This window comes from Anguilla anguilla, chromosome 2 (genome assembly GCF_013347855.1).
Source record: "Anguilla anguilla isolate fAngAng1 chromosome 2, fAngAng1.pri, whole genome shotgun sequence".
NCBI lineage: Eukaryota > Metazoa > Chordata > Actinopteri > Anguilliformes > Anguillidae > Anguilla > Anguilla anguilla.
This window is the reverse complement of record NC_049202.1, coordinates 40,096,885-40,371,061: the sequence shown is the minus strand read 5'-3', so window position 1 is coordinate 40,371,061 and position 274,177 is coordinate 40,096,885. Positions and strand designations below refer to the sequence as shown.

Here is a 274,177-nt window from a genome sequence, read left to right as displayed (position 1 = left end):
GACTCACGTTTTACAAATCTGCCGTGGGAAGAAAAAACCTACCTTTACAGTTTAGAAGCAAACATGCTGAGAAACAAAGTCACCACTGGCACCTCTCCAATGAATGACTGAATGGGAAATGGAATATTCCCTATTCATACACACATTGGCGTTTTGACTAAAGTTGATCCCGCTTTGACGTTGAATTTAATTTTTTATTAGGAGGTGAAATATGGAAGGTTTGGTAACACAAGAATCCATTCATCTCTATAAAGCATACCTGAATTAGTCAGAGAGGGGACAGAGAGAGAGGGAGGAGGACGGCAAAAGCAGGGCACGTTCGCTAGCTAACTGGACAGAGGCTTTAACGTTAAGCGACGATTAGATTTTCCCCCACAGAAAAAAAACCCGTTTTTCATATACAGATTACAACGGAATAGAACAAATAATCCAAATGTTTTATAGGTGAAACATTTGCTAACATGGCTAGCTATGTTAAATAGTCTAGCTAGCTAATCTCATACAGCAAGCTAGGTTGCTGGCTGCTAGCCCATCAATCGATAACGCGGAATTACAGCTAGCTAACGTTAGTTATCTAGCACACAGGCAGGCAAGCAAGCATGCAAGCGGCATAGGCAATTGGCTGGCAGCAAACACACGTAGTCTAGCAGTCAACTGAAAGGTGACCGCTTACCATGCAAATTAAACCTAAGGCCAAGCATTAGAAAGCATTTGCGAGCTTAGTAAAAGACTGAATTCTGACGACGAGAGACCGGTGTGCACGTAAGAAAGCGCAGAGAGGAAACACACATTTTGTTGCCTCATGCGCCTCCTAGGTTTTCTTCGTTTTGTCTAGCCAGCTATTGAAAATACAAAACAAAAACCATGTGGACCACCTTAGCGGATACCGCCCGGACCCTGCAAATCGCCTTCCCTGGGGTACGAGTTTCTTCGGGCCGCTGACCGGACGCCACGGAACCCCGACGTAAATTTCTCCTTCTAACTGTCTCACTTGTAAACCCCTCTTCCCTATGGGCAACCCACCTTCCCCGTCATCCTTTCATCCTCTGTCCCATTTTGTGCTTCTATGTGTTTTTGAAAGGTAACTAGCATTTTGCTGACAAATTTCACACTACTAATATTGACAGGGCAGCGAGGGGCCTGATTTCACCACTTGGTTAGCAGTGATATCATAGTTGTTCAGCTATTTTGGCTTGTTAGTTGTGTATGTTGCATTGTCTGACCCATGGTATGCATGTATTAACTAGCGTTCATGGTAACAGTTTAAGTAACGCTATAACGTTATCATTATTATTAGCTTGCTGGTTATGGTAGTTCCCCCAGATGTGTTGGTTCGCTAACTAGCTAACAAATTATAGCGTCCTTTAGTTCACGAATTCAAATTGCATCAGTAAGACAATATGAGCCAGCTATGATATAATTATTTTTTTAAACCCCAAACATTTTGCTTGCTTACTAGTAGATGGTTAGTTTACTGTCGCTGTGTAGGCAATTCTATATTTGCCAATGATTTCGTATTGTAAGCAAATTTCGTAGCTTAAATATATTCATGCTTAGTATTAGCGAACAGACAAAATGCAGGTCCAGCGGTATAATTGTTGCCTATTAGCTTACGGCTAACGTTACGTTGCATGGTTGCCTTATAAGAGCGCGCCGTTATTTCATTCTACAAACAGTATCCATCTAGCGGTATTAGCGCATTGCGCATTTCACCAATACAGCACTTACTGAGTGGCTTGTTTGGGGCCCATAAATTGATCAGTTATTGTTTCCTAAATATGTCTATGGTAGTGCCGTTTTGCATGTGCTAGGTTTTAATTTGTGCTTTAAACTGGCACGTATGTGCCGTCCGACCTATTGTATCAGTTTTGTTTTGTTAGTCATATCATAAATATCAGTCGGCAGCACAGCACAGGCCCAGTGATTTAATTAGACCGTCTTGGGACAACAAAACTATTCTGCTGCTTGTCTCTTTTGTAACTATTTCTCTCGTCAGGCCCTTGTTCTCTGTCCTCGGTATTCATTTCTCCATGCATGTAATCATTCTCTCTCTGTCTCCCTCTCTCCCTCTCATTCCCTGTAATCTTTCTAAATCTCCTGCTCTCTAATCCGTGCCAAATCTATTTTGGTTTAACATTTCCCCTTCCCCCCTCTCCTCTCACTTCTTTCCCTTTCTCTCACTCCTGTTGTGTTTGATGGAAAAGAGAGGAGTGGGAAACTTTAGTTTTCACTTCTTGACATTCTCTTTGTTGTGTGTTTTTGGAATTCATTCACTTTGCTTATACATATTATGAGTCTTGTTTAAAGTGGATTTCTAATAATATTCAGCTGTTTAGGGTTTAGAGCATTTCAAGTATATCCTGACAATATTTGTCTAATTAATTTTCTTTCCTCTCCATTCTTTGTTCTGTCCCTCCTTCCTCTGTCTCTTGCTCTGTAGGTTGAACAAAACAGTAGTTGGCTTTAATAAGGATTCATTATCAGGTTAATAGTGGAGAGGGAGGGCCTGTGAAGTAAGCATATTCAGGAAAGAAAGCAGAAAATATTATGGCTTTCTTAATCCATTATAAAAGCATTAATGACCTCCCCCAAACAAATTAATTTTAGAGAGATCACATTTTATCTAATTTATCACATTTCCCGAGTTTCTAAGACAAAATGGAAAATGTAATTTTCCCATTCATTAGTACGCATTTATATCAATTAGGCCTATATGTTATGTTTTTTATTACCATATAATGCTCTCATCCCTAAATAAACTCTACTTGATAAGGATCCAATTTGTGAACATAAAAGGATAAAACGATAAGATGGTTTCTTTAACCTCTTGGAAACATGTTTGTAACTGTTGTTTTTTTTAAAATAGAGTGCAGTTTAGTTGAGTTTAGGATTTTTGAAGACATAGTGCCACTGTTTTCAGAGGGAACAGCACGACCTAGTCTGGCACCGGTGGACTGTTGCGGATCTTCCCTATCAAGAGCAAATCCGTGGGACCATGTTGAGTATTTTAGCCGCGGGATCCATCTTTTTCCCAGGACTATTCCTGCTGTCGAAGCGTTGTCTTAAACACATCCCAGGACTAAGATGGAATGAAGGGGATGCTGTTATTGTTTCTGCCAGGTATGAATAGAGGACATGGTCCTAAAGAATTTACTGAATTTACAGTGCAGTGAAAAAGTATTTGCCCCTTCCTGATTTTCTCTATTATTACATATTTCTCGTGCTGAATGGTATCGGATCTTTAAACAAAATGTCATATTAGATAAAGGGAACAACGTAGAAAATATTTTTTAAATTATTTCATTTATTTAATTAAATAAGTTATCTAACACCCATGTAAAAAAGTAATTGCCCCTTTAAACTTAACTGGTTGCACTACTTTTAGCAGCAATAACTGCAACCAAATTCTTCCTGTAATTTGATATCAGTCTTTCACATCGGTCGGTTTTCGAGCATAAACTGCTCATTTCAGGTCCTTCCACACCATCTATATTGGGTTCTAGTCAGGACTTCGACTAGGCCACTCCAAAACTTTAATTTTTTCAGCCATTCAGTTGTGAACTTGCTTTTGTGTTTTTGATCATTGTCTTGCTGCTTTACCCAGTTACGCTTCAGCCTTCAGCTTCAGCTCATGGACAGATGACCGGAATTTTCTGGTACAGAGCAGAATTCATGATTTCTCCAATAATGGCAAGTCGTCCAGGTCCCGAGGCTGCAAAGCATCCCCACACCATTACACTGCCACCACTATGATTGACTGTTGGTATGATGTTCTTACTGTGAACTTCTGTATTTGCTTTATGCCAGACAAAATGGGACCTGTGTCATTAAAAAAGTTACTCTTTTGACTCGCCTGTCCATAGAACATTATCCCAAAAGGCTTGGGGACCTTAGTTGAGGTTAGAGAGGCCTGCCGTTCTTTGTTCTATGGGATCTTTTGTGACTTCCTAGAAGAGATGTCACTGCACCCTTAGAGAAATTTTGGCTGGCCAGCCACTCCTGGGAAAATTCACCACTGTTCCAAGTGTTCTGAATTTGGAGATAATGGATCTCACTGTGGTTCGGTGGAGTCTCAGATCCTTATAGGGCTTTGTAACCCTTTTCAGCCTGATGATATATTTCAACAACTTTTTTTTCTTCCTCATCTCTTCTGGAATTCTCTTTGATCGTAGTGTGCTTGTAGAAACTTTGTGGTGACTACCTCACTTGATGGTAACGTTCAGTATGAGTGAGGTTATAGTTCTTCTGTGCTGGCTGCATTCAATCAGCTGAATATAATTATAAATTAAATTTGGTTAATTGAGTAACTAAGGGGGAAATTACTTTTTCACATGGGTGATATGGGTGTTTGATTTTCCTTTTTCATTAAATAAATGAAACCGTAATTTAAAAAAACGCACTCTGTTTCCCTTTGTCTATTTCAGCATTTTGTCTAAAGATCTGAAACCGTTAAGTGTGACAAATATGCAACCATTAAGGAAATTAGGATGGGGCTAATACTTTTCGACGCCACTGTTATTTTTGTATTTAGTTGGATATCAAAATGAGTTGTGTGTTGACCAGAAATGCTGTGCATTTTACACATCTTAAAGGACTTTAAGCTGACTGAAGCCTTTCTTAGATCAGACTGCTAGGTGTTTCATTTCCAAGAAACCTTAATCTATTGCTTAATAACTTGAGAGGGAGTGTGGCAGCTTTTTTGCCTCTGAGCATTACCGTTTCTGCCTACTACAGAATTTTTTATTTTAAATGTAGCATGCATTTCTATGTTAAGTGCATTCTTTACTTAACAGAATATTTAATTAATAATGCCTTTTCCATTAGAAAATGTGTCCTATGTGTAACATTAATTCCAGCTCCTTCTGTAGCAGTGCTATAGTTGTGCTATGTTTAGAAACTATTCTGACTTGTAGATGGTATATTAATGTGACAATATAACCTATTTAAACCCTTCAGTTGTGTTTTCATTTCAGATTGGTCTCTTCCATTCAGGCAGTCATGGCTTCTTCAGCAGGTTACATCATTGCAACTTCCTGTGATGACATCATCGAGGACCAGTAAGAACACTGTCATCATTCATTATTATTGCTTGGTTTTTTGACATTGGATATCATGTCCTGATTTTGGTTGTTGGATTTAAAAGGGTGCCAATGAGGGTGTCCATGAATTGTAGCAGTATTTGCCTGGTAGTTCATTTTGTCTGTCGGCATTTTGCAAAAGAGGGTGAATGAGAGATGCCGTAAAAGGGAGCTCAGTGGAGACTGTTCTGACTCAGTACAAACAAGACAGGCTGACTCAAGCCCATGTTTCCTCTAAAGCAGTGGTAACCAATTCTGTTCCTGGAGATCTACCATCTTGTAGCTTTTCACTGTAACCTTAACAAAGCACACCTCATTCAACAGCTAGAGATCTTTGTTGAACTGCTAATTAGTAATCAGGTGTGCCAGATTAGGGTTTAAATGAGAACCTACAGGATGGCAGATGTCCAGAAACATTGTTGGTTACCACTGGTCTAAAGCAAGCTCCAATTTACCCCACTGACATCTCCACTGTGCCGTTACTTGCACGGGTATACAGTGTTTGTAGCACTAAAATGTTATTTAGGAGGCATTTAAATAAATTAATGAAGTTGCAGGCACATTGAGTAGCCATAAACAAGACTACATTACTTCAGCTCAAAATTGAAGTCTACTTTTTTTCTCTGGACCCACTAACATGTGTTTTGATAAGTTACTGTTGCTGTTCATTTACAAACCACTCTTGGCGAAATTAATTGTCTGTTGGTGTACCTGAAAATGGCATAGTAAAGCTATATTTAAATGCATTGCTACACTGTATAGTTTCTGCGTATTCTTCCTTCAAACAAGTTTTAACATTGACTACAAATTTCCATGGGAATAAGAATTATCAGTGTTAAATTTGGATATTCATTTGCATCCCTATTTTGAAACCACGTGTCTCCAGTTACCACAGGTAATGTCTGTCTGAGGTGACTGGGGTCAAGAAACGTAAACTAGCTAATTACACAAACCAATGAAATGAGAGGGTTTTTTCAGTTAACAGTGCATATACGTGAATGTTGGGTTCTAATCACCACTTCACGCCGGAGGCAAAAATGAGACATTGTTTGCATGTGAATTTCATTTCTACTAAAGCGGTAACGTTGGGTGATATACTAGTACTTTCCGTTTTTTTTTTACATCTGAATATCTGAGAAAATCTGTGAACATATGGTAATGGTGAAAGGGTATTTATTGTGCGACTTGAGTTTTTTTTTTTTTTTTCTTTTTGTACATTGTAGATATAGCCTTTTTAATGTAAATCTTGGGAGACAAGTAAGGAAGAAAATGTATCCCTGCAAATAGGATTAGGCTAACTGAATACGTGTACCCTCAACCCTTAACTTCACCCTGCCATCTCCTATGCAGAATTAAAAAGTAAAGTAAATTAACTTTGACTTTGTTTGCTTTGCCTTATTTTCTTGATTGTCATCGAAGTATTTTGAGCAGTGTTTCACCCTTGATTATGTGCAGTGAAACAAATATTGTAGTAAACTCAACTGTATTTTCTATATAATATGTTTGTGAACATAACTATGTTTTTATATATTCACGTTCTTGATCTGTTTCTCTTCCAGACACTGGCTAACAAGCACCTACATCCTATTCGCAGTGCCCTACTTCGTCTATGACATCTATGCCATGTTTATGTGCTATTGGCACAAACTGCAGGTCAAAGGTCATGAAGATGACCATGGCCCCAAGCCTATTGGTGCAGCCCTGATCAGCTATCTACGAAGAGAATTCCTCATGGTCCTACATCATGTTGTCATGGTCACTGTCTGCTTCCCTGTCTCTGTGGTAATTATCAACATGGAATTTCTAAAATAATCTTTATTAGGCTTGGTGTGTGTGTGTGTGTGTGTGTGTGTGTGTTTTTGTATACATTTATATTGTATGGCTTTCTGCCTTTTTATTCACTATTTAAAGAACAGCAAACAGAAGATAATAGTAACATGAACAAAATGGTTCTGGCTACAGCAAGAGAAGGTCTAGAGGGACAGAGCAGCAAGCTCAGACAGTTGTAGGAAAAAAGGTCTCTGTGTGCCTGAGCCCTAGGCCTTTTATAGAGCCTAATAATTAGGCTACTGGTGTTAGCTTCCCTGATTGGCAATTTGGCACAGCTGCTGCCATGCCTGTGACTGCGTAGGACTGATGTTATTTAAGGTCCTATAGCTCTCCCAGGTCACTAAAACAGCAAGGGACCGTGCACTAAATACATGAGCAGGTGTGTGTGTGTGTGTGTGTGTGTGCGTGTGTGTCAAGAGATTGACTGGAACCAAATCCAGAATATACAGCAGTGCTCCTTGACCAGGGTGGGGAACCCCTGATCTATATATCTTAAACACCCTTGATATTTTGAGTTTTTGCAATCATTATTTGATAAAATTTCTGTTTTTCTAATTGCCTGATATAATTACGTTAATATTTACACCCCATGTGTGTATATGAGAATGCAGTGATAAGGAATGTAGTGCGAAGCAAAGATTGCATATGGAGAAGATGAGGTAAATGGCAGATATGTTGTCCAATGTAAGTGCATGCAGTGAGTCCTATTTATTAGAGATGCAGACTGCAGAGTCTGCATGACATAGCCATAGTCTGCTCCCCTTGGTGAACCATAATGGTCGCCATCTGCTTCCCTGTGTCCGTGGTAACTGTTGCTGTTAGTGGCTGCATAGCAACCAAGTATCAGCATGACTTTAATGTGTAATGTGTTTTCAATAGATAGGGAAAAGAGTGAGATAATGAGAGGGTGTGAGAATTGATGAATAAGGTTAATGAGCAAAAAGAAAAGGTGTGTGTGTGCGTGCGTGCGTGCGTGCATGATGTCAGAAAATACACCCTGTATGGTTTTACAGATTTTTCTGTAATTATTTATTCAAACAAAAATAAGCCAGCATGCAGAAAGCTGAAACGATAAGTGCACCCCATGATTTAGTTGCTTGCAGTAACCTGAAGTAATCTTTCTCTGTTAGTTTATCAGACAGTTTATCATAAGTTTATTCTGGCCCACACCTTGTTACAAAACTGCTTCAGCTCAATCGTATTTGATGGTATTCATTTATGCACATCTCAGTGATATAGAGATGAATTCATGGTGGACTTGATTGTGCGGTGTGCAGGTCCTTTGGCTGCAAAATAGTAGCAAATCATCGCACCATCACCACCATACTTGACGGTTGGCATGAGGTTCTTGAGGTGGCAGGCGGTATTGGGTACTGTGCATTGTAGCCAAACGATTCCAGTTTGGTCTCATCTGTCTAGATGATGGTGATCCAGAAGTCTTGTGGTTCATTCAGTTGCTGTTTTGTAAACTTGCTGGAATTGTCTTTTTGAAGAGAATGGGTTTTCTCCTGGCCACTCTTTCATGAGTGTCATACAGTCTGATCTTGGGGTCATTTTGGATACATATGACTGCCACAGATACTGGCCAACTAGGGCTGGCCCCTACTATTCAAATATTCGATCATTAGGTAGACATACAGATTTTAATTCAGGATTTGAATGGGCCTCAGACGTCTGATGTAATTCTGAGCAAAACCTGTACCCATATATGGATTTCCAGATCAAAGCATAATTTCTCTGTGGAGAAAATGAATGGGAGTTTCCCATACCTATGGCTGTCACAGTTTGTAATTTAAACTAGCGTTTAAATCCTGGACGTTTTTATCCAGACACATTTCTCTTGAATGGCACTGGATCCACTGACCTCTGATGCTGCTTTCCAACTGATATAATTAGTTTGCTAACAGCAAGCTGACACTGCTGGGAACGTTATTTGTGTCACAGCTGGCCTGCTGGCTTGTCAAACTGGTCAAAGCTACCGTTTGCCAGCATAAAATTTTTAAAAAATACTCAAATGACTAATAAATTACTAGTGAGAACAGCAGCGATAGCAACAACAAAGATATTTACAGACATATATACAACTGTACAAAACAAATGTATGATTTATTACGCTAACAGGCAAGGGCAAACCGCTAACTTGTGTGAATGGTAGCTGGAAATATAGCCCTCTGTGTGATGTTGTAATTGTTCGACGGGTTGCTAACCACTTAGCCGTTTGCTATTTGCCTTTTAAATTTTGAAATGGTAAAAAGCATTCTTTTGTCATATACAAACAAATGTCCAAATGTCATAAATTATTTTGAAGGAATTGGGAAAACACCATTCATTTCTCCCATAGGCAGTCTGTTTTTTCTTTTTGATCCTGTAGTCCTGGAAATGGTTATGAAATTGAAGGGAATAGCGACACAACATTGGACAGCGCTTCATCCTACAGCAATAAAATAATCCCAAACATACTGTTAAGGCAAAAAGAGGAGTTCCAGAAACTGGGAAATTATTTACTGGCCAAGATCTTCACCCAATCAATCCAACTGGACATGCATTTCATATTCTGAAGAGAAAACGTAAGGCAACTAGCCCCCAAAACAAACAGAAGGCTTGAGATGGCTGAAGTACTGGCCTGACAGTGCATCAATAGAGAAGATACTCAGCATCTGGTGATTTTTATGGGTCACAGATTTCAAGCAGTCATTGCATGCAAAAGATATGCGACAAAGCACTAAACATGACTACTTTCATTTGCATAACATTAATATGTCCAAAATATTGTCCTAACAGCCCTGTCTGTCTCCTTTCAGTTCTGGCGCCAGGGAAAGGGAGATTATTTTCAGGGTGTCATGTTCCTGGCTGAACTCAGCACACCATCTGTTTGTTTGGGAAAAATTCTTATTCAGGTACAGAAGACTTCTTTCTCTTTTGCATCATATCTCCTGTATGTATAATATACACACGTACATAGTCTGTGTCAGGGCTGACCAACCCTATTCCTGGAGATCTACCATCCTGTAAGTTTTTATTTCACCCTAATTTGACACACCTAATTCTACTCATTTGCAGTTCAGTGAGATGTCTGGCTGTTGTATGAGGTGTTATTTGCTAGTGTTAAACTGAAAACTTACTAGATGGTAGATCTCCAGGAACAGGGTTGGGTAGCCATGTGTTTTTCAACAATACAAAGCAAGATCACACTTACCCTGAGATTACACTTAGAGGGGAACTAATATGACCAATAAATGTCAATATTTAACCATACTTGTTTTTAGATATTTGTCTCCACATATTAAAGAATTTGCCTGAGTAATGCATTTTACTAGCAGCAACGTCCACTCAGGAGCTGGTAATTCCCAAAAAGCACTGAACTTTTCTTAGACCATGTAAGGCAGAGCTCCTCCCTCCTGCTCCAGGGAAAGTGATCATGTGCTCGTATAGACAACTTTCCCACCATTTCCTGTGAAACGTGTAGTAATGTATGATTTCAGTGAGAACATTTTGAGCCTGAGTACCCTGCGCCGATGGAGAACTAAAAGAGTATGCAAGGCAAGAGGAAATCCCAGCTAACTAGCAACACAGTGAAGTGTTCAGTGTTAAATCCACTCTTACAGCGTACATATGGTCCCCGTTGGACTCGTATGTGCTCTGTTAGAGTTGAATTAACACTGGACATTGTCCTGTGTAGCAGTTAAGTGAGTCAATGACTGAAGGATGGAAAGACAGCAATGAATTTCAAATGAGCCATCACCTAACCTGCTTTTCCATCAAAGAACTGTTTTGTTATGAAAAAGCCTGCTGGGCTTGGCTATAGAACTGTGGATACGAGCTATCTCCTCAGTTTGTTCAGTTTTAAGTTTTAACTGCGTGAAATCTCAAGAAATCTCAAAAAATCAGTCACACGTTGTGATCACTCCTCAATATTTTGGGTTCTTTTAATTGCTTTGGTTTATATTTATGTTTTATAATGTTTTCATGAATTTTGCTTCATAGCTATTACTCTTTGACCATTTGTACTGAGATTCACTGTTAAGATTTTTACAGTTAAACATCCAACTGGGATTCATTTATTTATTTATTTATTTTTATACAACCAGTCTCTTAATCAGTTTGTAGAAAATGTATTTACGGTCTGCTATAATGTATTCCTGCTTATTTTTAGCCCTGCAGCAATGTAGGTTTGGCAAGTTGCCACTTACACTAATCAAATTTTCCACAAAGCACAAACAGTTAATGGTTGTCCGTTACTGTTTTTGCTTCAGTGAACAGGTATGCGCACTTCCAGCAGTTGAAATCCAACTGATTTTACTGTCTGTCTATAGTTTATCCAGTGAAACCACATGTCCTCTTCCTAAAGTAACCATTTTTCATGTAGCACATTGTAGAAAATGAACACAGTTGAAGTGATAAATGAGAAGTCCTGGGATGTGAATTGCGGACATTTATTATTGATGACATGCAAAGCTATTTCTGACATAATATAGCCTTAAGAGAGTACATCCTCCTTTAGTGGACATTAAAAGTGCCTATGAACAATTAACAGCTCTTTCGGTTTTGTCAGGTGCAATTATGACTGGAATGATAACTAGCCGTGGGTCCCCAGGACCAAGTTTGGAAACAGGCACATTTTTCCATTTCTGATTCCTTGTGTTATATGATATGTTTCTTACTCGTAATTACACTTGGCAATAGAGTGTTACAGTTCGTAGTCCTAAAACACAGAAGTGAGTTCGCATTTTTGAGCCATGGCTTCCCTCGGCAGATTTCCTGTGCTTTTTTCCCGTAGGGATTTTGTTCTCTGCGGAAAGTAAGGTCTGTGGTTAACGTAAGCCTAACAGAGTTTCACGTTTTGTTCTTTGAGATAAATTGCACCCATTAATATCTCAACCGTGAATTTCGAAGCTGTTATGTGCTTTAAAAAAGTAAGTTGCTAACAAGCTGCTACACTGAAACTACAACATCGCTCACATTCTAGCAACCGCCACTCAAGTTTCCATACTAGTCTGCCTGCACTTGACAACCATTGTAGTTTCAATATAGCAACTTGTTTGCAACAAAATGTGAAACCTTCTTAGGCTTATGTTAACCGCAGACCTTATTTTCTGCTGACAACAAAATCCCTATGGGAAAAAAGCATTGGAAATCTGCAGAGGGAACCCATGGTGGAAGAAACTTCCAAGTTGGCCTACAGAAAGACAACATCACTGTAACACTCTATTGACCATTAGCAAAATCTCCACAAGACCTGCCCTCCTTAGAGACTGTTGCTATGTACGACAAAGGAAGCAGATGGAGTCAGCTGGCAGCATTTGCTTGAATGAATTGCCGCAAGAAATTACAGATGGTTTTTGAAAGAATAATCCAGTATCTTTGTAAAGTAGTTTGGCTTGATACAATTGTAAATAATGTATAAATAGGAAATGCGTTAATCTGTGTAAATACTGAAAAATGAAGACGTTGTTTGGTCTTTCATTGATGAAGTTCTACAGAAGGTTATCTGCCATTTAGCCTAGCTTTCTAACATTACTGAATAGTTGGTTGGAATAGCAATACTATGGCAAGATTTGCAAAAAAAAAGCTCAACAAGTGCCTATTAATGTTAGCTTAGAGCTGTTTGACCAAGCGTGAGTAACTTTCAGTATTTGTAGGGCTGACGTATACCCCATTTACTCTACACTGTTTTTGAAGATTGCACCGACATAGCCTAACATTAATCACATGCAATATCTAGCCTGCCTACTGGGAGTTCTCTTCATACTTCCTTTTTTATCTATCTTGTCTTTTGTTATTTTCATTTATTATTTCTCTTCTTGTTTCAACACTGTTTTCTCTTTGCGTAGCTACACATCAGTGCTCGCAGGCTAACTTTAAGCATTTCATTGCCAGCTAACAACGACCTGTCTGCTGTATTGTTAACGGTGCATTTGACAAATAAACACTTATTTGATTTGATCACTCCGCTAACTTCAGTCAATAGACTAGACGTGTTATTTAATGTTATTTAATAGGCAGAATGCAGTTAACCTAGGAGCAAAAGTAGCGAGTAGTGTGTGTCAACACCATTGACTGCAAGTGTCAAAAAGTTTTATCCGCATCGGACAATTTACCAAGTTTGTCTTCGGCTTGGAGAATAGGTGTATGCTATTGAGATCTTTAACATATGTGTCCCACCAACAAATGTATATAAAAGCAAAAATTGTTACAATTTTGATTTAAATGACTTTAGTTTTAAGGGTACAATACAAATAAAAAATGTAACTTTGTGTCTTATGACACCTGCTGTGCAACCACTGATTAGTCCACCTGCCTCATGTAGCATTTGTGACTCAGCATGTAATTTGTGAAACTATTCAGATAAGAAGACCATACTGAATTGAATATTATCTATTTCTCCGCATAGGGTAGCATGTCCTTTACCCACTTACTATACTAACCCTTTCCCACTTTCTCTTTTAATTTGGCAATTAGCACTGTATTAATGCTCTATCTCTTTCTCTCGCATACAATCCTGCTCGTCCTTTCTCAGTACAAGCAGCAGCACACTCTCCTGCATAAAGTGAATGGAGGTCTTATGCTGGTCACTTTTTTCATCTGTCGAGTTCTTCTCTTCCCCTACCTCTACTACGCCTATGGCAGGTATGTTCCTTCTTATCTCTTCCTGTCCATCTTACCTGGCTCTCTTTCACTAATCTGTGTGTCTCTGCGTTTTTCTCTGTGAAAATGCGCATCAGCTACACTGCCATCCTGAACCACGGGCACCTATGATGAGTACAGTTTTGAGATGTGCTGTACTTTATGGAGTTGAAACTGCTCAGCAGAGCTGTAATCTAGACTGCCTCAAGCAAGTTTGATTCATGTTCGACTGGTGCAATTTGAGTGATATGAAATGGAATGTAATTGTGTGTTTTTCAAGACTGCAACCATAATGCCCAAAGTATGACTTGCAGTATTTCTATATGCATATTTCAGTATGGTGGCTACATCCTAACATTTGAGGACAAATAAGTGTGTCTTCAAGGAAAAACAATGTCTTGCAGTTTACACTGTGGCATGGGAATCCTTCTTGAGTAGAAGTTGTACGTTAAAAAGGTATACAATATGTATATTTGACTCAGATCAGATCGATTGCGTTGCCCAGGGTATTCAAGGGTTCAGTCAGTTTGGGGTCCATGTTTTATCACTATATAGTTCCCCCTCACTGGTCAACTGGGCACCCATAGACTGCATGCTGAAACCACATATGAAAGGTGTTCCTCTGACTCCACTTTGTACGAATTAGCTGTGGTCTGCAGTGTGAAAAGAACCATGGTTGTCTAATCTCTCCCAAATCGACAGTGGGGTTTGTGCATGAATGCTGCTGAGGTTGCAGAAAGTTGGCCATTCCAAATCAGGGCGGTAATTGGACATGCTTAGCACCACGTTGGGTGCCAAATTTATAAAAGAAAAAAATAATATGTATATTTACCTTTAAATATATATTGATAGGGCCAGACACTGCAACACCACCAAACAACATATTTGTCTAGTACCATTTAATACAGTATAATGTATCCTTGGCATTTTACGACATTTTTATGTAGCTTGAACACATTACGTGCATTTGTAGTATTTTGAGTGTTGAGCTGGGAAACTGACGGATTGATATGGACTTGCAATTAGCCTTCAAGTACAAATGCAGAAGCATGTAAAAATATGGTATCCCTGGCAATGATAATGACAATGTTACACATTACCTTATATTAGTAATGCATGAACCATGGTTTTGAAGGAGGTGAGTGTTGCTGTTACTCATTCTGTAAACTGTCTTGCTATATCCAGGTATGACAACTTTGCTAACTCGCTCGATTATTTAAACATACATTTAAAGCTAGCAAGATATTCAGTTTTGTAAAATCTTTAGCATATTATTGAATAAAGAATATTGCAAGTGTGTGTTATTTTTTTATTTATCTACCTTTTTAAATGTATCTCTCCATCACCATTGAATGTTACCAGCCTACTATTTTCAGTGTTCATCATTAGACACATTAGAAAATTAACTAGTAATGTTGACAAAACCATTAGACCAGTTTTGAGACAGATGTGACATTCTGCTGAGTAAAAACTACCTGTTTGTTATAAGTGTTGTTATGGAATATACAGTACATGTGTTGTTGGGTACATTCGCACAGTCTACCTGTTTGGTCCAGCTCCAATGTCGTTTGTGTTGTGTGAGCACTAGTTTTTGTGTGTTTTGTGACTGTAGGCGCAATGGACTATGGTCATTGTAGTCATTTCCAAGCTTTTTTCTGCGCAAACTGTGTCGTAGCTGGGAAAAACAATGCTTATTCACAAATTAAGGCAATTCAAATAATCAAACTGACATTGATTATTTAAACACTGAAAAAACACAGTCATGTCAGTTATTTGCTCAGCACTAGTCTCCAAATATACTTGGGTGGCCGTTAATTTACTTGGGCAACCCGTCCAAGTAAAACTTATGTATGGGAAACACTGTAGTATATGGTCTCAAAATTACTACTATTCATCTATAACTACAAAGAATATGAATCTGAGATCGATTCAAGACTTGGTCTGGAGTACTACAATTCTGCTGCTCAAATTGCATAGCTTTGTGAAGCACACAACTCTTTCAGTGTCCAGCCATTCGTGCAAGCCACATTTGAGCAGTGATTCAACAGCCTATAAACCCAGGCTTACACAATTTTGAGTTTGCTCCAGCTATTGTTATCCAGCTGAATGTTATCTATGACCTCACTTACAAGGCTAACTGTCAGGAACCAAAGAAAGGAAAGCTCCATGTAGAATTTTAGTGACATCTCTGCCGAGGGAAGACACTCATGATGGTTTAGCAAAATCTTCTGTTTGATTGCTTTTCACTACAAAACTGAATGGTTCTTTTCTCTGCAAGTACTTGTGCATGCATAGTTGTATACTTATAGCCACTCAATTCCACAGGCTGCTTTATGGAATTTTACTTTCAGAGACCAGTCTTTTTCCCCCGCACTGTTTCTCTCTTTTCTACCGTTGTCTTCGTGAGTTACAGCACTAATGAGCTAACAGTAATGCTTAAAGGACATGCTTTATCATTTATTTTTAACTCATCAGTAAAACTCATCAGCTGGACTTAAAAATACACTTTAAAGAATACAGGCACAACAACATTATAAATGTACTATTTGTACAGGTATTATATGGAGCAGATTTTTTATGTCAGTATCCTTTTCTTTATAAACAATTGTGATGTAATATACATTTTTGGGTTGCTGTGAATGTGAATTTGTACAAGACTGAAAATAAAAAGCAATTTAGATTTTTAGTGCTATGATTAACTTATGATTAACAGTGTTGATCAGGATAAGATTGGAGATTTTTGTGACTTATTTAAATGATCATTTCTTGTGTACTCTCACATTAACAAATCAATTGCATGGGATCAACCATGAATTTTCCCACTCATAATTGTGTGTAATATTCACAAATTTACATAAGAATGTTTTCCGTATCCAAGTGAGTTAATGTGTGCAGTAAACGATTGCAGAACATTTTCTCTGCAAACCACTAATGAATATGCATTTGTGAAAGCACATAAACATCTTGCACAGACGAAATGTCCCGACATCGTATAAATGCTAATTGACTGTAGAGTCTTGAGTGTATTTTGCTCTCTGGAGTGTTCACTTTAACTGCAGGTTTGTACCCCATACAACAGGCTTCTCTTTGCTTTGTTCCAGGTACGCCTCAATCCCATTTTACATGGTCCCTTTCTCAGTGCCCTGGCAGTGTAACCTAGGAGCCGCTCTTCTGATGGCCCCCCAAGTCTACTGGTTCTCCCTGATCTGCCGGGGGGCCTTTCGCCTCTTCACCGGCTCTTCTCGGTCACGCCGCCACCCCCCTACGGCCAAGGCCGATTGGGATGGTAATGCCCTGCCCCCTCCAGCCAACGGCTACAGCACCCGGGAGGCGGAGCAGGAGGCAGACACACACTGAGACCGGGGGAGGCAGGGGGTGAAAGGAGAGAGATGGGCAGGAAGGGAGGTGTGGAAGTGGGATAAAGCAAAGGACTGTGGGGGCTGGAGAGGAGGGACGAATGGGGTGAATGGGTTGTACTGTATTTTGGGTTTTGGAACTGCAGCTTGTATCCATACAGGTGAAGCAAAGCTGGTCATAGCACTAATAGAAGTAAGGAGAAGAAATGAATGGTAGAGAAGTAGAAGCAGAAAATGTTTTCTCTCACTCTTCTTTCTTCTTAGCAATCACTGTTAGACTAGATTCAGAGAGGTGGTAAAGCACTACTGATGATATAGTGATGCTCATCATGCAACTGAAAGTAAGAAAATTTGGGTTAGCAGAACAAAATGGCCTAATTGTTAAATGCTATGCTGAGCCTGCCAACTGGGAGGTTTATGGTAGTCAGTTGCAGGGTCTAATGGGGTGATAAAGTACAAGAGTGCTTACATTGAGGAAAATGATTGAAAGGCAAGTGAGTCGATGAGTATGATAGATGGTCTAAGGAACACTAGAATAGCCAACAGATTGTATTCTTTTAAAAGATAAAATCCTGTTAGGGGATGTAAGGGGTTTCAGGATTTAGGAATGTATTATATTGTATATGATAGTAAATTATTGTAGATGACCAATTCAGCTTAATTAACAAAGAAGAAAACAAACAGTATTTCATCATTTTAGTGTTTATTTCCGATGTAATCACCATCATTCATAATGTCAGTCGCTGTCAAGATTATTGTTCTCTGCAGGAAAAAGATAATCTCAAATGATTCCATATTATGCTGCCTTATCCCTCCTTATATTTTCCTCACCCTTTCTTTCTCTGTTTTAGTCTGGCTGTTACATTGTTTCATTTGCAGAAGGGGGCTGAAGTGTACTATTCTGGGCATGTGACAAGTGTACATAGCATTTGTTAGGGCGGGCGTACATTATACGATTTTCTCACGGGTTACGATATCAGGAGATCGGATGCCCTCTCGCACTTAACGAGGTTCAGATTGTGGCAACAGGTCGGATGATAGCCATAGACTATACAAGCTCCCGACCAGATCAGATGACGTTACAGTCGGCAAAGCACGGCGGGCGGAACATCATACACGGTGCCACCTCCTGATTGGTCGACGGGAATTAAAACTCAGAATCGGCTCACATGACCTCTCACACCTGACGAATTCAAGCCGATTGTGCCTGAATTTTTTGTGACATGTCAAAAAACAATAAGGAGCCCGTAGGCCAGTTGACATAATGTTTTTCTTACGATTTGGTCCCGATCAGGGAAAAAAACCGATCAGGAGACCGCAACTCGTATAATGTATGCCCACTTTTATTGTACAGTTATTGTTTGTGTCCCTTGCTTTTATTCGTTTTATTAATGTAAAAGCTTTATGTGATGTTTGATCGATACTCATTATTTATTTATTTTTTATTTTTTTATGGATTCAAAGGATTTTAGTACGGGTAGTCATTTACGTACACAAGGCTTATCCATGCCCCTGCTCCCAGTTACTTTAATACACGGTAGGGACAAAGAGGGAAGGGAACCCATTCAGTGGGAGGAATAAGGCAAAATGATGAACAGTTTCAACTGGACTCTAGCTTAGAGGCCATGGATTATTTGCAGCTTTTCCACAGAAAAACTGTACTAAATTATGGGGTTATAATGGGCTCCCTCAGGAAAAGCTATAACTAATCTGGGGCAAAGACAATGATTAAACTTCTGATACAGTGGATGTCATTGTAACATAATGCAATGTTATGTAGCAAATGAGATTAAATGAGTTGCTGCAGTAAATACAGTTCACAAGCTATGTTTAGTGGACTGCAGTGTGCTGAAAAAGATCAGAAACTGTACTCGATGACTGTAATGTCCAAAAGCTTTGTTCCAGCTTGGTACATACAAACCACCTGATTCAACTGAGCATTCGTAATTAAAACAAAAACTACATTTCCCAAAGTCAGGTATTGTTTGAAGAGCTATAAAATTATGTTGTATTCCACTTACCCAATAACTGGATAATCGAAACATTACTTTGTATTTACCGGTACATAAATCATGCAACACTTGGAGCATTGAAAAGTCACAGAACTACTCACAATTTGACTTACACTGCGAGTCAAAATAGTGTTTTCTTACATTTAAACAAAATGTTGTTTGAATACTAAAACTGTGCTGTGCAAGCTGCCCAGTATGTGGATTTTTTCATTATCTTGATGATGGAGCCAAAGCTATTGATTGATTTGTTCTGCCCTCAAGACATAATGCACATCTGAATCATTTTCCATCAGGTGCATACTATTATAGCCAAGGTACCGACCGTTGTCGATGTGATTAAGAATACACTGCAGCCCTCTGAGAAACAAGGGAACCCTCCATTTTAAAGCTAACTGAATAATAATAACCTACTGTACAATACTGCCCATTATTGCTTTGCACTCTGCAATTTGCACGATGACATTGAGACTGCTCTACCTGTATTTCTCTGGAGAAAAAAAAAATCCCCTCATTTTGCCAAGTTACCATGATAATTGGTGCTTGTCATGAAAAGTGTTAAAACGCATATACTGTATCTTCCATAATCTATTTATGTATTTATTTGTTTTGGAAGGTTCTGAATGTACATATTTATACATATTTATTGAATATACTGTATCTGCTTCTGTTCCTTGATTGCTACCTAAAGGCTGTACTGTACCTCTTATTCTCTTGGCAAAAATATACTCTGATGTCCTCCCTTTGGCTGTGAACTCATTTTTTGTGTGGAGGGTGTTGCACAGGTGGTCCAAATTGCTGACTGATGACATGTGTGATTGAAACTAACTGACAGACCGTGACTGACCACTGAAGAAATTACTAGTTAATACATATTTATTTACAAAAAAAATGATTGGGTTCACGTTAGATTGGTTCTTGGTTCAACATCCCCTGACACCTTTTTCCTCTATATATCCATAGGCTTGCAGTTATTGTCTGTTCTCTTCAATTCTGGGTTTTTCATAAGGGTTAAGTCCAGAGACTGAGATAGCCACTGCAACTCTAACTGCACAGAATGCTGACACTGAAGGACTCCCTGACTCACACACTGCACTTTGCTGCACTAATTTAGATTTGGTGGTTGTCCGACACATTAAAGGATCAATGATGGGCTTCCTGGTACTGACGGACAGGCAAATGTACTAACTACACTGAATGTTTATGTATTATAAATAATCTTCTATTTATCTTTTTGTCCAGGTGATATAAGCAATATACCACAACTACAACACTACAAAAATATGCCACTGCCACATGTCTGGTACTGTAAGAATCCCCTCAGGTATACCCAACAGCAGTATAGTATCTGTGCATCAAAGGAATTCTTGTAGTCTTACGACTGGAACGGGATTAATTTAAAGATATCTTGGTTATCTGACTCCAAAATAATGAACCTTTTCTTTCTGCTAACAGGTTTACATAGAAGGAGACTGGAAATGATCCAGCAATAGTGTGGCTCTATACAGATCGCTATCTATTTTGGAAGACACAGATCAAGCCTCTGGCTTTTGTAGCCTGCATTGATATAATTGTGTACCTTGCAACACTAGTGCATAGGCTAGTGACTATGGGGAGCAGATATCCTGAGTTCTATGTGTATGTTAGGACCTTAACACTGCTAGGTCTGCAGTGGTAAGTGTCAAAGGAATGCCAGGTTAAAGTGAATGCAGTTTATTGCACAGTGTGTTCAATAATGCCATATACAATGGTGCAAAATGTGTGTGTAGTGGGAGGACTATACACAAATGGTGCGCAGGAGATCGTGTTGACGATTCTGCTCGAACCATTCCACTGTTCCCCTGATTTACCCAAGGGTGAAATAAAAACCCCATGTCATCAAAAGAGATACAATCTTAACAAAACAACATAAATGATCCTGCTTGCGCTAACCTTTGTTATCTGGCTCGACGCTGACCCATGGGTATCAATATCTTTAGTCAGCGCCCACTATACCACACCACCAAAGACATTAGCTTGTTCCTCATAACATCGGCTTTCCAACAATACCAAACATGATTACGCTATATTATGGAGAACCTAAGGTTTACATAATGCTGATCCTGTACAAATGTTCTGTGACTGTGCACTGTCTCTTTATCAAAACCTGCTGACTCCCTGTCAGCACTGTAAACACAGTCTGCCTTCCTTTGGGGGTCTGATAAGGAGTACACTTTGTCCTACAGTTCTAATCACCAAACTGAATGCAGCATGTGTCAGCATGGGAACATTGCTGTCAATCATTTTTAAGAGGCAATTGATTTATCAACATGGATGACTGCGGTGTAATGTGGTAATTATCACCTGTGATCAAAAAAGGCTCTACCGACCTCCTCTGCTGATCTCTGTGGAGATGTAATGTGATCCAAATGTACACCTGTGATCAAGGCACTGACCTCATGCTGAAGGATGACTGAAATGCAGGTGAGAAAACCGCTTTGCGGAAAAATGGTAAACCTGGTCATTAGGAGAAGGAAATATGTGCAAAATTTCAAATCTATATACCTAAGAGAATGTGGTCTGCCAATCATTACTAGCCTGAAAAGTTTCATGAGTTTTCATGGTACTGTCTTGAAGTTACAGTAGTTAAAATGGAAAAAAAGAAAAAAAAAATCCCCCCAAGGTGAATATTGTGTAATAACAACATTGAGAGACAATCACTTGTGGAACACGTTTTTTTTTTTTTTTTTTTTTGCGAGCACTGTGTGTAGGTGAGTCATACCACAATGAAGCAGCCATTGAAAGTCGCAGTTGCAGGTTACTGTGATCACAACCATGCCTGGAAAATGTAGGCTTTATGCGATATGTCAGCCATTTTAATCCTCATCAGAGTGATGGACATTCCACAAAGCCTAACTCTGATTCAGGTTCAGTGTTCGGATGTGTTAACTGGCCAAACAATAACATTTGATTTAGGAGGTAGACAAGGAAACGGGAACAAAACCTAACTCCTGGGAAGAGTGCAACACTGTCGACACAAACTTTCAGAATAGTAAAGAAGGCATGAACATATCTAAATTATTTTATCCATCCTCGGGTGCACACAGCAAGGCAATTAGGAAGCCAACTTGTAAACGTAGTAAGATATGTAGCTATAGTTTGTAGTTAGGCTGGATGAGCAGTTTTAATTAGTTTAATGTTAGCCTTTTCAAGTCCAGTATTCCAAAAGTTTGATTCAGGGGTCATCTGGGCATATTTATATAATGTTACTATATATGAGTAGCTAAGGTTCTTTATTTCTGTGGAAAATGTTTTCCAGTCTGTATTGTTTTGATATGATAGGGGACTGTTTACTTGTGGAGTTTCTCAATGAATGTAAAGATCATAGATATCATGTACATTATGTGCTACCACATGTAATTACATTTAAGAGGGAACCTCAACATAAGTCAATCTTATTGTTTTTTATGGATTTTTCTTGAATTTGTAAAAAGTCACGACTACGTTCAGAATTCAGGCTTTAATCCTCCGTTTAGATTGGTTTTCAGATCAGATTGTTTTGCTTTTGATATTTATTTTTGAAAGTGACCTAACAATACTGCCACTGCGCTTAATTATGAATACATTAAGCTGTTGCTGCTGTACCTCTGGCTGGGCAGGGCATGTACTAATTGTGTCTTTGATTGAGAGCATACCCCACACAACTGGCAATCTAAATGCACACATGGTTTGAATAATTCTGATTTGAGTCGCAAATCCCTTGCAAATTGCATTGCTAGATGTGGCACAGATCAGAAGTGAAGATGCAATTCCATGTCATTTTTAGGTGTTCACACTAAATCATTTGAGCTATGTTGCAAGAGGGAAAAAACTGAACTGGACTTGCTGAAGTCTGAACAGAGTTGTGGTTGTCTAGATATCCAACTTGTGGGGTCCTGCATCTGACGCATTGGCACTACATTGCCCACAATTCTTTCTGCTCTTTTTAGTTTCATTAAGGATGGATTGAACTTGCATGTGTGATGCATGTGAGACTTCATGGATGTGTCAATAAATGACCTTTTCACCATAAGAATAATGGATGCCACTTTGACCTTTCCTGATCATTGCACTCATTTAATGAATAGACTTTTTTGCAGACCTGAACAGTACAATACAAGATGCCTCTGTGTGCTATTTAGGATTGTATCATTAAAGAGATTTAATGATTGACTCTAATCCATATAGGCAAAGAGCTGGCTACTGAAGACAAATCATTTCAAAATGTAGCTTTAATGATAAACTGGCAACTGGCTAGACTACCGTCTAGGTTTTTAAACATGATTTAAATTCAGTTTGGCATGGAAAAACAGCTTCCATGTGATCAACTAAAACACATAACATGATCATATGGAAGCTGTATGACCTTGTTTCTGAATAGCTGTCATATCAATGCCCAATAGATAGTGGGGGATGTTTTTCCTGAAAGCATTTCACATGGCCTCTGAAGTTTAGAGGTTTACTCCTGTATCAGGAAAATAAATATTCCATAATTATCATTATGGTTTATCAACGAGCCCTATGAGAAAGGCATGTACAGCACCATCGAAAGCATTCACCACTACCATTTTATAACATGCACAAACCCCTCTTTCTTTTTAGAACTCCAACTCAATAGGCTGGTTATCAGCAGTGTCGACATCCAATCTGAGGAGCCAGTGGACCAGAGAACCTGGTATGCCCTGCAGAAGACTGACTAGCTGGCCATCGAGATCACCACCAACTCACAGGAGACTGCTGCCTGGTCTGTGCCCATTTTGCTTTCTTTCTCTGCACCTGCTGCTCACACTGCCTTTCCATTACTATCACTCTCTCTTTTACAATCATAATAATATTGTTCCCCTCTCCTCCAGCCATGAGGCAGTGCATTTGAAACCAAGGGCCATCTGGAGAGTCAGAAGATCACTGATCAGGCCGAGGCTGAGAGGGCCCGGAAAGAGTTGCTGGAGCTGGAGGCTCTCAGGGATAACTGCAGCACTTGCTGCTCCGTTACAACCCAGAAATAATTCACCCCTGCTGCTAAGAGGGTACCAGGGAGAAATGTGAGATCTAATGCTACTCACACACTAGATTTTCTGAGCATCCTCAGCATATCTTGCTCTGTATTACAGTGTTAACATTGTGTCAGAGCAATGTATCTCTCGCTCTCTCAGCACTGCAGTGGAAAGAGCTGCAGAGCTGAGGTGGACCTTTTTCAGGGAGAGGCAGCTGTGAATGAGGCCAAGCTGAAGGCTGAGGCTCCAGATGATTGAGGCTGTGAGTCACAACACTTCATTTGACCCTGGAAAACTGCTATAAATGAGTGGTATTTACAGTATACTTCTCTGTTCATGGAGCATGGTGGGAATATATGCATAAATACTATAATCTGTGTGTGTATGCATGTGTTAAAACACCATGCTCCAATAGTTTTATAATGTCTTTAGTGTTTGTTGGATTCTCTTTCAGTAACATTGCATTTGTTAGTGGTCAGTCCCATCAGCCAATGTCTGCATATGCTTTTACCATTTTCTCCTCTTCCTAGGACGCAGAGCTGGGTCACCTTCAAGGGCAAGGGAACAGGACCTGTCATACGAGGAGAAAATGAATACGCTGGAGATGGAGTGGCAGGAGAAACGGACAGAAACTTAAATTGGTCACCTCAAGGAAATTGTGGCTAGTCTGTGCAGTGATGCACTTAAGGAAGTGGCCAGAGCTAGACCTGAGCCGCAGGTAATGCGACACTCCAATGCCCAACCAAATTCAAACCCTCTCTTTTGGGAGGGATATGTATTAACAGCATTTGTCCACTCCTAACATTACCACCTAGAGTTTTGCCTTGTTTTTTTTTGGTGCTGTCGACCTTTACAAAGACGTCCAACCTCATACATCATAATACTTAGCTGCAAGGTGGCCTAACATGACTCGCCCTCAGTGCAGTATGTGAATACTTTTCAGCTGCTGCTGATGGAAATTGGTTTGGGCCCATGGCTAAATGTGGCTGTAAATGTATCTGCTGAGAAATTCTGGGGAAGAGAAAGCATGCTTTCTTTTTAGAGTCAATGTACCAGTTAGAATTTCGGCACTTGGAGTAAATAAGCACCTGAGAGTTGAGGAATTCCCATCACCAAGGTTTATTTTCAAGATGTGTGCTGACTCAGCTCATAAGCATAATATTCACGGTGCAACAAAACAATATACTTCACAAAAAAAGAAAACATAAATTTCAGTGCATGGAAGCTACACCCTTATTATGGGTCCTCTAGCTTTCACTGGTTGAGTTAGAATGCTCATTCCAGGACTACACTGTCAAAAGATACCTCTGGGATTCTATAGTCATTGAAAAAAATGGAATACAAACAAGCAAGGTAAGTGCTAACTTCGCCTGTTACACAATGTGTAAAAATAACACAACACAAAACACAACTTTTTCACACACATGGCATATTTATATTTATACAATCCCGCATTGATGATGTATTTTTAATGATGCATGTTTAATTACATGCAGGTAAATTTACTGGTAGGCCTCCCATGGCATCTCAGTCTAGGCAGGTTAGGTTCGATTCACAGAACTGTCATACCATTGCTATAGGCATTATTAGTCTGTTTTCGCGTCCACCTCTCTGCTAATCACTGACCTCCGGACAATATTACGCACGTATCCACAGACATTTCAGACGTTTCCTACATGATTTATCTGCTGCCATTTAAAATGAAATGTACAACTCCTATGAATGTCATTAATATTCTCCCTCCAGTCATCAGTCTGGCTTTCAGTTTGTGAAAGTGCCTATATTCATCTTTCACTGTTAATAATGATGTGCTTTGGCAGTGTGTGCTACATGGCATTCCCCTCCTCTCTGGCTTTCTCAGGTGAATCTGCTGCAATCCACTAAATCTCTTCAGTACTGCTAATGGCCTGCTGGGGGGGGGGGGGGCTCTGGAGTGAGGGTGGAGAAAAGAGAGGGACAGCAGGGTGAAAAAACACATGAAGGGAAAGGAGGAAATGGGGATAGGGTGAGATACAAACAGTGAAAATGAAGATGGGAAGACCAAACTTCCCTGAACCAAATATGTACTCCTTTAAGCCTTAATTTATAATAGCCAGTACACATGAAAGTGGTTTGACTGATTTGGTATATAGAAAAGGGAGAGAGAAAGTGGGATCTCTATCAGTATGCTTGCATCTTCATGTCACATAATACAAACATGGGTAATGAATTGTTATAATAAATGCCAAATCATGTTAATGCAATCAGATGGGAAGGAACTAACCATATATGCAAGTTACGCTCATTTTTTAGACTGCTTTGAGAGCTATAGCTGTTGGTGTAACATTGGAGGGAAAAAACAATACATGCCTTCTCTAAATACATATCCTTGTTCCACTGAAACACAAAATAAAAACATTTTGGCTGATCAATCATGGCAGTTATTTTTTATACATAAACTTGAATGTAAGTTGCATTTAAATTACAATTGTTCATTCAAGAATGACCATTTTCGAATGTAAAGCATCACAGACTCAAGCACATTGTGACAGATAAGAGACAAGATAACCAATTTCAGTAAAAGGTTTATTTTAACTATCAATAATTAAAACATTATTTACAAGTACAAACCTCCGGTTTGGCAAGTAAGACCTGAGGACTCCCTCAGTTTGTCTCTCAGCCTCAATAACGCCTCTGTCTGGGTGAAAAGATCGTACTGGGGTCACTGTCTCTCTCCCTTTCCTTTTCCCTTTCTCTCTGGGAGTTGGGAGAGAGGGCCTGCCTCTCCCCTCCTCCGGCTGCCCTCCCGTTCTCGCTTTTGAAGAGGTCACGGCCTGTCCTGAGGATGTGCTCCTCGATCTTTCGGTGCCTCTTCATGTCAGACAGCACCTTGTCCAGCCTGGCCTCCCTTCGCACCGCGGAACGAGCGGAGGACCCTGCGGTGGAGAAACGAGGTCATCAGCATCCATAGCCAGCGTGCACTCGGGACACCGCAGCACATTCACTAACTTACGCGTTCAGTACTGGGAAACAGACCCTGTCAGCCACAATAGCATCTTTCTGGGTGAGAATACAGGAACACAAACGTATGTGACATCTTTGGACACCTGATGTTGATGAGGCAGAAATGGAAACTCCTGCCGTGCACAGAGGGACTCGTGACCCGACTGACAAATAGAGCTCATCACCTCGTTTTGTGCGGCAATGGATGTAGCTGGTTTTGGGTGTCACAGAAGCTTGGTCATCATCAAAATCAAACTCAGTGGGGGAAGGAGCTCTGAGAGAAGAGGAAAAAACATTGTGATGAATGCATTAAAAAGAAGAGGTTGTGTTCATGTAATTTGTCTACTAGCCTTCTATATTTTAACTATGTACAAGTGCAGTATTGTCATATCTGCAGAGTAGGGTGTCTCGCAAAACAAGCTTTGAGATATGAAAGAGAGCAAAATGACATTTAATCACATACATATAGGGAAGTGGTTCCCAAACTCAGTCCCCCCACCCCCTCCTCCCAATGTTAGTTTTTGTTCCGACCACAATCACAATCCCATAGTTTTAACAAGCTTCTAATTTTTCTTAATTTGGTGCTTTTCCTGTTTAGGGGGATTATTTGCCCTCTTAAGCCATATTATGTCTGAAATAGTTTTGCTCCACAAAGGATAAAATTCCTATGTTATTGCACTACATTGCAAACAATCACATCAAAAGAGGTAACTTTTTTGAGCAAAAAAAAAAAAAAAGAAAGACAGAGGGAAATCAACAGGCTCCTAATTAGGTTGTCACACACGTGTTTAATTTCTTTCTTGTTTTTTCTTTAAACATATGTGCAGGTTTCACTCATAATCATTTGCTTTGTCTCTGACTTCATGTCCACACATTCAGCAGTTAGGAGCCTACTGATTCTTTAATTTGAAGTTTTGCCTCTTTTTATGCAATTGTTTGCAATATAACGCAATAAGCACAATATGTACATGGGAATTTTATTCTTTGGCATGCATAGCTATTTCTGACATAATTTGGCTTAAGAGGGTAAATAATCCCTCTGAATGAGAAAAGTACCCAGTTAAGAAAAAAATAACAGCTTGTTAATATTCTGGGATTGCGATTTAACCAGAACGAAAACCAGCATACACAAGGGGCCCCAGGACCAAGTTTAGGAACCCCTGATGTAAGCAAATTCATCACATATTGCAAAGAAGTAAAAAAAACCTCTAGTCTATTACTCACTTGCGTGCTCTCTCCTCCCTTTCTCTCTCTCTCTCCTCCTCAGAATCATCATCTCTCTCTGGGGAGGGGGTTTGCTGTGGGGTAGGGGGTCGTCGGGGGAGAGGAATCCAGTTCAGTTCCAGCATTTCCCCTTTGGCCAAAATTTCATACAGTCGCTTAATTTCAGCAGGTGGTGGTGTCCAGTTTTTAGGGTTTTCGATCTCTTCATCACTACAAGGAATCTCCCAATCCTCCTCTTCCTGTTCGGTATCTCTCTCCACCTCTGTCCCATCTTCCTCTTTTCTTTCTTCATGCTCTTCTTCCTCCATGGCATCTTCATCATTGTCACCATCTAACAGAAAAAAGGTTAGAGGGTGAGAAAGTGGGGAATTTAGTTTTGCAGATACAAAAAACCATCGATCTAAAACCATCAATATAAAACCATACCTTTCTCTTTATCTTCAGCTCTGTCCTCATTTGTTCCAGCTGTTGCATCCATCCCTTCTTTTCCCTTAGTATCATCTTCATCCTGTCTCATAACCGCAGCCTTATCTTCCTCCTTAACTCCCAGAGACTCCATTCCATCTCTCAGGGAAGAGTCTGCTGCTTCTGCACTCTGGCACTGCATCAACTTAAAATAAATATCAAGAGTTCATGCAAAATAGAGTAAAAACTACAAGCGACCAATTTAAGTATTATAATAGTGATTACGCGACATTGCTGTACCATAAATGACACAGACCAAATTAAGCTTTGACGCGTTAGGTTGCTTTTAAATTTTTACGAACTATCTTAAAAATTAAGAGTAGCGACCAAAACGCATTCGTATGTAACATTAGCGAATCCCATTCCCCGTGATTTAGGTTATTAGCTAGACAGTTACGTGTTAGCAGTTTTCAACTAGCTAATTACTCGTGTGTACTTTCACTACAAACACACAAACTTGTGTCTTGCTTACATGGCGAGTTTGTTCAGTAACTGACGTTGTAATCCATGTTAAAATTGGCTAACGTTAACTTTGCCGTGACTGGTTTGCTAGTAGTAGAGCTTCATTCGGTTTACTGTAACATTCGCCTTTTAAAATAATCTTAAAAACTGACCTCGTTTTAAACGTTAGGAGTACAGTCCTTTTGCTTTCGCAGTTTGTGTATGTAGCTAGAAGTCACTTATACTGTCTACGTACAATTTTTTTTATTCGTTAGCTAGCTAGCACCAGAATGTCTGTCCGAACAAATGTAAACATGGCGCCATTTTATATACGTGAAGTTGGCCTTCCTTGCTATGCTCTGTGATATTTGTGTGATTTTGACTAACTGTGATAATTTGTTTGCGTTATTTTAAACCATATAATTTGCGGACATGTGTAATTATTCTATTACAATTGTATATGAACATTTCAATTATTTAATGCCATTTACATTAGAATTTAAGATATGTAGGCGGAAGTGTACGTCCTGACGTATTCTGTCGTGGGAGTCTATTGGTTAGTTTAGCGTTCGACGCTTGACGCTCCAACATTTGAAAAATATTTGATGGGAGGCCCTCGCGCAACAACGGTGGATATAAATGATTAGGGTTTGTTCCTTGCACGATAGCCAAGTTTGTTATTTTACATCGACAGAAATTAAAACCCCTGAAGTTATCAGCTGTTCAGACAAACTTTAAGGTAAGCGTCTTCCTTATATGCGCTAGGCTGGCTGTTCAAATAAATGGCGGAGTAACAAACGTAGGTTAGACTAATTTAACCCTTTTAAGTACCTGGTTGTTCGTTGGATAAAATGCAATGTGTTTACACTTGCACTGGAGAGACGCTAGTTTACTATAACACGTTAGATTACACGCGTATACGAACAATTTGAGTTGTAACCATACTGTATAAAAATAGGTTGTAACGTTACGGGCATGTTGGAAATGTTCGATAACTTGCACTAGTCGTCTACTGAATTGTTTGAATGACTACCCAGTTTACGATCGCAGCACTGTCACGGCACGAGCTATCTTTCCTATCAGTATAACTAACTCGCTAACGACGTTCTGATAAAGGTCGGACACTGGCCCATCAAAGACCAAAGCACCGTAAGCCGGGAAAAACTGTTATGGAAACTAATTGTCGTGACGGAAATCTAATGGTTCACAGAGCAAGCTATATAAGCAAAACGCATCAAAAGTGGGTTAGCTAGAGCGCTTGAGTGAAACCACTCTTCGGCGTGGCTAACGCTATGGCGTTGACATTACATTACATTACATTGCATAGCAAGTTGACTTGCTAACTAGTTAGCTAAATATAGTTTTTTAAAATACAGTTTCACCCAAAAGTTATACACACTTCACCTAGGACTGGGCGATATATCTAATATTATTCTAAAATTTAGGGTATACAAAATGAAGTTACGTTGATACTATCGCGTTGCACTTATCCACATAAAAAACGCACAGTATATGTGGACAAATTGGTTTCTTGAAGACTTGGCCCGTTGACTGCGAACCGCAGTCGTAGCACGTAGTAGCTGTATCTGTTTGGCAGACTTGGAGGACTGGAGCAATGAGGTAGTCTTCTGGAGTCCCATCAGAACCGGAGCGTACGAGTAGCGCCACCGAAGTGCCAGGATGTCAAGTAACCCCAAAAGCGTTCCTCTATGCGCAGTCCACCAGCGGATTCTTCTGGGCTGCTCAGGAACTTGCTTAACAATCCAGGCATATTGTTTTTAATGAAATTTGTGTTAACATCACAATTGGTTGCATTTTTCAAGTCGTGTTAATTTGTATTGTTAACACTGCATGCGATGTTAGCATTTTTAAACCGTTTACAGTACTTTTACTAAGTCTCTTTAATGAACAAAACAATTTATCTTTCTTATTTTGCTTTTTTGTATGTGCTTTGTGCTCATTCAGTGTGCATAATTTCTGTCTGTGCATCCCACAGACCCCACTCAATATTTTGTATCTATTGGAAAAAAATGTGGACAGCGGTGAATTTATGCTATGTCAATGCTGTAACTGCACTTAGGGATGCACCTAGTACAAGGGTTAATTCTGTCATTATTTTTTAGCAACAGCTAGCTAAGTTAGTTGAGTACTGGGTAGTGCTTTTATATGTTGTTTATTCAGTGCTTAACGTTATATAGTTGAAGTGCCTTTTTTACCCCTCCGGTGGGGAGGTGATTATAATTTCATTTTGCTTAGCAATATGTATCAGATTCCCCCCTGCCTTCCTTTCTTCCCAGCCATGGCACAGCGTGTGGCTGTGAGTGATGTTGCTGGAGGCTCAAAGCGGACGTCCAGGGTGAGGGTAGCGGTTCGACTAAGGCCCTACATGGAAAAGCAGGACGAGAAGGCTGAAGGGGCCTGTGTCAGGGGCCTGGGGCCACAGAGTCTGGAGATAATTAACTGGAGAAATTCCACAGAGACCTTGCAATACCAGTAAGTGTCTTTTGTCCTTGTTGTATTGCCTAAGTATGCAGCTGTTGCATTTCCTTTCATTAGCCGCGTTTCCACCGCAGGAACTATACCCCGGAACTAGGAACCTTTTGAGGAACTCAGTGCGTTTCCACCGCAGGAACTAGGGTCTAAATTTAGTTCTGGGGGCTTTGTTTTACCCCCCAAAACGTTCCTGCTCGGGAGGTAGTACTTTCCGAAAGTACAGGAACCTTTTGGGTGGAGCTTGCAGCGCTGAACATTTCTGATTGGTCGAGTACTCGTAGCATTTGTGTTGTATTTATTTTCCGCCATTACCCGCCATGTTTGAAAATATGCACCGGCAAACCAATTTATTTTCATAATAACTTCAAATCAAACTTGTATGTTATGCGGCGCAGTAGCCTACTTCTTGGTTATAACGTCTTGGAATTATAACGTGTGCTCTTCTGTTCTTTTCTTGCTTTAGTATTCGTTTTATAAAATGCTAAGCATTCGTGCTGGGACAGCATATTACGTAGGCTACCAAAACATTCAAACGGATTAATTCGGTTGCTGAATATTTTCTTCCGGATTTTCTTTGTTAGCCCGTTGTAATTGACTCAAAACGTTTGATACAGTTATGTGAGGTATGCGGTAGTTCTGCATAATTAACATTGGTGATACAGTACAAGCAAACTGGAAATCACCTTCCGCACTTTTTATCCGGGTAAAATAACAGGTTAATTCTAGTCATCTTCCCTTTAGCTTTTTCAGACTGCCGTAATTTTACTGCCATTTTTCAATTCCACGAAAAGACCAGGAAGACTATGGACTCATTTATGGTGCATGGTTCGCATCTGGAGGGCACACTTCGCTGCTCGGCTAGCAGTAACTTCGAAGGAAAGCAAACGGTGGCTGTACCACTACTAATTTACATTTTCACGCAAGTCCGAGTTTTCGTTCTATTCTTGTCATTTTGCGATTAGCCTATATGGAATTGACGACGAGAAAGTAATAAAACAGCAAATTGTTAACAACGTGTGCATGTTTTCTGCTGTTAATGAATGTGTTTGAGAGGATATATGAAAATCAATAAATACAAAAGTAACCATATATAGTCATTGTTGGTAACCCGTTGTATATAAGTGGAATAAACCCCTCCGGGCTGTCCCGGTTATTAGAAAATAATGTAGGCTACCTCGGTGGTAGTATGGGGTTACAGAAGAAATAATATGACAGATGGACCGACGACAACGTCAGTGGGCTAATTTGCCTAATCTTCGCGGTACTTTAGACCCCGGTGGAAACGCAGACAACCATTGGCTGAAGGAACATTTTAGTTCCTGGTAAAGTAGTTCCTGGGACTGAAAGTTCCGGGTAATTTTGGTGGAAACGCGGCTATTGCTGTCCTGTAGTGTCAGTCTTGGTCTGTGTAACTGCCAGTAAATTTTCCTTTGGCAATGGGAGACTGTAAAAACGGGAGATGAACTGTTATGATTTCTAATTTGATGTAAAAGTTGGGAAGAACATTGAATTTGTAACCTTCACCCCTGTCAACTTGTTTGCATGATTCAACACTAGTGATAATAATTCATTATAAGTCTGTTCATTCGTGGTAAATTTGATAGGAGGCCTACTGCCATTTGTTCACAAAAGTTCATAGATGGCAATAGTTGATGTATACTTGTGCTAGCTTTCGTTTGTCATAACTTTATTAGCAATACATAGCGTTTAATCTTGTAGTCTAACGCCTCATACACACTATCACTAAAACCTGAATGTGTCTGAATATTGCTGTTTGAATTTTGCAATTGAGTGAATGTATCTACTACATATTAGCAGCAAGAAGAGGCCACATGACACTTTAAATCCTGATCATGTTAAATCCTTGTTAAAGGGGAAAAAAAAAAAAAGTGTACAAAAAAATTAACCGGATTTGAAAAGGAGATTAAAAAGTGAGCCAATGTCTTTTAGATTTGATGTGTTCTATGGGGAGCAGACAACCCAGCAGGAGGTGTTTCTGACCTCGGTGAAGCCCATCCTACCTCACATCCTGAATGGGCAGAACGCCAGTGTCTTCGCCTATGGACCCACTGGAGCTGGTACTGCTTTCCAATCTTATGTGCTCATGTGCTTATTTTTGAACTTTTGTTCCCGTTTGCCCTAGTGTGTCCCTGCCCATTCTCTTGTCTCACTATGAAGAGGCACTGTAATGTCCTGTCAGTTCTAGGGTACTGAATCCAAATGCATTGGTTATCAAATCCCCTCTCTTGAGTTACCACTGTGCACCAACATAAATTTGTGTTTATAATTAACCAATGAGGTGTCATGAATTAACATGTGATACTCTTGAATTTGGACTATTCGTTTGGTAAGGAACTGGGCTTGTAACCGAAAGGTCGCAGGTTCGATTCCTGGGTAGGACACTGCCGTTGTACCCTTGAGCAAGGTACTTAACCGAAATTGCTTCAGTATATATCCAGCTGTATAAATGGATACAATGTAAAAAAATGTCATGTAAACGTTGTGTAAGTCGCTCTGGATAAGAGCGTCTGCTAAATGCCTGTAATGTAAATGTAAATGTTTCCAGTCAGTTGTCACTTGTCTTGTGCATTGTGCTCAACCTAGATATATAGCAAGCGTGACAAAGCATGCCTTTGATTCAAACTGACAGGAAATGGGATGAATAATATACCAGCACCCTCTCTGTGTCTGCCCCAATTTTCAATCTACATATACTGTTCTTATCTTGCCTCCACTGTCGTGTCCCAGGTAAGACCCACACTATGCTGGGCACTCAGGAGCAGCCAGGGGTTATTCCACGAGCTGTGAGGGAGGTGTTCCAGCTTGTGAGAGCGCAGGAGAAAGCAGGAGATGACTGGGACTACACAATTGGCATGTCCTACCTTGAGATCTACAACGAGAAGGTGCTTATTCTCTGATGGCATTGTTGGCTTGTATTACGAACATGAGCACCCTTTAAGCCCAGCAATAAAGAAAAGAAAAAAAAACATTGATATAAGTTTCACAATTAACATTCTTCCAGGTGCTGGACCTGCTATCGCCAAGCACACAGGACCTGCCTATCCGTGAGGACAAGGACAGGAATATCTTCATCCCCGGCTTGACCCACACGACACTCTCTTCCTTCTCGGATTTCCACACTCACTTCATCCCTGCCAGCCTAAATCGCACGACTGCCTCCACCAAGCTCAATCACCGGTCAAGCCGCAGTCACGCCATCCTCCTCATCAAGGTGTCTGCCCCCTTTGCCCCTGGCTCACCATTCTGTCTCGGTGCTCAGCAGTGTTCACCTTCTGTTAGTGCTAATGGATAACTTGTATTAATTGAACATGGTGTATAATCTGTGATGGTTCTATAACTGAAGACCCAGTCAGATGGGTGGTGAGCTTCAGAACCAAATCCAAACCCACATTCTTATTAAAAAAATGTCCAACTAGTGTGTTGGATGTACATGTGGAATACGGGCTTGGTGTCCAGTAAGGCCAAATTGTACTCTTAAAACCAGTTTCTGGTTTTTTCTTTTTGTATTTCACTTTTATTGTATGTTGATTGTCCCAGACAGTTCTTATGTGCAACTAATTATATTTTGGCTGTATAGACTCCAAAGCAGCCAGTACTGCAACATTATTCCTCCAGATGATGTACATGTGTACATTACCAGTTTTCTCTTCAAAAAAAAGTTGTTTAATCTTATTTTTGTTTAGAAGTATTTCCAATGACCTTCACACCAGCTACTACGAGCCAACAGATCATCTTAAACCTATGTAATTATCGAAATACCCATCAAATTGCACAAACACTCTCAGGGCCAATCAATTAACCGTACAGTAGGACCTCAGAGATACATATTGTTCTCACCGTGTTGTGCAAATCCTATGTTAAACTTTGTCAGAGAGAAACAACTCTTGATGAAATGTTCCATTTTCCCTTCTCAAGGTGGAGAAGTCCCAGCGTGTTCCCCCTCACCGACAGCAGACAGGGAAACTGTACCTGGTGGACTTGGCCGGCTCCGAGGACAACCGTCGCACCGGCAACCAGGGTCTGCGGCTGAAGGAGAGCGGAGCCATTAACCTGTCCCTCTTCACCCTCAGCAAAGTGGTGGACTCTCTCAACTTGGGCGTTGGCCGTGTGCCTTATAGGGACAGCAAACTGACCCGCCTGCTGCAGGACTCCCTGGGGGGCTCCGCCCACTCCATCATGATCACCAACATTGCCCCTGAGCAGAAGTACTACTTCGACACCTTCAGTGCCCTCAACTTCGCTGCCAAGTCCAAGCTCATTGTCAACAAGCCGTTTGTGAGAGAGACTGTGTCCAGCAATGGTGAGGTTCACAGAATGCACACAGGAGCATGTTTGTACTGTTATGAGGTGGGATTTAGTAAGGCTGTGGAGTTCTGTCATTTGTTCCTTGAGTGCATGCGGCTTATTCTTACCACACAGTTTTGACTTGTGTGGGTAATTAACACATGCTTAGCTAGTGTTGCAGTTCCATGTTGCAGTATAAGGCTGGAAGCATACCCTATGTATACGCAAACGCAGACTCTTCAGGCTACGCAGCTAAGTTGGTTTCACACGTAGTTGCGTTCTTAAATGTGTCACCTGAAATTCTTAATGCAACGCCAGTGAGACCTGCAGTTTCACGCATCGCAGGGAGGGGCATTATAGCAGATAACATCAGGATGAAGCTGTCTTCCGCTCAGTTGTTGGGTTTATTACCTCCACATGAACATAACGCAAGTTGAGTATGCACAACCAGGACATGCATTTGTGGTGTGCTGGCCTGGGGTTGTCATTTGCGTTCACGTACTTGCATATGGGTATGTTTCCGGCCTAAATTGAGTCAATATTTAAGCTTGGAATGAGGTCTGTTTAAGGCCAAGTTTGAATATTGTTTGAACTGGCATCCAGACAACACAAATCAAATACAGTAAACATCCCAAACTCATTTTTTTCACTCAAGTGCTGCCCAAGGCCATAATAAAAGCATATTAGTTAACCTCTTACATGCTGTGTTGTGTCTTAGAATCTGGGAAGAGGGCCAGGCAGGAACCGGCTTCCGAAGCAGCGACTGAGCCACAGAAGAAGAGGTTTAAGGAGAGGCAGCACGAAGAACAAGAGGAAAACCCTGTGCCATCACAGCCACCCAGGTATAACGGTCCATCTCTGGAATTCCCCACGCTATTTTATGCCTAGTACTTCATTTTCACTGGAAAGGTCCATTCTGCAGCCTTTCTGAGCTGGACACTGTACATGTCACATTAGTCTTCCTCCTCCTCTGTCTCTACTAGCCGATGCTGTGGCCTTCGCACGAGTAGCTTCTGCTGGCAGTAAGCAATGTCTCTGCTCCCCAGTGCTGGCTCACAGTGGTTCTAGATCCAAAACTGAGGGTGGAGGGACGGACGCCCATCTGTCATTTTCTTAGTTTGTCTTGGTACTGTTTTGAGCACTGCTTTTTTGTGTGTGTACATGCAGTGTTGTGCAGTTGATTGACGTGTCTGCTCTGTGCTAACCACTCCCCCTCCTCGTCTCAGCCCTACAGGCTCCTCTGTGTTGAGCAGGCTGCTAGCACTGGAGAAGCTGATGATGGGATCCCCAGAGAGGGAGAGACTCAACCTGCTAAAGACTGTTGCCCAGTCCCGCAAAGAGATCCAGGTACAGAAATGACTGCATACGTAGGCTGTGGGAACAAAACTGGGAGCTTGGACTGTCTTATTTCTGTAACTTCTCTTTAAAAATTTGAGTGGTGGTACCATTCTTTTTTTTCACAGTGGTAACATTCAAGCAATTGTAAGGCAATCTACTACAAGCCGAAGTATAACGTGTCTCCAGTCATTTGATAGATGTTCTCGTCACTCTCAAAATGCTGATGACTAAAACTTGGCACTTTCCCTACATGCAGAAACTGAAAGAGAAACAGAAGGAGCTGGAGAAAAAGGCGCAAGGTTTCAAAGCAATTCCAGCGGATCAAAAGGAGCAAGACCAAGACGGGCTGGTGCACCCTAAGAAGGGGGTGGAGCCCATGAAGGACACAGGACTGTTCAGGACCAATCTGCCTCCGCTGCACAGGAAGCAGTCCACTGCAGCCAAGCCCAAAAGACAGCAGGCAGTGGTGACTCCTCTACAGGGTGAGTAACCCAACGTGGTTATTCTCTACAGTGCTTTACCGCTGAATGGAACTGCATTTTGTATGCCTGTAGTGATCTTCCTGCCAATACTAACATGTTTGTCTGATCTGAAAAGAATAGTTTGGTGATAAGAGGTTGTTGTTAGAATTCGCCAGCTAACAGGACCATTTATTTATTTGTGTTTATGATCAGTAAAGCCACAGCAGAGTTGAAAACGGTTAATTGTAATTAATCGGTTCTTGTAAACTCTGGATATCACAAGAACTAAAACTGCCTTACCTCCATACATTGTACATCTGCCTTTGAAGACAACCCCACTAACTCGTTTACATTTAGCAAATTACACTATTGTTTCTCCATGCTCTGGGTTGTTTGTTGCATGGTAAATGGTAAATGGACTGCATTTATATAGCGCTTTTATCCAAAGCGCTTTACAATTGATGCCTCTCATTCGCCAGAGCAGTTAGGGGTCTTGCTCAAGGACACTTCGACATGCCCAGGGCGGGGTTTGAACCGGCAACCCTCCGACTGCCAGACAATCGGTCTTACCTCCTGAGCTATGTCGCCCCTTATGGATGGTATAATGTTGCATATCAGAAGAACTGATGGAACAAGGATGCAGGCACAATATTTAGAAATATCTGAAAAATGTTTTTACAATAAAGCATTAAAACTGCACCATCTGCTCATAGGTGTAGTTCTTCATTTTTTTAATACATGCATTTTTAATTCTGTTAACGTGTGCCTAATGTTTCCGATACTGCATGTCTCCCTCTCTTCCTGTCTCTCTCAGTGTCCGAAGTTCAGCCGATTCAGCAGTGTGCTGTGGTGTTTAAACCATCCCTCTGTCCCAGCCTGAAGCATAAGCAAAACGCTAAGGTCAGGCCTTGCTTTGGGTCACTTTAAATGCAGTTTGCCTTCATGTTCTGTTGTAGTTGAGGCCTTGCTAATTGAAAAGCAGAATCTGTACTGAATGGGCCTCATTCCCAAAACATCACATTCAAGAAACATGCAGAGTCCTTCAGTTTTGTGCATATCGCAGGTATATCAGATGATGAATGCTGAATGTTTATAAATTGCACGTTCCTGTTCATGTTGATTTAGCGTAAGGAAATGCCCTAGCAATCCCAGAAAAGGCATGCTGACTTCAGCATTGGCTGCAAACATAATTTCCATTCATTGCCCTCTGGCACCATGTCTGTGCAGTCCCTAAAGACGTGCCATCTCCCCAGTGCACGATTAGCCTGGTAATCCAAAAGCAGAAAATACCCCACTGGGTTTGGCTGCGCACTTGTGGGTCTTTATATTATCATCAATGCTTGTCATTAGTTGCTTTTATTAATAACCTCTTCCTACTAAATGTCCCCTAACAGTAACGTGGGCAATACGGAAGTTTAATTATCTCTTGCATTAATTTAATATGTAATAAACTGACCAGATAAATATTTTTGTTGAATATCCTTGAGACATACGTTCTTTTCTTTTTAGAAAGGTGAAGTTATAACTTTGTAAATGCCGGTTGAAACTCTTACCGAACATTTATTGCAGTTTTCTGTCATGCATTAACAAGTTGCTGATTAAACATTACTCTTGAATGTATTTCACAAAACTGTGATTTGGAAAATAATTAGGCTATACCTTTAGGCTTTAAGAAAATTCACTTGTTAACTTTCAGTATGACTGTATGTGGTTTTTTTTAAGTTACTAGACAAACTTGTGCTTTTCAGCATTTGTTGTAAATATTTTGGCTTTGTTGGGTTTGGCATTGTGTAAATCAGCCAGTTGATGACATAGCAACCCCTTGGTTTAGTATGTTTTGGGCCACAGGGTTTTGCTGATTGCAGTGTTTATGCAAAACTGTTGTCAATTTGGGTGTCTTTCTTTGAATGATGGCACAAGAGTCCTATCGGAAGTGGCGATCAAAGGCTGGGGTCTGCTTCCAGATTCAGGCCTGGTTTGCTCCCAATGTTGTTTTAAATATGTCTGTTAATTTAATAAGACAATAGCCAAGACACATTATTATTTCATGTATTTAATTAAAAAAGTTATGAAACATCCATTTCACCCATGGGAACAAGTAGTTGCCCCCTTAGTTACTCGATCAACTAAATTTAATCGATAATTAAATTGAACACAGCCAGGCTTGATTGCGGTCTGCACTATTGAATCTGAACCTCACTCACATTGAACCTTACAGTCAGAGTGAAGTGGTCATCACAGAGTTTCTACAAGCGCACTGTCATGATGAAAAAAATTCCAGAACAGATGAGGGGAAAAGTATTGGAGAGATTTGTCTGGAAAGGGTTACAAAGTCTCAGCCAGCACACTCAGGCACACTATCAACGTTGACACCACCCCAGAATGCTTGCGTGCTTTGGTTGAAACTTGGTGTAGACTTCATGTAGATATAGACAGTTGACGTACTTCGTAGAATGCTTTTCGATGAAACAGTGCTTGAATTGCGCTCTGTGGATGTTCGTCTGTAATCATAGCATTATATTTGAAAAGAGATTGACGTGAGTTTTTAGAATTAAAATTTTTGGCGCTTTGAGGCCACAAAATCTAGGGATCTTTTGAGCGCCGTTATATCGGGGTGAGCTGGTGCGGATATATAAAACGTGTCAAATCTCAGAAAAACTTGACAGATACTACTCTGGGTAAATGGAAACCTGCCTTAATTTCACTTTTGGGTGAACTGCCCCTGTAAGGGAAATGGACTGTACTCTTATCTGGTGTGTACTTGAATGACCACTGTTGGTGTACTGTGATGTTCTTAACCTGGCTCTTGCTTTCTCACTCATAGGTTGTGGATGGCAAAGAGAACATGGGTAAAGAATTTTCTGTCTCTGACACCGATTGGGAATCCCATCTGGACACATCTGTACTGGAAAAGTCTAGAGAGAAAATCCTGCAAATTCTCAACTCTGGCACCCTGAAGGACGTGAAATCATTGCAACTCATTGGAGACAAGAAGGCCAAGCTTATTATGGGCTGGAGAGAGGTCCACGGCCAGTTTGCACAGGTACACTACTGCTGTGTCTTCACACTGTCTGATTAGCTAAAGTACGGTCATTGGACAGCCTTGTTCAAAGTCTTCTCTCTGCCAGGTGGAGGACTTGCAGAAGATTGAAGGAATCACAGCCAAACGCTTTTCCTCCTTTATCAAGGTAAGATTAAGAGGTCAAGGTTTTGGTTGCTTTGTTTTAAATTAAGACTGGCCGATCTGTACGAGCAAAAAATATAGTTCTTATTGAAATCAATTAATTTTGATTTTTTTTTTTTCCACCTCCTCTCCACAGGCAAACATTCTCAGTACAATTGTGAAATGAGTGTGTGAGTGCATATGAGTGAGTGTGTGTGTGTGTGTAGCTGTGCAGGCTGGCTTGTGTGTGAGAACATTGAGCCTTTTGGTGTACCCATGGAATTCTGTTAACCAGTCCGCCCTGCAATAGTTGACTGGGGCCCATTGTTTGACTGTGACTGGTGTCTGCTGTGTTTTACTACAGTATTTTACCATTTATCTTGCTTTTAACATTTTAAAATAAACCCTTTTTGTACAAATTGGGTCTGTGTTTTTTATTCTCTACCTGTATGCTGTCACCATGGTTTTAAACTTGATGCAACCTGTAACCAATAGCCAGTGAAATGAGATCAGGAGGGGTGTGGGACATTAACTGGTACATAATTCTGCTCAAATTAGTGAGAGCACTCTCGGGTATTACCCTTGAATCATGTGTTGATCCCGGTAATTTAGACGGAAGGTCCAGTGTCCTATACTGGCCATTGAACACGAAGTGCACGTTGATACTGTGGTACCTTTTCCAGTTGACATATCTCCTCATTCTCTCAAGGAGGCTTTGGCAAGCATGTGTGTGCCATCAATAACTCCAGCAACCCTGCAATCCTCCTAAAAAGCAGCTTTGTTCTGACCGATGGTTCTGATTGGTAGGGAAATCAGTGAACTGCCTGACAATGTTGCTGCTGTCAGAGCCCTGATAGCAGCATCTATGGCTCCACTAATTGCTGGCTGTGATAGGACTGAGTCATCACTTGCAGGCCCGCGATGCATCTTGCTCGTGCGCAGGACAAGATGATCTCAAAAGCCCCATAACCCCCCCCCCCCCCCCTCAGAGTCCTATACAGGGTTCGTACGGTCATGAAAAACCTGGAAAAGTCATTGAAATTTAAAATGCAATTTCCAGGCCCTGGAAAAGTTATGGAAAATAATATTTTTTGAAAAGTAATGGAAATATAGCTAAAGTTGCATCAAATATAATTACTAATCCAAGCATAAAAATAGTATGTATAGTAATAAAACGTAAATTGGCACGGTATTTTGGTGGTGTGAGAAGTTAATTCGGTCTGGCTCAGTCTGTTTACAGGCACGCCCAACAGGCACGCTTCTGCTAATGTAGCAGTTAGTAAACGTAGGCCCTACTGTGCCAACAATATGCCAGGGAAGTGCAGCTTCAATAATATATCAGGGCTCGAAATTAACTTTTTTACTTGGTAGCACTGGTGCTCCCAACTTCAAAAAGTTAGGAGCACCAACAATATATGCAATAGATTTTTTATTGATAAACGACAATATAACAGTACGGTTTACAAGTAACAGTTAAACTGTCACGCCTAAAATGTGTCGACTCTTCAAGGAATTGCGTGTTATGCAATCAAACTACAAAGCGTTTCTCGTCACATTAATACCGCTAATTAAATCACGAGACATTCAATAGCAGTAAACTGCATCGGAGAAATTAGCTGTTTCAACCGGGTCGCTACACAAAACATTACGTTAACGTTTCAAAAAAAAAAAAATGCCGCAGCCTAATCGTTCGCTTCAACTTTTCAGCTTTCGATAACGCTAATAAATTGAACATAAACTTTTGTCTTCCGGTAACATTAGTTAACGCGTTGGATCTCTGTGTCGCGTGACAGTGGAGTGCAGCGAAAGGGGGTGATTGAAGGCTAATATTAACCAATTTAAAATCAGCATTAAAGGTAAGAATGTCAAGCTCACGATTGGTTAGAAGGGTCACCGTCAGCTCACAAGGCACATACTGAGTGTACTAGCTAGCGAATGTACAGCGAAAGAGACGTTCGACTGGAAAAAGAAACAAAAAAAAAAAGGTCGCACCAGGCCAATTATTTGCACTCGCACAAATGCTCCAAATTATATTTCGAGGTCGAACAGATTAAATTTCGGGAACATATGCGACCAAAATGGTCGCAATTTCGAGCCCTGTTTGAGACATTGACAAAAATGTTAAACTATTCGAATTAAAATATGAGAGAATGTATCTAAGTGTGTCTGTCTGGTGTTTATTTGTTTTAGAGAGGCACCATATGTTTCAGATGCAGACCTAATTTTACTTAGTGTTACAATACATAATTTTAAATCGTCCCGCTGAGATAGTCATTTGTTTTGGTCATGAAAATTCAGTTAAAGGTTGTGGAGAAGTCATGGTAAAGTCATTCAAAATCATTGGTGAAAAAGTGTATGAACCCTGCCTATAACAAGCTTTTATGTGACTCACAAATACTATATAAAGTTTTCACTAATAGGTATTTTTGACAAATTATTACAGCAGATTATTTAAAGGTTAGAGGGCCCTTTTGCCCACCCCCTTGACCCAGGGCCCGGACAACTGACCCGGTGTCCCCCCCCCCCCCCCCCCCCCCCCCGTGTCGGCGGCCCTGATCATTTGTGCATTGTTGCAGCTTTCCAGTCGCCAAGAACCATTGTGTCATAGCTGTAATCTCTGCTGTGAGATTTGGTGCAGTTGAAGATATAGCATCTGTTCCAAGATCTGTGACAAACTGAATACCCTGACAGTCAAGCAAATGCTTTGTTACCAAACATTTCCAACATGTCCGTTCTAGGTTGAAAGGTGCGTGGTCTCCGCCTCTGTGCACACACTGCTGCCATCTGCTGGCAATTCTTATAACCAAGTTAAGACACCTCCCGAGCTCCCTTAAATAATTTAGGTGCCAAGACTATTTTTAACACAAGAATTTGTATAGATTATTCCTGTAGTTAATGTGAAGTCCTACAATCCCAAGAACGTATTTTAAAAAGGAGCAGATAATTAAAAAGCTTACAGAATACACATTTTTAGGGTGTTTCTGCAGTGAAGATGGTCAGTCTATAGCCATAAACAGAGAACTACAGGCTCTTAAAAAGGCAAAAGGATATTGTCCAGAGATATTGTCCAGAGTCTTAAGGAAAGAAAAAGCTAATTTTCTAGAGTCCAGAGTCATAAGGATACTGTGCGACTATCAGTCCAAGGTGGACAAGCACATGCAATGGCTTCCTGTTCAACTGCATCCTCATTATAAACCATCTTGTCAAAAAGCAGACGACAAGCTTTGCAGATGGTCCCTTGAATGTTCAGGTGAATTTAAATTTTGTAAAAATAAATAGGTGCTTTCAGTTATCTGAATGAATAACCACAAATGACTAAATAGTATCAGTCTGTAAAATAAAGGAATCCCAAAGCACAATATATATTATTTTTTAGGACAAATCTTGAAAAAGCTCAAAAAGGAAATTGTGGGATTGCATCTATCAAAGGAAAAGGAGAATGTGTCTCAAGCCGTTGGGCATGTCAAAGATTTCATCAGCTTCATGTGGGGGATAAGCATGAGCTGGCTCCTTGAAACTTGACATTTTTATGTCCATATGAGATCAAAAAGTATTTAGTGATGGATTTAGCATTAAACCATTACATTTTAGTAGGAATAAAGTAAACGAATTGTAAATATGTTGTTTCTCAGCTAAATGGGTCAGGAATGTCAGGGTGAACTACGTTGTCATGCAATATATTCTGGGTGTTAGGAAGTTTGGTTTGGATGCCTATGCCATAACAAAACTAATGACAAAAGAGTCAAAAATGTTGGACAGATATAGTTCAACACCTGACAACTCGTTGCACAACCACCTGTCCACCAGATCCCATCCCATTAGCAGTCCGCTAGTCTATATCCAGTGACCTCCTTCCTTATCTGCCCTTCATCATTAACAGCTCTTTTGCCTGTGACTCTGTTCCCTCTGACATTAAGAAGGTTTGTGTTACCCCGTTCCTTAAGAATCCTACCTTAGACCCCTCTGATGTCAGGAACTATTGACTTGTATCTTGTTTTAGCTTTTCTGTCCAACACACTTGAACAAGCAGTGCTTAACCAATTATTATCTTTTCTCTATCAGAAGAACTTACTTGACCCTCACTGGTCCAGCTTCCGAAAAGGGCATTCAACGGAGACTGGTGTCTTAGCTGTGATGGAGGCCCATGCAACTGCAAGAGCTTCATTCCTCTCCTGTGCCCTGATCCTCCTAGAGCTGTCAGCAACATTTGACACGGTCAACCGCAAACTACTGATCTCCGCACTAACTGAGATGGGCATTTCTGGGACTGCCCTCTCTTTGTTATCTTCCTATCTAGCCGATAGCTCCTCTCAGGTCAACTGGATGGGGTTTGTCTCTGCACCTCATCCAGGATTACAGGATTCCTGAAGGGATCTTTACTGGGGTCTCTCTTGTTCTCTCTTTACACTGAGTCTCTTGGCTCAGTCATTATTTCACAACTTCTCTAATCACCGCTATACTGATGATACATGACTCTCTCTCTTTCTTTCCCTCTGTCGTACAGGTTTATGAGAGAATATCTGCCTGGCTGCCTGTTTGACATCTCAACATAGTTGACTGGGCATCACCGGAAGCTCAACCTCGACAAGACGGAGCTGTTCTTCACCCCTCACAGGTCCTCCGCTACTGAGAGATCACCATCAATGTCAATGGTACTACCGGTGGCTGCCTTTCCCTCTGTGAAGTAACTAAGGGTGGTCCTAGATAACTAGCTGTACTTCAAGGAGCACATCACTGCAACATCACGGTCTTGCAGATTCCTCCTGTACAACATCAGGAGGATTCAACCATACATGACCACATACTCCACCCAACTACTCATCCAGGCCATGGTCATTTCCCATTAAGATGCAACTCCTTTCTCGCAAGCCTACCAGCCTGTGCCATACTGGCATTGTAACTCATTCAGAACGTGGCTGCCTGGCTTGTCTTCAATCTTCCAAAGTTCTCGCATGTTTCTCCCCCGCTGAGGTCAATCCATTGGCTGCCGGTGGCTGCTAAGGTTGGGTTCAAAGTCCTGACTCTGGCCTTCGCTGCAGCCAACAGTACAGCCCCTTCCTACCTACAGGACATAATACTGCCCTATATGCCCCTTCGACCATTCTGCTCTGCTGAAGCAGGCTGACTTGCACTTCCTGCCATTCGTGTGAATAGTTCTCACCCATCTCGACCACAGAGCTTCTCCACCCTGGCTCCCCATTGGTGGAGCCAGGGTTCCCCTATGATCCACTCAGTCACTCAGTATTATTTTTATAAGCATACACATTTTCACAATATGTCCAAATGCTGGAAGAAATGAAGTGCAACATTGTATACAGATTCTGAAATGCGCTCTGCTCAAGATTCCCATCCTGGTCAGAAGTTGCAGTCAGATGTTTGACGCCTTCCCCCAATACAGTAACATTCAGTGACAAGGGGTGATCCATTAAAGACCGAACCTAGCAATGTAGGCTACAACATGTTATACCAAAACAAACTTTAATGAGATAAAAAAGGACACACGCGGACCGTGTTTTATTTTAGCATGCAATTTCTAACAACGTTCTGTTAAATTTAAAGCAAAAAGCTCGCATTTTCTTTCTGTGATGGACCGAATTAAGTGAGTAAATGCATCAGCCTATCAATGTATTTCACTTGTAGGCTTTTCTATAGCAGGCAGCAATTGCCCGTTGATTTTTTTTTTTTGTTGAAATTTCAAACACTTGTTACTGTTGCTACCGTTGCGTATGTTATTTCACGTGTTTTCCCACAGGTGCACATGGGATCTATTGATTAATTAAAATAATAAACATTTCTAAACATCAGTTTTCCGTGATTTTCAGCAACTTCGCAGTGACTTCTTGACATAAGCCAATATATGCCTCAAAAAAAAAAACACTCAGGGTGCGTCCCAATACTCGAAAAATGCATCCTCCTTTCCACCACTACCACCTCGTCTCCTCTATACCCAAGAAACCAATCTTTGTTGTTTTCTCTTCCTCTAATGTCCCAAAATCAGAGAAGACAAGTGATGTGGCTTCTAATGCCTTGCCTCCTCGAAAGGGTACATAGTGTATCCTACCACGGTAGCGTATATATAATTCATCAATTTGTTGTTATTTGTGGGGATGATCTCAAGCGATCTGGTGAAACGGAGCAACGTGTACGAGTCCAGGCCGTGGAGTAATTACATATCCACTACGCCCAGAAAGATCAAATGCATTATTTGAAGTTTTAAAAAATTATATTGTGTTCTTCATGTTATTTTTGTTACTGTCGAAATGCAACACCCAACTCGAAGCCCGTAAATATAACGCCCAACACAAAACTTGAAGTAGCCTGCAACTTTCTGTCATCGCCTGTTTTGTTGTCCTGTGTAGTGACAGTTTCTGTCCACATGGGGGCGTTGAATTATGGATGTGTAACCTTTGTGTTAATATCACAAAGAAAATAGTAATACCGTATAAAAAAACCCTGCCCGGGTGTGGGGCCACTTGTACACTAAGCCTAATTCCAATTGATAGGATAAGCTATGTGAGTGATATTCCAATGGACAGACCACAAGCGTGTGACTGTTTGCCTACCTGTATGGAGAACAGCAGTTTAAATGGCAGAGAAATCCACGCATGAATTCGAAAGTCTGAGCGCTCACCCAAATGCTTCGTTGAAAGAAAACGGAATGTTTTATCCCTTAAACATTTGTGGGTTAGATGTGCAGACGAAGGAACGCCATGGTTGAACAAAACGTTTAGGCTACGGTTATTTATTTATTTGTTTGTTTGTTTGTTTGTTTATTGTTTGTGAACGGGAGCATGCATGCAGTGCGTGGCATGAAAAGTGGGGAGGCGTAGCAATTTCGATGGCAACAAAACTCGCGGCGGCACTGAGAAGCGAAGCAGAAGCATGTCCCTGCTGTATCAGCAAAAGAAACACCCTGTCGGTAGCCCCCCAGTAGCCACTACCTCACCTACCCCGTCCCCGCATCAAATTAATTTAGCATCACACTCCTTTCATTCTTTCGTGTTCACCCTCCCTTTCCACTCACGCCCTTCCCACAGCAAAGCAGTGGCAGAGAAAGGGAAAGCGCTATATTATGCTTCATGTGGATCGGCTACGAACAAAGAGAAGGCTGCTCTTAACGTAGTATCTGGGGACGTCCGAATAACGAGTCTATTTCGCGTATTTTATATTGCGATTTTTAAAGAAGTTTTTGAACAAATTCGTTTTGGTTTCGTTCACTTTCCGTTTACCGCCTTTTGAGGTGATTTCAATTACGACTGTCTGGCGTATCATTTTTCAGATGTTTTTAGGATTGGCATAAGTAGAAGGTGGGTTGTGTTGGATCTTTGGATGTTTTATTTAAACATTTCTTTTGTCCTGAAAGTTAAAACGCGTGTATCAAATGTGGGTGTGTCACTGCCTGTGCGTATGTTATTCTTCTTTAGAATGGTCTAATTGTGTAGCTTAACGTCTGCATGTATTTGTGTAAATGACAGGGTCAGTCTTCCTCTCCCATACAGCTCTTTTGAATGGGTGTTTATTTTACACGTTGGCTGAACATAGCATGGTTACAGGAAAATTATTTTCTTAAGCTATTTTCACCGCAATTCAGCGCGCGCGCGCACACACGCACACACACACACAGACACACACATTTCCACTTTAGCATCTCTCTCGCTCTCCATATGTCTGCTCTTCCCTGTGGCTTTGTCTCTCTCTCCCTCTCTCATGCATTTCTTGTTCAATATCAGAGTGCATGTGGAGTTATTACTGTATACTCTTTGAATACAATAAAATGCTCTTTTTGTACACTGCACCTTATGCATGGTCATGCACCTTGCCTTCTCTCTGTAAAAATACAGCCAATATTGAATAGCCACAATGAATAGTAGACCACCACAATTGCAACCAGAATGGCATGGGTCTGTAGCCCAGGTGGAGCTTTGTTGTAATGGTGCTGTGTTGGACTATATGGGTATAAATATAAATTTAATGGGCCTATCTATTTTTTTGTTTATCACCCAAAAATAAACAATACAATAAATAAATGCTTAATGTTAAACTTCATTTTTTTGTGATTATGTATTTGTTTGATATGTGCCCCTCTTCGACCACAGACGTAACAGAACCAGTTGCAGAGGAAAAGCCACGGTTGTTGCTTCCACCATGTCTTTGAACAACAAAAGCATGCAACCCACCCTTGATCCCAACACTGTCTCCGCTGGACTGAGGGAGGGACAAGGACCACAAGACCAAGAGGGAAAGGGACAACACGAGGAAGCATGCAGCCCCAGCTCTGTCACCTCTCACCCAGGGACAGAGGAGCACCAGATTCTTCTTCCTGCCAAAGAGTCGGCCCCTGACCGTGCCCCTCATGGAGAGGTCCCGCCCAAAGGGAAAGTGGTTGTTGTCGATGAGAAGATGGAGAACAGTAAATACGGTTTCAGTTAATCACATAATTTGTTAATGAATGCTTGTACTTCTGGTGCTATTATGAATCTTTTGTTTAGAGTTTCCTAAAATACAATATTTTTGCATCTTGCAGTCCCTTCAAGATTTCAAGTTCGTATTATTTTATGCATTTTTACTAGGAAGTTCTGCACTTGTGGAAAACATATTTGTCAGGTAGAGCATTTACTATTTCCATTCTTATTCTCTTTCTCAGGCAATGGGATTTGCCCTGCCCCTGCAAATATTACTTCACCCTCCTCTGTCCCCTCCCCTGCTCGGCACCCGCATGCCAAATCCTATTCTCACAAGGGAAGGGTTAGGGCTGGCAGTCGGTCTGGCTTACTTGGTCATGTGACTGCATCGCCACGCCCTTCCCTGTCTCATCATCCCAGCATTGCTTCTAGCAGCCCTGGAGATAGGGCCAAGCCCAGGGACTACCTGGTCTTGGCCATCCTGGCCTGCTTCTGCCCTGCATGGCCTATCAACATAGTGGGATTTGCTTACTCTGTCATGGTGAGTGGAGGCGCTCTGTCCCTGTATGTTTGCATAGTGAGGTCATTTGTGTTTTGTGCTGGAAGGGGACTGTAACCTCACTTCCTCTCTCAGTCCAGGAACAGTCTGCAGCAGGGTAATGTGGACGGGGCGCGACGTCTGGGCCGGGTGGCCAAGCTGCTTTCTGTGGCCTCTCTGGTGGGAGGAGTCGTCATTATTGCCTGCATGGTCACCTGGGGAAGTGAGTATCTATCCATGATGGTTTTCTGTATTATTCTGAAATGCATCTTGTTTCATGGTTTTGCTTTCTATATGAACTATGCATTAAAAAAACATTAAGTACAGCTTTCCCCTCTGTTTCAGTTCAATTGAAATCCTGATCACCTCCCTCAGCACAGACCAGGATTTAAGGAAGCACTGATTATAATATTCCAATAATCACCCTTCTCTCAGAATTCACATTTCTCTCTACCATGTTTGGTTGTGGTTTGATCACGGCCACCAAATGCAGAGAACAGCAGCCTGTAACTCTAAACAGCCTTTTTTGGTGGGTGGGCAGGAGGGGAGGGGAGGGGGTGCTAATGAGAACCTACAGTTTACACTAATGTAGATCAAGGCATCTGTTCAATCAGCATGACTGAAGAGCCTCTATGACACCAAGCTGTGTTGTACTCAGTCCAGGATTAGAAGCTTCACATATGACCCCATGCCTAAAACTGTGCCATGATGGAAAATTGAGCAGAACAAGGAACTGAGGACAAGCAAATACCTGCATTATAGAGCTATAAAGATGTTTGTATCACCTCACTATCCTGGAGACACCATCAAGTATCAACCTTGAGTCAAAATGGAAGTGTGTAAACAGCAGATTTGTACTAATCTAAACAAGACTTTCTTCATCATTTACTACTTTTATTTTGCAAGATGGATATGGACATACTGTACGGTAAGACTGGTTTGGTATTTTTTCTTTCCATTTTACTACATTCTACAATTTTAATGAAACTATAGAGAATCTAAGCCTCACACAGAAAGCATGACAAGAACTCACTGTGATATGATGAAAAGTATACACACAAATAATATTTCAAGGTTTGGACTTGGCAAATTGCAGAGAGCTGTGAAAGTGTGCTTAAAACACAGCATATACACACCAACATGCACCAAGAGCAACAGACCCCATAATGGATGTAAAGGAGTTATGGTTGGATTAGAGTGAAACTACAGGTCTTTGGCAAAGCAAAAATGTAAGGAAAGACTGGGATATGCTATACAAATTGGTATAAAATGTTTTTATTTAAACCACAAAGAATGTGAGTACATGGGGAAAAATAGATGTAAATAATAATATTTCACACTTGTATAGTCACATCAGCTGTTTCCATGTCAAAATCATGACAACATGTCACTTCAAGATTTTATTCCATATTTTATCCATTAACAATGATCTGTGATATTAAGCAGGCTTCTTTTGTAGCCCTATTTACTTTTAAAGAGTGTGGTTTCCTAAGTTGTATTAGACTTCACACACAGCTTTAAGGTTAAAGCCTACAGCTTTTCCTAGTTTTAAAACTAGAATACTATCGAAAGTGTTAATATTGAGCTTGTGTAAGTGACTGTTAACTTTCATTTAGTTAATTAAAATATCTCTCCAGGTTTAGGTAAAAAAAAAGGCTGTGGCTAATCTCCATCAGGACCCTTAATGTACAGTGTGTGTATAATTTTAAAGTTGTGTTTGAGAGTGCATTGCTTTATTGTTGAGCCTATTTGAAAAGATGAATTGGCAGACATGCTGCAGTGTTACAGTGCTACACAGACAGCCGACACGACGGTGCATTTACAAAATGTATGTCTACACCTCAGACGTCAACGGACTGGTGGGTACAAGTATGGCCAAGTCCTCTGAACATTGTTCTTGTTTATGTCTTAAGGGCACTGTGAGGGTGGCATATGTGTTTAGTTATTTTTGCAAGTAATTTAGGTTATATGAAGAGTCAGGTTACAGTCCTTTTCTCAGTTAATGTAGCACAAATACATGAGGTGGAGATGAGTGCCTTCTTCACCCTGACCCACAGAAGAAACTGCTGCATGCAAAGAATAAACAGTTTTTACTTTTTTAAAGGCAATGTACAGTAGAAGTACTGATCTGTATAACCAACCTTCTCTGATATACTGCTGGAAAAAATATATAACTTTTTTGTATGTGTATCACTTTAATGTCTCAATTACAATTGTGAATCTGACTGTTAACACACACACACACTTTGTGGAAATGTTGGAGAAGGTTCAAAAATTTTGTGTAGTGTGTGTATGGGAATGCTTTATTATGTTATAAGCTCAATACCTCCAGTTTTACAATTTTCTTAATTGTTTTTGTTTTGTAATTTATTTGTGTAAAATGACAAAACTGTGCATAGTCAGCATCCAACCAATGAAAATGACACACTATTATAATACGTTTGGAATTCAGACATATTGTAGTAAAGAAATTGTGAGTTTCTATTTAAATTGGGTAATTTTTATTGTCACGGATTCTGTGTTGATACTTTGCATATGTTTACATTCCCAGCAGGGGCACGGTAAGGAACTAGGGAGTTGTCCACTTGTTAGCTAGGCAGTTTTATGTCTTTTCCCATTTATTTGTTAGCTATTTTGTAAAATGAAAATAGTATGGCCTGTCAATAGAGTCCATCTTGGAACTTTCCTCAGTTTGTTGTGGTGGAACAAGTTGAAATTGGAGTTAATTTGTTAGCTTATGTTTAAACTGGTTTATGAAAGACAGGCAAACTCTGTAGTATTTCTTATGCAAGTCTATTTGTTACGTGATGACTTATTACTCAATAATTAAAACATTACACAAGTTTTGTATAACCTGCCAGCATTGCAATGGCTGGAAATGGTCTTCACTGGCATGCATTCCCACTTAAATCATATTTGTATTTAAATCATATTTCTGTAATAAAACAGCCATGCTAAAGCATATCTATGATATGGACATCTCTGTCTTTATGCACTTGTATTTGTCATTTTAAAATGTGTTTTGGATGTTTCTGGGTCTAGAACTCTTTTCTGTGTGGGGAGGGGTGGGTGTGGCTACAGAGTCTGTGGTTTGGGATCAGATTTCAATAGAGTGTTTGTTGCTATAGCTCGCTGACAGGGCTTGTTGAAAAACTATAGTTACTATAGCCTTGGGGATGAAAAGCCAAGGGGATGAAAAGCAATGCAGAGCTGGCTTGTTTTTTGTTGGACCTGTAAGTAACGTTACCTCTAGCTATACAGCTAGGGTTGGCAGATGTCCAATTTTTAACCGGAATGTCCGGTTTTAAAATAATTTGTACATGTCAGGTTCGTGGCCTAATGTACAGTCCAAGTAACTGTTGGGAGAAATGGTTCCTAATGAATTTGCTTGTGACACATCTGGATATGCAGGGGTTAGTGGGCAGAGGAGACTGAGGAGGAGACTTCTTTGATGGTAAACACAGGCAAAAAAATCCTGCATAGTATGCCTTAAAAGTGATGAAAAGTTTGCTTTCTGGGGTTTTTGATATTTATTTGGTTTAGTGTATACTTTTGATTGGCCCAGACAATGCGTGCAATTTATGTGTGCAATGAAGGATTTTATATATTTACAGATGTTTCTCATGATCAGCCAGCTTTACAATGGCTATACAGAGGATTTGAGAATTTGTGAGACTAACAAATTCGACAAAGATCTCCTGGTTTGACAAATCTTGATTTCGCCGTGACATGCAAATGATAGGGTCTGAATTTGCCGTAAACCACAAATTCTGAAATTCTGAAATCTTTTTCTGTGTCTAATCCATGGATCTATCCTGTTTTGTGTCACCCGCACAGGCTGCTGGTGGTGTAATAGAGTGGAGAATGTTCTCTTGACACATATTAGGTTCCTTAAAGGCATATTAAGTAGGATTTTTAACTGGAAATTATAAAAAAATAACCATGTTCAGTCATCAGGGCTGGCCCGTGGCATAAACGCTCCATGCAGTTGTTTAGGGCCACAACCGCTAGGGGGGGCCACACGATCCAATGTTTATCTAAGGTAAATAACGTTATTTTCGTAATTATATTATTCATCCCCTTTCGCGGAACTAGCGGTATAAATTTTAAATGGAATGGCAACCGAACATTTCATAACAATGTAATGTAAGACAGATTTTACCAAGAAGGATTTTTACCAGCACGGCCCCTCCCCCCGCTCGATAGAATCCAACAGCAGCAGTCCCCGCCCCACCCCCCGCCCCCCCCCCCCCCCCCCCGCTCCACAGAATCCAACAGCACCCCCCGCCTCACCCGCTTGAACAGATTTGTTTAGGGCCACCAAAATCTCAGGGCCGGCATAACTATGATGCGCTACGGCTGTCAAATGATGTTTTGATATTTGAATTGTAAAAAAAAGATTACCATTAAGATGTGAAAGAAAAAAATGTAGCATGTCTTTATTGCAGCTGTATTCCTTTAAACTTGGGTTATGTCAAATGAAAAATAAAACTTGCAGTTTAGTATGACTAGTTCTTAAAGTCATAGAACTCCTATTGTAGTCAGAAAAAGTATCAAAACAATTCAGAAACATAGGCCTCAAATTGAATACTTGTGTACTAGTTAAGTAAGTATAGAAGCTAACAGCCATGTGATCAACTGCATCCTGAACTCAAGTATGCAACCAGGCAAGTACACATAGAATTCACTGTTCTCTTGACGTATTTGGCACGACCGAAAAATGAAGGCTGCTTGAAAACACATACTATACGTACTTGGCGTACTAACTGTGATGTAAAATGAGTATGTAGTGTGTTTCTGGTGTATAGTAGGCACATGTTCATTTCGAGTACGAAAAAAGTGCCTGGAAGTATACGACGGTTGCATTAGAAACTACATACCATCTGTACTTGGCATACTAACTGGCAAGTATGTACACTATATTAGCCAACATTTCTGAGTATGTAACTAAGCTGACTCAACGGACAAGAGACACCCAATAATTCATAGCGGCTGCATGTTCATCATCTGAGCAACCAATTATATGGTGTGATTGCAAGGAATAACTTGCAAAAAGAAACAACCACCTAGCACCACCTAGCTTTTAAAGGGATGGTTAGGATTTTGGGATATCCACTTTATCCAGCCTGATTTTCAACTCTGTTCACCTGATGTTGTTGATATGAGTACAGCATTTACATCATACTGGATATGGAGCTCCTGCTAGTGAACCGCAAGTTATAATAGGAGTGAATGGGGGGCAGCCTTCATGCAGCACCAAAACCACTTAAAGATACTCCACAGTGCACATTCAGCGAATAGAATCAGGCCAGCCCTAATGAAGTCAAATTACTGCTAAATATGTTAATGTATAATTTTCTATGGCAGTTGCAGTGTGCAGCACAAGTGATAGGGCTACTTGGCAACAAAACGCACACGCAACACAAAATGAAATGAGGATTCCAATTTGTAAAGATTGTAGAGCTCCTCTGCTGCATTTGTGCACACACACACTAACACTAGGTAGCTAGTGCGGTAATCTAATGTTAGTTAGGTACCTTTGAAAACCATGGGACTGCACCTTAGACTGTGATTTGCACTAAACTCTGATACTTGCAGTGGGGTTGCTACTTGAACATGATTGGAAGACAATTGAGCATTCCAAGTTAGGAGTGGGAATTGGACATACACAGCCCGAGTTTGGCTCCAAATTATTATTTAAAAAAAATAAAAATTCCGAGCTAGCTCATGACTGCAATACTGCCTAATAGCTGAAGCTGTTAACCTGGTTTGAAACCTATTAATTAACAGGGTTTACAAGCTACGCCCTGTCAGCTATGTATGTGATTAGGTTACTTGTGACAGAGTGAGCAAATGTCACTATGTTTTGTAGGCTTAAAATTATTCATTCTGGGTAGTAGTCTGTGATCGCACTTCCTCCACCTCCCTTCCCTCCTGGTTTCACATAGCTGGGATCACAGATGTAAAACCCATTTTATATTATAGCCATTCACCAAAAGACTAAGACTAAATGTAGCCTATATTTTTACAATATCAATATTTGAATGTATTGTGGCCATGGAATTTATTGTGGCCTGTGTGTGCACCTGAACATACTTTCCGTTCCCTGTAGTCATTGCATTTTCCAAGCCGAAAGCAAATAATTGGAATTTCAAATTCAGTCACAAAAATGGAGGGCACAAGACATGATGAGTGGAAATATACAGCATTTTGGATTTTTATAGAGTAGTGTAATTAGTCAATATTTTTCACAATTATTCATGTTTAGATCTACAGTCTAACCTGCACCAGATGTGTTTCTTGCTAAGGTCAGAAGAGTCATAAAGTTATAGTACAATCCAAATGAACTGATTTGCATTCTTGCATTCTAAATAATATATATGTTCACATGGAAGTACATGCATATAAGTACAAGTGTGTTTCAAATATGCAATATATAAATATTCAATTTGAGACATGACCATTCTGTTGCTTTGGTCAGCTTAATTCACCATTACAAAGAACCTGGCATTTATACTTTCTGCTGAAACTATTTTCTAGTGATAACTATTTTTAAGTGATAACGGTTGTTTTTTTCAATACGTGGGTAGTAGTATCAGCACCAAAATATGGAAAATAGCCTGCATCTATGGGGTGACATTTATAAAAGGTTGCACATTTTGTAAGCCTGCTAAATTCTTCCAAATTTAGCATTGTCAAGTGTATAACAAAAAATGCACTACCATTTTCAAATATCCCTTTAGAGAGATACTTTTCTAAAACATTACATTGCTTTTCCAAGAGTAATCATATGCATTAAAGCAAGATTGACAAATTGTATAAATAACTATAATATAGATGTTCAATGCACATGTAAATGTTACGGATAAATGTAAATGATAAATGTAAATGTAAAAATTTTGAAATAAATGTTTGGAACATACACTAATTGGTGACATTCCTTATGTGTAACATCATTTTTTGTATGGAGGTGGGTGGTCTCAGCCACACCCACACAAACACCTTAGCAGCAGCTGTATCAGCTCTCTCAAAATGGCCATTAGCCTGTTATTGACATTATTGAAAGAGGATCTGCAGCTGGTGTAAGACCCTCAGACAAGTATAAAATAAAGCAAACTTTAATGTCATGTTTGTCTGTGTCTTTACATGATAGTTTGGTAGAAAACTGAAGTTCATAATTTCTTGTAGCCTAATGACAGTGGAGGGATAACCTACTGAGAGTGAAGGTATATGGTATATGACTGATTATTTTAAAACGGATCTTCAAATGCGAAATGTTACACAAGCAATCATGAACATTTCAGTGTATGCCAATAATCCAGCTAAAATTCTGCAATGTCATAAAAATATTTTTTTCATCTAAACATACAAATACACATATTTACATGAGCCCAAGTACCACAAAAGTAAAGCTAACATTACATTTGATTACATATTTATGTAACAAAAATTTAAACCATAAAAATAAAGAGACACAAAATAAAAATTTAAAAACAGAGGTGGGTGTGGTTGAGGAGAGAGGAGGAGACATCTTTGACAGTAAACACAGGACCACAAAAAATTTAAAAATCCTCCACAGTATTCCTTTAATATAGCAGTTGTGCATCATTTGAATTCCACAGCATACCTAAGAATTGTTGCTCTCCATGTGCATCCCTTTATGGCCACAGTCTACCCTTTTTCAAATGGATGCTTCCAGCAGCATAATGCACCATATTACAAAGCAAGCTGGTTTCCCAAACTGCCTGCACAGTCCCCAGATCTCAGTCCAGTAGAGCACCTTTGGGATGAGGTGGAACGGGAGGTTTGCAGCATGAAAAATCTTCAGCAACTGTGTGATGCTATTGAGTTCCAAAATCCCTAAAGAATGTTTCCAACACCTTTTTGAACTTGTGCCGTATAAAATCAAGCTGTTCTGGAGGCAAAAGGGAGTCCTAGATGCTAGATAGGTGTACCTACTATTGTGGCCACTGAGTGTATGTGTGTGCATCTCCAATGTATTGGTTGCTAAGGGAACAGTTGGCAGGGAGAGAGGCATAGTAACAGAAATAGAGAAGGCTGACTGCTTGGTGTAAGGAGATGTAAGGAGAGAAATGGTTTCATTTGAATTTTTAAAGGATATGAATTATTGAAATATTCTTTTCTTTTAGGAAGGGAGGAGGAAGAGGCCACAGAGATGGGAAAGGATGTGGAGAATGTAAGGGAGGGAGGAAGGAATGAGTGGGTTGTGGGTAGATATTTTTGTACCTCCGCTCTGGACAGTAATATGATTGCTACCGTCTGCTAAATGTCAGTAAATGTATATTTGTTGCATTCAGACACAGGCTTCAGACCAAACAGTAGGACATCTTTCAGCTCAGACTGAGAAAATAACCATGGACTGTAGGCTCAAGATCTGGGGATAGAAAACAAGGGAGGGAGAAATTTTTTGTCATAATGCAGTAGAGAGTGAAGAGACAGGGAGGAGCAAGGAACTTTCAAAGGAGATAGACTTTAGCCAAAAAAGAGAGACTTCATAATAGCAATATTTTCTCCAATCCTACAAGCCCAGTGATAGAGATCCTTACCTCATTTTACCTGCCTACGCAATCCCCGTAGAATGTACTTGACAACACAACCAAATGGAGGATAATATGTATGAAATTGCATTCTTGCATGCCAGAGCACATCACTGATTAATTAATGCACTCAAGCTGTACTGGATTAAATCAGAGGAGGCAAGTGCCTGCTTTCTTTGATAGCCATAAGAGCAGAAAGAGAAAATCCAGCGTACCAGGGTAAAGGTGGAATGCTGGTCTCATGTCGTATTTCCAAACCCAAATCAAAAGCATTTGGGGGCAGGGCCAGACACAGCTATTGTACCGTGGAGCAGCACAGCACTGTACCAGCACAGTAATGTACCAGCATCCTTTTAGCTTCAGACCTGAGAACTGCAGCATGCCACTATAAAGTGCATGAGTGCAAACATGATCAATTGGAATGGGAAAGAATGGCCGGTGTGTGTGCTTGAACCAATCTGCAAAGCCATCTGTAAATAGGTTTAGGGTGTGTCCTGTGTGGAGGGGACTGAGAGCACAGAGAAAGGGACACAGAACAAAAATCAGAGTAGTCTTGCAAAAAATAAAAAATAATAAAATAAATAGAATAAGCTTCTGAAAGAGTCAACACTTAAGTTTCAAGTTTTGTAGGGCTCAGAGAGGACTGTCTGGGCGCTCCATGTGGGTCCGTAGGTCTGCCCCGGTGCCTTGGATTTGTTGCCAAGGGATTCATTTCTAATTTGTGCACTCAGACAACTCCCGTCATTGAGGTTGGAGGTTACACAGCTCCTGGACAGTTGTTCGCTGTTGATAACTGAAGGCAACCTGATGGGAGCTGTCGGAGCACCCTGTGGCTCACCTGCCATCCTGCCACCCCCATTCTATACTGAATTACTTCTGGGCATTCAAGTACTATTCTGTTTCAGTACAATGCATTATACAGTACAGATAAAACAGATATAGGATAACCACAAAAAAAATTACAATTAGGTTTTGTCACCCAGAAAGGCTAAGAATGTGTTCACATGTCAGCTAACCTTAATCAGCTATTCCATTAAGAGGTTTCATTAAAGTTAAATGAAACATGTTTCACAAAGTAGAAACTCAATACAATACTATACAATACAATAAGCTCTTATATAACTCAGTCCATTTGATGCCCCTTTCATTGAAGTTTTTAGTGTTTTTGCTGCTGAAGACCTTTTTGTGTCCCAATACTCGAAAAATGTATCCTCCTTTCCTTCACTACGACCCTATCTCCTCCTTGCACCAGAAACTGATCTTTGTGTCCTTCAGTGTCCCAATATTGGAGATGAGCAAAGTAGCTTCAAACTCGACTCCTCGTCTCCTCCCGGCGAAGGATACATCAATGTACAGTATGCTACCACGGAAGTCTTTTCACATTTTTGGGTGACATCATCGTGCTCATGCCCACTGATTGAAAGACCGTCCCACAGGATCTAACATTGTCCAAACTTTAGAAAGTAAGCTTAAAGGTAGACTATACAGGATTTTTTTATTAGAAAATAATATAAGATAAACATTCTACAGCATATCTACCCTGCACTGGCAATCTATGTCTTTATTTAGTTTTGCTGAATTCATGCACCTTTTACCTGTATTTATTATTCTAAAATGTGGGCGTGGCACTATTTTCTGTGTGGGGAGGAGTGGGCGTGGCTACAGAGCCTGTGATTTGGGATCAGATTCCAATGAAGAGGTTGTTTCTAGTTTCCTGAAATGGCAGATGCTAAAAAGACTAGATACAGCAAAGAAAAAAGAGAAGCCAACAGGGCTCATTCAAAAACTAGTCAACCTTGGAATTACTTTTCTTTGGTGGCATCAGCTGAAGTTCGCCAAGGGGATGAAAAGTGACTTGGAGTAGGCCTTTCTTCTGTTGGACCTGTAAGTAACGTTACTTTTAGCTAGACCTAGTTACCTTACGCAGCTAGATACTGAGGTTGGGTAGCTTTTGTATCTAATTCTGCTCTCCTATCAAGATTTCTTTCCACCCCCCCAAGGGAACTGCTGTTAATATTTATAGCCGCAACTTACTTAGCTTGGTAATCCACCTGCATTTATTTCAATCTGGGGAAATGAATTCTATACAGTACGCATACTCTCGCATACTCGCATACTTCTCTTTCAGGTAGCAGGATCACTGAGTTAGCTAGATAACTACACCGAGTAACAGCCAGAACAGCTCTTTTTCTGTCCATCTTCCACATTTGGGAGGGTTCCGAGTTTTACTCAGTGCTGTTATTCAGCTAACTCAATAATCCTGCTTCATGAAATGGGCTAAGCAAAATATAATGATTGTGATAGGAGAAGTAGATAAGTTGTCCTAATTTTCTTCACGCCTCCTCATTCACTGCTTTTCTCCACTCCTCTCCTCCCCTTTTTCTAAAACGAACAAGAAGTATTTAAAAATGTGTAGCGGGCCTCTGTGCTTTTATTTTGAATTTGTTTCTCCTGGGCGAAACCGGGTATTAATTTCTTTCACACGGAAGAGTACAGTATTTATTGCTTAACGCGATGGCTATTTGGTGGTGTGCGGTATAGCACCACTATACCACTACTACGTGAGGAATAAAACGTGGAGACAATTCGCTTTTAGGAAAAAATGCGAAGGCTAGGCTGCTACTGTGAACAGGACGACTGCTAGTATGTTTGCTAGATACATTATATACACGTGAATTTCGCAAGCTAGCGAATTTACGACCGGAATTATATGCGTTTCAGCTCACGATGTGGGAAGTTGTCTAATTTACCTAGCCTGTCTATATTTGGAAAAAATGACAAAATTACAACTTTTAAATGCATTTATGACCGAACGCTTAATGGTGGCTGTCCAGGAGATACTGGAGGTGGTCGGAAACACTGTGTCTGAGTACCAGCAGGAAACTACCCGAATAAAGAGAGAGAACGAGAGTCTGAGATGGAAGCTCCGTGAAGTCGGACTTGAAGCTGAAACAACTTGGGGGAGTGAGTGTACTGTAGTCTTGTTTGCTCATACCCTCCGCGTTTACAGTAGCCTATTGCTTAATTGTTTTCATAGCTGTGGTTTTCTATTTTACAGCTAACTCGCTAAGTCCCCCTCCTTACACAGTTTTCGTGTTTCACTTGATACACCAATTTAAAAAAAAAAATCTTATTTTTACTTATGCTGCCAAAACCTTCATGACTTAGGAGACCCATCATTTATGAATGTTTAAAATTCATGTCCAAAGTAAAATAAGAAGGAAGACTAAGCTGTATTTGTTTTAAGAATTGTTCTCTCGGGTGGGAAATTATCATCCATCCTGAAAATGGCTTTTATACAAAAGCTGCTCCTTGCTACCTGAAGTAGTACTGTTTAACCTGACAATTTAAACAATGCTATCAATGCATGCAGTGTTATTGATTCATTAAACAATAAAAAGGTATATCAGGTTTGAGCTTAGACTACTGAAAATGAATTCACAACTGAGGAAATTGCTGAAATGGAAAATGGAAAAATGCAGAAATTGTATTTATTTTTCAAACCGAAAGGCATGATTTATATGACTAAATTAACTGTCATTGAGTTTTAGGTGTGTTTATAACAGTGGTGTTAGTGACAGCTCCAGTGGTATGCAACCCAATGCAGATAGTGTTGTGAAAAAGTATTTGCCTCTTCCTGATTCCCTCTGTTATTGCATATTTTTCAGATTTTTCAGTTCTTTAAACAGAATGTAATATTGGACAAATGGACCCTGAATCAACACAAAAAAGTTATCCAACACCCATATCACCCATATGAAAATAATATTTAATGACTGATTGCACCACCTTTAGCAGCAATAACTGCAACCAAATGTTTCCTATAATGTGCTATCAGACTTTCACATTGCTGTGCAAGGATTTCAGCCCACTCTTCTTTTGGGAACTGCTTTAATTCAGACAAATTGGTATATTTTTCAGCATAAACTGATAATTTCAGGTCTTACCACAGAATAGTGGGTTCAAGTCAGGACTTTGACTAGGCCTGGTACAGAGCAGAATTCATGCATCCTTTGATAATGGCAGGTTGTCCAGGTCCCAAGGCAGCATCACCACATTATCCCACTACCACCACTATTTTTGACTGTTGCTATGATGTTCTTACTTTGAAATGCCGTATTTGCTCTATCCCAGACACAGTGGGACACCCGTGTTGTCCAAAAAGTTCCACGTTTGACTCATGGGCTTGGGGATCATCCAGGTGCTTTTTTGCAAATGATGCTTCACTTGGTTAGCAGTGGTCTCTGCCTTGCTACTTTCCCATGAATCCCATATTTGCCCAGTCTCTTTCTTCACCACTTTTCCAAGTGTTGTCCATTTGGATATAAGGGTTCTCACTGTGGTTTGGTCCCAGAAATTGAATTTTCAATTATATTTCAATAGCATTTATCTAATCTCATCCGGAATTTCCTTTGATTGTGGCATAGTGTACTTGTAGAACCTTGGTGGTGACTATTTCACTCTGACGATAAGGTTCAATATGAATGAGGTTTAGACTCAACAAGGCTGGCAGCAATCAAGCCTGGTTATGTACAATCAAATGAATATAATTATCAATTAAATTTGTTTAATTGGTTGAGTAACTAAGGGGGCAATTATTCATGTGGTGTGGGTATTTGATAACTTTAGAATAATTCAGTATGACAAATATGCAATAATAGAGGTAATCAAGAAGGGGGAAAATACTTTTTCAACGTACTTTGTGTTCAAACCAAGCGGCCAAAACCAGACTTGGTTTTTGAAGCTCATTTTCTGGTCTTGTTGTTCCTGGTTGCTCACTAGCGCCACTACGGTTGGCTCCAGTATAGGTGTTTTCATATCCGGTTTCCATGTAAGTCTACGGTACAAATGCGGTCAAAATACAAAGTCAATAATTTTTTCTCATGAGAACAAATAGTCACAGTATGTGTATTTTATTCGTCTTATGACTGTCCATGGGTCGATTTCATGATTTATTGTGTCATTTGGGCACTGTTATAATATTTGTTGGACCAATGAGGTACAGTTTGCGTCACTTCCTGATTACTGCCGAGGACTAAGCTACAGTAGGGGCTACAGTCTATGGTCACTGGGGTGGGCGGTGGCGCCTGTTGGCCTTGACATTGCGACTCCGACTCATCGTCCACCTGTGCGAAGCCAGGAAATGCAGGCATCCCATTTCGTAGTGATTTCATTATGGCGTGTGCTATTTACACCTGCACTAGACGACCATAAAATAATCCTCCTCTGAAGATTTTCGGTAGCCGAGTCATTTTTACTATTTCCTTTAGCCTACTTAACCAAATAATTAGTTGGCAGAAAGCGTAATCAGCTTGCTATATTTGGTAGTCCAGTAGCCTATGCTAAAACAGTTCGCAACTTCGGCTACCAAGCCATTTGACTAGCTAGCTAACCCTAACCGGCAAATATTCAATCTGTCAAACGTGTTTGACGGCTTGTCAGTCGTGCAGCCTACATTCCGTAAATGTCTACCTGGGCCATGCTTCACGCATGTGACAAAGCTACTATAATCCCAATTTTGGGATAAACACTGCAAAATTTTCAAGTTTCACGAAGCGAATTACGAGTCTTAAGGTTTATTTGCTGGATAACATACAACACACGATGAAATCTCACACACAGAATTTAACGAAATTAACCATCTTTGTAAGACTGGCATTTAGAAAGTTTTTTAGCATTTAAGAGACCGACAAGAGCATTTAAGACAGTGGTTCTCAGAATCGGTCCTGGGGGCTAGCGTCACCCAGCAAGTGAACACCACAAACGGCGATGGAGTAGTAGCAGTTACTGGCTCATTAACTGACTGCGGCGAAAACCTACAACGATAACTTATTCAGTCAACAGCAGGTCTACCAGACAGTTATATGAAAATTAGCCTAGTCAAATCACCAGTAGCCTACACATCACTGATTGAATGACCATCAGTGTAGTCGAAGTTCTTCCCCTGTGGTTCATATTGCTAATGCGTGAGCTAACCACGGATAGTCTACCTAGCTCACTGGCAAGCTGCAGTGATATGCTAGCATATTCGTTTTGCTGAGAAACATAAATTGAAGATAACTGAACATAATTGTATTATTAATGTCATACATATAACGTGATTACATGACACAGTACAGTCACGGATGGAAATTAAACTCCGTAAACATTTGATAATATATTTTAAAAACATAACGGCAGACAGTCAGCTAGCCTCAAGTTCGTTCTGCAATCGTTCGTTCAGATTGATGGGCTTTTCCGCGCCGGACTGTCAATCACATCGTAAAAATCACAGAACCGCTTAACTCTATGGTTTTGGCTCCAATCGACAACATGGCCGCGCCCGCCATTGAGCTTCAAAACGTGTTTTAGAGACCCACGGAGAGTCAATGGGTGACGTCACAGTAGCTTTGTCCATATTTTTTACAGTCTCTGGTTCAAACCTTTCCAACGAGTGTCTATTCAGGAGTGTAATAAATATTAATATAATTTGTATGCAAACCAAAAAAAAGTTTCATGTACTTATGAGTCTGTCATTAATGAATTATCTATCAAAATTAAATTATATCTACTAATCTCTCCCTCCAGCAGGTGCACAGCCTGCTGCTCTTCCTGTCTCTAGAGGAAAGTCTCACGTAGAGCAGCAGCTCGGTGAACAGGAGTGGAGCTCCAGTCTAAGGCAGGACACAGAGCTCACACTGACTGAAGAGAAACAGGAGATCACAGAGGAGCACAGAATCAGACAAAGAGAAGAGGACCTAGTGTGTAGTCAGATAACAAAGTCAAGAGATTGCTCTACATCTTGTACACCAGAACTAAACACACAAGCACATGAAACTTGCACAGCTCCCAGTGTGAAGAATGACTGTGATCGAGATTCCATCAACCCTTCCCGTTTGTTCAAGATTCAGGTTGTTAACACAGAAGAAGTGGACTCATTACCTAATATGGTATCTAGCCAGATTAAAGCAGAGCCGAATGGAGTGGATTACCGTGTGACAGAAAAGCTCACTGAGTCCTTCAGTGAATTAAATTCAGACAGTGTGAACAATGCAAATGGCAGTGGTGTACAAGGCTGGTCTGCATCACAATCTGAAGCACAGGAGGCTGAAGAAACACAGGAAACAGATGATGGACAAAGATCATACTGCTGTCCTGAATGTGGGAAGTCTTTCAGTCATGCTTGCCACCTGAAACTGCATAGGCGGATTCACACAGGAGAGAAACCATATTGTTGCACAGAGTGTGGGAAATGTTTTAATCATGCTGGACATTTTAAAGTGCATCAGAGAATTCACACAGGAGAAAAACCGTACAGTTGTCTTCAGTGTGGGAAATGTTTCAAACAAATAGGACATCTAAATGTACATGTTCGAATTCACACTGGAGAAAAACCTTACGTCTGTAATATTTGTGGGAAAGGATTCATTGAATCAGGCACCCTCAAGATTCACTGTAGAACTCACACAGGAGAGAGACCATATTGTTGCTCCTTGTGTGGGAAGACTTACAATAGGAGGACCCACCTAAATCACCACTTGCGTACCCACTCGCGTCTTAAAAATCTGCAGTCATAATAATTATAATTAATGTATTGTCATTTTTCGAATGTTTATTAAAAAATGTTTTTCCTCATTAAAGAAAGACAGATGCTCAAATATGCTTAATGTAGCTTGATTCCATGGGACTTTCACTTCCATGTGCTTTTCTCATGTTTCTTTCAGTAATTGTCATATCCTTAATGCTCACTTATTGTTCTGTTCATTTTTGTTGGTTTGTCATAAACATTTCCTTTAACTCTGCTGAAACTTTACAAACTTTAAAGCTATACATGCCTAATCAATTGAATAAAATGGCCAGTTTTTTTCTCTGTCTACAATCAGTAGTACTTCTCTGTTGGAAAAGTAAGCAACATATTTATCTTATTGCAGACAAGAGTGGAATGAGTCGTGTTCTACACATTCAGTCCATGTAAGATATGTGAGTGTGTATATCTGGATACAGGCTTTGGGTTAAACAATGCAACGGCCTTCAAATGATCTTTTTCCATGTTACTGTCTGCTTGAAACAATTCTTATATCACTGGTCACATTAATGCAGGATTCTGTGTTTTTAACACAGAAAAAAATCCAAAATGCTGGAAAAAAATACATTGCCTCCTATAAACCCAAATGTTTCAATGTTTTATTTTATGTAATGTGCAATTACCCAGATTTACCACAACAAAATAATTACTCCTGTTTCTTTGAGCCAATTGGCTTTCAGTGTCTGACATTTGTGTCATTTATTGATCTTAGTCTTTACACAGCTGTTGGTACTGGCACTGAAAGAAGCAGAAGTGAAGCATAATTTGAATGAGAAGTCAAGAATGAGATGTCACACCTTAGCTAGCTTGCTGAACATGAGTAAGTTAAAACAGAAACCAATCCTAGTGTTTTAATATTATTAGGCTGCGTGGCAAAAATTTGTTTTCATCAAAATGTCAAACATATTTGTGGCTTTTTTCATTTTGCTAATCCTGCTATTTCATCCAGCTTCTGTTATAAGTGTCATAATAAAATTCTAAACGGCATATATTTATTGTGTTGTTATTGTGAGTCAACACATGGCAAAAGGCTATTTTCATCATAATGCAAGTAAATTAGTGTAAATTGCTGATTTTGAAATGTCCTGGGTTCCAAAGACACAGCATTCCATGGGCTAGCGCAACCGGTGTTATATCTTCTCCATTAAAGCCTCATACTGTCTGATGCATATTTAGTGATACACATCTCTGACTCAATCATTGCATTTTTGTGGGAACTTTTTTGACATCTGAATAATTAGCTTCTCTGTCAGTTCAGGAGAGCACAGACAAGCACGGATAAACTGAGACAAGATAAGACTGTTGGTTATTGTGAGTGGATTACATCCCTGAGCAGTGCCAGTTTGTACCGTAAAGCAAATACATACTGTTACTAAGTTTAGGAGTCACAGGAATTCATAAAGAAATATTGTCAATAAGAAAAAGTATGAATTATGAAATTAAATAACATTTAAAATTATTGTGTTATATGTTGTCATTATAAACAGATGATTTGTTGAAAAGTAAAAACTGTACATTTTGTTTTCTGAACTATACAAAGAATAATTCCCCAGTTTTTCATAGCCTACCCTTGTTTGTACACACTTTAATAAAGTGCATCCGATTGAGCTGTAAAGTGACAGATCAACAGACTTCAGTCTTGACCCCAGCCACTCTCAAGAGCAATTGACTATTTTATCCAGATGGCACTGTTGTATATGCTGATATGCACAATTTTACTGAATTTGAAACATGTTAACCAGATGCTGAGAAGCTCTAAATCTGTGGCACTCATCAATAATGAAGAAGAAGGCAAGCGCAGTACGTGAAGGTCAATATCTTTTATTGTGAAATTTTACCGCTCTGGTGGTTACCGGAAGTTATTTTCTTTATTGAGTCCAGTTTTAACTCCTAAGAGCGGGGGATGCAATATTGTTTAACTGACGTATTACGATATGTTCTATAGTGCATGCGGCAACCTGCAGATATCTGAGGTGATTTGTTTGTGCGGAGGTGGGCTGTAGCCTAATACATAAGTACGTTGTTTAACTGACAAGCAGTTATTGTTGTAAAGTTTTCTGTGACCTGCATTAATTATTTATGTGTTAGGGATAAATACATAATGAAGCACGTTTGTGCGTAAAAAAAACATGAATTGTAAGACATGAAAAGAGTGAGAGGCGTGGTGGCTTGCAACAGCGAGATTTAGTTTTGTTATCTAGCTAACAAGCCCATATGAATTCCAATACGACAAAGTGGCCTTCTATTTGCGACATCTGAGCGAACATGACTAAATTAGAGCTATTACGCGCTTTTTTGACCGAACGTTTGATGGTGGCTGTCCAAGAGATACTGGAGGTGGTAAGAGATACGGTGTCTGAGTACCAGGACGAAACTGCTCAAACAAAGCGAGAGAATGAACGTCTGCAGTGGAAGCTCCGTGAAGTTGGACTCGAGCCTGAAAGAATTTGGCACAGTAAGTATTGTTTACCCATGACCTCCCGATTTATTCACCTGAGCCAGTCTACTTTTAATCCAATCCAAAATGTCCCTTGTTCAATAGGCCTGCATTGGTTTACATGAAGTTTGGAGTATTTAAATAAAAACGCTACGACTATATTACACCAGATAACCTACAGTAACCTACATCTGGACCTGTTTTGTCATAAATGAGTGTCAAAAGTTTGAGACATTTTATTTTCCTGGAGAATTTCAAACGGGTATCTTTTTTCAATATGCCTGTATAAACACAGAATATTTGGAGTGGGATCACTACTGTTTGATTGGTAGTAAAATGTAACCAAAATTGGGTCAGAGGTATTTGACGACCTGGTCTGTTTTAGCCAAGTGTGAAAAGTTAGAGAATTCAATTTAAAAGTGAGACTTCAGTTCAAAATGTACACTTTTTTAGTAGGCCTATATTTCACTCAAATTCGGTCAAACATTTTGCAGGAATTGGTCTGTCATAAACAAGCATCAAAACTGAAATTTTTTTATTTTGATGAGAAAATTGAGTCCAAAATTCCTACTTTTAAATAGGGCTACATTACTGTATTGCCTTACACGAAGGGTTTGGAGTGGGATTGTGTCAAAACACAGCAGTAACATTTCTTCTAAATCATTAGCCTACGTAAATACCTGGTCTCTCATTCACAAATGACTGTTGAGAAAAGTCAATATTAGGGAGAGAAAAATTGCATGTGATGCTTGGATGTATTTGATTTTCATTATAGCCTTAAAAATACACCTGAAGTTAATGTTGGTATAAAAAATATTTTGTTGCATTCCCAGCATTGTTCCATTTCTCCTTTGAGCTGTAGGTCAGTTCACTGGCATACCACATACATCCTTTCCTCCTGTCTTGCTACTTGTCTATATGCTACTAGTAGCCTAAATGGTTGCTTTGCTGCCTCTGGTTGGAATAATTACGTTAATGACATTTAAGTGCCTCTTGCTGACTTTCATTGGTGGTCATTGTTGCCACCCACTGCCCGTGATGCTTTGAGAATATGGAAAAGTGAAACTACAGCTAACCAAATTTGAGTATTATTCTTATCGCCAAGGAGCAATCTCACTGTGCTGTGTAATGGGTGCATCGCCCTTAATTTGTCATCATGTTTGACAACTACAACTACCAGATGGTAGTTTCTCTCAATGCTGTTCAGAGTGTCTCTCAGCTGCTGCATTACCATTGGATCCTTCCAATGAATGCATTTCACCTGCAGTGCTTCTTGTGTGCAGTGGCAGGACATGAGATTCCAAACTGTACAGAAAAAAGGAAAATAAACATTATCAGGCCATCCTGCTGTTAAGCTGGACATGCTACCCATCTAGTTTTGTTTATTTTGACTTCTGCCTTATTTACAGTGCATTCACTCTTATGTCATTCTTAAGATTGTAGTCAACATTTTGGAAACAATTATGGGAATGTACTTCAATGCTTATTAACACTAGTTTGTGCATGAGAAAACTATGGCTTATTTTTCTTTTTCCAAGAGTGTGATTATTAAAAAGCAATTTAATTGAAAACCAAATTGGATTTTGATGTAGCCCTTACATATTCCCGTTTGTATATCAGAAGGGCCAAAAAATAATTTTGTCATGCATTAAGCTTAATTATGTTTAAATTATAGTGTCTATATTAAAAAATCTATATTAAAATATACAAAATTTAAATCTTTATTGAAATATACTGTGACCACAATTTCATACTGCTGTACTGATGCATACTGTGTCTGTTTTTGAGTGTTTTCGCTCTACTGAATGCCTTACAACCATGCTGTCTCTCCATCTAGCAGGTGCACAGCCTGCTGCTCTTCCTGTCTCTGGAGGAAAGTCTCACTTAGAGCAGCAACTTGGTGAACAGGAGTGGAGCTCCAGTCTAAGGCAGGACACAGATCTCACTCTGACTGAAAAGAAACAGGAGATCACAGAGGAGCACAGAATCAGACACAGAGAAGAGGACCCAGTGTGTGGTCGGATGACAAGTCAGTCAAGTGATCATTCTGAATGTTGTACACTAGAACTGAATACACAGGCATATGAAAGGACAGGATCAATATTGACAGCACCTTGTGTGAAAAGTGAGCTTGGTCATAACTTGGTGAACTCCAGTCCTTCCCATCTATTCAAGATACAAATTAACAAGGAAGAAGTGGACTCATTACCTAATATGGCATCTAGCCAGATTAAAGCAGAGCCAAATGGAGTGGATTACCGTGTGACAGAAAAGCTCACTGAGTCCTTCAGTGAATTAAATTCAGACAGTGTGAACAATGCAAATGGCAGTGGTGTAGAAGGCTGGTCTGCATCACAATCTGAAGCACAGGAGGCCGAAGAAACACAGGAAACAGATGACGGACAGAGATCATACTGCTGTCCTGAATGTGGGAAGTCTTTCAGTCATGCCTATGACCTGAAATTGCATGTACAAATTCACATGGAAAAACCATATTGCTGCACAGAGTGTGGGAAATGCTTTAACCATGCGGGACATTTTAAAGTGCATCAGAGAATTCACACAGGAGAGAAACCGTACAGCTGTCCTCAATGTGGGAAACGTTTTAAACAAATAGGACATGTAAATGCGCACCTTCGAATTCACACTGGAGAGAAACCTTATATTTGCAATGTTTGTGGGAAGAGGTTCATTGGATCAGACACCCTCAAGGTTCACTGTAGAATCCACACTGGAGAGAGACCGTATTGCTGTATTCCTTGTGGGAAGGCTTATAATAGAAGAACACACCTCAATGACCACCTACGTACTCCCTCACATCTCAAAAAAGTACAAGATTTGTAATTTAGATAATGTTATGTGAGAAATTGTTTGAGCTTAGACAAGCTTAGAGTTCTGTGATTTAAATTATTTTACTAATCTTCATTCTGTTGTGTGCACCTATGTGTTTATTCTTGGCCTCTTTAGGTCAGCCTGTGTATATTTTTTGCATACTTCTTGACGTTGTTGCCAAATTATTTTAAATGTCACATACTTGTTGGTCGTCAGTCCAAATAAAATATTTTGCATTGCCTGAAGATCACTTTGCCGGTGTTTGTCAACTTCAGCAGAGATACAGTCATTTCGATTCCAAACACTAACAGTGTCTGGAAAATTTTCATCGGCTTGCTGTAACCTGATTTGTGATGGTAAATGTCTGCCATTATGTCTGGTTGGTTAATCATTTCACAGCCCCACCCCAGTAGTACAGTTCCAGTACAGTTCCAGAGCCTCTTCAGACCTACCAACAGCATACATTAGGATCTAGCTAATGGCTATAGCAAAAAGAATGCATCAACCTAACTCGCAGCTAATGTTAAAACAACCCAAGTCCACGTTAAGGTTACACCATGAGGAGGGAACTATGCTAAAAGAATTGAGGCAATATGTGTAAATTGGTTTGAAAAACAATGGGTAATCAATAGTATTCTGCTACCATCCTTTCTATCTTGCTAATTAAACATTAATCTACTTTAACTTGTAAGTTACATTAGCTAGCAGTGAATGCCATTTGAATTGTTTTCAGTGTTTTAGTACCTGAGGGAATTTCAATTGTACTTCTTTGGAAGTACAACAACAACTTTCATTTCCTGTTAATGCTCACTTTTTACTTGACCTGGCCAGGTGGGCAACACTGAAGGAAACTACCTGGCTCATATTCATTTACTTTTAACTCTATAGGAGTTCAATTAAGACTTGATCAAATACACAGTTATATCATCGCTTGATTGCTGCCCTTGAAGATGGTCAGCTTTCTTTAAATATAACAGGAAAAATAATTCCAAGTAATGGTACATATATAAGGTTACAGTGGTTTAAGTTGGTGGCGTTAATTCTAATCATTTAATTATACAAAATTATTTCGCCCGCTTTTATTTTGAAAATCTTACCGTTGTTACCACCGGAAAAGCGTCTAACAGCTGTCCACATTAGGTTCTTTGGCTGTGTTGTGTTTTGGTCGCGTGAACGTCGTCCAAGACTGTTCTATAATGACTAAACTACAGATCTTAAACTCTTATTTGACAGAGCGTTTAATGGTGGTTGCCCAAGAGATATTAGACATAGTGAAAGAGACGGTGTCTGAGTACCAGGAGGAAAATGCGCGAACAAAGAGAGAGAATGAGAGTCTCCGGCGAAGACTACGGGAATTCGGATTGGAGATTGAGTCGACTTTTTGGGGTGAGGAGATTGCACCATTTTTAACATGCCAGCTAAATTGAGTAGTACATTATAGGAAGCAAACAAAATACCAAAAATGTTGGCCATGTAGTATGCGTAGCAATTAATCATAACGTCATCGTTTCTTGGTGTCACATGGACCCGAAGCTGGGCTCTGCGGTCACCGGCCTTTTCTTGTGTAGGCTACCTAAATTATTACAGTTAAATTATTCACTCTCTGAGTTGTTGTACATTAGTTATTGGGAGTAAGGTAAATAGTTTAAGTATTGCAAAATATAAAAGAGCAGTTTATGGAAAAAATATTATTGTTTTTCTTTTAAAGAGGGACTACAGAGAATTTATAGTTGTCTCAGAGATTCTGAGCTAATTTACATTCGCTGTCAAGAATATAATCTGCAGTTGTTGCATCTATTGTTTTTAGTTTTATATTTGATGGATTTCTTTTAGAAGTGCACTTAAATATTTAATTTAATATATTTTTCTGCTCCAGTTAGTTTCCTCTTTCATGTCATAGTCCAATTGACAAAGAGATTTTTCCTTAATTAAACTATTATTATTATTATTTTTAATGTTCATAGTTTACAGGAATGTCTTACTCCCATGTGTTCTGTCACTCCTGAAGGTGCACGGCCTGCTGCTCTTCCTGCCTCTAGAGGAAAGTCTCTCATAGAGCGGCAGCTCGGTGAACAGGAGTGGAGCTCCAGTCTAAGGCCTGACACAGAGCTCACTCTGACTGAAGAGAAACAGGAGATCACAGAGGAGCACAGAATGAGACAAACAGAAGAGGAGCCAGTCTTGTCGTCTTGTGTTGAAACTGATGAGTCCATCAACCCTACCACCCCTGTTAACACAACGGTGACTGGGGAGAGCGAGGGGATTATAGAACAGCAGAGGACTATACTGAGAGAAGAGAAGACTAGTGGGCTACAGTCTGTCCGTATGGAAGAAACTGATACGAGCATCGTTTCACCAGGACTGAAGAAGCTGGCATTGGAAATCACATTGTCCATGGTCTCACCCTCATCCGTAAATCCCGAAATAAACTCCATCCACCCTTCAGATGTCTCTCTGATTGAACCGGTCAACACAGAGCTGAACTCTCGACCCAGCCTCCGACCAGACCAGATTAAAACAGAGCCTGATGAAGTGGACTTCAAGTCTGACCAGCTCTCTGAATTAGGTTACCACCCTAAGACGCACTATAATATTAACAAAACTCTGTGTGAAACGAGTGTCATCGCACGATATGATAATGGGGCAGAAGCTGGACACATACTCCCCCTGTCTGATATACCTGCTAGTGAAGCTCAGCCTGAGGGTCTTTTAGTTGATCACAGGGAAGAAAGGCAGCACTCCTGCTTACAATGTGGGAAGTGTTTCTGTCGTGTCTCGTACGTTAAAATACACCAGCAAATACACGCAGGCGAGAGACCGTACTCCTGCGCCTGGTGTAGCAAGTCATTCACTCAGTCAGGAGACCTGAGAAGACATGAGCGAATTCACACAGGTGATAAACCCCACCAGTGCATGTGGTGTGAAAAGAGTTTTACTCAGGTGGGAAATCTTAAGAGACACCAGCGAATCCATACCGGAGAGAGGCCGTACTGCTGCACCCGGTGTGGAAAGACTTTCTATGATGGAGGCGCCTTAAAAAATCATAAAAGAATTCACTTACGAGAGAGAAAACAAAGGAATATGCTCATGCAGACTGATTAAGAAAAGCTAAGGTGTTGGTTGCCAATAAAATAGGTAATAGTGTTTTTAAAATAATATGTTACTGTTTGTACTATGGAATATTAATTTACCACCTAAAAAACATAATGACCGCATGCCATTTCATTTAATTCACAATAATTTGAAATACAATTGTTTCAATACACAAATGCTCATAATCAGTAAATAATACAACTGAAATTATTTTTACTCAGTTATTGTTACTTGACTGTTACAGCATCTATATCCTTTAACCTTTGACAGTATTTTATCTGAGATTGTCTCATACCCAATATTTTATGGCCATTGCTGAAACACTTTTAAACCCCATAACTTCCTTTCTCTGTTTCTTGCTTTCTCCTTCTCTGTCTCTCTCTATAGTTGACCTCTCCTGAAATTCCACTAGCACAGTTAGCAGTGGACATGTTACCTCCAGTCTGAGGCAGAAAATGCTCCCATTGACTGAAGAGAAATAGGAGCTCACTGGGCTTCATAGGACTATATGGAGCCAAGGGCACAATAGACTGGGGTCTGCTATATCAGGTTTATAGTCATACAGCTTAGTGTGAACATTTAACACGATATGGGCTGTTCCAGTCCTGCAGACCTTTTGGACATACAGACTGTAACCATGAAAGAATTGGACTTAAAACTAGTTCCAGTCTACTTGAAATCTGAGAACAGCACAAGCCCAGAGAGACCTCAGTTGTATTGAATTGCTGGTAAAGCTTGTGAATATTAACAATGTGTACATTAATGTAATGGATGGATGTTGCACCTCTTGTTTGTAACAAATAAATCTGCAGTTCAAAAGACATGCCTGTGCCCTTATATTAAGACCTGCTTGTCTTCTGCATAACAGTTAATCAGAGAAAACGTGGAGCCCTGAATCACGCCAGTAGCTCCATAGGGCAAAGCACAAGTGGTGCATGAGTAGCCCAGACAATGCTGAATTGGCCCCTGCCTCGCCTGGGCTATGGAAGGGCTCAGACGGATAGGGATCTGTGGTTCATTTCTCTTGAGTGACCCCCACTGACCAAAAAGGGTGCTTTTGTAAGACTGCATGTACTGTAAGAGCTGCATATGAAAGTTCTCCCTCTGACGCCATTCTGTAGGAGTTTAGCTGCTGACTGTGACGTGAAAAGAAGCAGCTGTTGGACACAATGTGTGTTGTCTGTGGTAGCAGACAGTTTGACATTCCAGATTGGGAGGGAATTGGATATATACAGCTCTGGGTTGGGTGGGAAATCTTTGGAAAAAAAAACATTTTTTATACAGTTTTCACTATACAAAGAATGCAAAGAAGTACTGTTTAAAGGCCTCCACTATGTCTTAGAATGGTCATGGAATTTGAGGTTTTGTCAGTCAACATCTTTAGACTGTGCTTGAACACTGTTTTGGATTGTAAATGATGTGTTCAGTATTCTTTGTAAATATATGAAAGAGGTGGAGTAAAAGAATTTTGAGACCGCTTGATTATTATAGGGGCTATGGAATTTTTAAAAATTGTTTTTAGTGGCAAATGTAATTTTGTACACATTATCGGCGGTATGACCTCTAAGTCTATTTGACAGAACTGAATTGACCGGTTTGCTTGTATTCTGTACACATTAACAACGCAGTATTACCACCATCTCTGTTTAAAGTTGCAACAACCAATGCAGTATAACCATGCTGTTAATTCTGTACAAAATGAAATATTTCAAGTAAATTATGGCGACTTGCTTTTATAATATAGCAGGGTATTTAGGCCTGTGTTTAGGCATTTTTGCATTCTGGTGTGAAGAAGGTACTTGGTTTTTAAGTGCATAAGTTAACATTTATTGAAGTTATATGGAAAGCCCAATTTATATTAGGACAAAACACTTATATCTAGACTTATATGAAATGAAGTATTGGGGTTGAATGAAATGTAGGAGCTTGTATATCTGTCATGTTAAAAATATCTCTTATTTATTTTTACTTGTTGAAAAGCCCCCTCAATTATTAACATTGTATAGTTACTCACAAATTGTCTATTTATAGTTGACAGCAAGGGACCTCAGAGCAAAACAGCTTTTGTGCAGAGTTCTAAATCTACTGCTTTGGTCAGATAAGAGATAGATATTTAACTAATCTGCTTCTGTTTCTTATTCTCTAGCAAAACAACTAGAGGGGTTTTGTTTCAGTACAACCTTGGTCCCATCCTACCAGGTTTAAAAAGCATATCAGTCCTACTGGTTTACATTATGCAATGCTTTGACTCAGCAAGCAGGTTGGCTGTGAATTCATTAGTGAAAAAATGTGTCTTCATAATTATGTTTGTTGCCTGAAAATATCAGGCTAATCAGGTCGGTCTGTGACCCTGGTATAGTTAGGACTTTGTCAGATTCACCACCATGCACCAGGGATGTTTATCTAAAAGGCATGGGGAAAGGCATGCACTGCATGTTGTATTTAGCCTCCCATACTTATACTGTAAGTGGGTGTGTGGGTGCAGTTTTTTCGTTTTTAAAAATGTTGTGTTAATACTTTCCTTGTCTTAATATTAGGGTGTTATTAACCCTCCTGTTATGTTGCGGGTCAAATTGACCCTTTTTAAAGTTTGAAAATCTAGGAAAAATACTTAAAATTATTTTTTCAGTATGAAACTTCTTCTACTGGCCTTAATTAGTGTAATCAACATTTTAAATGAAAATGGTTCATTTCATGTATTTGCAAACCCCCCCTGTATGGGGATTGACCCGGGAACATTTTTGCTGTACCTAAAAAATGAACAGAACAGGAGGGTTAATATTGTAACTGTGTATACCCATAAACTGAAAGTCCCACTTTTTTTGTAGGCTTATCCTATCCTAGTATCCTAAATAGTGTAATAACTGTTGAGTTTATCCAGTGGAAGAGGTATCAGTGTTGGTCAGACTTTGCACGGGTCCATGATTATTTATATTATGGATATATCAAACAAATCATTAGTGTCAATTATCAGTTCACGCAGATGCTTACCAAAACCGTGACTCTTTGCAATGTCTGTTCTTTATTGATTGTGTGTAAATGAAGAGCCAAAGCAACACATGCCAGCGAGGATAAACATTGTTCAAAAGCATCAGTTCAGAACAGACGCTGCTTTTTTTGTTTATCAACAGTACCCCAGACTTCTCTGTGATCGTTGGACATCACCGACAGATTATTTTCCTTATTGTGTTGTTTGATGTCACTGGCATATTAATCACTCCCAAAAAGTCCCTTGTGCATGATGGACTATGCAATCGGTTGTGTCATCATTGCATGATGAGGAATGAAAGAAGCAAATGACAAACATCAGCAATATTCCTTGTGTCGACTTCAAGTTGGATATTTATTTGTGTATGTTCCTATCATGACCCAGTCTAGGGTCAGACCGTAATAGGGTGAATGATAAGGGAAATGAGTGGGAAATGGGTAAGGGAAACATACTGCAAACCAGCCAGTAAGTCTGGTCCCTATCTGCCGATCCAAATCTCTGTAAGCTGGCTAGTCTTCGAATAGTACTTAGCATCGGGCGGCTTTGAACGCTTAACTTCGGACAGATAACCGATAGTCTGAACAGCGTACCCCCAACAGAGTGTTAAATCTCCACCCAGAGTATCTTTAAAAATAATACCCTATGAACAATAACAATGCAAAATTGAGTCCCGATAAAAGGATTTATTGTCCAGCTGGGAACACACTAACTAACTGGAACACTATACGGCGAGCAGAGGGCAAATCAAGAGTCAAGGTCAAGAACGAGCGAATGGTCAAACAAGAAATCCAATCAGCAAACAAAGCAGAGGGGCTAGGCGAGAATCAGAGTCGAAGGAGAGTCAGTGGTCATACGCAAAATCTAATCAGCAAACAACCAGAAGAGCTAGACGGGAATCGTAATCAGAAAGAAAATACGGTCGAATATGCAATGTCAAATGAAGCATTCACCATCACTACGCACCAACCACAAGTTCGAAGAGCTAGTTTCCACAGATAGGTGGTGAATGGCGGCTTTTTCAAGCTGAGTAACCAGAGACAAAAACGGCCAGTCAGATCACAAACCAGAAAGCCAAAACACACGTAACAAATGTAAACAGACTTACATCTGGGGTTGTAACAGTTACTTTAAACATTCAATGCATCAGGCATAAAGTGATTATTGTAAAACAGACTAGAAAAGCTGAGGTTCAAAAAGTAAAAGTGGGATATGGATATGGTAACGGGTTTAGCCAAACACTTGCTTCACAAGCTAGTCTTCATTGTATTCTAGTGCCTGGAGGCCTGACATTTGAAAAGTCAAAGTCAAAATGAATTTTTTTGAAGTGCATTATCACCAACATAGGTCTCAAAACACTACAATAAAACAAAGAATACATAAAATGGCATACATATAGAAAACACACATGTACACACACAAATACACAGGAGCGAAAGTAAGAAAATAAAAGAATAAAAATGGAATCATCAAACTAATGACTAAGACAGGGCCATGCAACCATAATCAGGCACTTCAGTAAATCAGTTCATTGGTGGTGTTAAAACCACTCAACAATGCTATGGTAGGCTATAACAACATGAAAATGGTGGGTTTTAATTTAAAATTTAAAAATGTCCACTGTGCCTGCTAGACACAGGAAGGGCATTCCCAAGACAAATACTTCTTATTAACCCTTGGGGTTACCATATGACCTTTGTTCATAGATTGGAGAAGGTGCGCAGTCATACAAAGACTAACAAGGTTGGATAAATAAGATGGTGCTAATCCATTCAATGCTTTGTAGGTAAGGAGATGGGCCTTGAAATCAGCTTTGGCCTGAATTGGTAACCAGTGAAGAGAGACCTAGTATTTGTCTGTACCCTCAGTATGATATTATGTACAAGTTAAAGATCTCTGGTCTTCGATTTTGGAAGGCCAGATAAGGATGTTGCTATAGCCAAGCCTTGATGTTACAAATGCTGTAATAAAATTTAAGCATCCTCCATTAAAGGTAGGATGGATTTTAGCTATATTGTGCAGGCATGTCTCGGTGATAGCCTTGATGTGTGGTTGAAATTATAAAATGGGATCAAAAATAACAACAAGGTTTTTCATGGTAGGGTTTAGGGATATAACAGAGCCATCAATATTTAAAGTTATGTGCTGAGTTAGGTGCCTGCAAATCCCTGGGTACAGGTGGTGGGTTTCGATACAGTTATCCCTTCTGTAAGGGCCTTGAAGGGTCTTAACACTAGAAAGGTCAGAGCTGATGCCATCGGGCATTTGGACTTTAAAATGCAAATTACACCAACACCGCAAAAGCAGTACCCTGCTCTTTCCATGACTTTTCCTAAATAGCCAGGCTTAAAATAACTGTGTTGCTAGAATTCAGAAAAATTCAGACTCATTAAAGAAATACAGGCATTTTCTTCATTTTCTTCACAAAACCCCATGCCAGACAATAGGTAACAGGTGAGGTGCTGATACCCAGGTGTGAATGGGTTCCTCTCTCCTCCAGCATGCTATTCAGCTACTGAATGACCGACACATTGATACAAATTTCTGGGTCAAGCACTGATGAATTTTTTTTACACATATAATCACCCAAAATGAATTAACTGCAACCATTTGATGAAGATGATTTGCTTTGATTATTGACTTCAGAATGGGGATCAATAATTGTGGTCATTGTAGTCATAAAAATGATGGGTTTGTAACTCTGTGGAGACAACACTTCTGATATACTTTCACTTTTTCACTGAAACAGTGACTTCAGATAGACTCTGAATAGACAGGATGGCAAAATTACGTACGCAAATGGTGACTCAGACGAAGCACTGGAATTACTGATGAATGACTCCATCATGGACTAGGTGTGCAAGTTGTGTGAAAATTACATGAAGTTGACATTGGAAGCAGCAGCTGCTAAAGCAGCCAGAGTTGCAGCATCACCTTGCACACACATCACTCCTGGGAAGAAAACACAGTGCCAGTTTGGCAAATGTAGTCAGAATATGGCTAACGGCAACTGTGTGAAATGCAGTCGATTTGTGTGCAGTCCCTGCTGCATTTCTTTATAACTACTTTCTCAGTTTTGTGTTTTGCCTGAAAGTGCACATTTTGGCACTTTTCCTCAATGTGCCTTTACGCATTGATGCCTTTCCCCTTTCCTATATAACGAAACCGATATAAATTAGAAAAAAAAAATATTGAAATTGATACAGTTGTGTCCTTTATTTTAAGGAAATAAGTTTGCAACCCACTGTTTCATAATCTTTATGAAATTAGGTCGATCTGGGTGCTGAAGTTTATGCAATGCTGGGCATCAGGCTTGGCGGTTTAAGGTAAAAAAAAAAATGCTGCCTAGTGTTATAACTGTGAGAGGGTACAGCTGGACCCATTCAAGGTGGTGGAATACATCATAGTAAGAGGTGAAACAATGTATGGACCAATAGACTAAGGGGAAAATGCGACTAAGGTTGACCCCAGCAAGTTGCAAGCTACAATAGAAATGGATATACTCAAAGACAGATGTGGACCATAAGTCTCTTCAAAAAGCATTAGGGAGTATACCACCCAAATAATGACTCCCCAATTTCATCCCAGGATGAATGTCAGTCTTGTCAAAGGGTACTTGACCCACCTAGAACTACGTAGGTCAATGTGAGTGCCATAGGTAAGCAACAAGGTGTGCATGTCTTGTCCTTCTGTATGCTCCATTTCAAATTTATCTGACAAATATAAAGTATTCAATTTGATTCATTTGTATTTTTATAGCCCTTATGGCTTTGTCACAAAGCAGATTTACAGAGATCTGTGCCTGAACCCACCAAGAGCATGCCAGGGACAATGGTGGCAGGAAAAAACTCCCTGGCTGCTCATAGGAAGAAACCTTGAGAAGAACCTAGCTCAGAGGGGAAGCCCATCTGCCGCTGGCTGACACTGGTTAATTGGAAAAAAGCTAATTACAGAATGTACGTTTAATTAACAGGAAAATGACAGTACATCACTGACAGTATGTAATTGATGCTGGGCAAGAATGACTCTGTTCATGACGAGAGACGAGCTGGAAAGCCAACAGCTGGTACTGTCAGGCAGGGGACAGGTATGAAGCTGGAGTTGAACCGACTGCTTCTGGAAGAGGGGGCTCAGTCTATGAGACGGGCTTCCATCTTTCACAGTTGAATATCTTATTCGGGCTTGACTGATAAGTACAACTGAGTATCATCTGGATAGCAGTGGAACTTAATGCCAAACTTGTGGATAACCTGTCTTAGGGGAAATATATATATATATATATATATATATATATACTGCATAGATAAGAGCAGAGGTCCAAGCAAAGATTCTTGTAGTACTATCTAACCCAAGATTAACTGAAGGATTCATTGTTATTGTGCTCAAATTGTCTGAAAGGTATGATCGAAATCTAGAGAGAGATTGCCCAAGCATGCCTGCAGGGGTTTCAAGTCTATACAGAAGATGTGGTTATCATTAGTGTCAAAGGCTGCACTTAAATTTAAGAGCCCAATTATAGAACTGTAGTGCCTGTCAGTAGAAACTCATTGAGTACTGTGACTAGAGCAGTTTTCATGCTGTGATAAGGTCTAAAACCAGACTGAAAAACTGAAAAAGATATTGATGTATTACTGAAATTCATAAAGTTGTTTTGAGACAGCCTTTTCTTGCACCTTAGAAAGGAACAAAAGATTTGAGACTGACCTGTAGTTCGGCAAATCATTTGCATCCAGGTTTGGCATCTTAAGGATGGGCTTAATTACTGCTCCTGTAAGAGTCTGAGGTATGTGGAGGCATTGACAACATGTAATAGCGATGTGTCAATCAGTGGAAACAACTTCTTCAACGGCTTTGTAGGAATTGGGTCTATAAGACACGTAGTGGATTTACTGGAATTGATTATGGTATTAAACTCCTTGGGATCAATTGGAACAAAGGAGTCTAAGTAAGCCATCAGTTCTCTGGAAGATTGCATCCATCTGTTCAGAGAATGGGAGGAGGGTCCTCATAAGTGGAGCAGTAGAGGAACTTGGAATTGAGTCCCTGATTTCGTAATTTTGCCATGAAAGAAATTCATAAAATCATGGCTGCTAAATGTTATGGAATGCAGGGTTTAAATAATGTATGACTCAGTGTCTGTTTGGCAACTGTGTTGAACAGTTATCTGGGATTGTTCCTGTTTTCCTCTATGAAGGTAGAGAAATGAGAAGATTGTGCCAAGGATTGTGCATGCTTATAAATAAAAAGGCTGTGTTTCCAGGCATAGAGAAATGCTTGTAATTTAGTAGAATGCCATGTACCTTCAAGTTGGTGTGAGGCTTTTTAAAGAGTACGAGTATGGTCATTATACCATAACTATGGTCATTATAACCTAACTTCTTAAGACAGACTTTCTGTTTCTTAAGAAATGTGACAGTATCCAAGGTGCTGCAAAGCATTTCATCTATGTTGTCCACACCTAATTAATTGAGCCATTACTTGAGCTTGAGTATACAAGTATGGTTAGACCAAGAGTCTCCAGTTCCCACCGTGCAAAAACGGTTTTGGGAGCTTGTCAAGAAAAGCATATGCAGCATTGGTGGAAAATGTGCAACTAAAGAAGTGTTTACAATTTGGTGTCACCGGTGACACCTGTCATGATTTGATTGAAATAAAATAATGGTCTGATATGACGGGATCTGATAATCATCTGTGCTGTACTGTATCAGATATAAATGCTCGATCTGCAATAACTTCATTTCAGCCGGATACTGATAGTTTTTCTGTTAGCTTCAGAACCACAGAGTAATAATGCAATAATAAATCAAAAGTTGGTTGCAGACTGTCAGTGTGCATTTTGATCACTAGATGGCAGTATACCTTTGTCAATTTTTCTTGCTGATTGAATTCAGCTTCAGGTGGAAACAATTTGAATTTTATCTTTAATGCATAATTTACTTAACATTCCAATCTTTCATCCTGAACAGGCCCTGTGCCAACTTCATTTATGTAATCTGGGCAATGTTACTGATGTCTTATCACTGAGTACTACTCCTGGACACACTGTCACCTAGAGCAAGATGAACCCTTCTTCAAAGCCTGTCATGCAGCCTGGAGAAACAAGACACTGTCACCAAGATTTTGGAGTGCTAACACATGGAAGAGGCTGTGACAGTCACCCTGGTCATCATGAGGGATGATGAACCAGAATGAACTCATAGAAACAATGGAGCACAGAAAAATATGCATTCATTGTTTGTCTCTTTCATTTTTATAAGGATATAAGGATTTTTGTTTGTTGGTCTTGATATTTCATTTTTGTTTGATAGTCTTAAAAAACTGAACGTTGCGAAAGGAGTAAACATCCTGAAAATAAATCTGAATAAGAGACCATGTCAAATGAAAAATTGGAAATTGCAAGAAACAGGGTAGAGAACTCAAGTTGTGGGACAAAGTACAAAGAAAAAGACATGGCAAAGGAAGACATTTAAAAAATGTTAAAGAAACAGACCAAAATTTCCAAGAGATTTTTGTGCTCCCACTGAAGCTTTAAAACACTAAATTGTTTTGTTAATTTGCTTTGGGTTCTCTAAAATGAGCCAAAACTGTTGTGTATATTGATATTTAAAAGCTTTACAGACATTTGTGAGTAATTTAAAAGCATGTCCTTCAGCAATCATGTCATACAATGCATCATTAATTTTGCCCATTTGTCCCTTAGCATAATTGCTTGATTGTCCTTTGCAGAAGAACAAACAGCCATGTTTAATTTATACACTGTACACAATGTACAAAATGATTATTTGAATTGCCATGGGACTTGCTAAAGACAAATAAAATAAATAAAAACATTTTTATTTTATTTGTACAAAGTGATTATTTGGATACAAAATAATCTTTAAAATAATATATTTTAAAAATGAAAACGTTTTTAGTAGCCTATAATCAAAAACTAGGGCTCAGAATTAATCAAGAAAGGTTAACCTGGTCACAAAATTGGTCACATCTCAGTCCTCAGACTTGACACCAATTGAAAATTAGTGGTTTGAATTGAAGAGGGGAATCCAAAGGTAGAGACTACAGAACATGAGGGACTTTGAAAGATGTACAGAGGATTTGTCCTCCCAACATGATGAACAATCTCATAAACACTCGCAAAGTTGACTCAGATGTGTTATTCTTGTGAAGGGAAGACTTTTGGCAACTGAAATCTTTTTGGGAAATAAAATGATGATTCTTTTACAAAATGTGTTTTTTTTTTTTTAAAGAATCATGTTTTTTTTTACCCCTGATCAAATGTATTTTTATAAAATAAAATCATTTTCAAATCCTTGGCAAAACATCGCTCATTACTTGTGTTGTTTTATTTATTCAGCCTTTTTTGGCTGTCATTATCAAGGATGCCAACAATTCTGGACTTGACTTCACATAGCTCTTTATTCTTAAGGAGTAGGAGTACATTTCCAAAAATATTATCATTTCTACTCACTTAAGAGTTAGTTTTCACTCTGAAATCTTTATATGGTCCCAGACCTGCGGGTATGTCAGACATAGTGAAGAAATGGATTTGATCTCTAATTTTGATAGGCATGGAAATTCAAAAGAACACACTAGTGCAATGCATTATTAAATTTACTGGGCAGAAATATACATCAAGCATGCAACAGATGGAAGCTCTCATCTCCAAGTGGCACAGCATAATGAAACGGTGAGGAAAAACTGGGCGTTTTTTTAAACATCTGATTGATGCAACCTGTTGCTGGGGTGACAGGGATCGGCTTTTCAAGGGCATGATGACAGCAAAGATTTTCACAATAAGGACTATTATATTAATTATTGATTGTTGCATGAAAATGTTGATATGGACAATTTCATTTGAATTGAAATTAAGTAGATATAACCTTGTTAACGCAAATAGGATTGCAACTCATAAATACTGCTAAGTTTAATTAAACACTTATGTAATGAGATCATACGAAAATTGTAATTACAGGCCTCAGTAGCTTACGTAGCACAGCCTTTAGCAAGCTAGTTGATTTTGAGTGGTTAATTTTTCATTCATGATAGCTGACTTCCCCATAATATTTACCAAAAAATGTTTGCTGGTAAGCATACAGTAAATGTGCTTTGTAGAATAAGTCTAGCCCATAGCCAATGTGAGTTTTTTTATTTTATTTAAATACAGTACTCTTGTGCTGGCAGGCAATATCTACCCGAATATAGGCTGTTTTGAAGTTGAAAAGCGATTTAGAACATCAGCTGGTTGTTACTAGTTGGCCTGCTGTTTATTGAATACAGCTGTAACTAACAGTTAATGGATAGTAAATGTAGTTTGTTAATGGATAGAGTTGTAAACTCTTGAGAACAACAAATCCCTACATCAAAGAGATATAGTGCCCTGAAAAAGTATGTGCCACCTTCCTGACCTGATGTCCTCCATTCTGCAAATTTGTCACACTGCATGGCTTCAGATCTTTAGACAAAATGTCATATTAGACAAAGGGAACTGAAGTAAACACAAAATACATTTTTGAAATGATTTATTTCATTTATTTAATGAAAAATGTTATCAAACACCCATATCACCCATGTGAAAAAGTATTTGACCCCTTAAATTTAACAGCAATAACTGCCACTAAACATTTTCTATAATTTGATATTAGTCTTTCGCTTTGCTGTGGAGGAATTTTAGCCCACTCTTCTTTGCATTCAGAAAATTGTTCGGTTTTTTAAGCATAAACTGCCCATTTCAGGTCTTAGCATAGCATCTCTATTGGGTTCAAGTCCGGACTTTGACTAGGCCACTCCAAAACTTTAATTTAGTTTTTGTTCAGCAATTCAGATGTAGTCTTGCTTTTGTGTTTTGGATAGTTAAATTGCTGCATAACCCAGTCACGCTTCAGCTTCAGGTCATGGACAGATGACCGGATATTCTCCTTAAGAATGGTATGGTATGCTCCATACCAGACAAGAATGGCATGGTCTGGTATGGAGCAGAATTCATAGTTTTTTCAATAAAGTCATCCAGGTCCCGAGGTAGCAAGGCATCCCCACACCATCACTCTACGACCACCATTTTTTGACTGTTGCATTTGCTTTACACCAGACATAATGGGACCTGTGTTGTCCAAAGAGTTCCCCTTTTGACTTCTCTGTCCATAGAACATTATCCAAAAAGCTTGGGAATCATCCTGTTGCTTTTTTTTTTTTTTTTTGCAAATGTGAGATGGACTTTGACGTTTCTCTTGGTTATCAGTGACCTAAAGTCTAAATTATCCAATCAGAGCCAGAAAAAGCATCCTATTGACTCATGGAATCATTTTAAAAATACATTTCATTGGGAAGCCTGACATCCATGGTCCAGTTTTTGGACTTAACAAGAGGGGCTTTAAAATATTCTATAAGTGATACAGTTTTCCCAAATATTAATAAGTGACAATAACAGCAGTAACTGCATGAAATGCTGTTTACACAATTCATTGTGTAACAAAAATATTTTAATTATTTAATGAATAATTATTAATTAAATAATGATTTTATTAATTTTATTATTATTGAATTTTTTTTTAAAATTCTTGATTAATTTTTAGAGGAGGCTTAGGTGCCTCTTGTGGAACTAAATCTACAATAGTTAGCTGGATGCAAAGCATTTTTATGAGTGCCCCTCACCAACAGTATACTGGCAGTATCATAACAAACGTATAATAAAAATAATCTGGCTTATGCGTAAATATTATCAGCATAGCAGATCATCTTGAATGTGAATGTTTCGATTACTTTTTGTACTGTAGGGATTGTTTGTTAGATATGCGTAACAGGAAACTGAAACTGGCAATCAAATTAAACACAATACTAGTTGTGCCATTTGACATTAAAGTCCTGCTCTATTGATTGGGCACAGTTGTGTTTGGGACACATGTGGAGCCTCCTCCTGGTGAGTCTGAATCAGCAATAAGGCATCAAAGACAAAACACCTGCACCTGCAACATGAAAGGCCAACACTCTGCAGGTGCTTCTCACCGAATGGAAATAGCTCCGAATATGGCTGCACTTTGAGTGACCAGTCAAGCCCCAACACTGTCGTAACACTTTCAAGTATCAAAGTATCAAAACAACAGAGATGTAAATAAACATCACAGGTGCACAACATACACAAGGGTATTGGATGCCACCATATTCAATGAGGCCCTCCAAATTTGGCTCGAATGTGTTCACCAGAAACTGGTGAGCAGGAAAGACGTAGAAACGCCCTTTACCACTGCAGAACTATGAGTAGTCATTTATTACAGAATGTTTCCACTGCTGTTGCATCTCAATACCCCTGAGTTATACTTGCAATAAATAAATTAGACGATAACAAAACAAAAACAAAAAGATATGGTTTTATTTTAAAAAGACGTTTCACAGAGGAGACGAAGATAAAACCATCTAATTTGATGGAATCAAGCAAGAATGAAGCAACTGTTTCAGCTAGTTTAATTTTATTTGCTGTTTGTGAAAAGAAAAACATTGAAAAAGGTTCTGCAGATGATTGTGTGAAGTATAAAGTCCTCTGTGTACTGTGCAATTACAGTGCCCTCCAGGATTAAAGATGAGCAAAGAAGGCGGTAAAAAATAAACAATATAGAGAATGAGCTATATTATATTTTCAAAGAATGTGGGAATTATATTATTATATGCAATTCTTACGTTCGATTACTGTTACTATTTTGTTTAGGAGGTAATATTTATGTTGCACAAAGATATGTAACAATTATTAGCACTTTTAATAATGACATTAAATGAAATTCAACAAAAATAAATCTATATTAACCCTCCTGTTATGTTGCGGGTCAAATTGACCCTTTTTAAAGTTTGAAAATCTAGGAAAAATACTTAAAATTATTTTTTCAGTATGAAACTTCTTCTACTGGCCTTAATTAGTATAATCAACATTTTAAATGAAAATGGTTCATTTCATGTATTTGCAAACCCCCCCCTGTATGGGGATTGACCCGGGAACATTTTTGCTGTACCTAAAAAATGAACAGAACAGGAGGGTTAACATGCTATTTTTTAAAGTTTGCCTCCGTCTGTTGCCTCCCACGGCCTACTGTGTCACTGAATATAAAAGTTCATACATACAGTCCGCATAATGGTAATCCACATACAGGCCATTTGTGATCCATCAGTATGGGGACAGGCAAACTCTCAGAAGAAACAAGAAACAACACCAAGGGCCATTAACCTTCACAAGTCAAACAAATGAATAAACGACTGAAAATGAAGAAATAGAGCTAGAATAATCTTTTAGCAAGACAATGATATCAAGCATACTTCAAAGTCAGCCAAAAATGGTTAACTGTCTTTAATCAAAGTCAAAAAAATTGTGAATTGAAATTTGAATTGAAGAGGATAGTTCAGAAGTACAAATGAAAGGACAACAGATTTTTGAGAAATCATGTTTGCAGCATGAATGTGGTTCTGTATTACTGGGCCAGGGCTCCAGACTGCAACCATTTTACTTGCATATGCGAGTAAAAATCTGCTAAGTGCCACTACACATTTCAATGGTAGTAAAAGTGGAATCTAGCAGGCCTGATTGAAATTTGATGCGTGTCTCTAATTTGCGTACGTACGCGAGTCTGCTCTCCCTCCCTCTCTGTGCGAGAATTTGTATTAGACCAGCGGTGGGTCATTTGCGGACGAGTCGGCTTTTCTAGGTGAATTTTGGGAGCTGACTCGCATATCTTAAGATCTGACTTTGGTAATAATGGTAGCCTAATAAACTGACTGTATGATGCAGAAAGAATTTTCCATTAACAATTTAATGAAACGGACAATCAATCAGAGCGCACATTTTCGTCCTGAAAGAGAGGTGTGATGAGCTGAAAAAGTAGTTTTTTACTGATCAGCAACAATCCAGCCAATAACGGTATATCACATGAATTAAATCGCAATATATTTATCCTTACGATGCTGAAATATTTAAAAGCTGTATTATTTTACGACCTCCATCCGTAATCAAGAGAATCCACACCAAGTCAACAAGTAATCAAATAAAATAAAACCACAATGAAGAAATGAAACAGTAGTAATTATAATTGAGGAAGAGGAAAAATGTGACCAATTTAGTTCTGAATGCAGACATTTTGCATCTTTATTTATTTTCCTTTGTTATGATGCAATATTGTGATTTATGAGTGTGATTTGTTATGAATGGTTCAATCTATCCACCGTGTCTATTGTGCAATTTATTTAAATATGAAAAGTGCCCTACTTTCAATGCATACGTGTAACAGCTCCTTCCTGTTTTTGCATTTCTTTAAATAGTTTTTATAGCACAATGCAAAACACTTACTTTGGTAATTGGAAGGCAGTGTAAGATTCCATTGAGCAATTTGTTATGTATGCGTAAAAACACCAATCATAGGTGAAACTATGGCTAACTTTGGAAATGCTGCGGAACAGAGAACCGTTTTGGAGCCAAAAGAGCTGACTCTTATTGGTGAACTGAGCCAAGCAATCTGACTCACAGAAAGGAACCAGAATGCTCATCATTGACTAGACAGGGCGCATTGCACGTGGTAGGTTAATCATGAAAAATGATGCTATCATTGCCAGTAATTAACATTACATAAAAAGAAGCATACAATAGATGCTTTTTTCACAATGAAATCTGCTGGTGTTAGGCCTACGGTGCCTGCTCCTTGAGGAATTTCATGCGAGGGAGGCTTGTTATGGAAATATTGTATCGCACTTTGATTTGTTGTTAGCAAAAATAATAAATGTGTGATTTAGCAAAATGTTGCACCACCAAATTTAATGATTGCACCACCAGTTGAAAAGGTTAGTGAGGAGCCCTGGCTTAGGCCTTCCAAATTCAGGAGAAAATGGAATGAAAACCAAAGAAAAAAAGTAGAATATTTTCAATATGTTTGGGAATTAATATAGAGCTCAGCATTTATATTTACTTCATACAGCCTTTATTGTTCATCTGTATCAAGGGTGAGGATACTTTTTGTTTCTCTCAGAATATCAGCTCAGTTTCAGGCACTCAAAGAGTAGATAAAATATAGTGGGAATCCACCAGATATTTGCTCCTCCTTTAGTGAATCCTTTGGAGAAGCCCACATTTAACTAGTCTCTGTGGGCTCAACCTTTGCCCAGTGAACCGCTGCAGGAGCCTCACATTGTTCCCCACACTATACACGCATACCTAATTAACTTGAAGTGAATGCCAATCTGATTAATGCTGAGATGCAGGACATTGCTAATAATTATGTGTCTGTGAAGGTGAATGGATGTAATTGAATTCCTCAGTCCTGTGCTGCTGTTTGTTCAACCTGTTCACTCTTTTTCCATGTAAGGACTCCAGATAAGCTTATCACTGTACCGTGTGATTTCATCCATGTGCACTTATATTAGAGCTGTGTGGTTCAGTTAGCATTCAGGTTCTCACTAAAGGTCATTGAAGCCTGCACGCTTCACCTAAGGGGTTGGGTAGGGAGCTTGTATCGATTTTGCATCCGTATACTCATGAGTGTGTTGTGAGATTGAGACTAGACTATCACATGTATCAAATGTATCACATTTATCACATTTCATGAATTACAATGATCCTGTGATACTTTTCTGCTTGCATGAACTCATGTCTTTTCAGGGTTGTAATTGCAGACAGTGGTCTTCAACCTACCCATACATCTTGAAAGTAATCTGAATAATTACTATAATATAATAATATACGTATACTCAGAGTTAAGAATAATGAATAATTCTGGTTACTTTCATCTACACTCAAAAAATAACTAATTGGATTTGCACTGTGAAATTATGGACAGTGGCTGCACACAATATAATTAAGTATATGTGACTTCAACTGATTAATTGCTTATGACTTCAACCAATTAACTAAATGTAACTTTCCCTTGTTAATCTAATTCATTTTTATTAAAAATGTTTATGTAATATTAAGTATTGATTAACTAGGGCTGTTTCTACACCTAATTTGTTTACTAAAGTCTGCATCAGAGTTCAGTTAATTGTTACATTGTGTATCTTTCATTTGGTCTGGTTGGTTTCACATTGCATCAATTCATGCACAACAATTTGTAAATAATGCAATTAATGTGTACCTGTGTTCGTTGATTAGGATTCAAGTTTTCAGTCATACATCACATAATGTTACAGGAAAAATAATGGCATACCAAATGCATTATGTCACTATTTAGTGTTTTTAATCTGGAATCATTATCCGCAGCTCATATTAGCAGAGCGTAGCTCATTGCTCAGTTTGTCACAGAAATGGAGCTTAGTATGCTTTCCTTCCATTTATAATATTTACCTCATCCACAATTCCCAGCCTACATTTCCTGTAATTGGTCCAGATAACATTTTTGGTACAGACCATCACAGACCATAGCAGAACCAGCAACAAACTACACCCGGGTTCACTTGGAGGAGGACCGAGACCCCTGTTTTTTGGTGAACTATGGTTTGCTTGTTTGATATTTGACTAGTCCACTCTAAATGAGGTAGGTGTGAAAGCACCCTAAGCTTTCCCTTGATACTCAAACTCACTTTTATTACTTTTAGTATTTTCTGATAACTTCTTTTCAGTAACATAAAATTAATTTCAGTCAGGACAACTGACATATTTAAATTAAGCGTATTAATGAATATGCAAAGTGATTATTTTTGGTTGGGTACTAATTGGATCTGCTTCAGGTTCATCTGTGCACAAACCAGTGTGCACTAACCAATCAAACAGCGATCACGATACATATCCCTACTAAACGGGAGAAATACATATGAAAACCCTCAAACAGCAGATCTCCCAGATACCTAATCCTAAACTATGTGTACAGGAGAGCACCTGCTGTTTCCTGAAACATCAGGGGATCATACTGATATCCCTCCAGCATGGAGATGGAACACTAGCCATACTAACATTATGTGATAGTGATAGTAAACTATGTGTATAGCAGAGCGCCTGCTGTTTCCTGGAAATCAGGAAGTCCAAATCGATATCCCAGTTAACCACTGCAGATACAACCGGGCGACTCCGGCTAGGAAAAAGACATGCTAGTTTTAAATGAGTGAGTGCCCAGTAACCACATTAAATTTATTTATATATTGTATTATTAAACATAGAATCAGCAGCAAGTAGAAAATGTTAGCAGAACATGCAAGCAGCTATGAAGCAGCCCTCCACTTTGACAGAGAAGGAGTATAGGACAGAACCAGGGGCTGAACCAGCATTTCAGACATCAGTCATGAATGGAGGCTCATGAGGAACCGCATAGCAAAGATGAAATTGAATGTCTGCAATAATTACTTTGCTAGAGAGAGGTGAATTTTACGAGACTGAAAGGAGGTGACCAGGTATGAAAGTGCATACTATGGGAATGTTAACTGGGCAACAAAGAAATAAGATAAGGACAATGCAGAGTTATTGTAACTTTCATTTCCACAAGGCAGGCCAACAGTGCCTGCATACTTCCCAACAGCCAATGCCCCATTAATACCCCCCCCCCCCCAGTTAAGAATGATTTGGGTAAATTCCATAGAGTGCTGTTGATATAGCCTCTAATGGCAAGGATTTAATTTCATCTGGCCATTACCAGGAAATCATTCTGTCTTGTATAAACCCCCAAAACTGCTAAAGGGAGCCACATTGGTGTAAAAAAGATTTGTAAGTTTTGACTAGGTCAAAATAATTTATTTTTTATTTTAGTGCTAGCAGCAAGGCCCAGAACAGAATAGAATCCTTAATTTAAAACAATTTACAGCATTTACAGCAATTTAAAGAGATCTAGGGCTGTGACTAAATCAGTGCACTTGCCCAGCCTTGAGTACATAAGTTGAACACACTGAATGGGAAAGCTGCCAAATAGGCAATTTTCCCTCTAAATACAGTGTACTTAAAATCCCAGGATGATATAATTATTTCGGTTTTGTTGAGTGTATTCGGCAGCATACTGTACTTTCCAGGAAGTGAATGGCCATTTTTGTCCCATGAATATGACACGCAGCTTTGTTTTAAAACAAGGCACAGCTTCGCATGGGGGGCACACATTATGCCAGGGGTCTGAACGTCCTCCCCCAGGAAATTTTCAGCGTCAAACACTTCATTTTCTGCATTCTGGTGAATTTTTATGCACAAATTTGTGCCTTTTATGCATCAATTTATGGTGGAAATGCTTCTTTCATGTTTTTATTGGGGGGACAAATGCACATGTTCTAAATATTGAGGGGGACATATCCCTTATGCCCCCCCCTCCCCCCGAAATCTATGCCTACGCTTAGATGGCAGCATGCTTAGACACTACATATTTTGAGGACATAGTAATTAGGAGTTAGCCTAGGAATCTAGAGATAAAGGTGTGTGCTCAAGGAATTACTGTCATTGGAAAATTCAAATGACCCAACAGAGAAGCAAAACACGCTTGGTAATGCTTGTGGATGCCACTGACGTAAAAGAGGACATGATGTCAGTGATGCGAGACAGTTTCTCTATGGACAGGGAAGCATGCGTGAGATTACTAATTCACGTAATATCTAGAATCTCCAAGGGAGGTAGCTGGCTGTAAAGTCTTCCACAGATATAACATTGAGCCTGGCAAACATTTGTGAGTGCAGTATCAAATTGGTTGTATTTCTCTCTGTACTCCAGCACATTGGATTTGAAATTAACATGTGGGACTATGTGTGAAAAGTGCTGCAATTCCTATGTGGATTACCCAGTATGGATGTAAATACCCTCAGCTGGCAGTCTGTGCTTTAACCTCATAGTCGTTGCTTCATTTCAAAACAACACAAATTGTGTCGCTGTCCAAATGCTTATGCACTGCACAGTATCCTGTATCTTAGGCCCATGGTAAATATAGCCAATTTTTCAGGATAATGGCCTTGGGTACACTTTTTGACCCTCATTCACAGACTCTCATACATAAATACCAAGGGAGTCTATCTGTGGGAGTCCATTGTTGGGAGGATGAAGTGGAGTGTCAGGCTTTTAATATTTCATGATTGTGCTTCCGTACATTTGCTCCAGTGGTTGCATTATGATAAAAGACTACTGTAGCTTGTTGTTTATTTGTTTTGTTATTTTGCATTTTAAAGTGTATCAGCCATATGCCCAGGACAAATGCATCTAAATAGCTTATATCTAATAATAACACCAACAATAATAATAACGATGATGATGATCATCATCATCATCGAACTGAAGACTCAGAACAACATGGTTCTCCCATTTGCTTTCCTCTTACACAAAAACTATTCATGTTGATAATTGTATCAGATATAATAATAGTGTCTGCACTTCTGCCATGGAGTTAGAATAATGTTACTTAAAATTCAGGATATTTTTGTTTGCCTGATCATTATTATTCATGAGTGTTTCTTTTGGCTTTAAGGGGAAATTCATGGTTTAAAGTCATTCCTGTTTTGCATTGTAGTCATGCTGGAGGTCAGAGTAACCACACACAGAGTTTATAGCAAGGTTCTTGCATTCCAAATGTATTTGATAATGTACATAAACACCTGATATAAATATAAACATTACATTTTTCCCTGCACCACTGCAGGAACAGAATAAAACCGGAGCAATAGGAACACTTATTCAACATTATAAATCCACACTCATACAATCAGACATGCTGTTTAGTCGTGACACAGCCAGAGTGAGAGAGACGGTATATACAGTAACATCACTGAAGAACAACATGCAGCACTGACACTGAAAAAAGAGCACCTCCTCTCTCTGTACAGGCACAGCATGAAAACTGAAGTTCACATTAAAATGTCTGTCAATCTACAACAAAAATAAATCAATAGCTGAATTAAGTAAATAACATTCTGTGAGGATGAGTATCTCGCTATACAAATGCTAACATAAAGAAATAAATAATAATATATTACATAGTTAATGTACTGATTTAAATAATGGCATAAACATGAAAATCAGAACTTCATTAATATGTAAATATTTACACCAATACTCTGAACAATAGTGCAAGCAATTAGAACTGAGAGAGGGAGAGGAGAAGAGGATAAAATGGGAGGTAGACAGACCAGAATAGGTTTGAAATCTTTCCCGCAAATGTCTTGTGCATAAGAAATATTACATGTCATAACTGTTTAGAGCATTTCATAGCTAATTAGCAGAGACTTCTCAAAACCATTGTACGCAGTCCTTAATAAGCTGTCACAGATGTCACTTCATTTTCTTTTGATAAGTCCTAAAAAGTTTATCTGACATGACAGGAATACAGACGCTATCAAAATACATAGTGGTGTATGTCCTGCTATCATCTGCGAAAGACATTGTGGGGTGTGCTCACAGCTTGCTCTAAAGAAAATGTGTACATGGGCTGGGAGTAGGGAATAGGAAGACATAACACAGTTGTAATATTTTAACATGCAAAGTTATTTTTCAAGATTTCACATAGAAACACTCAACATGGAAGAACAAATTTTTATAATTGTTATTATTAATAAACAGATTACCAAATATGGGCAGCTTTTCATGGTAATTTGTCTTAATAACAATATATTTAATTTTAAGACCACTTAGAATTATTTTGGAAGCATTGTTCAATCATATATTATTGCACGTAAGAGAAAAACGAAATAACTACTGTAGGTAGTGAGGGGAATTGCAAGATGCAAGATGTTGGATAAAGAAAAACCAATAAGCAAAAGGATTGAATGGTAATGGGGCAGGATGCACAATATAAAGATTGCACTCTACTATGATCACATAAAATGAATCCCTGTACAGATTACCCTACCGCTTTCAGTCCACCAGTTGTTTTGTTTCATGCTCATCAGCTGTCCAACCTATGAAAGGCGCTGCAGACAAGAGTCATACAGTGCCTTCAGCCATGTTAGTCATGGTAAATTGATCCCGGTAGCTCATTGGTCAGTGTGTGCCATCTCTCCACCTTCTTGCCTTTGTTCTTCAAACAGTCCACCCAATGGCGGAGTGCATCTCCTTGTGAGTGACAGCCCAAAGACACCCCACCTGTCATGGATGCATAACATCAGTTACCATACAATTCCTCATGATTATTGTGATAGCAACTGCAGCATTACCATGCATGGAACACAAACAATAACCAGACAATTGTCCACAGAAGAGAATCAAGGAGAAGAGAAACTCACCGATGAAGTCATTGGACTTCCCTAGGTCATAGTCCCAAACAGTGACTTCTAGCGTCTTACTGGACAGATCTGAGAAAGAAATCTCATAAAAGAACTCCTGTTGGGGGAAAGGGAGAGATGAAATGGAGGAGAAAATAAGGAACAAAAAGCTTGAGGGAAATTACAGACATGCTGTGTGAGCAAACACTGAACTCTGTGATGATGACTGTTTCACAGGTCATGTATATTAATGCTGTATAGGCATGGTTGCATTTTGCCACACAGTCAGAAAATGAGGAAAGAAAGAAAGAAAGAAAGAAAGAAAAATGATAAATAGATAAATAGATTGGTTGGTTGATTTTGGTAAATATAAAATACAATTACACCTTTGTTATTATATATTTATTTATATTTTTATTTTTTTAATAACTGAAATACAATTTAGAATTAAGAAAATTGAAGGACTGTGAAAACAGTAGATTAAACTAGAACACAGTAGATTGATTTGATTATCTGTACTTGTTCATAGATAATTATAAAGTTAACAGAGTGTATACATTGTGATTATTAATAATAGGCACAGTGGAGTACCTCATTAAATTCTGGGTTCAGGGTCTTTTTTATGACGGCAGTTTTATGTTTTGATTTCTTGTGCAGGTCTGGCTTCAGGTACCTGAAGAGAAGAGTTATCCTGCTGTTATACAGTGGGAAGACGAAGTGAGTCCACACACACACACATACACGGGTGTGCATGCACGCACACACAAACACAAACACCCTAGAGAGTGGCCTGACTTTGATCAAACGTACCATGAAAAAGAGAAGAGCTGAGAGTGGGAGATATACATATGCGTGTCTAGATGGTGTGGGGGTGTGGGATTTTGCCTATTTGTGTACCATTTTTATTTTTGTAGCCGGAGGGAAATAGCTGGTTAGGGATATTTATTTTGAGAACAGAGCAGGGAGAGAGGATGAGAGAGAGAAACAGAGAGAGATGTAGTTTGCAGGAAATTGGTAAGACATAGGTCTAAATGTCCAGCTCTTTTATCTGGTTTACAGTTCCTGTCACTTTCACTGACTTTAATTCAGTGACATATTGCCTTGGAATCCCTCCAGATCTTTGTGACTGTTTTCCCTCGCCACCCCTCCCCCATCATGAGACGCTGTCTTTGTCTCAATGTCCTTCTTCCAATACTCTTAGCCCACGTCTGCACACCCTTACTTCACATATCAATGTGGCTGTGCTGTCCGTCATTCTCACACAGTGCATTCTAGCCAAGCTCTTTCCTACCCATACCTCTCTGATGTCTTATCTATGGTTCATCGCTCCTGCACTTCCCCAGTCCCCCACCTCCCCTGCTCCCCACATCCCTGCTCACGTTTTGACATAGGGGTCAGAAAAGCCATTGACATCCATGGCGGCCAGGTGTGCGCAGCGGCGGACCCCTACACACAGCCCATTGCGCCTCCCCTCTGCGGGCTGTCCGTCATTGTCTCCCTCGCTGGATGCACACAGGAACTGCAGGGAGAGAAGGAGGCGTCCCCTCTCTTCCAGACTCCTCTGCTGCTCACTTTCCCACTGTGATGGAAACAGAAGGATGGATGGGGGGGGGGGGGTGACTTTTGAGCAGCCTTCAAGACTAATGATCAGACCATGCTTTCTATATAGATTTACATTCAAATAATGCAAGTGGAAATGAATGACAACACAGCATAAACATAGCGGTAAATCACTGATAGAGATGCAGACATTTATAGTGCAATGCAATATGTTATTGCAAATTAATGGTGTCACTAAAACAACAGAGAGGCACAGTGTCAGATATTGGCATACACAGTGAGTCAGCTTGGGGGTCCAGATGCAATGTTCCAGTGTGTGCGTGTGTGTGTGTGTATAGACAATAATTACATTTATCTGTCTTTCTACTTTTCCTCATTGCTTTGCTTTCACTCTCTATTGCTATCTCTCATTCTCTCTTATCTACAGTCAATCGGTAACACTCCATACAACAAAATCAATATTTGAATCCTGCCTCCTGCTCTGCTTTTCTTCTCCGTGTGCACAGGCACTCACTACATCTATCCGTCCTTTATTCTGTGGCACACATCTCAGCCTCATTAGTATTGATGCTGTGCATTCAGTGTCCAACTACTGATTAACCCTCACTCTCACTCCCTCTGCCTCTCTATCCTTCACAGTCTGTATGACCTCACCAAGGGGTAGATCCACTGAGAAAAAATACCAAGCACAGTTCATGCTGCGTATTGCAAATGCTATCTGCACCATATAAACCATTTTAACACTGAGTCTATAAAGTAATCCATCGAGGCTATTTGTGAATCTGACCGGATCTTTGTTTATGTGAGTAAAACAAATCAACAAAACAGACAATGATGACAATGAATGACAGCAAGAATGATGTTAACAATTGACAAATTTAATGGAAACAAATGTGTACACAAAAATATTGCTAGCAACTACTTCACACAGCCATCCAGTATTGTATTATTGATATGTAAAAATCTTGGAATCTGATGTATTACCACCTTCAGTAAATTGATCTGGATCCTGACTTTTAAATTGAAGCACAAGCATTTTTAGCAGATGTGTTTTTTACTATATAAATACAGATACAGAGCCAATGGGATCCATTCAGATCTGCAGAAAGACACTCAGAGGCATAGAAAAACAAGCGAGCCAAAAATGAAAACATGAACAGGCGTGGAAAAAGTTGTAAAGACGCAGACATGATTGGGAAAGGTCCAAAGTGTAGACAGACGGGCAGGTTTTGTGTGCAGACAAGGGTGAGAGTGTTACCTCTTTCAGGTAGCAGGAGATCCCTCTGAGTGCTGCACTCATAGCAGAGGGGGAGGGCAGCTGAGGAAGAGAGAAGGGAAGGCGAGAGAGAGAGAGAGAGAGAGAGAGAGAGAGAGCAAGTGAGTTCCTTTGTTCATTCATCTCACTACTTGGCAGACATCCCTACAGGCCAAACAGAAAAGAGTGCCGTGATCAAGATTCTTATATGAGGTATCAAAGAGCTCTACCTACAAACTACAACAACAAGCTTGAGGAGGTGGTAATACTAATATTAATACTAATCCTACTACCACTACTACTACTACTACTACTACTACTACTAATAATAATAATAGCAATAATAATAAAAGTAATAATAATAATAGCTTTATTTATAAAGCACCTTTTATACATTAAAATACAGCTCGAAGTGCTTGAATTGAAAAAAAGATAAAACATAGCAAGCATAGAATGACAGAATAAAATATGTAAGAAACATTAAGAATGTGAAAATTTAAGCATATAATAAAGGCATATATCATTAAAACAGTAAAACTAAAGAGTAAAAACTAAATAATAAAATAAAATAAATAATAATTAAAAAGAAAGTCAGTTGAACGCAGGATTTTAAAAAATGGTTCTTGAGCTGTTGCTCAAAATTGTGCAAAGTGTTTGCCTGATGCATAACAACTGGTAATGCAGTCCAAGCCCCTGAGGCATAAAGACAAATTGCCGCTTCACCGGATTTGTTATGCTTCATTTCTGGAATGTTGAGTGAGCCAGCAGCTGATGATCTAAGTGTTGAGCTTGGAACATATGCTGACAGGTAATCAGAAAATGTTGATGGTGCTAAACCATTAAGAGCTTTGTAAACCAGTAAAAGTGCTTTAAAATCAATCCTGAAAGATGCTGGGAGCCTCTATAAAGAGGACATAACAGGAGTGATGTGTTCAGATTTCCTTGTTTTTGTTAAAATCCCAGCAGCAGCATTTTGTGCAGGTTGCAATCTATCAATCAGTCAACAGTGCATTGCAATAATCTAGGTGACTAAAAACAAATCCATATGTCAGCTTTTTAGCTTCTTGCAGAGCGAGGAAAAGCCTGACACAGTGGTTACATAGTCAATGTGAAGCTTGAAACTTAGTTCAGTGTCAAGTGACACCAAGATTTCTTACTTCTAATTTGACTTGAGCAGTTAGATGTCCAAGTTTGATACATATTTTATCTTTCTTTCTATTTCCTTGATGAGTAGAATTTCAGTTTTATCTCATTCAATTTGAGAATACTAGCTAAACAGCTCATCAAAGGAGTAATGGCATCAGGGTCATTTGGTGAAGCAGAGATACATAGCTGCATGTCATCTGCATAGCTGTGAAAGTGGACACCATATTTACAAATGATTTTACCCAATGGAAGCATATATAAGGAGAATATGAGTGGGCCAAGAATGGACCCTTGTGGAACACCACATGTACTTCCATGTACCTTTGACACACAGTCATCTAAACTAACAAAATATTTTCTCCTAGCTATGTATGATTCAAACCAGTTTAGTGCATTACCAGTGAGACCAACCCAGTTTTTAAGATGATAGATAAGACTAGTATGGTATTCTTGGTCATAATAGAAGCATACGAATAGGGTATAATGTGTTTGCTTGACAAACACACCTTTCCAGTTTTTAGTTTTTATAGCTGAACAAAGAAATGTAAATGCAAATCACTGCAGAAAGGTTCCAGTAAAGAGAATGAGCCACTGACTTATGTTTAATAGCAGGACATGAAGTGTCTAAGAGAGCAAGCAGAGGTCACAGTGTCAAGCCAACACACTGGTCACAGCTCAACAGAGGAGCATTCCCCCATCTACTGTAAACCATGTTGCCCTCCTCTGCACTGTCGCTCACTTTTACCGGAGGGGGGTGCTCGAGACAGATGTTGTAGTGTTTGGTCTGGTCTGGCTTCACTCGACGCAGTGCCACCCGTGACTCCCCTATAAACTCGTTGTGGGTCAGCTTGTCCTCATCACAGACTGACACCCTGAGAGAGGAAGAGAAGGAGCAGAAAATTCAGTACACCATGCACAGTGACACAATGGAATACTAAATGCAGGCTAACGCATAAAGCTGTCCCAGTGTCTCTGTGACCTTCTGGAATTTAATGTGACATTGGCATTACCATGGCATTGTAGCAATGTACATGTCAGGTGGATAGGGGTGGGGGATTAAAGCCTTATTAGCATCAACAGATTGGATGCTACGGTGATTGACAGAGGGAACATGCAGAATGCTAGGTTAATACAGCACTGTATCACTGACTAGCCAATGTACTGAGCTGGATGTTAGCAGTGATGTACGAAGCAAAGTGAAAGGGCTCCAGGGTATTATTGGACTTAATTATAATATTACAGACTTTTATTGCATTAGTCATTAATTATAAATTAATATAAATCAATTAAATTTTCATGTTAACATAGCAGATTATTTAGTTGACCTTGTTTTACAGAGGAGGTCCCATAGATACACATTTTGTGCACTGTGATAAGTAAAGCTATTCCATCATTGGCAAAAAGAAGAGGTAGTATGAGACCCTTGTATGTGCCAAAGACGGTTAAGTCACAGCTGCGAAATGAAAGGCCATTGAGGGGTGTGGCCTTTGAAACCACACAGCAGGTTGGGTAGCAGGAAATCAGCACTCCGTGACTCCAGTGTGAGTCTATGACCAAGGACCTAAATGGCCAAATTACCTCCTGTCAACCACTACATTCAAGACTGGAACTTGTAAAAGTGCTGAGGATTGATGTTGTTGCCCTGGGAAACCAATCAATAGTAATTTAGCATCGGGGTAATTTACTTTTTGTAGTCCTGTTAACACTCATTTTAGCACTACCCCTCTCCTTCTGAGAGCAATCCAACAGCACATGCAATGATGATGCATACAGTACGTCTAGTGAAACGTTCAATGGAGGGAGACCTCTCTGAAAATGATTCTTGCGGCATACATTATAATTTTCATATTACTGAAATGGATGACATTTAAGTGCTTTGGTCCTGCAGAGGCAAAAAATTTGATGAAGCCAAATTTGGTTTAATTCAAAGGTACATTGTTTTTCAGAGGATATTGTGATGGGACCAGCATTCAGATATAAAATGGATAGACACAAACATACAAAAAGATAAACCACTACACATGTCAATACGTATTCTAACCACATTCAAAGACACAAATTCAAATCAGAGGATATAGACTCATATAGCTGTGCACAGATTGTAATATATTTGATTACAAATTCATTAATTCATTAAATTGAAGTGATGCAGGTTTAATTGAATGTGTTGTTTGTTTGTTTTTCCCTTGAGGACCCATACACATTTTCAGTTCAGTTCTATTCTATTTTATTCTATTCTATTCCATTCTATTCTATTATATTCTATTCACCTTTCACACACATTTTAACCATTTTTTTCCCACACACACACAAATGTATTTTGATATTTTACCTCTTGGGGGCTCACTAAAATTAAATACCCCAGGAAGTTACACTGACCTCAATCTGTCACTCCAGCAGGGGGAAAGAGAGGCAGGGATAAAGAAAGAATATGTGTGTACTTGTGTTTGTGCGTGTGTGTGTGTGTGTGTATGTATGAGAGAGAGAGAGACAGAAAGAGAGAGTGAGAGGCAAAAATATTTTGAGACTGTGACATGAACTCACAAACGGAGCCAATCAAATACCTCAGTGTCTTTCTGTACATGTCCTCCTCAGTGATGCCGCAGTAGGTCAGAGTCTCATTCCACACTGGGTTCAGAGTGTTGCGCACAATCTTGGTCTTCAGCTTATTTGCCTGGGAGAGTTGGCAGAGTAGCACAGTATGATAATGATTGTGACACTGCCACCAGTGGTAACCCACTGTTTCTAATAATAACAGGGAAATTCACCTTGCAGGCTCCAGGAAGCAGGTGCAATTTGACATAGGGATCAGCTAAACCATTGAAATCCATTGGCTTTAGACCCTGGGCAGCACATAGAAAAAGAAAGAGAGACAGAGTCTTTAAGCATGCACAGTGTACTGCACCAAGTGTGTGGGTGATAAAAACGTATACTGATTTCAGGCAGGTGCTGAAACAAGAACAAATACAAGAAGCTCATGGAACTTGAAGTACTGATGTAAATCGTTCACGACCACTTTCTTTGTGAGGTTCAGAAATACTTACTAAGAGCATAAAACAGGTAATATAATCTGTGGAAAGAATGGGTGACTAGAGACAAGGTAAGCGGACTGGCAGTGAAAGATGGACGTTCTTTTTTGCCCGTTGCAGGACAGGGACTCGTGTTAGACAAGGAGACACTGAGAGTGCAGACAGCAGCTGAGACAGGTACCTTAGCTCTGATCACAGTGCAGTGCAGAGAACTGGCGGCCCTCTCATACAGCAGATCAAACTCCAGAGTACCAAGAGAAGCTGAAATACAACACAATGTAATTTCATCTGCTTTGTGTTTGAGGACATCGCTGAAACAGACCTGACAACCCACACAGCTCATTCTGAGAAAACTGCTTTGCCACATCTTGAAAAATGAACATTAATGAAAAAGAATTTATATGGAGAGAAGTGTAATGGGCCTTTGCCTTATTTCATTAATATATACCTGTTATGGGGAATTTAATAACTATTTCCTTTGATGAATATATCTGCTCTGTTCAGAACACAGAATACATCTTGCTTGGTTGCAACCTCAAACCAAAAAATAGAGCTATTTCTGATATATACCTGAATTAGTGCCTTTTCAACACCTATGACAATGATTTGACAATGTCATTTCAAGATTTTTTACATACAAGAATCTGGTTGCCAGAACGCAGCCATAACTCAACCTTGATGAGACCATGTCTCAGATATGGTGGGCATTTGGGCCATTTCTATCCCACAATAACTAACCCTTAAGTGCCTAAACTTCGCCATGTTCGGCCTGAAATCATTTGCTTTCTGGAATGTCTTGCCTGTTAAAATTTAATTTTTGAGTATTTCATATAATCATTTATCAGTTATATGAAATATCCAAGATGAGCAATTTAAAAATAAAAACAATGTATATTTTGTAAGAAAACAGATTTCTTACAAACAAGAAATGCATAACACTTTTTAATAACAGTGAATCTTGAATAATTCGTACAATATTCAAGATAGCATTTTTATATTGGATTCTTCGGTTTGGTTTTGTAAAATCTACAATTACCAAAACCAAAGCTAAGCTGTGGAAATGTATTTCTTTTATATTGTGTGCCCATACCAGACTCAAGCGACAAATGTGAGAGTTTGGTCCATGAATACGTATGGGTTTCTGTACAAATGGTGTTAATGTCACTGCACTTCAGTGCCACTGGAATCCCATGGTGACAGTAGGAGTAGTACAAAAGACACTGTTTATTATAATTGAATTCTTTCACATAATTGCCTCCGCAGAATCCCTGTAAATTTTGCTTATGCCAGCCATTTTCATTTATGTGCATCTTTCCCTCTAGCTGTAGCAATAAAGAAGCATCTGGGTTTAAATTCGATATACTGATATAACCTCATACCCACAGTTTTCACATATTGTGCTGAATTGAAAGCATCTGGTGAAGCAGTCGTGGTGTTTTCTTTGGTAATGAACAAGCAGGAAATAATGTGTAATTACTTTATGCCATGCTTCTCTGGCATGATAATATAGTCATTGGGGTTTTGCACATAAATTCCATTCTAATACTTTGAATATCAAGAGAGAATTGCCCCCAAATCGGCTATTAATTTGATGCTTCAAGAATCTCAGCTTATCACAAAATAAGAACTTCAAAAACACTTTCAACTTCGTGGTTGGAACACTTCTAGAGTGAAACAATAATAATTGGCAAGACTCACTACTGTCATCACTGTCACAGCTGTCAACCTCAATGGACGTATCCACACTGCTCATCAAAGACAGCGTGCCACCTCCACCACCCCCTCCCCCTGTTGCTCCTGGCAACACAGGAGACAACAGGCCACCACTACTTGCCATCGAGGCCCCACCCCCTGGGCTGAGGGCCGATGGAAAGCCAGCTGGATTAGGGGAGAGGGGCTCAGAGATTGAGGAGGTGGGAGAGAGGCGTGGAAAGTAAGCGGAGATCTGTCTGATTGGCCGGATGGGGCCAGGACAGACGTCGATGGCCATGTGTTCCTGGATGGAGATGGTCAGTTTCTTTCCCTTGCGCACCGTCATAGAGCTGGTGGTGAGAGAGAGGATTAAGTTCATGGTGATCTGATAGGCAGGGAATTGTGTTTATTTAATACAGAACTGATAGAGAAGAAGGCAGAGCCAGTACCTGAACAGAGTTCATGAATGTAGTTTGTGGTTCAGAGTAAATTATAACAATGAAAATAAAAAGTGTCATGGATGAAGATGTTAACTCACTAGACCAACATTATATGACATTCATTTTTAAAAGTGAAACCTTTTACCACTGTCTTTGGAAATTTTGCAATATAGAGAGCATCATATTTTATTTCCGAAGTAATTTACAAAGTAATCCATCAGGAAATGATAGCCAAAAATGATCATTAAATTAGAAAATAAAAATGGTATAAAAACAAGTGACACTAATACCATTCTAGAAAAATGAGGAAATGACCATAGGTCACAAGGTCTTTATATATTTATGTTTAAAAATGACTATGCAATTTCTATGTCATCCAGATCATTCATCATTTGAATTTTGTAGTAATGGATACCTGGGAATCTGTGAAAATCCTGGAAATATGTTTGAACAGTACAGCTCCTTGATCACATGTTTCATTGCAAATGTGCCAATAGTTATTTTCAACCTAAAACACATTTTTACACTAGCACTAAAGACAGTTTTACACTAGGACAAATGATAAATTGTATGCTTATCCTTTCATGGCAACAGCCTCTCTCAGTCCAGTAAAGCTCAAGTAAGCCTAGTGCCCCATATTGTTTGTGCTGCCAGCCACTGCTGAATAACCCAGCCCTCCTTCCATCACCAATGCTGCGGCCAATCAACACTGACACTGTTCCATACCATACCATGTGTGACTTTACTGTGTATACTGTGAAACAGTGATTCAGCTGGACAAACCTCTAGATAGCCCCCTTGATATGGCTATGCTTCTCAAATGGAAAAAAGATCATCCTTGTGATGTTTTAATATGCATTTTAGAAGAAACATCACTGACAGTTTTGATTTGTACAAACGCATTATAAATTTCTAGTTACTGAAATCCAACTGTAATTTACAACGAACTTCATCGTCTGTTGTATCCACAATATTTCTGCTGATCTGGCCTGGAATCAACATTTTCCTTTTCTTGATATCTGTTCCAGTCTGTACTGAAATGTACTTCTGGTTATTTCGAGTTCTGTGTCAGTGTTCATGCATGCTCACGCTGTTGTTTCTAATTTTACACTGAAATGTAATGCATGCAAACTCAGATTTGTTCCTGCACAGAGAGCTTATAAATTAAAAAATCTATGCCATTCTGTAAAAACATTCATTCATAAACAATGGCATAGGAAAAATGAAAGAGAATCAAAAATAACTCATTCAGCTGAGTCTGGTTAGTAAGAAAGAAGTGCTCTAATGTTGCAACTCCTGCATAACGGCAACAGCATTCTATTCTATCAGACATCTACATTGTCTTGAGAGCCGTCAAAATATATGTGTTACTGGCAACATTAAATATTGTGTGATGAACAAATAGATGGATAACATGGGTGGAATAAAGAAAAGATATTGTTTAAAACGGTTAGGGGTTATGGCAGTGAAAATATCTGCCATACTTTCCAGCTCCAAAAATAGTGATTTCAAAACACTGAGAATAATCATCGTCACCCTTAGTAGTAGTAAATCTTTGGCATCATCATCACTAATCAGTTGTTACTACTGACTAAAAATCATTGAAACCATTCTTAATTTTTTTCCAGTCACATGATGCTGAAATGAAGTATAAAATTTTCAGTCCAAATTTAACAAACATTTCCCATATGTTTTCAGCTCAAGTGTTTTGGAATACTTGCTACTTGATGTGATTTTGAATTCCAGCTTGAGTATGCAATGGAATGTCACAGCAGACTATGTTAAAAATTATGTAAGATTTATCCACTTGGTTAACTCTCATCCTCCGCTCTGTCCAGCTAGTTCTTTCAGTCTGAATAACATTTTTGTCTCACGCTCTGTTGCTTTCCCTGTCTTCGATACTTTTCCCTCCTTCTTTCCATCTTTTTCTTCATCTCTTGGTTTTCAGTGATTCTGTCCCTCTTTCACTCTTGTGCTCTGTCACTCACTGTTCTGCTTCATGATACAGACATACACTAGCATAGCCTAAACCAAATGGTGTACTATATAAATAATGATATGTAGTTTGATTAAATATTCATTGTAATTCCACAGCCAGTTAGATCTGTGCAAATAAATTAGTTGAGGTGAATGTGTTTTTGTGTTCATATGTTATTGTGTGCTTGTATGTGTGTGTGTATGTGTGTGCGCGTGTGTGCACACAAGTGTTTGTGAGTGTGTGTGTGTTTCCTGTGTGGATTCATGCATTTTTGCACTCATGACATTTCTTTCTGTGGGTAAACAAGGCTGATATTTGCAACAGTACATTAGATTCACAGAGCAAGGTGGTGAGTGTGTTATGCAGTCTATACATAGATTGGCAGGACAAACTGACACTGATACTAAGAAAAATGTAGGTATTCATTCAGCATGCATGGACACTATGGATGCTGAAGAGGAGAGACAGAGTAAGAGAGAAAGATGGAGACATAATAAAAGAGAGGAGAGAGGGATGAGAGATAGGTAGGCAATGAAATAAGCCATGATCATTGGGGAAAAGGGTAAGAGCATATGGAGGCATACAAATTAAGAATGACAGAACACAGAGAGGACAATGAAAATAAGCAGAAGAAGTGATTAATAATAGAATATTTCTAGAAAGATTTTCCTTCTTACCTTTGTGATAGCGTGAGTGTACAACTCCCTCATAAGCAAATGAATCCCAGAGCAAGGGGTCTGCACTAACAGGTGGTGAAAAAGAGAGGGAGAAGGAGAGGCAGAAAGGAAGGGAGAAAGAGGGGGAAGAATGAAAGGGGGGGGGCTGTGTTAAGAATTCATTAAAAAGATCAATAGTATCAATACTAAGTTTAAATCTGAGAAGGAAAAAAGAAAGGAGGAAAGAAGCAATGATGGGAGACAGATGATTAGAAGTATAGAAGATACATTGACCCAGAGAAGGGAGATATAAAGAGAGAAAGAGTGAGTAGATTTTTCCTTGAGAGTCTGTTGTATGTATGTGACTGCTGTAGCTTTCCTCTGTCTTTCTCACCCCCACCCTCTCTCCCTATCCCTCCCTCACTCAGTCTCTCTCCCTCTCTCTCTCTCTCTCTCTCTCTCTCTCTCACACACACACACACACACACACACACACACTCACACACACTCCCCCTCATTTCCAATGCAGCATTTCCCATTTCTGTAACACCCTTTTGGTCTGTTTGCATTAAATCTCTTTGTCAGTGTTAATGGACAACAGTGTCCAGTTAGAGTGTATGTGTTGCATTAAAACCCCTCCCACCCTAGACAGCTGCTCTCTCTCTCTCTCTCTCTCTCTCTCTCTCTCTTTTCCCTCTATCTTTATCTCTCATGTGTGTTCTGTCTTTCCCTTTATCTCTCTCACTCTCTCTAAGCACGAGTGCAGTGTTAATGTAGTGTAACATTCTATGTGCCAGTATTCCCCTCTCCCTCTCTTTCTCTGTATAATTATTCTAATGACACCTCTGTCAATAATGGACATGACCAAACACACCCTTCCTCTTGTCCTTTCCTTCATGGAGGGAAATAATTCTCTCCCTCTCACTGTTATCTTACTTTCTTCCTTATCTCTTCAACCCTTACCACCCCCTCTCAAAGTGGCTGTCTGTCAAGAGTTTAAAATAAGTCAGTGTTCTAAAAACACAGTGAGGATGTTCCTCATAAGAGTATTTGAACTTGCAGTCCTCTTCCTTAAAATTTCTACAACCCTCTCTCATGTTTTGTTCGTTTCTCTCAATCCCTCCCACGCACAAGCTCTGTCTTCCTGTGCCACAGGGATTTTATTACTGCTCTTTCTCTGCATATCTCTCTCTCTCTCTCTCTCTCTCTCTCATGTGCACATGCGCACACTCACTATTTCTGGGGGTATTTATTTGTTTTTGATCTCATTCTCACTACCCCTCCCTTTCCCCCATCCTCTCTCTGACTCCCTATCTATCTACATGTGTTGTTCATTAAAAACATTTTCTGAGCAGTTTGCCCAAAAGTAATAACTTAAATCTGAAATGCTGTGTAATTCGACTGATCAATGCACATGGACCGAGGACCTGCAAAATAAATGAATAAATGATTGTCCATATACTATAATTGACTCTTGACTGATACTCTGAATGACTACCCTCTGATTGACTGTAATATTGACAGGGCAATTATTGGTTGGAAGAGCTACTTCTCACTGAAACATCACTTTGTAAGGGGTGGGAGTCACACCATTCAGAGTGACAGTGACATTGACACTGACACAGACAGACAACAAATTGATTACAATGACATTGCCTCTTTTCTCATCAACTTCCTTGTCACCATGGAAACAAGTTGTCCATAATGTATTCGTATATATATATATATATATATATATATATATAGTATGTAGTAATACATGTATGCATGTGTAACTATGAGTGGTTGTGCGCATAAATGCATGAATGTGTTTGAGATGCTGTTTACTCTATATGGAAATGAATGCCTGTGTTCATCTGTCTATGAAAGTGAGTGAGTCTTTCTAAGCTTGTGTTTGCAGTATGTAAGCCTTGTCTGGCTGTATAAAAGTATTTTTGCCTCTGCCACTTTTAATATTACTCCCTTTCTAATAGGCATTATGCATTTATAATAAGCTACCTAATGCACCAATAACTCTTAAACACACCCTCTGTCTAGAGTAATGGGAGATAGAATAAGAGAGAGAAAGAGTAAGAAAAAGAGAGGGAGGGACAGATGTAGCTTAGAACAGGAGAGTTACAGAGAGGACAGGAGACACATTATGGTGCGCACCAGTCAGATCATTGTGATACTGAAAGAGAAATTATATGCATGAAATTGAACCTGAACTGTAGTAAACTCAATTAATTAAGTCTGATTATGGCTAACAATGTGTCTTTTCATGCTCTCAGTTGAATGTATTGCTTTACCAATGGAGAAAGTTCAACAGGGTGACTGGGTGAAGATAAGAAAACCATATACATTTTATCATTCTTATCACTGAGGTGTCCTGGAGTTTGACAAATAGAGGTCAAAATAGACTGTACCCACTGACTAACCCCGTCGACCAAAGATTGCTTTAGCAATAACACTCAGACAGTGAGCTTGATCGATGCTAAAGCACACACATGCGCATTCACACAACCATAAAAAGTGTTAAATATTACATCTGTATATGCTCTCTTTCGAAATCCTCGTGGCTTGTTGCTAAGCAACAGGGGAGCTTCCATGGCCATTGGTAGCATGACTGTAGAGATAAGGTTGGGGGTGGGGGGATAAGAGAAGAATATTGGTGTGAAAAAGGAATAAAATAGCATTTGAGTTGAGAAATACTGTTGTAGTGATCTACTATATATTAAAGCATGTTCATCTGTCCATGTGTTATTCTGTCCATCAGTCCTCCAATGTTACAAATACTGTTACAATACAAGTAGGGGTCCAAGATTTCATCATGGTACAGTGTTATGGGTTATACCCTGTTTTAGGTGTGCAAAGATGCATGCTATTATGTGAGATTAATTTCTGTGTAAAATGACTTTTCCAAGTGTATAATACTGGTCAATTCAAAGTTAATTTCATCAGCTCGGTATAGTGCCACTTGTGGGTGTTTTATACCATTTTTGCATAATTTATAAGCCGGCCAGAAATAAATAATTCTGGATATATGAGGGGTTTATCCGCATTTTTCTGTAAAATTTACAGATGTAGAATGAAATGTATGAAACTCAATAGGGAATTAAGGGTCAAAATTCAAGTGCCTCTCTCCCACATTTTTGATCTTTCCACAAAGAAAGTGTGATCAGTCAGAATTACTTTGCAGTTGACTTGCCATTTCTTGGTAGCACAAAAGATCAATGGGTGACTTCTAAGCAGTGGCTTAGCAGAATTAACCACCCAGCTAAACTACTTTAACGTTTATCAACAAAAAAATAAATAGAGTTTAGGGGATCTCATAGTATCTGTGTGACCTCTACGATTACATTACAGTCATAAACTGTTACATTCTGTAAACTGTCACAGTAGGAAAAATGGATGTTCCTAGAATCTCAAACATAAGTGTGTGTTTAACCTGATTTAAAAGATTTTAAAAATACATTACGCTGTAAAATGAAATGTTTTGTTGACTCAGAAATACAGGAGGAATTTCAACCTACAAGAGAAAAAGACCACTTTTCTAAAATGTCTCAAGTTGTTTCCATTTGCCTTAAGGATGCAGTAAAGATCATAAAAAATGATTTCATTTTGTGAAAGGCACAAAATCACATTATTCATAACCCTATAACTGAATTTCTGAAGTGGTATACATTTATCCAGTCTAAATATTTATGTTTCACCAATTTTGTTTATTTGTAATGCCGCGCAGAAATTTTACAAAAATAAATAAATAAAATTATTTTAAAAAACATTCATTGTTACACCAATTTGAAATTTGGGGAAGTAAACTTACAAATTTTGTATAAAAATAAATTTGTATTTTGTACTGAATCAAACATACGTAATGCATAGGTGATACACATGACACTAAAGTGAACATAAATCTTTTTTCTCACTTATTAAATTTTGCCCCTTTCAAAACCATAACTGCCATTGACCCATATACACTTTGAGTGAGTCAGGGCAAGAGCAACAGAGAAGGATGAGCGAAGCAAGAGGCGTGTTTGACGTGGTGTTCTTTTTCTTTGCTGTTTGGTGGTGCAGGACGGAGAATAAGGAAAGAGAGAAGGTAGTGTTACACACAGTTCTGCTATATATAGCTCATCACCACTGATTCACCAGTAGACTGACATTCTGCTGTAGCACTCCATTAATGTATTGAAGACATTCAATTATTAGCCACAGTGCTCAACTGTGCAACTGACTGTGCCAGCCACATGACCCTGCACTGCCAGGAGGGAGCTCTAGGGAGACGGTCAGGCTAAAGCCCACCTCAGATTTTTCCTCTTTATTCACAGTGAATTGCTACATCTATTTTTGTTCACTGGAATCCTCCTCGAGCTGCATATCAGGGTAGCAGCAGAGGAACTACTGGACTGCAAAGGCCATAAATTCATAAATTAACTACAAGTCAACATAATTATTTGAGTAGGTTGATGTTTGTGGTGGAAGACTGCTCGGTCAACCTCAACGAACTGACAGGCTTTGGCATAGCCAAAACATTCAAACAATGCCCTCAGCTAATATGAAAATATTTGACAAGACTTGTGTAGTGCTACCACATACCACTCTACCAATATTTAGATTAAAATCAGTATCATGATGGCCTACTCAATGTATTACTGCCCCCTGTAGCTCACTGTGGGTAATGTAAACATTTTAATAAGGTCCACACAAAGTTTGATGTATAAAAAAAAGTGTTTGGTCATTCCTTTAATTCAGATATTAAAATCATCCATTTCATCAGAATTTCCCACAATTAAATAAAAAACGTTCACACACTGACATGGCTGGCTGACAATCCAGATGACAGAAATCCAACTAATTTCAGAAAACTAATCACAATCATATTAGCTCAAACTTCCAACACAGTCACTCTTAACCTTCCCAGATTCTATCCCCATTTTAACCTGAAACAGTTTACACTTTAAAAAAAAGTTTGTTTCAATTTCCCCCCTGTAACTCCCCGCCAGGCTGGTCTGACTTGCCACACGCTGGCCCTTCAGTCTGCTCATCCATTACCAAGATGGCTATGGTCTGTTGCCAGGGTTAGCTGTCCAATGGTTTCTGAAATTAAATAAACATTGGTTGACAGATCATACGTCCAAAGGTCATTGGCTACAATATTGTGGCTGGAAATACAAAAAACCACTGTTCAGCAACGGCAGCTTGATTCTTTATTGCGCCATTCTCACTTCCTCTTGTTCGTCCCTCATTCCTTGGCCTTCTTTTCGGCATTTTGCAATTTCTCAGTTATCTTTCGCTCATGGCCCGCAGGGTTGGGTCTGTTGGTGTTGCAGCTGGCTTCACGCTTTGTCCTCCCCTTACGACTAGTACCACCTGAAACATGTACGACTTCATATGTCATACCATATAAGCTGCTTTACAGAGAGAATCTATGCACAAACACACACACACACACACACCACAGACACGTTAAGGTATTGTGGAGATTCAGACATCTGTTTGACTGGTCGTACGTTGCAGAAATCATAATAGCACATTGTTACTCATAGAAAACGTAGCCAATCAGCCATGCGAAACGTGCAAGGCAGGATCTGAGAGGGCTTACCACTGAACTTGTCAGTAAGATTATAATATTCATATTCGTCGTAGTAGCGGTCTTCAAATGTAGTCGGTTCCATATTTTTCACCTCCACGAAACTCATTATTAAATAAATAAACAATTAGTGCGCTAAAACTAATTTATACAGCTAAAATCAATAGTAAAAAAAAACCCACCAACAAATAAGGTTTCGAAAAATAAGAGGCGGTTAAAAACAGAGAATAGTTTTGAAAAGAAAAGAAAAGTCGTTTAATACCGCAAACACGAAGTAGCCTACTTCAACTTAAAGTCTTCTGGTATGGTCTGTCACACCACGTTGCGTTATTTTTGTTTTTCTCGTCGTTCAATGGGGTTTTTATAGTCTCTATGTCGCTCCCTCCCTCATCCGTCACCTGACTCACAGTTGCATCAGTTTTTCAGTCAATGTTTGTCAAGCCATGGTCACAAGTGCAGACACTAACACGTGGTGAAATTTTTCCCTCCTTTTGTTGTTTAAACAGTACATAGTGAGGTGCCATTAACTCGAATACCAAAACAGTTTTCCTTTTTTGAACAGAGCAGATTTTGTTTAAGAAATAACATTGAATTGTAAGCAGCTGTGCCGTTCAAGCAGTGAAATAAAAGGTTTAAATGACACGATGCTATCCTTTTCCCTTAACTTTTTTCTTCCTTTTTATTTCGCTTCTGTTATTTTTGCATTCACTTACTCTTTTACACCTTTATTGTCATTCATAACTACAATATTTTGTCTAACGTCCCATTCCCTCACACTCCACCCCTCTCACTCAATGTCATTCAACCATAGATTAGATTAACAAAATCAACGTTCACAAAATCTTATCAACACTTGACTTTCACCTGCTATTTCTCTCTTCAAAGTGACCCACTTGCGGGTCGACTTACTTACTGTATTTTTTTCGTTCGTTTTGAATAATAATAATAATATATTATTATTATTATTATTATGTTTGAAATCTAAGTAGTTACCATTAGCCCAATTGCTATCACAATTATGTGTTTGTCTATTTTATTTGATGCATGTGACTCTAACTGTCCAGAAGCATTTAAAATGGTAATCCATGGACATCCATGTTGAAAGACGTGCATGCCTGCACACACACATTGTCAGTAGTCTAAAAACGTTGCCAGTTCTATACATTTTTGTGAATTATATGATCATGTTTTACTGTATCCACCCATAGTCGTCTTGCAGCTCCCGCTCTATTTTCAGTAAAGCTGGAGTTTATTTCAGTAAATATTTGCTGAAATATGATGCTTGACAAAATATGTTGACATCAAGTCTTACAGGAACACGCAAGCGCGCAAATACACGCACGCAGGCACGGGTTGCATGGCACTGTGGAGCTGGCATATGCCACGCTATTCGTTAAATATTAACTCCTCTGTGAATGGTTTGAATCGCAATGTAGAGTGAATTTCCAATAGCAAAATATAACAAAAACTCAAATGGTGTAGGATCTGAATGATCTTTATTTATTATTTTGTATTTATTCTTTATGGCACCATTTTAATAGTGGGATTTTCGTCAAGGTCTATGCTATACACTCACATCAACTTACGTGCTTTTTGTTTATCTTTTTTCTTGTTTTGATTGTTGGTTCATATTACTCCGTTTTTTTTTTCACAACAAGCATGCCCTCCAACTTCTGCGGTCATGCACTATTGCTGAAAATATAATTTCCTTGCATTTTGTCAAATTGTTACTTAGCTATGTTTCTTTTTTTAACGGAATTGTTAGCAATATTTTCTCGTAAATATTTCATATAAAAGAAAAAATCTGAAAATGCAATGTGCGAATAGTAACAAAATGCGTTTATAAAAATGTTCTATCAAGACGAATCAGGAATGTCACTGTTCTGTTTGTCCCTCAGACGTATCCGTACGTGAGGGCCCAAACCCCATGGTAAGGCATCAGAAAAATCTATCTGAAAGTATGTTTCATTGAATAAGTTAGGTACTTATTATTACAGTGCTGTACGTACATATGAATCGACATTTATACATTCTCGATAATGGATGGGAAAAACACATTTGGCTGGCTTGAAATTTTCCCCGTAATTTAGCTCGCTAGTGACCTGGCTAACAAGCTAGCTAACTTCAGCTGGTAGGTAGGTGTTTATCTAGCAGTCGAAAACGAGCTATGTGCCGACAGCATGCTGAAATCTGCTTGGTGTTCGTTTAAAGAAGATCATTTGAGAACAAAAATGATTGATAATCGCCGTTATCCACTCAGCTTCGCAAACGTTAGCTACCTAGCACAACCGTGAGTGAGTTTGTAGCTAACAAACAACGTTAGTTCAGCAACAGTATTTGAGTGACGATTTATTGTTCTGCAGGACAGTACGCTATAGGCTGTGCTGTAGGCTTTTTTATTTTTATTTTTTACATTTTTAAGGAAATCAGTAAGCAGCATGTATTTAAACTTGCAGGTCTTTCGCAGTCACAATGGCTTTGGTATCTGCAGACACCAAAATTTCAGAGTTACTTACTGAACTGCACCAGCTCATCAAACAGACACAGGTAAGACATAACGATCCATCGTTCATCACGTCAGCTGAAATAGGTCGTACACTTAACCAGTCAGTATATTGCATCTAAACTGTGTTTTTATATGGTTCACATTTAGTACCCGAACTGGCTAAGTGTGTTTAAATGATCATTAGCTTATTATCCACTTGTGCTGTTAGGATGACATCAGTTGACTGTCTTTGCCAGGAGGAGCGTTCTCGCAGTGAACATAATCTTCTCAACATCCAGAAGACTCATGAAAGAATGCAGACAGAAAACAAAAGTGAGGCTTGCTCAGCCCTTTACACCTTTTTGCATCTCTCCTCTGTTGCAGTAAAGGTAATTGTACTGTTTGCTTATGTGTTTCCCACACAGCCTCTCCCTATTACAGAACAAAGTTGAGAGGGCTCTACACCACAGCAAAGGCAGATGCTGAAGCGGAGTGCAGGTCAGTTTGCCTCATTTTCAGCATTTGCAGATTTTTAAGGCTTTGTTTTGTTCCTGTTCAGGGTCATTCCATCTTGTATAACTGAGAATTAGGGCTTTTGTTTTGCTGGCTTAGGTCTTGGGTTCACTTCATGATTTTGGAATTGGATCCCTATATTAAAAAAACAAACAAAAAACAAACAAACAAAAAAAAACAGCATATAATACAGAGCCCATGCTACATTTCAGTTGATTTCCTAATGTAGTGACTATATCTAAGCCAGCATGAGACCACAACATTAGCATGCTCTCTCTTCTAGTATTCTTCGTCATGCCCTGGAGAAAATTGCAGACATCAAATCTTTATTGGAAGAGAGGAGAATTGGTGAGTGAGTCTGTGAAATTTCAGTGTCTGTATTTGGTTATTGTTCCTTTTCCATGAAGGTGCATATTATTGGTGTGCTGCTGGGTGGCTCATCCTACAGAGGCACTGTTCTAGTGCATGGATCGGGCCCACAGACTGGTATTAAATTTGGGCTGTGCCAGTGCCGACTGTGATCAGAAGCACCTGTCAGGACAGTGAGGATTGAGCAAAATATGTTCTGAATCCAGCGGTTTTAACAGTTAATACCGAACACAAGTGCATCAATGAACTTCTCTCTTAACCAACATATTAAATATATTTGATTTAATTTGGTAATTATTAGTCAAGATATTAATTATCAAGTAAATTGCCAAGTTTGTTGATTGCCAGAGAAACCTGTTGGATCAACCTTTATCAACATGTACAACTCACAACCAGATTAGAATTAGGAAATTTATTAAGTTATAAAAAAAATTCAATATGTCTGATCTGAAGATGAAAGTATAAACTACCTTAACAAATAATGAATGTTACAGACATGGACAGGTTACAGTCACAAAAGAAATGAATGAAGGAAAATACAAAACCACAGCTTGTTTCTCCCAAAAAAAACTGAATAGACAGCTGAATATTCCAAAAAGCCTGGGTTGAAAATGTAAAAATGGCAGATGAGCTGTAAGACTAAAACGTCAGACCCTGCGCACGCCAAACAGAAGAGGATTGACAACCTATGGTCACACAGACCAAGTTTGGCAGATCAAATTATATTGGCAGTTTCTCAAAGGCGGTAACCTAAAAACTTGATATCACAAGAGGACACACAATTCAGTCTGACTAGGCCTAGGAATGGGAGGGTATCAGTCAGTCGGGTTGACAGTGTGCCATTACGCACCAGCAACCCTGCTGGTCGATCAGCCGCCCACAAGTTCATCTGTTGTGCTGCATGTAAAGTTCCTTCCTCGTGTCTGTGTGAGCACAACCTGCAAACTCCAGTGTGATGAGCAGCAGTGGCTCACATCACATGCTTTGGAGGAGAGCACACAGAGGTTGTGATAAACGTGCAGTGTGCGTATGATTGGGCTTTCCAAATTGGGGAGAAAAAGTGGAAAATAATTTGAAAAGCACATGTTAAAGTACCCATTTTCCACAGTGTGGGAAGAAAGCTCTGGTTTATTTAATGTACAAGACCGTAATATTTTTTTCAGCTACAAAAAGCATTGATCGTCATAGCAGCTGTGGGTATAGCGGTAAACTGGCATGATGGGGTCATTGTTTTAATTCCAGGAAAGGGGCCTTTTGAGTGGTTGATCCTGTTAAGAAACTGGATTTCATTATGTGGGTTTACCCTAAGGTCTGGTATCAAATGTTGGCAGTGTCACTGCCGACTAGCTTGCATAATTGACTATAGCATGGCCCAAGGAGGGGTGCTTTCAGTCCGTTTCATTGCCTGTCGTCATCTGCTCAGTCAGCTGTCTGTGCCGGCTAAGTATGAAGTGTACTCTTACTTATACATCAGCTCAGGAACTGCCCTGCAGAGTGAAGACAGGCAGTAGCTGGCAGAAAGTAGTCTATCTGTGCAGTCTTGAGTAGATGAAGGTGATGCCATGGGCCAACAACTACAGTTGGGCATCCCAAATTAGTGGGTGAGAGGTGCTGTAAAACATTGTCAGTGTGAGTGGTAGACTTCACCAAAATAAAACAGAAGGGAAGGATGATAGATATGGTTTATCTTTCGATAAATTAAATTAACTCCCATTGAGTTTAGCGCAGTCAGCAGATCGCAATTACTGTATGAAGGTTGAACTCGAAACTGGAGTTTGACCCAGGTTACTATCCAGTTGAACTGTGAAAAAAATATGCATTTTCTTGGCCTTGAAAGCTTTAATTTTAAAACTGAATTTACTTTCCGGTTTGAAATGCTGCCCTCCTGTGATTCTGTAATTTTATTACTGATCATCAGCTATTTCTAGGATCAGAAGTTTCTGTCTCCAGATATGGGTGGTTCTATCAGGTTTATGGTATAGTACATTTGCCCTGCACATTGTTATTGAAAAGCCTGCAGGGGGAGGCTAGGCCATTTCCTCCACAGTGGCGAGCATTTACTTTGTGTCCTACAAGTTCAAGAGGAGCTGAAAAGCACTGCAGGAGAGGCTGCTCGGTAGCCACAATTTTATAATAATTTTTACAGGTTATTAGACATTCTGATAGGCTTTGGTCTTTGGAAAATATACTTGTACTCTAGCTATAACCTACTTACATTTTTTAGTCTGTCTACTTTGCCATGTGGAAGTAGTAATTAATGACTAGGAATGACAACATAATGCTACATCTGGCACCAATGAAAGCATGGTAATGACAACAACCACTCCATACTGCTTTTAATAAGCTGCTGCCCATAATATCTAAAATGTTCATATCTTTTTGTAGTTAGTGTTCAGTGTGTTCCCAAGCCTTTCCACTTTATTCAGATGCACGTAGCTGCTCTTCATCAATGTTAACAGTACAGGCTTTTGTTGAAAAGGGTTAAGTAGCTAGTATTTGTATATTGAGCAATGATAGCTTAGCCAGGTAAATCTTAATTATTTTTGTAATTCCACAAACTTTCACTTGACAAATCTGCATATGATTAGCTCAGTCAGGAAAGACACGTGGAACTTAATGGTCAAGTGCTGTCACCTGAACTTCAGGAGTTCAAGTCTGGGCAAAGCAATTAGCACAACATTACACGGCACATTACTGTTGGCTCTGTCTCAGTGGGCTTAAGTCAGATGCCTTTCCTTGGGCTAATGGTGTGTGATTGTCCCCTGTAGGCCATTTCCAAGATGGTATTAAAGGGAAGAGCCTTCTTTGCTCTTTAGTCCTAGATTTTGGATTGGTGTTCGTAAAGTTAGCAACCAATGAACTTCTGTCCCAAATTCCGAATGAACAGAAGTGAAATTTAGAAAAATTCTCTGTCCTCTCACAGCAGCAAAAATGGCAGGGGTGTACAGCGACAGTGATCCCCCCAGGAAGACCATGAGGAGGGGAGTGCTGATGACTCTTCTTCAGCAGTCGGCCATGACCCTGCCGCTTTGGATAGGCAAGCCAGGAGATAGGTATGCTCTTGTGTGGTGCATGCATGTTGCTTCTTAAATTCAGTGCATTACTCTGATTAGTGTATTATTTGCTTTGCTTGTAAAGACTGTGCCTAACATTATTTGTGAAAAGTGTTGTAGTGTCCAGTTACTCTGTGTGGCTAAACAAAAGATTTCATTTTCAAGTCATGAATCATGCATAAAATATTCCTCTTCAGCAGTGGCCATATTAGTGTTGTGCTGCCACTGCAGTGATAAGACGCACTGCAACACAATATGCATCTGACCCTTATATATTAAATTTTAACATGTACATTTTTATTCTAGGGCTCCACTTTGATGTAATTTGCATGCCAAACATTGAAATTGCCTAGTGCTGGCTGTTGCATTCTCAAGAGAAAGCTTTTGAACACCAGTGAAATCTTGAGCTCGAAATCTACCATCCAATAACAATAACCTAAATACAAAATAGTAAACTTTTTGTTTAGCACTCAATTTGCTGTACAGAAACAAAAACATCATTAAAAAGTCCAGTCATGCCAGCGGTACAATTAAAACAAACAGTAATTCTAAACAAACAATTATCAGTTACTACATACACCGCCATGTTGGCAATAATACAGCAATGCATAATAAATTAAGTCAATAAGTGCTGTACAGACATATGACTGCGCGTGATGGAGGTACACATTGGCTCATTTGTTTACATTAGCTCACAGAGTTTGCTTGTTACGGGTTATTGCCTGTCAGTTCCCATCCTGGATACATTGCTAGGATATAAAAACTAAAACCATGTGTGGGTTGAGAGTCATCTCATCACTTTTGCTCAGTTGCTTGTGGGTGTCACACAGTATAAAAAAAGTCTTATACAGTATTCTGCACGTTTTTTATTTAATCATTCTTCACAAAAAATTGAATCTTATTCAATTTTGCCCTGACAAGCATTTGTTGAAGTCTTGCCTGAATGTTGTAAGAACGGATTGCATAGCAAAATTGATTTGTACTATAATTTGATTCATAGCAGTTACCAAATAGTCTCCTTTGTGAATTTTGTGATTTTGATTGACATATCCTAATGCCACTCCAAGCAGCAATTTCAGTGAAAGATGCTATTACGTATAAAAGGGGTCATTCTGATTATACGCTGTGTTGTTTGGCAAATGCTGAGCATGGCTAGAATTAACCCTGTGCTTTCTATTTCTCTCTCTTTCCCCAGCCCCCCTCCTCTGTGTGGGGCCATGCCGGCCAGCAGCGACTATGTAGCCAAGCCGGGAGACAAAGTGGCTGCCAGAGTTAAGGCAGTGGACGGGGACGAACAGTGGATACTGGCAGAGGTGGTCAGCTATAGCCACTCCACTAACAAGTAAATTCATTTATAAATATTGGGGGGAAAATGGGTAGCCCATGTGGTTCGAGTGGCCGAATTAGATGACAGAATATAGAAACTCGAAGCAAAAGAGCAAACGGCGGACAGAGAGGCATGGAGAGGTGTAAGATGGTGAAGCTGTAAAATAAATATAGTATGTTTTCTTCTTTAGCCAGGTGCAATGTAGATAATTACCTATTGAAGTTAGCAAGAGAAAAGGGGGTGGATGAATAGCTGTAGAAACTCCTTCGGGTGCAATTGCTTATCTAGTGAGAAATCAAATTGCACAACTATGAATTAACAAAACCATACATCTAGGGAGTTTGAGGATGTGGGAAAATGATTGAATTCCATTTAATTTAAATATATCAATTATAATCTATTAGCCCTATTCAGCCTATTTCCCCCCCGCTCCCAGGTATGAAGTGGATGACATTGACGAAGAAGGCAAAGAGTGAGTATTAAGTTTTTTTTAACTTTACAACCACATCATCTTCTCTTTAAGGATATTAAGAATGTATTGCTACTTTTCTTTAAACTGCCACAGAGGACAAGATTGATTGATGTGTATGCACTCTACCTGTCTCTCATGGTTATGATTGACTCTTTATTGTCTAGCCATTCAGAGTGGGTGCAAGGTATAATACACTGCCTGGCCAAAAAAAAAGTTGCGCACTCTAATATTTTGTTGGACCGCCTTTAGCTTTGATTACGGCGTGTATTCGTCGTGGCATTGTTTCGACAACCTTATGCAACGTCACAACATTTATTTACCTCCAGAATTGCATTATCTTGTATTGATGACGGGAGAGTCGAACCACTCCGTAAAGTCTTCTCCAGCACATCCCAAAGACTTACAATGGGGTTAAGGTCAAGACTCTGTGGTGGCCAATTCATATGTGAAAATTGTTTCTCATGCTCCCAGAACTACTATTTCACAATTTGAGCCCGATGAATCTTGGCATTGTCGTCCTGGAATATGCTTGTGCCGTCAGGGAAGAAAAAATCCATTTATGGGATAACCTGGTCATTCAGTACATTCAGGTACTCAGCCGACTTCATTTTATTGCTGCATAACGTTGCTGAGCCTAGACCTAACCAATTGAAGCAACCCCAGATCATAACACTGCCTCCAGAGGCTTGTACAGTGGGCACTGTCCAAAAAAATCCAAACGGCGACTTTTTTTTGGCCAGGCAGTGTATATTGCCTTGACTGATCATGAATTCAGTCTGTGTATACTGTGTTAAACAGAAGTTATGGTCAGGCATTCAGTGTGGGAATATGGTGTTTAACCCACTTTACTGACCAGGCATTCAGTGTGCATATATTGCGTTTAACACTGTACTGGCTAGGTGTGAGTTTGCTGATAGTGTCCTTTTTGCTGGTAAATGGTGAGCATAGATGGGCTGAATATTCTGTTCTCGTCATTATGTGTCTAAGTTCTTATGCTGTGTTACACCTTCTCTCGGTCAGCAGGAGACATACACTGAGCAGGAGGAGGATTATTCCTCTGCCGCAGTGGAAGGCCAACCCAGAAACGGACCCTGAGGCACTCTTCAGTAAAGACCAGCTGGTGCTGGCCCTCTACCCCCAGACCACCTGTTTCTACAGAGCACTCATACATACTCCCCCACACAGGGTAAGGACAGGGAATTGCATTGTTAATGGACAGTGGGAACCAGGCAGCCAGTGGTCAGGGTTCATCAATAACATTTGCCCAGGACAAGTAAAACCAGCCACCAGCCACTTTTCAGGCGGGCAAGTGATGATTCGGGGCTAATTCACGATTTGCTTTGTTCAAATCACTGTTTGGCACCAATAAGCTAGCATAAAAGCACAGTTGTGTGCGAGGGGATAGAAGCATCCATAGTGGGAGTCTCGTTCGTTATTGAGACCACAAACCCAATTTTCAATTTGGTTTTTATCCAAATGTTCTTATCCAGTATGACTTATGACATATGACAATGTAGTACATCTTCGGGAGTGACAACACGGGCAGGGTCAGTGATTGACCTTAAAGTGCCATGAAAACAATAAGTGCATTGATGGAAAGGAATGGCCTACAGGAGATGGGGGATGTTAGTCAGACAAGCAGAGATGCGTTCTTCAATCTGTGTGAAAGAAGGGGGAAAAGAGAAGAACAACTGTGTGTCGTCAGCATAGCAGTTGTGAGAAACTGTGGGATGTGATAATGGAGCCAAGGGATGTATTGTGTAAAGAGAGAATAGGAGAGGGCCCAGGACAGATCCCTGGGGGACCTCAATAGAGAGGGCCCAGATTAGAGACGGTAGCGACCCCCTCCCGTAAACCGGATAGGTGCAGTCCTCTAGGAGAGCCATGCAAGTGCATTCCCAAGGTCCGAGAGGGTGTCCAGGAGTAGCTGGTGGTTAACTGTGTGAAAGGCCACTGACATGTCGAGGAGGACGAGGAAGAGGCTTGGGTAGTGTGGAGTGCCTCTGTGACAGCAAGGAGAGCAGTCCCAGTTATGTGGCTTGGCTTGAATCCTGATTGATTGGGATCAAGCAGGTTGTTCTGTGAGAGAGTTAGTTAGCTACAGTACATTCAAGAGTTTTGGATAAGAATGAAGAAAGTGATACCAATCTGTAGTTAGCATCAAAGGGGTTGAGTCAAGGCTTTCTAAGGAGCAGTGTAACTTGGGTCATTTGTTTCCATGGATGAATTGATGATAGAGGTAAGGAGTGGGAGTAGGTCAAGAGTGATGGTCTGGAAGAGTGATGAGAGGAATGGGGTCAGGAGGGCAGGTGGTTGCCTTACTAGTAGACACTGTCTCATCTAGGGAGAGGGGAGAAAATGAAGTCAGGCCAGGGTCAATGTGATTAGTTTAGGGGGCAGTTAGTGGTGAGAGAGTGTTACCAAGATTTCTGGGAGGGAGCTCCAAATTTCATAAACTATCTCAAAGAAAGTGGCTAAATCCTCAGCAGTGAGAGAAGATCAAAGAATCAGTGTAGGAGGGAGAAGAAGGAAAAGAAGAGCTTTTAAGGGGTTAGAGGCTGAGGGCAGGATTTTAGAGCAGAACAGGGTAGTTTTAACTTCGGAGTTTGAAGAGGAGAAATTTGAGAAGAGGGGCAGAATGACTCAGATAGACTCCCTTCATCTTATGACCAAGGAAGTCAACACTGTTTTTGAAGAACAGTCACTTTTGAAAAACAGCCAATAGTGAATGCTGTCCTAATGCAAAGCACCTGTGCTGAGCTGATTAGCTGCTGGTGTGGCTGAAGTGTGTCAATTGAGAGTCTGGCACACTTAACATAAACAAGAGAAGCTCTCCTGTTAATGTCAAAGTGCTCTACCAGCACTCTGAATCATGTAATTAATCACCACCAGAATTATTAAATTATTAAAACCCCTAAGCCCAATACTGCTTAGTTATATCACACTAGAGTGAATTGAATTTGACTATAATACTGGAGCAATAAACCAAGCTTGGTCCAGAATTCTAGTAGTTGACTCTTAAGCTTCAGATAGAAGCCCATTGCAGAATTAGTGTACTAGACTACACCATGAAAGTGTGGTGTCACTGTCAATAACATGATAACATACATAGCAACAACCAACTGAGGACAATGGTCTAAATACAATGGCGCCACACGTTAGTTCATATGGCATCTCGCCACTGTTTTAATGGTGAGGCTAAGCTAATCATCTGTAGTAAACTGGCATACAATGCAGGAAATGTTTATGCTTTTCATTTCACTTTTCAAATAATTGACATTTATCACTTTTTATTAACTTGCACCATTAACTGAGCTAATGTTAATACAGGATGAATAGGATACTCCCAAAAAATGAACTCCATTAACATAAATCTGGCTTTCAATTTGGTACATGGTGAAATAAGCTTGTATTTTCTGTTTTAACCTGTGCAGGGACTATGGATGAAAATGAGCTCAAGAGGTCCTCAGGTTTACCTTAATATGAAAACTGAATCATTGTGCATTAACCCAGTAACTGCATAAAGTTACTGGACACAAAATAAAAGCAGTGAACATACAACTTGTTATCCCAGTTGGTATGGTGTGTGTAGAAATGATGAAACAAGTAGCCATATTGACATTTGCAGTTTGTGTATCTTCAGAGATCACAATGGCGTAGGCACTTGGCATATAAACAGACCTGGGTCAAATACATATTTGTTTTGGACTACTTTTTTACGCTTTACTGGGCTTGTCTGGTGTATTGGAACCAATTAAATACTCTCAAAAAGTGAAAACTTCGCCTTCTGGCAGGCTCAATTACACCAGGCAAGATCAATAGAGCACAGAAAAGTATTTGAATCCAAAACAAATACGTATTTGACCGAAGTCTGCATATAACTAGGTGTTTATTATCCAAATCTAATTCGTAATCAGAATATTCACCTAATGATAATCTAATGATTTTTAAAGTTTTTCAATATCCGATGGTACCAGATAAGTTAAATGTTAAAGTAATAATCTCGAAGATTTTCATTAAAATAAATGTCTGTTAAGTCACTACCTATTGCCAAATTAGGTAATACAATAGTGATTGAGCCTATTATTATATTAATTTATATTATTATTATTATTATAATAATTTATGATTAAAGAACTGGGTGTCTGTGGCGACATTCCCGGGAAAAAATCACAAGTGGCGCATAGTTAGTGACGCGTTTTCCACCACCCACCAGTGTTTGGTCCGCCAGAGAGGGTAGGCGGAGCTAACGCAACAGGCTCGCTCTTCAACTCACTTGTGTGTGAGCGGCGTACTGTTTTTTCTGGTGTCTGCTAGCATTACAATAACAGAGAAAAGGGGGGGTGCTTATGGAACCCTAAAAAGTTTTTGTGTAAATGAGAGGTCATATTATTTGTTGATGTAGATTTCGTATTACATTTGATGACAATGTAACGTTACTAAATTACATAGCTATTTGCACAGCTAACGCTAGCTACCGGACCATGTCAAGAAAGACAACATTAGTTTAGACAACGTTGCGCACAGTATCCATCATATCAGGTAACATTGCGTTAGCTAACTATCTAATGTAATTAACACAATCTAATGTCAGCTAACAATTAGAAAAAATGCTAGCTAACGCTTCCGACCAGTACCGACCTCGCACCCCGTCTCTCGAATGCAGTGCTACCTTGTTGCAGCGTTGCAGTGTGGCTAACTAAAGGCCAGTTCAGATCAATGATTCGCAACGCCGCTGCAATTACCGCTTCTCGCCATTGGTACCGCCAAAGAGAACGAAGCGGAAATCTCCGAGATTGTAACTTTAATACAGAAACTTTTTGTTTCTATGAACTTGATGTCACAAATAAACTTCACAATATCTGGGTTTAAATTTAGTTTTGAGAAGGGGATTCCTTTCCAACTTGCTCATGTAGGCATGTGTGGAAAAAAACCTTTACGTTGAGCTTTTGCAATGCCCAGAGCAATGGATCCATATCTGTTAAAAACTTATGTCATTATACATGTATATGTATTCATATTGAGCACCACTACCTTTCAGTATTATTTGCACGTATAATGCACAGGTCCTCTCTTTCTCTGTATGGTTAATGTGTATTGTCAATGTGCATATGCTAACAATTCATTCCCATCTCTTTTGTTGTTGTCGTCGTCCAGTAAGTCAGTGTGTCCGTTAATTTTGCGTAAATCTTTGATCTTTTTGTCCCTCAGCCCCAGGACGACTACTCCGTATTGTTTGAAGACACTTCCTATGCTGACGGATACTCTCCACCCCTCAACGTGGCCCAGAGATATGTGGTGGCCTGCAAGGAGAACAAGAAGAAATGAAGCAGAAGTGCTGTTCAACGGGGTTAGAGAACAAGATATTAGCATTTGTGAATCCCTGGTTGAACAAGGTTTTAACATAAATGCGCCGCGGCTAATATCCAACTATGTAAACTGTCGGACGTTTATACTGTGGAAAGAACAAGCTTGTCTGCTAAGAAAATAAAATCCTGTAATGTTTGAGAGAATTAGGGAGAGTGATAGCTGTTATTTGCTACGAAGTGACACAGGCTCATTTGCCGGAGTGATAATGGAAAGATGTCAGGGAGGGCGCATGTTGAATTTCAGTCAGCATGGGCTTGCATGCGTGTACCATATGCGCCCGCTTTAATCAGTGCTTTTACAGTGATTAATCTGTATTTACAATGATGACTTCTTCTCGGTGTCATGTTTTGAGTTCTTAAACATTGTCCTGAAATGTAGTGGATGTGTAAATGAATATATGTTTTTAATATTACACATTTTTCTGGTCTCCATTCCTTGTATAAGATCAGGGAGAGCAGACGGTGCTGGGGGGCGGGGCAGGAAACAAGGGGAACGGTCATGTTTGAAATTTTTCAGGCTGAATAATCAATATACTAATGGAGGGTGCATTGTCATTATTCAACTTAGACCTGCAAACAATTAACACAGTTCCAATATAAGTCAGCCTCTGCTCAATCTTTGTGAGCTTTAGGTTTCGATATATTGCAACCCATTTAATATTCTACGCAGTACTTTTACTGGTGATTAAATTAAATAAAACTATAGGAAAATTGAGTATAATGGTGTTCACAACATAAATTGTATTCTGTTTATGCAGAAATAATGAAATGGGCAAAGGGAGTGTGCCAATATGGAATGGGAAAAGAGTTTACGAGTTATCTGTAATTTATTTTTTAAGTCTGATCATTCCGTTTTTTTGTAAAACTAGTGAGCTGCAAAGGCAAGATGTTAACAGATAGTTTGTAACAAGAAACCTGGCTGCACAAAAATCCCAAAACAAAAGAAAGCTGAAGACTGAACAAAATATCACAAAATCTCTGCTGTTTTTATCTTGCTGCGACACTGACCATTATTGAAGGCTTCAGCCTCAGTTTCTTTGTCTCAAAAAAATCTTAAACTACCGTTCACCAATTCCACCATCCTTTTCCAGCATTCATACCTTATTCCTCACTTGGTATTGCTTTTCTCTGTTCTCGGTTCTCTGAGCTTCCATCCATTCTTGACTTTGCTCTCAGCTTGACCAACTTTTGTCATCTCTGCACTTTTTGTCCTGCTGTACACTTGATAATTCATAATGCTTGTGCTGATGTCGGAATCTAGTACTTCTCAGACACAATTCACAGCCTGCAGATTGCATCTGTTAGGTTTGTCTTAGCAGATGTGGACTAATTGCTCAGTTTTCTCTCAGCCGTCTGGATTCTCAGGCTTCACCTTCAAACACAGCGAGTCATTTTGTAGTCTTTTTTGTTCTCTCAACCAATGGTTTCTTGCAATGTATGGAACAAATGCACATGTCAAACATAAAAACCAAACCAATGTAAGGCACCTCGTTGCCGCAATGTCCTCTGGCAGTTTGAGTGGGTTGGAGTGGGTGGCTAGCAATGGCCTAAAAAAATATTTGCCAGCCACTACTGCTTTTTATTTATTTTGATCTGGTTCACAAAATTAATATAATTGGTTATCACTAGTGAAATATTTGCACAGTATTTTCTGGAAGTGAATTTTAATTAATTTTAAGGGAATCTGTTTCCACTTTTGAAATCAAGTTAGAAATTACAGTGGAGAGGCCTCATTTTAGTATTCTGAAGAGAATCCATGGCATGATTTCAGTGGAGAGAAGAAAGGGTCATACTCGGGCAACAGCTGCCGAAGGGAACAGATAAATGATAGGGCAGTGTAATAAATACTGTTTTATTACAGCCAAGATGGGGAAAGGGGGCATATTAAGCAGCCATGACGAAAGACTTGCAGAACAGAACATGGATATTCATAATTCGTCAAATATTACTTGTTAATGTCAGGTTCTTACATTTGGTTCTTTTTAATTCATTTATTTCTTTGATTTTGATATGTTTATGTGTCGAATTATGACCCAAACATTCATTTATTGTCATTCATATTTATGTTATTCCACCTTAAAAAAAATTTTGTCCTCAAAATAATGAAATAATTTATCCAACTTTAAATTAACATGGGTTTGTTTGTGTTTCTCTAGTCACATATATACAAATCACATTAAAAATAAAAATATCTGTACTGTGTTGTTTGTATCACTGAACATGCTGACTACAATGTCACAGTATTAGCAGGCCAGGCAGTGTACTTCGGTTATCATTTGTATATACAACCAGTCCTTCACATATTTACACCTTGTTTTCTTGCGGTGGAAATGTACCTTCAAGATGAAGAAGAACTTGAGATGGATCTATGGAGTCCAAACATATGCTCTGTTTGGATACCAGTTACAATAGGATGTTACATATAAATAAGGGTGGCTGACTGGCTGTTGGGTCATTGTATGAGTGGGTTTTCATTTGAAAAATTGAATTGTAGATCTCAAAATAGGATATTTTAGTGCAAATGGAAATGTTTGCATTTCTAGAAGAGAAAGGAGATGAGGAAGATAGGCTAGGGGGACGATATGGGGCATAAAAAAGGAGAACCCAGATATGGACATAATATTAAATGAGTCTGATGCAAGTAACCATGTACTTGCATCACTTAAATTCTAAGAACTGTAAATTCTAAGAAATCCTAAGAACCGTAAAAAGAAAAAAAAGAAAGAAGCACTTCACCTGTCAGGGGGGCATCTGTCTAACCTACACTTACAATTAACACCTTTAATACACAGCCATAACTGCAGTAATGGCTGTAAAAACGCAGTAAAAACTGTGGCAGAATTGGAAACCTTGGAATTGGAAACCTTGAAGAAGATTCGTCAGCAAGTTCTGGGGGTATTGAAAGTACAATCTAAATATAAATAGCTATTAATGTATGTAATATTTCAGGCCACATTTTGCATTCAGGTTTTTCCAGCATTTTTTTCCAGAAATAAACAAACACAATGGGAGGGGCCTAAATCACTTTTCGTTATAGAATTTGCATTGCCTCCCCGTTGATATCGGATTTTAAATAATTATAGTTAATAGTCTAATTATAGATTATAGTTAAAGTTACAATCTCGAAGATTTCCGTTTCGTTCTCTTTGGCGGTACCAATGGCGAGAAGCGGTAATCGCAGGTGTGTTTTTGGACCTCACTTACCATAGATCCAACCGGATCCAACCAGTGTCGCCTGTGTGACGTCAGTCAGTTTGCACCTGTATACTATACACAACTGTAACACTATTTACTGAATAAAAAATGGTTGTTATAAAAGTAACGTTATGTACATACTCATTCGTTGTCTAACATTAGGCTAACTTAAGCTGTCTTTACACTGCCGAGCCGGGTTAAAATGCTGTAGCAGACCTGGGGTAGAATTAGTGATAATCAATTTCCACAAACGTTCTTTATCCACCTTTTGCCCGGTATGAACATCTTTTTACACTGCAGAGAAGAATTCGCGGGATTCGCTGTGGTTCGTGGAATTGTGTATCTCGTGCACAATAAGCAGTCTTTTTCGTGAATGATTGTTGTGACATTTTTGAAACAACTGCCTTGCAAAATGTTACCCCTGGTGTTTCTGGTTTTGCTAGCTAAACTGTTCGAGAATAAAGCTGAGCTGGGTGTTAAAATAGCAATCAGGACAAGAAGAATAAAACAAAAACATAGGAGATTTCATCAAAAAATGGCATCAAGGCTGAAGGAACATGTGAGGAAGCGTAATAAAATAATAACAATGATAATCCATACTGCCGTATTCTTTTATTTCGTTTTCTGACATCTTTACACAGAAATCACACCCAGCTCTGCTCCACCTATACCCCGGCTTTATTCCGAGCATTATAATGATGAACTTGATGGCAATGTAAATAACAGTAACGTTAAGGCGAGTTCAGATCAATGATTGGCAACGAGAGGAAACGGTTTTAGAATGTTGCAGAGAAAATTGCAGCGGTGGGAACTGGTTCGTAGCAGAGCCGTTGCCTGCCCTGGGGTCTCAAAAGACTCACCTTGTCAAATCGCCTAGTGCAGTTTTAGAACGTTTACAATCAGACGTCTTGGAATTTTGTAAGTTGCATCCAGTCTCGTTGCGAATCATTGATCTGAACTGGCCTTTATTTAGCTACGTTGCAACGTTGAAACAAGGTAGCATTGCATTCGAGAGACGGTTTGCGAGGTCGGTACCGGTCGGTAGCGTTAGCTAGCGTTTTTTCTAATTGTTAGCTGACATTAGATTGTGTTAATTACATTAGCTAGCTAGCTAGCTAACGCAACGTTACCTGATATGAGAGATGGATACTGTGCGCAACGTTGTCTGAACTGTAATGTTGTCTTTCTTGACATGGTCCGGTAGCTAGCGTTAGCTGTGCAAATAGCTATGTAATTTATTAACGTTATATTGTCATCAAATGTAATACGAAATCTACATCAACAAATAATGACCTCTCATGTTACACAAAAACCCCCCTCTCTGTTATTGTAACGCTAGCAGACACCGGGAAAAAAAAGTACGCCGCTCACACACAACTGAGTTGAAGAGCCAGCCTGTTGCGTTAGCTCCGCCTACCCTCCCTGGCGGACCAACCACTGATGGGAGATGGAAAACGCGCCACTAACTATGCGCCGCTTGTGATTTTTTCCCGGGAATGTCGCCACAGACACACAGTTCTTTAATAATAATAATAATAATAATAATAATAATAATAATAATAATAATAATAGGCTCAATCACCATTGTGTTACCTAATTCGGCGATAGACTTAACAGACATTTATTTTTATGAAAATCTTCGAGATTATTACTTTAAAATAATATTATCTGCGTAATGTATAACCGCGTTATATTATTAAAACTTCGAAAGTTCTCAAATATTTTTAAAAAAATCATGAATAAATTATTATAATCAGCAGCCTAAGCTACTTATTAAAGTAACCGTTCAATCTTGTCATTCTTTAAATTTGCCATTAATGATTTGAAAATAAGTCCTGCAAATATTTTTATTAACACTAGTTTTAATGTAAGCGTAAGGTTCTGACGCGTAATTTAAGAAGGCGAATGTTTGGAGCAAACATTTCAATACCGGTAGGCGTCTTGGAGTGACAGTGGATACGCTAGCCAGCCCAGGCTAAAATTGGGACAGTTGGAACTGGGAACAGGCAGTTTGCTGACTAGGCGAAAAATCCAGTATCGCGAATTAACTAATCGAAAAGCCTGGATCATACCACCTGGATATCAATAAAGACTTCTTAGTGAAATAGTGGCTGCATATTTTAACTGTCCGTGATTAAATACAGTTATTTACAAATAGACAAACAAAGAAAGGGGCCGTGGTCTCTAGAAGTTTTATGAAGCCACGCTGCCAGCTAGCGGTGTTGCCTGGGTCAGAAGTTACACTCGAGGGGAGCAGAGCAGCGATGGACCGGTGAGAAGCAACTGCAATTTCTTGTTCATTTATACGAACCATGCAATAAAATGACACTGCTTTGTTGTCATGGTCAAAGCAGTTGTATATTTCATGTAAAGAGATTTGGCGTTGCACTGCTGCAGTGCATTACGCCAGTTCCACAATGTTTTGCATGTGCTTAATGTCTTAACGTATCCCAGTACTGACCAAACAAATCTGTGCTTTTTAAACCTTGTTCAGTTCTCACTCTCTCCAGCATTATAAGGCAGCCATGTTGCTGAGTGGGGTTGGTGATGCTTTGGGTTACCGGAACCAGTTGTGGGAGTACAACGAATCAGGGCCAGCGATTCATAAGGTATGTGCACGGAACTGTGCAACATTCTGTTAAATAAAAAAGGCCGCTCAAATAAGGGTCAAATTAAACGAACAATTTGATGCAACTGAGAACATGACGGTGTTTTCTGCAGTCACAAAGGTTATAGATTTCCTGAATTCTGATGTCTAAAAAATTTCTTCAGAAAACAAACAGAATAAAGTACATCTGATACATAGATCAATTTGTTTAAATTATGAAGTAGAAATGTGAACGGTGCACATGAAAAGACATTGGATAATTAAATCTACATTAACATTAACTCACAAAAGCTTGACAGTTACACTGAATGTTATCAATGTTTTTGGTATTTTTAAATATGTCACATAAAACCAAAACAATATTCTTGCATGCATTGTATCTCCACCTGGGATTGACCTGGCCTGAAGATCACAGACCTATGAATGTTGCACATAAAATGCATTCATAGAACTCCAAGCATCATTAAGTGTTTATGAATGACAGTGGTAAATTTATGTTTTTTGCTGCGTGTGATTAAGTTTATATGATGAGCCCATCACTGCTATGAGAGCTAATGCTTTTGCTGAGAGCTGGGAGTAGAGCCCCTGTCAATGCATTTCAATCACATGCGCAATTTAAGCCCTGCTGCTCTCCATTTAAAAAATGGTACTAATAATATAGTGATGATAATAGCATTCATATTCTCAGGAGCTTCAAGAGCTTGGTGGGGTTGAGAATATTGCTGTTGAACTTCCCGATTGGCCGGTTAGTGATGACACCGTTTTACACCTAGCAACTGCAGAGGCTCTTGCGACTGGTGAGTCAGAATCAACCTGTAAGTGTTTAATGTCTTCACATTTATTCACAGAGATCAGTTTGTATGGTTATACATAAACCTGCATTCAAAGTCCACCCTGCAATCCTGGATAGCCGCAGGTTTCTTGTACCATTTTTCAGGAAAGGAGGGGGAAGAGCTTTTGCACGATGTGGCGTTTCGCTACACAGAAGCAATGAAAGACATGGAGGGCAGGAAGCCAGGACCTTCAAGCATTTTAGGTAAGAAAGAATTCTGAGTTTATGCCAAGCACTGTAAGTTACAGTTCAGTGTGTACATGCTGACTATATCAGCCCTCTCCTATACTACATACACAAAGCAGACAAGATCCAATGAGAAGGATTCCTGCACACCAAACTACAGTCCTGAAAAATGTGTGAGGCCATTCATCTAAATGTACATGCCTCCGTCTTGGGAGCTAGCCACCACTTTTCACCTCTCAAGGGCCCAACTACAGATCTTGTTGTTCAGTTCGTATACACAGCATTCCTCCTCCCTTTATCCAGGGGTGTCCCAGTTGAGACCAGGATGTGAAGGTGGCTACAGGGTGCCCTATAACCCAGAGGGGACAGGTTGTGGGGCTGCCATGAGGTCTATGTGTATTGGTTTGAGGTAAGAGAAAACTTGTTTGAATGGTTTTGTGCACTTTATCTATGTTCTATTTTTGTCTGACCTTTCTTCTTCTTCACACTCTCTCTCTATAGACATTGTCATCTAGACCATCTCCAATCTTTACTCTTTGTTGAAAAGAATTGTAGCCAATGGATTTTTTTCCCCTCTTGCCCTGTTAGCCATTTAAGAAACGATTTGTGGTTCTTCATGAAAACCAAAAGCACACCTCATGATACTGAAGCAACAGTACAGAGGAGTTTAAAAAGCTAATTAGTTGCTAATTGGCTTTAATTCTCTCCCACTCTGTAGGTATCCTCACCCAGACCAGCTCCAATCTCTAGTTGCTGTTGCTGTGGAAACTGGAAGGATGACCCACCCTCATCCCACTGGCTTCTTGGGTGCTGTCGCATCTGCGCTTTTCACCTCGTATGCTGTCCAACGCCGGCCAATCATGAGCTGGGGGGTGGGACTGGTGAAGGAGGCCTGCCCAGTTGCAAAGAGTTTTGTCTTGTCACAGGGCTATGCAGTGGAGGAGACAAAGAGAGACTGGGGATACTTCACTGAGAAATGGGAATGGTAAGAAAAAGGAAAGGATTGAAGATACAGGTAAAGGACGTAAAATATAAAATAAAAGTCAGATACAGCCTTAAAAAAAAGAAGTGCAGGACCTGCTATTTTAGACTGATACTTTAATTAGTGATCAGTTTGAAAGTGCATGTTGATTTTCAAAGAAAAGTATTTTTTGTTTCTTGTACTTATTTCTAGTGGTAGCAGTTGTGTTGCCTTACGTCAATCGGGCACCAGTCCTCCATGTCAGTGGTGCCCAATCATGTGCCATGGAGGGCAGAGAATATGCAGGGTTTCATTCCAGTCAATTCCTACACCTGCTGATTTCACTAATTAACTGACCTTTCACCAGAGTGGAGGGAACCAATGAGTGAAATCAGCAGGTGAATTGATTGGCTGGAATGAGAACCTGCATACTCTTGGCCCTCCATGACACATGATTGGGCACCATTGCTTCATGAGCGCAAAGCATGCTCATGAGCCTCACCACATCTCAACCATATACTCTCCTTAACACTGCGGAAGGAGTGTCTGTCAGTCACATATAATTTATGCATCATTTGCATTGTTATAATAGCCAGATAACTGACTAAGGGGTGGACCTTATGGGCTCAGCCCATGGATCAAGTGATCAAAGGCATATTCCATTTAAGGCCGTATGTTGTGTAGCAGTACCTGTATTTTCAATATCAGTTTTGTGTTAACATTAGCAATTGGACTAAAAGAAGAAACAGACGAGTACCTCTCCTGCTATCTTTCAGTCCCTCCCCTCTGTCTCTTTATCAGGTACCTTGCTGAGAGGGGTCTCTCCTCAGGGGTGGGGCCTGTATCCTGGCCACATCCCTATGGGCCAGCCGAGAGAGACCTGGCCTACAAGAGCTTCAGCCTGTCTGGGTGGGCGGGCCGCAGCGGACACGATGCTCCTATGATTGCCCTGGACTCATTGCTGGGGGCGGGGCCTGACTGGGGAGAACTCATGAGTCGGGCAGGTTTTCATGGAGGTCCGATTTCACCTTTTCAATCTTCTGTGTTTAGCTTCTCTTTGAAATTCAAATGAAAATGACATATTGGTAAAAGCCACTAAACTCAAAATTCCTAGTTTTGCTGCTTCATGCTCCTAATCTCACTGTCTCTCCCCCGTTTCTGTAGGTGACAGCGACAGCACTGCAGTGATTGCATGCTGCTGCTGGGGTCTGCTCTATGGTACTGAGGGAGTTCCTGAGTGTAACTACCGTAACCTGGAGTACAGGAACAGGCTGGAGAGCAGTGCTGAGAAACTGTATGCACTTTCACACTGACAGAAAGGGCCTGTGGACATATCTATTAATGCACTGAGTTAAAATTAAATTTAAATAATGCACTGACTCGAATTCCATAGAATTAAAGTACAGTATTTTACTATACAATGAGATTAACAAGCTTCACTGTGCCAGATTTTATTTACTGTTAACAGTCTAATCAGTAATGGTGATATTTGATATCAGACTTAAAAGTAGAAGCCACAATAAACGTGTCCTGCCGCTTTCTGTTATCATGACATCTTTTGTTCATTGTACAATTTTGTTACATTTTTCATGCAGCATCTCTAACTTTCTAGTTCCCAACCTCTGTCTTGGGGCCCTGTGTATACTGGTTTTCGTTCCAACCACAGTTGCTATCCCAGAATTTTAACAGGTTGTAAATTTTTCTTAATTTGGTGTTTTTCCTGTTTAGAGGGATTATTTGCCCTCAAGCCATATTATGTCAGAAATAGCTATGCATGCCATTTACAAAAAACATCCCACAATGTTCACATTGTGATTATTGTGCTATATTGCAAACAACTGCATTAAACATTTTTAACTGATCAAATTAAAGACTGGGGTGAATCAAAAGGCTATGTTTAAATTCCTTCATAATGTTTTCTTTAAACATATTAACACAATGCAGGTTTGGCTCATTATCCTTTGTTTTGCCTTCAAATTCTGCATTATCTGCCAAATGGTTAGTTTAGTGGCCATGTGTCCTCACTTTTACCAGGAGTCTATTGATTTTTTTCTTTTAATGAAATTGCAGTATAGCACAATAAGCACATTGTAGGGATGGGACATTTCTTCTATATGGCATGTATCTCTATTTCTGACATAATGTGGCTTAGGGTAAACAATCCCTCTAATGCGAAAAGCACCTAATTGAAAAAAATTAGCAGCTTGTTACTGGGCTTGTAATTGTGGTTCAAACAAAAATCAGCATACACAGGAGGGCCACAGGACTGAGGCTGGGACCCAGCGAGAGGTCTATGGGTGCATATTGCATACAAATGATGGAAAAAAAGAACACATTTGTTTGAGCACTCAAATAAGACTTATTAATCAAGCAAATGGATTGTAAATTTCAAACTGAATTTGCTTTTGAAAACAGCAATATCCAGTGACGTTTAGTTTGTTCTTAACCAGGTCTTGGAATTCTTTGGACCTTGCTCTCCTCGTGTGGAGTGCACAAACCTTTTTTTTTTTACACTATTCAGGGCCGCATGTTAAAATGTTTGTAAGGCAGACAACCCACACACCATATTTTGATCGTCTCGGTCTCGACTGCATTTTTATTCGGTCTTGTCGCGGTCTCGGAGAGAGAGGACTCGGAATTTTAGGTCGAGACCGGCCGAGACCACAACTACAGTGACAATAGACAAAATGTGCTGTTGTGGCTGTGTCATGCCAATTTTTATCTGGGCTGCAAAAATGGTCCGGGTGACGCAATGACATTCTAAAACAGCTGTTATATCCATTGTGACGTAGTTAACGTTTCGTTACAGCATCCGTTTCTGTTGCGATAAAGATTCTAAGACAACTCAGCAATTTCTCTCGTTTAACAGGTTATTTTCCAGCCTGAAATGCAGTCCTATTAGTAAACGGCTGCACATGTGATCTAACTTTCAAGTAGTTGGCTACCTCCCTGGATATGAAGTAAATGTTTTTACCAATAAATAATAATAATAATAATAATAATAATAATAAATGCAATTTCATCAACGAAAATAGCTATACAAAAAAGGCAAAATAAATGTTGTGGTCGCGATCGCCGTTGTAGACGTCAGAAGTAAATGTCACTGACTTAAAAAAATAAATAAATAAATAAAAGTTGTCTCTCTCTTTTCCAGCGGAATAAACATCCCAAAGTGAAGCACAACATTACCTACTGATCGTGGATAAGATCGCTGTGGGGTTGCTTTCCATAGAGGATTTCAGCTGCATATTCCCGTATTACTGAAAATGCTGTAGAGGTGGCTAGGTATAATAAGTACATACCGTGAGTGAGTGCTGTGTGCGTTGTGTTGATGGTGGTAGCGTAGCGCTGGCTAGCGCTAGAAGCTAGCTAATTGCTAAATAGTCTACTTAGCTACACCACTATATCAATACATATTATATGTATTGATATAGTGGTGTAGATTTTGGGGGGACGCAGGGGATATGTCCCCCTCAATATTTAGAACACGTGCATTTGTCCCCACAATACAAAATATGAAAGAAGCATTTCTCAGTGGCCCACGAGGTCATTTATCAATGTCACTTAAAATTTCCAAAACCATATTTGATTTGAACCCTCTGAAGATGAGCGTATCGCCGTCTTCTGGAGGGTCTAACGAGCTCAGTTTTAACGCTAGAGAGAATATATGGGTATCATATGAAACTAGAGACCTAGAGACATTTTGACGAGGAAAAAAATCGATGAGCTGCAATTTAAGTATCGTCATTTATATACTGAACCACAGAATCACCATAAAGTCACAATTTGGGTCTACAAATACGCAGCACAAAAACAAGCGCGCATACACTATACTCTGCCCCCGACATAAAATACATTTTTCAAAGTGGCCTTCCTGCCAATAAAGTTGAGCATCCTGTTATACATTATGATTAAGATTGCTCTTTTGATGTGATTGATGTTCATATTACCAACAATCATATAGATTCTTCCTGCCTGTATTTCAGGTTCTTGGAGTACAAGGCAGGGCAAGGGACAGATGTCACACAGCCAACTGAAACAAATTTAATCTAGTAAAATCTGTATTTTGGTTGATTAGAGACTCATCTTTCAACAGTGTTGAGGAAACTACTCTAAAACTAGTTTACCAAACTAAGAGCTACTTCACAATGGAAAAATAGTTAAACTAAATCTAAATCTTTTCACTTAGGCAAGCACCATTATAGACATTGTGCTAAAATATTTTTGTTAAATTGTTCTTACATTCTGTTCTATTGTTAAATTATTTTTTATTTTTTACTGCAGGCCAATGGTAAACAAATTTAAATTTCAAATAAATATATATGTTTAATATAACTACTATAAACGAATGTTTCTGTTTATTAACAGCATACTCTCACATACAGATCCAGGGTTCCTCACCCCCCCCCCCCCCCCCCCCCCCCCCCCCTCGGTCTTGGTCTTGGTCTTGGTCTCGGTCTCGCCCCCCTTCGGTCTTGGTCTTGGTCTCACCCCCCTTCGGTCTTGGTCTTGGTCTCACCCCCCTTCGGTCTTGGTCTTGGTCTCACCCCCCTTCGGTCTTGGTCTCGGTCTCGCCCCCCTTCGGTCTTGGTCTTGGTCTCACCCCCCTTCGGTCTTGGTCTTGGTCTCACCCCCCTTCGGTCTTGGTCTTGGTCTCACCCCCCTTCGGTCTTGGTCTTGGTCTTGGTCTCACCCCCCTTCGGTCTTGGTCTTGGTCTCACCTCCTTTCGGGCTTGGTCTTGACTCGGTCTCGGATTAGGTGGTCTCGACTACAGCACTAGTATGTAGTGTGTTCTATGGAAGTTTACTGCTGCATAGTGATTAACTCACAGTACAATATATTGGCTTTTATGGCGTGGATACATTACAATTTCAGGGATAACAATGGCAGTAGGCATTCATGGGAATTTAAACATCATATTAAAGCTAAATAAATGGCCACAATTAAGATTTGAACTTGAATTCCTTTGCTTCAATGTCCCATACAACTCTCCCTGTTGATTGCGACTCTGATATTCATTACATATAAACAAATGTGTGTCTGATATGGATTTAGTTAAGCTAGAATTTTTCTTGATTTGAATTTATGGCCCGTAGCCAACTGAATTACATGGATATGTCAGAGAACTGGAGTCATCATTTTTATGCACTTTTCCTATTCCAACTATCAATCACTATGCATTATGTGGTAAACATTCGCCAATCCCAAACAGTTAATCTGTATTTTATGGATATGGAAGTATTATGCTAATAAAAACTGATACTCTAACTTGCTAACTAAACAGATTATTTTTTATGTCAACATTTGTGCGTATAAATACTGAGTGATTGTACACTTACTGGTCGCTTGACTTAATAAAACCAATCACTTTTATAAAATCATTAGAAATTGTAGGTCTCCATCATCTCCATATCCGTGACAATCAGTATGGGTAAAATTCTGTCTTCCCACAAAGGACATAATTTACACTTTGAGTGTCACCTTTAGACTGAAATAGGATTTACATCCTCAACCTGTTGCACCTACTTTTCCTTCTGAAGTATGTCTTAGAAAACTGAAAGTTGGGTTGCTTTTTTGAAGAATTGGTGCACTGAGGCATAGAGCATGTCCTCTTGCTGCACAATTCTATCATTGTTAGAACTACACAGGAAGTGACTTGGCCCCACATCTGCTCGGGAGTTTATTTATTATTTGAGTGCTTTCTTTACTTGCTGGTTTTTTGTGAGTTCAGGTTCAGTCTTGCCCAATTTTTTTATTTCCTGTTTGCCTGTACAACTTCTTTGTGACAGTGTAAAACTCTGTAAAACACTATACAAATGTAATTTAATTGAGTATAGTGTTTCACAGCAGTGCATAACCAGAACAATGACAATGCGTTCTAGTTCTAATGATGCTATGCTAATAATAACAGGTGTTCAGGTGAGATGGGCCAAGATTTAAAGAATGCTGCGTTACTATTTTGGAAAAGCTAGGCTAGCGCAGTTCTGACTTACAGCAGCAGTCATAAGAGTTGTCTTTAGTGAGTGAGTTGAGTAAACGGAGAGAGAAGAGAGACAGTCCGCTCGTTGGCTGTGTTCATGATACTAGTGTTTATTTTGGGATGTAAAGAAACTAGAGACTGTTGAATATCAGTCCATTGTGAAGGTTTGCAACAATCCCACAAAATCACAAATTATACAATATCAATAAGCAAGTATTGATGAATGCATCTTTGGGCTGTTTGGCAAATACTTACTCAAGTTTCACTTTTAGTCTCAGTCTGTGAAACCAGTGAATTACTGTTTATCATCCACCCACTAGTGAGAAATGCAACTGAAGCACTGCGGTCTCCTAAGCACCTCTATTGCCTCACGCATAAAATTGAAATCCTTGCAATATAGGTCTCTGCATTAGGCCGAAAAGCCTACCTTTGTCTGCGTTTGTAAGAAATGCTCTCCCTACGTCTGCCATTGTTCGAGACGTGTTTGTGTTTTAGTGAGTTAGCCGTTCAGGCACATTTCTGACTGTCCTCGTTTGCTAAAATGTTATACAAATATTGTATATGCTTTTTTCAGTTTGAAGGAATATAAATGAACATTTCCTCTCGTTGGGCTGGTTTCCTGTTTAGGAAGAAAGCGGGTGAGGTAAAGATGTTGTTAGAGATACCGAGTGCATCGCAGCACCACTTTATTGCCACACAACGAAGTGGAGTTGAATATGTTATTCTTAGTAGGTCAATGTGGTTTGTCCACGCTGACCAACAAATAGTGCTCCTCAAACTAGCGCAACATTGCAACAACAGCACATAATTATTCTGTCTACAAGTGAGTGGGCTTTTCCCCACAACTGTGTTGCTTGGTAAAAACCATGCTCACATATTGTAGTCACTGGGGCATTTTAATTAATCACAAACTGTATGAAACTGTATATAGTTTAAAATGGTGCTTTATCAGCAGGGGGGTTGTAGTGCGAGAAATAGTGGAACTGATTACCCAGCGCTCAAAGGCGGGGGGGGGGGGGTGTTGGGCAGGGGGGGTGGTATTGGGGTGCCTTAAAAGGCCTGGACTAAAAAGTTTGTTTTGGGAAGGGGGCCCACAGAGACTGAATTTACACAGTGCCCACAATTTTGTGGTGCACCCCTGTTTGTTACAAAGCTCATTGGTTAATATTCTTATCCTGATATTCCAAGCTGAAACTAATTAAATTGAGTGTATGAGTTAAGTAATTCCCTAATATATGAGTTATGTAGGGCATAACTTGTAAAGAGAGAAAGGGAGAGGACAGGTTTTCAGATGTGAAAAGGTTGTGAGATACTGTCAGTTTCTGATTCTGCAGGCTGAAACACAGAGGGGAGCAGGGGGTGGAGAGACAGGGTAGTTGAGAACGTGTATGAGAAGGTGAGGGGGAGGGAGGTTAGTTTAACGATAGAGCAACAACTGGGACAGAAAGAAAGAAAGAAAGAAAGAAAAAGGGTGAAAAATGCTAAGTAGAAAAGCTGTTCAAATTATAGGGTAATTGAGAGAGAATAGTAAAAACCAAGTTCCAACAGTGACATTGAACAGTAAATAATGACAGCATGCAGATAGATTTAGTGTGAATATTTGAAAAGTATTTGAAAAGATATAAAACACAGTAACAGACACAAGTTACACTTATTTTATAGAGGAATTCAAATAGGAAACAGAGGGAAGGCATATAGATGAGATAACAAGAAAAACTATTTCAAGAAGATTCAGAAAAGAAGGGAAGGGTTAGTATTCAAAATGGCGGTACACAGAAAGTGACTGTAGATGTGCTCATGCATGATGTGAACCAGTTTAGATTCTTCCTGAACATTTGCTTGGATATCTTGAATAAACTCAAAATAGACAGATTTTGGATATCATCTGGTTCTGCAGTCCCCTTGGAAGAGGTGAGTTATGTAACAATGTGTTATGAACATAATTAACTTGGTCTGAGACAGGGCGTTTATTGCTGTCATCTTTTGCAATCTTCGCTTTTTTTACACATATTCATGAATCATTGGAAATACACTTGTGCTGGGTGTGTCCATGCATATGTCTGAATTACCTCTGCCTGAGCACGTGTTTATACACTGTGGTGTCCAGTTAATGGCTGAACAGTATTCATCACAATTTATGTTACTCCCTCAGGTCGCTTCGTAATCTTTCTTGTGATTTCACTCTGCTGGGTGGTATAAAGCATCAGAATCAGAAATATAATTTTTTCATACTTCCTCCTACACAACTAATGATTAATTTTATTTTTGTTTAATAATGGCTAAATATAATACATGCACTCACACAACGTGCAACACAATGTGTAACCAGTACACAAGGCAAGCAGTTAGCTGGGTAGACCTTTCATAAATATATTGTATAGCAAAGCTGGTCGACAAGGGAAAATTATATTGTGTCAAATACTAACAAATATAATAGTGTTATAATGTGTAATATTAGAATTGATGATGTAGAGGCAGTAATCTTTTTTAAATCATTTTTTTATGATGAAATACTTTGAATACTGCTTCTTGCATACAGATACCCAAATTTAAGAAACTTAAATATATATTTTACAGTTTTGTATGCATGTACTGAGGATGTAGTAAATATATTTTACCCTCTGTCCAAATCAGATAATCAGTTTGTTCATTCCAAGTGAAATGTGTGTAAGTCCCCAGCCAGTTATGTTTTTCAGTGTATTTAGAAGTCTATGGTGTGAATAAGGTGTCAGATATGTTCTCGTGCAGAACACAGGAAATCCGTTTCCTGGCAATTAACAACTGAATTGAACCACAGACAGAGAACAGAGGGGCGAGAGAGAGACTTGACTTTTAAAAGCTATGTAACATTTTAACTAAGACCACAGTTGGGAGGGAGCACTCAAACAGAAAAATCAGACACAGCCATGAAACAGGAACAAAACCAAAGCTTAAGTTTACAAACAGTGAGATCACACTGCTCTTTTTTCATGCTCCCTTCTTCATCGACCTCTTAACCAAATAATCCCACCCATAGGCAGCTTGTACTTCAACTCATCCATGTTGCCGTTCAGTTTATAAAACCAATGTTGTAGCTTCAGTTTGGACACCACCACTCCCCGCTCTCCGAGTGTCTTTTTTGTGACAGACCCGGCTAGATTTTAAGGCTTTGTAAATTGCCAGCTTGTTTGGCCAACCATAAAATTCAACCATAAAATGATATCTCTTACACTTGATCAATTTCAATGAATTTTGTACCCAGTAAAAAAACTCATCTGGGGACAATAAATCATCATACTTTCCCATCTGCATGCTTAATAGCTGGTCGTACCTTTGGTCATTCATAAAACATTAGACCGGCATAGACACATTGCATAGGAAACAGAAAATCTCACTTTATGGCTGCCAATGTCGTATAATGTGTAGAGAACTGCACCTAATGGTTGCAGGTTTGATTTCCCAGTAGGACACTGTCATTGTACCCTTAAGCGAGGTCCTTAAGGCCAGGTACCATGGGTAAGAGTGGGGTTTTTGGCTCCATATGCAAATTTTGAGGTATTTAAATATTTTGCTTCTATTATTACCCAAGTTTCTTTTGAAAAAAAAAAAAATCATAATGAGTTATTTTACATTATTATTTACCACCTCCACCATCTGCACAAAGCACAGAATGAAATGGATATTTGCTCAAAATTACATATTCCCTTTACTTTTACAGTTGTCAACTTAGTAGGTTCAGCCAGAACATTTGCATACAGCTTAAATGCGTACTGTAGCTGGTAATGTACAGAAGCTTTTTTGCAATATCTTTTGTTCTTTTCATTTTACGTGCTACCCTGAAATGGATCGGCCCTTGTGGTGCACCCCAGATCTACAGTATCCTTCATTGCACACAAATAGCACACATTCAGAGACATGCACTTCATCTGAAATAAAAACTAAAACTGAAAACCCCAAAAAGTGAACTGTCCCTTTAATACAAAGCAGAAACAGGAGGGCACTCGGAAGCCTGGGGAATAGTGAAGGGCTGATGACTGGAGTAATAATCATTTAAAGGCCCTTGTAGAAAGAATATAAAATATCAGGTAAACCTGGTTTAAGCACTGTAGCAGTTGTGATGTACTTATGTGGTTGTAAATGTATCATCTGTGACACAATATAATTTTCACATATTTAAACAAGATGATCATGTCAATGTTCCTTTCTCCATTCTTTTTTATGTCTGTAGTCATGGAAACGACTGTGCTGGATTCCACATTGGTTGGAGCTCTTCTTGTGGTGCCTGTTGTTCTCCTGGCGGGACTATGTTTGAGCTGCAGAAAACACTCACACAGTAATAACGGGAAAGGGGAATAAAAAGAGGAATGGTCGTGTAGGAGGGAAGAGAAATATTTGATGCTTGAAACATTGCAAACAGCCCCAGATATATTTTTACTCAATGATAATGTCAACCATTTATTAAAGACAAGCAAGTCTCAGGAGATCATTATTCAAACCTGTATTCATTCATTTATTCATGAATGGTTTGTCCTTCGGGGGCACAGCACCATGCAAAACCTTCCAAATACTTTTCTTCTCCTCAGCTTCCATCCAGCAGAATTATGGTGACTATGATGAGACTCAACCGTAAGTTCATTGCTCATATCGTCATCAGTATGTAATCATATATGTTGATTAAATGCATATATGTTAGTTTTACTCTCTTCTGCGATGTCAAGTCAGTCTATTGTTCTGAAATATTTTGTGTACCCGCCTCATTTCTGTCAGGTTCCCAACGGGATCAGGAGGATTTCGTATAGTGCGAACTGCAGGTAAATAAAACCTTTTAAGCCACTTTTTGGAACAGTTATTCCGTAACCCCTTTAGGCATTCAGGCATTCTTGAGGCATTCAGCTACTGAAAAATATTAGGAAGATATACGTGGAAAAAATCAACAGCATGGTAGCCTACAGGAAACATAAATAGTTGATAGAGGAAACATTCTGTAATTTTAATGCATAGAATGAATGCCAGCTAGTAGGCTGGAAGAGTAGGAGCATGTGTCTAAATATAGGAGCACATGTCTAGATGTGCGTTTGATGCATCATGTCCTGGCTAGGGACACAGTGTGCCAGAATAATTTGTGAGGGGAACATCCAGAAGATCTCTTTATGCAGAATGCACACATCGGGCCTCATCTATCAAACGTGAGCCAAATGATCTTAAATTGTTCGTAAACGTGTTTACGCAAACAATGTGGGATTTATCAAAGTTTTTGCATGTCAGTTTCACAGGTGCTCTAAAATGTTCATATTGTGTGCGTAAATGAAAAAAAAACATTTGCAAAGCTTGTTTTACAGATTGTGTTTGTATAACTCCATTACATTTCTTTTTGCTATGAATAGGGCACAGAAGTCATAGCTTAGGCCTTAATTGCTATAGCTGACCTGGCTTTATTAGAAGCTTTATTAGATATTTAGATTTTCTTTGCTTCCAGTTTCAAGTCAAACCAATTTTGTTTAACTTGTTATGCAGAACTTGAGACACAGGGTTGACAACAATAGATAAGAGAGAGTCACTGTAAATGAAACAGTTCTTGGATTTTAATTGTTTTTTGACACATTGGGATTTTAACACAATTCTAATTACCTTCATGATTTTTGCATGGTTCTTGGTGAAATCTTAATGATATAAATGTTTGCTGCTTTTGGTAAATTTTTGACATTCCCATGCTGAACAGAAGCAGAAGACAAAAAATGTATTGAACTTTGGCAAAAACATTTTGGATCATTTACTCTGGTAAATGGCTTGGAGCTTCTGAATGGCTCAGTCACAGTAAAGTTCCTCACAAGGGGGCAGGCTGAGCCAGGTAATCTAAATATCACTAATTCTTGGCTGAACTATGTCATTAGCTAACTATGAACGTGGGTCCACTGCTCTGGGACTCAGCTGGTCTGGAGATGTGTCTGTCATTCATTACGCCACACTAGCCCACCTGTAACATAGTATTTGGCTTATAGAGTATCCAATAACTGATTGAGGGAAATAATTGGAAGTTGGTGGCATTATGTGCCCAATCCTTTATTTAGGCTTCACTGGATGAGATTTTCATTTATTTATTCAATTTATTTAATGAATTTTTTCAGATTAGCTACTTAAATGATAAATTCAAACCATGCAAGGAATTATAATGAGGATTAGGTGTTGTGATTGAAAATAACGTTTTCTCCTGTGATTGGCAGGCCCAGTTCTGGTTGTCTCCACCAATCCCATCAACATGAGCGGGAGCTCTGGACACTCCTCCCACCTACTGTCTGCCACGTAGGTTCTCTCCTGTTCGTACTGCAATACAGACTCACACTTTAAGCACATACACTACATTTCCAAAAGTATGTGGACACCCCTTCTAATTAGTGGTTTCAGCTAGTTCAGGCACACCCATTGCTAAAAGGTGCATAAAATCAAGCATACAGCCATCTCCATTGGCTGTAGAATAAGTCATACTGAAGCGCTCAGTGATTTTCAACATGGCAATGTCATAGGATGCCACCTTTCCAACAAGTCAGTTCATGAAATTTCTGCCCTTCTAGAGCTGCCCCAGTCAACTGTAAGTGCTGTAATTGTGAAATGGAAATTGTGACAAACACGCCTGCCACAGGCCACCGAAGTGGCTTTCCTTGGGGCCCTCCAGCACAGAGACACAGGGAGATGATGTTCAAGCAGTCCAGATTTATTCACGAGGGTTTGGCAAGATGGTACAGCCAAATGAGCAGATCTTTAACACTGTCATGACAGAGAAGCTCTCCTGTGTGGGTGGGGATGGCAGATTTAACCTGTGTGCACTGATTACCTCACTACGCACAGGTGCAGCCACCCCTGTTCCTGGGCCCAATTAGCCTGGCCAATTATCTAATTAATAACCAATTATCTAACTAGCCAGGTCTAATTAGCTTGACCCAGGGCAGGTGTGGCTGCTTAAACCAGCCATCCCCACACCACAGAAATGTATGGGAGCAACTACAGCTCAGCCACAAAACAATAGGCCAAACAAGCTCACAGAACAGGGGCCTCATTTACACAACGGACTAAAGATCCATTTTTATCTCAAGTATGACTTACGCAGAAAATCACGTATAAGTAGTTATTTATAAAACCTTACTTTGACGTGGAAATGATCTTATCTCTACGCAAAGTCTAGACTTGACGCAAGTTATTTTCCTGCTGGCTATGTAGGGGTATTGCAGTTTGGGACACATATGCGTCAAAGCCTGTGGTGAACTTCGCATTAGCTTTATGAACAATTTGTTCACTGCAGCGGCAACACACTACCAAGCTACCTGTTTGGCTTTGGCTTTGTCAACCCACTATTTAGTCCACCGAATAATACGTGTTGCCTGTCTTCAATCTCCTCTACCATTGCCGTCATCTCCAAAAAGCTTTTCTCTTTTGGTCCATAGTTATTCCTGACTAAACCCTCATTTGTACTAGCATTATATAAGGGGAAATCGCTGATTGTAAGGCACATTCAGGTGCCATCAATTTTAAGTTAATTTGAGGTTTATAGATCATAGGACTAAGTTGGTGATCTTAAGACTAAGTTCAAGTATAAATCTAAGAACATTTTTATAAATGAGGCCCCAGGACCGTCCATGCTGAAGAGTGTAGCGTGAAAAAAACGATCAGTTGCAGCACTCACTACAGAGTTCCATACTACCTCTGGAAACAACATCAGCACAATAACTGTTCATCAAGAGCTTCATGAAATGGGTTTCCATGGCCGAGCAGCCATACACAAGCCTCCATGAGCCATGCCAAGCGTCGTCTGGAGTAGTGTAAAGTACTTCGCCATTGGACTCTGGAGCAGTGGAAATGCTTTCTCTGGAGTGATGAATCATGCTTCACTATCTGTCTGACGGATGAATCTGTGTTTGGCAGAATGCAAAGTATCAACTGTACTGGCCCAACTTGTGCCAACCGAAAAGTTTGCTGAAGGGGGAAAAATGGTCTGGGGTTGTTTTTCATTGTTTGGGCTAGGTCCCATAGTTCTAGTGAAGGGAAATCTTAATGCTGCAGCACACAATGACATTCTAGAGTATTTTGTGTTTCCAACTTTGTGGCAGCAGTTTGGGGAAAGCACTTTCCAGTTTCAGCATGACAATGACCCTGTGCACAAACCGAGGTCCATGAAGAGATGGTTTGCCGAGTTTGGTGTAGAAGAACTTGTTTGGCCTGCACAGGGCCCTGATCTCAACCCTAACAAACACTTTTTGGATGAAATGGAAAGCCAACTACGAGCCAGACCTTATCGCTCAAAATCAGTGCCCGACATCCCTGATGGTCTGGTGGCTGAATGGAAGCAAATCCCTCTAGCCATGTTCCAAAATCTGGTGTAAAGCCTTCCCAGAAGAGTGCAGGCTTTTATAGCAGCAAAGGGGAAACCAACTCCATATTAATGTCCATGGTTTTGGAATGAGATGTTCATCAAGTACATATGGGTGTAATGTACAGTTGTCAACATGCTTTTGGAAATGTAGAGTAAATATCCTAAGACCCACAGCTGTATTCACTTCAGTGCAATGTACTTCCAAACAGCTGAGATGGATAAAAAGTGGCCAACCATGGCTAGAAATCATTGCATGTTTTAAAAGTTGTCTTCAGTTAGAACTGTTTATATCACAATTTCCATTCGTGTTTTTTTTTTTTACGACAAGATAATTATTTATGCAAAAATGTCATTTATAATAGATGATACCATAAAAGCACCCAAGGATTTCAAAGCGCTTGAAAAATGTGCCTGATACCTGTGCTGAATGACAGTGTTTGCAGGTAGCAGAACAAATGTCAATGTTTCTTGTACATTGTACGATGAGTTTCGATGTTTGACTGTAGATCTTCCCCTTTCCCTCTCTGTTTTAGTTCTCCCCTCTTGCTTCAGAGTCGCCACTCCTCCTTTGCTCCAACTGAAGATGGTGAGTTTCTTCTCTCAGTTTTACCTCCCACTCAGCAGTCCTCTATCCCTTGTTGCCAGAAGGACAATGAACCAAGAGTGCATACACTGGGGCAAAGAAGGAAATGAAATAGAAAATAAAAACACAAAATTTTAGCTGCCAATTTGGTCTTTGGCAAGTGAAGTGCAACTCAAAAATATCCATATACTGTATATGATATTGGGCACCCCAGGACACAATTTGAAATAGGCATATTTAAACAATGAAACATTCCATGGATGAAATTCAAAGCAACTATTTGTAATGTTATATTTGTACTGAAAAGGTGTATTGGTAAACACACAATTAAAAAAGTAGACACAAACATCATAAAATGAGTCAAGCATATCGTAGCGCTGGGTAAGTCTGCAGGGAATAAATCAGGCCCAGACGTAATAAATCGTAGTGATCCTTTTAATCCCTGTTAGAGCAGTCTAACGGAGGAATGAAGGTGTGCGCTACTCTCAGAAAAAACCAAGGGAAAAAACAGAGCCAATCTCCCTAAATCTCTTGTTCCCATCTCTCTCAAAAATGTAAGAACTTTTTCATTGAATGTACTAGAAGTGTACAATTAATAATGATGAAAAAGCTTCTGCTGCTGCTGTTGCTGCAGCTGGGCTAGACATGATGATGATGGTGATGATGATGATGATGACGATGATGATGATGATGATGATGATGATTATTATTATTTTTTTATTTTTTTATTTTTTTATTTATTTATTTATTTTTTTTTTTTTAGCAAAGGATGCTTCTACCAAATACGATATTATTGTGAGAGGTCTTATACAAACAACATTCTGTTATATTTCTGTATCATGACAGCTGATGTAATTTCACCTTTCTATTTCAGTTTGAGCATGTGAGTTTTGAATAAAAATGTTAAATTAAATCCAGCAAAAGGTGAAAATGACCTGAATACTTCAGCAAGGCACTGTATATTTGAAATAAGTTACTTATATTAATAAAAGGTGTTGTCTAGCTATCACTTTGTCTCATTTGTATTGCTGTATTGCTTGTATACTTGTTCCTGGTTATGGTTATACACTTTGTTGTACGTCGCTCTGGATAAGAGCGTCTGCCAAATGCCTGTAATGTAAATGTAAATGTAAATGCTTTCACCCAGAAATTTCCCTTAATACCAAGACAATCCCCTTTGCTGTGTGGGACACATTAAACTGCTGTAGTTATATTAACTGTGTGTTTATTCATTACAGGGAGTATTCCTAGCTATGAGAACCAAGAAATTCCTCAAGGTAAGAATCTAACTTCTTATGAAATATAAATTAAATTTTCGCTGTATTTTTCAAAGCAGTCAAATGGTAAACAAAGAGGGGTAAACACAAATGAGAGTTCTAAACACATCTAATAATTACTTAACATTGCATTATAGTACAGTGCAATCACATAGCAGATGCTCTTATCCAGAGCAGTGTACAATAATTTAATACCTATTGTTTTACTAACATAATAAAGCTAGATATTGTGATAACTTGCTGGATAATGTAATAAGCCTGTTGAACAGATAACATACCTTTTGCCAGAAAATGGAATAGCTCTTACATTATATGTTGGTTATTACCTTATCAAGTGGACTCATTTTTTGATGAATAATGTAATATCTTCAGTGAGTGGAAAACAAATGTTTTATAAATAATTAAATAACTTCAGTGAGTAATGTGCATACACTGTTCCCATCTTTAAAAAATGTAATTCCTAAAACTCTGTCTGCAAATTCACTTATTAATATAAAATGATGTCATGATACCTGATTTTGCTCTTTTTCCACTGAAATAGACTTTTCATCATGAATATCTTCAAAAACACTTTCATTCAATTTTTTCATTATGGTTGTTGAATAAAGATGATTCAGTTGAATGGGTAAAAACTAACTATTTAGGATTTTTGCTAGTTTTCACTTAGATATATAATCTTGCATATTAGTTTTTTTTTCACATTTAGTTGATTGAAATATATTTTTCAGCATAAATATCCTCAAACACATTTTCATTCATTTAGTATCATTAATATTGAATAAAGTAGATTTTTCATCCACCTGAATGGAAAACATTTAAATTTAAGATTTTTGCATTGTATCACTTTTTTGACATCAGGCTACAGTATGTATTTTGCTTTTTTATCTCAGTGAAATTGATTTTTCAGTTTAACTGTTTTCAAAGACATTTTAATTCATTTATTTCACAAGGGTTGTTGAATGAAGATGATTTCTCATTCATCTAACTGGAAAAACAAAAATTTGGGATTATTGCTTTTTTATTTTCACATTTTGGACACTGCAGTCTTATTTATTTTATTGTTTGACCAGTGAAATATTTTTCAGCCTAGATATCTTCAAACACATTTTTATTTCTTTATCATCATTGATTTTTTGCATTTTCCCTTTTTATATTGGTCTTACCTTTTCATGTATGTTCATTTCTTATGTTCTCTGGTATTTTTCAATAGCTTCCCCTTCATATAAAATGCACATCTAAAAGTGAAATGAAAGACAGTTGGTATAATAGCCTACATTTACATTCTAGCTAATATCACATTAAGTTTTTAGCTTTTCTACAGCAAGTTTTGAAAGTGAACTGTATGGAGAGGAATGTCAATTTTATACCAATTTTATTTTCTGATTTCAAATACTGCCTACCATCCTGTGATTAACTACTCAAGCTGTCTACTCTTTTCTTGGACCACTCCAAATATGAATGGTTCTAGCCTGCTAATTGCAACTCCGACATTTATTAAATACGTACCACAACTTTGAATACTTTTGCAAAATCCATAAAAGCACTTTGCAGCCTAACATTTATTAAAGCTGCTATTGACAATATAACTGCAATGCAATGGATTCTGAGAATAAAATCATGAAGAAGTATGAATGAAAGATGAATTTCTCCACCGTGGAACTTGTGGCTGGATTTAAAAAGCATTTACACCAGATAAAACAAAATTATTTTACAGCTTCAAGACCCAGTCCAGTATGGAATTAAAAATATATTAAGTTGTATTATTTGGAAATTGACTGCTACCTAACAATACTCTATTCAGTTGTGTGTGTGTGCATGTGTGTGTACCTGTGTGTCTCTATGTGTGTCGGTCTTTCCAATGTATATGTGATTGTAGTGTATTTCCATTCCACTGCAGGTTTCTGTGTTGATAAAGAAGATGATGATGTAACGGGTTACATGTGAGTTTATTTTTTTTTAAATATATTTGAGTTTCGATTTCTCAGTCTTGTAATAAACAATAAGCCAAATAAAGTCATGTCTGTCTCTTCTCTGATTGAAAATAACTTTGCCTTTAATATTAATTTTACATGAACAGTTATAATAATGTAAAACATAACATGAATGTAATGATAGCAAATTGTCCTGTTGTGCTGTCTGCTGTATATTCCTGAATGTTGCCTTTTGTTCTGTATCTACCTGCTCCCTTGTGTCTTCCACTTGGTCTTGAAGAGAGGTGCTGCCAGATCCCCCTGTTAGCAAGTCTGTCTGTGCATCCCAGCAAAGCCTTCCTTCTGTGCAGAGTTCTGGTATGCAAAAATGTTTTTAAAAGCTGAGGGTAGAAACAGTGAGGATAACAATCAAAAATATTTCCCTTTTTAGAAACTGTTTATTTATATTTCCAAATCTCATAAATTGTATTATTTTATACTTTCATATAAATCAATATTTTTTTATGTGATTGAAAATATTGTGATCCTGGAAATTTATGTTTGTATATATATGATATATTGTCATCAGACAGGTTTTCATGTGCTGGTGTAAATAACCTGCACTACTGTCTGTAGTGTTGAACATAAACATTAACCATATTGTTGAAGTGGGGGTCCTCACCCACAGGGTAGTCATTTTATAGGGCCTTAAAATTGCTATAATGGTTGAATTTGCCTGAATTCTAGGTACTGGTGAAGTGGACTATGTAAACGTGGATTCTGGTAAGAATAAGCTCAGTTGTTATTGACACACAATGTCTTATCTCATTTTCATAATAATTTATAAAATAGTAAAATTAAAATGCAATTACATCATGATTGTTGTCATGATTACATTTTACAATTAATGACCATTAACAGCAGAAAAAAGATGAAGTTGAAAAAGTTTCATAATAAATCAAATGTTTGTATTTGTGTGTGACAACAACAGCCAGTGAGAAAAGTTACATCAATGTCAAAGATGACGTCATCGGACTTTTTCCAGGTCAGTCTTTCTTATGTTTGTTATTAAGAGAGATAATACTAAAATTTAACATGATTAACAATAACAAAAATGGCTTTGTTTCCACTAGCTTTCATTCATACAACTTTATATTACATATATACACAGACAATGTACATACAATTTCATGGAAAAACCCTCCCTGATTTAGGTCATCACTAATGCTTTTCAGACAATGGTCTCAAATCACATGGTGATGCTGGAAATCTTATCTGTGCTGTATTAAAGCAATTATTACCTCTACCAAGGAGGTCATGTAATCCATCCATCTGTCCATTTGTCCTTCCGCCTGTGACGAACATTTCTAGAAAAGCAATGGCCGAATTGCAATTAAGTTTGCTGTGCACCTTCATGTTCCCAAGAGGATGAAACATATTGATTTTAGTGATCCCATGACCTTTCTTTGCCGCCACCAACAGGCCAAACTTTCAAATTGTCTTTGACATACTGTATCTCAAAACGTAATAGCTGGATTGCCAAGAAATTTGCTGTGTCCATTCATGTTGCCAAGAGGAAGAAATGTATTGATTTTGGTGACTGCATGACCTCTCTTCTAGGGCCAGCATCAGGCCAAAGAAATCTTGAAAAGTAATGACCGAATTGCCAAAACATTTGCTGTGCACATTCACACAAGGAGAGATTGTTATCTCTTGGCAGAGGTCTGCACTCAACTAAGTGCATTCTTTTCCTGTGTTGATACATCATTACTTATTTTCATCACATCAGTTTAGCTTTGCTTTGTAACTTGTAATGTGAAGACCAACAATTCTCTGCTCACCCCACCACAAAGCAGCAGATGTAAATGTTTCCATGTCGGATGTGTGGGAGGGCTTTGTCCTGTGGTGTAGCTCATTATGACTATGTATGCCACTGGTCAACAGGTGTGTCCTGTGAGAGCATGGACAGTGAGGACAATGGTAGCTCCGATTATGTCAACGCTCCCCCACAAAGAGGTACCTGTCTGCGAACACTTTTCTAATACTTCTGCAAGACTACCTGCAATGTATTATTACAACAAAATTAAGGTTCATGGAAAAATACAGTTGCATGTCATATTGCAGTCTCATACTAATAACGTTTCCTTTTAATGCAACCAAATTAAACAGCATAGGCACCAAGTATTTCAATAAGATATTAATCCCATAATGTGGAGTGACTTCCAAACCCAATTAATTATAATGAGGTGGACACATTTGTGATTTCCAAAACATAGTAGTATTTACTACTCTCTTTAACCCTGATTAGCATTGTCTGTTGCCTAAACTTCTACAGTGTCCCACAAAAGAATGGGAAATGTAGGGTGAAATTAGTCATTTTTACTGTATACATTATAATGTTTAGGAAAAATATATTTTCTTGACTTGGCTCTGTAATCATACAATTTACATGAGGTTAAAGTGGAGATTCGGAGCTTTTATTAGGTGTATTTTATACATATTGGTTTCACCGTATGTATTACACATTACAGAACTTTTTATACATAGCTCCTTCATTTCAGGGCTTATTTGGGACATATTAATGTTATCTAAATGAAAGCAGTCATGTTTAGTACTTTGTCGCCTATCCTTTGCATGCAATGACTGCTTGAAATGTGTGACTCATAGACATCACCAGGAGCTACATATCTTCTCTTGCAATCATCTGCCAGGCCTGTACTGTGGCCATCTTCATCTCCTACTTGTTTCGGGAGCTAGTGGCCTTAAGTTTCCTTTCAGCATATGGAATGCAGATTCAACTGGATTTAGATTGAGTGACAGAAAAGAATTTTTCAGTTTTTGGCTTTGAAAAAATTATTTGCTTTGGCAGTATGTTTGGGATTATTTTCTTGCTGTAGGATAAAGCACCATCCAATGAGTTTTTAGGCAGTAGCAGATGTTTTTATTCTGTTGCTGTTATCTGCAGTTACATCATCACTGAAGACAAGTGGGTCAGTAGCTGTGGCAGCCATACATGCCCAAACCATAACACACTCAGCAGTTCCTTTTGGCCTTCACATTTTGCTCTTGCCATCACTCTGATATAAATTAATTTTGGTCTCACCTGCCCACTATGGACTCTTCTATGGACAGAATTACTAATAGCCTGCCTATTAAAGAGTGTTCCTGATCTGTCTGACAGGTGATTGCATTTACTGCGCTCACCACTGCTCTCTTTCTTCTTAATGATGCTTCACACAGTTGAATTTGATGACCCGAAGGTTTGGCGTATGACTCTGACAGTTTTTGTTTTATTTCTCAGCCTGATAATGGCTTCCTTGACTTTCATTGAAACAACTCTGGACCTCATGTTGACAAACACCAATTATAAATCCAAAGGCAATCAAAAGCCTAGAATAAAGAATCAGAAATCTCTCTTATACCTGTGCTAAAAAAGCAATTGATGAACACATCAGACACAGACTAATCAGAAACACCTGTGAAGCCATTTGTCAGAAACATTGTGGTGCCTAGAAATGGGAAGGAGGGGGGCTATGTATAAAAAGTGCTGTAATTTCTATACACCAAAACCAAAATGTATAAAAAAATTCACCACTTAATGGAAGCTGAGAATATGCACGTTAACCATGTGAATTATTTGATTACAAATCAATCATTGTGGAGTATGAAGGCAAATCAAGGAAAAAAAACATTATGGAGGGCACTGTACTTAAGGCATTTGGATTGAACATCAAAATAAGAATATGAGACAAAAGTACAGACAATCAGCTTTTATTTCATTGTATTAACATGGGTATATGGTATACCATTTTACAGAAACAGGAAATGTTAATTCCCCCATTTTTTAGCTGTGCATAAGCAAGTTAAGGGATGACTGGCAAGTGAAAACTGTTGCTCAGGTGTTTTCTTTTGCATGGATTGTGCACATAAAAAAGCAGTTAGTGTTGGTTTTAGCCTTTGTTTTCATCTGCGGAGATCGCATTTGGAGTCACAAGGAATACACTAGTGGTAACCAACCCTGTTCCTGCAGACCTACCATTCTGTGGGTTTTCATTTAAACACTAATTAGACTTCATTAGTTTGATTTACTTTTCAGTTCATCAGTTAACCTTTGCAGAGCTGAAAATGGAGGGACAACACAAAGACAGCTGTTTCTGTAAAAATGGTCAGAAAAAAACATACGCATGTAAATACCATAAAATAAAAGCAGATTGCCTGTAATTTTGTCTAATATTATTTATTTTTTAAATTCAAATTCGAAATGCCTTATATAGCAAAAATAACTTTTCACTATACTGTTTCCATACATTTGGAGGGCACAGTATGAATACACCAACTTAAGATACTCTGGATAATAGCCTCTGCTAAATGCCTACATGTAAATGTAATAACATGTTTGAAACCGCTCATCGCGTACTGTTTAATACAGAAAAGAGTATACACTTTAATGACAGTATTTCAAGTCTTTGTCAGACACTGGTCCATCAGTCTCCAAGGCTGAGGTTTGAGCTCAGAAAATGGTGATAACAGTACAAGGAAACAAATACATTAACTAGGGGGACTGTAAGCAGTACAAACAGATAAATTAGTAGATGGATGTTCTGACATCAGCTTCACTGGAACCTTACCTATAACTGAACTCTTTATGTTTCAGGTCACTAACAACGAGGAGGAAATGATCTTAAGTGGCATACAGTGAATCAAGCACACTTCAACTTAAGCACTTATGAAACAAACTGAGATAAAGAAATGGATGCACAGAAAGTTTGATTTTAAGCTTGAAATTAACATTAAAAGCCTCATTCATTTGTTGTATTTCGTATCCTATGAAAATAGCTGACAATTCCTGAGAATATATATTTTTGCTTTATGTTCATGATTTTAATTCTTGCTCCATTTTATGATAGGCATTCAATTATGGATTCAATACAGCATGTTTGGCCTTCCAGTCCAATACACACAGATTCTGTCATTATTCCATTTACAATAAACATCATTTAAAATCAGTTCAATGTTTGGCCTTTTTTGTACAATGTGTTCAAATTAATGTTGACAAGATTAAGTATGCATTTTCAATGCATGTTGAATTGATCATTCCTTCTCAATACTTGAATGTGCATGTACTGTGTGTGGACAGACATGCTTGAACCTTCAAAAAAAAAAGTCAGTTACATAAGTAAAAACAGTAAAAAAAAAAAAATTAAAAAAAATACATTAGCAAAAAAATATATTACATTGCCACCACGTAGCTTAAATGAAAGGATGAATAAACCGTTCAGGGCTTAAACAAATTATGAAGCCATAAACAAATCTTGCTGATAATAGAGTAATATTAGCAAGGCGGCGTGTAATCAAGAGACGCAGACTGGAAAATGAAAATGAAGGCATTTGGAGGAATTGGCATCTGTGAAGAGCGCAGCGGCCCTTCGGCAGTGGCTGAACAGCTTAGCTGGCAGACGGCAGCAGCAGGACGGGCTTGCTCCGCTGCACTCTCTTCAATCACCGAGGACGCTGCGGCGACACAGAATTAGTTCTTCAGGACAAAGACGGCGAGAAAGATATCGTTCGCTTCGGATAAGGAACCCGAGATGAAAGGGGCAATATCCAAGTGAAATTTGCAACAACAAAAAAAGGTCATGAATACTATTTTGTCCAAAGAGAAAACACAAAAGCACTGGAAAACTGACCTGAAAGTTTAAAAAGTCCTGAGAGCCCTGATGTTGAAACAAAGTACAAGACTGACTACCTCAATAACAGGCCAAGAATAGTGAACAATAGAACTGCACTCAAAAGGGTTATGTAAACATTTGTAGAGACCCTAGGACAGTGATGCTTGTAAGCAAAGAGCCGAACACTCCATCATTTAGAGAAATATGGAGTCTGTATCACCTATTAAACAAAGTTTTTACATTCTGGCATAGGTGTATGAACCCCCATACTATTATGACACCATGTAACTACTGTTACATGCGACTTGAAATTTTTTTTTGTTTAAATTATTTTGTTTATAAAAGCTCAGAGCGATGTCAGAGGAAGACCTTTTATTTGCGGTTCTGACATGCAGACTTGTGGGCACCCTGTCCAACTGGGCCCTCCCACGCCCTGGGCGACGCAGGTGCCAATCAAGCATCGCCCCATGGGGTGGGGCTGCCGGCGCGGTCCAGATTTGAGGCCGTGAGGCTCGCCCGTGCACCACGGCGCGGTGCCTTAACCGAACGAGCCACCCAGCAGCCCCCCTTTCCCGCATGCGCTACTTCTAAAACAGCCCACATTCATTTCACACTGATTTCTACACTCAAGAACCAATGAGGTAAATTCCTCTATAATATCCAAAGATTACTCCATTTCAGCTACAGTGCTGGTTGACTCTTCATCACTCCAGGAACTTCAATCCTGCTGTTCACGGAATCCAAATCCTAGATTTGCATTCACCAGATCCTGTGACAGTGTAATTGTCTCGAGTGTCACTGCTTTTATTTCTAGCTAAAGTCGAGGGTTAAGGGATTGTGTAGAGCTCCAGGGGGTAAATCCTCTGCACCTGCAGGAAGGCTTAAAACACTTTCTCTTCAACGCACGAGACATAAGCAAACACCATAACACACCTCGGTAGTTTAGTTTAAAACTTTATTTTTTTGGTCTTTTTTATTTTTATTTCTTTTTATTTTGTTTTTATATTTTTTAATTCACCTACAACAGGAGAGGGGGAAGTTGAAAAAGGGAAGAGTAAAAAATGGGAGCGAGCACTTCTATTAAAACATTTTCCCTCTCCTCTCCCCCCCTCTTTCTGTCTGGGTCTCTCTCGTCTAACGAGTTCTCATGGCGAGGGGGATTCGTATTTACCAGCCATTTTGCAAAGTTCTCCTTCTGGACAGTTTAAAAGAAATGAGAAAATTTCAGTCTTTCTCAAGCTTCTAAAAAGCACTTCCGTGAGGGGCGATTACCTTCCACCGCCTCGAATCTCCAACTAAAAAAAAAATTTGTCTTAAAAATAACAAAAAAAAAGAAAAAAGAAAATGTCAGAAGGGTGAGGAGAATCTGAATGGACGCTCCTGCACACATTAACACTGCTTTCTTGACTTTGCAAAGTGAGCTTCATCCTCGGGCACTGGACAATGGTGGACGACCGCCGTGTTTTACTGAACAGGAGGAGATGACAGCGCGAGTCCGAAACCTTTCCCTTGCTTTCCGCCTCGTGCCTGCGGCCCCGTCCTGAGGGTTCAGTTTCCTTGCGGGTGGAAGGGGAGCTGCTGGGGAGGGTGAGCCTGCACTTGCACTGCGGAGAGCCAGACACAGGAAGCACTGTCAGCAGAAGCAGAATCTCCACTATGGTCAAGCACAATGCTACTCCACATGCTAATTCATTTACTGAATTAAGACTACATGAAATGGTCCATTTTCTCTTCTGTCCGGAAGGCTTAACTGTTTTTCCTTTATATCTGCATGCATGGGCAAAGAGCAAGACCCATTCATCATTTTAATCCCCAAGCAGAAAATAATGCTTCTGCAAAAGCAAGGTACACTAACAAAATCATTCGGTTCCCACATTTTCCTGCGGGCAACTCTCAAACTGGCTATAATAGATCTTCGATTAAACTGTCACGACAGTAACTCCTGAGCTGCAGCCCTGTGCATGCGCGATTGAGAAAAGGTTCCACACAGAGGCTGACCCAGGGGTTAGCTGCTCACCCTGTGGATGTCCGATGTAGGCGTAGTGCTGGTGGGCACCCTGCTGAGGTGGGGGACCATGTTGGGGGTGCTGAGGCCCAGAGCCGGGCCCCTGCTGGGGAGGGGGAGCATGCAGCAGCATCACCTGGGGGTGCCCGTGGGTGCCCGAGTGGTGGGGGCCAGATAGAGTACCTGGGACATGGGCCTGTCAGGAGAGGGAGAGGAGAGTACTGAGAAACACACAAACATACAAAACACAGACAGACAAACAGGTGCACACACACAGACACACACTTACATGCACACAAACACACACACACACACATTGCAGAGAAGTACCTGCGCTAGCTGCCCCAGAGAGGAGTAGGCCGAGGGGATGTGCTGGTGCCCGTGCAGACTGTACCCTTGAATGGGGTAAGAGCCCTGTGGAGAGCTGTGTCCGGGGGGCATGTTCGGTGGGGTGGGAGCGGAAAGGGGCCCGGAGTGGAAGAGGGACTGGGGCTGGGGGCCTGACTGGGCAGACTTGGGTGGGGAGAGAAAGATGGAGTTACTGCCGTGAACAGACACTTCTTACAGATGAGCACGCGCTGAAGACAGTAAATCACATAACAACATCCGATGAACCAAAGCCTGAGAGGCGGGTGTAGTCAGACTCACCTGACTGGGGCTGGGCGCAGCGTGCTGGGGCGGCGGCTGGTTGCCCGTCGGCGTGCTGGAGGGCTGGGGCGGGTGCATGGAGCCCGAATGGTGGGAGAAGGACTGCGGAGCTGAGGAGGAGAAGATGAAGGAGGGATGAGCTCCCTACTGTCTGAGACCCATGCGCTGCCACACACCACACGTCTCAACTCCCGAGTGGCACTCCAGCCTTTCAGCAGGAGGCTTTTTCAGGCAGCGTCTCTCACCTCCATAAAAGGAAGGCTCATCGACCAATCATCTCTCCCACCCCCACCCTCCCACTATGACCCGGCATGCACTTTGGAAGGCGGTCTGTGTGTACGGCGGTGCTAGGCTTTTCGACCTGAGAGAACTGACCGTAGAGTCCCTGCTGGGCGCCGGGCGGCCCGTCTCCCTGCCCGGGGAACTGGGGGCCGCCGGGGGGGCCAAGCTGCTGAGGGTGCCCTCCTCCGGAGCCCAGCATCCGGGCGCCGCCCTGGAGCATCGAGTACATGGGCTAGGGGTGCGGAGAAGAGCGGGTCAGTGCGAGGGAAGCGGCGCGTAGGGGGAGGAGTTTAACTGAACCTCGGCTGCTGGGCGCGTTACCTGGCCTGGGTAATGCGTCATGGCCTGGATGACCTGCTGACTGTACTGCTGGGGGCTGTACTGCAGGTAGGACTGGGGGTACGGGGAGGCCACCAGGGGGGGCCCGGCCGCCGACGCGGCCGCCTGGATCATGGGGGGCGCCGAGGAGCTGTGGTCCGAGCGAGGGGCCACGACGGAGCCTGGCGGAAAGAGAGCGAGGATCACGCCAAATTAATTGAGGAGACGCGACGGAGAAAGGCTCCGAGCCGACAGAAAAAAGCGGGAGGAATCTCTCACCTTTGGCTCGCGGGTACTTGCCCTGGCTGACCGTAGACATGGTGTACTGGTACATCTGAGGGGCCTGGAGAGAGGGGAAGGCGCCGTTAACACGGATAGTACTGCTTACAGCGGCACCATATCCTGCGGTTGAGTGTTCTGAATGCGACTCCGCTATTGTACGGCTGAGGGAGAGCTCTTTTGAAAGCGGGTTTATTCAGCTGGCGCTTAAAAATATCTGCAGTAGAAATCTCACCTATAACGGGGGTGGCACAATAACTAAGGGCATTGTGGTGCTTTGGGAGACGTCCAAAGACATCGCCTCGGAACACAAAGGGAGCGTGCTGTTCATTCAGAAGCAAATAGCTGCAGTGTGTTCGGTCGCCCAGCTGTAGCGCGTCGTGATGACCGGCCTGCGGCTCACAAAGGACAGGCTGTGCCGCTGAAGCGAAGCCATGGAATCGGGGAGAGGAGCCGACGCGGTGTGAGAAGGTGACAGAAAGCGGGCGGACATGCCAGCGCTATGTAACGCAAGCCACTTTCAAAGCCCCGCCGTTTCAAGCGTTCGTTTTGTTAGAGAGGTAAACGCTTTCAAAATGTATAAACAGGAAAATAACACCGTTTCCTTCTGATGCTCAAGTACGTCATTTCTAAACAAGTGAGGTGGCCTGCCATGCAGTGCCTGTCCTTTTAACGGATGTTCACTTCAGGGACACTGCTGACTAAAAATACAAATTGTAAAGAGTCGTGTTGCTTATATAAGCAATATAATCTCCAAGAGGCCCACATAAAATCCGTTGATTCTTTATATACAAATTTGAAAAACTGACTGCAGAGGGTCTTTAAAGATGTACTGACTGTACATGTCTTTTATAATGAATACATCATGCTTTAATTTTGAAAATGACTACATTTTTACAAATTGTTTTCATAGCTTAATATGCACATTTCTCTCTACATAATTGCACTATATTTGTTGGCATTAGTGGTTTATGAAAATATTAGGTAGCCAGGTAAATCCGACAAGGCAAAGTTTGTCCTTTGCAATGTTAGGATAGCTAGAAATAAAAACTACCTCCCTCACCAATATCAGGCCGCTAAACGACTTGATTTAGTCAGAAACTTTGCTCACCGATTGGTACAATCAGCCTGTAGTGGTGAGATTAATCAAAACACAAATGTATTAGTACAACAGGTATACTGCTTGCACATACATTTTCAGTTGGACTTCAGTATCAAATAATAGTGGCCATTTTATATTTATTTCCTGCCAAGACTGAAAAGGCTATTTAGCAATGTGCAGTGGCTGGTAGTGAGTGCATTTTCTATTAAGTCAGAGCACACTTCTTTTGGATTTGATCAGGGTGCATAGTTTGGGCGGATTCTTTATGTGCTCAGAACCTTTCGCTTGTGGTGATGGTAAGTGATTTCATCACGCCCTTTTCTCACTCACATTACCCTCTGAACTTCTCTCACCAGACCTACGCGTGGTACATACGTGCCATATTTTGGATTCAAAATGGCAAAGTCCATACAAGCACAGAACGTGGTTCACATCATCGACAGACTGAACATTTAAATGTTAAAATGACAACAGCAACAAGTCAAACCATTTGCATTTGTTTTCATATAACATCCCACTGATTGTGAAAAGTCTCATTCACTGCTGCTTCAACAGAGGGCTCCAATCTGAGGTTGAAAAAAGCCCCTTCCCGGTGTAAACGCTGCTGTCAGTAGGACAGGCAGAGGTTTGTGGTGTTTTCACTCCTCTGTCTCTAGCTCTTGAAATAGGGTTGAGAGAAAGGTGGTGCGGTCGGTCATTTGGGGACTGGTGCTAACTCGCAGCACAGTAAATCATACAGTAACATGCGGCAAAAAAAAAATCATACATAAATCCATTGCACTGTTGCTTCACACATTCTCACAAAAAATGTAACGCATGGCATCTATTTTTTTTTAAATTTGGTTAAGTTCCTCATTTCTCCATGTTGGTGGAGAGACACAGTCAGGCACTCACCTGTACAGAGTGTATTTGGGACACGTAGGAGAGGTAGGGGGCGTTGTATATGGGCGCCTGTCCCGGTGGAGGCTGTAACACCACGGAGGGGCTGGGAGGCGTAGGCCGAGGCGGCGTCGGGGCCGAGGTGGGCTTGGACTGCGAAGGGGGGGGAGAGAAGAGAGAGCTCTACAGTTTACTCAAGCTGTCCATACAAAAATGCAGATAACATTGCTAGCAGGATGTGATGCAGTGAAATTCACATAAGTGGTGGCACCAAAGTGCATTAAAAATCAATGGTCCCCCCCCCCCCCCCAATTACAAAAAAATCTACAAATGTTCCAGCTCTCCAAGGGCCTGTGTGTACTTTAACAGACGCTGCAAGGTCTCATCACTTCATTAATGATCACTTCATTATGAAACCATTACTGAGATATCATGTCAACTGCATTACTAGATTAGAGCATATTACGTCTACATTGAGGGCAGGAAAGGAAACGTTCAAATTAACTTTCAAATTACGTCTCCACTAATCACTAATTGCTCCCGGGCATGATAAGAGTGTTCGCAGGATATTCAGGGGGGATCGGTGAGAAAGAGGTTGAGGCTTAGTCTCTTAAATAATTATTAGCTTGCTTGCACTGCAACATCGCAACATCACATCCGCAGCTACGTCTACTACTATTACCACAACAATAACAAAAGGGCTGAACATTCAGGTTTATTCACACAGATTTGTTCACAATACGAGAATTACAATACGTTTGTTCACAAACGTGAAAGTGACAATTCTTAAGTGAAAATTGTCTATTTCGTATGGATGTCAGTGGGAGACACTGTACATTTCCCCGCCCTCTGTGGAATGGCCATTATATGACTTCAAAGTCATCTGCCCCCATTGGTCAAGAGTTTACTAAACTATTCTGATTCTATCTGAGACTGATCAGTGATCTCAGTACTCAACATGACCTCTGCCTCGTAACCTTTATTTCTTCTCACACAACCACGCTTCTGTACTAGCTTTGCGACACCAAAGCTAGTATTGTTGACTGGGCACAAAAAGTTTGCTAACTGACAGCAATTTGTGGTCGACTTTTTGATGATGCACAAAAAATATGAAGTCGGTAGGAGCGCCCTTCAAATGCCAATCTTGCACATCTTTCTGGACTTACAGGTCAGGTTTGATGTAGGATGTTTTTGTGCCATTTTTCACAGCTAAATGCTCACCAGAGTCAGAGGCAGCTTGTTGGGGTTGAACTCTTTGGCATTGGGGTTCAGAGTTGATTTCTTCACTTGACTGAGGAGACAAAAGCAGGTTATCAGGGTAAGCAGATAGCCCATTAATAATCAAAATTAATATATGAGTTTCACAATGACACGTGTGCAGGCAAACGGGGAAAAAGATCTGGGAGAGTCTGATTCTTCAGTCATAATATCCATAGTCGTTTAGCTTGCCCTACACTACATCCTGAAATAAGATTTTTATTTAGATTAGACATAACTACTTAAACTTGCTACGTAAAAATGATACGTAGCTGCATTCATAGTCAAAACTGCAACTGGTGTCATACCTCATACGCTTAGTACATTTTGCCATGTTGTCAGGCTATGTTGGTTTCTCATTTCATCACACAAATGCTCAATCGACTGAAGACAGTTTAGCAAACATCCTTCCCAAAAGGACACTTTCCATCAGTGAACACATGGATAAAAGAAATAAGATTGATAATTAGTGGTGCTGTCAAACAATGTTTTGATACGCAAATGCTATTCCAACTGTAAAAAATTTTTTGAAAATTAATATTCGAATGTGAGAGAAAAAAATGGAGCGTGTCTTTACTGCAGCCGTCTTCCTTTCAACCTGGGTTGTGTCAAACCAAAAATAAATCTAGCATTTTATTGCCTCCTCTGTTTAAAACTGATGTTGCTGGATGTGGTCGTGTGCTGTTTGATGGACACGGCACTTGCACTTCATCCCTGATGCAATTAGAACAATGGGAACATAGTGAATAAAAAGCAGACTGGCATTGGCCTCTTTGCAAATGGATCACATTTTTGCCAAATTACCTGCAGGCCTGACATTGGCATAAAATGCTTAACCAGTTAAGTTAGTTTTACCTACTTTTTCCACACTAGCGTTTTGGGAGTTCTAGCATTTTGGGAGGATAACTTTATGCTGATTTTTCGACCCTCTCCTAAAGGTCAGAGAAAATATACTTTTAATAGCACTTAATGGTGAATTATCCATTCGGATGAAAAATTATTTTTAGTCACATTTCAGGAAATTGTGCAACTTAACGCTATTTAAACATAAGAATTATAAAGGGGTGTTGATAAGTGGTATGCAAATGGCCTGCTCATACACAGCAAAAAAATGTAAAAGTTCAACAATTTCATTGTTTCCATTTCAGGTACATATCTATTTTTATGTAAGTGCTTCATTATAAAATAAAATTGGCAGGAATTTTAATCTGTTTGCCGGGCATACGTTCTCTCCTACAACTTATATCAACATTTGATTATGAAACAGCGCTGTATGCTGATATTCAAAGAAATCTCAAATGTTCATGTTAAAGTTTTTTCCCTCAACTTAACTGCATTCATGTTTACGTTCAAATTAAAAGTCTCTCATTGTACTGGCTTGCCGCCTCGTGGACATAACGCGTAATTAACACAGCCCGAAAGTTGGTCAAATTCTCACTCGTAGTTCAACATTTAAAACTGCAATATATATTTCAATACTTTCAAATTTGTGTTTTTTTAAGGAATATTCAAACATTTTTCACCAGCGTTGACAGCCCTAATAAAGAAGAAACTTAACATAAGAAAAGGCCGATGGGCTTGGGCCTTTTCAGTTCTGGCCATCCTAAAAAGTAGGCTACATGGTTAACAATAGGCTTTAAGCATTAATTTAACCAGTAATTTTCCACAGACAATCTAGCCAAAATGTTACTGTTAACAAAAAAAAAAACATTTTATTACACCAAAGTCATAACGACGATAAAATAAAGAATAATAAGATGCAAAGGCTTAAACGTTCATCCCATTTCTGTTGTTTCTCCCCCAAGCTGCGTGCACACTCTCCATTGTTTGTAAATATGAAACTTTTCTATACAGTCAAAACAGAAAACTGCTATATGACAGGCATTTCCTGTCACATTTGAATACATTCCCTCTGTTCCTTTCCCCCAGCTTCTTTATACTTCTGCTCACTCTACCCCCTTTACTCCCAGCTCTCCATGTAAGTGCTGTACTCACTCTACCCCTTTACTCCCAGCTCTCCGTGTACGTGCTGTACTCACTCTACCCCTTTACTCCCAGCTCTCCGTGTACGTGCTGTACTCACTCTACCCCTTTACTCCGAGCTCTCCGTGTACGTGCTGTACTCACTCTACCCCTTTACTCCCAGCTCTCCGTGTAAGTGCTGTACTCACTCTACCCCTTTACTCCCAGCTCTCCGTGTAAGTGCTGTACTCACTCTACCCCTTTACTCCCAGCTCTCCGTGTAAGTGCTGTACTCACTCTACCCCTTTACTCCCAGCTCTCCATGTAAGTGCTGTACTCACTCTACCCCTTTACTCCCAGCTCTCCATGTAAGTGCTGTACTCACTCTACCCCTTTACTCCCAGCTCTCCGTGTACGTGCTGTACTCACTCTACCCCTTTACTCCGAGCTCTCCGTGTACGTGCTGTACTCACTCTACCCCTTTACTCCCAGCTCTCCGTGTAAGTGCTGTACTCACTCTACCCCTTTACTCCCAGCTCTCCGTGTAAGTGCTGTACTCACTCTACCCCTTTACTCCCAGCTCTCCGTGTAAGTGCTGTACTCACTCTACCCCTTTACTCCCAGCTCTCCATGTAAGTGCTGTACTCACTCTACCCCTTTACTCCCAGCTCTCCATGTAAGTGCTGTACTCACTCTACCCCTTTACTCCCAGCTCTCCATGTAAGTGCTGTACTCACTCTACCCCTTTACTCCCAGCTCTCCATGTAAGTGCTGTACTCACTCTAGCCCTTTACTCCCAGCTCTCCATGTAAGTGCTGTACTCACTCCACCCCTTTACTCCCAGCTCTCCATGTAAGTGCTGTACTCACTCTACCCCTTTACTCCCAGCTCTCCATGTAAGTGCTGTACTCACTCTACCCCTTTACTCCCAGCTCTCCGTGTAAGTGCTGTACTCACTCTACCCCTTTACTCCCAGCTCTCCATATAAGTGCTGTACTCACTCTACCCCTTTACTCCCAGCTCTCCATGTAAGTGCTGTACTCACTCTACCCCTTTACTCCCAGCTCTCCGTGTAAGTGCTGTACTCACTCTACCCCTTTAGTCCCAGCTCTCCGTGTAAGTGCTGTACTCACTCTACCCCTTTACTCCCAGCTCTCCGTGTAAGTGCTGTACTCACTCCACCCCTTTACTCCCAGCTCTCCGTGTACGTGCTGTAGTCACTCTACCCCTTTAGTCCCAGCTCTCCGTGTAAGTGCTGTACTCACTCTACCCCTTTACTCCCAGCTCTCCGTGTAAGTGCTGTACTCACTCTACCCCTTTACTCCCAGCTCTCCGTGTAAGTGCTGTACTCACTCTACCCCTTTACTCCCAGCTCTCCGTGTACGTGCTGTACTCACTCTACCCCTTTACTCCCAGCTCTCCGTGTACGTGCTGTACTCACTCTACCCCTTTACTCCCAGCTCTCCGTGTAAGTGCTGTACTCACTCTACCCCTTTACTCCCAGCTCTCCGTGTAAGTGCTGTACTCACTCTGTGACTCCGTCTCCTCTGTCTGCGGGCTCCAGCCGGGGCTCCTCAGCGCCGGGGGTCCTGGGAGGCTGAGGCGTCCCAGGGGGCTGTGCGTCCAGAGCGGCCGACGGGACGGAAGGCGCTGCGCTACCCCCAGCGACGGCCCCCTCGGCCTCCTTCTCCTTCCCCTGTTCCTCGGCGGGGGAGGAGGAGGGGCCGTGGGGCTGGGAGGGGTTCTGGGCCGGGCTCTGCTTGGGCTCGGAGGGCAGGGCGGGCTCCGCCGGAGACGGCTGGGCGGGGCTCGGCTGGGGAGCGTCGGCCGGGGCGGAAGAGGCGGTTGGGCCGCCGCTGGATCCTCCACCGGTCGGCTGCAGCTGAAAACACACCAGCAGAGAGAGCACTGAGGAGCGCAGGAACACAGGCAAAAAACACTAGGAGAGAGAGCACTGAGGAGCGCAGGAACACAGGCAAAAAACACTAGGAGAGAGAGCACTGAGGAGCGCAGGAACACAGGCAAAAAACACTAGGAGAGAGAGCACTGAGGAGCGCAGGAACACATGCAAAAAACACTAGGAGAGAGAGCACTGAGGAGCGCAGGAACACAGGCAAAAAACACTAGGAGAGAGAGCACTGAGGAGCGCAGGAACACAGGCAAAAAACACTAGGAGAGAGAGCACTGAGGAGCGCAGGAACACAGGCAAAAAACACTAGGAGAGAGAGCACTGAGGAGCGCAGGAACACAGGCAAAAAACACTAGGAGAGAGAGCACTGAGGAGCGCAGGAACACAGGCAAAAAACACTAGGAGAGAGAGCACTGAGGAAGGCAGGAAAACTGAAAAACTGAAGCCGAGCTCTGAGCTCTACGAGACTGGGCCGTTTCTCAATTCTGTGCTTGTCTAAAAACCTACAGCCTGTGTATGAGCGAGACCAAATTATGACCTAAACTGTGTTTACCTGGTTGCTGAAAGTGAAAGTAAAGCAAAGTAATAGTAAAGCAATTCCAGTGCACTGTGACATTCAATTGGTGGGACTGGTCAGTCTGTAACTCTGCGTTTGGTATCTTCTGAGGGTCTACTTTGCAGTTATTCTACTACCGTTTTTCACACTGTTTTTGCAAAAATAAAAATAAAATAGAAATGGTATATCAGTAAATGTACAAGTGAAAAATAGATCTCACAAGCAGTATGAATCAAACGTATGTTATGCCATCAGCTAAGTAATTTACATTCCAAGCAGATCAACTTGCAAAACACAGTGTGGCGCCACAAACTATCCAAAGGCCATTCTTAACAAGCGAATGGCCTTAACCTGCAGTAAGAGTTAAGTAGCCAGGCATTACATTACAAATCGTGTTACAGGGATGAAACTGTTCATAATAATAAAAACTGTTACTATTAAAACACGACCCCAATATTTATTTTTCCTTTGAATCTCATTATTGGCTGTGAAAATGAACAGAGATCAGTTTGGGCACTAACTTCCCCTTCTGAATACGCAACGTATACACGCTCCCAGTGAATACTGCGACGCAGCAGCACCGAGGACGGCACAGCAAAACCATTCTTACCCGAAATTCCTTGCCGAATTTCCGCAGCTCTTCGATTTGCGACCGCTGCTGAACTGACGGAGCTGAAAAGGGTGAAAAACTCAAGTTCAGTCGCACCGCCCACCCGCCGCGAAACCACACGCTCCAGCAAACCGGGCGGGGCGCTCACCCTTAACGCTCTTCGAGTCCTGCGGGCTGACCGGACTCTCCGCTGTCCTCTCTTTTCCCGCCGAGCTGAGGATCTCGTTCACTGGGGGGGGAGGGGTTAAAGAGACACTTCACCAAACTGCTCTCCTTTTACACACAAGGAAGCCTCCTGTGATTCGCAGCCATTCTACAGCCGGTAATGCGCCACGCGTCATCGACTTGCTTAAGGAGCGCTCTCCGCCTCCCCGCGCTCGTTTCGGCGCCGCTGTCGGCCAGGAGACGCCGAGCGTGCGACCTCGTTACATTAACAGCGTGGAGCGCTTAGCGCTCCAGAATTGGGGTATAAAAATATTTAGGGAGTTTCAACGCATCCATAAACTGCTTATGAGTGATAGGACTTTAGGAAATATACATGCCACCTGCTATTTGATTGGGACTTCCTATAAAGACCAGTACATATTACTTGACTGCACATTATGCAGTTAAGTGCATGAGGAGACAAAGTAATTCATAAAAAGGGAATATTTATATGCACGGTGTTTGAGTGTAAATAAAGTGGCCGGAGGAAAAACATACCCTGACAGCTGAGTAGCAAAAAAAGAGGAAAACAAAGAATGAGTTGAAAAGAACTGAAAGCTCACCATCTACAGGGAAGAGAGGAGCAGGGCCAGTTGGTTTCTGAGTTGCCATGGAGACAGATGTGGTATCCAAGTAGGGAGCAGCAACAACAGTGGGGTCCTGGGATGCAACCCCCGATTTTGGAGAACGCGAGACTAAGGAGAAGAGAAGGGATTGACCACAGTGATCAACGCCTCTCAGTCACGCAGATCAGAAGCACTTGAAAATAACATGGCATGAAAAATGGTCAAATGTTATCAGTCTGCTGCCATCAACAGAAGAGATGAGCTCTAATTCATGCAGAATGAATATGTACTGCTTACAATAACAAAACTCATCTTAAAAAATGAAAATGAGAAAGACAACGAGATAAAAAGTGACAAGCATAGTATCCATATCATGCTTTATTCAGTCTACGTATGCTAGCACACTGGTGCTAGGTCATGGTATAACCCATGGAATCAATGTCAAATGATGGACAACTGTAAGCTGCTGAACAGAGTTGAATAACAAATGTTCTTATCTCTGAACAATGTAAAAAATTTTAATTGGTCACATTAGCCAAAGCAAATTCACTGGTATTGCCTTATACAAGTCCTCTCATTTTAACACAAGCCATTCTCATTTTATCAGCAGGGCAGGAAACTAACTTTTTCATTCACTGGTCACAGTGACTAGTGAATCCCAAAATTCACCAGCCAATTTCACTGTTTTACACTGTTTTGACTATACATCTAGAATAGAACAGGACCAACAAGTGTACGGTGGCTCCCTGCCAAAGTGGCGGAGTCAACAAACCTACCAGCTACAGATAAAATTTACCAGCACTTGGCTGGTGGCTGGAGCTCATTTCCCACCCTGCCTATCAGTATTGGTTGAAGCGATTTTTCTATATGTATTCGCTGATGAGACGTGGTGCATCACAAAGGGCAGCGGTCTCTCAAGCAACATGAAAGTCTTCCCCGCACAGGCAGGGGTACGATTCCTCACACAGGTGGGGGTTCGTTCCCTCACACAGGTGGGGGTTCAGCGCCCCCCCCCCCCCACACAGGTGGGGGTTTGTTCCCTTGCACAGGGCCACTTCCTGCACTGTTATCCCATGTCTATCTGCTACCCTCTGTGCTTTCCTCCTGTCTGATTAAAGTAAAAAATATGAAAGGAGGGCTGACCAAAAGAGGCTCTTTCGATTTAAAAAAAAAAATTTGTTGCTGGATCTCAAATGTGACACACCTCCTCCTGCCAGACACGCAAGGACTCACAGAATTTCCTAATAGGTTGTTTGCAATTCAAGCTCTCCAGTGATCACGTTCTTAACAAAAATGGATTCTGATCGATGCAAATACTTGATTCTTAACATAAACATGTTTAATTAAGCAATACTGAAACTGTCAGATAGATAGTGAGCAACTGTGAGTAAAATGAAAAAAATAATAAATGGTGTTCATTTAAAATTATAGGTCCATACTGTATGCTGCTATCAACACTAACATTTAATTTCTCGGCTAAAAGAAATTAATAAAGAAAATCTTAGGATTAACATCACAGTCATAGAGTGATAAGCTCTTACAATTTAATTACTGGTTTGTTATCAAGCTGTGTCAATACATGACTTACTATGGTCCTGATGGCACGCACAGGTGGGATGAAGGGGATGTACAATTACTTTACATGCTGCATGCAGAACCAAACATGGTAGTAGACCTGAGACTCAAGTCTCTAGGCCAGTGAGTAGCACCGCCTATACAGTATTCAGCACGTCATTCTGCCTCAGTAGCAGCTAGCGCTCCTCAGCTCACCTGCAGGAGTGGTGTGGGAGTTGGCTGTGCGCAGGGGTCTGTTGGTCTGTACAGGCCTCTGGGATTTCGGGGAGGTTCTGGATGACACTGAAAACCAAAGAGGGGGGAAAATAAAGCGCTTTGAGCACAGGGAACGCTACGCTAACGCTAACGCTAACCCAACCGTCAGAAGAAGGCGAAGGCCCGCTACGTGCCGCTCACCTCCGTTGACGGGCCTGGCGGGGTCGGACAGCGAGTGGGGCAAGGGGAGGCTGTGCGAGTGGGGGGTGGGGGGGCTGGTGGGCGGGGCCAACGCTGGGGCGGGCGAGGCCGCGGGGGGCTCGCTCAGGCGGGAGGAGCCTCCGCCGCCGCCGAGGGCCGCGGGGGGAGTGTACGCGCCGGCCGGGCCGGGGCTGCTCTGCGGGTGGTGCGGGGAATACCCCCCCCTGCTGGAGAGAGGGCTGTTCCTGTCCGACGACGGGGGCGGCTGACTGGCCGACGACGGGAGGGGGGGCCTCGGGGAGGAATTGGGGGGGCCGGGTCTGCTGGAGTGGTACCCCCCCATTCGGTTGGGGAGAGAGGTGGCGCCGCCTCCTCCGCCCCCTCGTTCCCCCCTCTCCCGCTCCCCTCTCATACTGCTCCCCGACACCACCATCTCTCTGGCTCGCTGGTGTAAAGGTATGTATTTACTCTCCCTACATGGAGGAGACAAAACATTAATACACCAAACTGGAAAATACAGGGAAACATGAGGGAAAAGCAGACAGTGACATAATGTCAAGCAGCGACACACTTGGACTACATGGTAAACAAATACTTTCAGACAAACACCCAAACCATAGCACTGTGACCCCTATGCATGCTCACCCAAACCACAGCATTGAGACCCTTGTGCATGCTCACCCAAACACCCTAACCACAGCACTGAGATCCCTATGCATGCTCACCCAAACACCCTAACCACAGCACTGAGACCCCTATGCATGCTCACCCAAACACCCTAACCACAGCACTGAGATCCCTATGCATGCTCACCCAAACACCCTAACCACAGCACTGAGACCCCTATGCATGCTCACCCAAACACCCTAACCACAGCACTGAGATCCCTATGCATGCTCACCCAAACACCCTAACCACAGCACTGAGACCCCTATGCATGCTCACCCAAACACCCTAACCACAGCACTGAGATCCCTATGCATGCTCACCCAAACACCCTAACCACAGCACTGAGACCCCTATGCATGCTCACCCAAACCACAGCACTGAGACCCCTATGCATGCTCACCCAAACCACAGCACTGAGACCCCTATGCATGCTCACCCAAACCACAGCACTGAGACCCCTATGCATGCTCACCCAAACACCCTAACCACAGCACTGAGACCCCTATGCATGCTCACCCAAACCACAGCACTGAGACCCCTATGCATGCTCACCCAAACCACAGCACTGAGACCCCTATGCATGCTCACCCAAACCACAGCACTGAGACCCCTATGCACGCTCACCCAAACCACAGCACTGAGACCCCTATGCATGCTCACCCAAACCACAGCACTGAGACCCCTATGCATGCTCACCCAAACACCCTAACCACAGCACTGAGACCCCTATGCATGCTCACCCAAACCACAGCACTGAGACCCCTATGCATGCTCACCCAAACCACAGCACTGAGACCCCTATGCATGCTCACCCAAACCACAGCACTGAGACCCCTATGCATGCTCACACAAACACCCAAACCACAGCACTGAGATCCCTATGCATGCTCACCCAAACACCCTAACCACAGCACTGAGACCCCTATGCATGCTCACCCAAACCACAGCACTGAGACCCCTATGCATGTTCACCCAAACCACAGCACTGTGACCCCTATGCATGCTCACCCAAACCACAGCACTGAGACCCCTATGCATGTTCACCCAAACCACAGCACTGAGACCCCTATGCATGCTCACCCAAACCACTGTGACCCCTACACATGCTGACCTGCTGCCGCTGCTGGTAAAGCTGGGGCTGTCCCTGCCCCGCTCGCGCTCCCTCTCCCGGGGGCTCTCCCTGCCCCTCTCCCTCTCGCCCCCGTCTCGGTCTCGGACGACGGCGCTGAACTTCTCCTCCTCGGTCTTGCCGTCCTCGTTCTCCAGGGACACGCGGTGCCGGTACTGTGGGCTGGACTCGATCTCGCTGGCCAGACGGGCCGCCCGCGCCTCCCGCTGCCGGAAGCCCTCCGAGCTGCCCCTCTCCAGAGGCACCCTGGCCAGGGGGACAGAGGATCAGTACCAAAACTGCACTCAAGAGGGCGCACTCAAGAGGGCAATCATGCTGCGCAGAGGGGGCGAGAGGCAGTGAGGCCGGTAGACTCACGTGTACATGGAGAGGCTGGAGTCGTACGTCGACTTGATGCCGTAGTTCTCCTCGTTGAACCTGAACATTTCGTTGGCATCCCAGCCATTGGACTGAAAGAACAAAAGATCGTTTCACGCGGTTGCACACTGGGAGACACGACGCCAAAAACACTGAAGCAGAACCCTGAAGCAAAATTTCTGAATAAATGAAGGTGTGACTCACAGCATCTGCTTCAAGGTCATAGCTTTCGCCGTTGATGTCTCCGCCCTCCCACCTCTGCAGGACCTTCTCCTTGTGCTCCCCGTTCACGCGCGCTGAGCTGATAGCCGTGTCCGTGAACGTGTCTGTTTACGGAGAGATGCGACACCATATGTGACGGGCACGCACCTCCACTGCGGCCTTACTCCACCTTAACACTCAGATAATCGATGTTACGTTAACTTCTATGAGGCGCGGCAAACTGAACTCATTACATGCATGCAGTCTCAGCTCTGACTCGGGCCCCCGTCTTTACAGTACCTCTGGTGGCGTAGTTGAGGTCCACGTCTCTGCAGGTCATGGTGACCAGGTCGGAGGTGCTGAAGATCATGGTGTCTGTGATCTCCTCTCTCCTGGGGGGGGCAGAGGAATTGCCCCCTTCCTCACAGCGCCGATGCACTGCATCCACTGCGAGTTCACACTGAGAACATCGTGGCAGAGGGGTGATTACACAGCCCTAACAAACTGATCTGCATCAACTGTAGCACTAAGATTCAAAAACACATTTGGCAAGGGAACTCCCAAGTTGCATACAATTATTTACAAATATCCACAGTTTGCATGTGTGATTTTGGCTCAACCCGAAAGGTCTAAGGGTTGAACCATGTTTTCATAACAGGAGAAAGGAAACTTTTAATCAGTTGCCCATAACAAAAATATAATATAGAGTGTGTTACAAATGTTCACAGACAAAAGACTTAAACTACTATGGGCTATGGAACAACTAGCTTTGTTCTTATTGGACCAGGAGGACAATTTAGCCATCTTCTAGAACTAATCAGAGCCAGGCCAACTATGGAACACTACCATTACGAGATGGATGCAAATTCATTTACACACTGAGGGGGCACACTCCAACAGACACCAAGCCAAACATGATAGAATTACTAAAAAATATCATTGGTTCATTTTCAGACCCACTGTTAAGTTCCTTCTACACAGAACAATGACATTCTCAGCATATATAGTACCACAGATGGTTCCTCATATTTAAAAATATAAAACAGAAGACACACAAGACCAAAATGCAAACGCCAGAATGGGACACCTAAACTCACCCTTGAGCTGAGGGTCTTGAAGATACCCTCATACACACTGCCATTCTTCACCCTGATGTCACAGGTTGAGCCCTGCAGTCAGGAGAGACATTACATAGGACACGATTACATCCCATGTGATATATTTACCATTACAATTTTCTCGACTGGGTTTATTTCCTAACCACAATACGCAAGTTTTAAAAAGTTGGAACAAGCAAATTAAATATCAAACAATGGAGTTATTTTTCTAATGCTAATATTCTAGGTCTAAATGGTGCTTATACACATTCCTCCTGTCTTAACCTATTTACAAAAAAGCCGACAGCTCACAACTTTCATCAGCATCACTACTGCAACTACTGGCTGAAATTGAGGTTGTCAATCTACTAATGTGAGTTGCCATGGATACATGCACCTGTCTAAAAACCCTAAGAGACAGTCACAATGCTGGATGGAATGCACATACAAAGACAAATTGAGTGACTCACCACTACAGCAGTAAGAAAATGCAGCATTCTGGCATTGTTGTACACTCCTTCAAATACCTGTGAAACAGCAAATCAAAGTTGTGCATACATAAACATTCAGATAGTCAGGGAGAGATAGAAACATGACATCTTATGTTCTTCCTGTAATTAGCTTAGCTGGTAACCAACACCAGAAAGTCTGACAGTTATCAGGCTGAAGTTTCAAACGCAGCTTATGAAACTGCATAGATAAATGATCCTTGGTAGGTAAAGGGCAAATATTGGCATTTCCCACCCTCACAGTGCACTCCTATATATTCAGGCCTTAAATTAATTGCTTGGTTCACAGAAGAACAATTCAGAGAAGACACCACAATGGGCCTCTGCTTTTATACAATTCTGTTGTGCTCCCAGTTGACAGATAATTTGCTTTTTACATCCGCTTTATAGAAAAGATGGGTTGATCCAAGCAGTGCCTGCTAAAATGTTCTCCTTTTAAAGAAAAAGAACATCAACAGGAAACACATGAGGTTGCAAACCTATCAGGTATTAAGTCACTCCAAAATGCATCCTCAAAAGTGGCCAATCCAAGTGCTTCAAGCACAAGCATTTCATTTGAGATGGAGTCGTTAACTCATTCCTCCAAACTACACTATTCTGAATGCCGCAGAAAATCCTGTAGGTGCATTAATGCTGCAGACTACAGTCTTTACTCATATTTTGGCAAGCAATCTCTATGCAACATATCTACTGTATTCTCCAATTTTATTTAAAATGCCATTAAATCATTTCTCCAATGAAACAATCCTTAATGTAACTATATCTACTATCCATATCAGACCAAAATTTCATAAGAAATGAACTGGATTCAAAACAATTGAAACAGAGGTACGCACCAGCAGCCTGTTTGCGTCTGAAACTAAATTGCCCTGCTGGTTTAAACAGAAAAAGGCCCTGCATCCAGCACTGCAGACCATCCCTTTTTTTGAGTTAAAATTTCCATCAGAAAGTCAATATCAGCGAAAAGGGACTGCACCGATCGTAAAATAAGTGCAAAGAAGAGCTCCAGCAAAACTTTTTAGAAGTACACTAATGGCAAGAATGTGATCCAAGGAGACCAGGGTTGTGGAACCCCCATGCAACTGTGAAATGTCATACTATATTAGGCAAAATCTAAAAGTAAGACACTCATTCAGAGATACTCATAATGGCATTTTGAAAAAGAATTGTGGGGTTCCCTCGTAAACAGACAATTGTGTTCACTTCCATTCTATTACATGCATGGTTTGTAACTCAAAGGTTGTGGGTTTGATTCCCAGCAGGTGCACTGCCATTCTATGCTTGAACACGGTAATAAATCTGAATTGCTTCAGCACATATTCAGATGGATGAGTAGAGTGTATTTCACAATGTAACAGGTGCAATTTGCTCTTGCTCTTTTGTATCCCAAAATGTAATGTGAATTAAGATAATACACAAAACAACTTTCCAAAATCATAACCAAAACGTATGCTAAAATAAATATCCATGCTGCTATTGCTGTGGTTGCAAGGACCATACACAAACAAGAAGCATAATTTACTAAAGAGGTATAAAAACCTATCTGGATTCATGTACATTTCTACTGTCAATGTTCACAAAACACAAATGCAGTGATAAAACCCAGATTAATAGGTCACACAAAATCTGGAACCTCATTAGAGATAATAGTTCTCTGGCTATTAAGCTGAAAAACTAAACCACAGAATGCTAAACTTTACAGTTCCATGGCTATATGCAAACATTTTCATCCAAAGAGTTCATGTGCTGCTAAATTGAAAAATTTAGGAGCTCACTAATGCAGCCCAATTAGTAATGTGCTTATAAATTATTTTTCCAGTCACCACACATCAATTTTCAGGAGTAAATGCTCTGAAAATGGGAGCACTCAAAAGCCCGGAGTTCACAAATGTATTTGACTGTAATATGAACACTGAAACCCCAGTAAGATTAAAGCAACTACAGAAAATCAATAAGCCAGTCCCAAGTTATTTTTAAGCAAATATGATGCCATGCCCTGTTGATTCAAAGACACAATGGGACACGCCGAAACAATGTAAAAAAAACTCACTGGAGAAGACTGGTGAGGCATCTTCACCGAGTTTCGGCTTCTGGAGGTTAAAGGAGAAGAGACAGGGCAGGTGTTAAAATGACAGCGTGACCAAATATGATACGATGAATGTCAACAAAAAACCTACCTGAAGTCTGTATATGTGTGCTAGACAGGAAATCTTTGTGAATGGCTATGAGCCCCAAAAAATCGAACTGCTGCCAAAACATATCTCACAAACGTCATGAAGGAATAATCGCATTCAAACTTAAAAATTCAGCTAAAGACAATCGAAACATCGTACCATGTAGACATACTGGCAGCTTACTTAGAGAACATGAAACAAAACAATCTAGTTAGCTCGACAGCTAAGCTAACAACCAACAACCAAAATTGATTCGAGTTGGCAACTGACCACCATGGTCCTCATCGTCCATTAAAATATCTATACATACTATCAGCTATGCTGTGACTGAGTCAATATATTCACAAAAAGCCATGTGGATAGCTAGTTGGCTAACAATATCACTGTGTTGTTTGCCTCAAAAATAATGTCAGCCAACCGTGGTGTCTGCTGTAGGTAAATTTACTAACGACTAACTAACGTTAACTTCGTCACATTAAAGGTACCTAGTTACCTAGGGAGCAAGCGACACACGATTTAGTAAGTGCCTAAGCCAAGTATCGATTCTTATCTATGGCTAAAACTGTCCTTTTAATTCTTACAAAAGGCTGTATTGATACGCTTAGCATAGAAGCTTCCCAGCAACACAAAGACAAGCGAATGGCTAGGTAGCTGGACGGCGACCCCAACACAGCGACAGCTCAATCAAAAGCGGTTTTAACGCCTGATAAGCAAAAAAAAACAGACTTTTAGAAACGACATTACTTTTTATGATTGTGCATCCTGGTATTTCCGGCTATTTCAAAGTCCCAATGGTCGAGAATTCACATTGTCTCTCTGGCTCCCAAAAGCTATTATTACTGTAAGGGTTCGAAAACAACAACAAAAAAATGATAACCAATTCAAAACCCTCCTCTGGTCGAAGGCAACTGGTCGGACATACAGTCAATCAAATAAAGAATCCCGTTGCATTGGCCGTATTAAGTGTTCAATCAAAACCCTGAAGTCCTCCTTCGCCAATTCACCAATTTGACACAGCTCATCCCGGCTTGATTACAAGGCTCTGTTTGGCTGGTGGATGATATCAATCAAACGTTATCTACCATAGAAAAAGCCACTTAAATATATTCCCGCCTGTGTGGCACGCCCACTATTACATCCCGGCTTTGACCGGCAGGCCCAAACTAGCAGAGAAAACCCCCGACCTTTCGTAAGGAGTTAACCGGTCTTTGCTTACCTTCCATTAGCCGCTCTGCTGTTGCTCGTGTTAAGCCCAGATGCTGTGGAAGACATGCTGGATGGGCCCGAAGTCCCGTTTGAGGTTTTCCGACCGCTGGGGCCGGACTGTTGTTGCTTCAACATGGCCGAATTTTAGTTAGCTAGCTAGCCTAGCTAACCTCCCAATAGAGTCAAATCCACGGACGCTTTCGCTACAAGCTAACGTATCGTATAGTCAGCAAGCGAAGCTAGCCTGCTAGCTAAGTAGCTGTAGTTCTGCTGATGCAAGAGTTGGCTAAAACCTAAAATACAGATTAGCAATTGTTAGCTGGGGGAAACTGGTACGAAATGAAGACGTATCGTTTGTAGTTAGCCTTGCAAATCTATGATTTGATTCCCTATTCATTAATAAAAATACAGTTTGCGAGCAACCACGAGTCCTCTTATGCCGGCGGGACGACAGATATGGTCGCTAGCCCACTAGCTAACGCTACGTTAGTTCCTCTGTTATCCTCACCTTAGCTAGCTAACGTTGCCACCTTCTGTTTTTCTCTCACGCTTCTGGCCCCTTTCATTTGGTTTGCTGTTCTATGGTAGTTCAATCATGTAGATTCAATGTATTCCGTTAGTATTAGCCAATGTCATTAATGAGGATATGGATTATATTCGTATTTCAGGGTGAAAACCGCCGTCACCACGTCTCGAGTTTTGCAGCTCTCACGATCCGCGCGCGACTGAAAGCGAAAGGAATAGTAGGGGGCGTGTACGTCATGCGTGCGCACGACCGCTGTTGCTCAGACTGATGAGGTTGAAACGTTCCTGAGTGAACGCGCACGCTTGATTCTGTTTAGCAGTGTAGCCTTTACAGTGTAATATTTTGCCAAATAATCGTTGAAAAATAACCTTTTCACTGTTTTGACTGGAACCCGATGAAAATGTAATCTAGCAAACGTACAAATAAAATTATAACGAGTAGTAAGAAGATATGTCTCGCATACCTAAGAAAATATAACCTTTATTTTTACTAATGCGGTTTGTAGATATACAATTTATATCAATTTACGTTGGGTGTAGCTAATTTCAGTGTTTGCGTTTTACGTTCTTATTAAATATACTAGGCCTACTACTTATTCATAACCACAGAACAGCTGTTCATGACCATGCTCAGCCAATGGGCATTATACGTAGCCATGTGTTAGTGTCGTAAACTAAGACCTGCCATTATTATCAGTGGACAAATGGAGTGTATCCCAAAATATTTACTGGACGATGACTTTTACAGTCGATTTTATGGCGATTCCAGGCTCCTAACGCCAATAAGTTCCATTTTGTTGCGTCCCCTGCACACATCCATCTGCTGCCCTCTGGTGACAGCTATACTATGTAAGTAAAGTTGGACGTAAATAATAAATTGAACGGGGACCACTCAGAACTCAATGGGGCTGCTCGAGTCTTTAGAACGCTTTGATTTAACCCGTTTTAAAGAATATACATGAAGGAAAAGCCGAACCGTGTTCTATTCTGTTGCTGGGCGCTCATTTGATTTGTTATTTTGTAGCGCTTACAACTTACAGGCTCAATCTCGTATTTCAAACTTCTGCCAAACGGACTGAATTGATACAGATTTTTCATTGATTTATGGGACTGCTTCCATGAAAGAAAGAAAAAATAAAATCAATATGAAACTTCAAAGCACAGTTTGAATTTAATTTAATTTGCAGTGGATAACCTGAAAATAAAAAACAATTAAAATGACCAGATACATGCAATTGTAACACAACAACCTATCCATTTGATTGTAGGATCACCTATGACCTTGATTTGAGATGGGTCGAGGGCATACGTAGTAGGAGCTTAAACCACTATGCCACGGGGCACAGAACATCCTTAATACTGGAATAGCTACTGGTAATTTGTTTGACAAGGGCCCAGTATATAGTTGGTACACAGTAAATGGCGAGTATAAATTCAACACTGGCAGCGTTAATTCAACTCATAATCAACTAATTAAATAGAGTTCAATTAACACCGTTAGTGCTGAATTAACACTGGGCATTTTACTGTGTATGAAACCGTGTGGTCTGAACTTGAAGTTTAAACTTCTGCAAAGTATATTGCAATTGACCCATGAAGCTTCATCAGGAACAGTGTAAGTGTCTTCAAAGTCCCAAATTCTTTGTTCACTGATAAATAATGCCCAGTAAGAACAGCATTTTTTTCTTAATTACCCACTGTTATTTCAAGCGCCTTTTGCGCTTATATATCAGTGATTACGGCATGCAACCGCTTGCAGTAATGGCGGCGCCCTGTGCGATTTTGTACCCTCTGTACACATGACAAAAAAGCTGATATTACCACAATATTGTAACTTTATCCACAACTACATAGGTCGAGAAGACGACAAAACGCCATCTTCTTCATTACTGAACGCACAGAGGAAACAGCAACTGGACAATTTAACGTTAAAGGAGAGGGGGCAACTGCAAGGTAGCCTATCCACGACAACTGCTGGTGGTGACATGAGAGTTAGCGCTACATTTAGCACAGTAAATTATAATAATTTTAGCAAAATATCTAGTCGTTTCCATACTAATTTGTTGTTCGTTAACAATTTAACACGTTATATATCGCAAGGAGCCCTACACTTTTACACATACGGTAAAATAGAGAGCTACACTGATGTGTAGTTAGCTGACTTGCGACAAATTTAAATAGCCTACCGCTTTTAGCCAAAGTAGCCTAAATCAACTATTTTTTCAAATAGACGGACAACCTTGCGGAATCGTGTCAGTGTATATCTGTGGTCGCACACATATTCGCCCTGCAATGCTCTTGGAATGTCTAACTAGACCTGTAGCATTAACTAAGACTTTAAGTCTTCAGAATATTCTAATGTCATTTGAACATCTATGTGTCTCGTGCTTTTTATTTTATCGGAGCCAGTCGTAAACACTTCCGTTTATTGTCATATTAATTTATTTTAATGTTCCCCTTCCAGTGTCAGACAACTGCCTGACGTTTAGTCTGTCAAATCCACGTGGCTTCGTTGACACAGAATGAGCTAAAAGCACACAAGTGAGGCTCTTTTAAGTGGACATTGGTACTGTAAAATGCTGCAACTAGAACGTCCTTACAATTGCTGTATCATTCCTTGCTTGTCATCTGACCACTTATCTGTTATTCCAATGACCATGATATGCACTTTTGCACATTAATTTAGCAGACGTTAAAGCGTCTGCTAAATTAATGTAATCTAATGTTATCTCACTTTGTTTCTGTTGGATTGACAGCTGTCTCTCATGTTGCTACGGAAGCTCCTATTGAAGCCCAGTCTCCCACAATTCCCAATCTGTAGGACAGCCTGTGATATCCCTCTTAAGAAGTATGATGTCATTGTGGTGGGAGGAGGTCATGCTGGGACAGAGGCGGCTGCTGCAGCAGCCCGGGTAGGGGCAGAGACTCTGCTCATTACTCAGAAAATACAAACCATAGGTGAGAGTGCCGATCCCTTTCTCTTTTGCTTTTTATCCGTTTATGTGTGGAATGGAGAGAAAAACTTCCTCTTACCATTTAATACCGTTGCTGCATATAGGTCCTGTGCTGTTTCATGCTTTGTAAAATGTTGTCATAGGGCAGTGTTATATCCAGTCTGTTAATGGTTCCTGCCAGCCTCTCTGCCTGTGCCACTAAACAAATGCAGCTAATACAGAATGCAGCCACGTGACTTATCTACAGTCTTCCTATGCATGCACATACTCACATTAAGTTTAAAACCTTGGTACTAGCCTACTTGTTTAGCGTAGTTAATAACCAATAGTGCTTTAGTGATGTCACATCTCACTGCTCTAGAAATGTCGTTAGACAGGTCTGACACTACTCATGTAAATCAGACACTTATGTTCTCCTACATTGTAGATCACTGGATAAGTGAATTTGCTAAATTAATGTAATGCAATGTAACTTTTTCTGGACTCTCCTCCTCAGGAACTTTGTCCTGTAACCCTTCCTTGGGTGGAGTGGGGAAAGGGCAGCTGGTCCGTGAGGTGGACTCCCTGGATGGGCTTTGTGGTCGTGCAGGGGACTGGGCTGGGGTCCACTTCTCCATTCTCAATCGCAGGAAAGGTCCAGCTGTCTGGGGCCCCCGGGCCCAGCTGGATCGAGAACGATACAGACAATTCATCCAGGTACTCTTTGACACAGTGATGCCTGTGAATTGTTTAAACCAAAGAAAAGTATAACAGGGATGTTATTTTGAGTGTTGAAAAGGCCATACTGATAAAGCAACAAAGAAACCAGAGAATGGCTGTGGCAGTAGCGCTATTTTAGTTTTTACACGTAAAAACCTGTAAAAAGTTTTGAAGGCGCTCTTTGGACAACTTCCTACAATCTTAATGGTACAAAAATACTGTACATATATTTTGGGCTATAAAATGGTACAAAAATATATTTTTGGGATATAAAAATAAATTCAGTACTGTGTAGTTCAGAGTGGCTTTATGCAATCAGCATATCGATTAAGATATCCATGAGAAGCCTTATGGATATGCCAAGTAAACAAAGGCATTGTTAATTGCACAGTTCTGAAAAGTAACAAAGGAGAGAGTGGTTTAGAAAGTAGACAGATCACAGGAAGACATCTGACGAGATAGACGTGGGACAGAAGAAAACAAAGGGTGGGGAAGAGCATTGCTTCTGGATACCAGTCTGTCTCATACACTCTGGACACTTCAGAACAAGGGATAGAAATTTTCTCGCTAGCATATGGAATGCAGGGAGGATTTCAGTTGGCAGTATACCCCACATCTCATTGGCCTAGAGAGGGAATTTTTTGTGTTGATTGCGCACCTGCACTCTACATGTAGCAGCTGGTTGGGACAGACCTAAGAGTACAAGTAGGTGGTTTTCATAGTTTGTAAAGAAACTGTTATGAACAATTTTGCCTGTTTTTTGCCTCCATCCTCACACACTGCTCCCATATACTTATATTCTTCCCCTTCTCTGCCCCCCCCCCCCCCCAGACAGAGCTACTTGCCACACCCAGGCTGACAGTGCTGGAGGGCTCAGTGGAGGACCTGCTACTTTCAGACCCTAACCCAGATCAGCCTGGTCAACACAGAGTCACTGGAATTCGGTTGGGTAAGTATCAGTTATGTCTTGCACATATCTAAGCCCTGCCATTACAAATAGCATAACATTTTTTTTACATTATTTTTGTTATGATTATGATTCCTGTTGCGTGGCAGACACAGATAAATACTTAGTGTCATGTAGGTCTAGCAATGCATGCCATGGTGTGGAACTGAATCCTGTCTGCACCACTGCTGACTGTGGTAACAAACAATTGCAAATACAAGTGAACGTTACAAATTTAAAGGAGTCAAAACTTAAATGTGAAGTGGTATAAAATAAATCAATATCAATATTTATGGTGCCTTTGCAATGTAAAATTCATAAATCCAGGACAACTGTGCACACATACCTCATGTCCACACTGCATTTATTATGCCTCCGCGATGGCACAGCCGTGGCCGGAGGCATTATGTTTTCGGGTTGTCTGTCCGTCCTTCTCGTGAACGCAATATCTCAGGAACGCCTTGAGGGAATTTCTTCAAAGTTGGTAAAAACGTCCACTTGGACTCAAGGATGAACTGATTAGATTTTGGTGGTCAAAGGTCAAGGTCACTTTGTTTCACAACAATGTCTAATAGGATAAAATGATGAAGTGATGACATTTTATATCCAAACTGGCTACTGGTTGGCGGAGGCATACAACCGAGGCGGTATTTCTAGTTTCTGTATGATTTAGGGAAATAGAACACAAATACAGCTATTCATTATCAAATCTCTTCCCTGACTTCAAAGGTTAAGAGTTGCCACAGCAATGGTGTCAAAATGGAGGTTGAGAGTCTCATAATTGTCTCAGTGTCAATTAATTACTTTAATATTAGCATATGTTAGTGTTTTTAATTTAGTGTAGATTTGATTCTAAATATTCTATATTAAAGGTTCCTGACTGCAAGCTAAGATATAATTAAAACTGTGCAGAGGGTACAGATACTTCTGCATGGCACTGTATGGGTTTATGTCTTTCTCATATTGTACAGTGCCAAAGTAAATACTCATTAGTAAATGTAAGGTGAGAAGAGCGCTGTGTAAATTCCTCTTTCTCCCCCAGTGGATGGTGGCCAGCCCGTCTCCTCCAACTCTGTAGTTTTGACCACCGGCACCTTCCTCTCTGGCTCCCTCTTCATGGGTCAAACCACCTCTCCAGGGGGGAGAATTGGGGACCCCCCGTCCTGTCCTGGGCTCTCCCACAGCTTGAGGGAGAAATTGGGCTTGAGGACTGGCCGGCTGAGAACTGGAACTCCGCCACGCATTGTTAAGAAGACGGTTGAGCTCTCTCTTGCACAGATTCATCCACCTGACAAACAGCCCACTCCATTCAGCTACCTCAACAAAAAAACACATTGCAAGGTTAGGAAAAAAGTCTTGTGAGTGACCAGGATCAGGAAAGTGTCAAAAAGGCCCTACTGATTATGTGTAGCCAAAATTCAGTATATCAAATTGATTATCTGACTACAGGAAATATTATTTATGTTATGTACGTGGATAAGGCTTTTTCTTTGTCTCATGTCAGGTAAGGGTATGATCATTGCTTGTTGATTGTTGTGTCTTTAATTAATAATGAATTACTAGTGAAAACAGTACAAAATCAAATGCTATCTTGGAAACATAATGAGAATTTTTATTTGAACTTTGAACTGAAAGTTCATAAACCCCACAATTAAATAAGTATTTTTACCCGAAAAAATAATTTCCAATGCAGATGATGCTGACAATTTTCCTGTAATTTCCACATCAGCCGGAGGAGCAGCTGCCCTGTTATCTCACCCACACCACCCCTGGAGTGGAGAGAGTAGTCATGGAGGGTCTGCGTCTCAACTCTCATATACAGCAGGATACCAAGGGTCCCAGGTACAAACATGCGGAAACATGTGCTGTGAGAAATGTCACATCACTCTTCTGTCTGCACTCATCCTGCAGCGGTGAGTAAATACAATGACTTTGTTCACAGAGAAACACACTGGCATTCTTTCTCTGGTCATCCCGTCTCAGGTACTGTCCCTCCATCGAATCGCGGGTGCTGCGGTTTCCGGGGAGGTCGCACCAGGTGTGGCTAGAACCCGAGGGCTTGACCTCTGACCTGCTCTACCCACAAGGCCTTTCCATGACCCTGCCCCCTGAACTACAGCTCCGCCTCCTGAGAGAGATCCCAGCTCTGCAGAGGGCAGAGATACAAACGCCTGGTACACAGGACTCCTCTCCGCAATCAGTAGTGCAGTCTCTGGGGCCGTTATGTGCTGTCATCATTTCTGTACATGTAACATGTAAAATAGCTGTGACTCTCTGTGATAGTGCCTCATTGCTAACCAGAGGAAACGGTTGGATATAGTAGTAGAATGGAGTTTTAGGAAGTTCCACTTTTTAACACTACCATTATACTTTACATTTCCCAAAGTATGTGGACACCTGAATGTCACACCCATATGGACTAGTTGAACATCTCATTCCAAAACCATGGGCATTAATATGGAGTTGGAGTTTGCTCTGATTATCCCTGCTCCTCTCTTCCAGGTTATGGGGTGCAGTATGATTTTGTGTGCCCCACCCAGCTGTCTCCCTCTCTGCAGGTGAAGAGAGTTCAGGGATTGTTCTTAGCTGGACAGATTAATGGGACCACTGGGTACGAGGAGGCAGCCGCACAGGTACAGTTTGAGCATCGCCACAGATAAAGTGACATTTTTTCCACATTATCTGAAGGGATGATCGATCTGAGGAAACCATGGTAATGCATGTACAATTTATTGTGTGGCAACAGAAAAGATGCTGTTTCTTATTACACCATCATATTAAAAAATACAGTATACAGTAAAATGTTCAGTGTTAAATCAACTTGTTCAATTATTTGAATTAACACTGGACATTTTACTGTGTAGAAACAGTATAGCACTTTTTATGGTCAGACTGATTTTGAATTTTATTTTGTTGTTAAAATTACCTGGCAAAAAACACAGTAAAAAATGTTTTAGCCCCAACATTTCTTAACGAGGAAAGCTCCACTGTGGACAATTGCTATATTTTCTTGTTTTTGACCCAAAACCCACAAATATCCCAGTATCAACCATTGTAAACTAGCTGGTTGTCAGGGGCTTCTGCATATCTTTCATTGCACTGTACGAGCCAGCTGAGCCTGGAAAGTGAGCTATCCCTTTCACAAGTGTTTTGTAGTTGTATGAAATGAATTGTCTCATTCACAGGGCCTGTGGGCGGGCGTTAATGCGGGTCGGACTGCCCTCTCCTTGCCTGCCCTCTCCCTCTCCCGCACGCAGAGCTACATCGGAGTTCTGATAGACGACCTGGTATGCCGGGGGGTGACCGAACCGTACCGCATGTTCACCAGCCGCGCCGAGTTCAGAACCGCCCTCAGGCCGGACAATGCCGACCTGCGGCTCTCTCCCAGAGGTACCGTCGCTGCAGTTACTTCTCTGCGCCACCCCCGCGCCTTCTTTATGCCTGTCAAGTTTTGAACTGCATGTACTGCCGATGAAGTGCCTTGCCTGTGTTTCACGGTTAGGGTTTGAGGAAATCGGCTGTGTGTCCGCGCACCGTTACGAGGAAGCGGTGAGAGTGAGGGACAGCCTGAGGGATGCGCTGAGCGCCTTGCGGTCCATCTCCATGTCCTCCACCAGATGGAGGGAGAAAATGGGAGACGTGAACGTGAGCGAAAGCAGGAGCACCATGCCGAGGTGAGCGACAGGGATAAAGGTTTCAGATTTATCATCAGAGCAGCGCTATTGTCTCTGGTTATTCTGTGTGTATACTGTACTTTCTCAAATTAAAGTACCACTTTGTAAATCTAAAAGCGTTTTGTATAATGGTGGTGACATCAGGAATTCAATAAAAAATGTCAGTTTCGTTTATAGTGCCAATTATTGTTCGCAGTATGTATAATACAGCTTCTCATCCCTGTCAGTGCTCTAGATCTCTTACAGTACAATGGGGTGACCTTTGAGATGCTGGCCTCTGCTTTCCCAGAGTGCCTTTCAATGTACCTGGAGTTCTCGCAGAGATTAAAGATCGAAGGTGAGGACAATGGTCAGGCGATGCTGTTGTGATTGCCCTGTGTCAATGCAGAGTCAGTGTTTCTGCGTTTGTGTGGCTTAAATGTCTCTCTCTCTCCCCTGCTGCAGCTATATACCTCCCCCACTGTGAGAGGCAGAAGCGGGAGATGGAGAGAATGAGGGAGGAAGAGAGTCTCTCTCTGCCTCTGGACGTAGACTACTTTTCTCTTCCAATCTCTCTTTCCCAGGAGGTCAGAGAAGTGCTGGACCACGCTCGACCACACACTGTAAGTTACGCCCGGCTCCCCTTGTTTATAAATAATGTACTTATGGATTATGGCTCAAGTAATAGCATCAATAGTATTAATATGCACAGCTTTAGTGATGATGACCATTTTAGAACTTTGCATTCTCATTTTATTTTTCTATATCCTTCAGCTGGGAGCTGCCACCCGTTTACCAGGAATGACTCCCGCAGCCATTGTTCACCTCCTCAATTATGTTCGCAAGTCAGGGCAGGAGAGACATGAAGAGAGAAGCCAACGTATAGAAATGACAGCTTTTGAGAAGGAAGGAGGGCTTTAAAAACTGCATAAAGACATTTGTGTAAAAAAAAGTAATTCTATTTCAAAATGGATGACAAACATTTCTTTTTACAAAAATATTCACATTTTCTTTGATTTTTGTTTTTAAATATCTCAACAATGATAACCAGCATGGTATCGTGTTTTTTCATACCATGTACTATGGGGGAAACTAAGAGCTATACACTCTGTACTCAGTGGGAGTATCATGACTGTAGTGATTGGTATGAGGTCAAAATTCTACAGTATCACTGACAGTAGAAAAGTTAAAAAGCAGAGAATGCCCCATGCTGCCCCCTCATGTTCACAGTGGTTTGTCACAAGTCCGGCGTCCTGCTCCTCTGCTCCTCGGGAAAAAAACCCAAAAGGGAATTTCCACTGTGGCTCTGGCTTGCCTCTGGGGGATTCTGGGTAACCGGTGGTGTCAGAGAATGTCACCTCAGTTGTAACCGTCAGTGGAGAGGTCAGAGGGCACTGAAAGAGATTAGCCAACACACATATATGCAGGCACTTTCATGGCAGCAGTACTGCATTAACATGTGTCTGTATGACCATATGGAAAACTAACTGTGATGGTGCGTACTGTGCTGAGGGGATACGGAAAAGTTTTACCTTTACGTTCTGACATCGGAAAATAAATTTTGCCCCTAATATTTGATTCTGTGGTAAAGACAGGAGTCCTTGCCGAGCCCAGAGCAGCTGGACAGAGAGGGAGAGGGGTACAAGACAGCCTGACTCACAGGAGTCCTGAAACAGAAGAGGTTAATGCAGTATTTAGAATTCATAGGTTGGGCACTGAACTACGTACAAATTGACCAAGGGGAAAGGGTTAACACAGTACAACATCCCTGAGCGCTACAGTGTGTATATACATATAGACAAAGACAATCACCGATGGAGTGCGAGAGCAGTTTTGCACAATGACTCTTGTCCAGTTTGGCTGGCTGCCTGAGTTCATGGCCACTACTTCAGGGCTTGCTGCCCCCTGTAGGATGCCAAAGAGTTGAGATTGTAGCTCATAACAGTTGTCTGACAGAGAGCTACAGGGAGATAAAGAGGACGTTTGTGAGGCAACACTGATGCTCATCATCTAGCAATACTGTACATATACACTGCACCCCACACCAAGAAAGATACGCTTGAACAGTCTCTCACCTGAAGGAGCAACCAGTGAAATAGTTGTGTGTGAGAAGGACTGGTCTTCGGGCATCAGGCAGACTAGAGCACTGTCCTCCCTGAGACGGGCCCTGTACTGTCAGCTGACACACAGTCAGGGAACATAGGCAAGGACTGAAGAACTGCAAAATGCACAATGTGAAAATTATGACATATATAAAAACAATTGGTTGACGAATTGAGTGAAAAGACGTGAACATGGATGGAACATCAAATCCACACTACAAAGCGCATGTCTTTCAGCGAACAAGTGTACGGCGTCTGCCTTGTACACTACAAAAAGACCAATTTATTCTGCATAACTTGCAAGTTAACAATAAATCACACAAAGATGATAAGAAACCTATTTGTACCTAGGATGCCACTGTACAAGCTGCCTTGGTTACGTGAATCATATTTTTTCGCTTTAGACTGGAAACCCCCAAATGCTCCTATATCAGCAACTGTAAAGTCTGGTTGGTTGTCAGAAACCACTGAAAATATCCTTCATCGTACACAAAAACATTTGGGCCAATCTAAAACATACATTGAAGCTGAAATTGTGAAAAAGAAAAAAAAAACAGTGAATATGATATGGTGTTAACAGGTGGACTTGTTAACACCCAATGGACCAGCGGCGGTTGCCGGTATGTGGGGCCACCCAGCAGCCCCCAGAAGATACTGTTAAATAACTGATCCTGATCTGATTTATGCACAGGGTTTACAGCCCAGAATTTTCATTTGAACTGCACACATGAACACTTATCATTTTATTATACCTCTGCTGCAAGCCAAACTTAATGTTAAATTTAAAGTTATTAATGTTAAAGCTATCGACTTCTTGTTAGCGAAGGACTGAAGTAAACGTGAGAAAACAAGCAGAGAAAAACAGATAGACCTACCTATAACATGTACTTATTGATAGTTCTGAATGATAATGTTTAATGGTCATTTCAAACTGAAGGATACAGGAAGGATGTTACCACCAAACCGACCGATCACTGGAGCTTCTGAGGGTAATCCTATTGCACGGGAGGGTCCAGGGGTGGGTGAAGGTGAGGCCAACTAAAAGAGGAATATTAATGACATAAGGAAATGTATCAGAAACACCTGTCACTAAATGACAGGATGGTGAACTTTCAAAGCTAAGTAGAGTGCAAGTATGATAATGATAATGTTTACTTAATAGCACCAAATGATTGTACATGTCTTTCCTGCAGAGAGGGGTGTCTTTGAAGATCCAAAGAGCCCCCTATCCAAAGAGCATGAGTCATCACCCAGTAGTTTGAGGAGCCTGACACTCGGAATGTGCTCTGGTGCTCTGAGAGCTAATAAACAAACACACCTTTGTAACACAACTTTGTATCCCTAAAACACGGAAGTCAGCATTTTTGAGTCATGGGTTCCCTCTGCAGATTTTCAATGCTTTTTCCCCACAGGGTTTTCGATTTATGTTGAATTTATGCAGAAAATGAGATCTGTAGTTAACATAAGCCTAAGCGAGTTTCACGTTTGCTCTACAGCATAAATTATTTTAAAGCTGTTATGTGCTTTAATAAAGTAAGTTTCTAACAAGTTACTATATTGATACTACAACAAACAGTCGCATTCCACCAACGTCACATCGAGACAAGTTTCACACTAGTCTGTTAGCACAAGACTTTACTTGGATATACACAGTTGGCGTACTTTGACAGAAGTAGCAGTTTTAGATAAATCCATGAACAAATTAAGCTCTGTGGATGTTTGTGAGTAACTGTGGTATTACATTTGGAAAGAGACACTGCTGTCGAGTTTTTCGAATGCAAAATTTTGATGCACTGTGCTATAAAAATATGGGTATGCTGAGGTTATATTAGGATGAGCTGCAGCGGATATTTAAAAAACTCATCAAATCTCATAGATAGTACTCTGGGTACTATCTAGTGGGAACATAGTATCATTTTTGGTAAACTTCCCCTTTAGGCTTGTAAGAGCAGAACAGAAACCTCAGTGTTTGTATTCATCTAATACAAGTATTAAGAAGGTTAAAAAGGCTGCCTCTGCAATAGGAAAAATGCATGTCAACAAATCATCAATAGTGTTTTGGTGCTCATGGCTGTATGAGATTTTGCATCTCCAAATCAGGGTTCATGTACAGTTCTGTCAGTAACAAAATAGACCCTCTCGTTTCCATTGTACAGCATGTAAAGCAGACCTTATTAAGATACGGAGCTGGATTCATCCAAGGTTTTTTTGATTTGAATGAATTGCATAGGCCAAAAAACAGACAGATTGCATTTGAATGAATCATGTCCTTTACATTGGTGGTCCCATTTTTTGATCTGTGCATTGACATTATGAGTATGAAACCTACCAGGTAACGTACAGCATGGTCTTGCAACAGCACTGTGTTTAGTCTGGTGGTCACGAGGGTCACGTTCACTGTTGCCTTGGTAAGCTCCCCGCCACTTGTGTACCCAACAGTAAACTCCACCTTCAAGACAAAGGCTTATCAGTGAGGACATCTGTGTACCTTTACAGGTTATATAAACATTCATGTTTGTAATCATGCCTCTGGCAATACCTTTAGAAAGCTAAATTCTTGGCAGAGCTCAGAACTGTGCTCCAAATTCACATGCATAAATGTTTTGATGGAGCATAATCAGCAAACTGCTAGGAGCGTACTCTAAAGGGGCACTGTCTGTACTTTATTATACATGTGTGACATCTGAGATATGAACATCCTCAATGGTGCCACTGCTGAAATTTTTCCTTTCATTCAATCAATACCTGTTGTTCAGTAATTACCTTTGACACCACATTCAAACAGGAATCATTTTGTAAAATTGGTTCTGGCCATTCTGAGAGTGGAAGTACTGGGATCTAAAAATTAAACAAGACTGAGTCAACACATTATGCATCAATAAGAGTATATTAGTTTAATACTGATAAATATTGTACTATAGAGTGTTGCTATTCGGTAATATGAGGAGCCTCTCACCATAAAGTTAGGGATAGAGACATTCTGCGGCACAGGAGCCTGTAGTCAAGACAAATGAAATGTCAATTACATTTATGGTTTATATTGTTAGTATAAGCACAAATACCTGTATAATAATTTGCCATAATGTCAAGGTAAATTACTGTGTCCAGTGTACAGAGCCACTCTCTTTATCGTATTTTTATGAGCCTGGAATGCCCCACACACTTATACATACCTTGAGTAGGCTGATGCCATTAGCGTAGGAGCGGGCATTTACACTGGGGTCCTCCAGACAGGACAAGGCCGTCACTGAACGAGAACATGAGAGGGAGACGGAGTGCAGGAACCCTGAGAGAAAGCTGGAGTTAAATTATATATTGGAAAGGCATTTCAATAGACACAGAACATGTTAATAGTGAGTTGAGGCCATTCATGGCAGTGCAGGTCCAAGGTACAACTTGTTTCATTTTCGAACTTTGATGGACCTCCCATAATGGTATGCATCAACATTCACACAAAAACCTATCAATATCTCTCCATGTGTTCGATGATCCATAGCATGCTAAATTAAAGTAAACCGAACTGGCTGGGTTCCGGTCCACACAGGACGTGCTAGCTGTCCCTGGTGAAGGCTGTCTCAGCACGCTCAGCAGGGATGAGCTTTTCAAATTGGTCAGGATGGAATCATCAACCTAAAACAGACAGATTGATTAGATGAAGAATGTACTGACACAGAATAGTGACAAACTGTGCACTGTGTTCATGTTGATATTGAGAGTAGGCAAATACACTCACCCTATAGAAAGCTGTGCTTGTGGTGCTGGGGCGTGTGGAATCTTGTTGAGCGAAGGAGAAAGGGTTCTGAGTCCTGGGAAGTGGAGAGACATCTGGGAAGGTCTGCAGGTCTTTCAGCTGATCTACAGTGATAACAATAGAGAAGACCAGGGTCAAAAAATGTGGGAAACCATCATTTAGTCCATTTGTAGAAACACTGGAATTAAAGACGTAATGGGGTGTGAGTTGCGGTGTATTACTTCCAATAGATTATATGTGTTTCTGTGTGTGAGAGACAGTGAATGACAAACAGTGTGATGGCCTACCTTCTCCATTTCTAACACAGAAGAAAGTGTCATTGACAGTGATGAGGGTGGGATCTACATTTCCTCTGAACATCAGCCAATTCTCAATGCATACACCTGAACTGGAATGCAAAATTTTGTTACAAAACAAATAGCCTGCAATGTCACCGCAAATATGCTTAAGGTGCTAACACATAAGCCTGAATAAGCTTTCTGCCATTTTTTAAAAATTATGCAACTGTGAAGTTAGGCAGAGCAACAAACACCTTAATAATTGTGGCAAAAGTAAAAACAACTATCTAGTATAATACCCAGTGCATAACACATTAAAACATAAAACACGCAATGCAATTACAGCATAACATATTACATCAGTTACATGGCAATAATTTACCACTGAAATTATAATTGACATATGTTTCACTCATAATTCTACAAATGGCACAATATTTACTTTTTAACATCAACCCTGTGTAAACATGCTCGTGATCATGAACTATAATAAACTTCATCTATATGTACTGTATGTATACTGAAATGAAACAATGAATAATACAAACAGTGATCTATCGGGTGATCCCTTTAGTAATTACTGCACTTTTTATACATAGTCCCTCACTGTATAGTGGCCTTCTGTGGGCTTCCAGGTCATTTGCTACAGCTGAGCTCAGCAATGTGTATTTGGTACATTAAAAGCAAGAATGCATTGGTGACACACCCAGTGTCTTGGATGTCTAAAATCGATATATTTTTTATATTTTCTGCCTCATGATGGCCTGCTTTACTCACTCTCACCTCTGTTTAACCTCACAACCAGCAAAGACAGAACCTAAGTCATTAGTTCCACAGTCAATGGTATCACAGCAGCAGCCAATGTCGCACAAGCCAGGGGTCACATCACATGTGCACACTGAGAGAGAGAAAGAGAGAGAGGGGGAGGGAGGGAGGGAGAGGGAGAGAGAGTTTGTTAATATAGTACAATACAATCGACACATACATACAGCAGAAGGCCATAGCCAAAGTGACGAGTTTACGAAGTCGTAGATTGTGGAGTGATCTGGGACAAGTGCATGCGTGTAAGTTACCTGAGGTGCTAGCATCACTTCGCATTATACTGGTCTCTGTAGTAGCTTCCGTCGTAATTAAATATATGTCTGTTGTATCATTAGTTGGAATTGTATCTGGGTCTCTGGTAGTCTGAGCTGTAGTCATATCTGGATCTGTGGTGGGTATGGAGGCACCCTCGGGCGTGACACCTGGTAAGGAACTGGGCACCAAGGTGTCAAATTCGATCGTTGCCCGCGTATCCGTTTCCATGGGAGTAGAAGTGACAGATTCTTCCGAACCATTTGTGGTTACCCAAAGCTCTGGCGGCTTCGCTGAAGTTGTTTCGGATGCCGTGGGCTGTGCCACAGCTCTTTGGTTCGAAAGTATGAACATAAAGATCCCAACACGTACCGCATGAAACAATGGCAAATCAGCCATTGTTTACCAGAAAATGGGATAGAGCTGCGAACTTTCATGAAATGAATAACATTAGGAAATGTTACAAACAGAATACAGTATTTTACCAGCTACGTAAGTGGAGGGAATTAAGCTGCATGCTCTCATTCGATTTAGTTATTCGTTGTTAGCAAGCATGTTACATGGCTAAATATTTATGACGAAAAAACATAATCAATCAAAACGGATCATCAAAACATATCTCCTCGATTTAGGTACTCTAAAACCAGCAGATATTATAAAGCCAGCAGCCCTGATTTCCTCAAAATACAACCACACAACGCTAATTCTCTCTACACAGTACACGAGCGTTGTCAAGGAAGTTGACTGCTCTCGCATCCGTTTCATAAGGTACTCAAAGATGGTGGATGATACAACAAGATGCACGTATTATAATAAGAGTCCATGGAGAACGGCGTCGGTCAATTTTAAATTGTAGCACAGAACTGTTCCTATACAGTTCTGTGGATTGTAGAATTTACAGGACTCTGAGACCGAACGGTCATGCATATTATATTGCAGTACTCAAGCAGCAGGCGAACATTTGTAAAACAAATGAGAGCTATCTCGAAACCGGTGTTACCTGGAGGTAGTGATGAAAAACGGGACAGCGTGAACACATTCATTAAATTATTTCGCCAGACAAGATTCCTTCCAGACAAAAACAAAATCTACTTTATAATTATGTACAAGGAAGTACATGTAGCCTGCTGTAGTGTCCCATGGTATGATTTTACGCAAAACGAGCTTATTTTCATTAATGCATTTTCTTTACAATGTTTTCTTTTCATCGTGATATTTTTGATCAGACTCTGTACATGTTTTTAATGAAACATTCGGACAACATTACAGAGAAACAAGGTTCTCTACATGGTTCCCACGTATAAAGTCCACATTATGCCACACATTTCAGCAAACTACAGTGTATATCTTAACACATTACTTTAACAATTCAATTATTATCCCCTTTTTATGATGACCCAGTATGTTGATCCTGCCAGCGGGTCGGAGAGCTTTAGCACTCCACTTTGCAGGGCTGGATAACAATCGAGATGACACAGCGCCCTCTTGGGCTCAGGCCTCATCCCCGCTAGGGCACGCGATGTCATAGTAGCATGTGTGGTACACCACAGTATGCGAATAATAATAATAATAATTATAGTAATAAAAATTATAATAATTGTTATTATGATTGTTATTATTATTATTATAATCATTATTATTATTATTATTACAACCATAGCACTGATGTCTGAGCCTACAGAAATACACAGAAGCCTAAATATATTTTGGGAGGTTGAAAATTTGCGCTTAAGAATTATAGAAAAAGTAGTAGGCTATGAAACTTCAAAGTATTCCTACCGCCAGACCTTAATCGGACCTTCACGTTGGACAAATTTTTATGTTTCAAAGATCACCCCTCCTTGACGTGGCAAGATGAAACAAAAATGCATGAACGAATGTAGGTAACATTGGGTAGCATTCAAACATTGCATTACATTTATTTGGCTTTTATCCAAAGCGACGTACAAAAGTGCATTTTATGGTCATGGACAACTACAAAACACAGGTTCAGTAAGATACAATACTTATTTCGTACAGCTATTTCTAGCCAATAATACAGTTTAGTTCACACAGTGGACACTATTCTGACCTAACCTCTGCCAAGCCAACTAGGCAGAAGAACAAGCTACAATATTAGGACAAATACAAATTACCAAAAAGTGCTGGAATGCACTTTTTGAACGCAAGCTTGTTTAGTTTTTGTGGAACATATGATGGGTCTACTTAATTGCAACTTGGCATCATTCTAATTTCACTAATCATGTCGACAGACTTTAAGCAAATATGTGTGTATCGATGCATAAAGAGTACGTTTTGTATATGCGAACATCTTGTCTTCTACACTGAAAACTTAAGACTAAGTAGCTCTGTGCCTGAAACCGGCCAACCAGTCCAAATCCACGCTTCGGTGTTTCGGTGCTTGCCGTTGCTAAGAGACGACAGCGTTGGATTATTTTCCTTGTTAGCTACAGTAATTTATCCTGATTGGGAGATGTGAGACAAGACGGAGATCTGTAACAAAACAAAATAAACGAATAAAATAAACAATATTATTGGAAAGCTAAAACTACTGAATAGCTTAGATAATATTGTTTAGGTTGGTCGAACTAGAACGTATTCTTATTTAGATAGTTAATTGTTATAACCAGTCAGCGAGACAACCGCTAGTCGGCTAGACTAACGTTAGCTAGGCCGACTAGCTATCTTGAGAAGGAACGTAAACAACGTTAATGTTACAGCAAATGCTTATAATTAACTGATTAACGTTACCGATTTACATTAAGCTGACTAATTATCTCGAATATGTTAACTTCATATGTAAATATCAATTCAAACCCGAAACTCACTTTGCAAATGTGTTTTTGTTAGAACTTTGGCTAGTGAGCTGTACTAAGTTGGCTAACTACATTAACTAGCATAGGTGTTTTGTTTTCATGACTTGCAACGTAAATAACTATACTTTGTTCGTGCCCCAGATGTCAGATCTTCCAGCTGCCGCGAGGCAAAGCGTGATGCCATCTCCACCAACTGTGGCCATTGACGAACTGCATCAGAACTCGGAACCCGAAAATATCGTGACTGATATGCACAACAGTGATAGTGACAGTGACACGGACACGGGTACAGGAACAGACAGTATGTTAGACACAGATTCCGAAGCAGGGAGTGACTCAGAAGCAATAAAACACACAGACAGCACTACATTCCCTTGCCTGACTGAAGCTGACAGCTACTCTGAAGCCTCACATCCTGACTCATACAAATATACAGATTCAGACAAAAGCACAGACACGCAGGCCAGAACTGAAGGGGACCTCGTCATACACTCTGTGTTGTGAGTGTTTTGTTTTTTTTTGGAATATCTTATAAAAAGTAATCCTTTTAGTGCCACGTGTGGTGTTGTTGGTGTAAAAGGGCCTCTCTTTTTCTCTCAGGGAATGCAATTGTGATGTGATGGTCTGCCAGTTCAACAATGAAGGGACTATTCTGGCTGTGGGACTCTGTGATGGAACCATTAAAGTACATTTACACTCATTGGACTTAAGTTATTATTTTACCCAACTGTTATTATTGATTCTAGAGCTAAGTTTACATTGGGATGTAATGTCCTGACCATTCACATTAATTACTTTATTTTCTGTCTTTCTGTGTTAGGTTTACAGTACAGATAACGGCAGTCTAGTGAAGACCCTGAAAGATAGTGAGATCATTCTCTCCCCTATTCCTGTCACTGCCCTGCAATTCTTTCACAGCATTCGAGCACACAGCCTCCTGCTGGCCACTTGTGAGTATTGCATTCCTATATGTCTCTCTTTTTATTCTGACTTACATCATTTTCTCTTTAACCCCTAAATATATATGTATGCTTTCCCCTTGTCCCCCTGTTCTCAGATGCCAGTGGGGTTGTAAGGTGCTGGTATGTGTGGGGACAAGAATGCATATGGAGCCTGAATGAGGTGGGAGAGAGCAGTGGAAGGGAAGAGGGTCAGAGACAGACCCTCTCTATGTCCATCTCTTCCTCGGGTGAGATAGCAGCTACTGGGGGCTCAGATTCTGTAGTACATCTTTACGACCTCCACACTCAGCAGAGAGTGCTCACTTGCAGTGCCAGGTATGTTCCAAAAATCTACTGGGAATCAACCCTCCATCAAAAAAGAAACTGAATTTTAGGAGAAACATTCATTTGAATATGCTTTTCTGTATTTATGTTGTTCTGGAAGGGTATATAAGTATATAGTGTAGTAAGTACATATTATTGAAGGACAAACAAAAAATGATGTTTACATAGCAAGCAAGGAAGCTAACTACCCAAGTGCTTTCATAATGTAGCACTAATAGATAGTAAAATTGTGTTTAAATAAAGGAAAAAATCAAGTGCAGCCTTTAATTTCTGCTGGACAGTTAACCACTATTACTTCTGTAAATAGCATAATATATAGTAATATAACCTCTTATATTGTCTGAACCTAATTAGTGATGTAGCTATAAAATAGATATATTTACTAGCTAGATAGCTACTGCAGCCAGGAATCACATTATTACAGAGAAGAAATCGCTTTCTTCTTTGTAATAATGTTCTTTTGTGGTTATAATATTACCAATAAGCCATTGTGTAAAGCATTATGGCCAGTATTGAAAAAAATGCAGACATGATTTGTAGTAGAAGCAGTTCGACATTTAAAGGGGCAGTTCACCCAAAAATGAAATATTGGTATGTGTCCACTTACCTGGAGTAGTATCTGTCCATCCAGTTTTCTAGATATTCACTGCAGCTCACCTTCATAAAACCAACCTCACAGGTCCACCTCCGTGTGGCCTCAAAGTGCAAAAAAATAACATTAAAAAAGCAACCATAGAGTGTCGTGTTAGCATTTTTGGGTTCCTTGTACAGATTTCCAATGCTTTTTTACAACAGGGTTTTTTATTTATGCAGAAAAAGGTCTCTACTAAACATAAGACTAAGCGAGTTTTACATTATGTGCTTTAATAGAGTAAGTTTCTAAGAAGTTGCTATATTGAAAGTACAACATATATATGGTCGTATTCCGCCAGTTTTATGTCACCACCATTGAAGCTTCATACTAGTCTGCCTGCACAAGACTTTGCTTGGATACACACAGTTTGCATACTTTGGTAGAAGTAGTAGTTCTTGATGAAACAGTGCGCAAATTAAGATTTGCGAAGTAACTGCGGGATTATATTTGTAAAGCAATGTTGCTGTGGAATTTTTTGTATGTAAATATTTTGTGTTTTGAGGCCACACAAAGGTGAACCCACAAGGTCGGTTTAATCAGATTGAGCTACAGTGAATATGTAGACAACTCATCATATTTCAGCGAAACTATCTGGGTGGACAGAAACTACTCTGGGTAAGTGGAAACATACCTTAATTTCATTTTTTGGATGAACTGCCCCTTTAGGAAATACTCTGTTTGATAAAAAATATGTTAAGCATGCACTGATCTATTATAGAGTTCTTGACCAATTTGGAATAGTTGAATCATGTTACAGTTGACTGATTTGCAAAAATGGCAAGTGAGAAGACATTGAAAAATTCTAAATTGCAAACCTCCTACAGTTGTACTCAAGGTGAACGCATTGGACAGATCAAAGCCCACCCGACAGAGGGCAGTATCTGTTTATGGTTTTCATCAGCTTCTGACCTTAATTACTTTATTAGCCCTAACGTTTACAGCATCTGACATTTGAACTACTTTTCTCGATAAGCGTATGAATGACAGCCAAAGACGGGTTGTGTCCCCTCCGAAACATTTTATTGTGATCAAATCGATGCGTGACCTTGTGTTAGTGTTTATTAGCTCTTTTAGCCAGGGTAATTGGTGGAAACAAAAACCTGCATACACATAGGCTCTCCAGGACCAGAATTGCCCAACCCTTTTTAGTAAGCCTAAAATGAATTAAGAGAATTATGCTGACACATTCCCCTAATCTATAGGAGCATTAGAAAGAAGTATTAAGGATTGATTAATTTAATGAACATATAAGTAGTGTATTAAGACCATCTATGAAGACTGTATTTTTCATGAATTCCAGCACACAGCCTTGTACTGGTGTTCACAAACAATATAGTTATATATATTTTTTGGGTTGATTGTTTGACTCACATTTGATTGCATCAGAAGCACTGCATACATGACTTGTTTAGCTAACCTGACCTTGTTCTGAGGACTTACTGTAGAGGGTAAATAATTCTACCGTGTTATGCTACAAATACTCACGTTATCAATCATGTCTGAGCCATGAACTGTTTGGAAATGATAAAAGGAAAGGATTTCTACAATTCCTTAATATATAGACCACCTCTGAAAAATATAGGGACCATAATTAACATTGTTAATGTATGCCTTTGTGTTTGTGTGTTATGTCTGATTATCTCCTCATTTGCACCTTCTTAAAGTGCAAACAAATCAATTATGGACGGACATCGATTTCGCATTTTCGCTGTGAATTTTCACCCAGAGAGAGAGAGAGAGTTCATTTCTGGGGGCTGGGACAACAGCATACAGGTACATACACTGTTGTTATATGTACTGGATTAATATAGGACAAACAATTCGCAATAGTTTCCTTTAAAAAACAGCTATTATTACCTGTACATTTGTTTATTTGCATAATTGAGTTGTTTTTCAATGCCACATATGGCCTACACTATAATTGAGTATCTATACAGCATTGAGACATTTGATGCTTTTCAGGGTTTCCCACAGCAATACCTAAAGTGGCTACAGACTCGCACTCCTTAGAAACATAAGCTCATGTACCCTCTGATCTCTTGTAATGTAGTAAACGCACATAATTCAGATACAACTTCATATTGCTGCACAGTAGCGCTCCACACCTTTTTTTTTCATTTACACAAGTAAAGAATTGTGAAATCAAAGCCACTGATTGCTGGTTCTCAAGGCGCATGCAGTCAACCAGCATGGTCATGGATCTCTTTCAACGTTGAAGAGATCTCTAGATCTAACATGATTATGACAGAATGCAAACTTATCTTGCTTGGTGACCTCTGTTAGCAGATTGCCTAGCTATTTATTATATATGTGTGTCTTTTTATCATTTCATTGTCTGGTAGTCCATTATCCTGAATATACTCCATGTGAAATCATTTCAAAGTAGTTAATATCTGCCTTCTGTTTCTGTCACAATAGTTTTGGGATACCAGACAGCAGCACTCTGTCAGGTAAGTCTGTCTGGTTTTGTTTTACGTTATTACTCATTTTCAGAAGTGCATCATTGTCCAGGAAATCCATTTAGTTTTATTGTCTTATAATGTCAGTACTACTTCATGAGTACACTCATGTAGGAGTGGGTCATCATATTTGGATTGGAAAAACCTGATGTACACAAAAATGCTAGCTCTTTTCATGCACATAGCCTTACCTAGCACTGTTACATAACTACCTTTGGTGGTTTTGTGTGAGTTGCCATTCAGGAAAGGTTGTTCTTCTGGCTAGTAACAATTTGTTGTTAGTGTCAACAAAGCCGTAACAATGCCAGATCCAGCATGTAAATCTCAACATGTTTTTTTACTACTGCTAAAATAAGAAAGCGAACGAGCATTTATCTGACACCAAATTTGCCTAAATAATTGCCAACCTTACTAACTAGCAATGGATTACACACTATCTCTGGAAAACAGTAATTTCATATAGTCATACAAAAGTTTCTGAAGTTGCTGTATGTGGACATTAAAATATGGCAGGATGTTAGCAGTTATCAGTAAGAAAAGTTGCACCTCTGGCTAGTATCCAGAGATACCAAAATCATACCTCGCCAGGACTAGTGTACATACAGTATATGTCTTGGCAATTCTTTTGACCTACTCCCATAGCTTTTTCTTTTGAGTTTTTGACAGCCACTTTTCCAGACAACTAATTACTGGCACCACCGTGTATGAATGGTGTTGACCCAGAAGAATACTGGATAGGCCTTGGTTGTGTGAAATAAAGAAGCCACTAAATTGGCTGAAAAGTAAATACGACAGTGTTTGAAAGCAGCTGTAGTTTTATTGGACATTGCACCAACCTTTTTTAGCTATATTTTTAAATCCGTTATATGAAGCTTTTAGCCCAACCATAGATTACTAACACAGGAACACTCACCTGAATTTGTGTAAATGCCTCTGAAAATTCATCTTCTGCAACTGTCCAGAAGCTGTTGCCATCATTATCAATATCTTCACTCTTCTCCTCCTCATTATGTAGTATGAAGCTCTGTAGTATGTAGTCTAAAGACCCCCAGAGGGGACAGGGATAATGGAGTTACTGTTACCATCAATCGGAGGTGAACAGGGAAGGCAGGCAAGTCATAAACTGTATTACACCATGTTGGCACATCCTAATATCTTGTGTACTTCCTGTCTCTTTGCCTCTTAGGATGTTGTTGGGCCCTCATGTATGTGGGGACTCTTTGCAGATTAATCCTGTGACCAATCAAATTCTGTCTGGATCCTGGAGAAAAGATAAGGCATTAGAGGTAATGGTAGGAATTAAATGACTAATTTAATTCCACTGTGCTATGGTTTAAATCCATACAGTCAGCACATTAGGCATCCCCACTGTGTGAATGCATTGCAGTTTACTGTGTACTGTGTATTACCAGTTTACTGGGTATTTTATGAATTCTCTGCTTTCTTTCAGATTTTTGATTATGATTCGTGCCAGAAAATATCAGAGGGACCTAATGACCCCCATGGACAGAGCAGAGTGAGTCTCTCTGCAGTAGTGGTTCCCAAACTTTTCAGGCCCCTGTAAATAATTTCCATTTCCACCCCAAAATGACATGAAGTTTACAACATCTTATACACTTATAAGTGATAAAAAAAACTGCTCACACTATGAATTTGTTGTAAATCTTGTAAATATGTATGAAAGACAGAAATGGATGAACATTTCTAATATTAAATCTGTTTAATTCAACAAATTACATTTTTATAAATTACATATTTAGGTAATGCTCACTGACCAGTGGGCCTATCACCTGAAATAACTAGTCACTTGACCGCTCCACTAATTTAATATCGTGTTTAGTGTGACAGCCTCTTCTACTAAAGGGCAGGGTTCAAGCCTTGCCAGATCCCTGCTCTTACACTTTGTTTTGCTTATTTCTTTTTAATTTATACAAGAATGCATCAAACCACTAGTCACAAATACGAGCAATATCGCAGAATTATTCAATGAAAATAAGTCTTAGTTATTTTTATATATTTTTTAGAAGTTAAGTATTAGTTAAAAATGAGTCTGCGCATACAGAGGTTGAACGCGTTTTAACATACATTTTGAGGCACCCCTGGAGGGATTTCAAGGCACCCCAGGGTGTTGCGGCGCCCACTTTGAAAAACGCTGCTCTACAGCAGTTTCCCCTTGTGTTTTTCTTGTAAAAACCTCTCAAAGATTGTGAGTGAGTGAGTGAGTAAAAATGTTGGTTTAATTTCTTTTGCTGCATATTATTAAACCTTAAGCCCTTGTTTACCAACTCCATTTGCCCAGGAGCTCACAGGCCCCTGGCATTTGGCTGGTCGCTCCCTTAACTGCATCTTACCCAAAGGTACAGTCTTTGGCAGTAAGGGGAGGGGATTTTTTTCCCATAAGCCTTGGGAGAAAACAGCTGGTGAAACCTGAACCAAACCCATTGTAGCTTATATATTATTACATAAAAGTGGTTTCCATCACTGCTCTAAGTTATCCATTAAATATACCCTGAATGTTAAACAGTAATTCATGAACTAATATGAAAAGAATATGCTTTACTTACCTATGTAGCAGTAGTGAATGCATATTCTGCAATTATTTATGGCTACCTAGCTTGCTAATTTGTTTGACAAAAACATGAATCATACTTGGTAACTAGCTAGGCAGGTAATTGGCTAATTTACTGTTGACCTAGTTAAATTTGGTTATTTACAGGTAACTTGGTACATAGGTAATGAGGTGGAAAATCTTTTTACACTTTATTTGACAGAATTTTACAATTAGCTATATTGAATGTATGTGACAGGTTTGCAACTACTTCTGGATTCGCAAATGTATTTTAGTTCACCACCAAGGAGTGGAGGGAAAGGAGTCAATAATAATAATAATAATAATAACTGTATTTGTGTAAGTCATTTTCATACAGGGAAAGTAACCCAAAGTGCTTCACATAGAAATAACAATAACAACAAATATATTGATGGCTTATCATCCTGTCTATGCTGTAGACTTGCGGTACTAGTGCAGGCATCAGCTACTCAAGTTGATTGTGGCTTCCTGAATTCTGCTTTTTTGACACTCAACCCAGAGGAACTCTGTTTTAGGTTGGTTGTGTAGCTCACATTACCCAAGACAAAAATCAGTGCCCTATGGTGTGTGGAGTAGAGCATGGTGTGTGTGTGTGTGTGTGTGTGCACTATATTTGCAAGAATGACTGTGAAATCACCTGTGATTGATTGTCCAAAGTAAACAAAATTTGAAAAATGTGATGTTTGAATCCGTGGAATCAATTGGCTTAAATAATACTTAAGTTGACTAACTGTTGGAATTGCCAACCATGACCAATTCCTCCATTAAATCAGTGTGTCCCACTGCTTTCTTTCCCATTGCACTTGGCTAAAGAGTGTGCTCACCTTGTTTCCAAGGCCTAAATTGGCTGCAGATTGAAAGGAAATCATAAAAACCTGCAGAGACCGCTGCCCTCCTGGACTGGAGTTACAGACACCTAGATCAGAAGGTTGCATGCTTGAGATTTTCTTGAGAATTTCTCCAGGTCTAAACTATAATATATCTACGCAGATATACACTTGTCACTGGCTGGACCAGGACCACATTTTGGCAGGTGGCAGCCAGTCAAACATGCTGAGAGTCATTGACCATCAAACGTTGTTGGTGAGTAGACGGAGTGAATGGATACATTTTTCTTTACAGTGACTCATGTTCAGTGGTGGCTGCTGAGCTGAAAATTGGCACGGCGGAAAATGGCCTCTTGTAATGATTACGGGCCTCGAGCTGGACCCTGTTTCACGTGTCGCTTAAACAATCCAGGATAATTTGATGCCTATCTTATCGAATTATCTCATTATTAAATTTGGGTTTAGTCCGTTTCGTGAATGTGAATTATGATTCTATTTGTTAATCTTGGATTGAATCATCATAACTGCGCACACTGTTCTGCTATAAAGGGGAGATGAATTGCACGCCAAAAACAGGATCATACTCCTTATATAGACACAAAGGGAGGTGGTGCTGCCCTTTGCGGGATCACGTAACACATTGAAATTGACGAAGCAATATTTTTTGGAACTCTCATAATGTAACATATGTTGATTTTTTATTTTGTTTTGGGGTTGTAGATAACGAAATTATGGCCACCAGAGAGGGCACACCTTTTTCACCCCAAGAACTTATCAAGAGAAAGCAATCCTACCTAGCAAATCACACAGGGCCAGAATGAGAGAGTAAGCCTTGCAGATAATTGCTAAACAGGTCTATGCATACGTAAGAAGACTTTCATTCACTTGCTTTCTGATGGTTCCACACTGAGACATTAAATTACATTGTTTGTCAGCGCATGTGACAGCAGCAATGAAAGCAGCTCTGGCATCAGGTCAAAGTTGAATATAAAAATATATGGTAAACCTCTTTATTTCCATTCAACATTTTAAACTAGGTAATGTACAACTTAGTGGTTAACCTCACAGGACTTCTGGAAACGCTATGAAAACATTTATTTATTAGTGATTATGTAAACATTATCATTGTGAGACCCTATTGCAAATGATACTGTTACCTGCATAGAAACCTTCCTTAATAGTGTTGCATGGCCAGGATATCAAATGAATACACTGATATGCCCTTTGAATGCAAGGATCCAAGGTATCCTTATTGCTCAGTAGGCTATACAGTGGCCTTTGCTCCAAATTGGCAATGTACAGCACTGTTAATTGGTGGAGGTAAATAATTCCCTTGTGACTAAATCAATAGCACTCAATAGATCAATACATAACCATGATTAACTAAATCAATAGATAACCGTACAAGTGCGTCTGTCTTTAAAAACACATTCCCTTCTAAATGATCTTCTTACAATGGTGGCTTATTTGTAGACAAGAACCTCGCGTTCATTTCTGCTGTTGGTATATGGGTGATTTCACCATGTGGCTTATACAGTAGGCTTAGATTATGTGTTATCCAGCTAATTTAAGCATAAACCTGTAGTTTCGCAGACTCTGTTGCCCAAATTTAGAACTCGCTTTGTGTAACCAAAAATCCTGAGTTTTATGCCAAAATGTTAACAGACTAATTGGGTTAACTGAGTTATCCACAAATGTGAAACAGGGCCCTGTTTTCTGAACTTTTCCATGATTAAGAATACAGCAATTAATTCACAAATTATGCCATTACTCAGTGCCATCAGATCTCCTCAATTAGGTGAGTAATAAAATTATTTTTATTTGCATTGCAAAATTGTGTATCATATCAACTTTCTTTAAATTCTGGACACTTTGTTCAATTTAGTCTTTGTTCTCTGCACTCACGCTCAGAGAATATTCATGGCAAAGATCTGCAGTCCACAGATTTAAACAATCTTGAATTGCAGGATTTTTTAGCCTTTATGGCAGGTTGTGCTGAAGGTAACGCAGTAGTTAACAGAGTCGTGTATTTGTTTTTGTTTTTTTCCGCCCCACCTGTGTTCAACTCACCATCTGCTACTGCTCAGTTTATGAGTGAGTACATGCTTTGAGTACATGCTAACTGTTTCCCCTTTTCTCCTTCAGTCTGTTGCTAGACTGATTGGTCTGCCCTCAGCAGTATTCAGTTCCTGTATCTGTCCTGGGGGAAGGTGGATGGGATTAATTGCAGCCTCTTCAGGGAAAAGAATCTTCCTATTGAAACGGGGCTGCCTCCAGAAGTGAAGAAAAGTGAAGCATAGAAAGTACACTTGTGCTTGGTGGAATTGATGTTGTTAAAATATTAGTTGAAGAAAAAAAGTGGAATGTTGTGCCAGATATGTTAATATTTTGGTTTTCACAGAAGAAAAATACTTTTGCATGTAAAATCTGTATTTTAATGGCAAACTGCTTGAGCCCAGAATGTGATCACAACCCCCAACATGATAATTAATTCTGTATCAAATTGTGAGCAGGAGGTACTGTTCTCCACACTCTTCAAGAAGGTTTTGAATTACAAATGAGTTAAACATATCTATCCATCGCAAATAATGAAAAAAACAATGTGCATAGACATATTGGACCAATGTGGATCTGTTACTGTTAACAACATTTTCTGCCACAAATCCATGATTATTTGGTAATATTGCATTTATTTTAATTGTTTATGCTATGTACAGTGATTTTAATGCTACAAGGTCTTTTGTATACACTACTTCCATGTCCTTATGGTTGCATAAGTTTGTAAGTAGCTGCATTGCACTGACCCACTCGTTTGCTTCCTCTATTTTTCCAATTTGGCTGTCTCAGTAGAAATTCAGCTAAGCTCACCATTTGCTTGTTGGGAAACTACATTAAATATAGGCAAACAAACAGCATGTAACAAATGTAAAGCCAACAAAATCTCATTTTGCAGTTAAGTTACACATGTGAAAGTGGTAGGTCATAACTCTGATGCTGTATGTGGAGTACACTCAAGGTGTGTACTCCACATACAATTTTGTACAATTTTTCTGTTTAATAGAATACTTGGAGACTTTAGATTTTCTGTTTTGTGCATCAGTTCTGTATAAGGAAATCAATTTATAAATGTGGCTCTTGGAATATGCTACAAAAGTAGTTTCAGTTCATTTATTAACTGATGTTCAGTGAGATTTACAAAACGTTGGTATTTTGTTAAATTGTTTGTAGGGAGCTTAGCTCTCAAGTAAAACACATTCAGGGAATCTGTTTGGTAAGTCATTAGTTATTTTTATTTTTAATTGGAAATATTTTTGCCCATTGTAGATGGTACGAAGGTTTTTGAATTTTAAGTATATGTGTATTCGCTTTATTTTTAGAGTAAACATACTCTTACAAGTGGTTTTATGTTGTTTTGTTTTCAGATTTTTCAGTCCCATGTTTCTCAGGTGTAATATGCAGTACAGGCCAAAAGTATTAGGCCACCTGTGGTTTAAAAAAAAAAAAAAAAAGAAGCATTAGAGAGAAGCATTTGAATAACAAACCAGGGTACAAACTTTTTTTTTTTTTCAATTTCTACATACAATAACACAAAAAGATTTGTCATATTCTTGGACATGATGAATAGCCTCGTTTGGGCTATAATTACAATTAAACATTATTGGAAGCCTATCCAGTCATTTTGGTAAATGGGAGGTGGAGAGGTGGGAGTGGTAGTTAAATTGACTGAAATCTTATCTACATTAATTTTTTTAAAGCCACAGGTAGCCTAATACCTTTGGCCTGTAATGTGATGGTAAATGGACTGCATTTATATAGCGCTTTTATCCAAAGCGCTTTACAATTGATGCCTCTCATTCGCCAGAGCAGTTAGTGGTTAGGGGTTAGGTGTCTTGCTCAAGGACACTTCGACATTCCCAGGGCGGGGTTTGAACCGGCAACCCTCCGACTGCCAGACAATCGGTCTTACCTCCTGAGCTATGTCGCCCCGTAATAAGTAATGTAAGTAAAATAGGAACTGGAGTTTCTAGAAATATGGAAAAGAAGGAGGAGGTAGGTTATGATGTGCAGAGCCAAGTAAAGATATTGCAACAAGGTTATTCTCTGGGGGAAATTGCAAAGACGTTTTTCCAGGTGCTGTGTTCAATACAGACTCAGAAGTGTCCAGCTGATGGACACAACTGTTAAGAGGAGAGGACCATGAAGAAGAAGGTTAACATCACAGGCTGAAGACAAATATCTAGTGGTGTCTAAACAAAATAACTGCACCACAACTACAGGAAGAACTCAATGCAACTAGAGAAACCAGTGTCTCTGACTACAGAGAAACGGTAACTGCGGTCTGCTGATATAAAAGGATGTGTATCTGCCTTTTCCCAATCTTTCTTGGTCCAGTGTTGATGGTGCTTGGTCCATTGGAGTCTTTTCTTCTTGTTAACAGCAGACACACATCCTTTTAGACCAGTATAGTCACAATTTCATTGTAGTCAGTTATCTCTAGTTGCACTGAGTTCGCCCTGTAGTTGTACAGTTTTATGGTGGTTTCTTTTTCTAGACAACACAAGATATGTGTCTTCTGCCACTTGATTTTTCTGGTCTTCTCCAGTTAACATTACTACCCAAAAGCTGACCCCTTCTGAGTGTGTACTCCGCACTGCACCTGAAAATCTCAAGCTTTGCAATTTCTCACTCGAAATAATATTTGTGTCACAATATGTTTACTTGACCCCACACATCTAAGCCTAACTCCTTCTTATTTGCCATATTTACTGCAACTGTAATGGCTATTTTACGTACTATTAGCTTGTACTAAAGGCATTAGGATAGCTGTGTTTTTTTTTTTTTTTTAAACTTAAGGTAGGTAAGATTCTATTCAATTTCATTACCCCTCCACCCTTCCACCTCCCACTTTGAAAAATGATTGGATAGACTTTAATACATAGGAGAAAAATCTAGATTCAGTTGAAGTGCTTTGTGATGCCCCAGCACGAGCATTTGTTAATAATGTTAATCCTCTGGTTATTATGGCTGCGTTCACTTTCAACAAAAGGGAGAGTGGCTGGGCAGTCACTTACCAGGGTAGAGACAACCTGGAGGTAAGGACAAATGAGACATTCAGAAGCTAGGCACAGGAAGAAAACTACCATGTTGAAACACCCAACCCGCCTGCCCACTGATATGGTGCAATGCTTTCCAATATACTACATGCACCAGGTCTGCCATAGCGCCATGAAAAGGGTGCTTTTAATGTGTACAAGATGAAAGATGAGGGTGCGAATGTCAGCACAACAAATGAAATAAGTCGCAGCACTTTCGACACAAGTGTAACTCCTGGTACTGAATATGGGTTAAAAGCTGTGCCGCAGCATAATGAATAACTAATTACTACAATAACGGAAAAAAAGAGAAGAAACTCCTCAAGAAAGATTTTGTTCAATCATTGCCATAATATGAGCTTGATTGACAGCAAGCTATTGAGTAATCGTGTGCGTGATAACGCCCCATTAAGCTGTTGCGGGGAGGAATGAGAGGAGAAGCGCGCAGAAAGACTGCTTTTGGGATGATAGAGGACACGCTGGCAATCGCTACACCAACAGAAGCTGCTAAAGTTAAATAAAACGATGAAGTCAGAAAGTAGTTACTATAAACTTAGTGAACGGGTTTACTTCGGCATAACCGTAGCTGCCTTACGGGCGTTAGTTAGGTTTTAAAACTTCGGTGAGTTACAAACTCGGGGTTGAAAAAAAATATTCGCCTCTAACTTTATCTTCTTATATGCTTAAAGCCCAGATTTGCTGGTAGCTTTTTAATGACTCAGTAAAGAGTCACTTTGCACTAAATAGTGAATGACCATTTGTATATTTTGTTCTTTTTGTGGTTAAATTAAAAGATCCGTTTATGTTGCACTAAATGTAATGGGGAGAAACTGGTTAGCTAAGGGGCATTGCAGTGCATACCACAGCACATTCCTATGCTACGCTTTAATTGTAGCGCCTCGTGGTTCGTGCTGGGCGCCACCATTTTAGAACCATATGGGACACGCCATCATTGGTGAGAGTGGCAATTCGTATTTTGTTTGCCTTTATGTTTTATGTTGAAACATTATTGTTAAACCGAATTGCATTTGCAATGTGAAGGATTGAATGTACTCATTACAAATGAGTACTTAATTATTTTAACACTGTTGATATTGTCAGATGATATTGTGTTAAATTTTAATGCACAACTACCTCTGACCTGATGTTATGCAGGTCAGGTTTTTTTTCTGGTTTATTTGTTTGAATCCGCCCTGCTCTGGTTATCCAAGGATGGCGAGCCAACCGTTGTGAAACTTGGGACCCTGGATTTTGTTTTGATTTTCCTTGGATGGACTCTGAGCAGTAACCACTCTCTCCCGTGTGGTAGGACTGTGTTGCACTTTCACTCTCTGACCTGCTACAAGCAGTGCAGTTCTGGACAACTGACACCTACACACTAAGACACACTTTGTGTCTTTGGGACTGTTAATATACAATTGTACATGTTGAATTTTGTGTTTAATTGCACCAGTTTTATTTTGAACGCAAGCGATAATTTTGAACTCCTGGGTGCATAATTGATTGTTATTGATCTATTGATAACTGAACTGTTTTACTACTGCAACTAGGGTTTCTCAGTCAGGATAGCGGGTGCACCCTCAGATCAGATAATTGATACCAGTCTTGTTGATATTCATGGGCCTATGCACAATTCTGGTGTAAAGTTTTTATTTTAGTATTTTTATTTTACAATTTAAAAGTGACAATATAAGCCGGTTAAAAAGGTAATCAGTGTGGTGTCATCATTTATCCATCATCTGCTCCAGCAAGCGAACCTAACTGGTCCAAATCTAATTGTGGTTTTAACTAGGCTACTGTATTATACCACCATCACCACATAAGTGCTACACTAGCAATATCGGAAGAGCTATCCTAAAATTTCTTCTGCGGGCACTTTTTTATTTTCTGCTGAAAATGTTAGCAAAGCTACAGTAGGCTTATGCTGAGCAATTGCAAAAGTGTACCTTGCACACAAAAGGCATATCAGTGTGCTCATCAGATTTCTTGGCCATGCAGGTGTGGTAAGTCCTGGAACTGCAAACACCCACGTTAATAAATTGTCACATTCAACTCCTGCACTGGCCCTTGAGTCACCAATAATTCGCTTGCAGTGCACCCTTTGCACTGTAAAGGTCTGTATTATGCTTACACAATAGATCTTACGTGATTGATACAATACCTTATCAGTAACCTAAAGCTGTCTTTACGTCACAGTTACCTGTTAGTCGGCTGACCATTTAAATCAAAGAATTGTGTTGGGCCATGATCCACATCATTATACTAATTTTTATTTATGCTCTTGGTTTTATGTACAGTTATGTGCATGTATATGTACTGTATGTATACACTGTAAGAAATCTGTCTCTGATGCCAATATGTCTGCTGGCCACACATTCCCTTGATCTTATTATCACAATACAGTTGGTACAATGGTAGAATAGCGGCCGGGAGTGAGAGATTGGGAACCATTCAAGTCAACTGACGTGCTGATTCAATCACAACAGGACAGCCAATACACTATGGCCTAATTGATAGGTGTTACAAGAACTGACTACATCCATCTTGGTATGTGTATTTAACACTCCTGATCAAAGCTTCGAAAACAAATAAGAAGCAGCCTCTGGAAAGGTTCTTGGTTCAGTCTGACTCTGCTGAATCCAAGGTGTCATTCGTGCGCTTTGTCACTGCCGGTATTGGAAATAAACTTTGTACTTTTTCATCACGTTCGCGAGACGTCCTTTTTTCTTTACAACTGGCGAGCCACCCAGCGAGGAATTCCGAGAAAAAAAAAAAAAAAAAACCGGGGACACTAAGGTAAAAAACGCGGTTTCTTCTTTTATGCTGCTGGTTTGTATTTTAGGGAACACCCTCGTTTAAAAAAACCTAGAAAGGAGTTTTAAGGACTGGGACAGTTTGTTTTCACCATCATACTGGCAGTAAGAGTTTTAATTCCGAAGCACTGGAATTAAGAGTAACTGGACCGTGTCCGACGGAGTGTGGCACTGTTGTAACTTGTAGATACAAGTAGGCCTAAAGTAACTGGTCTTTAGAATCAATTGTGCCCGAAGCACCGGGACCTTTATGCTAAAATAGTATTCCTAAAGTAACTGGAATCCTCGACCTGTGTCCGAAGTACAGGAACAGGGTATCTGTTGTTTTTCTTAAAGCAACTAGATAACGCAACGATTAGAACATAGACCTAAAGTAACTGGTCTGTAGAATTTATTGGTTCCGAAGTACTGGGACATAGATTCTTAAATTGGGTGTACTCGGAGTAGTAAAAAACTATTCTAATATCACTTACTAATTCACGTGACTAGATTGCGAATTCTTTTTTTTCCAGAGTTGGTAACGCTGGTTTAGCAATATTGTTCGTGTATTGTGTGATAGCTAACTATAAATTAGAGGATGGAAGACCTTGTGGTTAGGTACATTGCTAAACATGGCAAAAGCAGTGTGCTTGAAGGGATAGAAAACCAAGACGCGCCTTACGAGTGGGCATTGTCTCAGTTTGAAAACTATTCGAAATTACCTAAAAATAAGAAAGGGAAGATACAGCATTGCAAGCGATTCTGGCATCTTACAAAATGACTAAAAAGAAATTAGACGTTGTAGAGAGAGAAAACCATACTCTTCAACAGCAATTAACAGAGAATGCGGTTACTCTTAAAAGTTATAAAGTGAATGCCACGCTTAACATGGAGATTCAAATAAAGCTGAGGCAGGAGGTTGCACAGCTAGAAAACAATAATCAGAATCTTGCGTCGTCACTAGAAAAAACAGCCAATGACTTGAATCGTGCACAAGCGGCGTATGATTACTTGATTAGTAAAGCCGCGTTTCCACCGCAGGAACTATACCCCGGAACTAGGAACCTTTTGAGGAACTCAGTGCGTTTCCACCGCAGGAACTAGGGTCTAAATTTAGTTCTGGGGGCTTTGTTTTACCCCCCAAAACGTTCCTGCTCGGGGGGTAGTACTTTCCGAAAGTACAGGAACCTTTTGGGTGGAGCTTGCAGCGCTGAACATTTCTGATTGGTCGAGCACTCGCAGCATTTGTGTTGTATTTATTTTCCGCCATTACCCGCCATGTTTGAAAATATGCAGCGGCAAACCAATTTATTTTCATAATAATTTCAAATCAAACTTGTATGTTATGCGGCGCAGTAGCCTACTTTTGGTTATAGCCTGTCAACGTCTTGGAATTATAACGTGCTCTTCTGTTCTTTTCTTGCTTTAGTATTCGTTTTATAAAATGCTAAGCATTCCTGCTGGGACAGCATATTACGTAGGCTACCAAAACATTCAGATTAATTCGGTTGCTGAATATTTTCTTCCGGATTTTCTTTGTTAGCCCGTTGTAATTGACTCAAAACGTTTGATACAGTTATGTGAGGTATGCGGTAGTTCTGCATAATTAACATTGGTGATACAGTACAAGCAAACTGGAAATCACCTTCCGCACTTTTTATCCGGGTAAAATAACAGGTTAATTCTAGTAATCTTCCCTTTAGCTTTTTCAGACTGCCGTAATTTTACTCAATTTTACTGCCATTTTTCAATTCCACGAAAAGACCAGGAAGACTATGGACTAATTTATGGTGCATGGTTCGCATCTGGAGGGCACACTTCGCTGCTCGGCTAGCAGTAACTTCGAAGGAAAACAAACGGTGGCTGTACCACTACTAATTTACATTTTCACGCAAGTCCGAGTTTTCGTTCTATTCAATATATGAAAATCAATAAATACAAAAGTAACCATATATAGTCATTGTTGGTAACCCGTTGTATATAAGTGGAATAAACCCCTCCGGGCTGTCCCGGTTATTAGAAAATAATGTAGGCTACTTCGGTGGTAGTATGGGGTTACAGAAGAAATCATATGACAGATGGACCGACGACAACGTCAGTAGGCTAATTTGCCTAACCTTCGCGGTACTTTAGACCCCGGTGGAAACGCAGACAACCATTGGCTGAAGGAACCTTTTAGTTCCTGGTAAAGTAGTTCCTGGGACTGAAAGTTCCGGGTAATTTTGGTGGAAACGCGGCTTAAATGTACCAATCTGACTCCCGGAACTCACACTAGCAATTCAGATCGTGTAGGAAAATACAAGAGAGCAGTAGATATCATGCAAGGACACATAGCAGCGGTAGGGGTACCCCTTCCTGAGAGATTAGTGGCTGAATTAGACATTGAGAATGATAAAACCAACAATTTTGGGGGGAAACCTGCCTGGGATAATTGGGATAGCTATTCGGATTACACAGTTAAGTTTCCTATGGCCCCTGTACATTCAACCACTACTATTCAGCCTGGGGAGGGGGGGCAGAGGGAACGCACAAGTACAACTACTACACTTAGGCCTCTCTCACCTGGTGACATTGAATCCCTAATCAAGAACATTTGAACTTTGAAGAACTTTGAGCCTTCTAAGAGAGACCTGCTCGAATTCATTGCATCACTAGAACGGGCGGTAGATCTACACAGACTTACTGATGCTGATGCTTGTGTCACACTAATTGCATGCCTTCCACACGCCTTAGCTAGAGTGCTTTCTACTGATATACAGAACAAAAAAGCAGACAAAACTAGCAGGAAGAAGGCACTGCTAGAGGTCCTGGGAACTCGAGAGATAGATTGGGAAAGAATTAGGGAAGTAGAAATGCAACAGGGAGAACACCCAGCAGCATATGCTTCTAGATTATGGGAACGTTTTTCTGACTATAGTGGTATGCCCCATTTAAGCCAACAAGATCCTATTTTCAAGTCTACATTGATTGCACAGAGTGACACATACACCCGAGATGCCTTAACACTTCACATAAACTCCCATACCCAGAAATAGTTACAAAAATGACTCAACTTTACAACTCCAAAAACAACAGGTTGGCGAATAAGAAGAGATATCCAGTAGCTGCAGTTGGAGGAAGGCCTCATAATAGTTCACATAAGTCTGTGTCATGGAGAAATGAAGGATATGTGCCAGATGACATTAACCCTCCTGTTATGTTGCGGGTCAAATTGACCCTTTTTAAAGTTTGAAAATCTAGGAAAAATACTTAAAAGTATTTTTTCAGTATGAAACTTCTTCTACTGGCCTTAATTATGTAATCAACATTTGAAATGAAAATGGTTCATTTCATGTATTTGCAAACCCCCCTGCATGTTTATATCACAGAGATACTGTTCGGGTCCATTTGACCCGACAGTGAAAGTGGAGGCTAAAAGGGGTCAGAAGTGTCAAATTTAGACCATTTCTTTCTTTGCAGATGTGAGACATAAGGTATTTCCTACTCCCTCCCACCATATTTCACCCCAATCACACACACGCACACACAGACACACACATACATGTTTGTATTGCTATACTTGTGAGGACTTCCCATTGACTTACATTCATTCTGTAACCTCTAACCCTAACCCTAACCCTAACCCCAACCAATACATGCCTAACCCTAAGTCCTAACCCTAAAACAGCCTCTTGAACTTGTGGGGACCAGCAAAAGGTCCCCACCTTGCATAATTTTCCTCATCCTTCTATCCTTGTGGGGACATTTGGTTCTCACAAAGATAGTAATACATGCCATTACACACACACACACACACACACATTTCACCCCAATCTAACACACACAAATACACAAATACATACAAACACTCTTTCTCCTTATTATCCATTATCCCTACCTCACCTGTAAAGTGCGATAAAGTGCAGATATGCCGAACTGTTGGTGATCAAGTATAGGGCCATTCAATTGTCCAAGTTCGTCTTCACAGACACCACAGCCCTAGTGTCTCATGAGCACTCTCCATAAAAATGCCGAAATCAGCACCAGAGAGGACCAGAAACCAAGCATGATCCTAGATTACAATGCCACCGAAGGGGGGGTGGAACAACTTGGACAAAGTAACGGGGTCCTACAGCACCAAGCGAATGACTGCACTGGCCTTTAGGCATTTTTTATAACATAATTGATGTATCGGCCTACAATGCGTTCATCATCTGGACGGAGATTTTTCCTGAGTGGAATGTGTCAAAGCTGTACAAGAGGCACATCTTCCACGAGAAGCTGGGGAAGGCACTCGTGGTACCGCATATACAACGGAGGCAGCACAAGGACCCCAGCCACTGCAGCCACAGTGAGGGAGATCCAGGAGAGGGCTGCACCTAGTACACCAGTGCCTGAGGTAAGTAAGCGCGCGCGTGTGTGTGTGTGTGTGTGTGTGTGTGTGCGCTCGCGTGCATGTGTGCGTGTCAGGGGATCGGGATCATCAAAAAGACATAGTAATCATCTCCCTCATCTTTCTAGGTTGCTGCTGGGGGAAGAAGGAAGTGGAATAGGTGCCAGGTCTGCATGACGTCAAGATGAGCACGGCGTGTGCGACGTGCAAAATTCATTTGCACAAAGCATACCGTGACGACTTGTCCCTCATGTGCTGTGTAGATACACAGATACACACGCACCCACACACACACGCCTTGTTCATATTGCTCATCTCTTGTTCATTTTTGTTCATTTCTGGTTCTAAACATTCTAAACATTGCATAAATAAAGATTACTTTCAATAAAAATCCTTATGACTCATTCGGCTTGATTTTAAGTGAACGGGACAATTTGACCCTGAACAGAAGAGGTGTCTCATCTCTAGCAACATCACCCCATGAAAAAAAAATGTTTAAAAATGTAAAACAAATTTTAAATTAAATGTTATATAAAACTAGTGTATTTTATATCTAGGTTTTTCCAATATACAGAAAAAAGAGTTTGAACATGTATTTTTTAGGAAAAACGAGTGAATTATCCTAATGAAACCATGATCTGTGAGAGGTGAATAACACCATTGCACTGTTTTCCTTTCATAAAGGGAATTAATGATGAGTAGAACCATGCATTAAGACAGCATGGTTCTACTCATCAAGGTCTAGATTGAAGAGCGTGATAAATAAATCAGTTGAATTAAGTGTTGTAGGGTTGGGCTAAAACAGAAACCTACACCGAGACTGGCACTTTTCTAATAAGATTGGACATCCCTGATGTCCCATATATTCAAAACAGAGATGCCCACGTAAGTCCTGAATGATACTGTATCAGCCTGCTGTTGTTTTTCTATTTTGGCAGCAATTTTATATCAGATTAGCTGTGTTTCTTAGTAAAAGGCCATAAGGGCGAATGGAATTTTCTGAAATCTGTGTGTCTTTATTGGCAGACGTGATCTCAGGAACTGGTACCAACCGGTCGCTGACAAACTGGCTTTTAATGTCATATCTGAAGATCTGTGTCTGTGTTGTCGATGTTGCTCTGTTTCATTGAGAGTCACTGTCATCCCCACGCCCCAGAAACCACTGTCACATATTTTTATTTACATCTCTAGTAATGTCAAGACATACCACTGTAAACATTAGTTTATTTTAATAGGAGTGCTTTTTAGTTATTTTGTACACCAGTGTCTGAGGTAAATGTGTGTGTGTGTGTGTGTGTGTGTGTGTGTGCGCGCGCGCGCGTGCATGTGTGCGTGTCAGAGGATCGGGATCAGCAAAAAGACATAGTAATCATCTCCCTCATCTTTCTAGGTTGCTGCTGGGGGAAGAAGGAAGTGGAAAAGATGCCAGGTCTGCATGACGTCAAGATGAGCAAAATTCATTTGCACAAAGCATACCGTGACGACTTGTCCCTCGTGCTGTGTAGATACACAGATACACACGCACACACACACACACGCCTCATTCATATTGCTCATCTCTTGTTCATTTTTGTTCATTTCTGGTTCTAAACATTGCATAAATAAAGATTACTTTCAATAAAAATCCTTATGACTCATTTGGCTTGATTTTAAGTGAACGGGTCAATTTGACCCTGAACAGAAGAGGTGTCTCATCTCTATTTAGCAATAGAGGTTTTTCTATTAACCTAACCTATTTAGGTTTTTCCAATATACAGAAAAAAGAGTTTGATGTATTTTTTATGAAAAACCAGTTAATTATCCTAATGAAACCATGATCTGTGATAAGTGAATAACACCATTGCACTACATTTTGATGGAATTGTTAGTAATTAGGTACCCAAACAATGTTTATTAGGATTTTTTGGTTTCTGACAACTTTTGGATGTTTAAACATGCACCGGGTCACATTGACCCGGGAACATTTTTGCTGTACCTGAAAAATGAACAGAACAGGAGGGTTAAGCAGCAAAGAGGAGAGAGGCCATTACCCTATAATTTGGATGGAAAGTTTGTTTGTTATGCATGTGGAAAGGAAGGACACATAGCTAAGGAATGCAAATCTTTTCACAGTAAGGGTCCTAATCACTCAAGTTTGAGCCAGACACTCAGTAGTATACAGTCAGCAATAACAAAACTGAGTGCAGAGAATGTTGATTTGCAGACAGCTATTTCTAAGATGAAAAGCAACACCACTTCACACTCAGCATAGGGGTGTCAGGCCTCCGTGCTGCACGTGGCACCTTTGTCACGTGATAGATGGGGTAGACCAATTACATAGATCGCTGTTGGAGGCCGATGCGATAATTGGTTAGTGGATAGTGGTGCTTCTTTGTCCATAATTCATTCTAATGCAACCCCTAGTCACAGTAATAGGACTATCACAATAGAAGGCTTTGATGGTACTATGTCTCTGGCTTCCCAATCAGATAACCTTACCTTTGAAATTGGAAAAGACAGGTTTAAAGACAAAGCTTGGCTTAGTGCAACAGGAGATGGTCGCAACATTTTAGGTTCAGACATCATGAAAAAGTGTGGTTACATTATAGATTATGGCAACAATTGCATTTGGCGCAATACTGAGTCTAAAGATGAGTTTGTGGAGATTTCCGATGTTCATGCAGTGCATGCCATAAAGAAGTCGGAAGAATATGACTTGCATACATTGTTGAGAGTTAACGATGCAGGTTTGGAGGAAGTGCTAGCAAAACATAGAGGTGTTTTCGCTAAAAGTAAATATGATTGTGGGCGAATAGATCGTGAAGTCATGGAGGTGAATATACAAGGCCGTGATCCTCCGTCACTCCGCCAATATAAGTACCCGGAGGAAGCAAACCCTTATATTCAATCTACGATTGAGTCTCTTTTGCAACAGGAGGTCATACGCCCCTGTCTCTCACCAGCCATGGCTCCCATATGGCCAGTTCGGAAACCAGACAATTTCTGGAGGCTTTGTGTTGATTACAGAGAACTTAATAAATGCACCCCTACCTGTGCTCCAGTAGTAGCTTCAACACCAGAAGTACTAGCATCCCTGATACCTGAAGCAAATTATTATTCAGCATTAGACATTTCTAATGGATTTTGGTCAATACCATTGCATCCAGACTGCCAGTACAAATTCAAATTTAAAAACACAAAATACACATGGAATGTTTTGCCTCAAGGTTTTTCTAGTTCACCCACACTCTTCCATCAGTGTCTAGCCCAGGTGTTAACAGCTTTCTCCAAACCTGAATACCTTATTCAGTATGTTGATGATTTGCTGTTGCAGACTGCTACCAGAGAAGAACACATAACCTTACTGGCAGAATTACTCGGGCTACTTGAAAATGCAGGACTTAAATTAAATCCGAAAAAAGCACAGCTCCTCAGATCTGAAGTCACATACTTGGGTATCAAATTAAGTAAAGGGGGGCGCACGCCTGACCCACACAAAGTAGACATAATCAAGAGACTACCTGTTCCGGTGTCTGTTACTGCTCTGCGGTCATTCTTGGGGATTGTGTGATTTTGTCGCGAGTTTATTGAACGCTTTGCAGACATAGCCACTGAATGGGTTACTAACTGGTCACACACTGTACCAGAGCTAGACAGTAAGTTTACATAGGCTTTGGCTACTTCACAGTTTCCGTCTTTGCACATCAGCTTGCATATGTTCATGTGCAATCATCGGCTAGAAAATGAACATGCAAGCCGATGAGCAAAGACAACATTTGTGTAGTAGCAAACACCTATGCAAACTTATTGCTGCTGCCCTTTCTGCCTTATCTATGTATGCCATTTAAGACTGTTAATAAAGAATTTAACTTTGACGAAAGTGGTCCTGACTGAATTAACAGTGTACTGCCAATTCATAACCTATGATTATTGATAGGGCAAACCATTGGATTTACATTCTGGATATCAATACTCTAGTATCGATTTTGTATAGATTAGGTCCTTCCCCTCATTAAACAAAAGGTGGCATAGTTGGTTGAGAGCCTCATTTCTTAGAGCTGGAAAGTCAGGTCCCTACACAAGGGTGAATGCTAAGAAATATTTCTTATATATTGTGGCCTATTCTTCTTCTGGAACCCCTTTTCTCATATGATCAGTGACTCTACATATCTAATCAGTATGAACAATCACTAAGAATATACTGTATACTAAATCCCATTTAAATTGGGCACTGACTATTCAGTATCATTATTACTGTGTGATGTCTGCCATTAATGTTAATGAAACCACTCATTCTATATCAAACTACATAAGTGGGGGTGGGGATTTCTCTCACCGTGATTCTTACATTTGTCCTTTCTTTCTCTTGGAGTGATGTTTAACATAAATTTAAAAAATGGGTATGAAAAAGTTTTACAAAGCCTTGAAATATTCTAATAATATATTAAATTAAATATTAATATGCATCTGGAAAAGATACTGGATTTCAGAATGCAGGTGTAGCATACACTCATTAGCCAGTTATCAAATGGTTCAGTAAAGACCACCATTCTCACCTCTTCCCCTTTAAGAAAGAAACTCCCTGACATCAGCACACAGGAAGAGGAGTTACTTAGGACACCCTCTGGACAGAAACGCTTTCCCCTCCAAAGATGGGAAGGGAACCAGCCCCCTACTTAAGAGATAGAGACTACCCTGTGTGATGGCAGAGCTGACCAACTGCTCTTGATGTTAGATTGTCTTTGTATTCACACTGAACCAATCAGCACTGATAATAATACAGGCAAATCCCTACTTACTCTGTAGTTTTACTCTTTCTGTCTGGTAGGGGATAATGTAGACGCCCCCTTAGCAGTTCCTGCAGTCCTAGGTTCGGTACTAAGATAACATTGTTTTTAATATAGAAGAATTCAGAAAGGAAGTTGCATAAGAGCTTGCTGCCAAAGTTTGAAGTTAATGTACAATCTGAGCAGAGAAGAGAAAGGCTGCGGGAGTATGCACACAGAGACACCAGTACAGATTGGGATCCTGTCCAAATGAACACTTTTTAAAATACAGAGTGAAGTTTTGACAGAGCAAGAAAAAGTGGAGAGAAGAACTAACCAAGTAATTATAATTAAGAAGAGAACACAACCATTTTGAAGGATATTTTCTCTCGTTTCTTTTCAGTGTCATCTAGAACAGCAATGGAACCAAATCTGACATACAGCCAGGCTACTGAAAAAGAACAAAATTCACCCACACGCTTTCCTTTGAAGAAAGTAAGAGGAATCCCACTGATGGAGCCTATCACTCAAAACTTTGAGTCTATTTGGGCTTTCTGCCCTGACCCTACTGACATCCTCATTTCTACTTATCCAAAAGCAGGTGAGCAACACGATGAGTGCATTGGTGAGCAAAATGAGGGAAGGGTGTGGAACTGTTTCTGACTACTAACACTTTAAACAACTGACTTTAGATTGGAGCAGTAATAATGTGCAGTAATTAATGTATAGCCTACTATAGAACATTTGTAGAAAACATTCTTATTGTTATTTTCTTCTTCTTCTTCTAGCCATCAATATCAAAAAAATGTTTTTTAGTTCAGTTAAAAACATTAAGGGGCAGTGGCTGTGTATCTAGTATCTGTTGTACATTATTATCTGTTTAATGCAAAACCTTCCACAATATCCCAGATGCAGAACAGGATTAAGACCAAGCTTCCATATTGCTCCCAATTACTGTGTGCTCACCACCCTGTTGGTCAGCTTGTTGACTGCAACTGCGGTGGCTTTAATTGCCACCTATAGAATACTAATACTAAGTTGTGCATTACAATACACATGTGTTTTACCATGCATCTATACCAAACCTGTGCCTTCCAGAAGCATTCACACTAAAATTAATTTTGTTTAATTTGGAAAAAATAAATAAAATAAATTGTAGGCTATGACATTTGTCTGTCTCCAAAATTGTTCTGCTAGATTTTTAAAAATTAAGTTATTTAGAAAACACTATTATTTGCTGCTTGAGTGAAAATAATCTTTTGTTTCATGTTTCATTTTTTATTGCTCTTTCAATAATATTACAGAACAGAAATGTTATTCAAAACATTGAATTACATTTATATTACAACATAAAGCATTCTTGTGCAGACTTGCTTAGGGGTTCACAAGCCTTAAATCCGCAAGGAATTAGTGTGCTGGTTGAAAGAAATGTGGTTTCTTTAAGAGTCTATCAGGGTTTTAATATGTTTATGGTCAGTTTCTCTGCAACTTCTAAATGTTTGAATTTTTATGGCTCTTAATTTTTTTTGATGGCAACATACATCTGCTGAGCCAGAGTTTTGTATGCATATTTTAATTGTTTGAGCTTGGTGTACTTTTCATTATTCACAGTTCTATCCTCTCAGACCAGTAGATGATTTCAAGGAGGAATTTGCCATATTCTGCAATGAGCGTGAACTGTGCTTCTAAACCTTTGTCGCACAACAACTCTCTGAGCTGTGCTGGCCCAGTAGCATTCCATCTCAGGTCAAATAACATATAATAGAATAGAATTTGAACCCCTGGGACACATTATAATACCAATCTTGTTTTGAATGACTCAGATGAGAGTTTATTATGTCTGAGATTTGCTCCATTATTGCATCCCTTAAAGTGCTGTGTAGTGCAATTTTCTCTTTAACTATACACCAATGTGGTTGTTAACTCTGGGGAAATTGCTTGGCCGAATTCCATAAGGTGCAATGTGAGCATTGCAGGTTAATTGTACTGCATCAAACTTTTGCGGGGGTACTTGCTCAAGAGCACATGATAATATTGGGGGGACGATTTGATGTTTTCTCAAAGTTGTAGTGGGGGGGGGGGGGGGGGTCCCCAGGATCAAAGCCCATGTATGTTTGGATAAATTGAATGCTTCTGTGTCCAATGTACCAGGTGGATGCTGGTGCACTCAGTTGCTCAGACTTTCTGTTTGACATTCCATCCTTGCTTACTTTCCTTCTTATCCAGGGTCACTAAAACACTAATTGTATGATTAGTCAGGTGACTGTGCTCATCCACTGTCTATGGGGACCCCACAAGGATATCAACTGCAAAGCAACTTAAATCCATGAGGGTCACGTTTCAGATAGTCCTACCTATGATTCTTAACAACATCCTGTCTTTGCATAGGGTTCAAGACAAGCAGTAAGAAAGATGCATGAAAATTAAGGCTTATTAATAAAACACTGATAGCTATAATTAAGACCTAACTCACCACAAAGTAATTGGGCCTATTCAATAAATGCTCTAGCAAGAACAGGTCATGTTACCTTGCTGACAGTTATGCAATTTATATATACGTATGAGCATATGTCATAGTTTTAAAGTTGTTTTAAAGACATTCTATGGTTTACATAGGCTTTGTTGTAACTCTTGCATTCTCTGATATTTCCATGATTAAAATAACATAAAATGAGGTTTTCCAATGCTCTGCTGTCACTATGATGTGAAATTTAAATGATAGTGGCAGAGCACATGCCCAGTGAGGGGTGAAACATAAATGTTTTTCGGGACTAGCTGCAGGTTCTCTGCGAATCAACTGAAAGTAATCCAGTTGTACATTGCAATGAATTTTCCACAAACTTGTGGTGCAGCTAAATCCCTGTTAGTATGGTACTTGGATGGAAGACTGTCTTTTAAAAATGTGCATTCTTAAAAACAAAGGTACATCACAACCCACCTAATATCTTCAGAATGCACAATCTATTAATACCATTTAATTGTCTTAATTTCTATTAGTAGCAAATGAGCGAACAAATTTTAAACCGTAACTTTAATTCCTAAATGCAGTTGAAATAAGATCTGTTAATTTCTTGTTTAAGTTGGATGAACTGCATTGCCATGTAACTAATGCATTTAAGTTAAGATGCAGCATGGCAGTGATATTATCATTCCTAAAAATATATTTTGTTGGATTGTTTCACTGTACTGTGCTGTAACCGACTGTTAAGTGGTTATGAAAATGAACATGGCTTTGTTCATGGATTATGTTCATTAAACATGCTTGGAATTTGTTAATAGCCTAGATTCTCTTTACACAAATTTGCTCATTCCCTTAATTTGAAGGCACTTAAGTGCTTCATATGATATATCATTTGCATGAATTTAATCATCCAGAGTGAATCATCCTTAAAAGAAGGTTGCTGCTATGTGACTATTTTATACTTTTCCTGCATGGTCATTTTGAACTTTACAATGTAGCTAAATGAGTGATCTATGAAAGCTACACTGACCTGGTAATTTTCAATTATGTGGTTTATAGGTCGTTAAAAATGATTTGTTCTTTTCTGTCATTCTGTCCAATTCTATTTCATGTAGGAACTACCTGGACTCAGGAGATAGTAGACCTGTTACTTCACAATGGAGATACAGAGGCATGCAAGAGAGGGCCCATAGTTATGAGGAGCCCATTCCTTGAGATATTCTCCCACCCTCCCATCCCTTCTGGTACTTAACTCTTTGTTATACTGTGCGTGTGTGCGTGCGTGCGTGCATGTGTGTTTGTGTGTGTGTGTGTGCGTGCATGTGTGTTTGTGTGTATAATACAGCCTGCAGTTATACTGTGTTACCATCCTACAGAATCCTGCAACATTTTGTTACACAGTGGGGTGGTCACTGCATCACATGCGAATGTAAAAAATTACCTGGCTTACAACCTTTTGAATCCCTGAGTGAGAAAGACTCACAAAATAAGAACATAAACAACAACCAAGATACCACTATCAAACAGTCTAAAAGGTCCAAGCGACAGAGAGCAGGGACAGAGTCCCCCTGCCTTTAAGCCGGGCTGACACTGTAAATGATTCTACTGTTCTTCCAGGTAATAGACACACCTGAGGTGTTGAAATGACAGCACCTGAAACACTGGAGCAGTCTCTGGCTCCTCTTCCCTCATGATGCCACATTGTCAAAATCCTTCCCTTCAATCTGCCCTCTCTGTCAGGCCTAGATCTCCTTTGCAAAATGAGTCCACCAAGGTTAATCAAGACACACCTGCCAATCCAGCTTGTACCTGAGGGATTCTGGGAAAATAAATGCAAGGTAAGGTAAAGACTGCCTTTACGCATTATGAGGGCAGAATAAGTGTACTGTCTTGTGTATGTAATAGTAACTTTAATTGATTTTGCCTGCCCCTGCCCCTCACTCTTACAACTATATTGCCCAGGTGATCTACATGGCCCGCAATGCCAAGGACAACTTGGTAAGCTACTACCACTTTGACAGAATGAATAAGACCCAGCCTGACCCAGGATCCCTCGATGAATACATCCCAAAATTCATGAAGGGAGATGGTAAGTGAAATTTTATCATTCCCTTCTTTTTCTGAATGCAGCTGCCAGAACTGGATGATGCTGTTAAGAGTCACAATGAGGTTGATGGGACTGATAAAGCAGAAAGATATCTGTGATGACTTGTAAAATGATGCCAGGTAGATGCAGGTGCCTGGTAAGTAGCTACAGGGTGCTAATGTAGTAGTATGAAGCAAACAGGGTTTTTACGTTATAGCATCATAAATGGCATTCACCAGTCTCATTAATTAGAGGAATGGTATGTCATAGATAACTTGCTTGTGGCCCCAACCTATCTATTTACATTAACATTTTGCAGTCAGCCATTTTGCCAATGCATATTGTATGCAGTTGATATTGTAAAACTATGAAAGCTTTCAAACTTCCTTAAACGTCTGACCGTCCTCCTACTGAAAGACCCTTAAGTGCAGTTGCAATGAATGAGTAGCAGTTACCACAGGTTATCCGGTAAAAACTTGATGCTTGAAAATATTCAACAATAAGTATTTATTGATGTTCACACATATCCATACCACGCTTTCCACTGTATTGAAGTCCAACCATTGACACTTGTTTGTGTTTGCATGTGTGTGTGGTGGACACTATAATACAGAGAGAAAAAAATAGAAGTAGCATTAATAACTGTGTATGAATTTTAATACCATGAGAGTACATAAATAATAAATATAATTATTAATATAATTATAACAACACTACATTATCAGCAATAGATTTCTACAACCTCAATGAAAAATGTATAATTAAACTATTATCCAATATGTTAAAATTAACTCACTGCAAATATAGTAGCATTAAATGATAGTAACATTAAGAATTTACAAGAAACAGTTACCAGCGCATTCAAAATCTGACAAAGCTAGGAAAATATGTGGCAGGAACACTGGTGCAGAGAGCATGATTCAGCATTTAGTCTACGTAATCCTAGATTTGTCTTTCATGACATAAAACAATAAAAACAATTTCAGTTTGCTAGGTCCATTATCAAGATGGAATTTCCTGTCATCTGCTCCTTACGCACTAGGCCTACTTGGCAATTGAAAAAATGTAACAACATAGAATGGAGGATCAGAACCAAGCCCTTACAATACCTTGTTAAGGCACCACCCTCCTATGTCAAGTGCAGTAAACTGGCCAATTAACAGTCACTTTCCAAAAAACAAGCAGTGCAGTTATGAAGAAAATACAGTTCTGTATCTATTAAGTGACAGAGCTGTATTACCATTCAACACATTAAAGGCAATACAGTTTCGTTTAAGAAACAATGAACGAAACCGTCCAGACCCACTTCACACCTGTAAGTGTCATCAGTAAAACTTGGCTAACTATATAGCTAGCTAGCTATGGCATGTCCTCACCTCTGTAACGTTATTTGTTGTCCTCCGTGTGACAATACATCTGTATCGGTGGTACGCGCAAAGTAGGTTAAGTAAAGTAGGCGAAACGCCCTGACGTTCGAAGTGATGATTCTGGGAGATGCACCTGCGCATGCGTCCTACTAAACGAAGCACCACCTGCACGTCCCTCCAAACGTCCCTCTCAGGTTGTCCGTGAGTGAGTGACCACAATTTGCCATGCATAGAAAAAATGAACAGCTGCCACTCAAGACACCTTCAACTGACACTGAATCTCTAGTACAGAAACATTTTTTATTTGCTCTCTTCTTCCCATTCACAGTGGGATGGGGCTCCTGGTATGACCATGTCAAGGGTTATTGGGAAAACAGAGAGAAAAGGAATATACTCTATTTATTTTATGAAGATATGAAAGAGGTGAGTTTGTATTGCAGCCACTCCCCATATGTACCCACCAGGAATTAGTGGTTTCAGTCCTGTTGTCTGCATCCCCATATCATTCTACCATTCCTCCAGAATCCTCAGCGGGAAGTGGAACGCATCAAGCAGTACCTGGATCTGTCGGTCACTGATGATGTAATAGCGCGCATTGTGGAGCACACGTCTTTCAAGGTCATGAAGGACAATCCCATGACCAACTATACCTTTATCCCCAAGCCTATCTTTGACCATTCCATCTCTCCTTTCATGAGAAAAGGTTTGTCTCTTTTTATAATGGTTGACATTTATCAGCTTCTATTTTCAATTATATTATGAGGGGTTTGGTTCCTCAGATTCAAATATAGAAGTTATAAAACGTTTGACTCTTAAGCAGTACACATATACAATTTTTTCCCATTGCATGATCATGTCTGGATGTATCGGGTGAAATATTAACTATGAGATTAAATCAAGGTGAATTCAGTCCTCTGTAATTCGGGTGTTTTAGGAGCTTTAGGTAATGAGAGGTGATTGCACTCGATGAGGATAAAGGGATGGATCAGAGGTTGGATGCTATGGTTAGTGTTCAGAGTACTATATAAAAAAATGTGCTTGTGTGCTAGGATAATCGCATCTCTCTCTTGCAGGGGAGGTTGGTGACTGGGTCAATCATTTCTCTGCCTCTCATTTGAAGATTTTTGATGAAGATTATGAGCGACAAATGAAAATGGCAAACATTCCCTTTAGGACAAACTTGTGAAGAAAGTGCTGCAGTAGCCTTTACAATGCAGGATATTCTAGGCACAAGTATTAACAATGAGGATGAGCAACAGCCAAAATAACTGATGGAAGTGAGGGGAATTTTATGTGTGCACTACACTATTTGAAAGTTACTTTATAATGTTTAATGTTTAAAGCATTGTATTTGATAATAGTATCTGTGATTTAAGTACAAGCAATCTATTAAATATAATATGTTGATTATAATCATCATAAGATTAGTATTTCCAGGTTATTCAAGATCTGCCTTCAAGATATTTTTCATGAGAACTACTCTTATGATTTCAAAGTGCTTCATCACAGCCACTTCCAATGTGTAATACCTATCTGGATGAAGCTCAGCAGCCATTTCATACTTGCATGGTGACTACAAATCAGCTGAATTAGAAAGGCAAGGAACCTATCCAAGTACTGCAATAATCCAGTTCAGCCGATGTGACAATGACAGTTAATGGGTGGAATTTTTACTGGCTTGAAGAAAATTTGTGGTAAGATTTTGAGCTGACTGGTGCACACAAGTGATCATTGAATGATTAGTTAAATATGGTTTCTATTTCTTACTTTATTTTTCCATTTAAAATGTCCATTTCAGCTATTCCATTTTCCATTTTAGTCGTCGATTTCAGTTTCCATTTTCAAATGGCCAATTCAAGTTTTTTAACATTTCAATATCAATTTTTAATATTTTCATTTTAACTTTAACATTTGATTGCATTATGGTCATTCCTAGTAGCCTATTAAATAAAAAATAATAAAAAAAATTTCTGGCTCAAATTTGACATCCAGAGGCAAACTGCACTTCCTTGATTTCAAAACAGCGTTTTACAAGCCCATGGAGACAATCCATAATGTGCCACACAATGGCCATGCCCACGATGGGGGATCTGTTGTTCTTCATGATAAGCAATCAGTGGATTTACAAGATTGTGAAAATGCCTAAAAGTTGTGTGGTGGGTTGTACAAATAACAAGAACCCAGAACCCAGATCTGAAGATTTATGTGCTCTTGTGCAAAAAGAATTAGGCAATGAGGCCTTGGCATAGATTCTCTGGACAAGTCTCTGGAACTCTACTTGAGGGATGGAACACCATTCTTCCAAAAGATATTCCCTCATGCGGTGTTTTGATGATAGTGGTGGAGAGCGCTGTCTAACACATTGGTCCTAAGATATTCAATTGGGTTGTGATCTGGTGACTGCGAAGGCCATAGCATATGATTCACATCATTTTCATACTCATCAAACCATTCAGTGACTCCTCGTGCCCTCTGGATGGGGGCATTGTCATCCTGGAAGAGACCACTCCCATCAGGATAAAAATGTCTCACTTACTACCTTGTACTTACTAACTTCCAATTCCTTTTACATTAAATGTTTCAAAATTGTAATGTCTAATTTATCACACTTTTGATATTTGTTTTGCTGTTTAATGTCCCTAATTCGACACCATTGTAAATGAGGATTATTCCTCAATGGGTTCTCGAGATGAAATAAAGGTTGATTAATTGATTGATTGATTAACTGATGTGCCGACTCCACATTTTAACTCATTGAGACTGTTAGGGCAAGCATTGATATCAAGAACTACAATATTAGTTAGATCATCATTTCCGCCGTTCATGTGAGGGTATGTACATATCAAAAGTAACATTTTTACAAGAAAGAAATGACTTCATATGAAGAGTCTCAAAATCATGATGCCGCTTAACAAGTTACTGTCTCTTTAAAACTTTCTATTACTGTATGATGTCCTATGATGCTATGTGACAAGGGAAGATCAAGATGGAAACAAGTTAGTCTGCTCTGTGACAAAGATAATTATATTGCTGATGCCCCTGCATGTCACAGTTTTGCCAATGGCTGTGTTCCAAACTGTAGGCCTATACTTGTGTTCTATTTTCTTGCCTCCAGATACACTTACAAGACTACATGTATAGAGTGTAAGAACACAAAAAATCTGTTCAGTTTGAAATTACCTCTAACCTTAGCAAGAAACACATCAACACTACAAAAATACGAAAATAAAATACACTTAGACTTGTACACAAAATCCTGCCTTCTATTGTCAATTTTCTTGGCTAAGTAAAAAAATTGTATTCACCCTTAAATACAGAGGAGAAAACACAATGGCTACTCTGAAAGGAAAGCATGGAAAAGTGTTTTGAAGCTGCAGAACTGTATAAGAACTATAAAGGAAAAGTGGTTACCTGGTTCTTACACAGTTCATTGTTCAAAGCACATTTTGTTTTTTCTGTACTCCCAAGAACAAAAAAGGAACCTCCGGTGAGGTGAAATCTCGCATTCTTGCCTTGTTGCATTTTTGACTTTGGAAGGCACTCGTTCTCCACACTTTTGGCTTTCCATTGCTTTGGTAAAGGCTTATCTTTTGTCTCATCTGTCCACAAAACTTTGTTCCATAGCATTTTTCCTCTCACAAATTTCAGAATGACTGAGAAACTACTTTTCCCAAAAGTCTGTGTAATGCCGGTTGACACTGGTGACGTTTATTGGTTCACTTTGGACCGAGACAATTCAAATTAACCATCCTGTTGTGACAGAAGTAGTGTAGTATTGAAATTAGCCTGTTAGCTACTTAACTGGCGTCAATAGTGGTGAGTTTCTGGCTGTAGCTAATGCTGCAATGTTAACAGTAAACGGTGACGTCAGTCGTCATTCAAAATACTGGATCTTGCCTTAGATTCATCAAGCTCATGAATCCTAACGTTATAGCTAGCTAGTTAAGGTTAGCTAATGTTAAACCGATGGGGTTGAGCTACAAACAAAATTGTATGACTCTGTTTTATGTTATTTACACACATCATATTAACTAGTAGGCCATTTTTTATGCTGAGCAGCATAAAGTGATAGTGATAGATGGTCAGAGCATGAAAGTAAGACAAAGTCTGTAATGTTATGGAAAATCTATGTTATGAAGTTCAATCTTGTCATATCCCCATCTTCACTTTAATATTTACAATTTCAGGGAAAGGCAACTCTTCTCCTCCACCCTCATTTCAGACATCTGCAGGACTTCAAATGTCAGGCCAGTGCCTGACCTTAGATTAACCTTTTTCTACTTATAACATCTATTTGTTATGAGTGCTATATGTTCAGTCGTTTCCAAAATTCCTTCCCCCGGATGAATCTCCCTTACAGGGGTGTTGGAGTACCTCACAACAGAAATCTGCCCATCCCGGCAGAAACGGTTCAGTCTGGTGACCTTTGTGGACACACCTGGCCTGGTAGATGGGTACATGAAGTATCCATTTGATGTGGATCAGACTATTCTGTGGCTGGGTTTGTAAACTCTAAAGCACTGTCATTAACCCTAGAACCGCCAGAATTCGTTGTATACCTAAAACTGCCAACGGGTAAAATTTACCCGTACATTACATTACATTACATTACATTACATTCATTTGGCAGACGCTTTTATCCAAAGCGACGTACAAGAAGTGCATTTTCATGATCGTAGACAACTGCTGAACACGGGTTCAGTAAGGTACAATTACTTATTTTGTACAGCTATTTCTAGCTGAGAACAATGAACACTATCCTGGTCTAACATCTGCAAAGCCAAACTAGGCAGAAGATTAAGCTAGAGTATTAGGACAAATACAATTTACCAAGAAGTGCAGGGATGGGGCAACATGCAACAAGTGACAAGGTTTTTTTTTTTTTTTTTTTTTTTTTAATATATATATATATACACAGCATGGTGGTGGTTATTCTAGGTATAGTCTGAAGAGATGAGTCTTCAGGCCACGGCGGAAGATGGATAGTGAGGGGGAGGTTCGGAGAGGGACGGGGAGTTTGTTCCACCACTGGGGAGCTAGGGTGGAGAAGCTCTGTGATCCCTTTGGGCGGGTGGGAGGGGTTACAAGACGCCCTGCTGCTGCAGAGCGGAGTGGTCGAGCAGGCACATAGAATTGAGTCATGTCCTGCAAGTAGATGGGGGCTGTCCTGTTGGCGGCAGTGTAGGCAAGGGTCAGGGCTTTGAATCGGATCCTGGCAGCGACCGGTAGCCAGTGAAGCGATCGCAGCAGAGGAGTGACGTGGGAGAATTTGGGGAGGTTGTAGATGAGCCGGGCAGCGGCGTTCTGAATCATCTGTAGTGGCTGTATGGCACAAGCTGGCAGGTTTGCAAGGAGAGAGTTGCAGTAATCAAGGCGAGAGGTCACCGTAGCCTGGACGAGCAGCTGGGTGGAGTGCGTCGTCAGGTATGGTCGAATCCTCCTGATGTTGTATAGGAGGAATCTGCAGGACCTTGATGTTGCCTTGATGTGCTCCTTGAGGTCCAGTTGGTCATCCAGGACCACCCCCAAGCTCTTGGCAGAGTGAGAGGCAGTCACTGTGGTGCCATCAACCGTGATTGAGAGTTCACGAAGCAAGGAGGTCTTGTGCGGGAAGAAGAGCAGCTCAGTTTTGTTGAGGTTGAGCTTCAGATGGTGGCTGGCCATCCAGGTGGATATGTCAGCCAGGCAGGAAGAGATCTTATCATTGACCAGTGTGGCCGAGGGGGGGAAAGAAAAGAAGAGTTGTGTGTCATCTGCATAACAATGATAGGAAAAACCATGTACATCTATTTTGCATTGATATTGCTAAAAACTGTATTCTACCACTGTAGTAACACATTTGTTTCACAAGGGGATGTCTAATATCACAAAATAACTATGCTTAATCATCCGTTGTGTTTTAGTCCTATTGTTTTAGGCTATATTTAAGTGCAGCAATGGTCGGATTGCGTAAGTCAGTAAAGCCTACAAGTTGTCACAAAAAATGCAGAAAATAGAAGAAAAATGTGTGTATTTGTGTGGTATGATATTAACAAAACTAAATCCATCATATACTGAAATAGCCCATGAAGAAACTAGCTTATTTGTATATTTAAATGACCATATAAACAACCGCGTTAACAAATGATTTCACCTTGCATCATTAGATGCATTGATGCATTGATATTATACACAAACATTTTGACCTAATCAAGCATTGATTAAACGTGCATATGAACAAAGTCATATTCTAATACTTCACGCAGTCTTTACATCAAGGTAATACACTTTCATGTCAGTAGATGGTGGTCTGGTGCTGCTGTGGATCCACTAGGCGACCGTAGCTACAAGCTCAGCTCAAGTGCAACTCAGAAATAAACAAGCTCTGGCTTGAGCAGGACGCTAGCTGTGGTCCTCTCTCTATCGATTCACATGTACTGCAAAACTTGTTTTTCTACCTTTAGCTTGGTTCAGGATCTAATGTGAATGCAGTATTCATTGTTTCGTAATGTTTTAACATGATTTAGATTTTACCGACACCAGCCAAATCTTCACCTATACGACCAAATCAAAAACGCACAAACACACGCAAAATACCCATACCTTTTTACTCTGAAACATTTCTAGTTTAAACAGCTAGTCTGCCTGTGGCCTAGTGGGCAAGGTTACAGTCTTGGGAACATGGGGTCCTAGGTTCAAGCCCAGCTAGGAACACGTTTCTTTAACCTGCTTTTACCCTCACTAATAATTGTCTACTACTTCTCAATTATTGCTTTTGCACCATATCTACCTGCCGTTGACCAAACGTATACACTTCATTATGACGTACCATCTGCACGTTCAGTTATTAACCGGCTACAATATTGCAAAGCCATATGGATTCAATGGGAGCTCTTCTGTGCTTACTGGCCTGTGTTCTTCCTTAAAACCACGGACAGGTTTGCTAATGATTTTTCACGCATTGCATAGCTATGTCATGGTGCTGCACTAACAAAGTCACAGACTGGTAAACCTCCGGTTGAAGGATTGAATCCCGCCTCGCCCTCAGGCAGATAATTTCCTCTTTTACACTAACGTTTTCTTACGCTTATATTTGCTTTACCAAAACTCACTCACGGCCACCCATATGCATTTTATGATGGCAAATGTATTCCTTTTATTAAAACGTTACACCAGTTCACCACTGTGCCATTTCTACTAACTATATTTCTTCACTTGGCTACCGTACAAAACCTTCTTATCCGCAAACGCCACGTTTCTACATTCATGTTACCTCGCCCTGTTCTCTATCTAGCCACATACAAACAATGACTACGTATGTACGTTCTGCAACTCCCCATTAAAACATTACATTTAAAATCATGACTCACTAATAATTATAACTACCATTACTGAACATGAGAAAAGCACATCAGTCCAATAGATTTCACACGTTACTTAACCCTCCACTTTACCGACTACTGCTTTATACAGACTGTTATATATACCGTTCCATAAGGAAACTAAGCTCGCTCATGGTCACTTCATTTACTTCGCACTATAGTCTGTGAGCATGTCGACCTTCACCTACATGCCCATTCTGCTAAAAACATATTGTTTCAACCACGCAATTTCGTCAATTCTCCTAATTTCTCTCACACTGTTGTTATTTTCTCATATGCAAAGCCTGCTGGGACATTTGCGTCTGCTCCTATTCTTCACTATCAAGTTTTCCGGTTCTAGCTTAGCAAAACAGTGAAGAGGATTCCGACATGCAGATAAGCCTATCAAAATGCCTTATAAACCTTACAAACACTAAAAGTGCATCTTCACGAAATAACAGACAACGGAGGAGGACAGAAGGGTACACAAGTTGCGACTTAGGGAGCTCTAATTCTACGGGCTTGCTGATTCTTTTGTCAATCAAGGCTCATTGGATGGCCGTCAAATCCATGAGCACATACACTGACCATATTTCACCTGCGTTTCTGATGCGTTCACACTTACGCCACGCACCCTTTGTCACAGCCACTGTTGCACATATGTAGCAAACCGAAACTGCTAAACGGTACGTGCTCATCAGACTATAAAAATTCAGACAAGGATAGCCATAATCCACAACCGTTTCTTACAGGGTCACTTCGCATTTCTCACACTCATAATAAAACGCTTTGCAAAAAGAAATGATCTCTCATAAAAAACACGTTTTCAACGTACAAAAACGGCAAGTTACTCACATTATTACAAGACATACACCGCCTATAACTCATTCATTCAGACTGCCAAAATCCAGGCCTGCCATTAAAAGTATTGATATCAAATTGATATCAAAGTTACGGTACTACAAACAATACAGGCTATCTTGCCTCACCGAAATTAAATAAGATGTATTCCAAAGCAATGCTACCCAATATTTCCTCAATTCTTTCAAGTCACTTGGCCCTGTGTTTTGTAATCTTACCATTTTACAATGTCATGCAAACTTTGTGTCAGATCAAAGTGTCAAATATTTCAAATTGCCTCATGGAACACATGAAATTCATGTAGAAAACTGCTGGTGAGTAACTACAGGAAGCATATTTCTCCAGAAAACATATGTTTATACTTGCTTCTGAACTGAATTTGAGTAGCCTACATGTACAAGTGATTGTATATTTGCTACGTACAATAAATACTGCATGTAAAATACATATTGTACATACATATATAGAGAACTTCTTTATCCCCATGGGGACATTTCCCTCGGAAGAGACCAGGCCTCAACAAGTGTGGTTTTGACATGCCCACTATTTATATACCCAACCCAAACAAGGTAGGAGAATGATTCTGCTAAGAACCATGACATGCATATCCGGTACAAACACACTGAAAATATCTGCCATTGCATAAACCAGGGACAAAACACATGCCACGTTTAAATGTTTTAATGTAGTGTAGTCTTTGGCCACCAGAGTTGGTTCTGATTCCGTGTTATACCAGATAAACCACACTGTTGCAAACTACTGCCATGTTTGAAAAAAACTCCAATCTTATGAAGACATAATTGTTTTAGGGACATGGGAGATTATATTTCCCTTGGCTTACTGTTTAAGAATAATTCAGTTCTACACAGAGAGTTCAGTCAAGGTTCAGAAGCTTTTATACATATCATGGAGAGAAGAATAGCATCATTAAGCCTCTGAAGAAATGCTTGTTTGCAGTGATTTTACATATTTTCCTCTTCGTCATGTAGTGATACACAGTTTCACCCCCTCTCAGAGTGCAGCTGATAAAAGTAGCATAGCAAGACATAGCTGCTAAAAACTGTTGTTTAAGCAAATTCAGTTACATTTGTTAGTTCTCCTAGAATATTTTTGCAGTAACAGGAATGTCCACATGATACATGCTATTTTAGAAAAGGCAAATGTTTTTTTTCCTCAACATTTAGCCTATAGTTAAATGTCAGCCCCCTTGGCTGTGTTTTTTCCTATGCAAAGCCTGCTGGGACATATGCGTCTGCTCCTATTCTCCACTATCAAGTTTTCCGGTTCTAGCTTAGCAAAACAGCGAAGAGGATTCCTACCTGCAGATAAGCCTATCAAAATGCCTTATAAACCTTACAAACACTAAAAGTGCATCTCCACGAAATAACAGACAACGGAGCAGGACAGAAGGGTACACAAGTTGCGACCTAGGGAGCTCTAATTCTACGGGCTTGCTGATTCTTTTGTCAATCAAGGCTCGTTGGATGGCCGTCAAATCCGTGAGTACATACACTGGCCATATTTCACCTGCGTTTCTGATGCGTTTACACTTACGCCACCGCACCCTTTGTCACAGCCACTGTTTTACATATGTAGCAAACCGAAACTGCTAAACGGTACACGCTCATCAGACTGTACAAATTCACACAAGGATAGCCATAATCCACAACCGTTTCTTACAGGGTCACTTCGCATTTCTCACTCTCATAATAAAATGCTTTGCAAAAAGAAATGATATCTCATAAAAAACATGTTTTCAACGTACAAAAACGGCAAGTTACTCATATTATTACAAGACATACACCGCCTATAACTCATTCATTCAGACTGCCAAAATCCAGGCCTGCCATTAAAAGTATTGATATCAAATTGACGCCAAGTTACGGTACTACAAACAATACAGGCTATCTTACCTCACCGAAATTAAATAAGATGTATTCCAAAGCAATGCTACCCAATATTTCCTCAATTCTTTCAAGTCACTTGGCCCTGTGTTTTGTAATCTTACCATTTTACAATGTCATGAAAACTTTGTGTCAGATCAAAGTGTCAAATATTTCAAATTGCCTCATGGAACACATGAAATTCATGTAGAAAACTGCTGGTGAGTAACTACAGGAAGCATATTTCTCCAGAAAACATATGTTTATACTTCCTTCTGAACTTAATTTGAGTAGCCTACATGTACAAGTGATTGTATATTTGCTACGTACAATAAATACTGCATGTAAAATACATATTGTACATACATACATAGAGAACTTCTTTATCCCCATGGGGACATTTCCCTCGCAAGAGACCAGGCATGAACAAGTGTGGTTTTGACATGCCCACTATTTATATACCCAGCCCAAACAAGGTAGGAGAATGATTCTGCTAAGAACCATGACATGCATGTCCAATACAAACACACTGAAAATATCTGTCATTACATAAACCAGGAACAAAACACATGCCACGTTTAAATGTTTTAATGTAGTGTAGTCATTGGCCACCAGAGTTGGTTTTGATTCAGTGTTATACCAGATAAACCACACTGTTGCAACCTACTGCCATGTTTGAAAAAAAACTCCAATCTTATGAAGACATAGGCCTAATTGTTTTAGGGACATGGGAGATTATATTTCCCTTGGCTTATTGTTGAAGAATAATTCAGTTCTACACAGAGAGTTCAGTCAATGTTGAGAAGCTTTTATACATGATATCATGGAGAGAAGAATAGTATCATTAAGCCTCTGAAGAAATGCTTGTTTGCAGTGATTTTACATATTTTCTTCTTCGTCATGTAGTGATACACAGTTTCACCCCCTCTCAGAGTGCAGCTGATAAAAGTAGCATAGCAAGACATAGCTGCTAAGAACTGTTGTTTAAGCAAATTCAGTTACATTTGTTAGTTCTCCCAGAACATTTTTGCAGTAACAGGAATGTCCACCTGATACATGCTATTTTAGAAAAGGCAAATGTTTTGTCCCTCAACACTTATAGTTAAATGTCACCCCCCTTGCCTGTGTCTAAAGAGTGTATTGCATCAAGATATGGTCCATAATCAGGATTAAGAATAAATTGATTTTAACCATGAAGGTTTTCCATAAGGATGTTGACCTGGTACACATATCGACATTAAATCACTATGCTTTATTTGTGAATGTGTCATGAGTGTAAGATTATTCCCATATATAACTTTTTTCTTAAAGATTTCTGTTCATTTTCCTACGTACCACATTCATATTTGGGACAAAATTGTACTCAATTTTTGTTCTTTGCATTCTGTATTGTAACAATAATTGAACTCTTTTTTTATTTGTCTTCCTTTTAGATTTTTATTTCATTCATATCCTTACATACAATCAGATAAAAGTGTTAACCCCCAAACCTGGCAGCCATTTTGGAACATCTTTAGTCAGACAGATTCTGTTGTATTCATTTTAATACACAAAGACTACCTGAAGGAAGTATGAGGAAAATTGAAAACATTAGCCTGTAAAAATCTTGTTTGAATTTTCATGGAGGAGACCCTTATGTTAAACTGTTAATCTTAACAAGTTCTTGCATTGTATTGGATAATTTCCTAGATTAGATTGTCCTTGCTTGAATAAGTACATAACTACTATGCCAGATAGGAAATAGCCATTTATTTTCTCCTCTTCTTCTGTCCTGCCTCAGCCATGCCGTTCTGTGAATCAGATTGAGGAGGTGTGCAAAACCATAGAGAAGACCATTACCAGACTGAACAGATCACAATTAACTCACTGGAGAAGGGCTGTGAAGTCATCGCTCGAATGTGTCGCCATTCATTTTTTGATTAGTCATTTCATTATGTTAATATTTTACGCTGTTTTGTTGTTTTCCTTTACAAATGCAGAAAGTAGACCCAGGCAGTTTCGTGTCGAACTCGAGAGGATGCATATCATTGCGCAACTTCTGATGTGGGCGTACCTGCAGACAATAACATTAGGTTGGTCGTAGAAATAGTGGTGTATTACTAGTAGCTAGCGAAACCGAAAATGTCTGACGACGAAATAAATGGATGGTGGCAACCTTATAAAAACAGCCAGCAAGCTGTCTAGCTGTTGCCGTAGACATCCTATGTATGACAGACAGGCGCGATAATATATATGTCAGATGAAAGAGTAGAGTGAAAAACATCTTTAAAACTAAAAGCAGTGAATTTTCAACAATATTTATTCTTATTTTGTGGTTGCTCAAAATGTGTTCCAAGTTTTTGTCAACACAGTCAGATATTTATAAAAAAGCAATAAAATCAGGCAACCACATGGTCAACTATGTTCATGAGGACCCCCTTTCCACCCTCCACATGCAACACACTAAATGCAACAAGTTCAAACAAGCTCCTGTAAGTTTGCTATTTTTTCAATGAATTTTACATATTTATTGATGTTGCTACTGTCACAACCATGAAGCGTCAACACTGTCTCTTTTGTATAGAAAGAATTATTTTAAATTATGACATAAATTTATGCATTTTAAGTAGAGGCCAGAGGCAGCTAGCAACAGAGGGAAAACAAGACGGCTTCTGTACACAACTCATGCATGTCATGTAAAAAAGTGTGTTTTTCACCACTGTCAGACATCAACACCGTCAGGTTTCCTGTCTGACGGTGGTGACACATAGTTTGACGGTGTTGACAAAAACAAACAAACCATCCTCAATGGAGGCTTGAATATAATTTATGATCACAATAAATAGTAATATGCCTTGTATGGCGGGCACGGTGGCATAATGAGCCGCGTTTCCACCAAAAGTAACTTTTAGTCCCAGGAACTACTTTTCAAGGAACTAAAAGGTTCCTTCAGCCCATTGTTGTCTGCGTTTCCACTGCGGTCTAAAGACCCGCGACGATTAGGCAAATTAGTCCGCTGATGTATGAAAAAGCGACGTCGTCGTCGGTCCATCTGTCCTATGATTTCTTCTGTAACTCTATACTGCCACTGAAGTATGTTATTTTCCAATAACGGGACAGCCCGGAGGGGTTTATTCCACTTATACAACGGGTTACCAACAATGCCTAGCCTATATATGGTTACTTTAGTATTTATTGATTTGTATCGACTTAATCACCTGAAATTGAAATATTCTTCCGCAGCCGTTTGGGGATATTATTTTACCGTTGTCAAACAAAACTCGTTAGTAGTTCGACTTGGACCGTTGTTATGCAACAAACAGGATATCACAGACCAATATACAGATTGTAACTGTTTTATATATCCTCTCAAACACATTCATTATGTTTTTATGCGAACATTCACTTTCATGTCTTGACATCCAAGGCGACAGAATGCATTCACATTCCACAAATAAGTGGTAACAACATTTATAGCAGAAACCATGCACACGTTGTAAACAAATTGCTGTTGAATTAATTAATTCGACTCTCATCGTCATTTCCATGTAATCGCAAAATGACAAGAATAAATAGAATGAAAACTCGGACTTGCATGAAAATTTAAATTAATATTGCAGTGGTACAGCCACTGTTTGCTTTCATGTTTTAAAGTTACTGCTAGCGGAGGAGCTAAATACTTGAAGTGTGCCCTCCAGATGCGAACCATGCACCATAAATTAGAATCCATATGTCTAGTCTTCCTGGTGTTTGTGGAATTGAAGAATCGCAGAGTAAAATTATGGCAGTTTGAAAAAGCAAAAGGGAGGATTACTAGAATTAACCTGTTATTTTACCCTGACAAAAAGTGCGGAAGGCGATTTTTTCCAGTTTGCTTTTACTGTACATTTTTTTGTGTCATCCCCGATGTAAATTACGCAGAACTATCCCATACCTAACATAACTGCGTCAAGACTTTTGAGTCAATTATAACTGGCTAACGAAGAAAATCTGAAATAAAATATTCAGCAATCGAATTAAATCGTTTGAATGTTTTGGTACGTAATATGCTGTCCCAGCATGAATTCTTAATCTTTTATAAAACAGACTTAATGCTAAAGCAAGAAAACAACAGAAGAGCACACGTTATAATCCTCAACCTTAATTTCTCATCTGTAGACGTTGGCAGGCTATAACCAAAAGTAGGCTACTGCGTCGCATAACATAAAAGTTTGAATTCAAGTTATTATTTTGAAAATGATAAATCGGCTTGCGGCTGCAGATTTTTTTTAAATGGCAGTTGAAATAAAATGCTGCGAGTACGCGACCAATCAGAAATGTTCAGCGCTTGCGCCCCACCCCAAAAGTTCCGGTACTTTTGGAAAGTACTAGCCCCGAGCAGAGTACTTTTTGGGGGTAAAATAAAGACCCCGGAACTTAATTTAGACCCTGGTCCCTGGGTGGAAACGCAGTGAGTTCCTCAAAAGGTTCCTATTTCCTGGGGAAAGATCCTGTGGTGGAAACGCGGCTATGGTTAGCACTGTTGCCTCGCAAAAAGGAGGCTCCGGGTTTGAATCCGGGTCCGACCAGATTGTCTCTGCGTGGTGTTTGCATGTTCTCCTCATGTTCGCGTGGGTACTCCAGTTTCCTCCCACACTCAAAGACATGCATGTTAGGTGCGCTCCTGCAGTTGCCCTTGACCAAGGCAATGGCCTCAGAACTTCAGTTGGTCCCTGGGCACTCCACTGTGGCTGCCCACTGCTCCTAAGTAACTAGGATGGGTCAAATGCAGAGGGCAAATTACCCCACGGGGTTCAATAAAATAATATCTTATCTTATCTCTTCTCTTATCTTGTAATGTTTCATTAACCTCTTTATTTATAATATACATCATTTTCCCTTTATTTCTGCCACACACAGGCCTACAATATTTACTTACTATATGTATCCCAAGTGACTAAAACCATGAATGAATTTAGGTGCACCATTTCATAATCATTTTCTAAAATTTCACCAAATTAAACATAATTACATTCATAGTCATTTTGCGCAATTTCATAGTAATTCCATTCAATTCTCACTTTCCTTTTATGTATTTTAGGAAGTTATGGCTAGGCTATCAGTGGAGAAGCGAAGGAGAAGAAACAGGGAATACCAGAAAAAGCAAAGAGAGAAAATAGGCTATATAGTGAGCCAGAGTTAAAGGAGGAATGCCTGAGATAGGAAAAGCAAAGATGGAAGACGAGAGTAGAGGATGGGAAGCTAAAAACTATCAGTGATTTGAGGAGTAAGAGAAAGGCGTGGAAATGTAGACAGCAAGAGTCGAGAGCATAAGAGAAAGGACTCCCAGAAACTCCCCAAGATAGTCCATTGGATCAGACTATATAGGAGCCAGCTCGCAGTAGGCAGTTTATAGCAGGGGAAAGGGAAAGAAAGAAAACAAGAGCAAAATACTCGAGAGAGATGAAAGCTTTGAAAAATAAACTTCAAGAGATAATAAAAGATAGGAACAAACGTCACCAAGAATCACCAAGAAAAAAAACAGAGCAGATGCTACAGGGAAGCAAACTAAAAAAACCCCTCCATCTTCCAAAACTCTCTCATTCAAGAATTTAATCAAAACAAAAATAATTGACAGTCGCCCTGCAAATCTGCTCAAAAATCAAAGAACTTGACTCTGTCAGGCACAATTCTAAAGAAATATCGCCTAATACACCAGACGAACAGTGTTGCCAATTTAGCAACTTTTTCGCTAAATTTAGCAACTTTTTTTTAGCAACAAATTTGGCGACTTTTCGCAACTTTGGCAACCTCCATTCTCGTTGTTGAGCAACAGCAAAAATCACCTTTCACGGATTTGTGAATGACGTCACATCTACTTTTTCTAGTGCTCTAGCGTTGCCCACGTTTATAAAAGTAATGACTGACCTATGTAGAATCAGCCACTGTAATTACACGGACGTAGATGTTCTGCAGATCTAACAGATACTACGCAGCTTGGCCAACGTCATTGGAGGGCAGGCAGACACAAAACCTACTCTATGCCTATCGCCATGCGTGGCTTAACATACGTTTTTTTATATGCAAATGATTACGTGGTGACGTCATACATATGCAGATTCTAGCGACTTTTAGAGGAGGCCTTAGCTACTTTCCATAGAAAATAGTTGGCAACACTGCAGACAAAGCAGTTCGGGCTGACATACAACACACTGCGAAAGAGAAGGACTACTGGCAACACACTGCGAAAGAGAAGGACTACTGACATAAAACCCACTTACATTCAAACAATAACCCAGATGGTTCAGGATTTATACCATAATGCTACATGAATGACGAGTGACAACAGGACAAATTGTTATTTGTTGTACCAAATAGTTAAATAAAGTTGTTAAGCAAGGAAGCATTGACTTGAGTGGTGAAAAGTTTGGAATTCTTTGTTGTAATTAGGCCACTGCCACCTCTGTCAGATCTGTGTCACCAATTCCCCTTTAATAGTAATAGGTTGCTGCATATGTACTAATCAACACCAGGAGTGATACCATGCTGAAGTCCACAAGTGGATGACAAGTGAGAAATTGGAGATCCACTGACAGAAAAAAGATCTAATTTGGAACTTCTGGGTGGCTCATGACAGTGAATAATGGGGATTGTGGGCTGTAGCATTTCCCTGGGAGCAGACCTTGGATAAATATATTTTAAAATATCCTTTGCACAATAAATAGCTATTATTTTATTAGTTAATAGTAGAGCCCGACCAATGCCAGATTTTTGGGTCCGATGCCGATCCCGATTTTGGAGAGTCCTAGCCCACCGATTACCAATGTTTTGACCGATATTTTGTCAAAAAGTGCAACATTTTCAAATCAATTTGAAAAACTTATATTTTATCAAAGTTTCTATATTTGAGAACATTTAACTTATAAGCAAACAAATAAATAAAAATAAACACACAAAGAACTTTTTGATAGATAAAAAATGTAAAAGATATTAAATTAAATATATATATTAACACCTTCAAGTGGTGTGAATTCAAAATAACTCCACACGTTGCATTTACTCCTTTCGGTTCCAGCCATCTATAAAAAATTAATTTAAAATCAGTTTTCCAGTTTCAAACATGTATTTTTATGAATATTATTATTATTGTTGTTATTATTATTATTAATTTGTTATTATTATTTCTTAGTATCTATTCTCTGTAAATGAATTATATTTTCGTATTTTATTCCTACTACATGATCTCAAAGAGTAAGACTTTATCTAGCGAGCTTCCCTGTCCATAAGAATTCGGTGGTGAAAAAAACTACAATGCGCTCTGACGGGTGACTAGATGACACCCACTCACTTGCAATAACGCATTAGCTGTTGACATAGCCTCATTATTTCTTATTATTTATTCTCAGTAAGTTAAATTAATTATAAATTATATTTTCTTATTTTATTCCTACTACATGATCTCAAAGAGTAAGACTTTATCTAGCGGAGCTAATGAGTGAATCAAGCGTAACGTTAGATGAAACTAAATTGACTGGATGAAATACGTAACGTGAGGCTTGTCCATAAGAATTTGGTGGTGAAAAAAACTACAATGCGCTTTTGTGCAGGTTACCCGCGCTAAGTGTTGGTTGATTCACTTCTCCAACAGCAATCCTTCTCTCATGTTATCACGACAAACCTAGATAACATGGCTTAAAATGATCCACGTTAGAAGTGTTTTATCAGTGTTTTTACTGTCTGGTTAGCTTGCTACGATGACGCGTGACTAGATGACACTCTCGCTTGCAATAACCCGTTGGCTATTGACACAGCATCATATAGTAGCTAATATCATTATCTCAGATTAAAAAAAACAAATGCGTTTTGATGACTTTCTGAAATGAGTAGCACCATTCATCAAACATGCAGGAACTCACAGAATTCCCATCTCTACAGAAGAAAGATTGGCGTTGACTCTCCGTACATTAGCATGTGAATTCAGCCCTCTGAACTCTCAACTGTGACGTAACAACTATGTGATATTTGGACCAATAGCTGACAGGGGGAGGTCGGAGAACAAGAGAATTCAGCCCTCTGAACTCTCAACCGTGACGTAACAACTATGTGATATTTGGACCAATAGCTGACAGGGGGAGGTCGGAGAACAAGAAAGAACTTTTCGAGAAGTTCTCCCTGGAGGCCATCGCACACTGCACCGTACGAACACACAACACCACGTCTTTTTGTTCATCAGTTGTTCTGATTGCTTCGTTTTGCTCAAAAAGTTCTACTTCGTACGAAGTATACTGCCTACTTAGAAGGTACCTGTTTTTCAGGTCTGAGAACATTCACTAGCTGAATGACTGAGGTGTGTTTTGGGTTTCTGTTAAGGACTTTTTGTCTGCCATTTTCCTGTGGAGTGTTGTTATTGTCCAATCATCCTTTCATTTGGTTTTGTTTATGTATACACAGAGTATGTGTGTCTATATATATAACCAAAAGTATCTGGACAACCCTTGGTCTAGGGCTGTTTTTCATTATTTGGGCTGGGCCCCTTAGTTCCAGTGAAGACAAGTATTAATGCTACAGCTGACATTCTAGACGATTCTGTGCTTGCCCAACAGTTTGGGGAAGGCCCTTGCCTGTTTCAGCATGACAGTGCCCCATTGGGCATGCAGTGAGGTCCATATAGAAATGGTTTTGTCAAGATCAATGTGGAAGAACTTGACTGGCCTGCCCAGGGCCCTGACCTCAACTCCATGCAACACTTTTTGGATCAATTGGAAAGCCAACTGCAAGCCATGTCTAATCAGTGCCTGACCTCACTAATGCTCTTCTCGCTAATGGTGTAGCATTCACTCATTAGCCAGTTTTCAACTGGTTCAGTAAGGACCACCATTCTCACCTCTTCCCCTTTAAGAAAGAAACTCCCTGACATCAGCACACAGGAAGAGGAGTTACTTAGGACACCCTCTGGACAGAAACGCTTTCCCCTCCAAAGATGGGAAGGGAACCAGCCCCCTACTTAAGAGATAGAGACTACCTTGTGTGATGGCAGAGCTGACCAACTGCTCTCGTTGTTAGATTGTCTTTGTATTCACATTGAACCAATGAGAACTGATAATAATACAGGCAAATGACTGCTTACTCTGTTGCATATCTCTTTCTGTCTGGTAGGGGATAATGTAGACACTCCCTTAGCACTTCCTGCAGTCCTAGCTTCGGTACTAAAAATTATGTTGTTTTTAATATAGTGGAATTCAGCCAGGAAGTTGCATAAGAGCTTGCTGGCAATCTGAGCAGAGAAGAGAAAGGCTGCGGGAGTATGCACACAGAGACACCAGTACAGATTGGGATCCTGTCCAAATGAACACTTTTTAAAATACAGAGTGAAGTTTTGACAGAGCAAGAGAAAGTGGAGAGAAGAACTAACCAAGTAATTCTAATTAAAAAAAGAACACAACCATTCTGAATAATATTTTCTCTCTTGTTTCTTTTCAGTTTCATCTAGAACAGCAATGGAACCAAATCTGACATACAGCCAGGCTACTGAAAAAGCAAAAAATTCACTCACTCACAATTCACTTCATTCTTCCTTTGAAGAATGTGAGAGGAGTCCCGCTGAGGGAGCCCATCGCCCAAAACTTTGAGTCTGTTTGGGCTTTCTGCCCTGACCCTACTGACATCCTCATTGCTACTTATCCAAAAGCAGGTGAGCAACACGATGAGTGCATTGGTGAGCAAAATGAGGGAAAGGTGTGGAACTGTTTCTGACTATTAACACTTTAAATAATTGACTTTAGATTGGAGCAGTAATAATGTGCAGTAATTAATTGTATAGTCTACTATAGAACATTTCTAGAAAACATTCTTATTGTCATTTTCTTCTTATTGACATCAATATCAAAAATTGTGTTTTAGTTCAGTTAAAAACATTAAGGGGCAGTGGCTATGTACCTAGTATAAGTTGTACATTATTATTTAATGCAAGACTTTCCACAATATCCCAGATGCAGAACAGGGATTAAGACCAAGCTTCCGTATTGCTCCCAATTACTGTGTGCTCACCACCTTATTGGTCAGCTTGTTGATTGCCACTGCGGTGGCTTTAAATGCCACTTATGGAATACTAATCCTAAATTGTGCATTACAATGCCTAACACTGCTGCTGACCAGGTTATATGTGAGACAAAGCAATGCTCAAAGGAGGAAAGAAATTAAATTCACAACTTTGTACACGTGTTTTACCATGCATCTATGCCAAACCTATGTCTTCCAGAAGCATTCACACTAAAATGTGTTTTGTTTAATTTGGGGGAAAAAAATTGTAGGCTATGACATTTGTCTATGTCTCCAAAATTGTTTTACTAGGTTTTTTTTAAGTTATTAAGAAAACACTATTATTTGCTGCCCTGAGTGAAAATAGTCTATTTTGTTTCATGTTTCGCGGGGGCACTTGCAGTACCACTCAATAGCACATGATAATATTGGGGGGACGATCTGATGTTTTCTCAAAGTTGTAGTGAGGGGGGAGGGTCCGTGTCCCACATCCCCCCAGGATCAACGCCCATGCATGTTTGGATAAATTGAATGCTTCTGCGTCCAATGTACCAGGTGGATGCTGGTGCACTCAGTTGCTCAGACTTTCTGTTTGACATTCCACCCATGCTTACTTTCCCTCTTATCCATGTGCTGGGAAAAAAAATCGTTTTTGAGGGTCACTAAATCACTAATTGTATGATTAGTCAGTTTACTGTGTTCATCCACTGTCTATGGGGACCCCACAAGGATATCAACTGCAAACCACCTTTAAATCCTTGAGGGTCATATGTTTCAGATTGTCCTACCTATGATTCTCAACAACATCCTGATTTTGCATAGGGTTCAAGACAAGTAGTAAGAAAGATGCATGAAAATGAAGGCTTATTAATAACACACTGATAGCTATAATTAAGAGCCAATTGACCACAAAGTAATTGGGCCTATTCAATAAGCGTTCTTTTTTTTTTGCCATTTTCTTCCCAATTTAGTCATTATACCAATTCCCCATGTGTATCACAGTCCTGGGCGATGCGCTATCCTCTGTCGGTCTGGTGAGGGTGTAGACTACCACATGCCAGCCTCCTATACATGTCGAGTCACCAGCCGCTCCTTTTCACCTGACGGCGAGGAGTTCCACTGGGAGAGGGTAACGCGTGCGGAGGTTCATGCTATCTTCCCTAGATCCCCTGCTGAACAGGCGTCCCGACCAACCAGTAGAAGTCGCTAATGCAAAGCTCAGGACTCATACTGTTTCTGACCATCAACACTTTACATAACTGACTTTATATAGCCTCCGATACTCACCGGATTCCCACCCTCGGACACTGCCAATTGTGTTCGTAGGAACATCTGACCAAGCCAGAAGTACCGCTGCTGGGGACTGAACCCATGGTCTCTCCGGTGGTAGGCGAGTGCTTATACCTCTACACTACCCAGACGGCCCGCGATCTAGCATTCTGATGTAAATATAGAAGCAATAATGTGTAAGCACAAAATTTATGTTTAAGTCAGGCAACATTTTGGAAATAAGACCAGGTCATGTTACCTTGCTGACAGTTATGCAATTTATATATACGTATGAGCATATTTCATAGTTTTAAAGTTGTTTTAAAGACATTGTATGGTTTACATAGGCTTTGTTGTAACTCTTGCATTCTCTGATATTTCCATAATTAAAATAACATAAAATGAGGTTTTCCAATGCTCTGCTGTCACTATGATGTGAAACTTAAATGATCGTGGCAGAGCACTCGCCCAGTGAGGGGTGAAACATAAATGTTTTTCGGGACTAGCTGGAGGTTCTCTGCGAATCAACTGAAAGTAATCCAGTTGTACACTGCAATGAATTTTCCATAAACTTGTGTTGCAGCTAAATGCCTGTTAGTATGGTACTTCGGAAGATTGTCTTTTAAAAATTTGCATTCTAAAAAACAAAGATATACCACAACCCACCCTAATGTCTTCAGAATGCACAATCTATTAATACCATTTAATTGTCTTAATTTTATTTATAACAAATGAGCGAACAAATGGCTTTTTAGTTTAAAATCAGAGTAACTTTTGTGTGAGATTTCTGTCCAAACTCAAAATGGCTGGATTTGTTTCAAAAGCCCACTCAGCAGCTGGCATTTTTTAAAAACCGTAACATTAATTCCTAAATGCAGTTGAAATAAGATCTGTTAATTTCTTGTTTAAGTTGGATGAACTGCACTAAAAATATATAATATTTAAAAATATATATATAATAAAAATATAAATTTTGTTGGATTGTTTCACTGTACTGTGCTGTAACCGACTGTTAAGTGGTTATGAAAATGAACATGGCTTTGTTCATGGATTGTGTTCATTAAACATGCCTGGAATTTGTTAATAGCCTAGATTCCCTTTACACAAATTTGCTCGTTCCCTTCATTTGAAGGCACTTAAGTGCTTCATATGATATATTATTTGCATGAATTTAATCATCCAGAGTGAATCATCCTTAAAAGAAGGTTGCTGCTATGTGACTATTTTATACTTGTCCTGCATGGTCATTTTGAACTTTACAATGCAGATAAATTAGTGATCTATGAAAGCTACACTGACCTGGTAATTTTCAATTATGTGGTTTATAGGTTGTTAAAAATGATTTGTTCTTTTCTGTCATTCTGTCCAATTCTATTTCATGCAGGAACTACCTGGACTCAGGAGATAGTAGACCTGTTACTTCACAATGGAGATACAGAGGCATGCAAGAGAGGGCCCATAGTTATGAGGAGCCCATTCCTTGAGATGTTCTCCCTCTCTCCCACCCCTTCTGGTACTTAACTCTTTGTTATACTGTGCTTGTGTGCGTGCGTACGTGCATGTGTGTTTGTGTGTGTGTGTGTGTGTGCATGCATGTGTGTTTGTGTGTATAATACAGCCTGCAGTTATACTGTGTTACCATCCTACAGAATCCTGCAACATTTTGTTACACAGTGGGGTGGTCACTGCATCACATGCGAATGTAAAAAATAACCTGGCTTACAACCTTTTGAATCCCCGAGCTCAACTAAAAGAAAGACTCACAAAATAAGAACATAAACAACAACCAAGATACCACTATCAAAAAGTCTAAAAGGTCCAAGCGACAGAGAGTAGGGACAGAGTCCCCCTGCCTTTAAGCCGGGCTGACACTGTAAATGATTCTACTGTTCTTCCAGGTAATAGACACATCTGAGGTGTTGAAATGACAGCACCTGAAACACTGGAGCAGTCTCTGTGCTCCTCTTCCCTCATGATGCCACATTGTCAAAATCCTTCCCTTCAATCTGCTCTCTCTGTCAGGCCTAGATCTCCTTTGCAAAATGAGTCCACCAAGGTTAATCAAGACACACCTGCCAATCCAGCTTGTACCTGAGGGATTCTTGGAAAATAAATGCAAGGTAACGTAAAGACTGCCTTTACGCATTATGAGGGCAGAATAAGTGTACTGTCTTGTGTATGTAATAGTAACTTTAATAGATTTTGCCTGCCCCTGCCCCTCACTCTCACAACTATATTTCCCAGGTGATCTACATGGCCCGCAATGCCAAGGACAACTTGGTAAGCTACTACCACTTTGGCAAAATGAATAAGATCCAGCCTGACCCAGGATCCCTCGATGAATACATCCTCAAGTTCATGAAGGGAGATGGTAAGTGAAATTTTATCTTCCCTTCTTTTTCTGAATGCAGCTGCCAGAACTGGATGATGCTGTTAAGAGTCACAATGAGGTTGATGGGACTGATAAAGCAGAAATATATCTGTGATGACTGGTAAAATGATGCCAGGTAGATGCAGGTGCCTGGTAAGTAGCTACAGGGTGCTAATCTAGTAGTATGAAGCAAACAGGGTTTTTACGTTATAGCATCATAAATGGCATTCACCAGTCTCATTAATTAGAGGAATGGTATGTCATAAGCCGCATTTCCACAGCAGGAACTTTACCCCGGAACTAGGAACCTTTTGAGGAACTCGGTGCATTTCCACCGCAGGAACTAGGGTCTAAATTTAATTCCGGGGGCTTTATTTTACCCCCCAAAAAGTTCCTGCTCAGGGGGTAGTACTTTCCGAAAGTACAGGAACCTTTTGGGTGGAGCTTGCAGCGCTGAACATTTCTGATTGGTCGAGTACTCGCAGCATTTTTTTGTGTCTATTTTCAGGCGCCATGTTTAAAAATATGCAGGCGCAAACCGATTTATTTTCATAATAACTTCAAATCAAACTTGTATGTTATGCGGCGCAGTAGCCTACTTTTGGTTATAGCCTGCCAACGTCTTGGAATTATAACGTGTGCTCTTCTGTTCTTTTCTTGCTTTAGTATTCGTTTTATAAAATGCTAAGCATTCGTGCTGGGACAGCATATTACGTACTAAAACATTCAAACGGATTAATTCGGTTGCTGAATATTTTCATATTTGTTAGCCCGTTGTAGTTGTAATTGACTCAAAACGTTTGATACAGTTATGTGAGGTATGCGGTAGTTTGCGTAATTCACATTGGTGATACAGTAAAAGCAAACTGGAAATCACCTTCCGCACTTTTTGTCAGGGTAAAATAACAGGTTAATTCTAGTAATCGTACCTTTAGCTTTTTCAGACTGCCGTAATTTTACTCTGCCATTCTTCAATTCCACAAAAAGACCAGGAAGACTATGGACTAATTTATGGTGCATGGTTCGCATCTGGTGGGCACACTTCGCTGCTCGGCTAGCAGTAACTTCGAAGGAAAGCAAACGGTGGCTGTACCACTACTAATTTAAATTTTCACGCAAGTCCGAGTTTTCGTTCTATTCTTGTCATTTTGCGATTAGCCTATATAGAATTCACGATGAGAAAGTAATCAAACAGCAAATTGTTTACAACGTGTGCATGTTTTCTGCTGTTTTTGCCAGTTATATTGGAAATATGAATGCATTCTCTCGCTTCGGATGTCAAGACATGAAAGCGAATGTTCGCATAAAAACATAATGAATGTGTTTGAGAGGATGTATAAAACAATTACAATCTGACTATTGGTCTGTTATATCCTATTTGTTGCATAACAACGGTCCAAGTTCAACTACCAACGACAGTTTTGCTTGACAACGGTAAAATATGCCCAAACGGCTGCAGATGAATATTTCAATTCCAGGTGATTAAATCGATAAAAATCAATAAATACAAAAGTAACCATATATAGTCATTGTTGGTAACCCGTTGTATATAAGTGGAATAAACCCCTCCGGGCTGTCCCGGTTATTAGAAAATAATGTAGGCTACTTCGGTGGTAGTATGGGGTTACAGAAGAAATCATATGACAGATGGACCGACGACAACGTCGCTTTTTCATACGTCAGTGGGCTAATTTGCCTAATCTTCGCGGGACTTTAGACCGTGGTGGAAACGCAGACAACCATGGGCTGAAGGAACCTTTTAGTTCCTGGTAAAGTAGTAAGGTAAGGTAATTTTGGTGGAAACGCGGCTATAGATAACTTGCTTGTGGCCCCAACCTATTTACAATTTTCAATCTATTTACCTTAACATTTTGCAGTCAGCCATTTTGCCAATGCATATTGTATGCAGTTGATATTGTAAAACTATGAAAGCTTTCAAACTTCCTTAAACTTCTGACTGTCCTCCTACTGAAAGACCCTGAAAGTACAGTTGCAATGAATGAGTAGCAGTTACCACAGGTTATCTGGTAAAAACTTGATGCTTGAAAATATTCAACAATAAGTATTTATTGATGTTCACACACATCCATACCACGCTTTCCACTGTATTGAAGTCCAACCATTGACACTTGTTTGTGTTTGCATGTGTGTGTGGTGGACACTATAATACGGAGAGAAAAAAATAGAAGTAGCATTAATAACTGTGTATGAATTTTAATACCATGATAGTACATAAATAAGAACTATAATTATTAATGTAATTATAACAACACTACATTATCAGCAATAGATTTCTACTACCTCAATGAAAAATGTATAATTAAACTATTATCCAATATGTTAAAATTAACTCACTGCAAATATAGTAGCATCAAATGATAGTAACATTAAGAATTTACAAGACACAGTTACCAGCACATTCAAAATCTGACAAAGCTAGGAAAATGTGGCAGGAACACTGGTGCAGAGAGCATGATTCAGCATTTAGTCTACGTAATTCATGACAAAACAATAAAAACAATTTCAGTTTGCTAGGTCCATTATCAAGATGGAATTTCCTGTCATCTGCTCCTTATGCACTAGGCCTACTTGGCAATTGAAAAAATGTAATAACATAGAATGGAAGATCAGAACCAAGCCCTTACAATACCTTGTTAAGGCACCACCCTCCTATGTCAAGTGCAGTAAACTGCCCATTAACAGTAACTTTCCAAAAAACAAGCAGTGCAGTTATGAAGAAAATACAGCTCTGTCTCTATTAAGTGACAGAGCTGTATTACCATTCAACACATTAAAGGTAATACAGTTTTGTTTAAGAAACAATAACGAAACCGTCCAGACCCACGTCACACCTGTACAAAGTGTCATGAGGAAACTTGGCTAACTATATAGCTAGCTAGCTATGGCATGTCCTCACCTCTGTAACGTTATTTGTTGTCCTCCGTGTGACAATACATCTGTATCGGTGGTACGCGCTAAGTAGGTTAAGTAAAGTAGGCGAAATGCCCTGTTGTTCGAAATGATGATTTTGGGAGATGCACCTGCGCATGCGTCCTACTACACGAAGCACCACCTGCACGTCCCTCCAAACGTCCCTCTCAGGTTGTCCGTGAGTGAGTGACCACAATTTGCCATGCATAGCCCACGGCGGCAGTTCCTGCGCACCGTGGGAAAAATGAACAGCTGCCACTCAAGACACCTTCAACTGACACTGAATCTCTAGTACAGAAACATTTTTTATTTGCTCTCTTCTTCCCATTCACAGTGGGATGGGGCTCCTGGTATGACCATGTCAAGGGTTATTGGGAAAACAGAGAGAAAAGGAATATACTCTATTTATTTTATGAAGATATGAAAGAGGTGAGTTTGTATTGCAGCCACTCCCCATATGTACCCACCAGGAATTAGTGGTTTCAATCCTGTTGTCTGCATCCCCATATCATTCTACCATTCCTCCAGAATCCTCAGCGGGAAGTGGAACGCATCAAGCAGTACCTGGATCTGTCGGTCACTGATGATGTAATAGCGCGCATTGTGGAGCACACGTCTTTCAAGGTCATGAAGGACAACCCCATGACCAACTATACCTTTATCCCCAAGCCTATCTTTGACCATTCCATCTCTCCTTTCATGAGAAAAGGTTTGTCTCTTTTTATAATGGTTTACATTTATCAGCTTCTATTTTCAATTATATTATGAGGGGTTTGGCTCCTCAGATTCAAATATAGAAGTTATAAAACGTTTGACTCTTAAGCAGTACACATATGCAATTTTTTCCCATTGCATGACCATGTCTGGATGCCTCGGGTGAAATATTAACTATGAGATTAAATCAAGGTGAATATATAGGTAATGAGAGGTGATTGCACTTGATGAGGATAAAGGGATGGATCAGAGGTTGGATGCTATGGTTAGTGTTCAGAGTACTATATAAAAAAATGTGCTTGTGTGCTAGGATAACCGCATCTCTCTCTTGCAGGGGAGGTTGGTGACTGGGTCAATCATTTCTCTGCCTCTCATTTGAAGATTTTTGATTTTTGAAGATTATGAGCGACAAATGAAAATGGCAAACATTCCCTTTAGGACAAACTTGTGAAGAAAGTGCTGAAGTAACCTTTACGATGCAGGACATTCTAGGCACTTTAGCTCATGCAAAAGTATTAACAATGAGGATGAGCAACAGCCAAATTAACCGATGGAAGTGAGGGGAATTTTGTGTGTGCACTACACTATTTGAAAGTTACATTATAATGTTTAATGTTTAAAGTATTGTATTTGATAACAGTATCTGTGATTTAAGTACAAGCAATCTGTTAAATATAATATGTTGATTATAATCATCATAAGACTAGTATTTCCAGGTTATTCAAGAACTACTCTTATGATTTCAAAGTGCTTCATCACAGCCACTTCCAATGTGTAATACCTATCTGGATGAAGAGCAGTAGCCATTTTATACTTGCATGGTGACTACAAATCAGTTGAATTAGAAAGGCAAGGAACCTATCCAAGTATAGGTATTAGAAAGGCAAGGAACCTATCCAACCATCCTACACTTCTGTCTTCCCTGACAGAATTGGGAATTTGCGGACCAGCCCTCAACTGGATTGCGTCCTATCTCTCCGGCCGCTCCTTCCAGGTTGCCTGGGCCGGTGCAGCATCAGCTCCTCGTCCCCTCACAACTGGGGTCCCTCAGGGCTCTGTCCTTGGTCCCCTCCTCTTTTCTCTGTATACTAGGTCCCTTGGCCCTGTTATTGCCGCCCATGGCATGTCATATCATCTCTATGCAGATGATATTCAACTTTTCTACTCTTTCTCTCCCACAGACACTCAGGTCTCCGATCGCATATCCGCCTGCCTGAGTGACATCCAGAGCTGGATGACCAAACACCAGCTCAAGCTCAACACAAGCAAAACGGAACTTCTCCATATTCCTTCTCTTACCTCTCCCACTTCTCATCTGCCCATTTCTTTAGGAGACACTCCCCTACACCCTTCGCAGAGTGCCCGAAATCTTGGAGTTGTGCTGGACAACAGGCTGTCACTCTCTGAGAATATCGCGGCAACCACCCGGTCGTGCAGGTTCATCCTGTACAATATCCGCAGAATAAGACCACTCCTCACCAATTATTCCACACAGCTCCTGGTCCAGGCCATGATACTGTCACGTCTGGACTACTGCAACTCCCTCCTGGCTGGCCTCCCAGCATCAGCCACCAGACCCCTTCAGCTCATCCAGAATGCAGCAGCACGTCTGGTTTACAACCTCCCTCGTGACTCCCACGTCACTCCCCTCCTCATCTCCCTCCACTGGCTACCAGTGCAAGCTCGCATCCGGTTTAAGACACTGGTGCTTGCTTTCCAAGCAGTCAAGGGGTCAGCTCCTGGTTATCTGCAGAAGATGATCAGACCCTACAAGCCGGCCAGATCGCTCCGATCGGCTACTACAGGGCGGCTGATTCCTCCCCCAACACGAGCAGCAACAAGGTCTCGACTCTTTGCAGTTCTGGCCCCACGATGGTGGAACGATCTTCCAGTGGAGGTCAGAACAGCAGAGTGTCTGAGCACCTTCAAACGGAAACTCAAGACGCACCTCTTCTCTGTGTACCTCTCTCCTCTTCCCTAAAACCCCCTCCCATAACTATTAAAAAAAAAAAAAAAAAAAAATTTTTGGTTCAGACTATCTTGTTTCTCCTTAATGTATGCTATCATAGTAAAGGCTTTTTATCTGCATTTTGTTCAATGGACTTAAGTGGACTTGATCCTGAGTTTGGTTACACTGTTGTAAGTCGCTCTGGATAAGAGCGTCAGCTAAATGCCTATAATGTAATGTAATGTAAAGTACTGCAATAATCCAGTTTAGCCGATGTGACAATGACAGTTAATGGGTGGAATTTTTACTGGCTTAACCCTCTGGGGTCTAGGGGTAAAATGAGGCACACTGGTGATTGTGTGATGCTCTGACATTTGTGTAAATTTCATCAACTTTATATACAGTGATTCCAAAGTGTTTCATATCTTTGTTTTCAGCACAAACAATATGGCAGCAGTAAGTAGGTCATAATCATGTGTGTCTTGGGTATCAAAAGATGACAAAATATTTTAGCAAATCCAATGAGAAATATAAAATAAATTGCTAAAAGTTAGTGTTGTGACTACTATTTTTCAACACCAGGTGAGAATGGGAGGGCAAATGGCCTTTCTGTAATGAATATGCATTGGGTAGGAATACCTGCCAGCTAAGTAGGCTATTCACACCTGGCCGCATGCCTCCCCACCACTAAGACAAAGACTCAGTGAGCCATTTAGAAGACAGAAACAAAGACAACTTTTGATTTTAGAACATTTATTGAAATAAACTGCATGGAAGATGAGATGAGACTGGTGTACTCTTCCTACGTCTGCCTGGCCTCTTAGCTAGTGGTGAACTAGGCCGTGTTTCTTGATCAACATCTCTGCAAATATAATAAAAACAAAATTGTTAGGAAATGTGAAATCAAATCAAACATTATTTATATAGCACATTTCCTTCAACAGGTGAAAATTAAATGTGCTTTACAAAAAAGGGACAAACCACTAACTAATGAAAACAAAATTTATGAAATGTGACATCATATACAAACAAAGAACCAAACAAACACAACCAGACGCAGAGAGGTAGCCTATAATTTTGAGAAGCAATGGTTAGAATCATTCGTAGTGTGGGAATTTACAAGCGCGCATATTAGTGAATATTCCTACAAACACACAGAGAATGTAATACAGCACACATTTACAAATAATGCAAGCTATCAACGAAAAAACATTAGCTTAACTAAATAAACACTGATATTCCAACTAAACTACATGCAACTCATTAATAACAATGCCTCAATCTGAAGTAGGCTAGGTCTGTTTAGCTAAGTGGTTATTTTATTGCTATTTCCCGAACTTACTTAGAGTATGCTAATATCGATTGTGCAAGGACATCAGTTTTAGAATCCTAGCCACGCCACTACACGCCAGGCATGAGCTATTTATTACGAATATGATCAAAAAACATACAGTCTACCTGATACTTCTAACACAACCAGACGCAGAGAGCCTAGCCTATAATTTTGAGATGCAATAGTTCGAATCATTCGTAGTGTGGGAATTTACAAACGCGCACATTGCTGGATATTCCTACAAACACACAGATACGTTGCAATACAGTACACATATTTACCAATATGATCATAAGAAATATACTTACGCATGAAGTTGATCCTGGATCAGTTCGCTGTTCGAAATGACACCGCTCTTCATCAGTGTCGGCTTCCGGACGGACCATTTTCCAAAATTAAACGAAATGTTCACCTCAAAAGAAGTGAATTAGGCAACACTTTGACATTCTATCCCGCTTTCGCAGACTTGGCATTTCTCACATGGATCTCGCATCGCCCCTCCTTTAGTCTCCTTCTATGGAGAGTAATTATAATGTTGTTAACATGTGAATGCGATTTGGGCGGACTTCCTGCTGAGCGAAATTCACATAGTAATGAGTAAAGTTTAACGAAGCATACATGATCTAATTAATCAAATTTGGAACATTTAAAACAATTCATATTACTTGCCAATGGGCGCATTGGAAAGTCACGATTCTAAGGTTTCTGTCAATGTTTTTGTTGCGTCTGTATGATAACAGCACGTGAAGTTAATCATCCAAATAGAAACGAAAGTTAATTTCATCTTGTCGAGCTCCGCCGGCGGAGCTCTCGACCCCAGAGGGTTAAAGAAAATTTGTGGTAAGATTTTGCGCTGACTGATGCACACAAATGATCATTGAATGATTAGTTAAATATGGTTTCTATTTCTTACTTTATTTTTCCATTTAAAATGTCCATTTCAGCTATTCCATTTTCCATTTTAGTCTTCGATTTCAGTTTCCATTTTCAAATGGCCAATTCAAGTTTTTTGACATTTCAATATCAATTTTTTATATTTTCATTTTAACTTTAACATTTGATTGCATTATGGTCATTCCTAGTAGCCTATTAAATAAAAAATAATGAAAAATTTTCTCTGGCTCAAATTTGTACAAGACATCCAGAGGCAAACTGCACTTCCTTGATTTCAAAACAGCTTTTTACAAGCCCATGGAGACAATGCATAATGTGCCACACAATGGCCATGCCCACAATGGGGGATCTGTTGTTCTTCATGATAAGCAATCGGTGGATTTACAAGATTGTGAAAATGCCTAAAAGTTGTGTGGTGGGTTGTACAAATAACAAGAACCCAGAACCCAGATCTGAAGATTTATGTGCTCTTGTGCAAAAAGAATTAGGCAATGAGGCCTTGGCATAGATTCTCTGGACAAGTATCTGGAACTCTACTTGAGGGATGGAACACCATTCTTCCAAAAGATATTCCCTCATGCGGTGTTTTGATGATAGTGGTGGAGAGCGCTGTCTAACACATTGGTCCTAAGATGTTCAATTGGGTTGTGACCTGGTGATGGCGAAGACCATAGCATATGATTCACATCATTTTCATACTCATCAAACCATTCAGTGACTCCTCGTGCCCTGTGGATGGGGGCATTGCAAGCTCCTCATGAAACAGTGAAACATTGACTGAAATTAAACTCAATTTATTATAGGTTTTTGGATTTTTTTACCCTAAGGTGAAAAAGGTGTCCTGATTTCTGTCAAGCTGATATTATAGTGGAAGACCACAAAAAAAATTCTCCAAATATACCAAAAACACAAATCTTAGATAAAACCTCATATGAAATGCTATTCAACAAGCGCGAAACTGTCCAGACCCACGGTGCAACTTGGCGAACTATATAGCTAGCTAGCTATGGCGCGTCCTCACCTCTGTAACGTTATTTGTTGTCCTCCGTGTATCCATACTGTACATCTGTATCGGTGGCTGTAGCTGTGTGTCCTTAGGTCCTACACATGCGTACAGGATAGCATCCGTACGTGCTAACTAGGTTAGCTAAAGTAGGCGAAACGCGAACATGTTAGGGTTAGCTAAAGTGACGTTAGGCGATAAAGCTGTACTTTAAAATGTTGTGCCATACCAGCTGCGCATGTGTCTTACTAAACGAAGCACCACCTGCGCATGAGTCCCACAAAACGTCCATGAGTGAGTGAGTGAGTGACTACAATTTGCAATGCATAGCCCACAGCGCCAGTTACTGCGTGCCGTGTGAAAAATTAATGTCTTTTGTGAATGCACATGAAAACTAAGTTGCTCAACAAAAATGTTTCATGACTGCTATAGAAGTTACTGTCTCTTTAAAACCATTTTTTACTGATTGATGTCCTATGATGCTATGTGACAAGGGAAGATCAAGATGGAAACAAGTTAGTCTGCTCTGTGACAAAGAAAATTATATTGCTGATGCCCCTGCATGTCACAGTTTTTCTTGCCTCCAGATACACTTACAAGACTACATGTATAGAGTGTAAGACCACTTAAAATCTGTTCAGTTTGAAATTACCTCTAACCTTAGCAAGAAACGCATCAACACTACAAAAATACGAAAATAAAATACACTTAGACTTGTACACAAAATCCTGCCTTCTATTGTCAATTTTCTTGGCTAAGTAAAAAATTTGTATTCACCCTTAAATACAGAGAGAAAACACAATGGCTACTCGGAAAGGAAAGCATGAAAAAATTGTTTGACAGCTGCAGAACTGTATAAGAACTATAAAGGAAAAGTGGTTACCTGGTTCTTACACAGTTCACTGTTCAAAGCACACTTTGTTTTTTCTGTACTCCCAAGAACAAAAAAGGAACCTCCGGTGAGGTGAAATCTCGCATTCTTGCCTTGTTGCATTTTTGACTTTGGAAGGCACTCGTTCTCCACACTTTTGGCTTTCCATCACTTTGGTAAAGGCTTATTTTTGTCTCATCTGTCCACAAAACTTTGTTCCATAGCATTTTTCCTCTCACAAATTTCAGAATGACTGAGAAACTACATTTCCCAAAAGTCTGTGTAATGCCGGTTGACACTGGTGACCTTTATTGGTTCACTTTGGACCGGGACAATTCAAATTAACCATCCTGTTGTGACAAAAGTAGTGTAGTATTTATACCCAAAATTATTTACCTTGAAAGCATAAATACTTGGACGGATCAACAGAAAATCACTCTTGCACACGGAAAGTTTACGGTTACGTGGCTAGCCTGCTAATAAATTAGCCTGTTAGCTACTTAACTGGCGCCAATAGTGGTGAGTTTCTGGCTGTAGCTAATGCTGCAATGTTAACAGTAAACGGTGACGTCAGTTGTCATTGAAATCACTGGATCTTGCCTTAGATTCATCAAGCTCATGAATCCTAACGTTATAGCTAGCTAGTTAAGGTTAGCTAATGTTAAACCGACGGGGTTGAGCTACAAACACAATTGTATGACTCCGTTTTATGTTATTTACACACATCATATTAACTAATAGGCCATTTTTTATGCTGAGCAGCATAAAGTGATAGTGATAGATGGTCAAAGCATGAAAGTAAGACAAAGTCTGTAATGTTATGGAAAATCTATGTTATGAAGTTCAATCCTGTCATATCCCCAGCTTCACTTTAATATTTACAATTTCAGGGAAAGGCAACTCTTCTCCTCCACCCTCATTTCAAACATCTGCAGGACTTCAAATGTCAGGCCAGTGCCTGACCTTAGATTAACCTTTTTCTACTTATAACATCTATTTGTTATGAGTGCTGTATGTTCAGTCGTTTCCAAAATTCCTTCCCCCGGATGAATCTCCCTTACAGGGGTGTTGGAGTACCTCACCACAGAAATCTGCACATCTCGGCAGAAACGGTTCAGTCTGGTGACCTTTGTGGACACACCTGGCCTGGTAGATGGGTACATGAAGTATCCATTTGATGTGGATCAGGCTATTCTGTGGCTGGGTTTGTAAACTCTAAAGCACTGTCATTAACCCTAGAAACGCCAGGATTCGTTGTATACCTAAAACCATCAACGGGTAAAATTTACTATCTATTTTGCATTGATATTGCTAAAAACTGTATTCTATCCCTGTAGTAATGCATTTGTTTCACAAGGGGATGTCTAATATCACAAAATAACTATGCTTAATCATCCGGTGTGTTTTAGTGTTTTCGGCTATATTTAAGTGCAGCAATGGTCGGATTGCGTAAGTCAGTAAAGCCTACAAGTTGTCACAAAAAATGCAGAATATAGAAGAAAAATGTGTGTATTTGTGTGGTATGATATTATAACAAATCTAAATCCATCATATACTGAAATAGCCCATGAAGAACCTAGCTTATTTGTATATTTAAATGACCATATAAACAACCACGGTAACGAATGATTTCACCTTGAAGGATTTAATCCCGCCTCGCCCTCAGCCAGATCATTTCCTCTTTTACACTAACGTTTTCTTACGCTTATATTTGCTTTACCAAAACTCACTCACGGCCACCCATATGCAGTTCATGACGGTAAATGTATTCCTTTTATTAAAACGTTACACCAGTTCACCACTGTGCCATTTCTACTAACTATATTTCTTCACTTGGCTACCGTACAAAACCTTCTTATCCGCAAACGCCATGTTGCTACATTCATGTTACCTCGCCCTGTTCTCTATCTAGCCACATACAAACAATGACTACGTATGTACGTTCTGCAACTCCCCATTAAAACATTACATTTAAAATCATGGCTCACTCATAATTATAACTACAAGTACTGAACATGAGAAAAGCACATCAGTGCAATAGATTTCACATGTTACTTAACCCTCCACTTTACCGACTACTGCTTTATACAGACTGTTATATATACCGTTCCATAAGGAAACTAAGCTCGCTCATGGTCACTTCATTTACTTCGCATTATAGTCTGTGAGCATGTCAACCTTCACCTACATGCCCATTCTGCTAAAAACATATTGTTTCAACCACGCAATTTCGTCATTTCTCCTAATTTCTCTCACACTGTTGTTATTTTCTCATATGCAAAGCCTGCTGGGACATATGCGTCTGCTCCTATTCTCCACTATCAAGTTTTCCGGTTCTAGCTTAGCAAAACAGCGAAGAGGATTCCTACCTGCAGATAAGCCTATCAAAATGCCTTATAAACCTTACAAACACTAAAAGTGCATCTCCACGAAACAACAGACAACGGAGCAGGACAGAAGGGTACACAAGTTGCGACCTAGGGAGCTCTAATTCTACGGGCTTGCTGATTCTTTTGTCAATCAAGGCTCGTTGGATGGCCGTCAAATCCGTGAGTACATACACTGGCCATATTTCACCTGCGTTTCTGATGCGTTTACACTTACGCCATCGCACCCTTTGTCACAGCCACTGTTTTACATATGTAGCAAACCGAAACTGCTAAACGGTACACGCTCATCAGACTGTACAAATTCACACAAGGATAGCCATAATCCACAACCGTTTCTTACAGGGTCACTTTGCATTTCTCACTCTCATAATAAAACGTTTGCAAAAAGAAATGGTATCTCATAAAAAAAAACGTTTTCAACGTACAAAAATGCCAAGTTACTCACACATGCAAGACATACACCGCCTATAACTCATTCATTCAGACTGCCAAAATCCAGGCCTGCCATTAAAAGTATTGATATCAAATTGACGCCAAGTTACGGTACTACAAACAATACAGGCTATCTTGCCTCACCGAAATTAAATAAGATGTATTCCAAAGCAATGCTACCCAATATTTCCTCAATTCTTTCAAGTCACTTGGCCCTGTGTTTTGTAATCTTACCATTTTTCAATGTCATGAAAACTTTGTGTCAGATCAAAGTGTCAAATATTTCGAATTGCTTCATGGAACACATTGAAATTCATGTAGAAAACTGCTGGTGAGTAACTACAGGAAGCATATTTCTCCAGAAAACATATGTTTATACTTGCTTCTGAACTGAATTTGAGTACATGTACAAGTGATTGTATATTTGCTACGTACAATAAATACTGCATGTAAAACACATATTGTACATATATACATAGAGAACTTCTTTATCCCCGTGGGGAAATTTCCCTCGCAAGAGACCAGGCCTCAACAAGTGTGGTTTTGACATGCCCACTATTTATATACCCAACCCAAACAAGGTAGGAAATGATTCTGCTAAGAACCATGACATGCATATCCGGTACAAACACACTGAAAATATCTGTCATTGCATAAACCAGGGACAAAACACATGCCACATTTAAATGTTTTAATGTAGTGTAGTCTTTGGCTACCAGAATTGGTTCTGATTCAGTGTTATACCAGATAAACCACACTGTTGCAAACTACTGCCATGTTTTAAAAAAATTCAAATCTTATGAAGACATAATTGTTTTAGGGACATGGGAGATTATATTTGCCTTGGCTTATTGTTGAAGAATAATTCAGTTCTACACGGAGAGTTCAGTCAAGGTTGAGAAGCTTTTATACATGATATCATGGAGAGAAGAATAGCATCATTAATCCTCTGAAGAAATGCAGTTTGCAGTGATTTGACATATTTTCTTCTTTGTCATGTAGTGATACACAGTTTCACCCCCTCTTAGAGTGCAGCTGATAAAAGTAGCATAGCAAGACATAGCTGCTAAAAACTGTTGTTTAAGCAAATTCAGTTACATTTGTTAGTTCTCCCAGAACATTTTTGCAGTAACAGGAATGTCCACCTGATACATGCTATTTTAGAAAAGGCAAATGTTTTTTTTCCTCAACACTTAGCCTATAGCTAAATGTCACCCCCCTTGGCTGTGTTTTTTCATATGCAAAGCCTGCTGGGACATATGCGTCTGCTCCTATTCTCCACTATCAAGTTTTCCGGTTCTAGCTTAGCAAAACAGCGAAGAGGATTCCTACCTGCAGATAAGCCTATCAAAATGCCTTATAAACCTTACAAACACTAAAAGTGCATCTCCACGAAATAACAGACAACGGAGCAGGACAGAAGGGTACACAAGTTGCGACCTAGGGAGCTCTAATTCTACGGGCTTGCTGATTCTTTTGTCAATCAAGGCTCGTTGGATGGCCGTCAAATCCGTGAGTACATACACTGGCCATATTTCACCTGCGTTTCTGATGCGTTTACACTTACGCCATCGCACCCTTTGTCACAGCCACTGTTTTACATATGTAGCAAACCGAAACTGCTAAACGGTACACGCTCATCAGACTGTACAAATTCACACAAGGATAGCCATAATCCACAACCGTTTCTTACAGGGTCACTTTGCATTTCTCACTCTCATAATAAAACGTTTGCAAAAAGAAATGGTATCTCATAAAAAAAAACGTTTTCAACGTACAAAAATGCCAAGTTACTCACACATGCAAGACATACACCGCCTATAACTCATTCATTCAGACTGCCAAAATCCAGGCCTGCCATTAAAAGTATTGATATCAAATTGACGCCAAGTTACGGTACTACAAACAATACAGGCTATCTTGCCTCACCGAAATTAAATAAGATGTATTCCAAAGCAATGCTACCCAATATTTCCTCAATTCTTTCAAGTCACTTGGCCCTGTGTTTTGTAATCTTACCATTTTTCAATGTCATGAAAACTTTGTGTCAGATCAAAGTGTCAAATATTTCGAATTGCTTCATGGAACACATTGAAATTCATGTAGAAAACTGCTGGTGAGTAACTACAGGAAGCATATTTCTCCAGAAAACATATGTTTATACTTGCTTCTGAACTGAATTTGAGTACATGTACAAGTGATTGTATATTTGCTACGTACAATAAATACTGCATGTAAAACACATATTGTACATATATACATAGAGAACTTCTTTATCCCCGTGGGGAAATTTCCCTCGCAAGAGACCAGGCCTCAACAAGTGTGGTTTTGACATGCCCACTATTTATATACCCAACCCAAACAAGGTAGGAAATGATTCTGCTAAGAACCATGACATGCATATCCGGTACAAACACACTGAAAATATCTGTCATTGCATAAACCAGGGACAAAACACATGCCACATTTAAATGTTTTAATGTAGTGTAGTCTTTGGCCACCAGAATTGGTTCTGATTCAGTGTTATACCAGATAAACCACACTGTTGCAAACTACTGCCATGTTTTAAAAAAATTCAAATCTTATGAAGACATAATTGTTTTAGGGACATGGGAGATTATATTTGCCTTGGCTTATTGTTGAAGAATAATTCAGTTCTACACGGAGAGTTCAGTCAAGGTTGAGAAGCTTTTATACATGATATCATGGAGAGAAGAATAGCATCATTAATCCTCTGAAGAAATGCAGTTTGCAGTGATTTGACATATTTTCTTCTTTGTCATGTAGTGATACACAGTTTCACCCCCTCTTAGAGTGCAGCTGATAAAAGTAGCATAGCAAGACATAGCTGCTAAAAACTGTTGTTTAAGCAAATTCAGTTACATTTGTTAGTTCTCCCAGAACATTTTTGCAGTAACAGGAATGTCCACCTGATACATGCTATTTTAGAAAAGGCAAATGTTTTTTTTCCTCAACACTTAGCCTATAGCTAAATGTCACCCCCCTTGGCTGTGTTTTTTCATATGCAAAGCCTGCTGGGACATATGCGTCTGCTCCTATTCTCCACTATCAAGTTTTCCGGTTCTAGCTTAGCAAAACAGCGAAGAGGATTCCTACCTGCAGATAAGCCTATCAAAATGCCTTATAAACCTTACAAACACTAAAAGTGCATCTCCACGAAACAACAGACAACGGAGCAGGACAGAAGGGTACACAAGTTGCGACCTAGGGAGCTCTAATTCTACGGGCTTGCTGATTCTTTTGTCAATCAAGGCTCGTTGGATGGCCGTCAAATCCGTGAGTACATACACTGGCCATATTTCACCTGCGTTTCTGATGCGTTTACACTTACGCCATCGCACCCTTTGTCACAGCCACTGTTTTACATATGTAGCAAACCGAAACTGCTAAACGGTACACGCTCATCAGACTGTACAAATTCACACAAGGATAGCCATAATCCACAACCGTTTCTTACAGGGTCACTTTGCATTTCTCACTCTCATAATAAAACGTTTGCAAAAAGAAATGGTATCTCATAAAAAAAAACGTTTTCAACGTACAAAAATGCCAAGTTACTCACACATGCAAGACATACACCGCCTATAACTCATTCATTCAGACTGCCAAAATCCAGGCCTGCCATTAAAAGTATTGATATCAAATTGACGCCAAGTTACGGTACTACAAACAATACAGGCTATCTTGCCTCACCGAAATTAAATAAGATGTATTCCAAAGCAATGCTACCCAATATTTCCTCAATTCTTTCAAGTCACTTGGCCCTGTGTTTTGTAATCTTACCATTTTTCAATGTCATGAAAACTTTGTGTCAGATCAAAGTGTCAAATATTTCGAATTGCTTCATGGAACACATTGAAATTCATGTAGAAAACTGCTGGTGAGTAACTACAGGAAGCATATTTCTCCAGAAAACATATGTTTATACTTGCTTCTGAACTGAATTTGAGTACATGTACAAGTGATTGTATATTTGCTACGTACAATAAATACTGCATGTAAAACACATATTGTACATATATACATAGAGAACTTCTTTATCCCCGTGGGGAAATTTCCCTCGCAAGAGACCAGGCCTCAACAAGTGTGGTTTTGACATGCCCACTATTTATATACCCAACCCAAACAAGGTAGGAAATGATTCTGCTAAGAACCATGACATGCATATCCGGTACAAACACACTGAAAATATCTGTCATTGCATAAACCAGGGACAAAACACATGCCACATTTAAATGTTTTAATGTAGTGTAGTCTTTGGCTACCAGAATTGGTTCTGATTCAGTGTTATACCAGATAAACCACACTGTTGCAAACTACTGCCATGTTTTAAAAAAATTCAAATCTTATGAAGACATAATTGTTTTAGGGACATGGGAGATTATATTTGCCTTGGCTTATTGTTGAAGAATAATTCAGTTCTACACGGAGAGTTCAGTCAAGGTTGAGAAGCTTTTATACATGATATCATGGAGAGAAGAATAGCATCATTAATCCTCTGAAGAAATGCAGTTTGCAGTGATTTGACATATTTTCTTCTTTGTCATGTAGTGATACACAGTTTCACCCCCTCTTAGAGTGCAGCTGATAAAAGTAGCATAGCAAGACATAGCTGCTAAAAACTGTTGTTTAAGCAAATTCAGTTACATTTGTTAGTTCTCCCAGAACATTTTTGCAGTAACAGGAATGTCCACCTGATACATGCTATTTTAGAAAAGGCAAATGTTTTTTTTCCTCAACACTTAGCCTATAGCTAAATGTCACCCCCCTTGGCTGTGTTTTTTCATATGCAAAGCCTGCTGGGACATATGCGTCTGCTCCTATTCTCCACTATCAAGTTTTCCGGTTCTAGCTTAGCAAAACAGCGAAGAGGATTCCTACCTGCAGATAAGCCTATCAAAATGCCTTATAAACCTTACAAACACTAAAAGTGCATCTCCACGAAATAACAGACAACGGAGCAGGACAGAAGGGTACACAAGTTGCGACCTAGGGAGCTCTAATTCTACGGGCTTGCTGATTCTTTTGTCAATCAAGGCTCGTTGGATGGCCGTCAAATCCGTGAGTACATACACTGGCCATATTTCACCTGCGTTTCTGATGCGTTTACACTTACGCCATCGCACCCTTTGTCACAGCCACTGTTTTACATATGTAGCAAACCGAAACTGCTAAACGGTACACGCTCATCAGACTGTACAAATTCACACAAGGATAGCCATAATCCACAACCGTTTCTTACAGGGTCACTTTGCATTTCTCACTCTCATAATAAAACGTTTGCAAAAAGAAATGGTATCTCATAAAAAAAAACGTTTTCAACGTACAAAAATGCCAAGTTACTCACACATGCAAGACATACACCGCCTATAACTCATTCATTCAGACTGCCAAAATCCAGGCCTGCCATTAAAAGTATTGATATCAAATTGACGCCAAGTTACGGTACTACAAACAATACAGGCTATCTTGCCTCACCGAAATTAAATAAGATGTATTCCAAAGCAATGCTACCCAATATTTCCTCAATTCTTTCAAGTCACTTGGCCCTGTGTTTTGTAATCTTACCATTTTTCAATGTCATGAAAACTTTGTGTCAGATCAAAGTGTCAAATATTTCGAATTGCTTCATGGAACACATTGAAATTCATGTAGAAAACTGCTGGTGAGTAACTACAGGAAGCATATTTCTCCAGAAAACATATGTTTATACTTGCTTCTGAACTGAATTTGAGTACATGTACAAGTGATTGTATATTTGCTACGTACAATAAATACTGCATGTAAAACACATATTGTACATATATACATAGAGAACTTCTTTATCCCCGTGGGGAAATTTCCCTCGCAAGAGACCAGGCCTCAACAAGTGTGGTTTTGACATGCCCACTATTTATATACCCAACCCAAACAAGGTAGGAAATGATTCTGCTAAGAACCATGACATGCATATCCGGTACAAACACACTGAAAATATCTGTCATTGCATAAACCAGGGACAAAACACATGCCACATTTAAATGTTTTAATGTAGTGTAGTCTTTGGCCACCAGAATTGGTTCTGATTCAGTGTTATACCAGATAAACCACACTGTTGCAAACTACTGCCATGTTTTAAAAAAATTCAAATCTTATGAAGACATAATTGTTTTAGGGACATGGGAGATTATATTTGCCTTGGCTTATTGTTGAAGAATAATTCAGTTCTACACGGAGAGTTCAGTCAAGGTTGAGAAGCTTTTATACATGATATCATGGAGAGAAGAATAGCATCATTAATCCTCTGAAGAAATGCAGTTTGCAGTGATTTGACATATTTTCTTCTTTGTCATGTAGTGATACACAGTTTCACCCCCTCTTAGAGTGCAGCTGATAAAAGTAGCATAGCAAGACATAGCTGCTAAAAACTGTTGTTTAAGCAAATTCAGTTACATTTGTTAGTTCTCCCAGAACATTTTTGCAGTAACAGGAATGTCCACCTGATACATGCTATTTTAGAAAAGGCAAATGTTTTTTTTCCTCAACACTTAGCCTATAGCTAAATGTCACCCCCCTTGGCTGTGTTTTTTCATATGCAAAGCCTGCTGGGACATATGCGTCTGCTCCTATTCTCCACTATCAAGTTTTCCGGTTCTAGCTTAGCAAAACAGCGAAGAGGATTCCTACCTGCAGATAAGCCTATCAAAATGCCTTATAAACCTTACAAACACTAAAAGTGCATCTCCACGAAACAACAGACAACGGAGCAGGACAGAAGGGTACACAAGTTGCGACCTAGGGAGCTCTAATTCTACGGGCTTGCTGATTCTTTTGTCAATCAAGGCTCGTTGGATGGCCGTCAAATCCGTGAGTACATACACTGGCCATATTTCACCTGCGTTTCTGATGCGTTTACACTTACGCCATCGCACCCTTTGTCACAGCCACTGTTTTACATATGTAGCAAACCGAAACTGCTAAACGGTACACGCTCATCAGACTGTACAAATTCACACAAGGATAGCCATAATCCACAACCGTTTCTTACAGGGTCACTTTGCATTTCTCACTCTCATAATAAAACGTTTGCAAAAAGAAATGGTATCTCATAAAAAAAAACGTTTTCAACGTACAAAAATGCCAAGTTACTCACACATGCAAGACATACACCGCCTATAACTCATTCATTCAGACTGCCAAAATCCAGGCCTGCCATTAAAAGTATTGATATCAAATTGACGCCAAGTTACGGTACTACAAACAATACAGGCTATCTTGCCTCACCGAAATTAAATAAGATGTATTCCAAAGCAATGCTACCCAATATTTCCTCAATTCTTTCAAGTCACTTGGCCCTGTGTTTTGTAATCTTACCATTTTACAATGTCATGCAAATTTTGTGTCAGATCAAAGTGTCAAATATTTCGAATTGCCTCATGGAACACATTGAAAGTTACATTTGTTAGTTCTCCCAGAACATTTATGCAGTAACAGGAATGTACACCTGATACATGCTATTTTAGAAAAGGCAAATGTTTTTTCCCTCAACACTTATAGTTAAATGTCACTCCCCTTGCCTGTGTCTAAAGAGTGTATTGCATCAAGATATGGTCCATAATCAGGATTAAGAATAAATTGATTTTAACCATGAAGGTTTTCCATAAGGATGTTGACCTGGTACACATATCGACATTAAATCACCATGCTTTATTTGTGAATGTGTCATGAGTGTAAGATTATTCCCATATATAACGTTTTTCTTAAAGATTTTTGTTCATTTTCCT

General features: G+C 40.0%; 17 protein-coding genes, 1 long non-coding RNA gene and 1 pseudogene across 40 annotated transcripts; 14 read left to right on the top strand and 5 right to left on the bottom strand.

Annotated features, from left to right (window-relative positions):
- The first annotated feature begins 203 nt into the window (after positions 1-203).
- tlcd3bb (TLC domain containing 3Bb) lies at positions 204-19,639 on the top strand. Of its 6 annotated transcripts, none has more exons than XM_035404064.1 (8): positions 204-918; positions 2,441-2,513; positions 2,921-3,120; positions 4,974-5,057; positions 6,638-6,860; positions 9,710-9,805; positions 13,426-13,535; positions 16,634-19,639. In XM_035404064.1, exons 3-8 carry the CDS (start codon positions 2,996-2,998, stop codon positions 16,887-16,889), a joined length of 894 nt encoding a protein of 297 aa, XP_035259955.1. In that variant the 5' UTR covers positions 204-918; positions 2,441-2,513; positions 2,921-2,995; the 3' UTR covers positions 16,890-19,639. The 6 variants fall into 6 exon arrangements, with proteins under 6 accessions (XP_035259955.1, XP_035259952.1, XP_035259953.1 ...); XM_035404061.1 differs by having other exon boundaries at positions 204-964; XM_035404063.1 differs by having other exon boundaries at positions 205-918; positions 2,441-2,484.
- A 6,817-nt stretch (positions 19,640-26,456) lies between these two features.
- Positions 26,457-29,349, bottom strand: pagr1 (PAXIP1 associated glutamate-rich protein 1). Of its 2 annotated transcripts, none has more exons than XM_035404065.1 (5): positions 29,195-29,349; positions 28,542-28,725; positions 28,116-28,446; positions 27,077-27,165; positions 26,457-26,824 (listed from the first exon to the last, which is right to left on the bottom strand). In XM_035404065.1, the coding sequence occupies exons 2-5, from the start codon at positions 28,720-28,722 to the stop codon at positions 26,571-26,573; spliced, it is 855 nt and encodes a 284-aa protein (XP_035259956.1). In that variant the 5' UTR covers positions 28,723-28,725; positions 29,195-29,349; the 3' UTR covers positions 26,457-26,570. The 2 variants fall into 2 exon arrangements, with proteins under 2 accessions (XP_035259956.1, XP_035259957.1); XM_035404066.1 differs by having other exon boundaries at positions 29,053-29,337.
- A 203-nt stretch (positions 29,350-29,552) lies between these two features.
- On the top strand, positions 29,553-41,200 carry kif22 (kinesin family member 22). The gene is made up of 13 exons (XM_035403977.1): positions 29,553-29,760; positions 31,319-31,514; positions 33,465-33,592; positions 34,263-34,417; positions 34,537-34,746; positions 35,451-35,835; positions 36,538-36,661; positions 37,046-37,166; positions 37,414-37,639; positions 38,433-38,518; positions 40,443-40,661; positions 40,747-40,806; positions 40,939-41,200. Exons 2-13 carry the CDS (start codon positions 31,321-31,323, stop codon positions 40,966-40,968), a joined length of 1,938 nt encoding a protein of 645 aa, XP_035259868.1. The 5' UTR covers positions 29,553-29,760; positions 31,319-31,320; the 3' UTR covers positions 40,969-41,200.
- A 6,520-nt stretch (positions 41,201-47,720) lies between these two features.
- LOC118220275 (proline-rich transmembrane protein 2-like) lies at positions 47,721-52,685 on the top strand. The gene is made up of 5 exons (XM_035404076.1): positions 47,721-48,088; positions 48,878-49,191; positions 49,426-49,724; positions 49,818-49,944; positions 50,067-52,685. Exons 2-5 carry the CDS (start codon positions 48,927-48,929, stop codon positions 50,081-50,083), a joined length of 708 nt encoding a protein of 235 aa, XP_035259967.1. The 5' UTR covers positions 47,721-48,088; positions 48,878-48,926; the 3' UTR covers positions 50,084-52,685.
- An 8,084-nt stretch (positions 52,686-60,769) lies between these two features.
- Positions 60,770-66,834, top strand: LOC118220250 (zinc finger protein 426-like). 2 transcript variants are annotated; one of them, XM_035404030.1, is made up of 2 exons: positions 60,770-61,243; positions 64,850-66,834. In XM_035404030.1, the coding sequence occupies exons 1-2, from the start codon at positions 61,054-61,056 to the stop codon at positions 65,833-65,835; spliced, it is 1,176 nt and encodes a 391-aa protein (XP_035259921.1). In that variant the 5' UTR covers positions 60,770-61,053; the 3' UTR covers positions 65,836-66,834. The 2 variants fall into 2 exon arrangements, with proteins under 2 accessions (XP_035259921.1, XP_035259920.1); XM_035404029.1 differs by having other exon boundaries at positions 60,773-61,243; positions 64,847-66,834.
- Positions 66,835-67,683: 849 nt separating this feature from the next.
- On the top strand, positions 67,684-71,355 carry LOC118220248 (zinc finger protein 2-like). Of its 3 annotated transcripts, XM_035404026.1 has the most exons (3): positions 67,685-67,835; positions 68,170-68,298; positions 70,118-71,354. In XM_035404026.1, the coding sequence occupies exons 1-3, from the start codon at positions 67,778-67,780 to the stop codon at positions 71,122-71,124; spliced, it is 1,194 nt and encodes a 397-aa protein (XP_035259917.1). In that variant the 5' UTR covers positions 67,685-67,777; the 3' UTR covers positions 71,125-71,354. The 3 variants fall into 3 exon arrangements, with proteins under 3 accessions (XP_035259916.1, XP_035259917.1, XP_035259915.1); XM_035404025.1 differs by having other exon boundaries at positions 67,684-68,298; positions 70,121-71,355; XM_035404024.1 differs by having other exon boundaries at positions 67,688-68,298.
- An 857-nt stretch (positions 71,356-72,212) lies between these two features.
- Positions 72,213-75,026, top strand: LOC118220242 (zinc finger protein 502-like). 2 transcript variants are annotated; one of them, XM_035404010.1, is made up of 3 exons: positions 72,213-72,498; positions 73,121-74,247; positions 74,593-75,026. In XM_035404010.1, exons 1-2 carry the CDS (start codon positions 72,309-72,311, stop codon positions 74,212-74,214), a joined length of 1,284 nt encoding a protein of 427 aa, XP_035259901.1. In that variant the 5' UTR covers positions 72,213-72,308; the 3' UTR covers positions 74,215-74,247; positions 74,593-75,026. The 2 variants fall into 2 exon arrangements, with proteins under 2 accessions (XP_035259901.1, XP_035259900.1); XM_035404009.1 differs by having other exon boundaries at positions 73,121-75,026.
- A 19,626-nt stretch (positions 75,027-94,652) lies between these two features.
- LOC118220241 (double C2-like domain-containing protein alpha) lies at positions 94,653-108,720 on the bottom strand. The gene is made up of 11 exons (XM_035404008.1): positions 108,076-108,720; positions 104,987-105,330; positions 103,470-103,549; positions 103,028-103,102; positions 102,824-102,933; positions 101,005-101,131; positions 99,117-99,176; positions 97,678-97,877; positions 96,890-96,971; positions 96,320-96,416; positions 94,653-96,179 (listed from the first exon to the last, which is right to left on the bottom strand). The coding sequence occupies exons 2-11, from the start codon at positions 105,324-105,326 to the stop codon at positions 96,043-96,045; spliced, it is 1,308 nt and encodes a 435-aa protein (XP_035259899.1). The 5' UTR covers positions 105,327-105,330; positions 108,076-108,720; the 3' UTR covers positions 94,653-96,042.
- A 4,025-nt stretch (positions 108,721-112,745) lies between these two features.
- Positions 112,746-113,973, bottom strand: LOC118220286 (nuclear protein 1-like). The gene is made up of 3 exons (XM_035404090.1): positions 113,639-113,973; positions 113,262-113,406; positions 112,746-113,133 (listed from the first exon to the last, which is right to left on the bottom strand). The coding sequence occupies exons 1-2, from the start codon at positions 113,733-113,735 to the stop codon at positions 113,279-113,281; spliced, it is 225 nt and encodes a 74-aa protein (XP_035259981.1). The 5' UTR covers positions 113,736-113,973; the 3' UTR covers positions 112,746-113,133; positions 113,262-113,278.
- A 1,433-nt stretch (positions 113,974-115,406) lies between these two features.
- sgf29 (SAGA complex associated factor 29) lies at positions 115,407-127,627 on the top strand. 7 transcript variants are annotated; one of them, XM_035404040.1, is made up of 10 exons: positions 115,407-115,556; positions 116,083-116,173; positions 116,369-116,444; positions 116,537-116,609; positions 116,908-116,972; positions 119,917-120,046; positions 121,242-121,388; positions 121,810-121,845; positions 122,866-123,031; positions 127,057-127,627. In XM_035404040.1, the coding sequence occupies exons 2-10, from the start codon at positions 116,099-116,101 to the stop codon at positions 127,171-127,173; spliced, it is 885 nt and encodes a 294-aa protein (XP_035259931.1). In that variant the 5' UTR covers positions 115,407-115,556; positions 116,083-116,098; the 3' UTR covers positions 127,174-127,627. The 7 variants fall into 7 exon arrangements, with proteins under 7 accessions (XP_035259931.1, XP_035259934.1, XP_035259933.1 ...); XM_035404043.1 differs by lacking the exon at positions 115,407-115,556 and adding an exon at positions 115,588-115,757; XM_035404042.1 differs by lacking the exon at positions 115,407-115,556 and adding an exon at positions 115,588-115,761.
- Positions 127,628-132,248: 4,621 nt separating this feature from the next.
- Positions 132,249-136,548, top strand: adprh (ADP-ribosylarginine hydrolase). Of its 2 annotated transcripts, none has more exons than XM_035404036.1 (8): positions 132,249-132,681; positions 132,920-133,018; positions 133,706-133,814; positions 133,955-134,053; positions 134,339-134,444; positions 134,754-135,020; positions 135,798-136,012; positions 136,161-136,548. In XM_035404036.1, exons 2-8 carry the CDS (start codon positions 132,935-132,937, stop codon positions 136,307-136,309), a joined length of 1,029 nt encoding a protein of 342 aa, XP_035259927.1. In that variant the 5' UTR covers positions 132,249-132,681; positions 132,920-132,934; the 3' UTR covers positions 136,310-136,548. The 2 variants fall into 2 exon arrangements, with proteins under 2 accessions (XP_035259927.1, XP_035259925.1); XM_035404034.1 differs by having other exon boundaries at positions 132,252-132,681; positions 132,904-133,018.
- A 5,746-nt stretch (positions 136,549-142,294) lies between these two features.
- Positions 142,295-158,094, top strand: LOC118220278. Its single transcript, XM_035404078.1, has 13 exons — positions 142,295-142,888; positions 145,185-145,289; positions 145,540-145,582; positions 145,724-145,767; positions 147,178-147,256; positions 149,852-149,904; positions 151,140-151,178; positions 153,076-153,118; positions 153,390-153,466; positions 153,836-153,871; positions 154,080-154,133; positions 155,033-155,104; positions 157,743-158,094. Exons 2-13 carry the CDS (start codon positions 145,187-145,189, stop codon positions 157,748-157,750), a joined length of 651 nt encoding a protein of 216 aa, XP_035259969.1. The 5' UTR covers positions 142,295-142,888; positions 145,185-145,186; the 3' UTR covers positions 157,751-158,094.
- A 1,601-nt stretch (positions 158,095-159,695) lies between these two features.
- LOC118220212 (ataxin-2-like protein) lies at positions 159,696-181,394 on the bottom strand. 2 transcript variants are annotated; one of them, XM_035403955.1, is made up of 23 exons: positions 180,658-181,394; positions 179,318-179,357; positions 177,229-177,285; positions 176,759-176,830; positions 175,962-176,121; positions 175,665-175,786; positions 175,461-175,552; positions 175,086-175,349; positions 173,306-173,778; positions 173,105-173,191; positions 171,332-171,463; positions 170,713-170,793; positions 170,565-170,626; positions 169,019-169,371; positions 165,492-165,561; positions 164,286-164,423; positions 162,290-162,353; positions 162,014-162,192; positions 161,786-161,924; positions 161,411-161,520; positions 161,093-161,275; positions 160,775-160,958; positions 159,696-160,361 (listed from the first exon to the last, which is right to left on the bottom strand). In XM_035403955.1, the coding sequence occupies exons 1-23, from the start codon at positions 180,780-180,782 to the stop codon at positions 160,306-160,308; spliced, it is 3,243 nt and encodes a 1,080-aa protein (XP_035259846.1). In that variant the 5' UTR covers positions 180,783-181,394; the 3' UTR covers positions 159,696-160,305. The 2 variants fall into 2 exon arrangements, with proteins under 2 accessions (XP_035259846.1, XP_035259847.1); XM_035403956.1 differs by lacking the exon at positions 180,658-181,394 and adding an exon at positions 180,186-180,311.
- A 1,515-nt stretch (positions 181,395-182,909) lies between these two features.
- mto1 (mitochondrial tRNA translation optimization 1) lies at positions 182,910-191,002 on the top strand. 3 transcript variants are annotated; one of them, XM_035403975.1, is made up of 14 exons: positions 182,910-183,125; positions 183,637-183,713; positions 183,929-184,130; positions 184,623-184,822; positions 185,657-185,774; positions 186,814-187,112; positions 187,501-187,613; positions 187,755-187,945; positions 188,274-188,404; positions 188,957-189,161; positions 189,274-189,445; positions 189,673-189,782; positions 189,890-190,047; positions 190,199-191,002. In XM_035403975.1, exons 3-14 carry the CDS (start codon positions 183,938-183,940, stop codon positions 190,343-190,345), a joined length of 2,037 nt encoding a protein of 678 aa, XP_035259866.1. In that variant the 5' UTR covers positions 182,910-183,125; positions 183,637-183,713; positions 183,929-183,937; the 3' UTR covers positions 190,346-191,002. The 3 variants fall into 3 exon arrangements, with proteins under 3 accessions (XP_035259866.1, XP_035259867.1, XP_035259865.1); XM_035403976.1 differs by having other exon boundaries at positions 183,920-184,130; XM_035403974.1 differs by lacking the exon at positions 183,637-183,713.
- On the bottom strand, positions 190,161-197,381 carry LOC118220225 (tectonic-3-like). Of its 2 annotated transcripts, none has more exons than XM_035403979.1 (14): positions 196,629-197,381; positions 196,339-196,453; positions 195,565-195,665; positions 195,260-195,381; positions 195,048-195,156; positions 194,700-194,812; positions 194,483-194,521; positions 194,290-194,364; positions 193,868-193,975; positions 192,469-192,564; positions 191,500-191,603; positions 191,237-191,384; positions 190,957-191,091; positions 190,161-190,818 (listed from the first exon to the last, which is right to left on the bottom strand). In XM_035403979.1, exons 1-14 carry the CDS (start codon positions 197,026-197,028, stop codon positions 190,585-190,587), a joined length of 1,899 nt encoding a protein of 632 aa, XP_035259870.1. In that variant the 5' UTR covers positions 197,029-197,381; the 3' UTR covers positions 190,161-190,584. The 2 variants fall into 2 exon arrangements, with proteins under 2 accessions (XP_035259870.1, XP_035259869.1); XM_035403978.1 differs by having other exon boundaries at positions 193,856-193,975; positions 196,629-197,379.
- Positions 196,558-210,702, top strand: LOC118220240 (U5 small nuclear ribonucleoprotein 40 kDa protein-like). 2 transcript variants are annotated; one of them, XM_035404005.1, is made up of 11 exons: positions 196,558-196,619; positions 199,587-199,945; positions 200,046-200,130; positions 200,266-200,395; positions 200,503-200,722; positions 203,030-203,138; positions 203,784-203,815; positions 205,011-205,110; positions 205,275-205,340; positions 207,405-207,497; positions 209,387-210,702. In XM_035404005.1, exons 1-11 carry the CDS (start codon positions 196,614-196,616, stop codon positions 209,522-209,524), a joined length of 1,338 nt encoding a protein of 445 aa, XP_035259896.1. In that variant the 5' UTR covers positions 196,558-196,613; the 3' UTR covers positions 209,525-210,702. The 2 variants fall into 2 exon arrangements, with proteins under 2 accessions (XP_035259896.1, XP_035259897.1); XM_035404006.1 differs by lacking the exon at positions 196,558-196,619 and adding an exon at positions 199,033-199,207 and having other exon boundaries at positions 209,387-210,701.
- Positions 210,703-212,768: 2,066 nt separating this feature from the next.
- On the top strand, positions 212,769-215,038 carry LOC118220288. The gene is made up of 2 exons (XR_004763933.1): positions 212,769-213,289; positions 213,490-215,038. It is a non-coding gene; the product is annotated as an uncharacterized LOC118220288 (long non-coding RNA).
- A 9,313-nt stretch (positions 215,039-224,351) lies between these two features.
- Positions 224,352-232,882, top strand: LOC118220266 (sulfotransferase 1C1-like). Its single transcript, XM_035404058.1, has 7 exons — positions 224,352-224,844; positions 227,820-227,948; positions 228,445-228,542; positions 228,667-228,793; positions 230,486-230,580; positions 230,680-230,860; positions 231,231-232,882. The coding sequence occupies exons 1-7, from the start codon at positions 224,664-224,666 to the stop codon at positions 231,341-231,343; spliced, it is 924 nt and encodes a 307-aa protein (XP_035259949.1). The 5' UTR covers positions 224,352-224,663; the 3' UTR covers positions 231,344-232,882.
- A 16,473-nt stretch (positions 232,883-249,355) lies between these two features.
- Positions 249,356-258,385, top strand: LOC118220263 (annotated as a pseudogene).
- The last annotated feature ends 15,792 nt before the right edge of the window (positions 258,386-274,177 follow it).

Excerpts from the sequence above, each read along its gene's own strand:
- tlcd3bb (XM_035404064.1), top strand. The coding sequence starts at position 2,996 with ATGTTGAGTATTTTAGCCGCGGGATCCATCTTTTTCCCAGGACTATTC. Across the intron at positions 3,121-4,973 it reads GCTGTTATTGTTTCTGCCAG|ATTGGTCTCTTCCATTCAGG; the intron begins GTATGAATAGAG and ends TTTTCATTTCAG. Across the intron at positions 5,058-6,637 it reads GATGACATCATCGAGGACCA|ACACTGGCTAACAAGCACCT; the intron begins GTAAGAACACTG and ends TTTCTCTTCCAG.
- pagr1 (XM_035404065.1), bottom strand. The coding sequence starts at position 28,722 with ATGCAGTGCCAGAGTGCAGAAGCAGCAGACTCTTCCCTGAGAGATGGA. Across the intron at positions 28,447-28,541 it reads AGCTGAAGATAAAGAGAAAG|ATGGTGACAATGATGAAGAT; the intron begins GTATGGTTTTAT and ends TTTTTCTGTTAG. Across the intron at positions 27,166-28,115 it reads AGGGAGGAGAGAGCACGCAA|AGCTCCTTCCCCCACTGAGT; the intron begins GTGAGTAATAGA and ends CTCTTCTCTCAG.
- kif22 (XM_035403977.1), top strand. The coding sequence starts at position 31,321 with ATGGCACAGCGTGTGGCTGTGAGTGATGTTGCTGGAGGCTCAAAGCGG. Across the intron at positions 37,167-37,413 it reads AGTCCCGCAAAGAGATCCAG|AAACTGAAAGAGAAACAGAA; the intron begins GTACAGAAATGA and ends CCCTACATGCAG. Across the intron at positions 37,640-38,432 it reads AGTGGTGACTCCTCTACAGG|TGTCCGAAGTTCAGCCGATT; the intron begins GTGAGTAACCCA and ends TGTCTCTCTCAG.
- LOC118220275 (XM_035404076.1), top strand. The coding sequence starts at position 48,927 with ATGTCTTTGAACAACAAAAGCATGCAACCCACCCTTGATCCCAACACT. Across the intron at positions 49,192-49,425 it reads CGATGAGAAGATGGAGAACA|GCAATGGGATTTGCCCTGCC; the intron begins GTAAATACGGTT and ends TCTCTTTCTCAG. Across the intron at positions 49,725-49,817 it reads GATTTGCTTACTCTGTCATG|TCCAGGAACAGTCTGCAGCA; the intron begins GTGAGTGGAGGC and ends TTCCTCTCTCAG.
- LOC118220250 (XM_035404029.1), top strand. The coding sequence starts at position 61,054 with ATGACAAAATTACAACTTTTAAATGCATTTATGACCGAACGCTTAATG. Across the intron at positions 61,244-64,846 it reads AGCTGAAACAACTTGGGGGA|CAGGTGCACAGCCTGCTGCT; the intron begins GTGAGTGTACTG and ends CTCTCCCTCCAG.
- LOC118220248 (XM_035404024.1), top strand. The coding sequence starts at position 68,109 with ATGACTAAATTAGAGCTATTACGCGCTTTTTTGACCGAACGTTTGATG. Across the intron at positions 68,299-70,117 it reads GCCTGAAAGAATTTGGCACA|CAGGTGCACAGCCTGCTGCT; the intron begins GTAAGTATTGTT and ends CTCTCCATCTAG.
- LOC118220242 (XM_035404010.1), top strand. The coding sequence starts at position 72,309 with ATGACTAAACTACAGATCTTAAACTCTTATTTGACAGAGCGTTTAATG. Across the intron at positions 72,499-73,120 it reads GATTGAGTCGACTTTTTGGG|GTGCACGGCCTGCTGCTCTT; the intron begins GTGAGGAGATTG and ends TCACTCCTGAAG.
- LOC118220241 (XM_035404008.1), bottom strand. The coding sequence starts at position 105,326 with ATGACGGTGCGCAAGGGAAAGAAACTGACCATCTCCATCCAGGAACAC. Across the intron at positions 97,878-99,116 it reads TCTCCTGCTACCTGAAAGAG|TGGGAAAGTGAGCAGCAGAG; the intron begins GTAACACTCTCA and ends TTTCCATCACAG. Across the intron at positions 96,417-96,889 it reads TGAACCCAGAATTTAATGAG|GAGTTCTTTTATGAGATTTC; the intron begins GTACTCCACTGT and ends TTCCCCCAACAG.
- LOC118220286 (XM_035404090.1), bottom strand. The coding sequence starts at position 113,735 with ATGAGTTTCGTGGAGGTGAAAAATATGGAACCGACTACATTTGAAGAC. Across the intron at positions 113,407-113,638 it reads TCTTACTGACAAGTTCAGTG|GTGGTACTAGTCGTAAGGGG; the intron begins GTAAGCCCTCTC and ends TACATGTTTCAG.
- sgf29 (XM_035404038.1), top strand. The coding sequence starts at position 115,807 with ATGCTGAAATCTGCTTGGTGTTCGTTTAAAGAAGATCATTTGAGAACA. Across the intron at positions 116,174-116,368 it reads AGCTCATCAAACAGACACAG|GAGGAGCGTTCTCGCAGTGA; the intron begins GTAAGACATAAC and ends TGTCTTTGCCAG. Across the intron at positions 116,973-119,916 it reads ATTGGAAGAGAGGAGAATTG|CAGCAAAAATGGCAGGGGTG; the intron begins GTGAGTGAGTCT and ends GTCCTCTCACAG.
- adprh (XM_035404034.1), top strand. The coding sequence starts at position 132,605 with ATGAAGCCACGCTGCCAGCTAGCGGTGTTGCCTGGGTCAGAAGTTACA. Across the intron at positions 134,054-134,338 it reads AGGACCTTCAAGCATTTTAG|GGGTGTCCCAGTTGAGACCA; the intron begins GTAAGAAAGAAT and ends CCCTTTATCCAG. Across the intron at positions 134,445-134,753 it reads TCTATGTGTATTGGTTTGAG|GTATCCTCACCCAGACCAGC; the intron begins GTAAGAGAAAAC and ends CCCACTCTGTAG.
- LOC118220278 (XM_035404078.1), top strand. The coding sequence starts at position 145,187 with ATGGAAACGACTGTGCTGGATTCCACATTGGTTGGAGCTCTTCTTGTG. Across the intron at positions 145,583-145,723 it reads GACTATGATGAGACTCAACC|GTTCCCAACGGGATCAGGAG; the intron begins GTAAGTTCATTG and ends CATTTCTGTCAG. Across the intron at positions 149,905-151,139 it reads CTTTGCTCCAACTGAAGATG|GGAGTATTCCTAGCTATGAG; the intron begins GTGAGTTTCTTC and ends TATTCATTACAG.
- LOC118220212 (XM_035403955.1), bottom strand. The coding sequence starts at position 180,782 with ATGTTGAAGCAACAACAGTCCGGCCCCAGCGGTCGGAAAACCTCAAAC. Across the intron at positions 179,358-180,657 it reads AGCAGAGCGGCTAATGGAAG|AAGCCGAAACTCGGTGAAGA; the intron begins GTAAGCAAAGAC and ends TTTAACCTCCAG. Across the intron at positions 161,521-161,785 it reads CGCCCAGCAGGGACTCTACG|CTCCGCAGTCCTTCTCCCAC; the intron begins GTCAGTTCTCTC and ends TCTCCTCCTCAG.
- mto1 (XM_035403974.1), top strand. The coding sequence starts at position 183,938 with ATGTTGCTACGGAAGCTCCTATTGAAGCCCAGTCTCCCACAATTCCCA. Across the intron at positions 185,775-186,813 it reads AGTCACTGGAATTCGGTTGG|TGGATGGTGGCCAGCCCGTC; the intron begins GTAAGTATCAGT and ends TTTCTCCCCCAG. Across the intron at positions 189,162-189,273 it reads CCTGCGGCTCTCTCCCAGAG|GGTTTGAGGAAATCGGCTGT; the intron begins GTACCGTCGCTG and ends TTTCACGGTTAG.
- LOC118220240 (XM_035404005.1), top strand. Across the intron at positions 200,396-200,502 it reads CAGCCTCCTGCTGGCCACTT|ATGCCAGTGGGGTTGTAAGG; the intron begins GTGAGTATTGCA and ends CCCTGTTCTCAG. Across the intron at positions 205,111-205,274 it reads GAAAAGATAAGGCATTAGAG|ATTTTTGATTATGATTCGTG; the intron begins GTAATGGTAGGA and ends GCTTTCTTTCAG.
- LOC118220225 (XM_035403978.1), bottom strand. The coding sequence starts at position 197,028 with ATGGCTGATTTGCCATTGTTTCATGCGGTACGTGTTGGGATCTTTATG. Across the intron at positions 195,157-195,259 it reads CAAGCACAGCTTTCTATAGG|GTTGATGATTCCATCCTGAC; the intron begins GTGAGTGTATTT and ends TGTCTGTTTTAG. Across the intron at positions 194,365-194,482 it reads TCTCTATCCCTAACTTTATG|ATCCCAGTACTTCCACTCTC; the intron begins GTGAGAGGCTCC and ends TTTAATTTTTAG.
- LOC118220266 (XM_035404058.1), top strand. The coding sequence starts at position 224,664 with ATGGAACCAAATCTGACATACAGCCAGGCTACTGAAAAAGAACAAAAT. Across the intron at positions 227,949-228,444 it reads CCACCCTCCCATCCCTTCTG|GCCTAGATCTCCTTTGCAAA; the intron begins GTACTTAACTCT and ends CCTCTCTGTCAG. Across the intron at positions 230,581-230,679 it reads TTTATGAAGATATGAAAGAG|AATCCTCAGCGGGAAGTGGA; the intron begins GTGAGTTTGTAT and ends CCATTCCTCCAG.